The following is a 288,358-nucleotide window of genomic DNA, read 5'->3' as shown; positions in this document are numbered from 1 at the left end:
CGAGCCATTTTTGGGCGCCTATTCCCGAAACCCTTAAAATACATACATTTTCACCAGACGATGCGACCGCCAAATTTGGTGAGTTTTTGAATATGTTAAGCCCTTCAAAAAGCCAATTCATTTGCCGGGAAAAAGAATAATAATTCCTTCAGTTTCAATAGGGCCTTCGCCGCTGTCGGCGCTCGGGCCCTAATAATAATTCCTTCAGTTTCAATAGGGCCTTCGCCGCTGTCGGCGCTCGGGCCCTAATAATATAATATAATATATAATGGTGATTTGACAGAGTGAAGATGGAATGGGAGTAAAGTAGATATATGAAATGATTAATTAACTAGTTAATACTATTAATTAATAATATAAATAGTAACGAACAGTAACAATAATGACAAAGTCACTTACAACATTAATATTCATCTTAACAGTAATAATAGCAATAATAAGGAATAGAAAAATAATTTTGAAAAACAACAGAACAATGGGGGTCGGGGTCAATGGTATATCAATGCATTTGTAGTGATGCATTTCTTTGTATGTCCAAGAGGAAATAAGAAGAAATAAAATTGAAATTAAAAAGAATCATGAATGAAGAAATAAGACCTTATTGGGCGAGAAACTGAGTCGAAGAAAAGAAAAATGCAAAAAATAATAATAATAAATATAATAACTAATCTACAATAATACTACAAGTATCAATAGGTTTGCTAATGTTGTTTAAAATATATATATATATATATAAACACAACAGATAAAGACATATATAATAGTGATACTAATATAAATACTTACCAAGAATAATAAATAAATACCAAGAGCCTGGATCTGTCTGATGTTTCAGCCCAAAATGAAGTTTTTCCTCGCCACTGTTGCACCAAATGCTTGCTATTGGGAGAATTGCTGGGTCTTTGTAAATTATAGTGTGGTCTAGACCTACTCTATCTGCAAAGTGTCTTGAGAAGAGTGAACTCTTGTTACAATTTGCTGAAATTGAAATAGCTTATATAATCATATTTACTGATACAGACAAATAGAACAGAAAATAGAACAGAATGTGTCTTATTTTATCATTAATTATGATCAAACAAAAGGTCAAACAAATGCTATGATAGAGAAACTGTAAAACATAATTAGATAATCTATGTATATATGTAAATATTTACATATCTAACCCTATAACCTATACAACAGAATGGAAATAGCCAAAAACTGAAAACATGTCATGTCACTGAGTTGAGGGGATTAAATCAGATCTATAATGTGTGACTGAACACAACATATTTCAATTTCAGTAAGCATGTGTGTGCACAAGTGTGTTTTATCTTTGAGCACATCTTATGTAAGGTTAGTCTAGGCCACCCAGGGGTCACTCAGATATGATCCTCTAGAAGTTGTAGTAGCTTCTACAGGCACACACGCAAGCTTATTTGTCATTAGGCAAGGTGCTGAGAGGAACGCTTCCCTACATTTATGTTTTTTCTTCCTTTTTCAGAAAAACCCAATCATGTCATTTGAAAAGCCTCTACCTCTTTTCAAGCCTTGTTGGATTAGAACATGGTGGCCTAAGGAGGCCAAGAAGGTGAGGAGCTGAACTGGGGTCAAGGTATCCAGCGATGACAGGCTTTAGAAATCCCTACTCGCCTGGTGCCCCTTCTGTTTCATTAGCCACCCCCTCCTCTTTTTAGCAGCCCCTCTAATTAGATGAGGAGTGGGTAGAGGGTGTGCGGGTGGGGGTAGGTAGGGTTGTGACGGTTTGTGTGTGTGTGTGTGTTCAAGTTTTTTTGCTTGTATCTGGGTTTTCTCCCAGCCATGCAGGATTGCAGTGATGCAACTCCTTCTTTTTTTCCTCTAAAATAGCAGCAGATCTAATGACCCCACTCTTATTGCACAGTGTCAATATTGTTGCATTTGGATTCCCATAGCTCTTATATAATATGCACAAAGAGGGATGGCTCATCAGAAATTAATGCGTTGGAGATTAGCAACTTGGCCTAAACGCTAATATCATGTTGCAGTCACTGTCTGTATTATTCTGCAGTTTGGTTGAAATGTATGTGAGTCAAATTACATTTCTTTCTTGGGGCATCTCTGCTTTTGAAGTTGCTGCTTTGTCAATTGTCTATATTTCTGTTAGTATGCAATGATTTCAACAATAAATCCTGCAATATAGAATGTGATACAGCAGATAAATTGAAAGTCACTTTCTTTTACTCAACAACACCACATCCCTGTGTTTTTTAAACCCAAGAACACAGACAGATACAGTCTGGTCCACCTCAAAAACACCCATCACAAAAAAACGCAATCTAGTCCCTCCAGGATTTTGCAATGTTGCGACCGCAACCATTCACACAAATTCAACCAATCACCGTGAATTTGGTGCGACTCGCAATTTTGACCGCAACTTTTCTGCAAATTTGACCAATAACCGGAGTTTCCCACGACTTCAACCAATCCCAGCAGTCCCAGGTACCAGACTTTGCGTCAGTTTGTGACTCTGAGGCGTACTCCAAGAGCCACAGACCAAGCGGGAGTGAGAACGGGTTGACGTAACACACGTACGTCGGCAAATTAATTTCCTTGTTTCTGATATGAAGACGAGACGTGTGTGACTCGAACATCTCACATTTACCAACAAAACGTACAGCGAAAGACCGTGTAAAAATTTCAGACCGTCCTGCCAACCTGTATACATTTTAACATCAATGTACGTAACGTTTTTTCACTCTAAAGTCGCTGAAAGCTGCTGCTGTTTCAATCCTGTCGGCTCTCTGCAGCAGGCAGGGCTGCTGCTCACTTCTCCCCACGACTGACGCGCGCACACACAAACACAAACACACACACACGGTGGATGCAGGAAAAAGGAGATGAGACGTACACGATGACCTAAATTAAGGACAGCTACGCTCGTTATTGTAAGTGCAATGATAAGTTAAAGTCCAATAAGTACTTTATCAAACCGTATGAATGTGTGTCCCAGGTCAGAATAGGAAATTAACTAACAATGTAAAGATTAACAAGCCACTGACACATATGTTCAAATTTGATTCATTCATCCATCCATCTTCTTCCACTTATCCAGTATTGGGTCGCGGGGGGAGCAGCTCCAGCAGGGGACCCCAAACTTCCCGATTCATTTAATAAATTATTCTTTTTTGTCTTAAATCCAACAGCCATTTTCATATTATACCAACATTTGCAGCATCCTGAGCCTTTTTGGTAAGGTTACTAGGAAAACTCAGCCCACAGCAATAATAGGAAAACAATCCACAGAGAGAGACCAACTTTATTCACATCTCTAGTTAGACCCAATCCGATCAATGAGGGCTGTGACATGCTGACATTCTAACAAAGAGCTGTTACTACTGGTCAAAATTAATCTCCAAAAAGAAACAATAAGTTCTTCACTTATCAAATTAATCCAGATCTTTATTTCAGGACAAGGATTTGCCTTTGGTTGCATTTGCACATAAAGGATTTCGCCTGGCCAACTGTAATGCTTCCGTCAACTTTCCACTAAATTGAAATCTCTATTTGACATCCAATGGTAACATAATTATATCTGTGGTCCCTAGGAATGCACCGAATCCAGGATTTTGACGGGGTTCGGTTTCTGCCGAACCTTAGAATTTTTTTCCACCGACGTACGCTGGGCCAAGGCGTAATGACGCCGCCGTTGATTACGGGAAGGTGTTTATGTAGGTGGACCGTTCAATGCAGTAGGCTCTGAGAAAGTGAAAACGGAACTCATGAGCAGAAAAAGTGTTGTTTGGCAGTACTTTCAGTCAAAAGAAGGCCATTCAAGTCGGGCTACATGTTAAATTTTATGTTAAAACATTTGCGTATGAAACATCCGAAAGAATACGAGTTGTGTATGAAGGAATCTACAGACAAAATGCAGCAACTTCAGGTACGGCAAAGGAAGGACAGTCACAGCTAAAAACTGTTAACCAGACAGTGCCTCTTCGGGGCTGTCAGCCGTTCTCTCGGGAAATGAGTCTCCCTACAGTGGGAGCGGAGCGACCGAACGGCCAGCTGCTGCTCGTTAGCTTTCTAATTTCACCCACCCAACATGCCTTCATCATACACTGGTTAGTGAAAATTTGCCAAACAAAATTGTCACTCATCTGGCGATAGCGATGTGCTTTCCTACGATGTGAAAAGAGCGTGTGAATTCAACATTAAGTTGTTACATTTAACTATTTTAGAGGCTGTGGACGTTGTTTACTTCATTAATGTGTTTACTGTGTTAATAGACTGAGGATGGGAGTAGGATTCGGTATTCGGTTTCGGATTCGCCAGAATCTTAACCAGTGGATTCGAACCCCAAAAATCTGGTTTCGGTGCATCCCTAGTGGTCCCTCTTGATTTGAGGGTCATGAGAAACATTATAATGCTTTTCTGTCTAAAAGCAAGAACATTGAAGGATTATGGTAACTGTAACTGGCTGTGCAGTCTTATCCTGTGGAGGCTGTTGCATGTCTGTAAGAAAGTGAAGGGATATGAGAAGCAGTGCTCGCTGGGATTTATAAGAGATTAAGGCAAACTTTCCCTTTAAGATTAAAAATGTGTAATCTTAAACCAAACAACACTGAAGGATTAGCAAAGCTTCTATGACAAAAAAGATGACATGTGATGGTAAGATTATACTTTGAAAGAATAGTTTAATCCTGTACAGTGCGCTCTGGCTGACAAGTTGTCTTCTACTTCAGTGCAGGCAATGGAAAAAAAGATTTTTCAGAATCCAATATTTAAGAATAACACTGTGGGTTAATATGTCTTTCTATCCTAAAAAAAAATTGGAATGTTAATTCAGCATTTGAATCAGCAGATATTGTGAAATTACTCCATGAAATTGATCAATGGTAGAACTGAACCGTCAGGAAAAAAAAGTTTGCTACAAGGACTGTGTATTTTGATGTCCTTATAAATTGTATTTACTCATCTTTTTTCTTCATATAGTAAAAATAGTATCTTACATATGCTTGAACCTATTTTTTCAATTCCCGTATTTGTTTGAAGACCTCTATTGTTAACTGAAATTATATTTGTTTAAGTTTTCTCTGAAAAGCAGCGTGTCTCATCCCATAATATAGTATTCACACAATGATTATGGGTCAATGTAAAAAATAAAATTAAGGAGGCACTGCCATACAGTGTTGTTGAAAATTATAATCAAATTTATCCCCTTACCACTCCGATGGCCCCCCAGCATGCCTGGCCAACTTTTGGTCTTTCAGAGCTGTAGCAGGCAGAGGTAGAGTGAAGATATCAAGGTATCATATAAAACTAGAAGATCTATACTGAGGGAATCCTGTGTTACCAACCATGTAATGCTAGCTTGTCAGGAAGGGGGCTGAATAATGCTATAAAGTTAGACTAAAGTGTGGCGAGGGAAACACTTGCATTTTTAAAGGTGTCCGGTGACCTCTCACCTCAAGATATCTAAATGAAAATGGGTTCTATGGGTACCCATGATGAGTCTCCCCTTTGGAAGAGACTCATCATAGCGGGTGGAATTACTTTATACAAAGCTGAATGATATTGAAATTAAGTTTAAATTGAGTTTATACATGGATATTCAAAAGTATTCCTTTTTTAAATTATTTTGTATACTTTCAAACTTGGTGAACCCTGATGCTGTAGGGGTTAAACCAGCCATTTATTTAACTTCTGCCTCAGGTCAGCTATGCAAAAGAATTATTTGCAAAATCAAATCATTGAGAACATTACAAAAATAGAAATACAATTTTATGTCATTTCTTGAAGTTATTTTTGGTATAGTTGTAGTATAGTTGTTTTCGACACATTTGTGTCTATATGTCTGTCTTTACAGTTACACCACAGGGCAGATTACAAATATCCCTAGCAACAACAGATGGACAAAGAGAAACCCATATGCAGACATTACCTTAATACTCATTGGCAATAACGTCTGCTATCAACCAATATTTTATTGTAAGAGCCAGCCCCTCTGGTGTTCTTTGTGAAAGCTTAGGGAATCATTACAATGGCCTCTGCGTAACCTCCTTAAATCAGGTTAGTGTCAATAATCTGAGCTTTAAATATTGATAAGGGTAATCACCTCGTTTATGAAAAGACCATTTCTTAGCCGAAGATGTCCCTGCGAGGTGCTTCTCATATATAAGTCATGCCTCGCATTCAGGATATCTCACTCTGAAAATTGCTAATGACAATCAACTTCATTGTGTTTGAGCCATAGGGTTTGAGCCTTATCAACATATTGCTCAACAGAGAGCCCAGACAGATGATTGAGAGAAACTATTAGGCTTAGATCATTCTACAGACCTCGATGCATTTTGGTTTGATTTACCTTTAAGCACAGATGAATCTGACAATTTCATGGTTGATATGATCTAACATGCTTAGGATCTCTCTTCTTAAACAATTAATATATGGGGCTGACCTCCATTGCATGCGATGAAACATACATAATCAGGCTGTGCTGTGTGACACATGTTAATGCGTTAGATCAAAATTCCAGTTTGCAGAGTCCAGTTGAGTGCTCTAAAGAAATCCTTTCTGATGGCAGGTGGAAATGTCATAAAGTTGAATTTATTCATGTGAAAATTAGAGACACATTCCTGTCCGTTGGCCCTGGAGACAAAAGATGAACTCCCCAGAGAAGAGTGACCTGGAGGACAGACTCACGCATACCAGCTGGACTTGACGCCAAAAGCCCCCCCCGCCCAACACACAGAGACACACACACACACACACACGTGCACAAACACACACACACACACACACACACACACACACACTTGCCTTGCGCTGTTTGCTCTAAATTTACTCCTCGTTTACATCACAGAAATGTTTTGTCACAGAGAGTTGGAGTGATATAATGTGAGAATCAACCAAATGTTATTTTATAGATCAAGTAATCACCAAATACAAATACACATGGACCAGCATTGATGCCACCAATGTAATCCTTAGAGGATAATACCAGGCAGGCAGCAGCTTCTGTCCTCCAGCCCTGAAGTGATGAGTGCAATAAATCTGAGGGGCACGTAAAAGGACGTATTGCATCTGTGTGAACGTCATAGCTGCCTGAAGGTCTTTCGTATACAGCATTTTTTGTAGAGAAATGATTTATTTAAAAACCCTTCAATTGTTTTATTTTTTTTTAATTTCACACAAGAGGAGCCAATGAATAGTATTCACAAAAATTCAGAGTTCATTGTTTCATGTCTATTCATCAGTTGTTTCATAGTTGACAATTTAGGGTTAATTAGTGCGCCTTGCCGGAAATAACATTTTTTTTTTTTGCAATCGCCAGCATCCTTTTGTCCAGTCCGTAGTCACATTTTCAAAACTCTAAACACAATTAGCGGATCTGTTCAGGCCATACCATTAGCACAATTCATGTTGTTACCACAAAATATGCAGTCAATTAACCCATTTCTAAAATGTTAATTTCTTCATTACACACAAGCTTGCCCAATACCAAAATTATGGATCTTTCTTGTCTTATTTACAAATGCTTGCACACAACACGTCAGAATTGAAGACATAATGTACAAAACCTTAAATATTGTACAAAGCCTCTACTTCTGCAACAACAGCAGCTCAAACTCAATATTGAAACAGCTGATAAACATTTCTAAATGAACATTGAAACATTGAGAAGACAATTCGGCAGAGAAGAAACGTCATTGGGAAAAGGGCCAACGTTGATGTGCTGGGTCAGAGAGGAGCAAATATTACACTGTGTGCTGCAATCTCAAGTGCTGGTTTGGTCCCACAGAAATGCCAGATTGGTCCCTACAAGACTGAGCGACTTCTTTTGTTTTTAGAAGACCTCCACCAACGACTGGTGCCAGAAGCAGAAAGGTTTACTGCCCATCCAAGAATGCTCCCCCCTCGGTCCGTGTACTTTGTGGCCAACGGATTTTCGTTTTGAAAGGAAAAAAACAAAAACTAAAAACGGCCAGTTTCCCAATTACCATTAGTAAATAGGAAAACAAAAAACGGAAAACAACCCATTATTCGTTTTTTGTTTTGATATTAAAAAACGGAAAACGAAAAACAATCTCGTTATCCGATTGTCTTTGATGTATTTGTAGATGGAACTCGGAAATTAAAATACGTGTGTATAAGTCGTATTCCTTAATTTTGCATTGGTATTTTTTTCGTGACCCGGAAGGTACTCCCGCCACGCCAAGACCCGCCCTTCAATAGCATTTATTGGCCAGTACCGCCTGTAAGATCCGTTCTGTGCATGCGCATAATTACGTAGTAGAAAACTAACAATGTCCCTGTGCGATTTGTAACCATAGACTGTATATAAGTAACGTGTCAACACTTTACGACCAAACATTACAACTTTTTTATTAAATCTTTTTTTATTAAATCTTTATTATACAATAGTCATAGCTACAAACATTCGAAACTTGTCACTGATCCAAAACCGTGTAGCGACATCGTTGTTGTGTTGTTTACGTTAATGTTTTTACCTAATACTTCGTCTTGACTAATAACCATAGACTGTCTATTATTAATGCGATGAAGTGTAAACGTACATAAGTGTCCTTTTGAAGATGGGATGACAGCTCTCCCAGCCACCACTGCTGTATACCACTATAGTAGCTACATGCTAACGGCAATAAACACTATAGTAGCTACATGCTAACGGTCATCTTAGCTGGCAATGTTGTTAAATTCTCCCCAATTCCGGGTCACATTCCTGCTGAAACATGTCCGATTGTGTAGTGTTTGGTCTGCGATTTTTGACGTTAGAAAGTGCTGCTTCGTTCCACTACAATCTAACGTTAGCATACTCATAGCTAACTATTGTAGCTGCATGCTAACGCGACATAGCGGAGCATATATAGCTAGCTATGTACGTATATAGCAGGACTTTGTACCGTAAAAAATCACCAATAAAGGCTTCTAAACCAAATACTAAACAAATACAAATACAGTAAAGTGACCGGAATTAGGGGTGAAATGTCCAGCATTGAGCTACATAATAGTTTGCTAGGAGGATGCTGGTCTCTCACAGAGATCTCATTTGTAGCCCTGTTTTTACCTGATACTTTCATAAAAGTACAAACACATGAAGTGAGAGGTATACACATGCTTAAACTTTATTTAAAACATGGTTAACCTGAAGCAGGACGGAGTCATGACTTATAACACCAAACGTAAAATTTGAAGCCTTTATTTAATTTGCTACATGGTGTTGTACTGGATGGCCAGACGACCCTCCGTATATCATTAACAGATACTTTAGGCAACTCCAGCAAACACCTTGTAAACTTCATCTTTGCCATCATAACGGTCTACTGTCACTGTCTAATGTTTTCTTCCGGTAACCGGGAATGTCCAAACATCCTTACGCCAATGCGTGCATAGAGCTGTGAAGTTTGCCGGTGTTCGCGCAAGCGTAGAACTGATCAGGCAGTGCACAGAACGGATTTTACAGGCGGTACGGATCGGGTACTGACAAAGGAATAAGATTTATACACACATTTTAATTTCCGAGTTCCATCTACAAATACATCAAAGAAAATCGGATAACGAGATTGTTTTTCGTTTTCCGTTTTTTAATATCAAAACAAAAAAACGAATAATGGGTTGTTTTCCGTTTTTCGTTTTTGTTTTTTTCCTTTCAAAACGAAAATCCGTTGGCCACCAAGTACACGGACCCCCCTCCCTCCACTCACCTTTCTTTAACCTCATTAAGGAATTTTGTTCTTCCTAGAGGTGGAAGGTGTATGATCATCTGCCACATGAGCAAATGTCTCTGCAGAGACATCTCAGCTGAAAACTGCCAGGCGTGGATAAGGCATACTTTTCTATCCGAGGTGCATAGCGAGAGACGACATACAGTACAGTAAGATGTGATGTGGGAAGCAACCTCTAGCTCACCCAGTAAGAACGTGCGCCCCATGTAGGCTGAGTCCTTTGCAGCAGCCCGGGTTCGAGTCTGACCTGTGGCCCTTTGCTGCGTGCCATTCCCCATCTCTCTCCCACCTTTCCTGTCTATCCACTGTCACTATCAAATAAAGGGAAAAGCCCCCAAAAAATTATCTTTAAAAAAGATGTGATGTAGATGACTTATTCACTTTTACATAGTTTGTTGCCAAAAATGCATACAAAAATGCATACATTCCTCCTTGATGCTTGAGGCATTCCATACCTCAAGCCAAACATATAGGGTGGTTTAAAGTAAGAGGAAACTGAATTACAAAAAGCGACAGATTTTACATTGTCTATTGTATGCATTTAGAACTTTTCTATAATGTCATCAACTGTTAGTATTTAGAAAGTAGTTGTGCTTTGATTGACTATCTGTTCATCTTGAGGGGGGAAACGTGCTAGAGTTTTGACCAAATCGAAATCGAAACCGAACTTTTTTTTTTTTTTATGTAGAGTTGTTATTTAATTAACAAAATGTGGTTTTGAGCAGAAAATGAACTATTTCACTAATTGTGTAAGGTAGGTGTGTTACTGTGTTAAAAGTTTTTAAAAAGTATAGGTAAACACTTATTAGCAATTGAAAAAAGCGGTAACAATTGATATTGAAAGGAGGTCTGCAAAGGCTGATTTCTTCAGCATCACGAGTTAGACAGTATCATTACCGATACATTGCTGCCACCTAGAGGACATACGGAGAAAGCCATTCCTAATCGAAAACATCCATGCTTCACTCTAGTGTGTGATAACATAGATTCAAAAGATTCAAGATTCAGAATCCTTTATTAATCCCACAATGGGGAAATTCACACTGTTGCAGCAGTAAGGGATAAGAGGAAAAGTGGTAAAGTTAACACACAGTAATACATATAATTAAAGAGAGTAAATATTAAATAGTAAATAGTAAAATGTATTTACAGTAATTGCACAGTCACATGTTTTATTGTATGTTTTATCAGCCCTGGTGTGTGTGTTTTGTCCATGTGGTCTACTGGGAGCAGTGCTGAATAAAATACTGAAATAATCCATTCAGTCAAACCCTTGCCTTCTGATGATATGGAAAATAATGGATATGAATAACCTAAAATCTACTTTTATTTTATTCAGAAGAAAACATTTTAGATTATTTACTTAAGTAAACGACATCATAATGCTTTGAAAAAGAATAAATGAATAATTGTGAAATTCAACTACAATGTTGATCATATGATGAAGATGAAGACAAATGTCTGATCAATTCCATTCAAGCTTGATTGTTCAGCCTGGATGTTCAAGTTTAAATATTGTGATATTCAATATTGGTGTCTTTCAGCATGAAAATGACGAACTAAATCTAAGCAACTTGAAGTTTTTTGAATATTGAACACTTGTATTTCATGTCGGAATTTAGATTATCTTCTGAAAGAGGGGAATAAACATAAATGCAGATAGGTGAAGTGAGTACATTTCACAAATAGTTATTCAGTTGCTTACCAGATTAAAATCATTTTTGTTACTTCCATAAACTAGCATAAAATTGAAATTCTAAAGTAAAGTACAAGTACCTCAAAATCTACTTAAGTATAGTTATTGACTAAATAAACTTAGTTACAATCCACCACTGCATATCCCTGCAAATAGCCTATCACTGGGTCTTTCATCTGCAAATACTAACAGTGAATACCACATGTACTGTATTTCCATACATACAGTGCATTACATCAATCTGTAATTCTGGTCAAGTGAAAAACACATGGCAAAATGCAAGATTACTTTTATTTGATTTGCTGTTTGCTTTGTTACAACGGTAGGAGGCAATAACAGTAAACAGTGAGGCTGGATTACAAGAATACATTGTTTTGCATGTAAAGGCAATTTAAATACAGCGTGGGAATGGCAGACTTGGCCACTAACTATGAGTCTTCCTGTGCTACATATGGGGTTAAAGAACAAAGTTAAAGAACAAAAGAGTGTGAAAAATAAAAATGTGATTTGTTGTGATTTTGACTGTCATGTCTTTTATGTAGATTTAAATTTTGGAACTTATGGCTTTAACAAGGTCTCATTCTCTAATAGATTTGTTGTTAAGATGACTCGAAATGAAACAAAATATAACCACTTTGCCATTAAATGCAAAACTGAACTACTTTAATGACTGCAACAGTATTGTAGACTGTGTTATGGGGAGGAGGACAAAGAAAAAAAACACTGGCTCCACTCGGGCTCGGGCCGAAAATTCTGATAAGCTGTCGGCCAAGGGCCAGGCTAGGGCCTGAGCATCTCGGGCCAGAGCTGGGCCAGGGCCTAGATTTTTGGGCCTGTGCAGGGCTCTAGCATATACGTATGTAGCCATGCCCCTAAAGCATCCCCTGCTGTGCCAACCAAGCATATACTATTACATATCTACAATTTCCAAACAATTCTTGTTTTATTTCACATCTCTTTATGATTCCATTTCAGATTTTCTCTTACTGCATCTGCTCAGCCAGGACTGAGTCCTTTACTCCAGCAGCCAGCACAGCAAAGAAGAAGGAGGGGAAGAGGGAGCGGAGGTAGAGGGCCACCCTAGGGATGGGGTGAGCCAGTACAACCTCCTTCTTCTTCCTGTTCACAGTTTGCATAATCTCATTGGCCAGGACTGACGGACGCACACCGTGGGTCAACTGGCTAGTGATAACTGTGGAAGAATAGATACATTTAGATGTGTCAATATACTACAAAAAATGGATATTTCAAACATTTGAAAATTGTCCTCACACCTCCTACCTATTTCCCATAAACTGGTTATAAATAATTTTTCATATATATTACCACTTCAGTCACGACCATACCGGTTCTTTTACTCACATGTAGCGAGGGTGTTTGGTTTAGGGGCGGGCTCCTCCACAGGTGGCGGGTCAGAGGCGTTGATAAAGGTATGACTGATGGTGCTGACGACTATCCCAAACTCCTCCACTTCAGCCCGCAGGCAGTCGAAGAAGGCCTGCGCCGCATGCTTAGATGCAGCGTCTGACAAGTGCCGACACACACACACACACACACACACTCTGTATGAACTCTTGTTCACACAAATGACTACATCCTCCAAAATGACAATCCAGTTGAACACCTCTCAAAAACAATTTAAACAAAAACGGAACATTATACATTCATGAAGGAAGGATTTATTGCAGGACTGTTGTATCAGACTGCATTAGTTTTATCTAGGTATGCCTAATAAACTAGTTATCTAATCAGGAGATGATGATAATGGTGTGACATTTCATCACAACATAAAACAAAACTAAAAAAAACACAAAGTCATGAAGTGATTCAGTAGATACTATTCCACTCACAGCATTTACTTCTATTTTATGATTAAAAAAATACTTACTACTACTGCTAATACTTAATACTTACTATAGATATAAATACTATAAAGTAATAGTATCTACTTGAGTATCGTTTTTAGCAATAAAAGAAGGGTGTGCAAATATCGTTTTCCAATTAAGGTGAACGAACCCAGGATGACTCCGACCTGCAGCCCTTTGCTGCATGTTATTCACCCTCTCTCTCCCCTTTCATGTCTAAGCTGTCCCTATCAAATAAAGTGCCCAAAAAAAAAAAAATCTTAAAAAAAAAAAAAAAAAAAGGAACAAACAAACCCTTAAAATTGGTTGACAAGCACATAAAGCACATAAAGACTTTTATTGGCAACTCACATGAACTTCTGAATGGGACAGCCAGTCTTCCCTGGATGCTGTTGACCAGCACAATGTGCCCCGATCTTCTTGAGATCATTGTTGGAAGAACACCTGCCACATGATTTTGAAATATTAGCATTTTAATTTAAATAAAAATTCACTAAGAACCATCATCATAGAAATAGTAGTGGTTGCCTATTTGGAGTTTCTCAGGAATGTCCAGCCCACCTTTGGTCAGAGTACTGGGGCCGAAGTAGTTAATGTCCATTATATTTCTGTCCATTTCCAGGGAGACACTTTGCACCTGGGCCTTCAGCTTCATGCTGCTGTTACAGATCAACACATCCACACAGCCGTAACCCTCCACCACCTCAGCCACCACGTTCTCCATGCTGTCCATATCACTGAAGTCCAGGATAACCAGCTTTGGGGCAAATGTCTAGGGAGACACAGTATTGTATTACTTCGCAAACTAATATGTTCTTGTCATCAAGCATCAATCTGACTAGATTGTTTCTGTCATGACAAAACATATTTGCTCAGTTTCTTGTTAGAATGAGAGTACTTTCTCCTTACAACAGAATTGTTTTCAGGTTATATCAATATATGTTGATGTTATGATGGCATTTCTTTCTCATTATTACTAACTACAAAATTGTTCGACTTTAAAGGGATAGTTCTATATTTGTTGTGTAGCTACCCACTATGATTATGATCAGTGTTGAATTAAACTTGTTTGGATTTCCCAGATTAGCCTTGTCTAAATATAAATCTTAATGTATATTACAATTTGAGAATGTACAATAATCTAGGATTTAATCTAGGTCTAGCGGGACTAGACTACCCTAACCCAACTTTCCTTATTTTAACTTTCCACACCTGAAAAAACAGACCTGAACAACTGCTTAATGTTTCAATAACAGCACATGTTTTACTTAATTCATTAGTAACAAAGTGAGGCGGTGGTTTTTAAAAATATGCTTTTGTCCACATCAAAAACTAAATGTAAAACTAAACATGTGGGAAAGGATGTACTCAGAAGTACCCAGTATCTGTAATGTCGGCATATTTTATGTCTTTGTTTGCATTTTGACACAACCTTCAAATTTGTACTTTAATGATATTTTCACCCAAGCATAATATTCATACTAGTCATTATCAATTTGTCTCGCCAATGAAGGACAGTCTTTTTCCCATTACAAAAACATATGGAATTGTCTTGTTATATAACATAGCAAGTTTACATATTTTAATGAGGTAAGTTTCTTGATTCAAGATGCCCTGGTTGCCTAGAGGTTAAGGCGCTGACCATGAACCAAACCATTCCTGGTCAACATCTGTCCGGGAAACTTTTTTGTATGTCATTTCTATTTGCCTCCCCTCATTTCCTCATCTTCCACTGTCTACTTTCTAATAAGGCTTAAAATGCCTCATAATAATATATAGTTTTTAAGTTTCTTGACTTAACTATGCACATAGATATTGTGTAATAACCTGAGGGTTTCTTCATATACGGTAGCAAGATAAAATTATGTGTTGTTTAGATTTCTTGGTAAAACTGAATCACATGGTGGGTAGTTATAACAAGACAAATGTTCCGACATCAAAATTGATGTTGGGGTCCTGCATCACCCTGTCTGGGTTCTAATTCGCAATTGCTCGCTATACATTATCCCATTTTTTTTCAACAAAAATCACATATATATTTTACATACAAAATATCACACCAAAAAAATCATATTTGCATTTTCCAATTTTCATCAATTTTCCACTTTTGTTTTTCTAAGAATGCTTTGACTGGTGCCCATGTTTCATCACATTCCATCTCATTCTCTTGCAGTTTAAAGGAAACCTTTTCTAACTTAGCCATTCCATATGCTTCAGTAACCCATTCATTCTGTGTAGGTATATTATCAGCAATCCAGTTGTTCATAATTACCTTCTTTGTGACCATACATAGTGAAATAAATATATTTACTTAACATTGAAAAGATCTCACATATACTGTTTGTCATAGCAGTACCAGTACACTGGAGTGAAAACATCAAGCACATTTACAATAGATTCTGCAGTGGGAACAACAAAGGCAAGTGAGCATCAGTCAATGTTAATCCACAGGAAAACAATTTCAACAGTAACGAGAAATGGATTTGTTTTGTCTCATCAACAGCTAATAAATAGCCATGAGTTCATATGTTTGCTTATTAGATTATGTTGTTATCCATGTATGTACTTTTTTCATATAGCTAGACTCTGTCCTGTGTATAGAAGATCCATGGAGGACAGTGGGCTGTAAGAGAGGATATCCTGTTATTCTGTTGACAAAAGGAGGAAGTGGTGATGTGGAAGGTCGCAACAGAGCAGAGGATTATGATAAAAACAAGGACAGAACCTGCTATTCTCTTTCTTAAAATTGTAAACCCGCCATGTCATGTCAGTGTCATGTGTTAATTCGCTATTTGAGTGATTTTTGTGGTATGGAAAAGTCTTTGCTCTCCCATAAGAATTGTCACTATGCTGCCAAAGTTTCCAGAGTATATTAATAGACATGAGACGGTAGGCTAGTTTTTATTGGAGCAGTAGTGAAAGATTTGTATCTCAGCTGGGTAGTTTGCCAAAAAGATAAATCATCACCACAAAAAAGAGTAATGGTTTTAGTGTGGAAGGGTTAACTCAGAGTATGGCATGTTTATGATGTTTCAAACTTAAATGAATACCAGAATGCATCATTTTTATTTATTTCATTTCCTTACCTCTCTGGGGTCAGCATCATTAGTCAGATATTCATACAGTGACTCCAGCTGATCCCAGCTAGTCCCACACAGGATCAGTCTGGCACCGCCCTTATGGAAAAGATGGGCACACTCTGAACAGAAACAAAAGAAAAAATAGTTTGACATTTTGTGATATACACTTATTCACTTTCTTGCTAAGAGTTGGATAAGAACATTGATACCACTGTCATGCCTGTAGCCAATGCTAAATATAAAGCTACAGCCAGCTGCTGATTAGCTTAGCTTAACATATTGAAGCGATCCTGCAGGACTAACATGGGAGAGACTCTTGGGGAGTTCATGGGGGGAAGATGTTGCCCCTAGTTCAGCTGATACTAATTGATGAAATTGAAATTGAATTGAATTGATAGGTCAGGTTCAGGAAAGGGGAGGGGAAGAGAAGTGAAAGAAGTGAAGTGAGAGTTGGAGGAAAAAAGGTGGGAATAGAAAGAAAAGGCTAAGGAGAGACACCCCCAGCGTTACCCACCTCCCAGTTATAAGCTAACTAGCTAGTTTCGGCTACAAGCCTTTTTGTTGTTTTGGGCACTGTTTCAACACGGTTATTAGCTTGTATGCTAGGGTAATAAAACCTGGATCTCCAGTTAAACTTCAGCCGCCGTGTCCTCATTCTTCAGCAAGCAAGCCGTGCAGCCAAGCCACAAGCACTACAATATTTATACTGTAGATTGAAAATGGGAAAACAGCTAGCCTGGCTCAGGTCAAAGGAAAGAAATGTGGCCACCACCACCCTTTAAAGCTCACTAATGAACATATCTCAGTATGTAGTTTTATGTTTTAGACTACTTCTTGAGTGGCAGCAGTGACTTTCTGGAGTTCTTTTCATCACAGTGACTGCTTCCAACCAAGGAAAATAGAAAATGATATTCTATTTTCTTTGCTTTTGACCAGAAATTAGTCTGGCACATGACAACAAATTGTTGCTAGGCAACCAGTCAAGATTCCAGAAAATTGCTGCTTCCAACCAAGAAATATTGCCCTGTATAAACTACAAATTGTCGTTTCTACTCTTGAAACCAATCTCATGTCCCTACGTATGAAGCCAGAGCCAAGAGGCTTAGCTTAGCAGACAGATTTAAAGTAGGCAGGAAAGAGCTAGCCTAGCTCTGTCCAAAGCTTTAAAAAAGAGAACAAAACAGCTCACTCATTAACGTGGAGTGGTATTGATCTTCTCTCTCTGCAAGAAAGCGAATAAGTGTATACCCTAAAATGTCAAACTATTGCCATAAACATGCAGTTCAAAGCAACACACTTTGAATTGAGTCAGTCTCCATTACTTTTAGTCATGGCTACAATACAATAATCATCAAATGACACAAATCCAAGATCTATATCACCACAAGTCAATTGTTCCTTAGCCCCCAAGGATTACAAGTCTTCAATTTCATTGAATTTGCCATTGAGACATCCTGCTGACAGACATGGTAAAAAAAACAAAATCTTTATGGCAATAAAGTAAGGTTAAATATTAAAAACACAAGCAGGATTACCAGTTCCCACCCCCGACACAGCATCAGTGATCACCACCACTTTGTTTCGCACTAAGGACTTGGACATAAACTGCATGACCTCATTGTAGATGTAGTAGACCCCAGCCGCCACGACAATTAGCAGGGGCAACACCATCACAGAGGGCAGGGCCATGTTCTATGGAGGAGAGGGCAGAGGATTAATGCAGGCAAAAGCTACAGACCTACTGACCTGTGTTAGAAGAGCCAGCAGTCTGTGCCGACGGGACAGGTGGGATCAGGTTTTAGGTCTCCTAAGGTGTACATCTAACTAATGCAGGGTCCATAACAAAAAGTACATGCAACACATCTCAGTTATCTGAAGGCTAAAAATCAATTCACTAAAATCTTTCCTGGTATAACTCATATTTTGTGTTTGGTATTGTTTCAATGATGGAAACCAATAATTGATGATGGGTTTTTATCATGATTTATTTAATCAGTGCACTTCAGAAAACAGTAATTGTTCCTGATGATCTGTCAGAAGCAATAATGTGTGTGACAGTGGGTCAGACAGTAACCTTCCTAAAACTGTTTCTGCAACAGTAAAGGAGTGAACCTCGTGTATTTGCTTTGACTGTGACAAACTATAGTTTTTGCTAAATGTGTTAAAGGTAGAATATGTAGTGAGTATGGCTTTACTGTCTGTAAACACAGTGTTCAAAGTTGGCCCTTCCTCCTCGGGTCAGAGCGAGAGAGAGAACGCAGCAGTAGTCGAGCGAGCTAGAGCGTGAATGAAGAGAGGGAGTGCTGTACAAAGCAGTGAATCAGAGGAATAAAACGATCTTTTCGGATTTATTAAATTTGTATTCGGAAATTTGTGCTTTATGTTTTAACGCGCAAATAAACACACCCACACCTCAATGGGGAATATGAGTGAATGCAGTGCTTCATCCTGTCCATTCTGTGTGTCTGTCAGTTAGACATGTATGTCGATACGGGACGTGAGGGGCAAAGCGGTGGTTAGAAATGAAAACGGGCTTACAACCTGCACGCTGTTATTGGCTGTGGTTTCCACACCAAAGTGGGGCCCAAAGGCTCTTTGTTGATGCCCACAAACGTCCCACACTCACCAAAAGAAAAAGAAAAAGACAAGAGAAAATACAGGCAGAGGGCAGGGTCTCTGCAGATACAGACATCACTACACACTTCTAATGGTGTTCTAACTGCTGATTGAGAGGGATTCCTCTTTTATTTGTCTGTAATGTTTTTTGTTGTTGTTGAGAAAAGCACTGCATATTATACGTTTAAGCCCCTTAGGGAAAGAATTTGCATTTGGTGGCTTGCTAACACACTTACCATATAAGTGAGTTTGAGAAGAACAGCTAAATATATTCTGGCCATGCTGTCGCCACAGAATGCCTTGACTATGTCACCTCCAGGATATTGTCATAGGATACCCCAAGGGGGGCAACTGAAGAGGCTCACATTTATAAGCAAAGGGTGACCTTACTTGCCCTGCTTGACTTATTGTACAGACAGTAACATAGTCAAATCAAACCTAATCCACATTATATCTAGTATTTATGATAATTCTAGAGATAGGGCTGGGATTCGCCGATTCACAAGGTCTGATTCAATTACATTTCCGATACTGCTTTTTACAATACCGCTTTTGCTGGGATATAAAAGAGATTCTCAGATGATGTGTGCTGTAAATTGTACAAGCAAGAAGCAACTCTTACATTTATTTTATAATGCACCAGGTAAATGTTTACATAAAGAATTGACCCCAAAAAAGTTAGTTTGAAGTACTTTTTACTTAACAGGACTAACATAACAGTCATTGACAACACAATATACAGTAGTACAACTGTAGACTACAGCCAGTGAGTAGAGTGACCATGTTAAACATCATTCTTGGTAAACAATAAACAAAACCCTCTCTCTGAGAAATTGACAGTACTTCTGGACTTTACAGTTAAATTTAGCCAAGTAAAGGTTACTGTGAGCCGGGTACAGGGCACCCTAAGGTTACGGTCATTTCAGCAGCCGTTGCAGAGTTTTGCAGAGAATGGGTGACTGTGAGCTGAGTAAAAGACACTGAGATTTGCAGTTCAGTTTAGCCAACAAAAGGTGACTTTCCTGCGGTGACAACAGTTAAGTTTAGGCACCAAAACAACTAGTTAAGATTGTGGTTTGGGTGAAAACAGCGGTCCCCTTATGTAATACTCCTTGGAATCGAACAACCGGTTTACTGGGTGAAAGTCTTGTGTTTTCCCCTTAACTTCTTCCGGGGCACAAACTCCACTCCCCCTCATGAAAGCCCTGCGTCTGTGTGTCACGTGATGCCCTTATCCTTCCATGGTGAAAAGCCAAATATTAAAAGATCGGTTTCTAGGTTGTCAATAATCTAAATCAGATCACTCAAACAAAGATCAATTTTATGTGGAGAATCAATTTTTTTAACCCAGCCATATCCAGAGACCTGCTTTCTAGCTCAGCCCCATATGGGCTGACACATGATTGGATTCCAGTGGGTTAGTAGTCAGCTTGTGAGTGCACATCTATAGCAACCACACACACACACACACACACACGCACGCACACAATCACGTAATCTGTGTTATTCTTGGTTCACTTACAGCACGAACAGGGAGCTAATCCTTCAGCAGGACTGGCTGTTGTTTTTTCCGGATTTAGTTAGGTAACAGAGGCCTTTCTCCCACTATCTTCCTCGTCCATTAACACAGCTCTGTTCCTCTGTCTGTCTGTCTGTCTGTCCCGCTGCTGTCCACTGGAACTGGCTGCTTATAATAGCTTCTGCTTCAGTCAGCCATTAATACACACATATGTGGTATCTGAGGCATGACCCACTGTTGCCAGCATGAAGAGATGATTGACAAGTGAGAGTCTCAGTTGTGTTAAGGTGCAAGTGTTTGCATCGAACTGCTGTTTTTTTAAATTACTCTCTTATCAATAAAAATTGAATGCAGAAATAATACTTTCCCAGGCCAGAATACAGCTTCAAGACTCCATTATTTAGACGTTCATTTGGCTGACTCAATAGGTAATTCTAGAATAACCAAATACTGTACTTAAGTACAATTTTGAGGTATATTTCAGTATTCCAATTATATACTACTTTATTATAATTCAGCACATGTAAGAGTGAAATATTGCACTTTTTACTCATTTATTTGACAGATGTAGTTACAAGTTACTGTGCATATTAAAATACCTAGTAATATATATAGGCTAATATCATTTTGAGGTACTTTATATAATAGTTAGCACTAACTCCTCTTTGACCAGTTATACAATGACAAACTACACATTACACAATATACATAATATTACAACACTATATGAAATGCATGCAGTTATGCATAATGGTTACTTTTACTTGAAAATACTCCAAGCACACTTAAGCCTGTTGTGTCTGTTTCATGTTAGTTAATTCTGTGTTCCCAGCCCAAAATGACCGCCCCATTATAGCTGATTAAATCCACAATAATACCTATATTATCACCTAATGTTGTGTAACATCTTTTTATGAACTTAAGTTCTTGTTAACATTACAAGTTTTGAACTTCTATTTGCTATCTATGGCCTGTAGGCATCATTGACCTGAGCTCATACAACTCGTTTTTGAGTAACAAAAGCATAATGTATGGATTATTTTCACTATAACAAATACCCATGAAACAGATATTTATCAAAGACTACCTTGTCTCAAAGTTTAACATTTGTTTTAAACCATTTAAAAAATGAATAAATAGTGGCACAAAAACATCTGTTGTGTTCCTGGTTACATTTTTGATTTTATTATTTAAAGGCATACTATGTAACTTTTCCCTGGCTTTCCCCAACTCGTCTAGGAATAGTCTCCTCTTGAAGAATTTCCCCTGCTTCCAGCCTGGATTAACCTCCATCCACACCACTAACACATTGTAGGAGTAGTAGAGTACCTAATGTAGACATAACAAGTAACATAATTTATCCAGGTTGTCAACTGCCCCTTTGTTCCTGTTGTAATCCAGGACAGCTTGTTCCTATTCTTCTCTGCTTCTCTGCATAGTTGTCAGATTCATCTACCTACCCTTATAGAGCTGGCTCAGGTTTGCCTTGGACCAGCTCTTAGTTATGCTGTTATAGTTTTAGACTGCCAGGGGACTTCCTTTGACACACTGAGTTCCTCTCTCCTCTCTCTTTCCATTTGTGTGCATTCATGTCCCAGAAATGCTTGTTGTTTTTAAGGAGAAAGTTTGTAAATTGGACCAATTTGACCGGAACAACATAGGATTATTTTTAATTGTTTCTTATTTGTGTCTTTCATATAGCCTACTTGTATACTGTTCTGTATACCTTTGTATGATGACCCATTCTGACCATAAAGACTCACAGATAAAGACAGACTTTGTGCTGCTTTTGGGTGTTCATGCAAATAAATGCCAAAACAAAGCAACATGGAATAACATTTTACAGATGAACAATATTTGTGTTACCAACCTATTACAGTATGCCTATATGGTAACGTGTTGAATATAATATCACAAAACGTAACGTTAATCCTTCTTTTAAACTAACATAAAGTTAAGTGACTGTCCTGATATTTAATTATCTAGCTTGTGTCAGGTAAAGTATTTTTCATTTATGCAATTAGTAGCCTAATCGAAAATGTTTGTCATGTGTGTTATTGCGGCAGCTCCGAGGCTGAACTGCAGTTCCTCGAGTCAATCCCAAAACCGCAAACTTTTACTATCTACACAAGATTAGGTATTTTGGTATGAAAACTTGCATCTTTAATTTACCCAAGTGTCATGTATCATAAATACATGTCTGACATTTGTAGCAAAGCAAACCGTTTGAAATCTGTTGGAAATTATTATTATTATTATTAATTTCTTTTTTTTAAAGATTAAAGACTTTTTGGGGGGCTTTTCCGCCTTTAATGTACAGGACAGCTAGGTGAGAAAGGGAAGAGAGAGGGGGAAGACATGCAGGAAGAAGTCACAGGTCAGACTCAAACCCTGGACCTCTGCGTCAAGGCATAAATCTCTATGTATATGTGCGCCTGCTCTACCAACTGAGCCAACGCCACTTATTATTATTATTATTATTATTATTATTATTATTATTATTATTATTATTATTATTATTATTATTATTATTATTATTATTATTATCAATAGGCTAAATTGTGAATAGACCGCCTGCCTCGACAGACATCGGCTATACATACATTAGAAGGGGGGGCTGATCCGTCCCAATATGGCGGCCGCGTACACGTATTTGGCCAATGAGGAATCTACGTCTATGGGCGGCGACAGTGAGCAGTCATCGCGAGACTCCGTAGAATTTCAGGAGCTTGTGTGCTCTCTGCTCCCTGCTCCCCTTCGCTCCGTTGGAAAAAGAAGAAAATAGACCTATTGCTGCTAACCAGGCTAGTTATGGAACCAATCCTAAATACCACTTTTGCCCTCTGTGACTGACCTTGCTTTGCAAGAGGTGCAGCGTCTCTACCTGGGAAAAAACACGAATCATTTGGATTTTCGGACTGGCTTTTTTTTAAAGTTAAGTTAAAGACGCGTTTCAGGATTTCATTACCTAGCCTATCTGCGAGTCAGCTAACTGGGCTAACCATAGCAAAAGAGCAGTGGATGAACTTCGTATGGACTGACTGCTGGGACTGGGAGAAAAGACTGCCGCGACTGGGAGAAAAGGCTGCTGTCTGCATGCAAGCTTTCTTTTGGGTTGGGTCATTCACATGGGATTCTGTAACTTGTTACTTAATGGACACTATCTCCTCGGAGCTTGAAGGTGATAGCTGTGTGCAAATGTTGTTTTTGTGGCGTACGCCATTACGTTATTGATTTGGAAACCCGCTACCAAGCTAACAGGATATTAGCCACCTTTCTCAATACTCCGCTTTGTGGTTGCAGGCCATGGATTGAAAAACATTCATCACTGACTGAGTGATGAAAAGGCTGGCTTGATGGCAGGTCATTATTTATTGGGAAGCAGCGATTGTATACAACTAAACAGCCAAAAGAAGCGTTTGATTTGAACCTTGTCAACGAATAACTCAATTTCTGTCTGGTCTTTGTACTTGAAAATGCATCGGAGTGCTGGAGCTTTTTCGAAGTTGGGATAGAAGGGACGCACAAGAAAACAGCGGGATAACGCCACTTTTGATCAAATCCTCCAGAGAAATTACTCTAGATAGTTTAAAAAGAGGTAAAATATAATGTCTGCCGCAAAAGAAAACCCCTGTAGGAAATTCCAGGCTAACTTCTTCAACAAAAGTAAATGTCAGAACTGCTTCAAACCACGAGAGTTGCATCTATTAACGGACCAGGACCTGACCCAGGTAAGCAATGCATGTTACGAACAATACTATTAACATTTATAACTTTTATATTCCCTAGTGTCGTTAATAATTTAAGGTCCCCATATATGTTTGATGGTAAAATCAATCTTAAAGTACTTGATAGGCAACAATGTCATTACAGCTATGATGTAGAGAAAGTTAGGGTGTTTGTTTTGGCTTAAGCACAAGACTTAGCTTCACTGCTTTCTTATGCCTGTCTCCATTTGACTGAACCAGAGGGGTGAAAGTAAATTCCTGTGGATTTCTTTTTGCTACAATGCCTGCCAGTTTGTTCTCTGGGATTCATTGTGTAGCCCTCGGCTGTTGTTTATCTGCAGTTGTTTGTTTTTAGTGTGTACCCCAGGCAGACTAGTGACCACTTTGTCAAAGCTAATGGGGATCTGATTGAAGAACAAAGATGAGTGGAAGCTCCATTCAGCTGTTAAGATCATATTGTAAGCATGTTTTTTGAGTCACGGTTTCTCTCTCAGATCATTAGTTTAGTCTCTGTTGTATTCTGTAATTGTTTCCAGACATAAGGCCCAGATGGGCCCTTAAACGTGACTTAAGAGCCGAACAGCAACGTCAGCATCATTTTTCCTCTGCTAGTGTGTGGGGGCACCCACTTGCTTTATTTTTCAAAAGTGTGTCGCTTGCTGCATTGAGTTCATTGCAGGTTAACCCTTCTTACTCTTGTGTTAGGATAGGCGGTTTATGGTTACATCACTTCCTCTAATCTCCCTGTGACCTGGCCCACACTCTTCAGAATCAGAAAATATTTTTTTGCCACAGTAATTACCCTACGTGGAATTTGCCTTGGGGATTGATGCATATACACAAACAAACATATTAAACATGAATACGAATAAACAATAAATACAGAAACATAAACAAATATATACAAAATAGCTGTTTAGGTAGTTTAAGCACTGTGTGCATTGGCAGTCCAATCCGCAGCCTGTATGATGACACCTGGAACCAGAGAGGCTTACCGTGCGTTCATGGACATCGGAAAAACGTTTTTCCGAGACGTCATCATTCACGTCCCTTCCTGTCGGAATCAGAGGTGGGAAACTCGGGCCAGATTTTGCTAACCGAGTTTCCCAGTTGGTGACGCGTTGTTGACAACTGACGTTTGATGTAGGCGACTTTGGTTCACTGAACATATTTCAATGACAATAAACTGTTTATTGTGGACAAATGCCTCTGCTGAGAAACATACACAGACATAACATGTTTCAAATTATTCATAAATAGGCCTATGTATAAAAAAAACAACAACACATTATCCGTGTCCATTCCTGTTCGTTGTCCTGCAGATAACACAAACACCTGACGATGTGCTGTTTGTATGCTCGCATAAGAAAACAGCAGCAAATTATTGTAGCCTCCATGTTTTCACCAGGTTTTCACACACCTGATGCTCTAGGCTACGCCCCAACATTTGGTGGCAGTCATGCAACAAGTTGTTATGCCAAACGCCAATATAACAGAAGAAGAAGAACACGCATCCCGACCATCCTAACCATGTGAACACTGGTAGTCGGAAAAACAACGTAATCACGGGGGCGGTCCCTGTTATTCCGAGGTGGCATGAACGCGCCATTATGTCGAGATTGATGTCATCGGTCCTTGCTCATCAGTGTTGTCACAGTCGCCCATAGGCTTTTGGTCTCTAGTCTGGGGTGTACTTTAGCTCACTCGGTAAAGTGTGTGCCCCATGTAGGCTTAGTCCATAGCAGTGGCCTGGATTCGAATCCAACCTGCGACCCTTTGCTGCATGCCATCCCAACTGTCCCACCTTTCATATCAATCTATACTATATAATAAAGAAAAAAGCTCCCAAAAATAATCTTAAAAACATTTCTCCATTTCTTCTTGTCACCTATCCAAACAGTTAGTGGAGAGCTCAGTTGCATAAGGAGCTTTGTAAGGATTCTGTCTGGACAGTCCTCGAACCAGTAAGGGCTACACAGCAGGCAATTACTGGCCTAAAACTATTATTATTATGTAACACCACATAAACAGTGTTAAACTTCTGAACCTTGTTGAAAAGGCTCAAGGTAAGGGTTAGACTTTGTAAAATGTCACTATTCAGAAACTCATACACGCTAACTTAGAGGAGATAAACTCAATAACCCAATGAAAAGAAAGCTCCTGTAAAGTGGTGTAATGCTGTTAAAACACCATGAATAGATGATCTGGTTAAGTAAATCTGAGCCCAAAATTAAATGCAAGTTATTCAGAACTTAAAGGGAGCTGGAGCTTGAGAATGCAGCTTTGAAACAGATAGCTCATGTGGAAAAGTTATGGGGAAGGGGAAATGTGAATGTCGGAAGGACTGTATTGTCTATGAACAATCTCTTTGTTCAAAACTGCTAGAATAAAAGGTAGGCTGGGAGTTGTTTGGTGTCATTAGGATTTTAAAAATTCTGATTCAGATTCTCTGCCCACTTCACAGAGTTGACTAATTTGTGTAGTCAGATCTGGGCCCAGGTTCCGGATGTGAAAGCCCCCTTACTGCATTATATTCCATTATGTTTTGAATTGTTACCTGCCACCAGAATTTTGTGTTTTCCTTGACATCCTTGGCACCCCTATGTATTAAATCGAGAATCGATTTTGAAACGAGAATCAATTTTTTTAATTGAATCGTGATTCACACCCTTATTAGTTAGGGTGTTGGTTTCCCCCTACAGAAATCGGTTAGAGTGGAGACTGTCAGACTGACTATATTAAAATAATGTAATTAAAACCTTAGTATATAAGTCTGCAATAGTGCACTGTTCTCTACAGCCTTGTAATTCAGTGTATTTTTGTAAAATATAATTTCCAATTCAGTGCAAATACAGTAAGTGTTGTTATTATTATTATAACAGTTAACGACATTTTTACAACAACACAACCTTAATCAACAATATCAGAATCTATCAGATATCCAAACCTTGAAAATAAATAAAATAAATACAAATTTGTATAATATTTCATGTTACTTACATCCTATTCCCTTTCAGTCGTGAGCTTGTATATTTATTTACTATCCTACTTTTGATGATAAAAAGCATAATGAGTCACTAGTAACATTTGGGCATAGAAAGTGATTATATTGCAACTAATCTGATCATGTTTGCTTGTTCATGCCGGCCCTTGCGGGGAAAAAAAACAGACTGGCCTACCGGGAATTCTCTTGGTGCTCCCAATTAGCCAATCCAGGCCTGAATCGGAGTGTAACAAGTTGACATTTCTTTTAGTTTATGTGCAAACTGAGTTTTTATTTCCCCTCAACTTTCAAGTCTGTTGTTTTCACTTGATCACATGAACTATTTGAGAAAAGTGATCATGGTATCCAGGAGATGTGGTTGAAGGCAAGACAGTGATGAAGGATGCAGACAGTCTAGGTTTACATGGGAGAGACTGTGGAATACAGGCAGGGATATGATGGAACTTGGAGTGGGAGCAGGAGACACAAGGAGAGAAAGGAAGTGTGGGGTTGGGAAATCAGAGTAGAGTTTCCCAGCGGCTGCTGCTCAACATCCCACCATGTGAGGTTATAAGGATACACAGTCAAACTTTACAAAGCCTATAGCTTATACCAAATGTTCCAGTGCAGTTACTGACTGCAATATGTTCTCAGTTGTTTTGCAATAAATAAGCCCTATAATGGAAGAGAAAACACTGACATGTAAACATGTCAAAAGCCTTATTGTTGGTTTACAGATTACTTTCATGATTTATCCACATTAGTTTGGATGTGTGAAAAGAAGAAAGCAGTACACCTGCAGATTCAAAGGGTGGTGGTGCGGTCTTTAGTGCAGGATCATTGGAGAGGAAGTTACTGCAATTGTGTGTTGTAAATGTGTAAGCAAATGCAGGGATGTGTTCTTGCTCCTTGCTTTGGAGAACATATGATTGAAATTGTCGGTCATCTTCTGCCAAATTACCAGACTGATTTTGATTTATGTGGGTCACAACATGCAACTTATTGTTTTTAATGGTTTCTGCTCATCAAAACTGCCTTTATAGGCACATCCATACAGGTTCAAACAAGGCACGTATATCTTTATGTCAGGCATGCAGTGACATGGAGCAGTAACAGGGCCAGTATTAGAATAGTAGACTAATAATCAGATCCTTCCAGCAGGATAGTTTGTGGACGAGGTGGGGGAGTGAGTGTTGCTATGAGAGCTGCATGCTAATGGATAACGCTTAAAGCAGAGTGGCTGTCATCGTTAATGGAGAGGAAACAGCTGCAGTTTTTTTTTTTTAGATCAATTTTTTATTGGTTTTTTTTATTTTTACAACATACTAGGCCTGCACGATATTGGAATAAACTTACATTGCGATATTTTTTTTCCCTGCGATATATATTGCGATATGAAAAAAAGACTAATTTGTACAAGAGGACATAAATAGCCCTATTTACTAATAAATCATTTTCAACTACTGGGGTGATTTTGTAGGGGAGTGGATCTACAAAGAAAATGAAAAAGGAAATTTTCTTATTGTGAACCAGTCTTTGTTGAACTTTAATGCTTTACAAAAAGCAAGTAAGCGCTGTGATTACTCTTCTGAAGTGATTTTGGAGAAGGAAATTAGGAAGAAATACACTGGTTGACTGACATGACACCATTGTATTCATATAATATCAATCCAGGCTAAAGTGAACGATATTAATAATGCATGCATGTTGCTTCCTCTAAATTTCAGGTTGTGGTCAACTAGCGGGACCTGCTTTGGTTGTTTGATAAATTGATTAAAATTGATCATGATTGTTGGTTTGCTGTGCATGCAGAGCCTGCATGTCACACTCTTGCAACAAACTGTGTATCCAAGAGCACTTAAACCAGTGTAAATTACGTTATATCAGAAACAGACTGCTGTTGTAGATTAGTGTTACGTTTCCAGCGTCGCAGCTCCGAACCATAACGTTAGTTGGGACAGACGCCTTGTTTCTTTAGGCTAACTATGTTAGCTTTAGCCTGGCTGGTAGCAGCTTTCTGCGGTGAAAAATGGCCGGGATATGTCGTGATTACGTTGCATTAATCAGGTGATTTAGTTTGTCTTTGCAGCGAACATAAAACACTGACTACTATAGCTTCACTACCCATGGAAAAGCATGTGCATCACTGTGTCAGCGGCAGCTGCCGCTTACGGTACTTTTCTACACACGGGAGAGCCTTTTTCTACTACTATGAGCTAACAGTTAACATAGAAACGATCAGACATACATTTAAATGCCCTCTGTAAATAGACAGTATTACATGGCTATGCTGCTGCCTGCTGGTCAGTAAATTACAACTTGCATCACATCACATCGTCCGTACCCACAGGACGTCAGACTTACTTATTGATGTACAGCAGTGCCCATAAACCTAGTCCAATGAGGGGAGAAAGGAAAGTGTGATAGCGTTCCACGTTAACGCCTTTTCTCTCTCAACTACCGCATGCTCTACTAGTCCAGGTAGAGCGAGCTAATGCTGACAGGGAGAGAGAGAGAGAATGTATCACTAATAGCCAATCCAGTCTGCTCAAAGCGATGGTCTGTTTCACAAATAGGTTGCACGTAAGGGGAACAAAAGTAGCTTCCACTTAAGGGGCCCTATCTTGTACCCTGCGCAGCACAGTGCAAAGCCCGACGCAAGTGTCTTTGCTAGTTTAAGACCAACACAGTTGTCAATTTCCCGTCCAGCGCCCGCGACTAGGATTAGCGTGTGTCTGACAGGGTAGGGGGCGTGGCATCACGATGGTGGCTCTCCATCGGGATGTCAGCCAGCCATCACGATAGACGATATCGTCACAACCCTAGTCTGTGTTGTTTTTCCGACAACATCAGTGACCGATGACCATAGTGATAGTTTGTGTCTAAGCTGCACACCGTTGTACGTACCGGTGTTGGAATCCTCTACAGTGAAATACAATCACACATTACACCGTTTAGCTGTCAGCATTTTAGGCATATTTAATCCAGCTACCAGCTAACGTTACCTGCTGTCAAGTATAACGTTAGTGTTAACTAGCGTGACATGCACCGACCACGGATTAACTATGGTCCATTACACCACTAGCAACTAGTCAGTCAATCAGTATTTGTCATACTGGCCTCATCTGATGTGGGTAAACAGGAAAGTAAGGACCTTAAACATGTCATCATCAAACAAGGCCAAAAAGGCTCACTAACTGGTTGTGTGTGTCAAAATGCACCATGAGAATAGAGTAATATCTGGATCTCAAATGTCTTTCCTCTCTCTCATATTTACATAAGCTCTCTCCCTCCTATCCCCCTCAGTTATAATGATTACCTAAATTGCTCTTTTTCTCTCCCCTTCTCTCTTTTACAGGCTAAACCTATTTATGGTGGATGGCTATGCTTGGCCCCTGAGGGAACTGACTTTGACAATCCTATGCAGAGATCCCGGGTAAGAGCATGCATTATAGGCCTGTGTTTGTTCACTAAATGGGTGTACACACAAATATGCTGGTACCGCCCCTTAATTAACAGAAATGTACTGTAGTAGGAATACTAGTCCATAGCACCATTCACTGTCCCTACACTAATGCTTAATTGTTTTTGGTCTGTTGAGAAAGAGCAATGTGTCTGTCTTCTTGTGGCTTAAAACCACCTACTAAGGTTCAAAATCAGGATTTTCTCATTGCATGTATTTCTCCTGACAGAAATGGCAACGGCGATTCTTTGTGTTGTACGAACATGGCTGTCTGCGTTTTGCACTGGATGAATCGGTAAGTAATGCATCTTGTCAACTGTTCAGACTTCCTCCTCTACTTTCATGCTGCTACTGCTACTACAACTGAATACATACTGCTGAAACCAATGCCTGGGCAATCTATCTTTTTTTGGTTCATAGTTAGAATATAGGCTGCTGGTCAGTACTCTTTATGGTTTGTTAATGATGCTTGTTATGCCCTCACATTCCCAATTTGAGCCGTCTCTCATAGTGTTTCAGCTTTAACCATTTTTTTATGTGTGATCATTTCATAAAAAAACTGTGTCTGAGATGCAGGATGGGAACAATAAGAGTATCACTCAAGGTAGGTGTCTCATCTGTTGTGCAGTGTATAGAGTGTTCTTAGGTCTGCCTAGGAATATGATAAGGATACTGCAAGCTTACCTGGAGGTTAGTTGACGAAATCATAAGGGTAAAAAGTCAACAGTGTTAAAAAAGTGCTACCTCACTGGACACATTCCCAACTAGTTCATAGAGGGGCAGTAGAGATAAGTAGGGTTTTTCTAAAAGAGCGAAACAAGTGCTGCAGAACCATCATTTCACATATAATATGCAAAATATGTTGGTAAAATGCATTGTGAATCTGATATCACCATCATAGCCATATGTTTTAAAGAGATTACTTAATAAGCATTGTGCAGTGAAAAAGGTCTGAGAACCACAGAGGTAAGGGCTAGGAAGTCACCTCTTGGTGCCCACTGTAAGCCTGTGTTTATGGTGGTTGTGACACGGGTGATCAAACCCATACGGCTGATCAGGCTGGAGATTAGACTGCTTGTGTGCGTAAACACTGGGGACCACACACTACCAGCCAGCTTGCCAGAAACACACAGACATTTTCTTTGACGTGTTGTAAAGAAGAAACGCAGAATGTTTAAACTTCTTACGTTAGGTTCTTCTAAATGAGCTACACTCCAGGACAGCAACAGTTTTCGACTAGTGGTGTAACGGACCATAGTTGATCCATGGTCCGTACGGATCAACACTCACGGTTCGGAATGCATGTGAACCGCGGATTAATTGCAAAGTATTTTTATTAACCATATTAATAACCATAATAATAGTATAAAATAAATTTTTACTGTCACTGTTACTTAAAGTAAGCTGACAAATTTCTATGGAGGGTTGCCATGAAAAGATACAGACAATGCAATGTTCTGTTCATGTGAACAGCACATGTTAATAGCAGTTGAATGTTCACACGAATGGAGCATGTTAAAAGCAGTTTATAGAGCGGCTACAGCTCTGTCGCATCAGCGGCAGTTGGTAGTTGAGTTACCCGAGAATAGGGGGCTTAGAGCCGGGGTTGGGTACCGGTATCTGCAGTTAAAGACACAAACTAGCACTATGGTCACTGCTGTTGTCGGAAAAACAACACAGACGGGACTAAATGGTGCGTTTACTTGAAACTGGTAAACCTCTAGCTGCATTCAGTTATTGTAAATTATTTTAAGTTATTGTAAAATATGATGAGCTGACTTTGTAATACCCAGACATGCCTCTGTGTATTAGCCATTTTGAATCACATTTGGTAATTCTCTTTGTGTTGTCAGTGATGGCAATGGAAGAAAACTTAGTTGTGTTTGTGTGTGTTTCCACTGTTTAATGTGTTTTCAGTGACACCCAGGCTGGTGTGCAGTTGTGTTTTCCTCTCATTGTAACAGTGATTCTAAAACCGTCTGCCTGATTGTCCTTTGGTCTTTTCATGTGCTCCACAAGGCAGGAAAACTGGGTCAAATGCTTTGTGCTCTGGACCCTGAGGATAGGAACTCTCCAAAACCTCTGAGCTGATAAGAAAACATTAATGGTCTTGATCTCATCAAGCTCCTCATTGTTTACCTAATGGCTCGAGCCACCAGTGGAGGGAGATATTATTAGTTTGAGGTCAGGTTTGAGGTTTACATTCATATAACCCGTTCCTCTCATGTGGAGTGGAGAGGTTTACAGGAACCACACCCACCCACTCTTTGACTTAAACGTTGTTTGATCACATTATCTCCACGTTATTGCTGTTTATCAACAGACCTCTTATACCAAGGAGGTTCATACCGTGCGGTACGGGCAGAAAAATATTTTTTTATTTTCGGCCCTCTATTGAAGCTGGGGGAGGCACTTTATTTTTGGAGACTTTCAGCATGTTTTAATTCAAGTGGTCTGAGAGAAAACTGGACTCCTAGAAAACTAGCAAGCCTTTTGCTATAATTTTGGTTGCATATGTTGTTAACCCTTTTAGGATTAGAATAAATAAGTCATGTAATACGATTAATATTTCAAGTTTTTTTTTCATTTAAGCATGGCAAAATATTGAAATAAATAAAATAAATATATATATATTTTTTTTTAGAACGTGAATTAGCCTCAATAAAATGTAAAACCTTTTACATTACTCAGTCATGGCAGTTAACATTCCAGAGGGTCAGCGCAAACCCCACCTCCCACATTTGCATTTCTATTCACATGCCGATTAGTTAGTATTGCGGGAGGACCTAAGGGGCCATCCACACGGAGACGCTTTTTGATGCAAACGCACGTTTTGCATCGTTTGGGCCAATCATCCAAACGGATACTGTAAACGCACTGCCTGAAAACGCACTTTTTTGAAACCTGGTTCGTTTGGATGGCAAAACCGCATACGTTCATATCAATGATGTCATTGCCACACCCCTCGACCTCTTTTGCACCCTCTCTTACCCGCGGCCACTGACACACACAACTGCGGTGAAGCTAAGCGAGCATATCCCATCTCCATGGTCCAACCAGTTCACTTCATCTAAATACTTGTCTCTGCTCCCTGACACTTCCCTCTGCCGGTCCTGGATTCTACACATAGGCAGTATATAAGAGTGGACCAACAGGTCCCGTTGCTCTGGACGGAGACCAGTGAAGGCCATTAGAAGCACTTTTCCGGTGAGCGCCGAGCGTTACTGCGCAGCCTCCAACTGAGAGAGACGACGTAAATGTGCCGTGAGCAACCTGTCTGAAAGTTGGAAGTCTTCTGGTAGCTGTGCCAAGAGAAATCTCAATCATTCCCAATCTTGCAGAGATGGAGAACGTAGGTATATGTAAGGAGATAACATAGGCACAGGCTAATTATTGCTAACTAAAATGCTAGTTAACATTAGTAATTAAACTTAAACAGCTAATGTAAGTCTGCGAGCTTCTCCTGTACTATACGGTAAATCCTCTACTATGCGACAGTAAGTCTCGTGGTTATGACACAATCGTTAGCCTATTTTTACAAAAACGTCTGCTACGGAGCCATAACGTGAGGTACAAGGTAATGGAGCCTTTTATACATTATCGTGTTTCTTTAGAAATAAACAACAGAACAATGTCTGACAGAATTGCAAAATAAAAAGCAATCCAACAGTACATTATACAATGTAAACAAAGACACGTTTTCTTGCGGCGGCCTTTATAAAATGAGCAGTGGTGAAAGTTATTATAGTCCACGGATGTATTAAGAGAACGTTATAGTCTAGTCATGTTATGATGGGAAGTGGAAGTGACTATGCTCTTCTTCTCCGTTTTTTGGTGAATTTCTGTAGCAGAAACAGCGCCGCCTATAGGCCTGGAATATGAAGTAGCGTGTTGAGTCATTTACAAATGGATTCGTTTGGATGCAACTATTCTTGAAACGTAACCAGGGAAGATGGGTAAAAAAAAGATCGTTTTGGTACGTGTGGACGTGGCCTAAGTCACACTGGACAAGCTCATGGCAAACCAGATACAATGCCATGCAGGTTCAAGCATAATTCATTTGGAGACAGCTTTGCATTTTGGAAAATGGACGGCATTCTGAGTGCCGATGTCCGCACTGCACACCCTGCAGAGCAGAGAGGTTTAGTGCGTTGTAACCATAGATTGTAAAAATAATGGACGTAGCATCAGTGATGTCACCCATGGGTTTGTGGACTGCCACTTTAAAGTTGGCATTTTGCTCGTCACCATCTTGGTATTTTGGAGCCAGAAGTGATCATTTTTGATAAGAGGGCGGAGCTGGGGATTATGACGTGGTTAAGCGAGTGTTAATTTCACGAATTACATGAATTTTTCATTTACCATAATACAGCATGCAGCAGAGAGCGCTACGGCAGAATCAAACTGTGAGTGAATTGAGAACGGGACCACTATTAACTGCATACCCTTCTTACTTATAGTATATAACACGACAATTAATAACCCACAACTAACTCTTTAACAGGACAAAACACCATAGCACACAACAATTTGTGACATAATCACTTTGTAACACTAATAATTGTACATTTACAAATTTACACCGCCGAACGGCATGCTGGGTAACATTACAGTGGCTAGCTAACCAGGTAGCGTCTGTCAAACTGGGAGAAGCTCCGGTCACTACTGCACATTCAAGAACAGAGAAGAAAGATAGAGGATGAAGAAAGACCGGAGATACAGCAGAACGTGTGCACAAGAGAGGATCCGTCTGCTGTTCTGAAATTTAAAAAAAATCCAACATAATTTAGTCACTGTTGTAGCCGGTCGTGTTACTCGGGCGCGCTAACATTAAGACCTGTTACCTCAAGCATGCAGTGGAGCAAGGGCTGCATGATATTTTGTTTTATCGTCTACATCGTGATGTATGCATGCGCGATAGTCACATCGCAGGACGTTGCGATGTTGACGCTAAAACTTTTTTGCTGCTTGACAGAAAAGTAAACTTTCACCATTCTCCTTTTCAATGATTGTTACCTTCCCCTTTTAAGACAGGTAGCCATGTGGGCAGCGTGTGTATGTGACGTAACGTTAGTCCGACGGAGGTGTTATGGGAAGTGAGGCTCTCCGTGTGTAGAAAAGTACCGTAAGCAACAGCTGCTGCACATACTTTTCCATGGGTAGTGAAGCTACAGTAGTCAGTGTTTTATGTTAGCTGCAAAGACGAAATAAATCCCCTGATTAATGCGAATTAATTACGTCTCCCGGCCATTTTTCACTGCAGAAAGCTGCTACGAGCCAGGCTAAAGCTAATATAGTTAGCCTACAGAAATAAGGTGTCTGTCCCAACTAACGTTACGGTTCGGAGCCGCGGTGCTGGAAACGTAACACTAATCTACAACAGCAGTCTGTTTCTGATATAATGTTATTTACACTGATTTAAGTGTTCTTGGATACACAGTTTGTTGCTAGTGTGTGACATGCAGGTCTGCATGTACAGCAAACCACCAATCACAATCTATGTTGATCAATTTATCTAACAAACAAGCAGGCCCCGCTAGTCGAACACAACCTGAAATTTAGAGGAAGCAACATGCATGCATTATTTATATCATTCACTTTAGCCTGGATTGATAGTATTATATGAATGCAATGGTGTCATGTCAGTCAACCAGTGTATTTAACCATCTAATTTCTCTCTCCAAAATCACTTCAGAAGAGTAGTCGCAGCGCTTACTTGCTTTGGTGTTTGTAAAGCATTAAAGTTCAACAAAGAAAAGTTACTTTTTCATTTTTATTTTCCATGTAGGTGCACTCCCCTACAAAATCACTCCAGTAGTCGAGAATGATTTATTATTTCCAAATAGAGCTATTTATTAGTATTTTTTTCGCAATATATTTCGCATGAAAAAAAATATCACAATGTCAGTTTTTTTCCCAATATCGGGCAGGCCTATTATGAACGCAATAACAATCCACCTACAGACCGTCAAGAAAGATTGGTTCAGAGCAATGATTAAAACACTGGATTTAAGATGTCTTGCCTAACCGGAATACTTCCACCAAACTACTAACTAGGGCTGGGCAATATATTGATATTATATCGATATCGTGATATGAGACTAGATATCGTGTTGATTTTGGATATCGTAATATTGTGATATGACATGTGTTGTCTTTTAATGATTTTAAAGGCTGCATTACAGTAAAGTGATGTAATTTTCTGAACTTACCAGACTAGCTGTTCTATTATTTGCCTTTTCCCCACTTAGATATTATGTCCACATTACTGATGATTATTTATCTAAAATCTAAGTGTGAAGATATTTTGTTAGAGCACCAATTCTCAACCCTAGAATATCGGTGCAATATCGATATCAAGGTATTTGGTCAAGAATATCGTGATATCTGATTTTCTCCATATTGCCCAGCCCTACTACTAACGTTATTCAAACACCAAAGCAAGCTGATAGCGGAGCTACGTCCAGTCGCCCACTTTTCTACAACAGTATGTACTTTTACGGTTTATACAGCAATCTTACAACTATTTTGTTTTGAAAAGGAAGCAATGTTAAAGTTGTTGGTATTAAAGTTGTAGACAGCTATCTGTGGTTACGTCACGTCTGTAACAGCAGGACAGTCGAGTGTGTTATCTAACTTAAACTCAGTTGAACAGGTATTTAGCTGAGCTGGACCAGAGAATATTCGGTTAACACCATTGGATGATGCTGTTTTGCCTTTATTGTTCTCCGTGAAGTTTCCTGAAAAGGATGTAATGTAGCGTTTTATGTGGAGTGAGCACTGCACCGAACTTTGTTTAAAAAAAAAAAAATGTTGCATTGCTGGTAAGGAAATAATGGGGTAGCAGGCTAATTCATGCTGATGGGAGTGGAACAAAAAAAAACAAAATAAACGTAATCGAGGTAATATGTTCAATTAATTTTAGGTCATATGGTCCAGCCCTATGACATTGTCTGCTATTTTTCACCTAGTAGACAGCAGGGTGCTATCTGAAGCAGTGGCGTCTTAAAGCAAAACTATTTTCACCACGGCAAAAGGAAAGATGCTCTCTCATCTAAAGCAGCATTCCTCCTCCAATGCCCTTATTTGGTGAACTGCAGTGAGCTTGCAGCCCCAGGACCACAGAGAGCAAGAGAAAAGGAGCCATAGCCCCTGAAAACCACAGAGGAAACGTCAGATATGCCCTAGACCCAGACATTCCACACACGGCCAGCCACAGCAAGCACCCAGCTCTGCTAATGCTGGTAATGCATCAGATAGTTAAACAGTTAGAGGAATAGTTTTGCAAGTACATCACTGTTGCATATAAGGCTAATGAAATTGAAATGAAGAATGTCAATGGATAGCTAGAGAGATGGGCTGTCATGGAGAAAGTTTTTTTCGAGAAGCATGGACATATAGTGAGACCACCCTGAAAGCTTTAAGGTTAAAAGTTCAATGACCGAACATTCTAAAGGAGATGTCAGCTGGGGACCCCTTTGCTCCAGAGCTGCTTCTGTCACCCACGTTTTAGTCAGAATAATCCACTGTATTCTCTGTTTTGAATCCACTGTTGAAGTATTTCCATCATGGCAGTGTTAGGAGAAGACTGGCAGTTCCTGTCTGTTAAGAGTTTTGATGGAGGGTGCTATGTCGAGGCACATGTACCATATAAAACACCAGTCTCCAGAGCCTGCTATGGCGGACTTGCCTTTGGCTCGGCCTGTAAAAAGCTCCTGGAATTTATCATTTATGTAGTGGGTGTACTCATTTACACACTTCATTTTAAAGCTGGCTCTGTTGTTTGTTCATGCCGCTTTTACAGGTTCTTTGGAAAGTTTACTATTGAGCATGGGCTGCTATAAAAAAAAATACGATTTTAACGTGCGAATTACCTTATAGACACATCCCTTTTTTTTTTTTAGGATAAAGCATTTTACTTCTCTCCTGAAGGTTGTAATGTTTGTTTAATTCAGTGTCTTTTGTGTTTTATGGCCTCTCATGTTATGTCAACCAGAGTGAAAACTCAAGAGCAGTCTGTGAGAAAGTTGTTGATTTTATTGATATCGCATTGCAAAGCTAAAAATAGCCAGCCCCATAGAAGGCAGACACAATTGGAGGATATGGAATTGGCCCAGTTGTGTAGAAGTCAAACCCATGACAATTATTTGTGTTTGAATGGTAGCCTTGGCAGATACATCTCCTTTGTTTTGGTGCAAGTAGTAGTGGGCAGTTTCTAGGCAACAAGTAGCTTTTATACTCCCAGGACCAGCTAGGATTAAAGGATACTAGTGCAGTGCCCGTTGAAAATGTGCCTATTTGGAACTGGCACGTTGCTTGACCTGTGATATTGCTGCTTGTAGAATTCATCAAAACCAAATTGTACCCCAAAATTACTTACAGAAGGATGCCAAACCACTTCATATGCAACTCCCCTGTATACCCTACTACTAACTTACTGATTTACCTGACAGAGAATGTTGCAGATTCAGAATGTAATCACAAAATATCACAATGACAATGTGTAGTAATCAGACATTAGCCTCATGGACTCAGGGCGCAGTGTGCTACCCACCCGGCCCGTTATGAGAGCTAATCAGCACATATCAGCGTTAATCAACCACCAGAACGTGTGTGTGTGTGTGTGTGTGTGTGTGTGTGGAGAGAGAGAGAGTGTTGTGCCGTATGATCGGTAACGAATTCACTTCAGCAGAGGTGTTACTTTCCTTACAGGTTTAGCGGCTTGGCGTTTAACGGTGAAGTAGGGGATTTGATTCGCAGGGTTATTTTGGCGACGGTAATGTTATTAGTTAGCAGTATACTTAATTAACCTGGGGTGAGTCTGCCTGGTTCAGCTCTGAGATTTTCTCGCATTGCACAGCGCTGTGAAGGAATAGTCTCCAAGATTACTTTATATTCTGCCTCTGGTTAGAAGTGGTGAATGTAGGCTACAGCTCACAGCAACTTAATACTATAGTGTCTGGCTTTTGTTTGATATTTAGTGTTGGCAAATGGCTTTTTGTTGAGTTTCCTCTTAGCGAAAAAATAGACACGGAAAAGCGATGCACCTTTATTTCGCCAACCTTATTCCACACAACAGTCGCGGTGTTCCTGTCAGCTATCTGCTCGTGCTCCAGGAAAGTGAAGAAAAGTAAGTTTGGTATATCCAGCAATCATGTAGCTAACGTTGGAAGCAGATAAAGAGTCAAAGGCGGTAACACCCCTCCCCCGCTGTTGTAAAGCGTTCTGCATGTGGCGTGCAGGTTACCTTCCCACCAAACACACCCCCAAATACGGACAACGATGTGACTCAAAAACAGTGTCTGGTAGCCTGCCTATAAGTAGTATCACGCTCTGTCTGCCACAAAAAACTCTGTAGCTGGTTGTGCTTTGCACGTGTGGGATTCTGAAACATCCTTGAATTCGGGAATTGTCGTTTGTTTATTCAAAGTCAAAGACAGTCCAAAGTAGTGCTACTTTGCACACTTTTGTGGGTCTGAGGTGCCGTGCTGTGCAGTGTGAGAGGGGGAGTGGCCAGCGGCTAGAGCAGCAAAAGCCAATGTGTGCTTCTTTTACCGATATATATTTAACGATATCTTTTGCATTTCTCATCCAAACAACATCAAACTTGGCACCGCACTTACTCGTGCCCGTAGCAAGACACGTGTTAAGTTTGAAATCCATCGGACTAACGGTTCTAGAGATATGCGCATAACACACACACAGACACACACACACACACAGACACACACACAGACAGACACACACAGACAGACAGATGTTCCTGCAATTTATAGATAGATGTACTTGATATTCAGCACATTAAATATAGCAGCAAACACATATTTTCTATGTAAAGATATGGTGAATTAATGGCGTCCTGAGCAGATAATGAAGTAGGGCTGTGCAATTAATTAAATTTGTAATCATGATTACGATTTTGGCTCCTAACGATCACAATAAAGAGTAATTGAGAAAAACAATTATTTTGCACATCACGGAGTGTTTCCGCTATATACTTCTGGCGATTGCCGCCGCTCCTTCAGTATTTTAAAAAGTGTCATGAAGTCGTAATTACACGTAATTACCCCAGATGAGACAAGAAGATAACGTTAGCTAACCCTGCAGCCCCTCTGCCTTTGACTCCCTGCTGCAGGAGACGTTGTATTCCCCCAACTGTGTTCACTTACTGTTTAAAACGTTTTCCAGGTCACCGCTCAAAACCAACATGAAAAATAATGTTCCCTCAGCATTTTGTTTTGTTGTTACACAAGTTTAGTAATGGAATGTAATTGTAAGATATAGGATGCTTTTTAGAAACAAATAATCCCCCCCCAAAGGTTAATGAGTAACCGTGTTAAATAATCGTGATTTCAATATTGACCAAAAATAATCATATTATTTTTTCCATAACCGAGCAGCCCTATAATGAAGTTGCCTCTGTGTGTGTTGTAATCTGAGCTTCTCTGTTCGTTTCGATAGCCGGTTTGGCCGTGTGTGCATGTTAGTGCCTTGTGTGGTGGTATCAGACACCGAGAGCTGTGACAAAGCATCGGTATTTGACAAGTTGGGGAACCATGTGGAGGCAATCCCAGCCCACTTTTTTTCAGTATTTCGAGTACAGCCCCATAACAAAAATAGCTTACATTTTTATAGCCCCTTTCAATGGACCCAAGGATGCTTTACATGAAGGCAGAACAAACAAAACAAAAAATAAATAAAGACATGGGATAGTGGTGGCAGTATTTGCTGGGAAATCCAGGCTCAGAATAAATGTTTGACTTCTTTATGACTAATGACATTAGTTTGTTTAGCTGCCTCCAGTACTCGTTGACCTGTAGTATTAAACCACATTTGTTACCACCAGTAAATAGGGTGTCACCAACTCATCCAGGACTTGATACCATATATAGGAAGGAAAAAAAAGTCCTCTTATCAAAAGTGCAGCTGAAATAGAATTTTATCTTAAATAACAAAAAGCCTTGTTTATTGCTAAGGCCATATGGTTACATTTAAATTATTTATTTAATATGTAATAACAATAACTTATAACAACTATTTTCTTTACCAGTCATTTGCTGTTAAACACACACACAAAGAAGAATTACTAGATGGCAGAAGGGTATTTTACATCAACATTAACGCAACACAGGCTTCTGGAGCCGGACCCAAACGCAACACTAAGTCCCGTCTCTGTTTATCCGACAGCCGCAGTGTCTATGGTGTCTCAAAGTGCAGCTAGTCTCCTCTGTGTCATTGCAGACTGCTGTACGTCCTGGTGTTGGAATCCTTTCCAGTGAAATACAGTCACACTTGACACCGTTTAGCTGTCAGCATTTTAACTGTGTTAAGCCAGCTAACATTGTAATTTCCCCTTGTGGGATTAATAAAGTATATATTATTATTATTATTATTATTATTAACGTTACTAGCGGTAGGCTAGCAGTAGGCTTACGTTACCTGCTGTATGTTCTGGCGTCATGCCCTAGGCTGTTTAAAAATGACATTGCTATTTTATTTAATTTGATCTCAACCAGTTGTAATCTTTACAAATTTAAATTGATTTTTAACCGATTCACTATGCATTGTTACATCCCTATATACTATAATAGGGGTGCGCGATTCAGAAAATGTCACGTTTCGATTCAATATCGATTTTTAGGCTCAAGATTCGATTCAAAAACGATTCTTGATATAAAAAAAAAATTATTCACAGTATGTAAATGTAGTTACTTTTCTCATGTGATTGCAGTAGACATACAATAAAAAGAAATAAAAATGAATCGATTTTTTTGAATCGGTAGAGCTTGAATCGTGATTCGAATGTGAATCGATTTTTTTGCACACCCCTATACTATAAGTACCTATTTTATTTAGTTTATTTGTATTTACAGTGAGGAAAATAAGTATTTGAACACCCTGCTTTTTTGCAAGTTCTCCCACTTAGAAATCATGGAGGGGTCTGAAATTGTCATCGTAGGTGCATGTCCACTGTGAGAGACATAATCTAAAAAAAAAAATCCAGAAATCACAATGTTTGATTTTTTAACTATTTATTTGTATGATACAGCTGCAAATAAGTATTTGAGCACCTGAGAAAATCAATGTTAATATTTGGTACAGTAGCCTTTGTTCGCAATTACAGAGGTCAAACGTTTCCTGTAGTTTTTCACCAGGTTTGCACACACTGCAGGAGGGATTTTGGCCCACTCCTCCACACAGATCTTCTCTAGATCAGTCAGGTTTCTGGGCTGTCGCTGAGAAACATGGAGTTTGAGCTCCCTCCAAAGATTCTCTATTGGGTTTAGGTCTGGAGACTGGCTAGGCCACGCCAGAACCTTGATATGCTTCTTACAGAGCCACTCCTTGGTTATCCTGGCTGTGTGCTTCGGGTCATTGTCATGTTGGAAGACCCAGCGTCGACCCATCTTCAATGCTCTAACTGAGGGAAGGAGGTTGTTCCCCAAAATCTCGCAATACATGGCCCCGGTCATCCTCTCCTTAATACAGTGCAGTCGCCCTGTCCCATGTGCAGAAAAACACCCCCAAAGCATGATGCTACCACCCCCATGCTTCACAGTAGGGATGGTGTTCTTGGGATGGTACTCATCATTCTTCTTCCTCCAAACACGGTTAGTGGAATTATGACCAAAAAGTTCTATTTTGGTCTCATCTGACCACATGACTTTCTCCCATGACTCTTCTGGATCATCCAAATGGTCATTGGCAAACTTAAGACGGGCCTTGACATGTGCTGGTTTAAGCAGGGGAACCTTCCGTGCCATGCATGATTTCAAACCATGACGTCTTAGTGTATTACCAACAGTAACCTTGGAAACGGTGGTCCCAGCTCTTTTCAGGTCATTGACCAGCTCCTCCCGTGTAGTTCTGGGCTGATTTCTCACCTTTCTTAGGATCATTGAGACCCCACGAGGTGAGATCTTGCATGGAGCCCCAGTCCGAGGGAGATTGACAGTCATGTTTAGCTTCTTCCATTTTCTAATGATTGCTCCAACAGTGGACCTTTTTTCACCAAGCTGCTTGGCAATTTCCCCGTAGCCCTTTCCAGCCTTGTGGAGGTGTACAATTTTGTCTCTAGTGTCTTCGGACAGCTCTTTGGTCTTGGCCATGTTAGTAGTTGGATTCTTACTGATTGTATGGGGTGGACAGGTGTCTTTATGCAGCTAACGACCTCAAACAGGGGCATCTAATTTAGGATAATAAATGGAGTGGAGGTGGACATTTTAAAAGGCAGACTAACAGGTCTTTGAGGGTCAGAATTCTAGCTGATAGACAGGTGTTCAAATACTTATTTGCAGCTGTATCATACAAATAAATAGTTAAAAAATCATATATTGTGATTTCTGGATTTTTTTTTTTTTAGATTATGTCTCTCACAGTGGACATGCACCTACGATGACAATTTCAGACCCCTCCATGATTTCTAAGTGGGAGAACTTGCAAAATAGCAGGGTGTTCAAATACTTATTTTCCTCACTGTATGTCTTGTTCTTATGTTGTTTTATTTTTTATTTATCACACAATTACTTTTTTTCTTAGATTTTTTTTTTTTTTACTCTTGAGCTGCTGTAACAAGTGAATTTCCTCGGTGTGGGATCAATAAAGTTCTTATCTTATACATATGGTAATGACAAAGAAAAAGTCACACACCCAAAGCATGGTAAATGAACCAGCCGGGGTACATGTTTCAAGACTGAGGAGGTGGGTTGACAACATCGCTGCAGACCCCTTGCACTGAGGACACTGAGGTCTGCCTGAGTTGTGCCCGCAAGTAGGGTGGCTGCAGGCAAAGTCAGGGAAACGAGGAGGTCCTTCCACATGAATCAGGGATTCAGCACATCAGGGAAAATCTTGTGTAATATGCTTTCAACCAATAGGTGCTTTGTAAACCAATAGTTATATTTTGAAATCAATTCTTTGAGAGACAGAAGCTAGTGTAAAGACCTTAGAACTGGAGTGATGTGATCCACTTTCTTGGTCTTAGTAAGGACTCGAGCAGCAGTGTTCTGATATAGCTGCAGCTGTCTAATTGATTTTTTTTAAGGAGGCCTGTGAAGATACCGCTACAGTAGTCGCGTCTACTAAAGATAAAAGCATGGACAAGTTTTTTCCAAATCCTGCTGAGACATAAGTCCTTTAACCTTTGATATATTCTTAACAAACAAAAACAACAAACTTGTTATACGTCGACAACTGACATTACAATGTAGTGAAATTCAATCTCTGCATTTAACTATCCTAAGAGCAGTGGACACATACAGCGCCAGGAGAGCAACTTCAGTGTCTATTACTCCAACTCTGAGCGAACTCCAGGCGAACTCTGTGCTCCTCACCAAGGGGCTTCCCAGGTGCTGCAAGCAAATCACTCCGCCCAAGTAGCAGAAGTAGCAGTGCTTTGCCTTCTGAGAATCGTTCCCAGTATGTATACGGTTAGAAGATGGCTGTGTCTCATGTGACCTTGTTATTTGTACACGCTGTGACTATACAAATCACAACATGTAAATAGGAACATGTTGGCGTTATTTTGTCACTTATTGAGAGCAGTAGGCTAGATGGAGCCGGTTATCTCCAAGATCTGTGCTAAACTAGGATAGCGGTGGGTGCATCAGACAGAGTTACGACACGCACGGAGATGAGAAGGGTATGTATGGACTTATCTAACTCTGGGGGATACAGTGAATAGCCTGGTCCTACCAGACTCTGGTACATTTCATTTGTACAGAGAGTCTGGCCTCTCTCCATTGACAAGTGTTAACTTCCTTGAAGGCGGGTACTCTGTTGAAGTTCAAAACTATTGGATCTGCCCAGAGCCACTCTGGATCTGCCATAACCAATCGCTAACGTTTGGTCGTGACGTATGCCATGCGCATTTGCAACAAGAGGGGTGACCGTCAAGGCTATTAGCATTAGCACCGCTAGCGATAGCTTTAGCCAACTACTTCACCACTAACGGAGCGAGCTGGAAAATCAAACTGTTCCCGAACCCCGTGGAGAGGAGGGCCACAACATCATGGCCACCAACACAACTCAGCAAAGATTTTTCTTGCTCGGGCTTTAACTTCTGGATATTCGGCAGCGTTGCTGCCACAACGACCGAATGGCTTCGCTCGCATCTTTCTAGTGCACGTCCTCAATGTCATCGTTCTCAACCACTCCCTCTGTTCGCTGATTGGACCTACAAATATTTGACCGGAGAAAACCTAACAATATACAGCAAACCCCATTGACATACAGTGAGGAAAATAAGTATTTGAACACCCTGCTATTTTGCAAGTTCTGCCACTTAAAAATCATGGAGGGGTCTGAAATTGTCATCGTAGGTGCATGTCCACTGTGAGAGACATAATCTAAAAAAAAAAATCCAGAAATCACAATATATGATTTTTTAACTATTTATTTGTATGATACAGCTGCAAATAAGTATTTGAACACCTGTCTACCAGCTAGAATTCTGACCCTCAAAGACCTGTTAGTCTGCCTTTTAAAATGTCCACCTCCACTCCATTTATTATCCTAAATTAGATGCCCCTGTTTGAGGTCGTTAGCTGCATAAAGACACCTGTCCACCCCATACAATCAGTAAGAATCCAACTACTAACATGGCCAAGACCAAAGAGCTGTCCAAAGACACTAGAGACAAAATTGTACACCTCCACAAGGCTGTAAAGGGCTACGGGGAAATTGCCAAGCAGCTTGGTGAAAAAAGGTCCACTGTTGGAGCAATCATTAGAAAATGGAAGAAGCTAAACATGACTGTCAATCTCCCTCGGACTGGGGGTCTCACCTCGTGGGGTCTCAATGATCCTAAGAAAGGTGAGAAATCAGCCCAGAACTACACGGGAGGAGCTGGTCAATGACCTGAAAAGAGCTGGGACCACCGTTTCCAAGGTTACTGTTGGTAATACACTAAGACGTCATGGTTTGAAATCATGCATGGCACTGAAGGTTCCCCTGCTTAAACCAGCACATGTCAAGGCCCGTCTTTTTTTTGTTTGCCAATGACCATTTGGATGATCCAGAGGAGTCATGGGAGAAAGTCATGTGGTCAGATGAGACCAAAATAGAACTTTTTGGTCATAATTCCACTAACCGTGTTTGGAGGAAGAAGAATGATGAGTACCATCCCAAGAACACCATCCCTACTGTGAAGCATGGGGGTGGTAGCATCATGCTTTGGGGGTGTTTTTCTGCACATGGGACAGGGCGACTGCACTGTATTAAGGAGAGGATGACCGGGGCCATGTATTGCGAGATTTTGGGGAACAACCTCCTTCCCTCTATTAGAGCATTGAAGATGGGTCGAGGCTGGGTCTTCCAACATGACAATGACCCGAAGCACACAGCCAGGATAACCAAGGAGTGGCTCTGTAAGAAGCATATCAAGGTTCTGGCGTGGCCTAGCCATTCTCCAGACCTAAACCCAATAGAGAATCTTTGGAGGGAGCTCAAACTCCATGTTTCTCAGCGACAGCCCAGAAACCTGACTGATCTAGAGAAGATCTGTGTGGAGGAGTGGGCCAAAATCCCTCCTGCAGTGTGTGCAAACCTGGTGAAAAACTACAGGAAATGTTTGACCTCTGTAATTGCAAACAAAGGCTACTGTACCAAATATTAACATTGATTTTCTCAGGTGTTCAAATACTTATTTGCAGCTGTATCATACAAATAAATAGTTAAAAAATCATATATTGTGATTTCTGGATTTTTTTTTTAGATTATGTCTCTCACAGTGGACATGCACCTACGATGACAATTTCAGACCCCTTCATGATTTCTAAGTGGGAGAACTTGCAAAATAGCAGGGTGTTCAAATACTTATTTTCCTCACTGTATATATAATGGACCAACAGATCCCGTTGCTCTGGACGGAGACCAGTGAAGGATATTAGAAGCACTTTGCCGGTGAGCGCCGAGCGTTACTGCGCAGCCTCCAACTGAGAGAGACGACGTAAATGTGACGTGAGCAACCTGTCTGAAAGTTGTAAGTCTTCTGGTAGCTGTGCCAAGAGAAATCTCAATCATTCCCAATCTTGCAGAGACGGAGAGCGTAGGTATATGTAAGGAGATAACATGGACACAGGCTAATTTTTGCTAACTAAAATGCTAGTTAACATTAGTAATTAAACTTAAACAGCTAATGTAAGTCCAAACTGCCTGCGAGCTTCTCCTGTACTACACAATCGTTAGCCTATTTTTACAAAAACATCTGCTACGGAGCCATAACATGAGGTACAAGGTAATGGAGCCTTTTATACATTGTCGTGTTTCTTTAGAAATAAACAATAGACAAAAAAATCTCGCTTCAGATGTAAAGTTATTAGCATCAAAATGGCGCCATAGGAGGTTCACGGTCCGAGGAGAAGCTTACCCCCTTGGCAAACCCAGACGGAGTACTGAAGGGAAATGAAAATTGAGCGGAAGTAAGTAGGAGGGCGGAGCCAGGCTATACAGTGAATAAGCTAAAGTCCCAATAAGTCGGCGTGTTCCTTTTAAGTAGGATTCAAACCAGTTTAGTACTGTGGCAGAGAGTCCAACCCAGTTTACCAATCGGTCTAGTAATATGTTGTGGCCGACCGTGTCAAATGCAGCACTGAGATCAAGTAATACTAATACTGAAATTTTGCCACTGTCTGTATTTAAGTGTACGTCATTGAAGTGAGCGTAACAAGAGCAGTCTCAGTGCTGTGGTATGGTCGAAAACCTGACTGGAAAGGCATCAAAACAGTTGTTAAGTGACAAGAAAAGTTTTAGCTGTTGAAAAACCATTTTTTCAATGATTTTACTTAAAAATAGGAGGTTTGATATGGGCCTATAATTGCTCATTAGTGACGTGTATAGAATGTTCTTTTTTTTATGAGTGGCTTGATGACTGCAGTTTTCAGGGCCTGTGGTAAGATACCTGAAAGTAGAGACATCTGTAGATCATTTGAAGCCAAACAATTTGTCATGGTATTTGAATTGGTTTTAAGTGGACACAGGGACAACACATAACTGCTGTCTAATTTTCAGATTTGTTTTTTTCTGAAACAAATTTATTGCAAGCCCTGGTGGATACAAATTCAGATGCTACTGACACTGGAGGGTTTGTTAGCCTGTCGACAGTAGCAAACAAGGCACATGCATTATTATTGTTATATAAAATATACCGATAATGTCAGAGAAGGACCACATGCATTTCTCGGTTCCAAATTATGAATGTGAAGTCTCTTTATAGATGCCATAATAACCCTGGAGATTTGTTTTTTGCCATCTGTGTTCAGCTTTTCGACACTTTTTTTTCTGTAATTAACAGCGTGGCATTTCTCCATGGAGATCTTTTCTTACCAGAGACAGCTTTCACCTTAGTGGAAGCAATGGCATCAATAACATTTATAATTTGAGAATTGAAATGATCTACAAGCTGACTGAGGGGCAGGTGTGAAGGAGAAAAGCTGAATGAATGTTTCACTGGTGTTTTCAGTGATATACCGTTTTCTGATTATCTCTGTTTGAACATTTGTGTGCACCGAGATAGTGCTATCAAAGAAAACAGGAATGTTTAGAGAGAGCATCAATGACGATAACCTTGGAAATTTTCAGAACTTTGGAGATAATCAAGTCTAGAGTGTGCCCCTTATTGTGTGGGTTTCCGCCACATGCTGAGTAAGTCCATAGTTATCAAGACCACAACAGTTTTTTATTCTTTGTCCTGTGGGTTGTCAACATGAATGTGTTAAAATTACCATCACAGTCAAATTAAATACAGTTTATAGACAGTAGTTCATTAAATTCATCAAAGAAGGTTGCACAGGAACTCAGCTGAAGAGCCACATATTAAAAAGAAGCTAAGTTTCCATAAGATATCTTCTTGCTTTGGAGAGTCGTTAAACAAAATGGCGACTCCACCTCCTTTCTTATTCACTCTAGTCTCAATCATAAAACTGAAGTTAGGAGAGGTTATTTTGGTTTAGCCAAGTTTCAGTTAAAAACATAAAATCAAGATTGTGCTTAATATTAAAATCATTGATTAAAAAAGATGCTCCCTCCAAAGACCTGACATTTAATAAACCTAGTGTAAGTGTGTTAAAAGCTTTGAAAAAGAGCTATTACTGGTAATAACTCAAGTACATACTATATAGGCTATAGTCTCAGCTTTTTCCCCACACTTAAACTACTGAATGTATGTTACCATTCTCCTCTTATCAGATATCCCTACGTTATTAATGTGACCATGTTTTACCACACTGCATCGTTCCACACAGTTCCACACTACTACTTATGCTCAAACATGATTGTTATTTTCTAGTGGAGGAAATTCTTCCACAGCGTCTAAGTTCTAAAGTGCGACACAGTGTAATTGCCATATTTGGCAGCCCCTGGGGGTTTACAGGCAGATCTTAATAAAGCTGGATCTGTGTTCAGTGGCCTTTTAAAATAGCTGGAAAAAGACCCAGTACCTGATTTACATCTGTAGAAGCAAACCCTGATAACGAAGCTTCAGGATTCAGAGCAGACACAAAGATAGTTGGAAAGGAAGTTTAGGAGATTTCTTTTCTCTGATGTTTAACAAGACAATAAGTTATCACGTTTAAATGTCAATGCGTTTATTATCCTGTCATAAAAAACATACAGGAATCTTAGATCAGCTTATTGTTGAATATATATATATATATATATATATATATATATATATATATATATATATATATATATATATATATATATATATATATATATATATATATATATTAGGGCTGTCAGCGCTAACGCGATTAAGGGCCGACGCGATTCATTTTTTTTTTAATCGCATGTCGGCATTTATTAATTTATTTTACACTTCACTCGGCTTTGCGTCGTGCTTAACAGGCTACTATTTTGACCCTTTGCAGCACCGTTACTTATCTTCAAGCTGCGACTTCCTCCTAAGAGAGAAGACACACCAGCCCGATAATCGGGCGTCGGGCCGTCTGGCGAGGTCCGTGAATCGAGTCTGTTCTGTGTGTCCCGTGCCGTCGGCCATCCGAGGAGCCGTCGGCATTCATTTGGGCCGACCCGACATGTTCAGTCGGGGACAGGGCAGTCGGGACTCACCCGGAAATGGGGAGCGGATGAGCCGCTCAAAATCTGACGAAAATCTTTTAAACTGACCTTTGTCAATCTGAAATGAAGACAGATTCAGCAACTGCATGGCCTATTTCTCGCTTAAAATGTTTTCAGAAACACGTTTCGGTGAACTATTTTAGTACAATATGAGATCGTATTCTGAACAAGCCGCCATGACAGTCTGGCTGTGAATTTCCGGAGAAAAAAGAACCACGTGACGCGTTCGTCCAATCAGCTGCCGGTTTTCATTTTCTGGGAAATAATCAGACTGTTAATGGAAACAATACAGAGCAGCGCCGCCTGATACTATGGAGACGTATTACGTTTCGTGCACGCGCAGAGCGTACGCTCAAGTCGGCGTCGCCTCAGTGTGTTCTGAGGCATTTTTTGGACCTCGGGACCCGACTGATCAGTCCGACTGGCTTTTCTGCCGACGGTCGGCTCGTCTGGTTGGTGTGTCAGGGCCCTAACACATCCTGCTGTTGCAGGCTGCAGGCATGATGGAGAAACACAGCAGCAATAACTCTGAATGGAGCTTTTTATTTTCCAAAACTCCCGGACGGCTCGTAGACAAGTCGAAAGCCATATGCACATTGTGTAAAGCCGAATTAAAATATCACCGAAGCACGTCAAGCTTGAGCTACCACCTACGAGCTAAGCATAGTAGTACAGTTAAAGTGATGCTACCCGCTAGCGGGCTAAACGGGTGGCAACTAACTGCAGACCTGTCAGCATCGTAGAGGACTCGGGTCTTAAAGACGTACTACTGTTGACCTATCTCGTTGCCGTTGAGGGAGACAGTAGTTTCACCATACACATACCACACAGAGAAAGCAGCCACACTGGAACAGCTGCAAAGTGCTGCAAATGCTGTCTCATTCACTGGACGTCAGTGAGTAATCAACATTATTTAGGAGTTACTAAACACTTGACTCTGGTAAGGATAGGGATTTTTAGTTTTTTAGTTAGGTACTTGAAGGAATTGTGCAATAATGACAGATTCACACATTTTTCTTTTGTTTACAGTAAATAAATAATTACAAATCTTAACATCAAGTTCATAAAGTAACTTATTTTGCATTCATTTGATTCCCAATCAAGATACACTGGTAACAATTGCTTTCGATTGTTAATATGTACTTAAAATGCAAAATAATAGAATTTTAATCGTGATAAAATATGCGATTAATCGCAATTAACTATAGACATTCAGCGATTAATCGCGATTACAATTTTTTTAATCATTTGACAGCCCTAATATATATATATATATATATATATATATATATATATATATATACACATATTTCTACCTAGATATTGAGATTTTTCAGTGTTATAAGAGAAGCACTTCTGTGTCCTAGCTGATTTACAAAACATACGCAGCTCTACGTTCTTCACTGATCACACACAAAGCAGCTTTAGTCCAGCAACCTATTGCTGTCATCTCCCCTTTTCACTCAGTGTCTGCTACAAACGAAAGGATTTGCCTTGTTACCATGGTGATCTGGTGATTAAAAATGGAGTGTCCATACAGTACTGTATCAGTGTGCCCAAAAACCTGCAAATGAGGGATTGGGAGAGACTTTTGCCTCATTTCTACTGAATGGTACGGCTTGACTAAACTCACTTTTAGTAACAGGTCTTCTCTTTTTGGTTTTCCATTGCAGATTGTACCCCCTTAGTGTAGGCACGATTTTTAACTGATCACCATACAAACTGTCGTGACATCATCTTCAACACTCACTGAATCCTGTTATCGGCAACCAGAGGAACGTCTGCACTTCAATTGAACGAAGTAGTGTACAGTATAGTGATAGCAGTCCTAAAAACTTCCCAGTCTGTACAGTCCAGACATCCCTGAAGATCCACTACAGCTTCACTGGTCCACTTCTTAGATGTCCTCACAACAGGTTTAAAAAATTTTAATTTCTGCCTGGGAATCAGGTGGACCATGGTCATGGTTTGAGTGTCCTAATGCAGTGCGGGGGACTGTGTGATATGCATTGCTGACGTTTGTGTAACAGTGGTCCAAAATATTCTCCTCTCTGGTTGGATATTTAATAAACTGTCTGTACCTTTGTTTAAGTCACCGAGGACAATAACAAGGGAATCCGGGTTATTCTGCTCCACACACAGAATCTCTGTGAGCGTGTGCTGTGCTTCCTGCACGTTGGCCTGCGGTGGAATATAAACACTAGCCAGAATGAATGAAGCGAATTCACGGGGGGGAGTAAAAGGGTGTCCAGTTGATAAAGAAAGTTTCCAGATCAGGAGAACAGTGCTGTAGGATTTTACATCATAACACCAGCCACTGTTTGTGAAAAAATTGATTCCTCCACCTTTCGATTTGCCAGAGCTCTCTGTGTTACGGTCTGCTGTGAACAGCTGGAAACCAGCCAGCTGTAGCGCAGAGTCTGGTATCAGTTCACCGAGCCACGTCTCTGTAAAGCACAAAACGGCAGATGTAGAAAAGTCACTGTTTTTTCTCAACAGTAGCTGTAGTTAGTCCAGATTGTTGCACAGTGAGAAATATTCCATGTAGTGGATTGCGAAATCTTTGCCTCCATGTGCTATACACAACTTTTGCTAATGGAAAACTAAAAACATTTGAGTTTAGCCGTGCCGAACCATGGAGTCAAGTCTGTGAAACACTGCAGCGTTTAGACATGTTTTCCCTCAGATCTTCTCTGTTTGAGTTTTAAACTATTTGAAATATCAGTGTTTAGTCGGACAGTCACTTAATCCGTAGTGGATGGAAACAAACCAGTGACTCAAGCGTCCTGTTTAAATTTGTTGACTTATTTTTATATTCCACTGCTAGAATTTTGCTTCGTACATTTTTGTACGACCCGACCCCGGATAAGCGGACGAAGATGGATGGATTTTTGTGTTTTAAATCTTTGTTGAATTATGTGTAAACTACTTTTTCAATTGTACTATTATTTCCACTTTTAAATGTGTAGTTATCTGCTTCAGCATTCCAGTTTTCATTTCCATTTAATCCAAAGGTTAAATTGTATAAGCGAATACACAGACTAATGTCATGTTGTGTCTCCTCTAGCCAAGCACACTGCCTCAGGGCACAGTGAACATGAACCACTGTACAGATGTCATAGACGCAGAGCCCAAGACGGGTCAGAAGAACTCCCTGTGCATCATCACCCCGGACCAGGAGTACTTTATCAGAGGAGAGAATAAAGAGATAATCAATGGGTTAGTTATCTTGATGTGTCTGCTGATCGGAGGGTAGAGTAGTATGTGCACACACACAAAACCACTCTCCTTTGTCTCCAGGTGGAGTGAACAGCTAGTGGTATACCCCCGAACCAACAAACAGAACCAGAAGAAGAAACGCAAGGTGGAGCCTACGACCTCCCAGGTAATACTCCTTACACAGTACACAAAGGGTACTTGTCACAGCTTGATATGATATTTCACCTTTCTTGCTCCTTTGATTTTGACTGTTTCATGTGTTTATGTCCAGGAACCAGGTCCAGCCAAGGTAGCAGTGACCGGCTCTGGTATCCCAGAGGCGGAGATGGTTCCAGATTCAAGCTCCATTATCTGGCAGGAAGAGCTGAACCAGAGAGAGGCTGAGGGAGCTGCTGTCTGGACTCCTGCTGACCTGCCTCCAGGATCACCGCTGGGCCCCGCAGGTTAGGGGAGAAATAACACTTTTGTATAGAGGAACTCTGTGTAATGTTAAGTAGTTCATACTAGGGTCTCGCTATATACCGGTATTGATTATAACCATGATATTTAAAAATGGAATATTGATATCATGTTAATAACACGCATATAATATGTAAATAATCCAGCGCCTCTTAAAGCCCATGTTGCAGGGTTTATTTTCTAATGAATTTACGCAATTTGCTTGTTGGTAATAAACATTTAAACTGTTACCCAACAACATCAAATACAATGGATATCACAAAACGGAATAAAATACGAAAAGGTAGTCCTATTTTACAGCGGTTTGCAATGATTCTCTTTTCCCCCACAATGCATTGCATTACGTCACATTGGGGAGACGACAGACGAAAGCCCCGTCTCAGTTCACTGTCTATGGTCTGTGCCACTGGTGTTGCAAAATATGGCTTTTGGTCTCGACCGAGTCCATGTGTCTTCACTATGTGTATAATAATATTGGAGGGAAGGTGAAACACAGCTTGGACAGGTATGCTGTTCGGCTTTTCACAAGTTTAGACAGCTAGCTACGCCGACGTTTGCTAACGTTAGCGCAACAGCGTTAGCCTAGACTGCTAGCTAGCTAGGTAAATATTACGCCTTCTGAGTTTCCTATATCTGCGTCCACATTGTCAACATAAGACCTGTGGCGTTAGTGCTCCTTTTGTACCATAATTTTATTGAATGGAACTTTAAGCTTCGCTCCTACGAGATGGGTGGATTTTTGTTACATACAAAGCCAACTGGCTATAGAGGGTTTTCACCGACGTCATGTTCTGGGCAGTAACCTGGATGCGCGGCCATGTTGGAGGCACTCGGTGTAAACAAGGGGGTAAGCGTCTCCTCACAACCCGAACCTCCTATGGCGCCATTTTGATGCTAATAAGCACTCACCCCCCGTTAGCATTCCATTGACTGCCATTCATTTTGACGCCACTTTGACAGCGAATAACTTTACATCTGAAGCGTTTAAAGACTCTATTTGTCCATTGTTTATTTCTAAAGAAACACGACAATGTATAAAGGGCTCCATTACCTTGTACCTCACGTTATGGCTCCGTAGCAGACGTTTTTGTAAATATTGGCTAACGATTGTGTCATAACCACGGGACGTACTGTCGCATAGTAGAGGATTTACCGTATAGTACAGGAGAAGCTCGCAGACAGTTTCGACTTACATTAGCTGTTTAAGTTTAATTACTAATGTTAACTAGCATTTTAGTTAGCAATAATTGGCCTGTGCCTATGTTATCTCCTTACATATACCTATGCTCTCCGTCTCTGCAAGATTGGGAATGATTGAGATTTCTCTTGGCACAGCTACCAGAAGACTTCCAACTTTCAGACAGGTTGCTCACGTCACATTTACGTCGTCTCTCTCAGTTGGAGGCTGCGCAGTAACGCTCGGTGCTCACCGGAAAAGTGCTTCTAATGGCCTTCACTAGTCTCCGTCAAGGGGGTAAGCCTCTCTCCACAACCCGAACCTCCTATGGCGCCATTTTGATGCTAATAAGCACTCACCCCCCGTTAGCATCCCATTGACTGCCATTCATTTTGACGTCACTTTGACAGCGAATATCTTTACACCTGGAGCGTTTAAAGACTTTATTTGTCCATTGTTTATTTCTAAAGAAACACGACAATGTATAAAAGGCTCCAATACCTTGTACCTCACGTTATGACTCCATAGCAGACGTTTTTGTAAATATTGGCTAACGATTGTGTCATAACCACGGGACGTACTGTCGCATAGTAGAGGATTTACCGTATAGTACAGGAGAAGCTCGCAGACAGTTTCGACTTACATTAGCTGTTTAAATTTAATTACTAATGTTAACTAGCATTTTAGTTAGCAATAATTAGCCTGTGCCTATGTTATCTCCTTACATATACCTACGCTCTCCGTCTCTGCAAGATTGGGAATGATTGAGATTTCTCTTGGCACAGCTACCAGAAGACTTCCAACTTTCAGATAGGTTGCTCACGTCACATTACGTCGTCGTTACTCTCTCAGTTGGAGGCTGCGCAGTAACGCTCAGCGCTCACCGGAAAAGTGCTTCTAATGGCCTTAACTGGTCTCCGTCCAGAGCAACAGGATCTGTTGGTCCACTCTTATACTGTCTATGGGTGTAAACAACTGAATGGAGTATTGTGCACTTTGGATGCTTTAATACTTTATATCTAAACAACAGAAAAGCTCATCAAAACGCATCCAAGATGCAAAGGCATGGAAGGACTTGGACCACAAAAAGGCGCGATATTTTGAGAAATTACAGTTTACTGGCGGTGCAGATCCCTACAAGTTAGCTCCCTCTTCTTGGATCCATGGCGACCCAGTGATTCTTCCTTCAGTTGCATATCCCGATATAGTCAACTACCTGTTTTTTTCGCCGAGCCCATACACAGCGGAAGACCTTAAATCCTACAAAAGTTTGGAGGCTTATAACCAGATGGTGTGTGGATGGGTGAGGGAGACGCAGTACCAAGTCATTAACGACCAATGTGTTGTGAAGCCAAAGTAAGTAATGCAATAACGTCTTTAATCAACCTAACCTTAACTGTATGATATAATTGCGATAGTCAAGGTGTAGCCAAGTGACTCTCAATAGTTTTTTTTTTTTTTCATTTCAAAGACCGAACAAGACAGAGTTTTCCCTCATAGATCCTGGTTAAGCTTTGCCAACCACAAGCGCCTCCTTTCCTCTGATAACTTCTTGCATTCCTCTCCCTGGTTTTTAATAACTTTTGGAAGTCGATAATATTCCAGATGTTTTTCTCGGTCTGACCTATTGGTACAATCTAAAACACGGCAATAATTAACCATTTTCCTTGACACCATTCGGGATCTACTTCAGTGCCTGTGCTTTGTTGTGATGCGGAGTACCTCCAGCATGGCAACTTCGGGTCTGATGACGCGTCGTGAAAACCCTCTATAGTTAGCCTGTATGCTAGCGGAATTAGCTAACATTGCGTAACCAGCCAGCAACTTTGGCAATCGGCAGTAGTTTCGGTGAGCTAACCACGACAGTATTGTCGCCCACAATCAACCTCTGCTGCTAAAAGCAGTCAACCTGCACTGATGATTGAAATAGAGACGCTTGTGGATGTATTAGCTGTCGTGGTTAGCTCGTTGAAACTACTGCCGAAGCTGCTGGCTGGCTACGCAACGTTAGCTAATTCCGCTAGCATACGCACAGGCTAACTATAGCCAGTTAGCTTTGTGTGTAACGTAACAAAAACCCACCCATCTCGTAGGAGCGAAGCTTAACATTTCATTCAATACAATTACGGTACAAAAGGAGCACTAACGCCACAGGTCTTATGTTGACAACGTGGACGCAGATACAGGAAACTCAGAAGGCAGTCGTAATATTTACCTAGCCGTCTAGGCTAACGCTATTGCACTAACGTTAGCAAAACGTTGGCGTAGCGTTAGCTAGCTGTCTAAACTTGTGAAAAGCCAAACAGCATCCCCGTCCAAGTAATAAATAAACACTGGGCAAATATGTTGTTACTGGAGCTAGTATGCTACCATCAAAAAGTGAGATATATAATCGAAAATGTGTTTACAACGTTGGGGGATTTCACAGGTGGGACTGGCAAGTTAGCCCATAGCTAGCATGATGCCTTCTATTTCTAGATCTAGATAAGTTTACCGGTACTTATCTGAACTAACTCACTGTCACTAGATATAAAGAAAACATTGACTTTCACTCAGTGCTATTCACTGACAGTAAAAACACCCCTTCCTCATCCCAGTCACCATAGTTCTAGTACTAGGCTGAGGTACGTCTCCCCAACGTGACGTCATCACCGAATTGCGTTAAAAAACCCACTAAACGACTAAAATGACGAAAACTGTCCTTTAACACTATTTGAAAACATTTATAACAATGATATACATATGTTGAGTGCTTTATGTACCCATTAATCAACAATAGTGGTTAATGCAACATGGGCTTTAAATCATTTCCGTTTCTTTCCTTTCTCGCTTTGTCTCCCTCTCTCAATGCCCCACACAATCCCCGATGTCGTATATGACATCAAAGTACTCTATTACTATTTTAGAATAAAAACGTCCTTAAAAAGTTTTCCAACAAGGGCTATACTGCGTATCCCTTTCACGAGCATTGTAATCCAGCATGAAGCAGCAGTGGGTTTTTTTAAAGGACATCTTTAAAACTAATAAATCCAACAATGAATATCTTTTGTGATTGTTTATCCATTTACTCAGATTGAAAGGTGTTGTTGTTGATGTAGATGAAGCCTACGGAGAGCAAGATTGTAACCCATGATGCATTGATTCGGTTCTGTCGACGAATCAGAGGACTTGTTTCAGACTGGGCTTGTGTGCATAAAAGTGCTGATCTCAGAGGCCATGTGCTATGAAATAACATGACATTCATTCTAGTATCAATAGAGCTGTGCTGTTTGGGCAGCAACCGAAATAATGAGGTGATTATCCTTTGCTAAACAAAAGTTAAAGATTAATTTTATTTTTAGATTTTCTATAGATACAGTAATAATATTTTTATCTTGAATTCTTTTCGTCACGATAATCTTGCAGTGAAAATCTGATATTGTGATACATTTTTTGAATTTTCTAGAGGTATTAGTGGTAAAAAATGTATCGCAGTAAAGATAATAACACAGCAAAGTAAAGTTTATGATTTTTAGTTATGAGGTTCTCCGACGTCTTCTCTTTCTCTTGTCTAGGTGACTGTGCACCACAGGGCTCTGATGCCGGCTCAGTGAATGGCGACGAGGTTGACCGGGGATGCCTGGTGCTACATGTCTCTGCGCCCCAGCCCCCCAGTGACCTGCTCTCCCCGACAGGCTCATGCTCCAGCCTGGGAGGCGTCCCGCGCTGCCTCTCCCCAACCCCCAGTGACCCCTTCCCTTCAGGCAGCTCCCTGCTCTCTAACGGCTCCCACATCAGTGGCTCAGTCAGCTCTCTGGATTCGGACGCCAGTGGCAGCACCGACAGCCACCCGGCCAACCAGAGGGGCAGCCACTCCTACAGCCACCACGACACGCCTCGATCCCGAAGGATGGAGGCTGAGGCCAGAAAGGCTGAGAAGAGGAGCCGGTTTAAGAGCCCTGACAGGCAGGAGAGGGAGGCCGTCCTCAGCCCTGAGAGGAGGTCAGTGTATGCTTCTCCTGTCTCCTGCTGTTGTTCCATAACAGTGTTTATCCAAAACATTGCCCTTAACCCTTGTGTTGTCTTCCTGTCAACCTTGAAAAAAACACTTTTTTTCCCGATGTTTTTGACGGCTTTTTTTCACAGTTTGTTTTTGCTTTTTCCAACGTTAGAAATTGTTAAATTTTTCTTCTACATATTTTCAGCGCTTATTTCTACGTCCCATATTTTCTGATATAAAACAAAAATTCAAAAACGGGTCAATGTGACCCGAAGTCAACACAACGTACAATATGTCATTTTCTGTCACTAGGGGTCACACACTCAGTTTGTTGACATTATAAAATAGCGTGGAATCAGGGGAGTTGTCTTCACCACCATTGCCATCATTGCAGTCAGCTTCTCCTGGTTAGGATTCCTTCAGTGTTCACAATGTTTATACTGTAAGCCAAATTATCTGCAGAGCTCTCCTCCTCTCCAAGACAAACAGACCAGGTGATTTAAACTGGTAAAAAAATTAAATTAATGATGAAATCCACTTCGAGAGCAGAGTTACCTGTGAGAGCGTGTATGCCCTCCAGCACTTACCAAGCGGACGCTCTCTTGTGCGCTGTGGCTGCTCTCTGCACTTGCTGCTTAGTTTTATACACACGTGCCATTCTTTGTCTCTCCCTATTTTTGTTTCTCGCTCACAGCTGTCTGTACAACTCTGTTTTTGACTTGGTGCGTGAGGACTTATATCCTGCGAGTGGCAGTTAATATCTGCGCGTGTGAAATAATATAATATGCTAGTGAGCATGTCTTATTGCGCTCGTGACATATGACATATATCTGACACCATAAAAGCCCTCTCGTTTGGGTTTCTGAAAAAAAAAACTGTTACTTAGGGACCGTTCGGTATTTATGGAATGGACCACCGGAGGAAAATAGGGGAGGGTCATGTCTTTTTATTTTATGCTGAGGGGAGGGTCATCTAACATTTTTTAGTCTGAGTGGGGGGGTCACCCAACTTTTTTATTCATGAAAAGAGCAAAATTTCAAAGTGGCTTGTTTGGTGCATATTTATCCATGTAGCTCTCAGTCTCGGCCCCCTAGCAGATGGGTCTGACCGCATACGAGGAGTTTGCTGGGGGGGCAGGAGGAGCACTGCCCCCCTGGTGGCTCAAACGGGTAATTACATTGTTTAAAAAATGAGTGGAATAATTACATCTGGCATGACCAGATATTTTATAAATATCTTATATAACACAAAACAACTAAATGGTGATAGGTAATACATCAGAGTTCATATACTGCTTTAGTAAAAAAAATATTACCTGGCTGACTATGGGAGCAGCAGGACGCAAAAAACGAAAGTTACTGTTGCACTAGTCTGGACATCTTGCCGTGCCAACCTTGCAATAAAGGTTTCCTAAATGCCATGTATATACATGTGATGTCAGATTGCGGGTTTTGTGTAGATTTGGACTTTTATACGTTTATTCCACTTTGTTTAAACGGTGAAGTGGAGAGGCCTCGTTCACCTGTTTGGAGCTGGCTGGTGAATGTGACGCGCGCAGGCCTTGCTGGATACACCGTTTCATTTACCTTTTTGTGGATCTACTTATCTCTGTGGATTACTTTTTTTTCGTGTCATTGGATTACGGCAAAATACGGATCTTTTTTCTCAACGTGTCTTAACGTTTTATGGTGTTAGTGCGCTTCGTTTCTGCGTTTGGAGAGGCATCTCAACAGACTGTAGGTCCAACACTGATTGTTCACTGTTACATTTTAGTTGAATTTAAGCATCTGTCTATTGCGTTCCAAAACAGCCGTGCCGCGATTGGATTTCATAAGGGCGAATTGTTAAATTGTTACAATGTAACTTAAAATCTGCTTTAAAAATAAACATATATGTTTTGGAATATAATGTTCAGCTTCGGCAGCTTTACCTATGTGCTAAAATATACAATGACGAAGCCTAGTGACAAATCCATAGCAACCAGTGTTGAATTGGTGTCCTTTGCTGAATGGTCTCAATGTTTTATTGTTTTATTTCATGTGAATACTAGTTTACTAGAGGAGTAACTTAGTATTTGAAGTAATGCAGTAATGCATGAAGTGTGCATTTAGTTTCCAGTGCTTATTGTGTTTCCACAACTATGTTAGTGAGTAAATCTACTGAAATGGCCACCACACCATAACAGAGGAGTGTGATGTGTAAGATGAGAATGCAGAGGTTAACTCCTGTACGTCATGGCTGTAAAAATCAAATGGTATCTGTACTTCTTTGCTAAGTGCAAACTTGCACGTAAGGGGAGGGTCGTTCCTCTTTTTCAAATAATTTTGGAGGGTCATAGGGAAATTATTACTGACGAGGGGAGGGTCACGTCTTTTTAGGTTAGAGGCCACAAAACTCCTCCGGTGGCCCCTTAATTAAATAACAAACAGTCCCTTAATAATCCCATCCCCCCTCCCCTTTTTTATCATCAGTCTTACTAACTAACTAACTGCCTCTCGGCCACTGGTACTGTTCGTGCAGAGGTCACAGGTCTTAGTCTTAACACACGCCAGAGATGGCAACATTTCAAACACACCAAGTGGGTCAGGTGGGGTTCATCTTTTTCCTCCCACATCCAGCTTCCTGCTCCATTCAGTCTCTCCATCCATGCCAGGTGTGAAAGGAAAAGGAGGAGTAGAGGAAAATAGGAGCGCTTACATACTGTCCCGTCAACACATTAATGGACAGAGCCTCTCCTTCTGTACATACATGCCCATACAACAGCCAGGTAGGCTGTGACTTTAGCTGCACAAACCCCCTGGTGGCCAGCGGCGGCGCTGCGTTTAACCTGTGTTACAGCAGCAACAGAGAGTTTGCTGATCCTGCGGGGAGTCGGGTGGTCTGGGATCAGCAAACTTTCTGTTTGATTATTTTTTGGGGCTTTTCCGCCTTTAACGGACAGGACAGGTGAGAAAGGGGAAACGGAGGGGGAAGACATGCAGGAAATCGTCACAGGTCGGAGTTGAACCCTGGACCTCTGCGTCGAGGCATAAACCTCTAAATATATGTGCGCCTGCTCTACCCACTGAGCCAGCCCGACCACGTCATTAATTAAATTTAATACCCTGTTTGTGGCTCTAGAGGACAAAATTACTGGATTTTCTTTGAAAATAGGCTCTGTTGTAATGAACAATTGTAATAAACAATTGCATTCAATTACTGGTGTAAGAAAAGGACAGTACATCTCATTTGCTTACTCAAAAAAGTGGATTTAATGTTAAGTTGCCATCTCTGAATAAAGCCGAAAGGAAGATTTCCATGCATCTGTGTGCATATGATAAAAAGCCACTGCTTTAACAGATCGTTGATATAAGCAATGTTTCATGTTCCATATCTGAAAAGGCCCTAAAAGCCTTGTCATATTTGCCAAACTCAATTCTTCTTTCATTTCTTCCTAATTCTTAAATCTTAAACCCTGAAATGTACAAAAGCAGGGCTAAGCGATTTAAAGGATGAAAATACATTTGCTAATAGTTTCAATGGGTTAACAACAACAATTAATCATACAACATTCAGCCAATTGTTCTGCCTATTGTTTAGACATACACTAAATCAAACATCATCATCAGAAAATACAAAGAGCAACACAATGTCTGTATTGTTAATCCCTCATGTGAGAACATTTCTTCTCAAATGTTTCCATCATTTTTAAATCCATTATCAGTCATATTTGACTAATCATAACGGCTCTGCAGGCATTTCAGTGCAATTACCATGTAAGGATATTTTGCTTGGGGAAAAAAATTAAGAAGACTGATAATGTATAGGAAAAAAATAAAATAATGGATTGTTATTCGTGTGTGTCTGTGGGTTGATTTGCAGTCGCTCCGGTGTTATTGAGAAGTTGGAGGCCTTGGATCTGGAGAATCCAGAGAAAATGGAGGTGGAGGACTTGGGGATAAGTGGAGCCAGACAGGGCCGTAGTGAGCACAGGCGCTTTCACAAAGAGGTAAGTGTGTGTGTGTGTGTGTGTGTGTGTGTGTGTGTGTGTGTGTGTGTGTGTGAATATGTGATCCAATAGTGCCACATTGTGCAGCAGTTTTTTTTAAAAGATATGGTGTAAAGATGTGTAAACAGTGTTTTTAAACATCACATTGCAGAAAAGATGTGGCTGGGCATTGAAACGACTACTGAGGGTTTTGGTTCTTTTTTTTCTATCACAGCATCTCCCCTTTTCCCTTCACCCTCACCCTTCTTCTCTCCCTCTCTCTGTCCTGTCTTTGTTTTTGTTTTTGGTCAGGGGTCAGCAGCGTTTGCTGTATTCATTTCCATTTTCCATTCTGTGGTGGGATTCCCCTTATGATTATGCTTCCCTTTCCCACCCTGGCCCTCTGCGCTCAGCTAGAACCACTCAAAACCCAACTTTAGGAGCACAGAGACCCAACACACTGAGGCACAGAGACACAGTCAGACACTGTTAAACATTTGGGTTTTGTATTCTGGCCTTAGATCTTTGTAAGTCATGCACAGATAAAAATATCACATATGGATAAAGATGCCAAGACTTCTTGTGTATTGCATTCGCACACACAAGCTATCATTAATTTTTACTGTTGCTTACAGTGCACAAACAGATTTAAAGTTGGCAAGTTTAGCCTTATGCTATCAGTGTTGTTTTCATTCTCTTTGGTTCAGTGTGGTGCAGAGTTGATACTCACAAAACACGTGGATTGACAAAGAAGGAGCAGTTGTTATTTCCACAGCACATTAATTCCCACCCAAATTAGATTCTATATTCCATATGCTGACTTTCACAAAGAACAAAGGGCATTCTTTTGTATTTCAATTTTATTTTGTATATTTTTACTATAACTGACTGTGTAAGTTAACTTTAAACAGGTATAAAAACAATGTAGAAAAACTTGCATGTGTGTTGTTTAGGAGCAGAGGCATGACATGGGTCAGGGTCTGGATTTTCCCTCCACCCTGCCACCTCTGAGGAGAACCAAGTCCCTGGACAGAAGGACCACTGAGTCCGTCATGACGGTGAGTGTATACTCTTCTCTTGCTTTTGTAAAACAGCCTCATCAAGGTGTGTGTGTGTGTGTGTGTGTGTGTGTGTGTGTGTGTGTGTGTGTGTGTGTGTGTGTGTAAGAACTCATCATTTGAGACTAAATTAATCATATTCCTCAGTGAGGTTAAAAGGGTGACAGCTTCAGTTAAGTGTGTGTGTGTGTGTCATGAGGTGTATAAAGAGTGACAGCTTCAGTTAAGTGTGTGTTACACAAAGCAGATTTTGGGACGCAAGGTAATGTTTTGGCATTTTTGCTTGAAAAAAATCAAATTGAAGATACATTTTCTGTCAAACAAATAATCAACTGATCGTTTCAGCTCTACACCCAAGTCAAATCTACACACCAGGCTGCTTGTTGTGTCCCACAATGCTGCTAGAAAACCTGCATATGAGCTACACACAAACTAGTGCACTTTTAGAGGAGATTGTTAGATATAGCAAGATGCAGCTGATACAGCTCATGATAACTTTTGGGTTTAAATTTCTTCTGATTGTTTGGACATTAACCAACAGTTGATTATTAAAATTCCCTCTGAAGGCCAGTGTGTTTCAGTGTGTCTCGGGTCTCGCAGACAAAGCCTTTCCCGCTCTGCTAAGCTGTAGGATCCTGGGTCAGGATCTAGGTCTTCAGCTGGGAGAAAGAGGTCACTGGGTTGTTATTGGGGCAGAGAGGCTAGATTTGGTTAGGTAACAGGCTTAAGGCTCTGACACACCAACCCAATTATCGGCCGTCGGACAGTCTGGCAAGGTCAGTGACTCGAGTCTGTTCGGTGTGTTCGTGCCGTCGTCAGTCGGAGGAGCCGCCGGCATCCATTTTGGCTGATTTGACTTGTTGAATCGGCCAGTGGGCAGTCTGACTCACTGACCAATCTGATTGGTGGAGTGCTAGCCCTTGACTAGCGAATCAGTGCTTCTTCCACAAGAAGAAGCCCGAGAGCTGACAACGCCAGTATCTTCTTATTACTAGCCATCGTATTTTCTTCCATTCAGCAAGTAATGACAACAACGATCCTTCTTGACTACTATCAACACTCTCTCATGAAAACAATGACTGACGACAGCGTGCTCTGTGTTTACTAGGTCTAGAGAGATGTTTCGTCATTTCCGGTTTTCAGTTTTTGGGCGACGATACAGATTAGCGCTGCTTGCTGTCATGGAGACGTATTATGTCTCGCGCACGCCCCGAACGTACGCTCAAGTCGGCATTGCTTCGGTGTGTTCCAAGGCACTTTTTTGAGAGACTTTTTTGAGTCCAACTGCCTTTTCTGCTGATGTCGGCTTGGTGTGTCAGAGCCTTTGAGAGAATTAAAAATTGAGAAAGATCTTTGTGGTCGTTCCCCCCCCAAACAGCATGACAGCTTTGCTCAGAAAACCTTTTTTTCCTAGTTTTACTGGGGAAATTGCTAATGGGGGAAATGGAGCATTTATGAGACAGATATGTACTGCAGCATTGTGAGTTTTTCCTAATGTTTCTTTGACCATGGTGTGGTGGTGCAAGGGTGTGGATGTTGTAGGCCAAACCTCCATGCTGCGAGGGGCAGTGCAGCCCTCTTCTCTCTCTCTACTCTCAAGGTTATACTCCTCATTCTGCTCCCTTTGTGTGCAGATTTTGCCTGCTGCGTGTATTCATTGCACCCATTTTGTGTCGTGTGTATATTTCTGTTGGCCAGAGAAGCAAGTGTATATCACAGCCACTGCTTCCTGAGGTCACCATTCACGTGTGTTTCTTTCACTGTGTGGAATCACAGCCGGCTACAACAGTATTAAGCACTGGGTTCTGCATCCTCAGCTGGAGTAGCAGGCCGACAAATCTGAAAAAAGTTGCCCCTGGCCAGTGGACTGCATTTAGACAATGTCACCTGATATCTTCTAAATTTGTCTTTGATCCATTGGTAGGGTCAACTTCTACCCTCAGCTGACTGAGTGAGCATGTGTTTTTTCTGCTCTTAATTTTTTTAGAAGGACAATATGATTTTGCACTTGAATTGGACATATTGTTTAGGAATATTTAGGAATTGTTTCAGGCTACTTTTCAGGCTAAGTTATAGCTATATTGTGATAAGTGGTGGTAATCTACTAAACACTTTCAAAAAGGAAAATGGTTTGTATTTGTATTTGATTGCTTCTGATGTCATTTTGCATGTTATTTGACACCCACGTTTTTTTTTCTGTACTATGTCCGACTGTAGATGTTTTTTAATGTTTTCAACATTTTTTTTTCCTAGCCGGATTTACTGAACTTCAAGAAAGGTTGGATGGTAAAGCTGGATGAGCAAAGCCAGGTACTTAATGAACTGTTAATCTGCCTTTGTCTGTAAAAAGTAGTAATAACAAAGATAAAATAAAAATGTTATCTTGGTGCCAAATACAGTAAAATAAATCATTATTTTTGTTTAAGTAAAATGTGTTTGAGTAAAAAAAAAAAAAAAAATATTGAAAGAATTGTATGTATCTTACTTCAGATCATCCAGACATATTGACAGTGCAATAAATAAACATTTAGTTTGGGTATTTTTATGAAGTTTCTTTTATGAAAAAAAAAACTCATTATAAAGAAAGTCAAAAGCCAGTTCAAACAGCATCTGAACTGTCCACCTAAAGCACTCTTGAATGTCTCTAGCATTCCTTGGCCTTTACAGGGGTGTGGTCACACTCTGATGTTCATGATCTTCAATTGACTTAAAAGACTAGGGTGGAGCCTGAAGGCTTTAAAATACATCTTAATATGATATACAGAGGCAAAATCTGTGCTATTGTAGAGCAGGTTGTATTGACTGACTGGACATTCAATGTAAGACTACTACTTTTATATATCTTATTATATTAACATGCTGTGTGTGCTGGATGTGAGTGGCTGCTTTACAGAACTCTTATTTTTGTCTTTTTGTTCCTGTACATGTTATAGTGGAAGAAATATTGGTTTGTTTTGACTGATCACAGCCTGAGATACTACAAGGATTCCATTGCAGAGGAGGTAAGCATATTATTTTTTCTTAATACTTTTTATGCTAAACAGTTTTATTTCATGTGTCCCCCCCTGTGTCTCATCTTTGTCTTACCTCAGGCCTCTGACCTGGATGGTGAGATTGACCTGTCTACTTGCTACAATGTAACTGAATACCAGGCTCAACGCAACTATGGTTTCCAAATACATGTAAGAGGCTTTGCCTTCTCATAAAGGACAAATGTTTTTCCTATAAAATGTTCTTGTTATATTCTTCACTCTTTAATTTTACTAGATATAACAATGTTATCCCGGACTACGACGGAATATTAACCTATCATTAGCCCATGCAACAGCATGAAGGGTTTTTCGTGGTTAAGAAGGGTGTGGGCGGGGTTTGGGGGGGGGAATGCATCTTGATACATTTTCAGGCATTAATTTATGGTGAAAACATTGTTATTTATGTCAAGAAAAACACAAAATTCTGGTGGCAGGTAACCGTTCAAAATATTAAATATAATGCAGTAAGGGGGCTTTCACATCCGACTGGACGCACACATATTATAATGCAGTCCAATACAACATAACCACAAATTACAGCCTCAAAATGTACCATGTAGTTATCAACACATAAACAACTCAATAAGTATTCTAAGTAAGGGGTCAACATATCTCATATCTTTATATGTAATTTTGTATCGTGATATAGATGCATTTTATAATGTAGTAAATGTTCTGGAGGTTCTGTGAAGAATCTGTATATGGATAAAATAACCAGTTTTTGGCCAATCCATTGAATAAAAAAATACCTAACAAATAAAGTACTTTACCATATTAATAGAAAAATCAAATAAAGCAGTTCCACAATGGCCCTTATACACCCCAAAATATTAAACGGATAGCTACTACAACAAAATGGCAAAATCTCTGATGGTAGACAAATGTATATAATCTCATGGTATACACTGTCAAAACACCCTCTAAACAAAAACAGAACTTTGAAAATGAAGAATTATTTAATGCTGGTCAGTTGTATCACAATACATATAGGGTAACATCACAACAGGGTGTATATTTCATGGTGCTTTTAAATGTTTAGACCCAGGAGGGAGTGCACACTCTGTCGGCCATGACAGCAGGAATACGTAGGAACTGGATCCAAGCAGTCATGAAGAACGTCAGACCCTCCACGGCCCCTGATGTGGCAAGGTCAGTACAACTATGTCAGCACTATTGCACACATTTTCTTAACTAATAATTCAGCCTCTGATTTAAGCTGGAAATATGATTAACCCATTAGCACTGGCATCATGTTGTGTTACGGCTCCGCATACGGCATTGCAGCTCCGTCACGTCTTCACACAGTCTACTACTACTCTTTCCAACATTTTTTGTGTTTTACAAGCATATTGGGGAAAAAAATGTACAGGTCATTTATGATTGAAATGGTGACAGATACTTTGTCAGTTATTTATATATTGTAATTCCTTCTGTTCTCTCTCTTTTATAGACTTTGGAGAAGTGTCATAAACAAACAAGAAAAACTAGTTTTACTATGTGTACGTAAAGATAAAATCAATAACTAATAAAGGCATTCAATACGAAATTTTTTAATTTGTTAATAGATTATTAATAATAGGTGTTATATACATTCCAGGGCTTGACATTAAGCTTTTTCAGCCGGGTTGAGATGTCCAGTACTTGCTCAAACTTACACGTCGAAATAGACAATGTTGGTCTATTAATCAACAGGGATTTGGACAATTATTATAATTTATTAATGTATGAAACATACAAATACCAGGTAACAATTATATAGCCGAGACCTCCGTGCCTTAACGACCGTTATCTACCGGACCGTGGATTTCGGTGCCTCTTAAATGCCTGCGCTTCTCTCTGATGCTCCGCAAACGGATGTTAGAGGCAACTGAAACATCGCCGCACGGGACGCTAGTTAACACTACACTCGACAGTAGGTAACGTTAGCCTACCGTTAGCTAGCAGCTGGAGTAAACACGGTTACAATGCTGACAGCTAAACGGTGTAAAAGTTTGTCTGTATGTAACTGTGTAGGATTGGTGCTTCTTTTAAAAAAATAAAATAAATATATATATATATAGCACCGTTTTAAAAGTATCGTTTTAGCACCGGGAAAATGTTGTTTTCCCTTTATTTTCTTCTCGGGGGTGGGGGGGGTGTCACCTTTTTCAGCCCTTCTGAGTTTGCAGGTATGTTCTTAGCTGAAGCCGACAACGGGACAATATTTTTATTTTATATTGGCAATGCAAGCTGAAGCGACGTAGCAGATGACGTTGAGAAGTTGCAGTGAGGAATATTTTAGGAGCACCATTTTCGGCAGTGCAGAAAGGTAGTGGCCCACGCTAACTTAGTGTTGAGCCGGGAAACATGGCTAAAAGAGCTCTACAGCGAACAGATGTGCTGGGCGAGCCGTCAGTCGGTGGAAGCTAACAGAAGCTAGCTTGCGTAAGCTGACAGCTGACCAACGCTACCAAGTGATCGGCGGAGACAGGGAGTACATGTATTTGAAAGAGTCCGGTAGTCATGGCAAACGAAGGTCCAGTCGGGAGTTTAAAGTGGACTGAAGTCCACTGTGGTCTGAAGGGCTAATCCTCGCTAGATCACTAGCTAGCTAGCGGTAACTGTTAGTCGGGAGGTTGACAGCTCGCTAGCCAGCTGAAGCTAACAGTCGATTGATGGTGAGTAACGTACGTTACACAGGCTGGCAGCAGCACAGAGTCCAGAGTTGATAAGTGGGGGGGGTATAAAGGTGTTGAGAATGACCAACACCTAATCTTAAACTTAAGGTACTTAATTTACTACGACCCGATCAGAGGTTACTTAAATTGGGACGTTCAGTCAAAATCCAGCACATCACCTTCAAACGGGATCTCCGTTTGCAGGGTTCAAGCTGGACCCTCCCGGTGATCATCCTGTCTGGGGGACCGGCTGCACAGTGAGAAGCCGCTGCTGACAGGGCGCAGAGCTCTGCCGGAACTCCGACTGCTGTCTGTCCGCGCGGCCGTCTGACAGCTTCAGTGTTAAATTGAGTTGATTGATTGAAAACGTCTCATTATCGCGGTAAATAGTAGTCTAATTCGGTACAGTTGGTTTTAACGCCTGGTGCGAAGTGTAGGCCTAAACATGGATTTCTCTGCAACGTCATCACTGCTTGCGCACGCAACCGGGGGGCAGAAAGAAGACGTGTTTCGTGTAGCTAGTAGTAGTAGCAGCATAGTGTAAGTCAAAATGGCAAGGAGTTGTTGCGTGGTAAATTGCACAAACAGAGCCAGTGATGGGTGTCTGATGTTTAACATATCTAGGGGGAAGCATGCTTTTGCCAAAAACCGGCGGAGGTTATGGCTTCAAGCCATAAGAAGGGCAGATTGGGGTCATATGCAAGAGGCTCCCATTGTATCAATCAGAAAAGTTGCAGCTTGTTCAGTTGTTCAGCTAATATCTACCTGTCAGGGCTGTAGTACTCGAGTCCGGACCGTAGATAGTTAAAGGTCCGTACTCGAGACAAGTTTAGACTGCTAGCTAAAGCTACGCCGATGTTTTGCTAACGTTAGCGCAACAGCGTTAGCCTAGCCTGCTAGGTAAATATTACAACTGCCTTTGGAGTTTCTTATATCTGCGTCCACGTTGTCAACATTAGACCTGTGGCGTTAGTGCTCCTTTTGTACCATAATGTTATTGAATAAAATATTAAGCTTCGCTCCTACGAGATAGGTGGGTTTTTATTACGTTACACACAAAGCTAACTGGCTATAGTTAGCCTATATGCTAGCGGACATTAGCTAACGTTGCCGAGGCAGCGGCAGTAGAGTTTCGGCGAGCTAACCACGACAGTGTTGTCGCCCTCTCGCCCACAATCAACCTCTGCTGCTAAAAACAGTCAACCTGCAGTGATGTTTGAAATGGAGACACATATCGTACCTTTCGCCCGGGAATCCTGGCCATTATTTTAAGGCATAAACCAACCATAGGGGTGCACTCAGGGGTAACCCTGCTGCTAACATTGGCTGTTACATTAGCCTAAAACGATAATTATAGCCATACATATATATCACAGTAACACTGGAAAATTAAAGACAGACAAACAGATCCAACTAAAATCACGTTTATTGAGTCAGCAGTTATATACAAACAATAAGGAAAGCTTAAATACTTAAGGTTGTTGCAGTAGCGGACCAGCTCACCAATCTGGCTTTCTGCCCCTGGTATGCGCACGCACCCTGTAATGTTTGTAAACAGGAAACCCGTCTATAGGAGTACACATGAAAACCCTGAACAAGCAGCGTCGCTCTGCTCCGTCTTTCTGCTGTGCCCCATTCACGTAGTAGTTTTACACTATGTAGGTTAAACTCTGCAATTAATCCGCGGTTCACATGTATGTATGAACTGTGGTGGTCCGTTACACTGTAGGCTATATTCAACATCACTGATTAAGTAGCCTAAGTCAATCCTACATTTTTCAACTTGGGAGCAAAACATGCTCCTTGGGGGGAAAAAGTTACCATAAAGCCCTGTTCATGCTAATTAAACAACTGGATCTTGGGGTAAAGTGTTGTTGTATCTGACCCATTATATTTTGTATTTTGAATTGTTACCTGCCACCAGAATTTTGTGATTTCCTTGCAATAAATATTGACATTTTACCATAAATTGGTGCCTAAAAATGTATCAGAATGCAGTCTTTTACTTTTGCAAGTCTTTTACCCTCAAAATTTCCTGGGGGAGGACCCCCAGACCCCCCCCCCCTGCTTTGTGTGTTCCTGCAAAGACAAATTCTGAGCAAGGAAAAACCCTGAAGTATAATCATAGACAGCCATAAAAAACATTTAAATTGCAGAGTTAGAGTTAAAACGGATGAAAAGATGGAGATTCAGACAGACAGTATGTACAGTGTCAACAGAGAGAAACACGGACAATCAAACAGACAGTGACAACATACCTACATACTGTAGAGAATGACAGTAACAGCATACAAAAGGCATAAATAAAAAATTGTTATAAACGTGTGCTCTTTAAAAGTAGAAAGCCTTGTTTGCCAGTTACATTAAATGTTTAAAAATCTGTTACATAAGGTACTGCTTATATTATTTCACCATCTGTACACAAATGTAATTTGTGTGTGTGTGTGTGTGTGTGTGTGTGTGTGTGTGTGTGTGTGTGTGTGTGTGTGTGTGTGTGTGTGTGTGTGTGTGTGTGTGTGTGGTAGTAAGGAGAGAGAATGGGAGAAGAAAGTTTGTGTGAGGTGGACCTGGTCACCACAGACCCAAATCTTCTCAGCTGTTGCTACTGTCATATGCTGTCTCTTCATGTGGCACATTATTTATATTATAACAAGGTAATGCAATGTGTAATCAAGTGATGACTGATTAACAGTAATGTAAATGCTAAATGCCCTAATACCTGTTGATACTACAACAATGCAAAGTATAGGCTCAATTTCTCCATTTCTTTGCATAAAACTCTCCTGCCATTTAATGGTTTATTTTTCAAGCCCCGCCCCCACATAACAAATCCCAATTTAACCCCTGCATACAACGTTCTATGCAAGTAATATGCATTTAAGCAGCAATTTCCAACTGATTCAAACAGGGCAAAAGACATCACTGCGACAATTGGTACATTTATAGCCGTGGATATGAGACCCTGCTCTGTTGTGGAAAACGCAGGTTTTACGAACATGGTTAAAGTAATTGAGCCCTGTTAGACTATTCCTTCACAAGCCCATTTCAGCCAGACCGTAATTCCTGCTTTGTACAAAAAAACAAAAGCCCAATTGTCTGAAGCACCAGCTGTTGCTCTGACAGCAGACGTCTGGATGTCAAAGGCTACACAAGCTACAAGCTATCTGACTGTAATGTGTATATTTTTTTTATAAGGAGCTGTTTTTGTTTTATATGCTGCTAAGAAGACACCCCAGAAGATGGGCCAAGTATAGCTCTGTCATTGTTCAAAGTAAAAAAGATCATATTTTATGATATTAGTTTTAATAAATAAAAAATGTGTAAAAATCAAGTAAATTGCTCTGGCATTTCTTTCTTTTTGCTGTATCGAAAACGTACCGAACTGTGACACCACTGTCTCGTATTGAACCGAACCTTGAATTTTGTGAACCGTTCCACCCCTACTATCTAGAATAACACTGAAAACGACAACACTGCATGTTCTTATTATGTTATGTGGCAAATAAGGGCCTGTCTTTGCATTTTTCAGTCAATGTCAGTGGGGATCTGGGGCCTTGTTAAAGAGGCTGACTGCAGAGGGGAAGAAACTGTTTTTATGTCGTGAGGTATTGGTCCTAATGGACCGCAACCTTCCGCAACCAGCTATAAACTCACTAAATGTCAAAAAAGGAAATATTCTTAGACCCATTTTCCTTATTAAACAGAAAAATGCAACCGGACACCTTCTGAATTCAAGTTTCTCTCTTTCACTGGACTAAGACTAGCTTAATTCCCTTGTTAACTCATCAAAACACTCTTCGTTCAAATGACCGAAACAAAATAAACCAAAAAAGTCTTGGGTTAGTCTTTCAACTGTTCCAACAATTACCAACTCTGGTTTGGTCGATACAAACCCTTAATTTACAGAGTTAACGTTAGATGTGAAAAGAAACAGCCATTATATGCTAACCTCAAAGCCACCAGACTTCAGTAAAAGTAATTTTACCTCACTGATCGGAATCAAATTGAACCCCAGCCAGACTTAGCCTTAGTACACACAACTAAGTGAGCTGCTGGGGGCCAGCAACGGCAGAGAGGCAGCGGGGAAACATCATATAGTGCCAGAACATTTTCACATATAACTCGGTTATATATATATATATATATATATATATATATATATATATATATATATATATATATATATATATATAACACAAGTTTCTCCAGCAAAAATAGACAGGGCAAACAAAGTTGAGTGGAAAAGAGTTACTGATGGACTTTAGCCCAATACCAGAATGGCAGCAGATTGTCTCTGACAGGTGCAACACACCGCATCCACTGGACATTGGGGTTAAGGAGTCTGATAGCAAGACTATCTTTTGGGACATGGACAGTGAGCATTTTGAAGCTAAAACTTAATTGCCTGCATTTGTTACTGCCTTTCAGCTCAACTGAGGATCATGGCTCCTCTCCTTTAGATGGTCTGGTTAGGCCAGACATCACCCAGGACTTTCTCTGTTCTGAGGCCTCATCTGTGGAGAGAGAATCCACTCCAGGTATCATAAAGAGCCGGGCACGTGACCGCAGAAGAGAAGGCCGCTCTAAGACCTTCGACTGGGCAGAGTTTAGACCCATTGCTCAGGCTCTGGCTCAGCAGCGGGCTCAAGAGGCCGAGAGTCTCCAGCTAGACCTGGGAGAGCTGGAGCGCAGTCGGAGAAGAGAGGAGAGGCGGAAGAGGTATGAGTCTGTGACTAGCTCACCAGTGGAGCAAACTTCCGTTAAAGAAGTAGGGAGGACAGACTGTGAGAGTGGAGAGGGAGTCGTCGAACAAACCGATTCATTAGCTCCCACGTCTTTGGAGAGGCAGCAGAGGGTGGAGGAGGTGATTGAACAACACTGGCAACAGGTTGAGAAGACACCCATACGGGAGGAGAGGAGGGTGCCTCTGCCCGCCACAGTGCAACCCAGAGAGGCTGTTGAGCTGGACCAGCTACTGGAGAATTACAAACAAGGGGTATGTTTAGTCTATTTATTTAATATCAACTTTAGTAAGTGCACACAGCAAATTGCAAACCAGGGTAACAATAAGCAGTACATGAAATAAAATGAAATTGAGTCTCTCATAACGTGACTACATTTTCTTTTATCACGGCGGCACATTAGGGTTGGTTCCAGTTTTCTAAAATTGGGTAACTGGTCATGTAACTTCCTACTATCCGTCAACTACCAAGCTACCTGTTAGCTTCTTCTCTAAAATTAACACAAGGTCATCACCTAGATTGTTAATGTAGAAAAAGACTTGCTCCTGCTGTTTCATGAACATAAAAACACACAGCCCATTCCTTATAATTTCAAATAACAAAACTGATAGTAGTGTTTCTACTTCCACAAAAACATATTTGGCAGAAAACACAAACACCAGCATACAGAGGGCATATTAACCAGGAAACAGGACACGTATAGTGCGGTCGGCACAATATTGGTTGGCACAAGGTTGAGTACTTGCTCTGGATGAGGGGAAGGCTAAAGCACGTAGGTAGAGAGGACAGATATATACGGTCCAGCAGTATTAATTAGGGCCCGAGTGCCGACAGCGGCGAAGGCCCTATTGGAACTGAAGGAATTATTATTATTACGGCAAATGAATTGGCTTTTTGAGGGGCTTAACATATTCAAAAACTCACCAAATTTGGCGGTCGCATCAAGTCTGGTGAAAATTTACGTATTTTAAGGGTTTCGGGAATAGGTGGGCAAAAATGGCTCGATAGCACCCCCTAGTGGCAACAGGAAGTAGGCCTAAACGTCAAGGTGCTATACTTTAACGAACTCCTCCTAGAGATTTCATCCGATGGACTTCAAACTTGGTGTGTATCTTCTCAACACCTTAAAGATGAAAAGTCATTAAAAGAGAAACTTTTCGTCAGACGGTGTGGGCGTGGCGGCCATTTTGAGTGTTTAGCGATGAACAAAAATTGTTGTAACTTGAGTGTACGTGGTCATATCTGCCCGAAAATTCTCACGATTGACAAGGGTCCAGGACTGAGGACACCTACAGGCCAAATTTGACTTTTGGTCATAAGGCAGATTTCCTGTTGCCAGCGGGGGGCTGGCAACAGGAAATCTGCCTTATATGACAAACATCATCCGATTTAAATGAAACTTATAATGTGTGGTCTACATGTGATACTGAGCCGGCCCCTATAATATAACCACACCCACTTGCTCAGGCCACGTCCCCTTTCATAACATTTGAACCGTTTAAGGTAGACCCTTGTGTGAGGTATCAATGAACTCAGCAGAGAGTTCCTTCTTCATTGGTGATGGTTTGGCCCGCCCCTATGCTTTAGCCATGCCCCCTTTCATAAATGCTGACCCATATAAGGTAGAGTCTTGTGTGAGGTATCATTGAACTCAGCAGAGAGTTCCTTTTTAATTGGTGATGGTTTGGCCCGCCCCTCTGTGCTTAGCCACGCCCCTTTCATAAATGGTGACCCGTTTAAGGTAGAGTCTTATGTGAGGTATCATGAACTCAGCAGAGTTCATCTCTCCATTAGTTCATGTATATATATCAGTCCCTCCAGGATTTTGCATCCTTTTGTTTTTTTTTTTAGATTGTTGCGGCCCAAAATGCCTGATTTTGCAGAGCTTTTGTAAAAAATTACGATAAAAGTTGTCAGATAAAAAGATAAATGTCTTTTGTATGTTTGTTGCAATGAAGTTGCGGGAGACAATGAAAGTTGACAGAACTTCACGAGATTAATAATACAAAATATTCCCCCTGCTGCTCCTGCAGATAGAGGACCTGAAGGCACAGTTGGAGAGCTGTCACCAGCAGCTCCTTGACTCAAACAAGCACAAGCAGGATCTGGAGCTCCAGCTGAGAATGGCTCTTGAAAGAGAGCAGGGCATCCGGACAGGTTACATTTCTCCGGTGAGTTATAATCTCTGTGTATTCAGTGTGCAGCTGCATTGCTCTGTATGTTACTCTGCTATGATGGGACATCCTGTTGTAGATTCCATGCTATTTCTCAATTGAGCAGTGTTTTCTCCTCCATTTTGTAACATTCTTTGCATGTTGTATTTTAATGTAAGAAAACATCAAACAAACTGACATCAAAGCAACACAATAGCTACAGATATGTGCCTTTGCATGAGTTCATTGCATGTAAAACAACAAAAACAAAAAAGAATATTTATTACTACAGCTTACCACTTAGCTTCTACTAGTTAATCTCCTATCTTTGTGTCATATCTGAACTCATGCTAGCAGTTACTTCAGTATTGCGTTAATTTTGGACCAAGGAACTCAAGTTTTGTGGTTGATGATGTGACTTTCTGAGGATTATTTCACTCTAAATGAAAAAGAGAATTAAAAAAAAAAAAAATTTAAAGGTTCTACATATGAGATTTTAAGCATTCATTTTGCAGCAAACAACTATTTGCTATGTAAAGATGTAGTGGCCGTGCATGCATGTTAGTGTGCAAGTGAGTCCCTTCCTTTGAAACTGTTGCCCGCCCCCCGTTTTTTACAAAGAGACTAAAGGCGCTTTTACACCTTTAGATCGTTGGACTTGGTGTGCTTAAGGGCATGGCAGGCTTACAACATTGTTTAATTTTTCAATTGGTTCATTAGTCTTCACACTGCACTGTCAAGTGTAAACAAATGTCAGGCTGTGGAAACGAACGAAAGTAAAGGAGAGGGCGAGCCGCAATGAAAGGGATAGATTATGATGTGTTACACAGACGAGGAGCATATAGTCATTATTGGGTGGCGGTAGCTCAGTCTGTAGGGGGTTGGGAACTGGAGGGTCGCTGGTATAAAGCCGGTGACACACCAACCGGACGACCGACCTTCGGCAGAAAAGGCAGTCGGACTGACTGCCTCCCCGAGTTGGCCAAAAAAAGTGCCTCGGAACACACCGAAGCGATGCCGACTGCCGACGGCAGCTGATTGGATGAACGCGTCACGTGGGTCTGGTTTCTCTGGAAATTCAAAGCCAGACTGTCATGGCGGCTTGTTCAGAATACGATCTCATATTTTACTAAAATAGTTCACCGAAACGTGTTTCTGAAAACATTTTAAGCGAGAAATAGGCCATGTAGTTGCTGAATCTGTCTTAATTTCAGATCGACAAAGGTCAGTTTAAAAGATTTTCGTCAGATTTTGAGAGGCGTTAGTCACGCTAATCTCGCTCGTCATTTCCAGGTTAGCTTAAATGCAGGCTAGTAAATGCAAATTTAAATTTCCTATATTTAGGACAGATCACGTTCTCACCTAACGAAATAATAGCGAAGATGTGCATTCTCTTGCTTGCCTAGTATACTTACCTCGTCACTTAAAATTGTTCACTAAAGGTTAACTTTATTCCGTTGTTTATCTCGTTTTGTCCAGGGGCCGCTTTCTCTGTGTGTCAAACACCTTGCTGAGAAAACTGCAAGGAACAATGTTTCCATTGCACTTTGTAACATTTTGTTTTCAATGATGCACCAACTTTTCCACCTCAGCCAAGCAAAAACTTGTTGCAGTATTTTGACTTTTTATTTTATTTCTGGTGTTTCTACCTTTTTTTTCATAAAATTCAAAATATACATAAAAAAGGTGGATAGAAATACAGTTGTTGTCATCTCCTAAGTCATATGACAACCATGCCTCCTTTAAGCGTCGGATATACTCGCATGCAACACCGTGCGTGGGCCTCTGTAGATGGCGCGCGCTACGAGCATGCACGGAGACGTTTATGCTTAACGTATTGTTCGTTGCAGTATTCCCCCGAAACACCAGGGGGCAGACAAACAAAATAATCTGTGAATAAGGCAAGAAGTAGTAGAGAAGAAGAGACCAGAAGTAAAGGAAACAGTAGTAAACACATCCATGATAAACACAGACGAACTGCAAAACATTACAATTATCTACTCTTATTAACATGACTGTCGTTTATCTCCAAATAGAAACTACTGTCTGCCAGTAACACTGTTAAGAACACTCTTTCTATGAAGCCATTATTTTTTAGTTTTGACAATGTGATCTCTCATGCTTTTCCACACTCTGCAGCAAAATGTTTATTCTTTTCCAAGTGTGGTGTCTATAGCTTTGACCACATATTAAAGTCTGTTTGACTCTCTGTTGTCTGTACATGAAGAATCACGCACGTTTGTAGAGGCGAACCTGCTCTTCACCAGCCGACCATGTTGAACTGAAAGCACAGTGGGTGCGTAGTTACAAAAATTCAGAGGGGCATGACCACGTGCTGCGACAGCTTGCCGAGCCTTCGCGCTGGAAACGACAGCTGTTGTGACGTCATTTTATGGCGCGTGTGCCTTGCACCGGGAACACCGATGCTACTATGAACCTAGCTTTACAGTTTACACTTATACAATGGAAAAGTGCAAGTGGGGTATGGAGTGGAAAATAGTATTTTGAGTTATCATTTAAAAGTATATAGTTATTTAATTATTATGTATTTTCAATTTGTTTCTATTTTAGGTTCTTACATTTATAAATGTGTAAAGGTGCCCTGCCACATGTATTTCATTACTTTCTAGCGTAGTATAGAAAGCCTGCAGGAAGACTCAGCTCGATTTGTGCCAGTTCTCATTAATATTCAACGAGCTAAGCTGCTTGACTCTGATTGGCTAACAGCTAGCCAATGAGAGCCTGGCTATCAGCATCCTGTACCCAGCGCAACTGGGCGAGCTCATGAATAGTAATGAGCTCAGGCAACACAACGTCAGACTAACCAGTTTTTGTAATTGGCCTGATTTCGCCGCTTATTTCTTTTCAGTGACTAGCGCTGACAGAGGAGGTAGCAGTTCATTTTCACATTCACTACATAACACAAACACATATGGACCTAACATATTTCAAAAAATACAAGTAAAAACGGTTTTGTGTGGCAGGGCACCTTTTAAATTACTGTTTGATCATATACATTTCATATACTTGGTAATATTTAATTATAGCCTTATTCTTTGTAAGGCTGTAACTAAAATATTTTCATTGTCGATTAATCCGTCATAAATCGGTTAGTTGTTTGATCTATAAAAGGTCAGAAAATGGTGCAAAAATGCCCAAGATGACGTCCTCAAGTATCTTGTTTTGTCCTCAACTCAAAGATACTCAGTTTACTGTCATAGAGGAGTGAAGAAACTAGAAATCCGAGCTGGAAGCTGGAATCCGAGAGTTTTTGAATGACTCAAACCGATTAATCGATTATCAAAATAGTTGGTGATTCATTTAATGGTTGACAACTAATCAATACATTTTTGCAGCTTTAATTCTTGGTAGTACTTGGCTAAAATTAGTTGATCACTGTATTTTTTAAATTTAGATGAATTTGGAGTGATTGTATCATCCATGGTCTGGCACATTAGCTTTACTTGCTAAAATGTTTGGCTCAACATGTATGAATGATAACTTCTTTGCTTGTTTTCTAATTATTTGCATGGACGCCAGATTCTCATCTATTAACTGCTACAGACCACCCATTTGTTGTTCTTTTAACAAATATTGTTTAATATGTTTGATGGAATGTCTGTGCTTGTGTGTAGATGTATGAATGGTTTTGAGGCTGAATGATTACTTTTATAGATGATTCAGTTGGTTACGGTTGAGTTAAGTTTTGCTGCGATTTTTAGATTGTATGCAATTGTTGTCTTGGTTTTGGTTTGAGAAATAGAATAGTTAAGTGACTTACAATGAATTATCAAAAAAGTTTGAAAATATAAATGGACATTAGATTTTAGTCTGATAATACTCACTATCGCCACTCAGAAAACAATTGTTTTGGTGCAAGACATGAGCTTGGACCAGAGAATGAAGAAAATGTGTTTTAAGGACCTGGTATGCCTTCCATCCCTAAGTAAACCATCAAGCTGAAACTAATATCGCATTACTTACCACGTGAAATAACTTTAACCATTTAATGTGCATGCTCTGTTGTGGTTAACTAACCCTGGCCATTTAATCTCTTTCATTTGCTTTGAATTGAAACTTAAGGTAATTTGAATTTGTTTTGAATCACTGTTAATTTACATAATTTCTGATTATATGGGAAATCATTTTGTAATGTCACTTTTTGAATGAGGAAAATTATTGGTAGTTAACATTGAAAATTATTAGCAAGCTTTGTGTCTCCCCTGCTGTGTGTTAACCAACTGTCTGGTCCCCTTTTCCAAGCTGGAGCACCCTTTGGGTCTGGAGGCTGATGTGACGCCCCAGACGAAGAGGCCCGAACTGGTTAGTTCTCAAGCACAGAGTTTAACAAAGAAGTACCAGGAGACCAAAGAGCTCCTAAAGCTGCAAGAGCTGAAAAAGCGCAATATGCAGGCACAGCTTGGCCTTTCGCTTTCTCACCTCCCCGTCAAGGAACCTTACTTTTCTGAACCCCCAAATCTATCCATTCCGGAAAACCCTCCCACTGAACTTGTCCAAAAAACTGTTAGCTTCCTGCTCCAGGACAGTACAGAGTCAATTCAAGAACTTGAAGACTTGATAGCTGGTCAACCTCTGTCCCTAAAGGAGCTTGCAAAATTATTGAAATTCCATAGTTATAATGAAGAGAGAGCAGAGAAACATCAACTTCAGAAGCTCTTGGAGACCTGGAATTACCAGCAAGAGATAGAAAATGAAACATTAAAAAAGAGTTTAGCCAGGGCAGGAGAAAGCATCCATGAGTACAAAGCCCGTCTTCTAACCATGGAGGATTTGGTGGGGAAGGTTCAGAAGCAAAGTTGTGAAAGCCTAAAAAGCCCCTACGGCACGCTTTCAGAAATTGAAAACCATTCAGAGACGAATGAGGTGACAACTGCAATGCTCTCTCACAGGGTTAAACTTTTAACTAGTGAAAATGGGGCATTGAAGCAACGTTGTCAGGAGATAGTGAATCAACTGACTGAGGCTGACAGAGAAATTGACAGACTAAAAGTTGAGCTGATCAGCCAGCAGGGCGGAAAACAGCATCACCTGGTCATGGAAGAGATGAAAATAATGAAGGCTGAGCTGGCTGAAAACGAGGCAAACGCTATAGACAGGGAGTATTACGAGAGGGAGCTGAATGAGAAATCCTTGAGGCTTCATGAAGCTCTGATTACATTAGAGGAGCTTGGTAACAGCCTAAAAGATACTGAGAAGAAGCTGCAGTTGAAAGAGGCCACACTGAAAGGTCTAGGCTTTCACACAGATTATGAGGACAAGGAGTTACACCCAGATAAAGAGCAACTAAAAGAGCTACTTGAAGCCTCACAAGCAAAATTATTTGAGATGGAGGCAAACCTACGGTCTACAGAGCAGCGCTGTTTGGAACTAGAACTCAAGAACAGTGAACGTATCACACTTAACCAGGAATCTGAGAAAGTCGGTAGAGAGAAGCTAAGAGAAGCAGAAAACAAAATAAGAAAGCTACAAGAGAAGTTAGAAATAAAGACAGCCAGTGTTGAAAAGACACTTAGTGAGTGTGTTGAGGCAGGAGAGAAGCATGTTAATGATAAAGGACTTATAAAGCAAGTAGTAGAAGAGATTGAGATGAGGTCTGAGGCAATTAATCAGGTTTTAGAGATGTTGGCAAAGGTAGATGTTAATGTAGAGAAAACGCTCAGTGATTTAAAAAGCACTTTATTTGGTTATTCGAAAGAAGAGCCACTCTGTGTGAGTCAGTCAGACATGAGGTTGGTAATCGAGGGAGAGTTCTGGAGCCAGCTGTTGGGTTCATCTGAAATCAGAACCGAGGAAAACAGACACAGCTGTGAAAGACGTGTGGCACAACAGATGATGGCACAGAAGCACTTGATGCTCTTGATTAAGAGAACTTGTTCACAAGCAAAAGTTGAGAGAGAGGTTGTGACAGAGCAAGATTTTGCAGCCATGTACAGATGGCTTGATAACGAAACAAATGATCTCATTCTTAAAGAGTTAACTGAGACCTTGGAAGCAAGATCAAATGGTTTGAAGCAGATTGCATCCAGTGTGAACTTGGCCAAAGATGACCAACTTGTGTCTTTGGCTCTAACGAGCTTTGATTTTGGTCAAGAACTGAAACAGTCCTCTGAACATCTGTTTGATGCCCTTAAAGAAGCCTACATGTCTTATGTGATCACTAGGCTGAAAGTCCAACATGAGAAAGAATTAAAGCAAAAACAGATAGAAGTTCAGATTGGTAGCTTGGATTGTTCAAATTGTCCTAAATTGAGAGAAGCCACCAGAGATCTTGAGTCCAAACTGTCAGATCTTCAGAATCAACTATCTGAGACTTCTTTGAAAACTGCCACAGGGCCAAAAACTTTGATCCAGTTCGATGGGGAGCCCATAGACTCATTGGATAAATGCACTGAGAATGACATGATAGCCAGGCATAGGAAGGAGCTACGAGAGGTCAAAGACAGCTACGAGCAGGAAGCTGAAAAGTTGAGGCAGGAAATCGCTAAGGCCAGTGAAACACTGCGTGTCTGTTCAGAAGAAAATGTGAAAGAGATCGACTTGCTGACGAACTGCGTGGAGAATCTGAAGAAGAAGCACGAGATGGAGAGGACAAACCTCATGGAGAGGTTTGACCGGGAAATGGAAGAGCTGAGAAGCATGATGAGTCCGGCAAACCCTGACGAGGACAGACCAGTGCATCATGCCTTGGCCCAAACATCCACCCTGAAGGAGCGCATTCAAGAGCTGGTCATCCAAGTCTCAGTCATGACCCAAGAGATGAGACGGCGCGAAGAGCAGGGAGATATTACGACTCTACGGCTGAAATACGAGAAAGACCTGGAAAACCTGAAGGTGGAAGCGCTCCTTGTCCTTGCCGTCCTCCATCTGTGATGCCTTGTGTTCCTTTGTGACATTCCCAGATCCCCCCCCTCCTTCCCCAAACCCCACTCTCCTTCCTAAACTCGCTTCCCCTACTCTTGCTCTTTATTCTGTGAACCACTTTTCTTCTGTGTTGCATGAAAACTAACCTCCTATAGGTTTATGTGATAATTGACTCTGTAGTAGTCGTGTACTGAGGAACCCATTTTGTTGGAGGTTTCATCAGTTTTAGAACTTTGAGTAACTGGAACGTTAAATTAGCCAAAACAAAAAATCAACAGAAGTCATCAGATTCTTTTACACCACCTCATCATATATGCCTATTCTCCTCTGAAATGAGTTCCTCTGGTTTTAGTTCAATGTGTTTATAATCTAACCATTTAAAATAAAAATTTAAATTGTTTACCCTTTTTAACACTTTTGAACTTTTGAATAACAATTATCATTTTGATTATTTTAGCTATGAGCTTAATTTGGGTCTGATGCCTTTTCTTTGGTCTGTTTCTACTAACAGTTTCATTTTAATCCCTACTTTTTCTGAAAAACAGTTGATGACATATTTCAATTATTTGACTAAGTAATTTTAACTCAGGGTCTACTTCTTGCTTTTTTCAAGCTCTCAAGTGCATCTCACGCTCATCAGCAGAAAATTAAGTTGTTGGCTCAGTTGTGATGACGTAACTCAAGTATGGAACTTATGGGACAACTCCACGAATAAAGTTGTTAAACTTCATTTACAGGTGGAGGCAGTAAAATGTTGTTGAAAGCTCTGGAAAAAGCTAGTAAGCGGACCTTGACTTTATTTTGTAAAACTACTAGTCACAAGGTCAGGAATAAACCTTCAGGTGTGGTCTTTCGTACTTGTCATGATAAAGGGTCAGTTCACCCAACTAACTAAAATACATATTTCCTCACTTACCCCTAATGGCATTTGGCCAAGCAGATGGAGGTGAAAGGAACGCTTTTTTTTAACTGCCGGATATTTGAACGGGGTTCAGGGGGTTATAGGTGAAAAATGAGTAATTAAGCCCAGTGTGAACCAAGATGGCCAACATACTTTTATCAACTCCCATATTGACATGGCAGTGTACAACATTACAGCTTCACTCTTCCATTTACCCATCACAATAAAACTTAAATTCACTCAGAGCATTTTGCTAAGAGGCAATCCAGTAAAATAACTTACACAATTCTTTACACTAGATATCAAACAAAGGCCAGTAATCTGCTGTGAGCTGTAAATTCACCATTTAAAGCAGAAGGCGGAAGATGCATTATATATATTATACCTGACCAGGCAATGCCTCTCTTTCTCTGGCAGCTGCCTCCGTCTCACTCAAACTCACTCTGGGTCTGGTTCTGCAGCTGCCCGTCGCTGCCCTCTTTACCGAGCGGACGGGATGAATTAGTGTGGTGGAATGATTTTACCCCAAAGAGCAGCGTAAAAGCAAAGAGCGTTCACTCTGACTGAAAAAAAATATATGAATATTCACCTTTCAGGGGGCAGCCCTATAATGTTGTTTATGGTGCTCAAGGCAACCAAAAAGATTACATTTAATTAAAACTCAACAGAGTGTTACTCATGGCTGTAGACACTTTACAGCACCCTTTACCCTTGGTAAACAGTTTCTTATAAATAATTTTCATAGCAACATGGTCCCTGGAATATGTCCCTTGTTGCTGTTGAGGTTTTTTTTTTTTTAAATGTAATATTTTAATGCTTTACCTCAGATGAGATTTATCTCTATTTTTTTATTGGAGTAGTTGGAAAAATTCCAGCAGTGTATATCTCAAAATCTCAGCAAATCAAACAAAGCTGCATCTGCATGGCTAGAAACCACAAGGGATATATAGGGAAATGTGTTTTTGAGATTTGTGTGAACCAACTCCTTAAGGCATGGTCAAATTCAACTTTAGTTTAAAATGGTTTATTATTAGCATTTTTGCATTTAAAAGATAAGGCTGGTGTTATTCCAAATTTCTCTTACTGTCAACAAATCCGATGAAAAGACCAAAAGCAACAATGTGTTAAGTCCTCCAGTGTGTTAGTCTCCCTACTTTCTCACTTCCTCACCCTGGCTCTCTGCCCTAAGACCATTGGTCCTACCAAAGACAAACTGGTAACAAATGTATTCTTTTCTGTCTTTCTTTTTTGCTTCGACTTAAATAAAAGGCGTATTTCTAATTTGTTAGGTGAAGTCCTTTTAATTTAAAGTTAATATCAAAGGTACTTATAAAATGGTAATGGAATCCAATCCAAGAAATAAAAATGTTTTAAAAGAATTACAAGAAATCAGAGTTTAGACACGATAATCTTTGACTCGGAGCAATGGAGGCCAAATGACGTTAGAATATTCCTTCTAAAAAAACACAGGTTTGAATATATTTGAATAACTATTTTTGGGCATTGTGTCCATAAGAGGGCTAACCAATACAATCGGAGACATAACTACAACATTTATTTTAAAAGATCTACACACCTACACATTACAAAATAAATAATAAATTAATGTTCTATATAATGTTTCGGGACCAGTGGCCCAGGCCCACCCTAGAACATGCAAGGCAGACACCGGCGTTAGTGCTGTTTAGTCAAATTTATATTCAAATTTAGAATATTCGTTGACAGCCCTAGTTTGGTGTAGAGACAGAGTGGTAACTTTGTGACACAAAGATCAGTACTTTTTAAGGTTTGACTTAGTGAGTTTTATTTGGGGTGCAGTGTTAAACAGTTTTGGATGCTCAGACAGTCAATCTTATGTCTTGGCTAACTAAATACTCTGCAGTGTCTGAATAGTGAGTCCATGACCCCGCTATGACCCAGGATATCTTAACACACAAGATACATAGCCTCACATGCTTCTAAATAAAGCTTGTGCGTGGTCTGATGTCAGAGGAGGAAGTTTACATTTGCTCTGTGCGGGAGATGTTTCAGCCTCACACACTAGGTTCCTGGGTCTGAGCTCTCGGGGTTTATCCCTGTAAAAACACACTGGACCTCCATTTCCCCTGTTTGGCTGGAGCAAGACAGGGACGCATGCCAGGGCAGAGCCGTCGGCTGAGTCCTCAGATTAGTTGCAGTGAATAGAGGCCGGAAGCAGGACAAGGTTTTTAGCTAGTCTAGTGGAAAGGCCATTGAAATCTCTTCTTGTGGAAACTTGCACTGTAGTTATAATAGCAGTGTAGTGGCTTTTTTAAAAAGTGTGTTGACTAGTATTCTTTTTTTCTTCTCTCTTTCTCCATACCACCCAATGGTGCTAGTTTGGCAAGCTGACTGCTCAAATGCCCTATGCTGAAGAAACATTAAACTGCAGTGTCTCAGACAGCTATTCATGATTTTATTAGACTATCATCTTAACCCTACATTCCGTCAAATATTTGGTCTATAGACAGATTAAGATTTGAGCATTAGCTGTAGACTACAGCCACTATTTACCAACATAAGCTCAGTTTGGAAAAAGCATTTTATAAGCATCAGTGGACGTTTAGCTGTGGATAGGAAATGACAGCCTATGTTTTGTTACCCTCCTTTTTCATTGTCTATGCATTCCTTCATTGTATTGTGTATCCTGTCATACATCTTCTCTTTTTGTAGTCACACAGGCTCAATTTGCTCATGGCTAACAGGCTGTAGCTTGCAAGTTATTTGCTGAAATGAATGACGATGGTGATGTGTGGCTTATATTGTAGGGCCCAGGGTTTTATTCCTGCTCAGCTTATGTGGTCATGAGAACCTTTTGGTCCATGTCCAAAAGGCCCATGAACTCACCATTGCACCATGTTTTCCTGTCTCATAGGCCACCTGTGAGAGGGGCTTTGCTGCCATGGAGGAGTCCCATCAGAAGGTGATAGATGAGCTGCAGAGGAAACACCAGAGAGAGCTGGAGAACCTGCAGGATGAGAAAGAGCGACTGCTGGCGGAGGAAACAGCAGCCACCATTGCTGGTGAATAACATCCTAAATATAACCTTTGACCTAACAGATGAAACCAGAGAAAGCACAGTGCTGCTATTGTGCTCATTTATTACTAATGTGATTTAAATTTTTTTTAATTTTTTTATTATTTGCTTACCCTACCTTAGTAATAATACAGTTTTAAAACAAAGTATGAAACTTGTACTCATTAAAGCTTTTTTTCTGTTACTTTAGCAATTGAAGCGATGAAAAATGCCCACCGAACAGAGTTGGAGAAAGAGCTGGACAAGGCTCGCAAGGCCAACAACAACACAGAAAATGCAGATATAGAGGAGATTCACAGACAGCATGAGTAAGTTATCCATAGTATATGTATATGCAGTATGGTATTTAGAACCAGGCCAGATTCTGTTTTTGAAACACAAAGCTATTGTCTTAAGCGTGATTTATACTTCTGTGTAAAATCTACACCATGGCTATGTACATAGGTACGCAGAGACACAGGCCTACGTTCCTTGGATTTATGAAAAGAAGCAATATTTCTATTGACATGGCTCAAATGCCTGAATCTACGTTTCCAAAGTTATACAACGCCATGTTTACGACAAGACAAAAAAAAAAATTTAACCAATAAAGCATTTGAAACCCCTGCTTTTCATTTTATGACCTTAAGCCTTAACATGTTCGCCAATATTCACACACACCGTCTTCCAACCTCATTTATCTAGTAGTCATGTAAGCACACGGACCTTGTTCTGAATTAGTCTGAAACAACTTGCAACGGTGCACTCATAAGATGAGTGTTGAAAACAACGTTCACCTTTCATCTTACACCAATTTCAAAACTGATTTTCGGGTGCATGTATAGGTGATATAATAACAATTCAAAGGTTGGACGCAAACTATTTTCAAATTTCTTTAACAGAACTTTGTATTGTAGGGGTTTCAAATACTTATATTCCGTCATTGAGCCATGTCAATACAAATATTGCTTCTTTTCATAAATCCAAGAAACTTGTTATTGTAGCTGTTTGAGAGCCTCGAGATCACTCGTTTCCAGGCCAGGGTAACAAGTTGTTTTAGACCCATTGTTTCAGAATCCGTGTGCTGCCTGGTATGATTTATGACAAATCCTTGTACACGGATAGTGCAGAGGTGTAGCAGAAGGTTAGAGTGCACGATATAGTTAACGTTTTTAAGCCTAAATCAAGGTAACCTGTTGTTTTGTAGTACTCAGATAGTGATAGTGATTCATGGCCTACTGAGAGAAAATAAGTCATGTCCTTTAAAATTAATGTGATTAACGTGATAGTGTAGTGTACAGCGAAGCGGACCACCATGTTGTTATTTTTGCTGAAGAGGGTTCGAATCCAGTGCGACACGGATCATCCTAATTACTTTTAAAACACATTTTTCCCGCTGTACAATGTTATAGTAGTGTCGTGCTTAGATACAGTGCCTTGCGAAAGTATTCGGCCCCCTTGAACTTTTCAACCTTTTGCCACATTTCAGGCTTCAAACATAAAGATATAAAAATGTAATTTTTTGTGAAGAATCAACAACAAGTGGGACACAATCATGAAGTGGAATGAAATTTATTGGATATTTCAAACTTTTTTAACAAATAAAAAACTGAAAAATTGGGCGTGCAAAATTATTCAGCCCCCTTAAGTTAATACTTTGTAGCGCCACCTTTTGCTGCGATTACAGCTGTAAGTCGCTTGGGGTATGTCTCTATCAGTTTTGCACATCGAGAGACTGAAATTTTTGCCCATTCCTCCTTGCAAAACAGATCGAGCTCAGTGAGGTTGGATGGAGAGCGTTTGAACAGCAGTTTTCAGTTCTTTCCACAGATTCTCGATTGGATTCAGGTCTGGACTTTGACTTGGCCATTCTAACACCTGGATATGTTTATTTGTGAACCATTCCATTGTAGATTTTGCTTTATGTTTTGGATCATTGTCTTGTTGGAAGACAAATCTCCGTCCCAGTCTCAGGTCTTTTGCAGACTCCATCAGGTTTTCTTCCAGAATGGTCCTGTATTTGGCTCCATCCATCTTCCCATCAATTTTAACCATCTTCCCTGTCCCTGCTGAAGAAAAGCAGGCCCAAACCATGATGCTGCCACCACCATGTTTGACAGTGGGGATGGTGTGTTCAGGGTGATGAGCTGTGTTGCTTTTACGCCAAACATAACGTTTTGCCTTGTTGCCAAAAAGTTCGATTTTGGTTTCATCTGACCAGAGCACCTTCTTCCACATGTTTGGTGTGTCTCCCAGGTGGCTTGTGGCAAACTTTAAACGACACTTTTTATGGATATCTTTAAGAAATGGCTTTCTTCTTGCCACTCTTCCATAAAGGCCAGATTTGTGCAGTATACGACTGATTGTTTCCCAGTCTCCCACCTCAGCTGTAGATCTCTGCAGTTCATCCAGAGTGATCATGGGCCTTGGCTGCATCTCTGATCAGTCTTCTCCTTGTATGAGCTGAAAGTTTAGAGGGACGGCCGGGTCTTCGTAGATTTGCAGTGGTCTGATACTCCTTCCATTTCAATATTATCGCTTGCACAGTGCTCCTTGGGATGTTTAAAGCTTGGGAAATCTTTTTGTATCCAAATCCGGCTTTAAACTTCTCCACAACAGTATCTCGGACCTGCCTGGTGTGTTCCTTGTTCTTCATGATGCTCTCTGCGCTTTAAACGGACCTCTGAGACTATCACAGAGCAGGTGCATTTATACGGAGACTTGATTACACACAGGTGGATTCTATTTATCATCATTAGTCATTTAGGTCAACATTGGATCATTCAGAGATCCTCACTGAACTTCTGGAGAGTGTTTGCTGCACTGAAAGTAAAGGGGCTGAATAATTTTGCACGCCCAATTTTTCAGTTTTTTATTTGTTAAAAAAGTTTGAAATATCCAATAAATTTCGTTCCACTTCATGATTGTGTCCCACTTGTTGTTGATTCTTCACAAAAAATTACATTTTTATATTTTATGTTTGAAGCCTGAAATGTGGCAAAAGGTCGAAAAGTTCAAGGGGGCCGAATACTTTCGCAAGGCACTGTATTCAGTTGAGTTCAGTACAGTTTATATTGAGGTGCAACATGCAAAGGCCAGTAAAATGTTTATGAATGTGTAGCGAATCTGTCGACGTGGGCTCCGTTGATAGGTATACAAGGCATCTGGACTTACTTGGAAACCAGTAGGTGGAAAAACCAGAAGGCACATAACACCGGATCATTCCGGCCCACTTTAACCCCTGGTTGTGCGCAAAATTGTCAACTTTTCGCCACAGGCTGCTGTGGAATATATTTAGGACCCAAGCACCAGCAAAGTCTGTCAGCGGAGGCCCTGAGGCAGGAAGTTATTGTAACTCGATCGTACATTGTCCAATCTGCCCCAACATTTTCATGCATTAGCGTCCAGGCCTGAGAACATCTACATACCAATATTGACTCATAGTCATAGCACCACCTACTGACAACAGCAAGTCAGCCTCATGTGACAACGTGATCCGATTTACATGATTTTTTTTTTTACATTGTGTGGTCTACACTTGATATAGTAGAGCAATATCATACTTACGTTTAGTGCATGTTTAACGGCGTGGCAGCCATTTTGTGCTTTTTACTGTGAAACTGGAAGTTGTTGTTACTCGAATGTACATTGTCTAATCTGCCTCAAACTTAATATGCCTGGTAAGCGTCCTTGCCTGAGGACATATACATGCCAATATTGAGTCATAATCATAGAGCCACCTACTGGCAACAGATCATCCGATTTACATGAAATTTACATTGTGTTGTCTAAACATGATATACAGCTACATGACATATACTTATTGGTACCAGCTCTACTCGGCTCGACCCGACTCGACTCAGCCTCGGTGCCCCGTCCTCCGTTTTCCATTGCAGATTTAGTACCCCCTCAGCGTGGCTGGTTGTCATAGCGACGCCACAGGAAACTGCCGTGACTTAACACAACGCACTTACATAACAATGGAGGACGTCGAAGTTGTGTTGTTTTTTTATTCCTGGCATGTGGCTGTTTGCCACAGCCAGAAGACAAAGTTTCAAAAGAAGCTGGAGGCAGCAAAAAAAAAACACAGCTGGCTAAACTATTTAAAAATGGCGGGTTTGTTCATGACACCCCATCTGCCGCTAGCAATATTGACGCAGTGAATAGTGACGATTCTAGTCTGCAGGTTTTCACGTCACCTTTTGGTATTGCCTCAGCTCGCTTGGAACCTCAACAGAGGTGATACTAAAAAAAGTACCTGTTTACTTTTTTTTCATAATGGAAAACCAAAAAAGGCGAGGTTAGAGGCGAGTCGAACTGGTACCATGTAGTGGAAAAACACCATTAGTGTGTGTTCTTTAGCACCACATAGTGGACAGAGAAAGTAACACAAAATACATAATTTCCAGTGCCATGCACTCCACATAGGAATACATGTCTAATTTGTCCGCGTAGTGTCAGATGGTCACAGAAATTAACCTGTATTCCGCCAGTACGCCCAACGTGCGGAGATATGCAAGGGCTCCTTCATCGCTGCTTGCAGCTTTAATGATCTTCACCTAAAGATCCCTTGTCCCTTAAAAAAATTTAAAAAAATGAAAACTCCTGCCTGCTTGTCAACCTTATCCACAGCGAATGATGCCTGAAGTAGCTATGTGAGACACTGCTAAACATGGAATTACAGACACAGCTCCAGTGTTTTCATGATTCTCATTCCACCCTAATAAACTTTGTTCTGGCCACAGATCTGTCAGGACAGTAAAGATTGACTGGTTAACTAAACCAAACCTGTTCATCTAGCTGTATTTGCACCCTTTTACTCCTGAACCCAAACTGGTGCTATAAGATTTTCTCTTGTGTTATGTTTCAGGGAGGAGCTATGTTCATTCCAGCGAGAGATTGAGGTGTTGTCGGAGCAGTATTCCCAGAAATGCCTAGAAAACGCCCACCTGGCCCAGGCGCTAGAAGCCGAGAGACAGGCTCTCAGGCAGTGTCAGAGAGAGAACCAAGAGCTCAATGCACACAACCAGGTGCAGAAACACACTGTAATACACAATCACTGGTACACACAACACACCTGTGTACAAATATTTCCTCAGGAACACTGTCTCACACTGTGTCATTTCTATTTATGATTTGACACTATTAATACAATTAAATTAAAATGTATGAAAGCATACCTGCCTTTCTGCTTAACTGTTCTAAGATTCTTCTTTGTGGCATTATTAGGAGCTGAACAACCGTCTCGCAGCAGAGATCACCAAGATGCGCTCCATGACATCAGAGGATGGTGTAGGAGACACAAACACCACAATACAAGGAAAAGAGCTCTATGAGTTAGAAGTAAGGCTCAAGCAAAAAATGACTTCAAACAAATCAAGAAAATATAAAGATGTGCATGGCTCCAGACTAACTTTTTACATTGGTTGCACTAGTGCACCTACATTTTCATAATTCTTTTCATTTATAGTTTAGGTGCATCCAAAATAAATTCACGGCGCTGCAATAGTACATTTTAGGTATTATTGAATTTTAATGTCTTACATGTTATTAGCATATTTGTGCTTGTTAGATATGTACATAATGCTAACCAGGTTAGATAATTGTTTTATAATCATCCTTTTCAGAACCAGATCTCAACTTCAGCTAAAAGTGTGTGCACACTGTGTGGCAATAATAAATAAAGCGTTTAGAACTTCAGTGGTATCCTCTTGCGTTTCTAACCGGACATGTTGCAGTGGGAAAGCATGTCTAACCACTTTTAAGAGATAAAAGTGTTAGTTTTAATGTAAACATCTACAGGAAAATATGGCTCATATCGTATTAATTATATCTGAATAATAACCATTTAAATGTATTGCATATCTTATTCTGCTTAAACTAGAGCTATTATATTCCACCAGGTGATCACAGCCACACAAAACAATGCTTGTGATTCCACTGCATTTCAGAAGCAGCTCTGCTCTGCAAAAAATATGTACCTAGTCTACTTTTGACAGAGCCCCAGCGCGTCGCACAGAGCAGATCGAGCTGGATAATAGACAGGGGATGTGGCACTGCGAAACGCCACACAGCACCGCAAAGCGCATTTCTCTGCACCAGTCAACAAGCGATTCTGCTCCCCTGCTCTTTTCTAGTCACACATACTCTAGAGCTATCTGTCAGGCAGCGCTTCAGGGTGTTTAGCAGCGCTTCCACCTCCTCTCTGAAGCCAACGCTACACACATACACTCACAGGGACTTTCTCAATCTGCATTCTTGTCTGTACTTATGTTCTTGTCTCCTTGTGAAACGTCATCTTTTGTGGCCAAAGCACTGTCCCAATACACAAGTTCGCATTTCGCCAAGAACTGTAAAAATTCCTGGAAACCGAGGATGCATCGGTTGGTTATGAACTAGACTGCACCATTAGTATCACAGCAGTCATTTCACTATTCCATCAAGGATCGGGTTTCGGGTACAGGGACTTCTTTACAATTTTCATATGCCATTTAATCACTAAATTTTTTAGGCAATAAATCAACTGTGGAGATTTTGAGTATAGGCAGTTTTACGAAAATCAATGGTCATTACCGAGACAAGAAAAAAAAAGAATCCTCTTCAAGACCACTCACTTACCTGTTCATAATGTATGTGATGTGAGCGACAGTATATCTTCTACTTTAAGATGATAATTTTGCTTTATTATTTGTAATAATCAAAAAGCAAGTGCAGAGTAACACACTATAGGATCAAATTAGGCCATATTATTTACTTAAATAATATTATTTAAAATGGAAATGTTCCCATTATCTCAGAATTCATATACACAGTGCTCACTGACATTGTGTCTGCGGCCAAAATGAAAATGATTGATACCTTATGATTGAGGTATATGGCGCAGCAATCTCAATGCCTGTTCTAGATGGATTTTGAATTTAACTAATACCTGTTTTCTGAACGAAAGTGCTTCATCAATGGGTTTGTTTTGAAGGAGGATATTACTTTAGAACAAAAGCAATGAGAAATGCCCAACCAATGAAAATTTTTGGTCACGTGCGAGCAAAATGGTTGTACTCTGGAGCACTAATGTCCCTTCCTTTCCTCCACCTTTTCTTAGGTGATGCTGAGGGTAAAGGAGTCAGAGGTCCAGTACCTGAAGCAGGAAATCAACTCCCTGAAAGATGAACTCCAAGCTGCCCAAAGAGTACAGTATTTTTTTTTCTTCTTTTAAGATAGCACTAGAAAGCCCTTTTAACTGGGGACATCCATAAATTCCTAGCCGAGAGACAACATGAATAGCCTTTATTTGAAATGCCAACCAATGTGTTTTCAGGACAAGAAATATGCAGCAGATAAGTACAAGGACATCTACACAGAGCTGAGCATCGTAAAGGCCAAAGCAGAGCGAGATCTGAGCCGGCTCAAGGACCAGCTGCAGCTGGCTCATGAGGCACTTGGGGAGCCGTCGCTGGAGGAGGTGGAGCGAGGAGGATATGGTATGAACAAATGGAATATAGTGGGTCTTGTGCAAACAATTTTGGACTTTTACAATCCAACTGGCCGCCTCCAGTCATTTCAATGAGGGGAAGGCAGCAGAGGGGAAGCAGTTTTGATCACGACAGTATGGGTATGAAGCGGTTGCCGCCCACGTGAACGCACACAGATTCTGCTCTGCCGCCCAGCGGTTACCGTAAGAAGTTTAAAAAGTTTTTGTTTTTTGTTTTTTTTTTACATTTTGCTTTTTGGGGAAACTCTCTTGCAGGTAGGCAGCTGTCGGGCGGTGGCTGTGCGGCACTGTGAAACCAGCTTTAGAGTGAGATAACTTTCATAGCAACCACTGAACTGTAAAAGTCCCCATGCCAAAATACTCATGCCAATGAAATCTTAAAAAAAAACAAAAAAACATTTTGATGATGAACAGATTATTATTATTGCATTGTGTTTTTTTGTTTGTTTTTGGGTGCATTTTATGCCTTTATTAGAGACTGTAGCGATAATGGAGAGATCACAGGAAATGAGTGAGAAAGCATGCCACAAAGGTCCTTGGCTGGACGTTGCAGTTCATGGTCGGCGCCATAAGGCATTATAATATTTAAGTCACACAAGTGTTTTTTTTCCCCCTGTGGTAAAAGGCAGACTTTCTGTACACACCTGGTATGACGGCTATGTAATAATAATATATGTTGTTTGTGTCTAAGAGCTAATTGGTGAATTTGACAAGCTTTCTAAAATCACTCATAGGTGCCAATTAAGAATGTATCTGGTGGTTCTTGCATGAGGCCCATTGTGTGTCACCTAAATTAGCATTCAGTACACCTGAGGACTACACCCTTTCTTCAACTTTGACACCTTTTCCCTCCTAGATATCATGAAGTCAAAAAGCAACCCTGACATCCTCAAGATGGCAGCTGCTGCAGCCAAACGCTCAGAGCGCACCATGAGGTCAAAGGTGGGTTTCCTGTTAAGTAGCTAATGAAGAGTAAAATCATGCCTTGATCCCACTGTGGTGTTAATGCTGGATTTTTCATGGATCTGTATCACCCATTGTCATATTGCTTAAGCAACAAGATTCAGAACTGACGGAGCCAATTGCCGAATATTTTGACATTAGAGATTTCCCACCAAACAAAGGCTAAGAAGCAGTTTCAAATTACTTACTGCCATCTACGGGTCACCTGCAAAGTTGCACGCAGCATTGCATGCCCACTGTTGCATCATTGTTGGCAATGTTCTTGCTGAGTTGCAAAAATGTATTTTGTGACTCCATCAAGACTGCGGTCTTTGTATCTGCGGGATTGTGATACAATATTACACCACAGTAGTCTAACACACACTTGCTGGTGTGTTTTCCCCCTTCTGTCCTCAGTCTGTGATTCGAGACATGCCCTGGGACAGTTAGGGCTGCTGAAGACGTGTAGGCCTCCTTCCCCTTCTCCTTTAGGTAAACCAAACCAGATGCACAAACGGATGATTTAAGCACATCCACTTGTCTTCCACCTCTTAAGCACTCAATAGATCTGAGTCACTACTTCACATTAATATGCACAAATATCCCATTCCACAGACAACGTGATAGTGAAGAAAAACAAATTACGATACTGTCTGAGATATCACTTGGTTTTTAATAATTACAAATGTGTGTGTCCTTTCACATTAGTGGCCATACATTTTGTGAATGAGTTGCTTGCTATGGATCCCCAAAATCAACAAAAATCAGCAAGAAAACACAGGTATCTAAAACGTAGGGCACCAGCACCCAGCTAAGTTTTGTCATAAAACTACAGTGCAGGTGATGTTAATCATCCATATACTCTGTACTGCTGTAGCATCACTCTTGTAACAATAGCTTAAGCTTTTGAGCCAGCAATCTAACACTAACAAAGCTATCTAGCTAACTTAGTTTTAGTTTAGTTTGACATTACGAGAAAAGAAACATTAAACCACCCACCCCTCAAAATGTCAATGATCACACAATTTAGTCAAAAACTTGCACTTAAAAAGACAATCACTTATTTCTCATTATACAAGGGGTACCAATCAAAGTTCCTTTACTGTGTCACTTGTTGACAGACCCAAATGTTATGAAGATAGAAGTAAAGTGTATGTGAACTTCTATTTAGTGTTAGCTAACTAGCTATGTTAGTATTAGCTTGGTGGATAAAATGATTTAGCTACTGTTACAAGAGCTTTCAGGGCTCCATAGCACACAGGGTGTAGAAGGGTTTGCAATCAACTGTAATGTAATGTGTGGGCTCTTATGATTCCATTTCAGAGATTTATTCACTGGGTGACAACAGATTTACACTGACAAGGGAAACAGTGCCTGATCAGGAACAGCACATATGTCCAGAAGAAGTTGTATGTATCATAGCCATTATTAGGGATGGAAATCACTAGAGGCCCCACAATGCGATATCACCCCAATACTGATTTCACGATATATCATTGCGATATTCTGCGATATATGGCAATTCTTTTTTTTTTTTTCAACTTCAAAATGATGTCCCCAAAAGACAACTTTGTCAACATCAGTGTTATCTAAAAAGATACAACATCAGTGTTATCTGTTTGTTCATCTCACTTCAATTGTATTGCTGCAAAATGATTGTCAAAAAAAGCAATTCATTTTATAATTCTATTACCAAAAAGTTAAATTCTCATGTGCAATTTAGATTAATAAAACCACCCCCACCACCACCACCACTAGACATTATTAACATTTGTTTTTTTCTCTCTTCATCCTTCCAGAGTCTGAAGGAAGGGCTGACAGCTGAGCAGAGACTCCACCTGTTTGAAAATAAAGACACTAAGGAGTTTTGACAGCAACAGCATCATGTCTACTTAACTTGCTGCATGTTTAGAAGCCCACTATATTTTATCTCTGCAAATACCTACGTAGTAACACTACACACTGGTCACAAAACACAGATCATATATTATTAAAAAAACATGGTATGAAGTTTGAATTCCATGTCAAGATATTGCATTCCATGCACTTCAGTTAACTGTGACATTTTTTGTATTTTTTTTGCTGCCATGTCTTACTGTAAATACTGTTTTTAATTGAGCATTTGTCATGCATACACTAAAACTATGACTGTGTAAGCTACTGTTTTAACTCCCTAGACTGTTGCTAGCTCAAAGCATACATGTGATGTTTAAAGGCTACATATTGATGAGTAATACTTGCATAACAAAACCATAGGAATGAGTCTGGTGTTCTGCAAGTTAACGCTCCACCACTCCATCATTTCAGCACAGATGGAAGTGTTGCTCAGTAAACAAGCTATGTAACAAAAGTGCTCGTCTGCATAAGAAAACAAATACCTACCATGTTGCTTCATTGTCGGACTGCTAAATTAACATAATAGATGTTCTCTGCAATTCTTGGATCAATCTGAGATACCCGTGGAACGGCGACAGCTGAATGCATATGGATATGGGATTCATTGACTATAATTTAAAAGTGTGTGTATATATATATATATATATATATATATATATATATATATATATATATATATATATATATATATATATATATATGTGTATGTATATATATATGTGTATATATATATATATATATATATATATATATATATATATATATATATATATATATATATATGTGTGTGTGTGTGTATGTATGTGTGTGTGTGTGTGTATATATATATATATGTATGTGTATATATGTATGTGTATATATGTATGTGTATGTGTATATATGTATGTGTATATATGTATGTGTATATATATATATATATATGTATATATATGTATATATATATATATATGTATATATATATATATATGTATGTGTATATGTATATATATATATATATATGTATATATATATATATATATAATATGTGTGTGTGTGTGTGTGTGTATATATATATATATATATATATATATATATATATATATATATATAATATATATATAATTAAAATTGATTTTTTTTTTTTTTTCTCACTGCAATCATTGGTCCAGCTGTATAGGAGTTGTTGGAGTTGGTTATGTTTGTAGTCTTGTTTAGTGGCAGTCCCTTTGTATTTATTTAAATTTAAATGGTTGGGATTTTCCTTTCACATTCCCGTTCCTCTGTACTCTATTATTGTAAATATAAAGCAAATATACACCAACTGACTACAGGTTTATTAGCAATAAATATTTTTGCACCCGTTTTGTTGTGACTGTTTTAAAAGTCTGTTTTAACACATTAAAAAAATACAATGCAATTAAAAACATGACCAGTAGTTTGTCAGTTCAATTGCTATACAGTACATATATTAGGACTATTTCAAAAATGATGAGTAGGACAGCACTCCCCAATTTAATGATTTATTAATGCACTAATGTTTCTGGCACACTTCCTGCCTCTGCCAACAGTATCGCATTCACCCACAAACTTCAGCTCATGAGGAACATGTCATATGGCTGAAAGCACATCTACAATTTTTGGAGCTTGTCAGAAAAAAGTCAGGATGTTTCACCCTCTGCTGCTTTGACTTTGATCATTATTTTTTCTAAAATGGCTCTCGTAATTGTCCCCCTATTTAATGGAAATACTAAATTGCTGGACTACCCCTTTAATCTCATTTGGCACCTTTATGAATATAAAAAATCCCAAATTCCACTCGTATTTCTATCTTTGCTAATGACGTATTTCAATAATCACCACTTACCAGTATATCAAAGAAAGTCACTGGTTTCAATTTTCTGAAGCTTTGACACTACATGCAACAGCTGGGTCAAGGGGAAATTATTCTGACTGATCTGAACAATAGTGTGCCCTCCTGCTAACATTCATAGGAATTATGCATTTTGTAATGTCCACCCTTTTGATATGTGGTTTAATTGTACTTTTTTGTGTATTATTTCATATAAAAGAAAAAGAATAAACGCATCACATTTATTATGAAAGGGGCATCCGGAAGTTTGAGATAATACATTAAACAACTTGACACTGCTGCTATCATAGTGTGTTCCTGGAAAGTGTAGATTTTTATTAAATTTGGGCTTTCTGTCTTTGTCGTACTAATACGATTCGTTAGAGTGACGTTAGATGGGTTGTTGAAAGAGATGCAGGGTGGGACGAATTCGTAACTGGACGTTTTATAACGATCACTCCCGTCCAGGTAAGTTTGGATCAGCAGCACAGCACAGCACAGCGCATTAACGTGAACGTTACCCTCCGCTCTGTCTTTGTTTCAACCAGCCGGGCCTTGCCCCGATGCGTACCGTTCTCGTAAATGGAGAGGACGTGTTGCCAAACTCGACGAAAAGTGATCCGCAATTTAATAATACATGGTTCATCGTTGAATTTTGTAATGTAGTAGAAAGCAAACCATACTTCTTTTAACCGCAAAGATCTACTCTTCAATTCGGTATGCATGTAACTAGTATACCTACAGAAAATAACACCCTTTGAAACAAGGTTTTACGTTTTAAAATAGGTTTGGCCGTCGTTCTTGCAAGAAAGTTACTAAGAGTCGTAATGTAAGTTAACGTTAGTGGACGACAATGTGGACCACTAAGCTGTAAAAGTTGGAATGTTATCGTAATACTGAGCTTCTTGGGGGAGTAGACCTCGCCGAAATGAAGAGTGATTGCTATCGATCAGTAAACGCTTTCAAGTCACGTTCTTTACCTATGCCTTTCTGTCTATAACGAAAATCACTTTAAGCTGCTAGATATTTAATGTAGTTCGGCGTACAGCAACGTTGCCAGAGCTAAGCCGGGCCTAGCTAACTAGCTAACGTTAGCAGTGGCTAAGCAAAGCTAACTATGTTAGCAACCCTGACTTGTCAACGTTGATGGTAAAAAGTCAGCCAGTTGTCTGGAAAGATATTATCCACTGAACCTAACAACGCGAACATTCAAAAATATTAATGTAAATTGGAAATGGGTCAAAAAGGTGAATTGTCAATTATCCTATGTTCTCCAATGTTATTGAAATTCAAGCACACGCCAGTTTCCTAGCTAATGTCAACGTAATGACTTTAGCTGTAAGGGGAAAGTCGGGGCTAAAATAGCACACCAACAAAGAGATAACTCATGTTAACGTAGCTTTGTGGTCAAAAGTAATTAAACTATGACCTCGAATTCCAGGAAAAGAGCAATTATGCTTACTCTGGTAAGATAAAAAAGAGTTGTTGACCAACGTGTAGTAGAGTAATGATAATTAAATAGAGGTTATGCTTCCTCCTTGACATAACTCATTCTTATAAACTGCAACACTTCCTTTTCTCCTCTTAATCCATTACAGTTGTTATGGAGCAGCCACCTGGGAGCTTAGATGATCTACAGCCTCAGGACCTCTCCACCTCCAGCAACCCCACTGTGATTGACCTGACCAGGAAAGGCGAGGAATGTGTCCTCAACAGCACGTCCCTCGATGCACTGCAGATGGTCAAGAGCCCCGGCTGGTACCCAAACACGGGGACCAGCAACCCTGGATTACCCTTCTCAGAGACCAGCACCTCGGACACCACTCTCCAATCAAGGGATCAACCAGACAATGCCTTCTCCCACACTACAGTCACCCTCTCCTACGTGAGCAGGTCTCACGTCTTCTCCACTCACGACTCCCTGTCTCGGCGTTCGCCTCTATATGGTGTGCCACCTATAAGCAAGTTGTCCGCCCACTCTCCTTGTGACTCAGATAAAGGACTTGGGGATACTGGCTATGCACTGAACCAGCATTACTTGGTTGGTGGGCCCCTGGAACTCGCCACTCAGAGAGAACTTTTTCATTCATTGTCTCAGGCTCAGGTGGGACCAGAGAACGAATGTTTAACGAAGGAGCCTCAAGAGTTAAATGGTGGAGTCATTTCCAGCGACATGGTCATGGATAAGCGTGTAAAAGGCAAAGAGGAAAACAGCTTTTTTTGGGAAAAGAATGGTGGTTTGGAGAATGGACAGGATGATAGCTTTTTGAGTTCAGGAGTATGTGCTGAACCCTCACCAGAGACACTCACCCTTGCCACAGGGGAGGATGTGAAGAGAGACAGCTCTGATGTTCTCTTTCTCATGTCTAAAAAACAGGACCCAATGGTCGTCCCAGACAGAGTAGGTGCTACTAGAGACCTGTGTTCACTAAGCAGGGAGTACATCAGTCCTTTGGAGGACCCTGTCTCTCCCTCCGCTACCTCACTGGACAATGTAGAGGATGTGTTAATCCTGCCTCAGGCCTCCAGCTCACCTAGTGGCGACAACTCTTATCTAGAGACAACTGATGATGAGGTTGCGTGGGTTGGCTTGAGGACAAAGGGGGCCATTAAGCCAGGCTCTGGCATCAGCGATAGTACCACAAGGTTAGATTCAAGTGCTGAAAATAAGCAGCCTGTCCATAGACGGAAGGCAGTGTTGGAGCCTTTGATTGACTTGACAGATGATGTGTGTGTTAAGCACCCTGTCCATAGACGGAAGGCAGTGTTGGAGCCTTTGATTGACTTGACAGATGATGTGTGTGTGTCAGATGTTTCAGGAAACAAACCCAAGACTGTCATTCCTCACATGAACGGGACTGCAAAGACACTACAGAGAACTTTAAAAGAAAAGAAGCTGCCGGTGCGGTCCGGCAGAGGAATGCGATTAGAGGCTATAGTTATGAACATAAATTCAAGCAGGTATAAAGTGTCAGGATGCATACGCACCAATAAGAAAGCAAATGCTTCCCAGTCAACAGCTAGTGATTCTAATTTCGCCAGTCCTAAGAGGAATGACACCCTGTCAGTAGGAAAAAGGAAAAGCAGAGCAAAAGTGCTTTTCTCAGTGAAAACAATGAAACAAAAATCAGTATCTTCAATAAAAAGGGATACAACTAATAACATTAAAACTGACAGTTGCAAAGACTCTACCTCTGATTCTGAAATCAATAATTCTAAAAAATCTAATGGCAGCACACCTCCAAAAAGCCCTCAGTTTGCTGTGCACAAGAAGTCAAAGAAGGAGCTAGAGGATGTTTCACATCCTGCACACTCACCACAGGTTAGCCCTGTGAATTCAAAGAGAAAACTATCATCACAGTCAAGTCCTCAGTATGTGCACAAAATCCCAAAGGAGCCAGAGCATCTTTCTCACTCTGACCCCTTAATGGACATTCATATGGCAAGATTTCCCCCACCACCACCATTATCTAAATCTCCAAAGAAAAGCCAAGGCAAAGCCAAAGGCAAGGCTACAGGTAGCAAAACATCTCCCACTGCCAAGACGAAGGGGGCTGGCACTCTTAAGAGGAGACAAAAGAAACAAAAATGGAGCCAGTCTCCCTCCATGTTCTCCCCCAAGGAGCCGGAGATCAAGTTAAAGTATGTCAACTACAAGGAGGAGAAAAGGGACTTTCGGTTAGACAGTTTCTCACCATTCATCCGTGTAAAGCATCAGCAGTTATCGTCATCACTGTGTACTGTAATAAACTACCCCGAGGAGGTAAGGACACAACGGAAGAAGGGCCAACATCAGCAGGCTCACCCCTGTGGCTTCAATTCTGCAGTTGTACCCAGCAGTTCCTGTCTGCAGCTGGGCCGAGCATCCACGAACAGCCAGCACCAGCGCGCTCTCGTCTGCTGCCTGTGTGGACAGGCGGCCAACGCCATGGACTTGGGGGACCTCCACGGCCCCTATTACCCAGAAGGGTACCAGCCAAGCACCAAAAGACCAGCCAGCATATTGGGCCTCAAAGAGGACGAGGACGACTACAGCAATTCAGACTCTTCCTCGTCCTGCAGTATCAGAGGCAGGGGGAGGAAGTGTGCCAATCCACCCACACCACGGCCCCTCAGGCCAGGAGCTCACCTGAAGCAGAAGGGCCTCCTGGAGAGTCACCGGTGGACTGCTGACAATACTGGCAGCCCTGCAGCTAAGCAGGCTCGGTCAGACGCTGGCTCTGTTGATGTGGAGGACTGGTACAGCCCCCCTGTACTGCCGCTGGATCCCTGTGAATACTGGCTCCATGAAGACTGCGGCATCTGGTCCGCAGGCGTCTTCCTTGTGAAGGGCAAAGTCTACGGACTGGAGGAGGCTGTCAAGGTGGCCCAGGAAACGGTAAACTGCACTTTAAGCCAGTAATTGTTGTTACTCAATTCCACACAGATGTGGTGGATATGATATGATGGAGCTGGAAATTAACAAAACATTAAGGGTGATAATGCACTAATAGTCTGACCGTTTACTTACTTGTTTTCTAGGCCTCTAGGATACTAATTGATTTCAGATGTGTTATCAAATCAAAGCATGAGTAGCATGCATAATTGGTAGTCCAAACCCAAGGAGGCTGAGAACCCGCGTTCCCAGTACCAGCGGAGCTGGGGACCCTATTGTAGTCGCAAAGATTCTTCTTCTTCTTCTTCTTCTTCTTCCATAGCTAAAAGTGTTGCTGCAGCCTAAACCGTAAATGCTAGGGGGGGTGGAACCCTCGGACACAAAAATTCACTTCTGCCACGAGGTGGCGCTATAGCAGCAACAACGCGTTTAGCCCTATTATTCACGCGTTCCCTGAATTCAGCTGAATCTCCTGATATAGGCCACGCCCATTTCTGCCTAGACTTTAATCGCAGTAAAATCTCAATTTATCGTAAACCTACTTTTTGGAACTCCTCCTAGGCCGTGTGACCGATCTGCACGAAACTGGGCACATAGCATCTTCAGACTGACCTGACAAAAAGTTATCAAAAGAATTTTAATTGGTTTAAAAAATGCGCAAATTACATGCTAACAAATTTGGAGAGTACCATCTAGGGACACTTCTGTGGCCATGCCTACATGGTGTATTGATTGATAAAAGTGGGCGTGGCCTATTGGACCCACATTTGGATTCACCTGTTTCACTACAGTGAGCAACTTCAACTTTCCCCTCCAAATCGCGAAATGTTCAAAACCAACTTATTCGAACTCCTCCTAGGCCGTGCAACCGATTTGCAGGAAACCTGACACATAGCTTCTCCAGATCGACCTGACCAAAATTTATCAAAAGAATTTTGCTATATTTTGCATTTTTATTTACATTGCACTTTTTACAGCAGAGCCATCTCTAAGACACATTGCAAACACATTAAAACAGGCAATGTTGTTGAAGTAACAGGCCTATATCATATGAAGAAAATGTATGTACTGTAATTTTGTTTAAAATGCTTTGTATTTTCTTGCCATTAACCCATTATGCAAACTGTCAGATGCCCCAAATCATGTATATAAAAAATAAAATATGATGAGCCTAATGGAACTTCCTGCAGTAATCTATATGTTCATATGTTTTTTCCATAATCCACATCATACATTTTATTCATGGTTTACATTTTTGGTTATCCTGTCATTCAGTAATTTTCCCCTGCTTTGTGTGTGACACAGTGAATGTTCTTTCTTAAGTCATACTTGCTTACTGCCTATAGGTGTGGAGTATATCCATAGAGAAGAAAAGGTAGAGGAAAGATGCCACCCAAATGGAAGCTAGAGTGTAGTGGAAATCAGCCGACTCTGACAGTCAGGAATAGGCGTGGTTTCAAATAATAGCTATTTGCAGACTGTGTGGGCTAAAACGCACAAGAAGCCTAATTCTCCTTTACAGTGATTCACTATACGTTTACAATAGTGTAGGCAAACTCGTTTAAATATACAATAGTTACTATCAGTGTATATGATGGAATAGTGGCATTAGAATGTGCCAGAGGCCACCAGATTTGGGCTTTTACAGCCTAAACAAATGTCCGGGGGAGAGATAGTGCCCCCTTTCTTTATGTTTGTAAGGTATATCAAATTTTTTTATCTTGTATCCAAGCATGTGGTTATGGTTATGGTGGACATATACATAATGTCTTCATCCGACCTTTAATCTGCTGTGTGTTTAGATGTGTTCTGCGTGCAGTGACCCAGGTGCTACATTGGGCTGCTTCTTCAAAGGCTGTCCCAACAAGTACCACTACAGGTGTGCTCTGGAGTCAGGTAAGTGCTGATCTCTGCCCTCCGTCTCCACACATTACATGGGAACAAAGTACAGTTACTTATCCATGTGCATGTTTACAGGTACAAGGGTGCATAGCTATTTTTAACTGGCTTTTTCTATAATCTTAAAGGGTCAGTTCACTCAATTTACTTCAAGTGGTATCTAGCCCTGCAGTTCGTTCTGGTCTTTATTTGTCCAGGTTTAGATTATATGTTAACATTGGAGTAGCAGAAGGAATATTCTTATTTATTGTCTCTTACGTATTGCTTTTATTTCATGCCATACCTTTTTTTTTTTTTCCCCTCCGGCATCTTTTACATGTTTAACTGTTGTTTGGTGAGTGTTTGTTGGACCTGACTGTATGGACTGGGAAGCTGCAAATGAATTGCACGTTGGGAATAGAATAATAGTGTCTGAATCTGAAAAAAACCATATCTGTTAAAGTATTAGGTTGAATACACCCACGACTGGTGCTTTGTGTGAGTGTGGCTGAGTGTATTGGTCTGTAAATAGCTCTTTTGTGATGTGCGGTTGGCTGTTATTACTGTACTTCCGCTAAGCCTAAACCTCCACCTTTTGGAGGAATCAATGTGGCATCTGTAACTCCTGTTCTGTTCTTGTTCTAGCAGACTGTGTACTCATTGAAGAAAATCTTTCCATGAAGTGTAAAAAGCACAAGGTGAGCAGAAATAACTGCACTTAAATATCTCTGACTAGTGAAAATGTACAAGTTGTTCAGATAATCTAGAGAATAGGTGTTTTCTGCTATTATAAACCCAGCTGTCTGCTGTTTAAAATATATCATGTGTGACTGTATTGTTAGCTAAATATTTTGGGGTTCATCATCCATCCCCAGAACAAGACATTCAAAGCCGCTCCAGGGAGCCGATGGGATGACAGGTGACAAGTTAACAGAAACCACATAAGGTTAGTAAATACCTGCTCTGCTTACATATCCTCCTCTGCTTTGGAGGAAAAAGTGTCAAATTTAAGAAAATTACTCATCAGTCTCCAAAGCTGTGTCAAAGTAGACTGAAGTAGGGGTGGGCAAAATATCAAAAATATATGATTTTTATTTCTGGCAGGATCCTGATCCACAATCTTATCACAATTTTTTTTCATGTTGTTGGTTTTTAAGACTATTTTGCAACCTACTGAACAATCAACCAAACTAAGTTCCCCTATTTGAAATATATAGCCCTACGAGGTAAAAAATACAGCACACCAAATTCCGTTCTCAAATGTAACTCTTTAAATCTTGTTTAAAGGTTCTGTACTCGACATTCAGAACATTAATACAGCAGCAAACAAATATTTGCTTTGTAAAGATAACGCTAGTAGAGTAATGGTGTCCTGAGAGAGAATGAAGTCACACCCCGTCTGTGTGTTGTAATTCGAGCTTCTCTATTTTTTGTTTTGGGTATGGCTGTGAGTGCATGTGTGTCCCTCCCTTTGGTGTCAGTATTTGACGACCTGGGAATGAGAACTAGGTGGTTGTTGAAATTGTTGGCCCTTCCCTTCGTGTTCATGTCTCATTGGCTGGCTGATTGACTGACTCGCCGCCGCTCTGCACTGCACACTGCCCGGGCTGGGCTTCTGTGGGAGACCAGTGCTCATACGGTGGTTATGATGAGCACTGCTCTCCTGCGGAAGCTAGGTCGTCCCGGTGAGTGTGAGCTAACCATGGAGCTAACTAATACTCTGTTTGACCTGTAGCCGTTAGCGCTGTTAGCCCAATACAAAGCGTGCATGTTAAGTGTCATAAATGTCAAAGTGAAGTAGCCTGTCATGGACATCTTAACTATACTTTGTAACTAAGCTGTACGGTGCAAATCCAACACTACGTTTGAATTGAACTTAGATAGCTGATGCAACAGGTTGCTGGTGTTTAGGGGTTCATGGATTGAAATGTTATGAGCAAACCAAACATAAGAAGACAGAGGAACATATGTAGCTAAAATAGAGCTGGGCAATATATTGATATTATATCAATATTGTGATATGAGACTATATATATTAATATGGCATAAGTATTGTCTTTTCCTGGTTTTAAAGGTCATTACAGTAAAGTTAAGTCATTTTCTGAACTTACCAGACTGTTAACTGATAACTGTTCTATTATTTGCCTTTACCCACTTAGTCATTTTATCCACATTACTGATGATTGTTTATCAAAAATCTCATTGTGTAAATATTTTGTGAAAGCACCAATAGTCAACGCTACAATATCGTTGCAGTATCGATATTGAGGTATTTGGTCAAAAATATCGTGATATTTGATTTTCTCCATATCACCCAGCCCTAAGCTAAAAGTTAGTTTCTGGCTGCACCCAGAATGAAATTCTACACATCATCTGCCGCAGGCTAAAAACACAAGCTAATTTACTATTATGCGATTCTTGCTGTTCAGAGTTTGTACCTTCATGGTTGAATGCATGTATTGGAAGTCGCTTTAGATAAAAGATCAGCTAAATGAAATGAAAGAAATTGAAAAAAGTAGGCATTTGAGTTGAATTTGTTTTAAGTCTGATGTGACCACATTAGCTTCCCTTGGGGAGTCTCTGCTTTGTTTGTTCTGTTTGCTGATGGTTGCAGTGACTGCAACTGGTCTTAGAGAAATAAGTTATTAGGGCTGCAACTAACGATTATTTTCTTGATTAGTTCTTTCATCTATAACTATATAAAAAAAAATAATAAAAAAATAAGTCAATCAGTGATTCCCAAAGCCCAACATTTGATTTGTTGGGATCTCCATTAGCTGGGGCCACAGCTATTCTTCCTGGAGTCCGCCCAAAACTTGTGCATCTATACATTGCAGTGCATAATTACATTAAACAACAATCACAATAGCAAAACAACATTCAATACCTTACAGAAACAATGATAACAGAAATAATAACAGAGACATAACGACATTCAACACAAGACAAGACCTGGTTTAAATTATTCACAGAAGATGACGTCCTCAAATGTCTTGTTTTGTCCACAACTCAAATATATTCAGTTTACTGTCACAGAGGAGAGAATAAACTGGAAAATATCCACATTTAAGAAGCTTCCAGTTCACACCAATGCGACAAGACGAAACGGTTGTATGATCTCCATAACAACGCCTCTTTGTACTTCAGTTCTAACTTCCGACTGTTAGGCTTTTTTGTAGCTGGATATATCATTTGTTTCTTCTAAATATGAATGTGGATAAGTAAGTGATATTGAGATGCTTGCTACAGTTGCATTTCTAGTGATGAATCGGCGAAAACATGTTATTTCTCTGATTCACTGCTTTGTTGTAACGCTGCTGGGTTCTCTCTCTCTCTTTCTCTCTCTCTCGCTCGCTCTCGCTCTCGCTCTCTCTCTTCAGTTACTTAGGTCTCTTGACCATAAAACGTTACCGTGCTTTTCGGGCGGTCTAAAACTCTTGCCATTTTAACCAGCTGTTTGTAATATAAAAATGAAATGGATTATAGACTTATTTGTTTCTATAGTTTATTGCTGACTTTACCAGCTGACTTCTCTATTAGCTGTTGAAACAGGTGACGTCTTACGTTCTAAAACAAGCCTCTGTGACTTGAACAGCTGAGTCGCAGCAAAACCATCAGCTGGGTTGAGTCGAGCTGACACGGGCCGGTTCAGACCACTGCAACTTTTCCCTGCGTCGTTCTACAACTGTTTCGTCTCGTCGCAAATCTTTGGTCTGAACTGGGCTTAATCAATTATTCAATTAATCTTTGCAGCTCTGCAAATTATGTGACATAGTGTGTTTTACTTTTTTATCAGCACACATTACAGTCGAGGCAGCGCCTTTTCTCCAGAACAAGAAGAAATGTGATTAATTCATCACTTTAAAATAACTTTTTCTGTTTATCCATCCAGACATCTACATGCAACATCCTACAGGGGCTCTCCTTCCCATTCTGCTGGTAACCATGGCAACTGTGGACCAGGGTTCTTCTGACTGACAAGTAGCACCCGTAAACCTTAACTTCACCCTCTGCACTGTTAACCCCTGACACTGGCTGGAGGGGCCCAGTCACTGAAACCTCCCTCAGTCCAGTCTGATGGCACCCTTAAGACAGACAGCCAAAACATCTGCAGACTGGGAAAACCTACTCTCAACTTCACAAGTAATATGCTGAATTTGTCATTCTTGTTATTACTTGTTATTGTAGTTATTTATATGGACTTTTTGTTCCTTGTTCAAATATGAATAACAATCAAAGATATTTAATTTTTTTTTTAGATTTTTTAAGTATTTGATTATATTAGGTTTATTTATTCCTGGAGTTTTCTTATTGGCTTCTTTAGAAGTTGTCAAAGAGGTTTGATTGTGTGTTTTTAAGTTATTGGTAAAGCAATTTAATGAAGTATCAAGCCAGTCAACGAGAGGCTGGTCGGTCGAGATTTGACACTCGCAAAACAAGGTTCCTGAATTGACGCTGTCAGCACGACGGGTTCCATATTAAACAGAACACCTTTTTGTTTCATAGCACACAGCATTATGTTTCATTTCACAAAGAGAGGTGCAAAAGGCAAGTCTCAAATACACTTAAACAACACTTGCACTAAATGTTGGGCCCAGTTAATGTTATCAAGGGAACTAACAGTGTGTTTTTGAATGTATTCTCCCCATATGAGGGTTTTTTGCAGGAAGCACTTTGGAGTGACACTGAACAGATCTGGTCTTCTGCTACGGCTGCAGTATTACCTTTCTGAGCTGACTGCCTTACCCTGTAGTATAATTTGCTTCAGACTCACTCATGCGACTCTTTGAAGTTCACAGGTCATCCGACCATTAGGATGAGACCTTGTGATTTTATTAGGCTTAAAGCACTTTGGCCTCCTACCTTCAGGCTGGGAGAAATGTGCCTGTGTTGTTTGTCTGCATGGCCCTTAAATCAGTTGGTATCTTAATGGAATTTCAATACGATCTGTTGAGAGAACTGCAACCCCGAAATTCCACCAGCTGTGGATCGGCTCCGCTGCGTGTCTGCTCCGTGTTCTGCCATCCTTCAATACCCACCAGGTCCGGATTTGTTGCGGTACGGCTGCGGCCATGACTGACAGCTGTAGTCACGAGGACCCACGAGATCTTGCGAATTCATGTAGAATAGAACCACAAAACCAACAACAGTTAGTTTCCATCCAGAGGAGTAGAGGGGAAAACAACTCTGTGCTGTGTTTTCAAGGTGTAGTGCAGAGAAATATGATCCGCCGTGAGCACGGTGTATTTTATTTTGAAAATTAACCGGATGTTTTATTTTGCTTCTGTGCTCGACGTCCTGTCCTGCACTATCTGCCCTGTCCGGAATTGCTGTGGAGGTCTCCGGCAAAAATAGAAGCTCTGCGTATCTGCTCCGGAGGGCTGCGGACGCAGCCGTTCTGCAGTCAGTGAAATTACACACATTGACTTTAATGGAAACCTATTGACTCCGCCGCCGTTCCAGAGCGGATCCGCAGATGTTCTGCAGCCGGTGGAGATTGGGGGGTAAGGTGATAAGAAGTTAAAGCAGACTTTTTTTTTTCTTTTAACAGGGAAAAGTAAAGATTTATTTCAGTGCAAGTCATCTGCTGTTTACTTGGATTTTTCTGAGAGCTGCAAGAATTTTTTTCTGTTCAGTTATATTTTTGGAATTTTGCAGGACAATCTTAGCATTGCTTTGAGGGTCCTCAACAAAACCCTTTTTTGGAACAAAAGACCAACTCAGCTTCACCTGTGTCCCTTAAGTTCAAGAAGGATGTGTGTTTGCAGATTTCTTTGCTGACATTGAGAATCTTTGGTTTATATCAATCTTATTTCAATATGAAAGGGCCATGCTAGTATAAAGATTCCTGATCGTCTACTGCAATTTAATTTCTTGACTTGGGCCTGAATGGTAAATTTCCACCAGAACCTTTCTGAAAAAGCCTTATCTGACGTTCAAGAGGTATATACAGTTTTTCCTATCTTCACTGGATTCTGGTGCAACGACAAATCAGTGGATGTACATTACCTTTCATTGGACATCTTTAACGACTAAAGGCAGCTTGCATGCACTTTTCTACTGCAGGCTTCATTATTGATACAAGTGGCATTGGGTATGGTAGGCCAATTCTAATGAACCCTTTTACCACGCAGGTACGCACTGAGTCTCTGGGACTTAATAACCTTAACACTTGTTGAATCAGTAATTGAGGTCGGGGCTTTGCCCCCTCAGCCTGCCTGTTTTTGTTTTAGAGAAAAGTCTATATGTGATTAGTGTTGGTATAACGTCTCTATGTACTTTTGCATAGCGCCATTAGCGTTGTGCTGTCTAAGACCAGTGTGTGAGGTACATTAAGTCATGGCTAAAGGATATCCACACAGAGGCAGCGGAAGGCTTTGTCTGCTAAGTGCCTCACCAGCAGCAGCAGGACACAATACACACACACACACACACAGACACACAAACAAACATACACAACAGATAACTGTCCTTTTAATCCATTGTTTGTTTGTTTGACACACACACACACACTCAAATCTCCTTATCCTGGAACACCACATCTATTTCATTTGTGCCATCCTTATGTTTTATGTATTTTATATTTGGTTGCAGTGAAATTTTCACTATTGTTTTCAATTCCAGGCAGGTGTTTGCATTGTAACATATACAAATTTTGGAATATGATTTATTCTTACAAAATGTTTTGTCCGTGTTAATCTCAGGGCTGAATCTCAGATATTTAATGATTTTAATTTTATTTTGTGATTTTTCATTTCTGTTTTATTGGGCTTGTTGTGTAAACCCCACATTGACTGGAGCAATGATACATGTAGCAGGATGTGGCGATCTCCTCAGATGCAAAGCCATCTGTCCTGGTACACGCTACATTCCAATGTCTCCTCCCTGTGTATGTCAGTGCTGTGGTGTTTTTAGGTTTAACATGGGACTAGGGCGGCCAACTCATGTCACTTTTTTCTGTCTTTATTTTATGGCAACTTTTTGTACCATCTTGCTCACATCTTGGAGCATCAGAGGTCATGTAATTGTCAAAAATAAATATTTTGTTTAATGTTGTGGTTTGCTCTAAAATATTTGTTTTTGGTTTTTTTAATCAAATAAAATGACGAGATTAAGGCATAATGGAAATTATGAGTAGTATGGTAATACATATAAATATATGAACCACTTAATTGTAAAATAATTCAATAGTTTATCAAAACTAACTTGTAATATATAATATATATCTATATATAAATATATAGAGGTTTACTCCTCGACGCAGCGGGCCCGGGTTCGACGCTGACCTGCGGCCCTTTGCTGCATGTCATTCCCCCTCTCTTTCCCCCTTCATTTCTTCAGCTGTCCTGTCAATAAAGGCCAAAAGTCCCAAAAAATTATCTTTAAATCTGAATTTGGATGAAATAAATAAATATGGAACCACTCCCTCAGAAGATAAAAATGAAGCTTACCCTATGGGGGGAAATTAATGTGATTAAAATGGTGGTTGCCCCACAATTCATAGTTCCCGTGATGTTGCCTGTTAATAAATCGCCACAGTTGTTTAAGCAATTTGACAGAATTACCAAAGATCAATATAAAGAAAATGTGGGCATTGAGGGATATAGGAGGTATGGGTCTCCCCAATGTAAGGTTATATAACCTAGCGTTTGAAATGTCTAGACTGTAAACACTGGAAGGCAACGGCCCAGAGCTGAGCTGGATCAAAATCAAACAGGAGCTAGCCCTAAGTTTTACCCGCTAGTAAGCCCTTTCAAACTTTTGGATGAGGGGTTAGGATTAACCCATTTTTTAGTGTAAAAACTCAATCAAGCAATCCGTTTGTATGACATTTTTTCAAAAGCTGCCACACTAGCCATCTCACATGCCCATTCTTGGATTGAAGGTACCCCTTCGTTCCTCCATACTCTTAGAAGTATCTGTCTGGCTATCATCAACTTTTTATGTGCTTATCTATCCCACTTAGGGTTGACCCATCTCTTAGCATAAATAATCTTGGGCTGAACGGAATCTGGCTCCCTGCAATCCAACATAAGTTATCATGTATCTCAGTCCAAGATTCCTGGACCTTGTCACAGGACTTAGCACGTGAAGTAATTGGCCGTGCTCTGTCGTATATTTCCAACAATTTGTCTTTCAATCCAAGTCTAAACAATTTGGAGGGTGTCCAGTAGAAGCAATGCATAATCTTAAACTGCATGAGACGCACCTTTACATTGCGTAAAATAGAGTTTTAATATTCCAACCAATTCTGTCCAATCCTCATCATCCAGTGTAATACTCAGATCTCTTTCCCATGTCTTTGAGGACTGACCAGGCTCCTTCCCCCAGGTTCTGAATAAGCATAGAATAATACCAAGAAGCCTCATGACCTTTTCCAAAGTTCATCAACACCTTATCTTAACATTCTGGTGCCTTTGGGGCTGAAGAACTGGATCCGACTGGCTTATTCTAAGGATGTTTGGAGAGAAATCTACAGGATGTGGGGTGTTTTGTACATAAGACTATCATATGCCTCTCTATGGCACAACCCAGCCATATATATTGGGAAGAAGTCGGTTTACTGGAATGAATGGCTTACAAAATAGATGATTAGTGACTTGTACTTGGATGGGGTGTCCTTCTCTGACCTTGTGCAGAAATATAATTTGGAAAGTAAAGGTAATTTTTGGATGTGCTAGCAAATAAGAGACTGCATCACAAAGTGCCAGGGTGGAAACCCAGTGATGGAGCTTTTGGAGTTACCTTGTATAGCACGCAGGGCAGCTACTGTATGTTCTATAAAACGTTTAATAGGTTGCAAGAAGATATCTGCAAAAGCTTGAGGATCGTCTGGCAGAGGGACCTAGGATGTGATTTCACTGATGAGTGGTTAAAATATTTTTAGACACTGGGAAATATCTAAGGGAGGCTAGGGGGACATTTATTCAGTTTAAGTTAATTCATTGGTTCTATTTTGCTTCTAAACTCCACAGGATGGGCTTACTGACAATTATGTTGGAAATGTCAGACTGAACTAGGAACTTTTTTATAAGTAATTTGGGAGTGTAAACTTATTTACCCAAGGTACTGAAGTACAAGTAGGGCAAGTGGCTTGGTTCATCGGTAGCTTTATCAAGTATAAGTCTAATGGGGGACCAAACATAAGTGCCCAATATTTTTTTTAAAGTATGACTTCACAGTGATAAAGGTTGGGTTGCTCACGGCTACCCAAATTATTCTCAGATTATGAAAAAGCACTTCACCCCCAGATATTAAAAAAGTGGATGGAATTTATGTTTCAATTTGATTTTTCTATTTTATTTATAGTGTCAAATCACAACAGGACTTACCTCAGGACACTTTACATATAGAATAGATCCAGACGACACTTTACAAAGCCCCAACAATTCCCCCCAAGAGCAAGCATTTGGTGGCAAGGTAAAACTTCCTTTAAACAGGCAAAAACCTCAGACAGAACAGTTAGAAATAGTATCATATCAACACGTTAGCTAGGACAATACTGATGATGGGAATTTTAAGAGGGCATTGGACAGTTATTTTTGCTAATAGTACCTCTGGGACAAGGTAATGCTTTGGTTGTACTGATATAACTAGTAGATTTCAAAATATGTTCATGCATCATAGGCCTTTGTACATCTTGTAACCAAATGTAAGGATACTGTCTGTTTATGTAATAACTTTAATGACAAAAGGAAAGGTCATCATATCTTACAAAACAGATATAAATGGTTATTGGATTTTGTTAGCTATACGTGTATAGGATTTATCTTTTGCAATCTTCATGGTTGCACTAACAAACCACAGAACAAGGTTTTAATGTCAACTATAAGCACTTTGATGAAGTTCAAACGCTTTATCCTACTGATAATATATTCAGGAGAGACTTTAATATGTGGGTTCATGAGAATATCACAGAGGTCATAAAAGAGGATTTTGAGTTTTGCCCCAGTCATAGGCAACAACACATATTAGGCAACCCTAAGCCCATGGCCCATATTGTAAAACCCTTAGCCTATTGGATTCAGACAAGTATAATGAGTGGCAAACAGATGATAATGACTGGCTTACAGAGCTAGGAAAAAGTAACGGCTTTTGAAAGAATATCCTATAGTATAATAAACGACATTGAATAATGAGAAATGGGGAATGTTCTTAAGATTGTATGGTATTGTATTGTATTGTATGGTAGCTAGAAGGTATGTGTATACACTCTGATCATTGTGGCCTGTTCCTGGGGAGCTATCACGGAATTGAGGGTGGAAGTGGTCTGGGTGCAATACAGGGGTCTGTTTATTGGACTACCTCAACCTCACATTGGACAATGACTGGACATGCAGCAGTGGTTTGGTAGTCTCCTGGAAAGACTGCATGGTCTAATTTTTCTTGTCATGAATTCTATTGTATTTATTTATTTATTTTTTAAGTATAATTCTATCCTTATTTTAGTGCCCTCACTCTATTTCATTATCAACACAATACAGTTGTGTATTTTAATTTTGCTGTAAAAATTAAAACTCAAAGTTTGAGTCTGAAAAAAAAATTAACAATTTTGGCCAGTATGGGGATTGAACCCCTTATCTTGGCATTATTAGCACCACACTCTAACCATCTGAGCTAACTTTTAATCAGTAAATGTTCCAGAATTAAACCGGACACAACGTGGAGATTGGTGGAGATTTTGGAAAACTTTGTTTGCACGTTTGCATGTAAACTGAGAAAAACGGAGGTTTAGGCAGCCAACGTCACAGTATTTAACAGGAGCTCTACCTCCAGGGGCCTCATTTATAAAACTGTGCGTAGATTCTATTCTGAAAGATTTCATGCGCCAAAAAGTCAGAATTTTCGTACACAAAAACAAAATTCTGATTTATAACACCTTGCGGCGCACACCGGTGGCACTCTTCTCGTTATAAATACGGACGAATATGCGGTCGTGCACGAGCCTCACGCTCCTCCCAAGGTCGTCCCATATTTGTCCTAATAAGGTCCATGTTAATCAATCAATGAATATTGCAGCCTTGTAAAGAAGCCCTTGATGACCAATCATGAAACGGAAAAGTGGGGAAAAAACACGATTCAGTGATTGTGAGATCGATGTGCTCCTAACAGAGGTAGAACATCGAAACAAAATCCTGTTTGGAAGCCTTAACCCTTGTGTGGTGTTCATATGTTTGTTACGCAGCCTTAGCTCAATTACCAATGATATATACATCATTTATGGTTCATATTTTCCATTTACCCCTGTGAGATCACATTTACGATCATATGATCATTTTCGTTTTTTGAGAAAACAAGGAAATTCAATTATTAAAAAGGTAAAAAATAGAAACAAGATTTTTGATCATTATTGGTGCTTATTTTTTAGAACTTAATCAGAACAGGTGAAAGTGCTTGAAATGTAACAATTTTGTAACTTTGTGTGGGAATAGCAGGTGCAGAAAGACAACATTCCCACACACAGACACCTACAATCAGACATGCCCACATACAGACACACAGAAACACACAGAGACACACAGAGACGCACAGACACACACACACACACACACACACACACAGAAACACACACACATATACACACACACACACACAGCAGGCCCAGTTAGGAGGACACAGTTGTTTCACAGCACCTACAATCCAGTAGACCCGAACACCTCATATGTAATAGTTGTATGTATGTAATGCAGTCATTGAAAATAAGTTATTTTTTATGTTCTTCACAGAAAATGAGCCAAGGCCAAGTAAGAAGAAATAATAAATAGCATAATATGTCTTTATTATTAAAATTTAGAGTGTGCTCACATCTACAGATTCTCACTCCCATCTCGTAAAATACGGACAGGTGCCGTTGTCGTTCTTATTGACGCTAAAAGTCTCCATTAGCATCCGCTGCACAGTGTGGGAGGAACCCCTGCCTCTCCCCGTTGTACGGGGCGCATTTCACGGGGAGAGGCAGGGGAGAAGCGGAGGAAAAGCGCATTTTCGGAGTTCACTAAAACGCAGTCTACAAAACCTTGGGAGCATTACGCACGATCTCACGTGTGGTCAAAAGGTTGCGGAAAACTGGCGCATTTTTACGCATGGAAATTCTTTATAAATCCCGACTTTTGCGAGGAATGTTGCAACGGCAAATTTCACCCTGCTTCTCGCAACTTTTTCTTGCGTAACAGGTTTTATAAATGAGGCCCCTGGTTAGTCCATACGAATGATGATCCTGGCGCCATCTTTATTCGAAAGAGAAAGTGATTCGTTGCTGTTGCTATTTTCGGGATTCTGATGGCTAATGTGGGCTTGAGCTTCTTGTTGCACTGCCACCTACAGGTTTGGCATGCTTTTGACGGCATATACACGGGTTTGTGTAAACGAACACTTTTCTGAAAACTGACAGGTATGCACAATGTTATTTTTAAAAACGGAAAGGGTGAAATGTCCGTTTATGAAAATAGCTGGCCACGTGTAAACGTAGTCTCAGTGCGAGATTGTCTGTTCCATTTTGTCAGCTTTTGAGCGTTTCCTTGTATTCCTTGTGTTTCTTGTGTTCCTTGTGTTCCTGTTTTTCTGATTCTTCTGATTCCCTGTGTTTTTGTACAAATGCCTGTTTTTGGACTTTGCCTGTCGATTTGGAAACTTTTGCCCATGAGTTTTGTTTGTGCTCCAAATAAAACTTTTTTTACTGCCTCTGTGAGTGATAATGAATTGTGAAATTAAAGGGATACTTCACCGATTAGCATTAAGCTTTGTATCAGTAGAAACCCGGTACTATTTTCGAATGACCGTGCTTCCCTCCCTCATGTCCCCCTGAGACGAGTGATCCCTGTATTGTGTGTATGGAAAAAAAACTCGGATGACGCAAAAATCGTCATTTTGCGTCATCGGAAGCTTTTTCGGCCAGAGGCTAGAGACTACAGCCAGTAGTAGGAGCTTGTTCCGCATGTTTTCAACCCACAATGTTGGGTGGCAGTGCAGGTTGTGGCAGGGCAAGTAAGGAGGTTGGCACCTTGAACTGAAGGTTGCGTCTTCTGTCCATGACCCTCTGGATGAGTATGTCTACAAACTGGGTGGTGTGTGGTGTTTAGTTTAGTTTAGTTTAGTTTATTAGTTTATAATGTCGTGGACAGTCCCCCTTAATTAACTGTACAGTAAAAGGAGCAGCTTTAGCCTCAACGGCTAATCTTCAGCTGTAGTCCCCAGCCAGCTGACAACAGGCATCCTAAAATACAATGGTTAACATATTCAAATGAGTTACATTACATATAATAACAGCAGGCCTAAGCAAAAAGGGTTAAAACATACAAAGAAGTGGCACACAAACAAACAAGCACAGATAATGGCAATGGCATTAAAGCAGTCCAAGCAGTTAATACAATACGAAGGAGACAAGAGAAAGCCACATTGAAACCACATACAAGACATAACAGAGGCGGGCAGCAGAGATGGAGCGACAGCAACAATGACTATGTCACATCGAACACACATCACATCTGACAGATTCATGTGTTCAGTAGTAGTTATCGGACTGCCATGTTTTAAGGTGTGTTGTAAACGTGGAATATGTATGTATATCTTTGATTGTAGTGGGCAATGAATTCCAATTTTGTGATGCCGTAACAGAAAATGATAGTTGGCCAAATGTACTTTTCCTGAATGGAATTAGGTCACCGCGTGTGGTGCTTCTAGTGGTCTGACTGTTGTTTATGGTTATTTAGGATAATGTATATAAGTGATCCTAAAGTGATCCAATACACTCCAAATCATGGTCAAGAGGCCAGCATATCTGATGACAGTTGATGTGGTCTTTGATATAAATCATGACTCCCCCCCCCTTCCCCTCCCCCTTTTCCATTAGATCTGTCCCGTCTAATCTATAGATATTATAGCCTGGTACATGCAATGCAGCAGATGGGGAGTTGTTATGTAACCATGATTCTGTCAAGCCTAAAAAATCTAAGTTAGAATTTATAAGAAGATGATGCACTTGTTCAGACTTTGGGGTGAGGCTACGGATGTTAATATGTCCTCCAAAGAGACCCCTAGGTTTGAGTTGTTTATCCCAGATCAGTCGAGATTGATTGACAGTTTTAAAAAAGTTCATTTTACGATACTTTTTCAGAGCAGTATTGTAATGTGTTGTATGCACTATGGGAGGTACCGTGCAGATTGTTACGCTTACGTTGAGTGCAGTGACTATTGGACGATATGAGCCTGTAGAGTCAGAAGCGTAAGGCAAGGAAATAGATGTTGGCTCCGTAGCCACGGAAGCCCCGTCGTTGTCGATCCACGCGCTCACTGATGGCCAGCCCAGGCTTCCAACGCTCTCCATGCCCCCCGCTGTTGCAGCCGTTCCTTTCCGTGATCTCCGCTCCCCGGCACTGATAGATCCATCTCCCAGTCAAAGTCGACCGACGCCCAACCCTCGATAAACAGGGATAATACTCCTCGTGTACTCGCTGCTGGCAACTCGGGAAGTCGGGCCTGGGCACTGGTGCACATCTCCAGACAACAGGTAGTCTGAAGTTGTCAATGTCTCATAACTTCAGACGCAATAGCCCAATGCCTTCATGGTTATCACTGGGGATTTTAATCATGTTTCACTGGATAAATCCCTCCCTGACTTTCATCAATATGTTAACTGCCCCACAAGAGACAATAAAACTCTGGACATCCTGTATGCTAATGCCAAGGATGCATACAGTGCATTGTCTCTTGTGGGGCAGCCCTTCCCCCCCTTGGCAAATCAGATCACAACCTTGTCTTGCTGTCTCCTGAGTATGTTCCTCTTGTACAGCGGCAGCCTGTCCACACAAGGACTGTGAGGAGGTGGACTCAGTAGGCTGAGGAGGCTCTTCAGGACTGTTTTGAGTCTACAGACTGGGACGTGTTTTGTGAACCACATGGGGAGGACATCAATAATATGACAGACTGCATCACAGAATACATCAAATTCTGTGAGAACATCACCATGCCCTCCCGGACTGTACGCTGCCTTCCCACTCACAAGCCGTGGATCACCAGTGACCTTAAAGTTCTTCTGAATGAGAAGAAGAAAGCTTTCAGGTCATGGGACAGACAGGAGCTGAGGGGAGTACAGCACAAACTACGGGATAAACTGAGGGAATGTAAAAACTCCTACAGGAGGAAGCTGGAAGCCAGTCTACAGGAGAACAATATGAGGGAGGTGTGGACAGCGATGAAAGAGATCACCGGGTGTGGGGGTAGAAGAAGACCAACACCAGGCAGCCATGAGAGAGCAAACAAGCTAAACTGTTACTTTAAAGCAGCCATATTATGCTCATTTTCAGTTTCATAATTGTATTTTAAGGTTGTTCCAGAATAGGTTTACATGGTTTAATTTTCAAAAAACACCATATTTTTGTTGTACTGCACCGCTCTCTCTCACTGCTGCAGATCCTCTTTTCAGCTGGTCTCTGTTTTAGCTACAGAGTGAGACCTCTGTTCTTCTTCTTCTTCTGTACTATCTTTGATTGCACCCGCACATGCCCAGTAGCTCAGATGTAGATCATGTCAGCTAGCTAGCTCCATAGACAGTAAAAGAAAGGCTGTTTCTACAACTTCGGTCAGTTACAAGGCAGGATTAGCTGGGAGACTTCTAAATGAGGGCGCACATGTAAGTAGTTCTTTTGTAGATTATGGTGAACTTGTGTGTGTTGTAGCAGTGCTTTGCTATTGAGAACGAGGTAGCATGCTAGCGTTAGCATGCTAGCATTAGCGTTAGCATGCTAACGCTAACGCTACGAGCTAATGGTTGCGGTTAGCCTGCTCGTTTCGGCTTGTGATGTCACAAGCCGTGCCGATTTTGAACAGCTCACCCAGAGACTGAAGGCAGGACACATTCAGAAACTGTATCTCACTCTAAACAGCATGGATGGATTTTTTTCAAAGTTTGTATGTGTGTGGAAGCACCAGAGACACAACAGAACACCCCAAATCCCAGAAAAAGTGATTTTTTCATAATATGGGCACTTTAACAGGTTTAGCTCACAGCCATCCCCTGCCTCTTCTACCACTCCACCAACCCCCCACACCCCCTCTATGCCACCTCCCCCCTCACGCCCCTGTGGTCTGCCCACTCCCCCCACAACTACAGCACATCTCATCTCCCCCCACAGACACTTCAAGCACCCCCCCCCCCCTGCTTTTCATTCAAACCTGGCCAAGTGAGGAGACAGCTGGAGAGGCTTGACCAGCGCAAGGCTGCCGGCCCGGATGGCATCAGCCCCAGGGTCCTGAAGACCTGTGCCAGTCAGTTGTCTGGTGTTCTCCAGTATGTCTTCAACCTGACCCTGAGCCTGCAGAGGGTGCCGCTGCTGTGGAAGACGTCCTGCCTTGTCCTGGTCCCCAAGAAGTCGACTCCATCTGGCCTCAAGGACTACCGCCCAGTGGCTCTCACATCCCATATGATGAAGGTGATGGAGAGGCTGGTCTTGGCCCACCTGAGGCCGCAGGTGAGATCTACCTGACAGACAGACCACAGTTTGTCCGTCTGGACTGTGTTCTGTCTGATGTGGTGGTGAGTGGTACGGGGGCTCCACAGGGGACTGTGCTGTCTCCTTTTCTGTTCACCTTATACACCACAGACTTCCAGTACAACTTAGAGTCATGTCACTTACAAGTTCTCTGATGACTCTGCAGTTGTTGGGTGGATAAGGGATGGACAGGAGGGAGAGTACAGAGCGCTGGTGGACAACTTTGTGGAGTGGTCTGGTAAGAATCACCTGCTGCTGAATGTGGATAAGACCAGAGAGATGGTGATTGACTTCAGGAGGAAGGGAATGGCTCCGCAGCCCCTTTGCATCCTGGGTGGAGATGTGGACATGGTTGAGGAGGTACCTGGTGTCAACATCGACAACAGGCTGAACTGGAAAATCAACAGCACTGCTGTTTACAAGAAGGGGATGAGCAGACTCTATTTCCTGAGGAAGCTGAGATCCTTCAACATGTGCAGCAGAATGTTGGAGATGTTCTAGTAGTCTGTTGTGGCCAGCGCTCTGTTCTCCTCCGCCATCTGCTGGGGCAGCAGCATCGGAGCCAGCAACACAAACAGACTGAACAAACTGATCAGGAAGGCTGGCTCCATTATTAGCTGCAAACAGGACACTTTTGAAGCTGTGGTGGTCACTGAACAAACTGTTATCTATCATGGATAACCCCGACCACCCTCTCCACCCCACACTGGTCCAACAGAGGAGCACCTTATCTAAGAGGCAGCTTCGATGTCGCACGGACCGCTACAAGAAATCATTCCTACCACAGGCAATTAAACTTGTGAGATACTCTACAATCTTGGACAACAGGAAATGCGCTTTATATGACAAACATCACCCGATTTACATGAAAAAAGAATGTGTGGTCTACATGTGATAATGAGCCGGCCCCTATAATATAACCACGCCCACTTACTCAGGCCACGCCCCCTTTCATAACATTTGTACCGTTTAAGGTAGAGTCTTGTGTGAGGTGTCATTGAACTCAGCAGAGAGTTGCTTCTTCATTGGTGATGGTTTGGCCCGCCCCCTATGCTTAAGCCACGCCCCCTTTCATGAATGCTGATCCATCTAAGGTAGAGTCTTGTGTGAGGTGTCATTGAACTCAGCAGAGAGTTCCTTCTTCATTGGTGATCGTTTGACCCACAACTTATGCTTAAGCCACGCCCCCTTTCACAACTGGTGACCCGTTTATGTGAGGTGTCATTGAACTCAGCAGAGAGTTGCTTCTTCATTGGTGATAATTTGAATGCTTAAACCACGCCCCCTTTCATAACATTTGAACCGTTTAAGGTAGGGTCTTGTGTGAGGTGTTTCCTCTCGTCACTTCTGTTATCTATGGCCCCCCCCCAAGCCAAACCCCACGTTTCGCTCAGATTTTTCGCATTTTCTGACCCAGCTCTGTGCTATATCACCCTCTGTCCTCATCCTTGGAGATTCTAACTTTCACATCGACATCAACTGCAAATCTGTCACTGACTTTCTGGAACTGTTAAACTGCTTCAACTTCTCACAACATGTTAACTTCCCCAACACTCATGGTCATATCCTTGATCTGGTCTGCTCCACTGGTCTCACAGTGAATCATCTCTCCAGCATCAACCTCTATATCTCAGACCATCTTGCAATCATCACGGACATCAACATCCCCATTCCTATCCCAAAAGACAAGCGCAAAATCTAATTTAGGAACCTCAAATCCATAAATCCATCGGCTCTCAGCTTCTCTCGCCAATTCAATATCTGCCTCCCCCCTCAGTGTCTGATGATCCAACCCACCTTGTGGACTACTACAACAACACTCTGTCCTCCTGTCTCGACCTGCTGGCTCCGAGCATTACTAAAACTGTCTCCTTCACACACTCAGCCCCCTGGTACACTCCTGAACTTCACCAAATAAAGTCCCGCAAACGTCAGTTGGAAAGACTGTGTAATAGTGTGTTTTGTGTATATTCCAGCTAACTTTATTTTCTTAAGTGGTACTGTCTCAAAAGGGGAAACAGGATGTTCCATTTGTCGACAATGACGGGGGGGGGGGGGTATGGATTTTACTACCTTCTTATAATGTCATTTAAAATGCAGTGATTGTGTTAGATTAGCCTTGTCACTGTTATTGAATTGTTTTCAGCCCAAAAGAAAGCAGTAATGTTTCATGTACATTTATTTTCGTTTAGATATGTTGATAATTGTGATCAGCGAATCACCTGTGTATTGTGGTACGTCGCATGAGCGTCTCTCTGTTTGTTAGCGAACTCTGTTTTGGAAACTGAGAGAGAGGTATGTTGAGACAGAGTATTCCGCTTATAAATGTAATTCCAATGTTGATGCCATGACTATGTTCTGGAGGAGTGATGAGGGACAGATGTGGTGTGTAGGGCTGGAGTCTGTATTGTAATGTGTTTCAAAGTTATTGCGAAAGTTTGTATTGCACTGTGTTCCTTTTGAAGTGCCGCTGCTTTGCCGCTGCATGCTCAGAGTCGCGCCTCACGCAGCATTATGGGAAATGTAGTTTTCCTGTGGGATTTGTATAGAATGAATGTGATGTTTATTTGTACTGTTCTAGTGTGTGTGCACATATGATGTCTCTGTGTTTACCTGTGATCTATTACACATGAGGCGGGCATGTTTACTTTATTTTGCATTTATTTTACTTTATTATTTTATGTATCCCTCACAGTAGTCTGAGAAGAGGGTGTGTGGAATTGATGCAGTCCCTGTCACATGTGTCATTACAGACTCACTCAGTAAAACAAAGATCCAAAGAGAGCTGTGGTGTCGTGGTGATTTTGTGGTGAGTCCTGACTCCGGTACAACTGTACAATAAAAACGGTTTAACAGTTCACCTCCACGTATACACAGACCACCTTCACCAATACAAAAACGCCTAAACACTGCCCGGTCCTACTAACACTCACAGCTCATACACTCCGGCTCCAACAACCCCAAGACTCTCTTCTCTACAATAAACAAACTTCTAAAAAAAATGAGAGAAAAGCGTTGCATTTATCCACTGTGAAGGTTGTAGAAATGTTGTCCAACATTTCTACAACCTTCACAGTGGATAAATGCAACGCTTTTCTCTCATTTTTTTCGATCCAAAATCAACACCATTTACAACAACTTGACCATCTCCCCTGCTCCTTCAACACCTGCCGCCCCCTCTCAGTCACTCTCTCATTTTTCTCTGCTGTCCCTGTGGAGATTTCACATTTCACCACAGGTAGGAACAGCTCCACCTGCAGCCTTAATCCCATCCCATCAGCTTTCATTAAGACCTGTCTACCATCCATCCATCCTGTCTGCCCCGCTCATCACTACAATCATCAATTCCTCTCTCAGTTCCGGATCAGTCCCCATAACACTCAAGCTTGCATCAGTCACCCCCATCCTCAAGAAACCTGGTCTAAACCCGGACACCATGTCTGACCCATATCCAACCTCCCCTTCCTATCAAAAATCCTGGAACTGTTGTTGCTGCTCAAATTAAAACCCACCTCTCCTCCAATAACCTGTTTGAGCCATTTCAATCTGGATTCCGCTCACAACACAGCACTGAAACAGCCCTCCTCAAAGTCACCAATGACCTCCTCCTCTCCTCTGACTCTAGCCACCTCACCATCCTTATCATGCTCGACCTCACTGCAGCCTTCAACACCATCAACCACTCCATCCTCTGCTCTCGACTGGAAACCTACTGCAACATCACTATCACCGAACTCTCCCTCACTCTCTGGTCTGGAACCTTGTGCTAGGCATCATCTTCAATAGAATTATTAGAATCTGAATAAAGTATACTGTACTTTTCACAGCTAAAAAACTGAATACTGACACTAGTGCTTCCAGTTGTATAGACTGTGGCTGCTCTCAATGATTCTGGTTGAGATAACTAATGTTGTGATTTGTCACCAATATACCAAAATAATATTTTTATATTGCATTACTTCAAATACTAAGCTACTCCTCTAGTAAACTAGTATTCACATGAACTAAAACAAAACATTGAGACCATTCAGCAAAGCACACTGGGTAATTCAACACTGGTTGCTATGGACTTGTCACTAGGCTTCCTCAGTCATTGTATATTTTAGCATAGGTAAGCTTGCCGAAGCTGAACATTATCCAAAACTCCATTTCTCAGATGAGGGTCAATTTGGGAGCTTGCATGTTACCACTCCTTCCTTCTCAAATAGGCATTTTTCAAGGCTGAAAAGGCTGTCATTTGCACATTTTCACAAATAATCACCGGGACCGAAAGGATACCTCCCGTCTCATGCCTTCCCGGCTGCCTGCTGGTGCTGTCTGCGGCCCGAGTTACGGCTTTTCAAAATAAAAGCTTGCATCTGGTCAGCTATGTTTTCGTACGGTGTTTTGGATGTTTTTGCTAATGAATAAAATTATTTTTTCATCAGATGTCTTAGTACCACACACAATTGAGCTAGCAAAGCAGTTTTGTGTTTATATGTTCGAGCGGGATTTATTTAGTTTGGGTAATCCCACGGTCTCTAAGCTACAGGTCTGGCTGACTAAACAGGGAGGGATGCATCTGCTAGCGATAAGGGGCCGAGACTGAGAGAGCTACATGGAGCTGTATGGATAAAAATGCACCAAATAAGACACTTTGAAATTTTGCCCTACTCATGAATACAAAAGTTGGGTGAACATTCCCGGTAGCCTAAGAAGAATTGGATAACCCTCCCCTCAACAAAGAATAAAAAGACATGACCCTCCCCTATTTTCCTCCAGTGGTCCATTCCATAAATGCCAAACGGTCCCTTACCTTTTACCTCTGCACCTGAGTCGTGCATTTGATTTCATATGCTAAGAAACTACAGTAAAGCTTTATAAGTGACATAAACAACGTTAACACCGTAAGAAGCTCTAGGGAGGCTAAAATACATTTTTCCTGCATAAAGAGATGTTTGTAGGAGCTTCTACTAAGAAACTACTGTAAAGCTGTTTAAGTACAGAAACAGGGATAACACATCGTAAGAAGCTCTAGGGAGGCCAAAATACATCTTTCCTGCATAGAGAGATGTTTGTAGACACGTCGGTAGAGAAACTACTGTAAAGCTGAAAAAGTGACATAAATAACGTTAACACATCATAAGAATCTGAGTGGAGGCCAAAATGCATCGTTCCTGCATATATGTATAGGAACATATGCTAAGAAACTACTGTAAAGCTGTTTGAGTGACGGAAACAGGGATAACACATCTTAAGAAGCTAGTTGAAGACCAAAACGCATCTTTCCTGTATAAAGAGATGTTTGTAGGAGCTTCTGCTAAGAAACTACTGTAAAGCTGTTTAAGTGACATAAAAAGGGTTCACACATCATTAAAAGCCCTATGGAGGCCCAAATGCATCTTTCTTGCATAGAGAGATGTTTGCACGAACTTCTGTAGAGAAACTACTGTAAAGCTGTTAAAGTGACAAAAACAACGTTAACACATCATAAAAAGCTGAGTGAAGGCCAAAATGCATCTTTCCTGCATATATGTATAGGAACATATGCTAAGAAACTACTGTAAAGCTGTTAAAGTGACATAAACAACGTTAACACATCATAAGAATCTGAGTGGAGGACAAAATGCATCTTTCCTGCATATATGTATAGGAACATATGCTAAGAAACTACTGTAAAGCTGTTAAAGTGACATAAACAACGTTAACACATCATAAGAATCTGAGTGGAGGACAAAATGCATCTTTCCTGCATATATGAATAGGAACATATGCTAAGAAACTACTGTAAAGCTGTTAAAGTGACATAAACAACGTTAACACATCATAAGAATCTGAGTGGAGGACAAAATGCATCTTTCCTGCATATATGTAGAGGAACATATGCTAACAAAAACAACTGTAAAGCTGTTTGAGTGACAGAAACAGGGATAACACATCATAAGAAGCTGGTTGGAGGCCAAAACGCATCTATCCTGCATAGAGAGAAGTCTGTAGGAACATATGCTAAGAAACTACTGTAAAGCTGTATGTGACAGAAACAGGGATAACACATCGTAAGAAGCTCTAGGGAGGCCAAAATACATCTTTCCTGCATAAAGAGATGTTTGTAGGAGTTTCTGCTAAGAAACTACTGTAAAGCTGTTGAAGTGACAGAAACAGGGATAACACATCGTAAGAAGCTGGTTGGAGGCCAAAAGGATGTTTGCTGCATAAGAGATGTTTGTAGGAGTTTTTGATAAGAAACTACTGTAAAGCTGTTTCAGTACACAAACAGGGTTAACACATCGTAAGAAGCTCTAAGGAGGCCAAAATACATCTTTCCTGCATAGAGAGATGTTTGTAGGAACTTCTGTGGAGAAACTACTGTAAAGCTGTTAAAGTGACAAAAACAACGTTAACACATCATAAAAAGCTGAGTGAAGGCCAAAATGCATCTTTCCTGCATATATGTATAGGAACATATGCTAAGAAACTACTGTAAAGCTGTTAAAGTGACATAAACAACGTTAATACATCATAAGAATCTGAGTGGAGGACAACATGCATCTTTCCTGCATATATAGAGGAAATATGCTACAAAAACAACTGTAAAGCTGTTTGAGTGACAGAAACTGGGATAACACATCGTAAGAAGCTGGTTGGAGGCCCAAACGCATCTATCCTGCATAGAGAGATGTTTGTAGAAACGTCTGTAGAGAAACAACTGTAAAGCTGTTAAAGTGACATAACAACGTTAACACATCATAAGAATCTGAGTGAAGGCCAAAATGCATCTTTCCTGCATATATGTATAGGAACATATGCTAAGAAACTACTGTAAAGCTGTATGTGACAGAAACAGGGATAACACATCATTAGAAGCTGAGTGGAGGCCAAAATGCATCTTTCCTGCATAAAGAGATGTTTGTAGGAGCTTCTGCTAAGAAACTACTGTAAAGCTGTTGAAGTGACAGAAACAAGGTTAACACATCGTAAGAAGCTGGTTGGAGGCCAAACGGATCTTTCCTGCATAAGAGATGTTTGTAGGAGTTTTTGATAAGAAACTACTGTAAAGCTGTTTCAGTACACAAACAGGGTTAACACATCGTGAGAAGCTCTAAGAAGGCCAAAATACATCTTTCCTGCATAAGAGATGTTTGAAGGAGTTTCTACTAAGAAACCACTGTAAAGCTGTTTAAGTGACAGAAACAGGGATAACACATCGTAAGAAGCTGGTTGGAGGCCAAAATGCATCTATCCTGCATAGAGAGATGTTTGTAGAAACGTCTGTAGAGAAACTACTGTAAAGCTGTTAAAGTGACATAAACAACGTTAACACATCAAGAATCTGAGTGGAGGACAAAATGCATCTTTCCTGCATATATGTATATGAACATATGCTAAGAAACTACTGTAAAGCTGTTAAAATGACATAAACAACGTTAACACAGCATAAGATGCTGAGTGGAGGCCAAAATGCATCTTTCCTGCATATATGTATAGGAACATATGCTAAGAAACTACTGTAAAGCTGTATGTGACTGAAACAGGGATAACACATCGTAAGAAGCTGGTTGGAGGCCAAAATGCATCTATCCTGCATAGAGAGATGTTTGTAGAAACGTCTGTAGAGAAACTACTGTAAAGCTGTTAAAGTGACATAAACAACGTTAACACATCAAGAATCTGAGTGGAGGACAAAATGCATCTTTCCTGCATATATGTATAGGAACATATGCTAAGAAACTACTGTAAAGCTGTTAAAATGACATAAACAACGTTAACACAGCATAAGATGCTGAGTGGAGGCCAAAATGCATCTTTCCTGCATATATGTATAGGAACATATGCTAAGAAACTACTGTAAAGCTGTATGTGACTGAAACAGGGATAACACATCGTAAGACGCTGGTTGGAGGCCAAAATGCATCTTTCCTGCATAAGAGATGTTTGTAGGAACATATGCTAAGAAACTACTGTAAAGCTGTTTCAGTACACAAACAGGGTTAACACATCGTAAGAAGCTCTAAGGAGGCCAAAATACATCTTTCCTGCATAGAGAGAATAGGTAGGAACTTCTGTAGAGAAACTACTGTAAAGCTGTTAAAGTGACATAAACAACGTTAACACATCATAAAAAGCTGAGTGAAGGCCAAAATACATCTTTCCTGCATAAAGAGATGTTTGTAGGAGTTTCTACTAAGAAACTACTGTAAAGCTGTTAAAGTGACATAAACAACGTTAACACATCATAAGAAGCTGAGTGGAGGCCAAAATGCATCTTTCTTGCATATAGAGATGTTTGTAGAAACGTCTGTAAGAAACTACTGTAAAGCTGTTAAAGTGACATAAACAACGTTAACACATCAAGAATCTGAGTGGAGGACAAAATGCATCTTTCCTGCATATATGTATAGGAACATATGCTAAGAAACTACTGTAAGGCTGTTTGAGTGACAGAAACAGGGATAACACTTCGTAAGAAGCTCTAAGGGGGCCAAAATACATCTTTCCTGCATAGAGAGAATAGGTAGGAACTTCTGTAGAGAAACTACTGTAAAGCTGTTAAAGTGACATAAACAACGTTAACACATCATAAGAATCTGAGTGAAGGCCAAAATACATCTTTCCTGCATAAAGAGATGTTTGTAGGAGTTTCTACTAAGAAACCACTGTAAAGCTGTTTAAGAGACAGAAACAGGGATAACACTTCGTAAGAAGCTGAGTGGAGGCCAAAATGCATATTTCCTGCATATATGTATAAGAACATATGCTAAGAAACTACTGTAAAGCTGTATGTGACAGAAACAAGGATAACACATCGCAAGAAGCTGGTTGGAGGCCAAAACGCATCTTTCCTAAATAAAGAGATGTTTGTAGGAGCTTCTGTAGAGAAACTACTGTACAGCTGTTAAAGTGACATAAACAACGTTAACACGTTTATAAGAAGCTGAGTGGAGGCCAAAATGCATCTTTCCTACATATATGTATAGGAACATATGCTAAGAAACTACTGTAAAGCTGTTAAAATGACAAACGTTAAGATGCATTTTGGCCTCCACTCAGCATCTTATGCTGATAAGATGCTGAGTGGAGGCCAAAATGCATCTTTCCTGCATATATGTATAGGAACATATGCTAAGTAACTACTGTAAAGCTGTATGTGACTGAAACAGGGATAACATATCGTAAAACGCTGGAGGGAGGCCAAAATGCATCTTTCCTGCATAAGAGATGTTTGTAGGAGTTTCTACTAAGAAACCACTGTAAAGCTGTTAAAGTGACATAAACAACGTTAACACAGCATAAGATGCTGAGTGGAGGCCAAAATGCATCTTTCCTGCATAGAGAGATGTTTGTAGGAGTTTCTACTAAGATACCACTGTAAAGCTGTTAAAGTGACAGAAACAGGGATAACACATCGTAAGACACTGGTTGGAGGCCAAAATGCATCTTTCCTGCATAAGAGATGTTTGTAGGAGTTTCTACTAAGAAACCACTGTAAAGCTGTTTAAGAGACAGAAACAGGGATAACACTTCGTAAGAAGCTGAGTGGAGGCCAAAATGCATCTTTCCTGCATATATGTATAGGAACATATGCTAAGAAACTACTGTAAAGCTGTATAAGTGACATAAACAATGTTAACACAGCATAAGATGCTGAGTGGAGGCCAAGATGCATCTTTCCTGCATAAGAGATGTTTGTAGGAGTTTCTACTAAGATACCACTGTAAAGCTGTTTGTGACAGAAACAGGGATAACACATCGTAAGACTCTAGGAGGCCAAAATACTGCCTTTCTCGCCGGGTTTCTTATACTGAGCTGGATGGTAAATGGAAGTCAGGTGTGCCTCGTAATGACTGTAGAGCCACGCCCCTGCTGATGAGCACACACACACACACACACACACACACACACACACACACACACACACACACACACACACACACACACACAGGGAAAGACAGACAGGGAACCAAACAGGAAACACAGGGGAATCCAGAGGTCACACCGGGCTATGACATCCTGTCATGGATGTCATAGCCCGGTTGTGACAAGACCCTGAAACTGAAACAGCTAAATGGAGTTCCGCCATTATTCATTTTATCATTTACACCTGTGCCTTTCCTTCTGTGACATGTAAAAATGTCTTCCGTTAAAGGTACAATATGAAATTTTCTGCTGCTAGGGATCTCTCAATCAAAACAATGGAAAACATGGACTTTTGATGATGTTGTGAAGTGGCATTATGGGAGTTGTAGTTTTCATTGTTTAACACAATTGTCGATTAAAGTATATCTGTTCACGGATGGGTATATCCATTACAGTTTTATCCACGTTATGTTTAGTAATGTTTATTCATGTCATTTTGATAAAATAGCTGCAGTTTCCCCCACATAATTACGTTTTCTTGATTTGATTTGTATTGGTAGCTAAGCTAAGTGACAGAAACAGAGATGTTTGTAGAAACATCTGTAGAGAGTGACATAAACAACGTTAACACATCATAAGATGCTGATTGGAGGCCAAAATGCATATTTCCTGCATGGCGATACGTGTATAGGATCTTCTGCTACGAAAAGCTCTGTGAGGTCCAAAACACATCTTTCTTGCATAGAGATATGTGTATAGGAACTTCTGCTGAGAAACTATTGTAAAGTTGTTTAAGTGACAACAGGGTTTACACATTTTACTATGCTCTGTGGTGCCAAGAAAAAATAAATCAATTAATTTTAATGTTTGTAGGAGCTTCTGTTGAGAAACTACTGTAACTCTGTTAAAGTGACAGAAACAGTGTTAACACATCGTACGAAGCTCTGTGGAGGCCAAAACGCATCTTTCCTGCATAGCGAGATGTGTATAGGAACTTCTGCTAAGAAAAAGGGGGGAGAGGGGAAAGGGAAAGGGAAAGACAAAGGCAAAGGGAAAGGCATCGACCTCGACCTACTTATTATACACACACATACTGTACACGTGTCTTCATGTCTTGATTTGTTTTTGACAATCTCCCTGTTCTACTTTGTCTTCATTTGGATCTTTGGGCCTCGGTTTGGCAGCCAGGTGCGAAACCAGCATGGCCCATTGGTCGACTCTAAAGTTGGACTTGCATCGGATTATCTTTGGCTCCGCACGCAATGTCCCAGAAGAAGAAGAAGAAGAAGAAGAAGAAGAAGAAGAAGAAGAAGAAGAAGAGGGTGGAGATAAGGAAGAAGAAAAAGAACACTGTCGGTACACGATCCGTTCTGCCTGCACGATCCGTTCTGCACATGCGCAAGATAATACTGTTTTACGTATCCATACGACCTGCACGATCTGTTCCACGCTAGCCTATGGCTAGCCTCCACCGGGAAGCTAACGTTAGTTTAGCTAACAGCTAATTCGGCTAACCGCTAGCTGACAGCTAGATTCAGTCTAAAATAACGTTAACTCAAACGTAATGGGAAAAGCAGGCTACAGCTAAATTAAGACTTCACAGTAATAACAATAAAGACAAGTATTGAGTGATTGTATTTTAAATGAGCACAAGTAAAGTAGAACTGACGTAACAGCTGTTATATATGTTAGGTGTTTGTTATATATGTCAACGTTTATTTTCAAGTTTTATTTTGAGGGTCTTTTAAAGTTATTACATGCTGTCTCAGCTAGCAGTTAGCCGAATTAGCTGTTAGCTAAACTAACGTTAGCTTTGGCTGTCGACCGGAAGCGTGGAACAGATCGTGCAGTGTCGTAAATCCTCGTACAACCGCGCATGCGCGAACATTTTGCGCATGTGCAGAACGGATCGTACAGGCAGAACGGATCGTGTACCGACAAAGACGACCACGATGACCACGACGACCACGACGACCACCGTGACTCCGACAAGGACCACGAAGGTGAATCTGGTGAGTGTGCGTCACAAGAGGATGAAGATAAACACGACGAAGGAGAAAAAGACTGCTGTCACGACGACGAGGAGAAAGTCGAAGAAGAAGAAGAAGAAGAGGAAGAAGAAGAAGAAGAATAATTTGAAGAAGAGGGTGGAGAAGAAGAGCACGAGGAGGATGAGGAACACGAGGAGGACAAGGAGGACAAGGAGGACGAGGAGAAACAAATGCTTGTGTCAAAAAACGGCACAATCGAATGGTACTCGGAAACGTATCATCCCCGTCGACCTCGTCACCGTGGCACAGCACGAGAACAAGAACAAGACCACAGATGCGCTACTCCTCCACAGAGCCCGGGACCCACAGAGTACGCTGCCACGCATGTCCACGACATAGTCTCCGCGTTCGACCTGTTTGTCACGTGGCGAATAGAAGAGATTGTGGTGACCACCACGAACCTCGAGGGCCTAAGGAAATGTGGCAACGACTGGAAAACGATGGACGCCACGGACCTGGGCGGCTACCTCGGGCTGCTGATCCTCGCCAGCGTGTACAGGTCCCGAAACGAGGCTGTGGAGAGCCTGTGGCACGAGGAGAGCGGCAGGGCCATTTTCCGCGCCACGATGCCGCTCAAACGGTTCCACGCGTTCTCGAGACTGCTGTGATTCGACAACCGCGAGACGAGAGCCGCCAGACGAGCCTTGGACAAACTGGTGGCCGTACGTGACCGTGGACGAGCAGCTGGTTCCCTTTCAAGGTGTGTGTGTGTGTGTGTGTGTGTGTTTAAACGTTTTCATCTCTGCTTTTCCTATTGTCATTCTTCTCTGTCGACACGTCCAAGGTTGATGCTCCTTCCGCCAGTACATGCCCAGCAAGCCCGCCAGGTATGGACTCAAGGCATGGGTGGCCTGCGACGCCAGGTCCAGCTATGCGAGCAGCACGCCCGAGAGGAATCAGGGCGCCCGCGTACAGCTGGACCTGACCGAGGGGCTGACGGGCCCCTGCAACGTGACGTGCGACAACTTTTTCACCTCCTACGATCTGGCCCAGCAGCTCCTCGACGAGAGGCGCTTCACCGTGGTGCGCATCGCAAAAACACGACACCAAGGGCTTCTCGTCCCGGTTCGCCTTCATGCCCACTGCCGCCCTGGTGTCCTACGTGCCCAAGAGGCATAAGAACGTGCTGCTGCTGAGCACGCTGCACACGAGGGACGCGTGAGTCGGCGCCGGCAGGCACGCCAAACCCGACATCATCCTGTACTACAACAGCACCAGGGGCGGCGTGGACAACCTCGACAAGCTCGTCGGTACAGCTGCAGCAGGAAGACGGCGCGCTGGCCCCTCGCCATGTTCCACAACATCCTCGACGTGTCCGCCTACAACGCCTTTGTGCTCTGGCGAGAGCTCAGGCCCGAGTGGCTAGTGATGTTATCCGTGAACCTCCTGCTTCGAGGCATGTATCGAAGAAATTAACCAATTTGGAATGAAGCTTTGTATCGGAGCTTGATTCGTTTTGTGATAATCACGTGACCAGTGACGTCCGAAGCTTCGTTTCACACCCCTGCTTCGAAGTTGAATTCAAAGCGATTCACTGGGTGCGTCTTTGTGGGTTGTTGCAGTAGAAGAGTCAACAGAGTCAGGAAAGTTAGTTAATAGAGAGATTATTATAGCGATTATTATAGCCAGTAGAGAGTTTATAGTAGAGTTTATTGCAAGTAAGTTTATAGCGAGTAGAAAGTTTATAAAAGAGTTTAGAGCGAGTAGAAAGTTGCTCTAGTCTAGGCTACGTACTCAATATAATCACAGAAATGTGTGTGCAATGTGTTCTTCATTCATTTCCCTCCCAAATTGATGTATTTGTTTACAAACATCCTAACTTTATGGTTTGTTTTTGTTTTTTTGTGGAGAAGGCAATTACATTTTTACTTATGCAAAGTCCCAAATAGGCTTAGTTATTTATGTCATTATTTATTTATCCATGAATTCATACTAAAAATGTATTCATCTTTGACTCAAAGACATTCATGGATAATATCTGTGAAACAGTTTGTGACACATTGCTATCCTTATCTTCCACCACCACTTTTTTTCGATACAATTGGATTGAAAGCTTCACTGGTTCAGAAAGCTTCAGTTCGCCATCACTGCAAGTGGCTGCGCGGCAAGCTCAACGGGCGCAGGGCGTTCCTCGAGCAGCTGGGCAGGGCGCTCGTGACTCCGCTCATCCGCCGCACTCGTCAATGCCGTGGCGGGCGCTGGCATTGGGCGAGCCCAAGAGGCCCAAGAAGACGACGACGACTACGAGGATGCGAACCGAGTGCGCTGAGAGTGCCCAGCAAGCGAAAGAGGTGTCAGCTCTGTCCACAGAAAAGGGACCGCAAAACACACACCGTGTGCAGTGGCTGCAAGAGATACATCTGCGGGAGCTGCACCCAGGCCTATTGCGCGGACTGCGTGAGACAGTAGCCTCTTGGCTCGTGCGGCGCCGGTTTGAGCTTCGACTTTATGCTGCAAAAAACAGCGACATCAACTTTCAACTGCAACAAGGGTCCCAGGGACCTGTAGGACGAGGCCGCCACGAGGGCATAGCGAGACAAAAATGCAATTGAATAGGCGAGGGTCCCGGAGACCCCAAGGGCCAGGCCGCGGTAGTTGACGTGGGAATGAATTCAAATAGTAGGCGAGGGTCCTGGGGACCCGAAGGACGAGGCCGCCATGAGGCCAGTAGAATGTACATAGAATCAAATAAGGGACGAAGGTCCCCGGGACCCGAGGGACGAGGCCGCCAGGGTAGTAGTGAGACGAAAATGAAAATCTTAATAAGCGAGGGTCCCGCGGACCCGAAGGACGAGGCGAGCGTGTGACATGGAATAAAATAAGCCCAAAGGACGAGGCCGCGAGGCTGGTAGAAAATGCATAGAATCAAAATAAACCAGGGTCCCGGGGACCCGAAGGACGAGGCCATGAGGCTGGTAGAAAATACATAAAATCAAAATAAGCGAGGGTCCCTGGGACCCGAAGGACGAGGCGAGCGTGTGACATGGAATAACATAAGCGAGCGTCCCAGGGACCCGAAGGACGAGGCCGCGAGGCTTGTAGAAAATACATAGAATCAAAACAAGCGAGGGTCCCCAGGACCCGGAGGACGAGGCGAGCACGTGAAATGGAATACAATAAGTCCAAAGGACCCTCGTCAATGGTAGTTGACATGAAATGACATAAGAAAGGGTCCCGGGGACCCGAAGCACACAACGCGAGGCTAATACAAAAAGTGAATAAACTAAACAAGTCCCCGTGACACGAAAGACAACACAAGGGTTAAGTTTACTTACTAATGTTAACTAGCATTTTAGTTAGCAATAATTAGCCTGTGTCCATGTTATCTCCTTACATATACCTATGTTCTCCGTCCCTGCAAGATTGGGAATGATTGAGATTTCTCTTGGCACAGCTACCAGAAGACTTACAACTTTCAGACAGGTTGCTCACGTCACATTTACATCGTCTCTCTCAGTTGGAGGCGGCGCAGTAACGCTCAGCGCTCACCGGAAAAGTTCTTCTAATATCCTTCACTGGTCTCCGTCCAGAGCAACGGGATCTGTTGGTCCATTTTATATACAGTCTATGATAATGCCTGGCGTAGCTCATCTGAATCTGCGGGGTCCATTTCATTGGCCAGATTGTTCTGTTACAATTTGCTCCTAGTTTGGACCCCAAAAGCAGATTCAGACTCAGGCACAATGGATTGGAGTAGTAGTTTTATTTTATCTCAGTACTTGCAAGTAAGAGAGTAAAACAAGGTGGTGAGGTAGCAATCCTGGTGTCTGGTGGTGGGGAATGTGTGGCAGGTGTGGTATCTGACTATTTACCATTGTGATCTAAGTTTTTGGTATAAGGAGGATGTATGAACCTTACACTGCATGTACTGAGAACATCTGGAAAGTGTTAACATGAGTGGGGGTCCCCCCAAGACAGAAGAGACCTTTTTTGGAATTGTGCCAGATAACAGCCTCTGATTGGCTAATTCTGTGTCGAACTATGCACTCACACATTACGCCTTATGCATGGAATATATACCCTGTGTTAACAAAGGAAAGTTAGAGCGACAGAATTTGAAGATTGGGCTGGTCGTCTCTCCAGATATCCATGGGTCTGTTAAATTGATGCTGAATCTTTGCTTGTAATAAACCTTTTTATAATCAAGATCAGTGTCTACGAAGTTCCTTCTCCATACAGCGACAACACAGTGCTGCAACTGAAATATACCACAAATTCTTGGCGTCACGAACTTTGGCCTTGACGGCCCCAGGCGCATCGCTTGCGGGGCTTCGGTGTGCGACTTCTGCTTCAAAGGCCGGCTTACTAGGGTGAGTGTTCCTCACATTTTTTGGGGTGGCAGTCGTTCATGGGAGCCGCGTGTGCGTGTGTGTGTGTGTGATGGGCCGCATTGTAATGTTTGAAACCTGTGTGTGCAGCTGCTGTGCTGTGTGTGTTTTTGTGTGGGCTGGAACTTTGTTGTAAATTTTTTGCGTTGGGGTGTATTAAAAAAAAAGGGGGGAGTGAGATAAGCCTTAGTGTGGGCGTAATGAGAGAAGACAGAGAAATAAAAGGAAGAAGAGGAGAAAATTAAGCAAAGGCTTAAAAAGTTAGAGAAACAGAAATAAGGAAAGGAAAAGGAAATTTAAGTGAAGAAATAGAGAAAAGGGAGAAAAGGTACTGGATTAAGGAATTTTCACATAGACGATGTGAAAAGATTTTAAGGAATAGGCGAATTGGATTAAAGAAAAAAAAACAAACAAAAAAAAACAGTTGATAACCCTGGCCAGGGCAATTTGGCTTAAACAACGTAAAGAAAGAAAAAAAGAAACAAGAGAAAATAAAAACAAGGAGTTTAAGGAGAAGATAAAAGGAAATAAGAGAAAATAAAAGAATACAGAAAAGAACAGAAACAAGAAAAATAAAGAATAACGCCGTTAATCTGACATAAAAAGCCCTTTGAAAAAAGGCGATCACAGGATGGGCCGTAGCCTTGAACTTTTATTAGATGAAAAGTTTGAGCCAGTTCGGAGAACTGAGGCATAGACTAACAGTTCAATGGTAGGTTGGCCAATCGATGCATTGTTGACGAATAATGTTCGGGGTAGGCTTGCTATTGGATGTCTATATCTAAGGTAGCAAAATAACAAAAAAAAAAAAAAAGACAAAAAAAAAATAAAACGGCGGAAAGCAAACTCTTTTTAGGAATTACATGCATGAAAAATGTCGACTTTTGTGTGTATGAGAGAGAGTGCGTGTGAACAGCGGTGTGTGTGTGAACAATGGTGTTTCTGCTGTATGTGATAGGCTGTGTATGCGTGATAAGGATATCCTATATTAGATATATATGAAATATTCTGTTCATTATGGCTAAAATATGAGTCTCTTTTTCAAGAGAACGTTTTCAAAAGTGTTAAAATGTATGAGCCTTTTTTGGGTGGACTTTGTTAAATTAGGTAAAAGACATAAATTGATATGAGCCCCTAGGAGGACTTTTATGTAAATAATTTATGAGTCTTCTTCGAAGGAGAACGTTTTCAAAAAATTGCTAAAAACTTATGAGCCCCCTTCGAAGGACGTGAAAATAGACTAGACTATAGTAAATTTAGGAAGCTTCATAAGTAGGATCTGTATTCTATGTGTTGTGTTGGTTTGTTCATTTTGTCCCGGGATGTTGTTATTTTATAAATGTGGTCTGGTGAAGGAAAAACGGAGACAGCTGGTCTGTTTGCTGAGAGCGTTAAGTTTTCTTTGACTTTTTGTGATTGTTTAACTTGTTTTGTGGTAGTGTATTGTTGTTTGCAATATCTGTCGTTTAGAAACGGGTAAGATTACGAGATTCTATGTCGAAGTGGACTTGAATTAGTCTTTAGTTATTCTCCTTGGTTAGTTGTGTGCTTCAATGCTGTGGAGCTCTGCTCCCGACAGAATCACACTGGTGTATGAACTGCGCATGTCTAGGAATTTTAGGAATTCAAGTCTTCACAGAAAGTTTAAGCCACTCCTCGCCTGCACTTGAGTACAGAGATGGAGTAGCGAAAGGAGAAAGGGGGGTTGAATGCAGCCTGGTAAAATTAAAGTGGCAATTGCTTGATTATGACATTATCTGATTGAGATCTATTAAATTTATAGATAAGAGTTATGCTGATCGTTAAAAAAAGGGAAATATTATTATAACGATTGAAACGGTTTTTGAGTTAAGTAGATTGATTATTCATAAATCTGTTAATTATTCTTTACCATCTTATTAACTGGTGCTATATTAACGCATCCTTCACAGTGATGTAGCTTATTTCATTTTTACTCTTATCTTTATTACTGTTATGCACCTTTGAGTGGTGCTAGGAGATGGTTAGGTCTGTGTTGCTTAGCTGTGTTTTGATGTTTGCATGGTTTCATATACTGAATGTGGATACTATTTGGTGTGTAGCTATGCTAATGTTTTACTGTTTCCTGTAATTTTACATGGCTAACGGGGAAAGAGTTTGTGTTGTAATGATCTGCATGGTGTCTTGCTGATTTCTAGCTGCATAGTCTAACTTGTGTTAATGTTTTGCATCTTTTGCTGTTTTGGTTTAAAAATCTGGAAAAAAGGACTATAGTTGAAAGTAGCTGGTTAACACTGATATATTTACAGAAATGTAGAATAATGTGTATTGTCCTTTATAAATAGGAATATGAATGAGACTAACTATGCTTTTTAATCTAGAATCTTTAAATTAGTATTTCATAACAATTGTGATTACTTAAATAAATTAACACTTGCATTTTATGGTGAATGATCTGGTGAGATAAAAAGATTAAGAATTGTTGTTTGTTTCTTTCCTTTTCCTCCTGTGGTGTGAGAAACGAGAAGAAGGGGAGAGAGACAGAGAGGAGGTGCTGGCCAGTGCGTCACACGACAACGTGGGCAGTCCTGGATCTGATTTGATCAAAGGCCAGTAACTGTTTTATCCACAAACTCTTAACAAATACCTGCATCCTGATATATATGTGTATGCTCATTTACAGTTATTATTGCTGATGCATATTTGGGTTGCTTTTTCTTATGGGATATTGTAGCTATATTACTCTACAGAAGATATTTCATCTGTCTGTATAAGTTTATGCATAAGATATTCCATATTGTGACCATTTGACAAGAGACTTGGCAACAGACTGATCACTTAATGCATTTCAGAATTATACATGGGAATTTTCCATGTGTATGGGTTGCTTTGTTTGGAGCTACGTTGGACATTCAGTGTTGAGACTAGTTGGTAAATTAAGGTGATTGGGGTTTATTGGGTTATTGATTTACTACATAGTAGTGTGGGATCTTTTTAGTTACATAGGATTGAACTTTCTCTTCTTTATCGGACGTCTGTTCTTCTTTTTGATTACCTGAGTAATCAAATACTATTGTGTTGGTGCTGTAGTATTGCTGAGTAATAAGTGTTTTTTGGGTTGCTTTGAAGTTGGCTGGTTCCTTTACCTTTCTACATTGGATGTGGGACACCCGCCGTTTATCACAACAAACAGACAAGTAAAAATAAACTAAAAATAAATAAAAGGAAGGAGGGTAAAGATAAGCTCTATAGTCTAAAGTATTCTTAGTTTAACAATTGGTAGTTTTCATATACAACTAATAAGTTACAATAAAGGAATACAGAAGAGTTGCTACGATGTGGAAAAAAGACAGGAAAAAGGGCATTAACAATCAGAAAATAATCACTCCGGTTGATGTAGTACAAAAGAACAATCCTTTAGTTAATGATATCGCTAAGTTGTCAGGAAAATGGCACAAACGCTGGCCGGATATTGAACAGCCATGGCCAGTAGAGGGGACTCTTAACCCAGATGTTATTAAAATAATCCAAGTGCTTGTGTCTACGTACAAGGCAGATCAAAAGAAGGGGAAAAAAGGGGAAAAACGTAGAATGAAGAGACGAAAATAGTTGGGTACGCTTAAGTTGTTTGAGAACGAGGGACAGAAACTGATAAAGGCTACAAAAGATAAAAGAAACAAAAGTGTAGAGGAAATGGCAAAAAAGGAGAAAATAACAGAAAAATTAATGGCAGAAGTTAATACACCTTTCTCGCATACGGAATCAGTGAAAAGACCTCCACCTTATGAGGAGGAAGCGGAGTTTAAGGACATCTATCCCCAGCTTCCAGTGATCAGTCAGAAGGGTGACTACTGCATCAGAGATGAAGATGACCTAATAATAGAGATAGGACAAGCAGAAACGACTATAAAAATGACTCCAAACTCCAAAAGTAAGAAGAAATCGAAACATCTGGAAACCAAGGGCAGAGTGAGGTTTAGCCAGACAAAGGATGATGACGATGGTGATCAGAGTGAAGAAGAGGAGATCATGGGAGGATATGCCCCTGCAATCAGAAGGGTGCTGGCTAGAGCGGAAAGGAGAGGAGAAGAAAAATGGAAGAAACAACAAGCTATAAGAGATCAGACCTCTGACGAAAGTGAAAATGGAGACGAGAGTGATGGAGAAGAGGAGATCAGAGGAGCTACGGGATCATGTTCTACTACAGCTGAGTTAGAAGAAGTTGAAAGAGACATGGATCGATGTGAACTATACCTGGAGAGATCTACTAAACTAGAAGACATAAAAGAACTGGAAAAGCAATTTGAGAAGCTGAAAACAAGGAGCAGCTATGAAGATAAACACCGATGATTATCTGGATAAAGAATTTGAGATCGAGAAGAGTGTGCCACATGTCACGTTGTTGATTTCTGAAGAATATGAGCAGAAGCATATAGGAGAAATGATGACAGAAGCAGAGAAAGCTGTTTTTAGACCTACAGGAGAGAATCTGGCAATTTGGAGGAGTGAAGATCAGCAATTTCTCAAAATCATGATTTCAGCTCAAGGACAAGGACAGCCACAAGCTGTACGGATGACACATGAATCTATCTGCAGTGCCAAGAAGGATTCAGACACCCTGAAAGAGGAGATGATGCAACAGGTGCCAGAGTGTCTGTGGTCTCAACATAGTACTGATATTGGACGTGTAAAGTCAGCCCAACCAGTTAAGGTTGAACTTCGACCAGGAGCTAGACCTCCGTGGAAAAGTCAGTATCCGTTGAAAGATGAAGCTATCCAAGGGATTGAACCACAAATTGAAGGACTTTTAAAAGCAGGTGTTTTGAAGATAACACAAAATCCTCAGAGTAATACGCCTTTGTTGCCAGTAAAAAAGCCAGATGAGACTTATCGTATGGTTCATGATTTGAGAGCAGTAAATGAAGTAGTAACTGACTTCCCAGCAGAAGTGCCAGATCCGCATACTTTGCTAGCTCAGATTCCTTCTGATGCGACACACTTTACGGTGATAGATTTGTGTGGTGCATTTTTTAGTGTTCCACTTAGTGTAGAAAGTCAAGGTTTATTTGGATTCACTTATAAAGGACAGTTTTATGAGTACAGGCGATTGCCACAAGGGTTTAAACATAGTCCTCATATTTTCAATAAAGTATTGAAGGATGATTTGACAGGGCTAGATCAAATATTGCAAAGTACTGTAATACAATATGTCGATGACATTATTGTCTGTGCACCAAATAAGGATGTATGCCATCAAGATTCGATCAAATTGCTACAGATATTGGCAGAAAATGGCCATAAGATTTCACAGAAAAAGTTGCAATATTGCCAAGAAAAGGTGGTTTATTTGGGTCAGAACATAATGCATGGACATAGAAGCATCGCTGATAGTCAATTGGAGGCAATTCGCAAAGCTCCAAAGCCTAGGACTGTCAGAGAGATGTTGACATTTCTTGGTATTGCTGGTTACTCTTCAGCTTGGGTTGAGAATTATGCTAGCTTGACGGGACCCTTGAGGGCTATGATTAAGGATATTGGAAATAACCAACTTCATGGTAACCTTGCATGGACACAGGAAGGCCTTTTGGCATTTGAAACAATCAAACAAAGGTTACAAGAGGCACCAGCACTTACACTTCCAGACTATTCTAAGAATTTCTTGCTGTATGTGTCTACTTCTATGGGAGGTAAATATGCATGTGCAGTTCTTTGTCAGCCGACAGGTACCGGGATGAACCCTCAACCTATTTCTTACTATTCTACTGCTTATTCAGATGTAGAATTAGGGTTACCACCGTGTTATAGAGCAATGGTAGGAGTCTCTTTAATGTATGATAAAGCATCATCAGTCACGATGGGTTATCCAATAACAATTCTTACCCATCATAGTCTCAGAAATCTTCTGAACTATGGAAAATATACATTGACTATGCCCAGGCTTAGAGACTATTATAGGCTTCTAGAGCAGGAAGATGTCACCCTGGCAAGGTGTGCCACGGTGAATCCAGCTGAGAATTTGCCAACCCCAGAGGATGGTGAACAACATGATTGTGTCCAGGAAGCAGAGAAATATTCGGCTTAGATCAGATTTACAAGCCCTTCCATTACGTGAGGCAGACCTGGAGTATTGGACTGATGGGTCATGTTATCGTGTGGGAGATAAATTGAGTGCTGGCTATGCAGTAGTAAAAGCACAAGGAACTGGATTTGTTGTTGAAAAGGCTGAAGTAATACCACAGCCTGCGTCGGCGCAACTTGCAGAACTTGTAGGGTTAACAGAAGCGTGTTTGTTAGCAGAAGGAAAGCGAGTGACAATATACACTGATTCTGCATATGCCCATAACGTATGTCATTTGTTTGGATCAGTGTGGAAAGGGCGAGGATTTAAGAAAACTGATGGTTCTCCGATACAACATCATACGCAAATAATGAAACTGTTGCATGCCATGATGAAACCTAAAGAAATAGCAATAGCTAAGTGTGCAGCTCATAAAACAGATGTGTCAAAAGTTACAAAAGGGAATAAAGCTGCTGATGAAGCTGCAAAAGCAATTACAGGAGCTGACAAATTGGGTAAGGTTTTTCTGGTCACTCATGGAGTAGACCTAGAAGACAACATTACGCTTAAAGATGTGATTTTGATGCAGGAAGCTGCACCAACAATTGATAAACAGTTATGGCTAGACCGAGGTGCAGTCAAAGATTCTACTGGTCTTTGGAGAAATCATGAAGGGTTGATAGTAGCACCGCTAGACCTGCTGGGTCTGATGATCCAGGAGGCACATGGTTTAGCGCATGTTGCAAGGGGGGAAGTTAGGAGAAAGATCACAAAGGAATATGGTTTTTGGGCACCATATTTGCTAGAACAGATTGATCACATCATAGGCAGATGTACAATTTGTTTGAAAAATAATGTTCGTCGAGGTGTGACTGTTCTTCCAGGTTACATTCCAACCCCAAGAGGTCCTATGCGTGAGCTGGTTATTGACTATGTCGATATGATCAAACCAGTTGAAGGTAAAAGATACATGCTAGTGGTTGTGGATAGATTTTCACGATGGCCGGAGGCCTGCCCAACCAAGCGGAAAGATGCTCAGTCAGTTGCCAAGTTTTTGTGTAGAGAGGTGATAAGCAGGTGGGGACTTCCTGATCGAATATCCTCAGATAATGGGAAAGAGTTTGTGGATAAGACAGTGAAATTGATTTTTCAAAAATTGGGAATTAAACAACGTCTTGGAGCAGTTTATCATCCACAAAGCCAAGGGATTTGTGAAAAAATGAATGGTGTTTTGAAAAATCGTATTGTCAAGATTTGCCAACATACAGGGCTGAACTGGATAGCCGCATTACCTTTAGCTTTGATGGTGTGTCGCTCAAGTGAGTTGCGTGATTTACGTATGACACCCCATGAATTGGTTACAGGAACCATATACTACAGTACTTACTCCAAGAGTGAATAATACACAGAGGACGTTTGTCAATTTGCTCTTGGAAACAATTGAAAGTGTTAATACCTCAACTAAAGCAATGAATTTGGTGGTAACTTCAAAAGAAATGAATGCTACGACAGTAGTAACATCCCTTGTAAATGTGACGCCAACACCTAGTACGATTTTTCAGAAAATAGAGAAGAATATAGTAAATGTAACCCAGCTTGTGTTACAGACGGAGTTAGGTACAAATAGCAGTAAGGATATTTCTGACTTTAGTGAACAGATGGTAGAAGAGAAGGATGTAGATTCATCTGAAATAGTTCAGAATGGCATCCTTGACGCATCAGAAAATGAGTTCTCTAATTTTGGTGAAACACTAGTAGATATGATTGATCAATACCGTTCATTAAGGAAGAGAGAAACTACATGGAAAGCATATGGATTTGATTCTTCTGTTTTGAGAATCACAGATAGATGGGCAAGTAGGAATCTATGGTTCCAGCAGTTAACTCATTCTGTGAGGTCAGTTAAGAAATTGGATGGTCCATGTCTGTTGAAAGTACCTCCACCTGGTACGTGGGACTCAATTTTAGAGACAGTGGCTCAACCTCTGTCTACTAAATGTCAATCTTACGCTCTATCATGGTTGTTGTATCATCAACGATCTGCAGTAGATGTAGTGATGTCTTTGTCAACACAGCTGTTTAGACCTAAATATGATTGTTCTTGGTTGAATGGATTACCCTATGTGAACTTGTTAGATCAGAAGGAGAATAAGCTAACAGCAGTTCCAGAAGCAATGGAAGTGACACCTACGAGGGCAAAAGGATGTTTTTGTTCAAATAAGACGTATGATGGACCAGGAATGTTTATGGGAATATCAGATTGTGATGATTATATGATGACTTTGGATAAGCATGGCCGCAAGGTTAGTGAAGATATGTATAAAGTAACTTTTTCTATACCATCTAGTAAGAAGGGTAGAACAGTGATGGTTAGAGATCAGCTTTTGCCTGGTAATGTGACTATAGGGAATTTTCAAGATATCTGGTGGGTTTGTGATAACAAAGCCTATTTATTCTTACCCTATGGATGGATAGGATGTTGTTATATGGCGACGTTGAAGCTTCCGTATGAGGTTTATACCATTCAAAAAGGGGAAGCGCCTGAGACAGCTCAAACTGATGCTAGTTTTGGAAGTAGAGTGAAGAGAGAGATGGCACAATTTCACAACCTAGAAGCTTATCATTGGAAAATCAGTTTGGGAGAGAAATGGGGATTAGGACTTTTTCCTTGGTATGGAGTAACATTTTTGGCAGATCACATTGATAATATTACCTATACTTTGCAAGGTTTTGCAAATGAGACGATAAGAGGTTTTAACATTTTGTCAAATACTCAAAGAAGTCACAGATTGACGCTGTTGAAACATGACATGGCTCTTGACTATATTTTAGCCAAACAGGGTGGTTTGTGTGTAGCTCTGAACTTGACGGGAGATGATTGTTATACTTTGATTCCTGATAGTACTGATAATATCACGAGTGTTATAGATGCATTGAAAAGTATAAGGGATGCATTTGGCAGATCTGAAGGAGCTGGATGGTCTGCAAACGTTTGGTTGCAAGATCAATTAGGACCAGTAGGAGCAGTAGTGGTTCAGATTTTGGTGGCGGCTCTTTTAGCGCTATGTGTGATGTTTTGCTTTTGTACTTTGCTGTTGACTTTTGCGAAGGCTATGATATTGAGATGGGTTGGAGTGGTAATGCCTGGAGATAGCACTCAGATGCCTTTGTTAGATGTGACTGACAGAGATGGAGCAATGTTAGATGGGGTATTGATGGAAGCGTATCCCTTTTGAATATCTGATTGTGTTATGGTTTCATATTCTCGAGTGTTACTGTGTTGTTTAGTGTCTCCTTTTTACTCATAGGGGGGAAATGGAATGTGATGTGACTTATATTATATTATACTCTATTATACTTTATTATACTACTTTTGATATTTGGATTCATATTAATTTTGATATTATTAATTACTTAAAAAAAAGATACTGGTCAGTGTTTTCTTTTCTTCCAGAGAATATGGGAGAATGTGCAGAGGGGATACAGATACAAACATGGACAATATGAAGGAACTAGGAGAACTCTGAACCAGGATGGTGTGGATCTGTTCAGATTACATCACACCAACACTGCATTGATATTCAACATTGCTGAGAAGCTGCAATGTAGTGGACTACATTCCTGTGTTTGTCTGATATATACATGTTTGCTTATGCAAACATGTATATATCAGACAAAAGCATATTTTGTATCATATTTTTGTATTAATTGCTTGAATAATGAAGTTTTTGTCATGAAGTGAATATATGGAGACCTCAGATGTTTTTCTTTTTTTCCTTGACGCTTAGGGAAATGGGGTCCAGGCAGGGAAAGGTCCTTTTTTTCGGATCCGAAGGGTCGACCTGTCTGAATTTGGACATTGTTTTGATTTTATTTCATTTTCTGAGGTTTTCACATGTATTGGCTTAAACCATAATTCTACATAAATTGCTAAAGATTTATTTTCTAATTGATCTGGAGTACCGAGGTGGTCGCCTAGGCAGAGGGACCGTGAGAGAGTTTTCCTATCTAGATTGATTGATGGTTATTTGAAAGATAGCTGCCAGATGGGTTTTTCGCTCTCACACTCCAACAATTCCATTTTGTTACACTCTATAAGTTTGATTACACCCCAAAGGGTATGTTATAAGGAACCTGATATAATGAGAAGTGTTATTTTGTTGTAATCCTATTCTTTTTTATTTTCCGAGACTTATTAAGTCTCGTAGGGGGGAAATCTGTGGTATCTGACTATTTACCATTGTGATCTAAGTTTTTGGTATAAGGAGGATGTATGAACCTTACACTGCATGTACTGAGAACATCTGGAAAGTGTTAACATGAGTGGGGGTCCCCCCAAGACAGAAGAGACCTTTTTTGGAATTGTGCCAGATAACAGCCTCTGATTGGCTAATTCTGTGTCGAACTATGCACTCACACATTACGCCTTATGCATGGAATATATACCCTGTGTTAACAAAGGAAAGTTAGAGCGACAGAATTTGAAGATTGGGCTGGTCGTCTCTCCAGATATCCATGGGTCTGTTAAATTGATGCTGAATCTTTGCTTGTAATAAACCTTTTTATAATCAAGATCAGTGTCTACGAAGTTCCTTCTCCATACAGCGACAACACAGTGCTGCAACTGAAATATACCACACAGGCAATGGCAGAGGATCAGCAGGAAGGCAGGCTCAGCTTAGCTTAGGTGCTGGAGACGCTAAATGCTAAATGGAGTTCCGCCATTATTCATTTTATCATTTACACCTGCGCGTTTCCTACTGTGACATGTAAAAATGTCTTCCGTTAAAGGTACAATATGTAATTTTCTGCTTCTAGGGATCTCTCAATCAAAATAATGGATGTAAACACGGACTTTTGATGACGTTGTGAAGTGGCATTATGGGAGTTGTAGTTTTCATTGTTTAACACAATTGTCGATTAAAGTATATCTGTTCACGGATGGGTATATCCATTACAGTTTTATCCACGTTATGTTTAGTAATGTTTATTCATGTCATTCTGATAAAATAGCTGCAGTTTCCCCCACATAATTACGTTTTCTTGATTTGATTTGTATTGGTAGCTAGCTAACGTTAGTTGACCAGTGAGCGAGCAAGCAAGTTAACATTAGCCAGCAGCTATAGCCACAATATCACAATATATTTCACGTCAGTGTCACTTTTTGGATGTTTTCAGCACCGGGGGGAAAAGGGTTTGTTGTAACTTTACTCAACACCGCTTAGCGACTTTGTGGCTGGGGCTGGCCTTCGAGTATCTTCGGGGCTGGCAGCTGAGGATACGCCTTCATCAATAGGATGGCTGCCGGGTGTTGCTGCCGGACTAATTCTCCCCTCTTTAGCGTTTAGCACAGCAAAGCCAGCCAGACTCGGACGCCTGGGGTGATATGGTCTGTTTCCCTGACGGAACATAAAACTTTCTGTTACTGCCGTTAGCATTGTTATCACCCGGCGCTAGAGTTTGCGCTGGCTGGGTTCTGTCATTGTGTTATGTTATTAAAACTGATTGATCATATAATCCAGAAAGTCATTATTACTAATTGTTTATATTATTACAATATGATATAGTCATTATACATGATTGTTTACTCAGGGCCTTGGTGTGACTTGTTTTGTTGAACTTAGGCACATGTTAACTTTTATTATTTCTTCACAGTTCAGATTGCTATAAATTAATAATAGTGGCTGGCTCGTTTACATGCTTAGCTAAATAAACGATAGATGTATTTAGCTAGACAACCAAGGAGATTTAATAATTTGGTTGTGCTACTAGCTAGCTAATAACTAGCGCTAGCAGTTAGCCTGCAGTTTCGTGAACAAAGCTCATTCATGGCTTCAGCTCTCATCCACGTTACAAGCTTCACAGCATACAGCCCTCGGATGTATCATAAGAGAGAACCAATCATCACTAATCACTATGTCTATAGTAACGTTATGTAGGCATATAACTAGCTATGTATAGATCTTAATACAGACATGCTAGCTACCCCTGATGTTAGCAACTAGCTAGCTAGCCGCAGTTGTTGCCAACTTAGCGACTTTGTCGCTAGATTTAGCGACTTTTCAGACCCCCTTAGCGACTTTTTTTCAAAAAAGCGACTAGCGACAAATCTGGCGACTTTCTGTAGAAAAGTTGTCAGTATTGTCCAGCGAGCATGCAAGGTATTTCTCTCCTGAGCCGCCAAAACAGTCTTCTGTTCTGTGACTTGAGGAGCAGCGGACCAGCCTCTCCCCTCTCTCCTCATGTGCAGCAGCTCTGCGCACAGTGTGCAGGTAGTTAGAAGGGGAGGGGGACAGGGTGTGCGGGGGCCGGTGTAGGTAGGAGAGACAGCGGGACGCGACGGGAGAAAGACGCTGCTGAGCTGGCCTGGACCTGGGCAAGCCAGCCTTCTTTGAGAATTCTTTATTGATCTTTTTCCCTCCCTTTGTAGAATTTCATTTTTTTTACTTCAAAGATAGGCTACCTAAGTAATAATTATAAGGTAAAATAAATTCCTGCATTGAATTTGTGATTATTTGGCTAAAGAGTTCTATTTCTTTCTATCTACCTTGCTGACACAACCACTAAGCTTTATACAAATGATTGCGTAATGACGTCAAAAATATGCAAATGAGCGTATTACGTCATCTAGCGACTTTTAGCGACTTTTGGAGCTGGTGCTAGTGACTTTCATTGGAAAAGAGTTGGCAACACTGGCTAGCCGATAGCCCGCCAGTTTGGGAAACGTTAATGACGTTACATCCACGTAGCTAACAGGCTTTACAGCATAGCTACATACATCCCTCGGATGTATCATAACTTCATAAGATAATACCATGAACGTATTAATAGAACACATGGTGAATTACAACTGTGGTGTCTTAAATAGTAATGCTGTGATGCTGTATGAAGAAGAATCCGCCGACACTGTTCTTGATTATAAAAAGGTTTATTACAAACAAAGATTCAGCATCAATTTTACAAACTCCTGCAGAGAGCTTGGAGAACGACCAACCCGAATTCTTCCAAAAAGTCGTTCTGCCTTTTCTTTGTGTGAACAACGTATATATCCTATGCATTGTATCAACATAGGACGTGATATGTGTGAGTATACCATTGGATGGATAACTGACCAATCGATGCCTGTTATCTGGCACAACTCCAAAAAAGGTCTCTTCTGTCTTGGGGGGACCTCTGCTCATGTTAACAATTTCCAGATGTTCTCAGTGAATGTAGAGTAAAGTTCATGCATCCTCCTTATACCAACTCTTAAGTCAAAGTGTATAGAATATTATAGGATGTCAATATACCACATTTCCCCCCTTCGAGACTTAATAAAGTCTCGAAAAACAAGAAGAGTAGGAATAACATTTCTCATTATAACATGTTCCTTATAATATAACTTTTGGAGTGTAAACAAATTTATAGAGTGTAACAAAATTTAATTTATGGAGTGCGAGAGCGAAAAACCCATCTGGCAGCTTCCTTTCCAAATAGCCATCAATCAATCAAGATAGGAAAACTCTCTCACGGTCCCTCCGCCCTAGGCGACCACCTTAGTACTCCAGATCAATTAGAAAATAAATCTTTATCAATTTATGTAGAATTATGGTTTAAGCAAATACATGTGAAAACCTCAGAAAATGAAATAAAATCAAACAATGTCCAAATTCAGGCTAGTCATCCCATAGGACCATCCATTGGACCTTTCCCTGCCTAGACCTCATTTCCCTAAGCGTCAAAAAAAGAAAAACATCTGAGGTCTCCATATATGCACTCCATGATAAAAAACATCATTCTTCAAACAATTGATGCAAGAACATGATACAAAGTATATGTTACACATGCAAACATGTATATATATCAGACAAACACAGGAATGTAGTCCACTACATTGCAGCTTCTCAGCAATGTTGAATATCAATGCAGTGTTGGTGTGGTGAAATCTGAACAGATCCACACCATCCTGGTTCAGAGTTCTCCTAGTTCCTTCATATTGTCCATGTTTGTATCTGTATCCCCTCTGCACATTCTCCCATATTCTCTGGAAGAAAAGAAAACACCAACCAGTATCTTTTTGCAAAACAACACATAGAAATTAAACATCAAATAAGAATAAAAATTAATAATATCAAAAATAATATATGATAATATGAATCACATTCCATTTCCCCCCTGTGATTAATAAGACGATACTAAATACCACTACAAAATCCAAAGAAATGTGAAAAAGGCATACAGTAAACCAAACCCTTATTTATCATCATTTCTGAAAAAAAATAACTCTTATCCTGATGCATCAATCACACCTTCAACAAATTAAATCAAACAAATCATAAACATCCCTTTTTAACATGTCTTGGTGTAGCCAATATTAAATTGTCCTGTAAGTATTTCCTTCTAACCCTACATCCTTCAATAACACCACTGCAACGTATGCAGACTAGTGTAATTCGAATCAGATTCTAAACATCTGTATCAATAACAAAAAATGCCAATCCATCATTGGGCTATAATAACTGATTTCCATTCGCGAATCTATACTTAGAGAGAAATCATGAACACATGACTGGTACACTATAAACAACAAATTAACCAATGCAAACAACTTTTCATTTAACTAAAATATATCTGTGATTGGGAGTTGTCTTATCTTTTCTCACATTATCACTGCTAATGTTTTTATGCATTCTCTATGCATCCCTATTTTACTTATAGTTACACAATTGTTCTAAGCTTACTTTTAACCAAATTCTGAGAGCAGCACTCTCAATCTGCTGTTTGTAACAACTTTACATCCAATTCAAATTCATACATGAGATTACTTCCCAATAAATTATCTGGGCAACATTCAAATAATAGAACCATCTTCAAAAGTTGCCTGTCATTAGAGCACAAAAACAAAACAGTGAAATGTTCTTTTAACATTTCCTGACACAGCAACCAAAATAACATATTTGTCACTAGTCTTGTTAGAAGCTGTCACAGGACAAATTTAACAGAATAGATTTCACCAGATACTGACAAAATGGAAGGTTTCCATACCAATTTGCTTAATTTAGATGCATGTCTTAACCCTTCACATAGGTGTGTTCACATTGGAGTAACTCTATTTTAAAAGTAGAAATAATTACTTCTTCGTATTTTCAAATTGTGTGTTTGTTGGTGCATTACCTCCTTTTTATGTGTTGGTGCGTCAATGCGTCGATGCGTCAGAGCAAATCCGGTCTCTCTCACTCCTCCCTCTTTCTCTGGTCAGTCTATCGATGTCAACGCTCATCTGTGCAGATCTGTACCAACTTGTGACTGTCCTGATCCTCAATTGTTGGATCTCTTTCCGGCCCTGATGACACCAGCTGACACCCCCTTTCAGATCTTCTGGGCATCTCTAGAATCCTGGTTCCAGACTCCTATAAGGGTTCACCGATCCTCCTCTGTAATTTCCTCTGGAGTTTCTTCCTGGTCTATTACAATCACGGGCAAAGTGTCCATCCTGTCCACAATTAAAACACGCTTGTGGTGATTGCATAGAGTATGAATCAAATCTTCTTCCTCTTCCTCTGCCTAAGCTTCCTCTTCCTCTTCCTCTCCAGTTCTGTATCTGTCCAAAAACTGGCTGTGGATATAAAACAACTGGAACCACAAATGGTGGTTGGGGCAACTGGCTTGACTGAAGTTGTGGCGGTGATTGTTGATTTGGTGGGCATTGATTCTGCATAACCAAAACCTGCTTCTTGTCCTTCTTATTCTCCACCAGCTGCATTTGATTGAGTTTTCTGAGAGTTTCTCAGTCCTGTTCTTTCACTTTTCGGGACCCTTTTTTCAGCAATTTGTCCCTCTGTATCTTCAGCTTCTCCAAGTATGACACACATCGCTCCATGTCTCTTTCAATCTCTTCTATGCTAATCGCTGCAGGATGAAATCTGTAGCTCCTCTGCTCTCCAAATCTTCATCGCTGTCTCCATCTTCACTTTCATAACACTCTTCTGAATCACTCTGATCATCATCATCATCTTCATCCTTTGTCTCCCTAAACCTCAGTCTGCCCTTAGTTTCCAGATGTTTCATTTTCTTCTTACTTTTGGAGCTTGGATTCATCTTTATGGTTGTTTCAGCTTCTCAATTATTAGTTCATCTGTGAATGTTTCACCAAAGTACTTTGTAGGCATGTGTGACGTTACTTCTTTAATGTCAGTCTCTGGTCATGCCCTGAGAGCCATCTGGGTGTCCAGTTCAGTCACTTAACCATGGACAGTTGTAAATCTGTCGCCCCTCCTTCTCTGCTGCTCCAGCTCCAGATGCAGTTTCTGGTGCAAGTGGGTGGGGGATGGGGCCAAAGTTGACTACCGAATCAGCTTGTAGAGGAGTGAGACAGGTCTGCTCTGACATCCATCGAGGCACACTGAATAAACACAAAACACAACACCTCCGAGAAGCATTACTTGTACTTTTAATCATACTCATTTTAGTTTTCTTGCTTCTAACCTATGACATCATTGATTCAAAATGTTGCTACAAAAATATTACCTAAGTAAGAAAAGTATCATAAAATATGTACTTCAAGTATCAAAAGTAACAATGTAGAAAAATCCTCACATTTCTGAAACTAGAAATGATCACAGTAGTCCTGTCAACTAACTAAGCATTTAAACAGCTAATCATTTCAACTGGACTTGTAGGCCTATATATTTGTTGGACAGTTTAACAACAATAAAACATCATATTTTATAAACATATGTTTGTTCTACACAAATCCTAATTCATTTTTTATGATATGTCAGGTTACAATAATATCCACATATCAAAAATCTTGAAAATGACCACTAGTCATTCCTGAAAATTACATAATTTATCTCTTTTTCCCTAAGTTTTGTGCTTGTGGTATAGCAGTTTTTACTATTTTCATCTAAACGTCTTCCCTCCTGTAGATTGTAACCCCAATGCTACAGTTGTCTCTGTAACAACAATATTAGTATGAACTCCAGTATCCTAATTCAAAAGTACATTTATCTCTTTCTTTGTCTTTCTGTCACTTTCACAACACTCTCTTTCTGTCTTTAACCACCTTAGTACCTTATCGTACCCTTAACTTTCCCTTAAAGTCATGCCTTTTTCCATTATCCCATAAAACTTTCTTTTCCCTTTCTACAGCATACACTTCTCTCAGCTTTCCTGACCATCTTTTGTAACAATAGTTACCCATTTAATATACAAAGTATATGAATTAACTCAGTCTGTTTGATTAGGATTGAATTACTCGCTGTTTCTCACAGGAATTGGATTCATTAATTCTGTTTCCCACCTTCACTAATGCTACTCATTTCCTTGGTGCAATGACATAACCACAGGTAACAGTGGAGCACTTTAGCAAAATCAAAAACCTTATAGAATTATCAAATTTTGAATTGTTTTATTCAAAGTAAAATCATTTTAGATGCCTCGCCACTCAAAACAAGTGGTCCAACATTTTAGAATGGCAGCGGTGACAATCCTGAAGCCCATCAATTAGTCCTCTCATCTCTTACTTTCAATAGAGGTATAGAGGCTGGAATTTTCTTAATCCAGGGTGATCAATCACTGATATGAGTTCCAGCAAATCACCTATGCCAGCTATTAATCTCTCTTTTTCCTTTTTCTTTCAGGCCTGAGCCTTATTTATCCTACTTTTATCCTCAAATCGTCCTCCCAATTTTTCTTTTCATGCTTCAGAAGCAAGCATAGTTAAGGCTTCCTAACATAATCTCATTTATAAATTTGATGGATCCCAATCAAATAGTTACATAGTCAAGCAACAGCCACTTTAATGTTTTACTGAGCTGCACTCAACCCCCCTTCTCTTTTAGCCGCTCCGTCTCTGCCCTTTAGTGCAGGTAAGGAGTGGCCTAAACTTTCTGTGAAAACTTGAATTCCTAGCATTCTTGGGCATGCGCAGATCAGTCAGCAGTGTGATTTCACAGTGAGAGGAACTCCAGAGCACCCAAGCTCACACTCAACCAAGAAGAATAACTAAAGAATCACTCAGCTTACGTCAACATAGAATTTCTTAATCTTAATAGTTTCAAAGCAGCAGATAATAGCAATCTGCTATCACAAAGCAGTTTAAACGATCTCAAAGAAATCAGAGAGAACTTAATGATTCTTACAAATTCTCTCAACAGACAGACCTATTGTCTCTCCATTTTTCCCTTCAACAGACCACATTAAAACAACAATGACACTGGACAAAACAAACCAACACAAAACATAAAACACAAATACTACTTTTGAAGCTTCTTATTTTTACTATAGGTTAGCCTAATATATTTTCACATCCTCCAAAGGGGCTCATAAATTTTTATGTTTTTGAAAACGTTCTCCTTCGAAGAAGACTCATAAGATTGTTAAACAAAAGTCCTCCCAAAGAAGGCTCATACATTTTAATAGATTTGAAAACGTTCTCTTCAAAAAGAGACTCATATTTTAACCATAATGAACAGAATATCTTTCCTTACAGATAACTAAGACTTACAACCAAACCAACCAAAACATATATGTATATATATATATCTATCTATCTAATATAGGATCCTTATGACGCATGCACAGCCTATCACACACAGCAGAAACACCACTGTTCACACACACCCTCTCTCATACACACAAAAGTCAACATCATTCATGCATGTAATTCCTAAAAAGAGCCTGCTTTCCGCCGTATTTTTCTTTTCTTTTTTTTTTTTTTCTTGTTTCTTTTTCCTTATTATTTTGCTACCTAGGTATAGAAGTCCAATGGGAAGTCTGCTTCGGACATTATTCGTCAACAATGAATCGATTGGGAAACCTACCATTGAACTGTTAGTCTACACCTCAGTTCTCAGAACTGGCTCAAACTTTTCATCTAATAAAAGTTCAAGACTACGGCCCATCCTAAGATCGCCTTTTTTCAAAGGGCTTTTTATCAGATTAACGGCGTTATCCTTTATTCTTTGTTCCTGTTATTTTCTCTTTATTCTTTATTTTTCCTGTTATTTTCTGTATTCCTTTTATTTTCTCTTATTTCCTTTTATCTTCTCCTTATTACTTGTTTTTATTTTCTCTTGTTTTCTTTTTCTTTATGTTGTTTAAGTCAAATTGCCCTGGCCAGGGTTAAACTGTTTTCTTTAATCCAATTTGCCTATTCCTTAAAATCTTTTCACATTGTCTATGTGAATATTCCTTAATCCCTTACTTTTTCTCCCTTTTCTCTATTTCTTCACTTAAATTTCCTTTTCCTCTGTTTCTCTAACTTTTTTTTTTTTTTTTCTCATATGTTAACTCACACTTCCCCCTGTCTGCGTTGATTTTAACGCAAATAAATTTAGGAACCCCATCACACAGCAATCACTGCACAAAACACACACAGGTTCGACACGGTGCAATCCCTCAACGCACACACAGAGCCACACGTGAACTGACCAGCGCCCAAATTGTGAGAAAGCTCACCTCATAGTCGACCAATGAAGCGGGAGTCAGTCCCTGGGTGCCCATGATGAAACGATGACCTGGGAGATGCAACCGATCCCATCCTCGTCGCCAAAATTGTGGTGTCTTAAATAGTAATGCTGTGATGCTGTATGAAGAAGAATCCGCCGACACTGTTCTTGATTATAAAAAGGTTTATTACAAACAAAGATTCAGCATCAATTTTACAAACTCCTGCAGAGAGCTTGGAGAACGACCAACCCGAATTCTTCCAAAAAGTCGTTCTGCCTTTTCTTTGTGTGAACAACGTATATATCCTATGCATTGTATCAACATAGGACGTGATATGTGTGAGTATACCATTGGATGGATAACTGACCAATCGATGCCTGTTATCTGGCACAACTCCAAAAAAGGTCTCTTCTGTCTTGGGGGGACCTCTGCTCATGTTAACAATTTCCAGAGGTTCTCAGTGAATGTAGAGTAAAGTTCATGCATCCTCCTTATACCAACTCTTAAGTCAAAGTGTATAGAATATTATAGGATGTCAATATACCACACAACCATTAGCTATATCCATTACAGCTAGCTACATGAGCTCGGGAGAACAGTCATGTGAGCGGGCGGGCGTTCTGCTTGCGTCCACTATGCGCGTTCATCATGACAAATTTAATAATTCTGGATTTGCTTCTAGTGAATGTTAAAAATGTTAAAAACGTGACGTTTTAAACAAGGACCCTTTCAGTGTTCGGGCTGGTAAGTTGATATACCCAGAAACAAATTATCCGCTGAAATATAGACGTTTCTTTCGCCATGCAAAGTCTATGTGGGGCTTTCTGGGCCATGGGGTGCAGTTATCCGCTAAGCCCATGGTGGCTTTTAGACTCGGCGCTTTTCCTGGGGGCTTGAGTCTATATCCTTGACGTTCCACTTCCAGGATTGCTCCGGTGCCACCATAGACAGTATGTAAGACTGGACCAACAGATCCCGTTGCTCTGGATGGAGACCAGTGAAGGCCGTTAGAAGCACTTTTCCGGTGAGCGCTGAGCGTTACTGCGCAGCCTCCAACTGAGAGAGACGACGTAAATGTGACGTGAGCAACGTGTCTGAAAGTTGTAAGTCTTCTGGTAGCTGTGCCAAGACAAATCTCAATCATTCCCAATCTAGCAGAGACGGAGAGCGTAGGTATATGTAAGGAGATAACATAGGCACAGGCTAATTATTGCTAACTAAAATGCTAGTTAACATTAGTAATTGCACTTAAACAGCTAATGTGAGACGAAACTGCCTGCGCGCTTCTCCTGTACTATACGGTAATTGCTCTACTATGCGACAGTAAGTCGCGTGGTTATGACACAATCGTTAGCCTATTTTTATAAAAACGTCTGCTACGGAGCCATAACGTGAAGTACAAGGTAATGGAGTCTTTTATACATTGTCATGTTTCTTTAGAAATAAACAACGGAGAGTATTTAAACGCTTCAGACGTAAAGTTATTCGCTGTCAAAGTGGCGCCAAAATGAATGGCAGTCAATGGAATGCTAACGGGGGGGTGATCGCTTTGTAGCATTAAAATGGCGCCATAGGAGGTTCGCGGTCCGAGGAGAGGCTTACCCCCTTGGGTGCCACAGGAAATGTATTTTTGCTGATTGTTTCCTTCCGCTTTCTTTGTGTTGGAATTTTAAACAGTGATATGAGGACTCTGCAGTCGCTCCTCAGATCTCTGCAGGGTAAATTGAAGCAGCTAGCTAGACTATTTTGAGAGTTTTCTCTCGCACGACTATTTTGCAGCGGTTCCGTACAGAGTTTAGCACCGCCCATGACGATTGTGATTGGTTTAAAGAAATGGCAATAAACCAGAGAATGTTTTTCTCCCATCCCGGAAGCAAAATTATGAATCCCACTATGGCCACGCCAAGACCTGCCCTACGAAGCAGCTCCATTGGTTGGGGTTAGGCATTTGACCTCGAGTGGTTAAGGTTAGGGTTAGGGGATTGGTCAGGGGATAGGACCTGAACATGTAAGCATGGACACCTGGCAAATAGTAGTGTGTGAATGCTATTGAAGGGCGTGTCTTGGCGTGGCCATAGTGGGATTCGTAATATCGCATCCCGGAATGCTATGTGGAGTAGCCCAAGGGGGTAAGCTTCTCCTCGGACCGCGAACCTCCTATGGCGCCATTTTAATGCTACAAAGCGATCACCCCCTGTTAGCATCCCATTGACTGCCATTCATTTTGACGTCACTTTGACAGAGAATAACTTTACATCTGAAGAGTTTAAAGACTCTATTTGGCCATTGTTTATTTCTAAAGAAACACGACAATGTATAAAAGGCTCCATTACCTTGTACCTCACGTTATGGCTCCGTAGCAGACGTTTTTGTAAAAATAGGCTAATGATTGTGTCATAACCATGGGACTTACTGTCGCATAGTAGAGGAATTACCGTATAGTACAGGAGAAGCGCGCAGGCAGTTTTGTCTCACATTAGCTGTTTAAGTGTAATTACTAATGTTAACTATCATTTTAGTGATCAATAATTAGCCTGTGCCTATGTTATCTCCTTACATATACCTACGCTCTCCGTCTCTGCAAGATTGGGAATGATTGAGATTTCTCTTGGCACAGCTACCAGAAGACTTACAACTTTCAGACACGTTGCTCACGTCACATTTACGTCGTCTCTCTCAGTTGGAGGCTGCACAGTAACGCTCAGCGCTCACCGGAAAAGTGCTTCTAACGGCCAGAGTAACGGGATCTGTTGGTCCATTCTTATATACAGTCTATGGAGTAGCCAGCCCCCCTGCTCCGCTCCACAGCGTGTGGATGGTCTGGCAATGCGAGACTAGCAACTAGCTGATAGTGGAGCTTTTAGAAGCTAGCCAATCACATGACACCCTGCCCCCCAACAGGCTCACCAACAGTCAGTTAGCCATCTAACTAAGAGAAAGATTTATCTTTTTTTCTCTTTACAGAGTTTGTATCTTTGTCAAGTCAATTTTATTCATATAGCACCAAATCACAACAAAAGTTATCGCATGACACTTGATATAGAGCAGGTCTAGATCATACTCTTTAATTTACAGAGACCCCAAGTTACAAAATAGATATATAATTAACTATCCAGTTTCTATAAGGCTCTGATGTGAGCACGCCACTACAAATTTATTATATTCTGTATCTCCTGGGATGAGACAAACTTACACACTGTACGGTACATACAAACTATACTATTAATCAACTCCACCTGTATGTCCTAATGCATCACAGAGGACTCCTGGGGAAAAAAACAATAGCAAACATCACTCTACCAAGAATTCTCATTTTATTGACTAAATTTCAGTTTACAGGAAGACAGTTGTATTGCAAAGACAGAACTGGATACGAGTTCTAGTGCTGTGGTCATCTACTCACTAAAATTCCACCAAAATCATGATGCTTTGAAATAAGTACAGAAAGACATTGGAACTCTGTTTACATACAACACATTACATTATGGATAAGATGAGGAGGCAGCAGCGACTGATTCAGGCGTCACTAGGAAGAAAAGGGAAAGTGACTCGCAGCAAAGGTACGGTTCCCTTAGTTTTATTTAATATTTTGGAGTGACTCAATCCTCCCAGGCCAGGTGTCCTCAGTTGCAGCAGATACTGGACCTGATAGTAAAAGAAGTAAAGCCGCCGACACATCATCTTTGCATCTGGCTTTGGTTGCGTGTTGAAAGGTCAGTGGCAACGAGGTCAAGGTTAAAATAATTTGAACTTTGAGTGCAGTACTCGGCGGCAATTTCAGGCAGTGCGCCACACCAAGGGTAGCGTTTCCTCTGAGTTGTCTCCACCGCTTTCCCCATAGGAAAACAATGGCACAGCCAGTGCAGACCGGTTACACTACTATATCAAAATATCAATTCTAACCAAGGTAAATTAAATGGCTAGAAAGGCCACTCCCATTCAAATGAAACTAGCAGAATGATCAGAGCGCCAGCCATTTTTATGTACATGGCAACGGACTAACTTCCGTATAGACTTCTGTATAAACTGACTTGCAAGCAAGTCCAGGAGGCAAATTTGCATTTCCTAGGATGGCAAAGGCAATACCAAGTCAATCGAGACAGATTAGGGCAAGGCATACCTTTGCCATCTTAGAAAAAAAATATTGCATCATGGAGGTGAGGTTTTGCAGTAACGGACAAATAAACAGTGGAAAATACACTGTCACTCTGATCTATTGCCTGCCCTGTTTCCCTATCTGTAAACTACACGTGTTGTTTTTGCTTACGCAAAGTGGAGGAAAATAGGAACTGTGGCCAACAGATAACCATAACACTAAACCAATGTGAGAAGTTATGTGTGGAAACATTTGGGATTTGACACCACAGATGGTAAAATTGTAGATAGTAAAGCTGTTTACTACCTTTTTAAAATACAAATGCCTGCGTTATGGTAACAAGAACAAATCTGAAGTAAAATGTTAGCTTGGTGTTAACTAATGCTGTGGAGGCACAGCAAATGAACAGAATGTCAATGCGGCAGCATATTTTCTTATCTGATTACAATGTGGGCTGCGTTCCATATAATTTGAACAAATTACATTTCATTTGTTTTTTCAAAAAGTGACAGCCCTTGGCTCAACCACTGCCATATTTACTGAATTTCTCACTTGACTTATAATGAGACTAAATAATTTGTTAGGATGGACATTTGATACATAGAGATAAATCTGGGAAGGGCTAAGGAGAAGTAGAAGGCTGGTTTTAGGGGGGAAACTGCAGAGAAAGAATGACATGACAAGGTAATGTACAGGCCTGTGTAATCTTTTCTTGAGTCATGTGAGACGCCTCCCCAGTTTAATGTGATGTGCTAAAGCTTACACAGTAAATGCTGCAGAGCCAGTGCTGCTTGCAGCTGGCTGATGGAGAGCAACCAGCTATAGAAAACAGCGCAGCTACAGTGTCTGTATCAGGACTGTCCTTTGTTCTGAGTCAGGAGGCTGCCAATGAGGTCAGAGATTGTCACAAGATGTAGTAATTTGCATACTCACTTGCTGATCCGGGAACAGCTTTGATGAAAACGGTTTCTGTAAGGGCTGAACCGAGTTTAGCTGATCTTCAGTCAGGCAGATCCAAGCTGAGGCTACTGACTCTCACAAGATAAAGAAACATGTTGTTTGCAGCTATACTACATCTACAGAGTACTACAGCTTGTGACAGGAGAAACACTGAGCAAGTTTTCACAACAGAGCTTTAGCACATACAAGTTCATGCAAAGCACCACACAAAACGTCCATTCCTATGCGTGATCCAATGCTTTTTTTCCCCTCAAATTATTTAGGTAATATTGAGTCAAAGAAATGAATGGATTATTTTTTTCTGTTATTTTAACTTAATAGAAAAAAATGTATCTATGCCACACTACTTCACTAAAGGTGGCAATTTAGAAGCAAAAATTACATAATTTAATTCCCTATCTGTGGTTTAAATTCAAGCTCTCGCTCTATGTCATCATGCTTTGCTTATTTTCTGTTCCTGAAGGTGGTGAGATTAGTTTACTGCATTGATAGTAATACATATACAACACACTGAATAGAAACAAATTATTGTTGCGATTTTTTTAGCCCTAGGATGTCTCAAGAGATCATGACGGCAATATTCACTCAGGGACATATTGCAAGAAACTGTGCTACGGCAGGAATTCCACATCACAACATTTTACGTTTCTTTTTTAACCTTTTTTCCCGTAAAGCCGGTTCAATTTCTTCGTAAAGGTAAGTTTGAGCTACTCTTCATGCAGATTATAAAAGGTGACTCGTCTTCTGTGATTTTTTTTCTTCTTCTGATTGAATTGAAAATGCTAACTGATTAATTCTCCTTTCTTTTTAGACAATACATGTTGCTACATGTTTTGAAGAAAACATAAGCAATACAAACATATTTTTTCAGAGAAAAAAGAAAGAACACAGAAGCTATACAAAAACTATTTTGAGAGTGGCTAGAAAATACTCTTTCATCAGTGAAGTAGATATGTTTGACATGAAGAACAGAGACATCATAAGCCTTCTCTCAGTCTAGTCTGTCGCTCATGAACATACTGGTTTACGGACAATAGCGATAAAATATTCCATTAAAAAAAAGTTGATAAAATATACCAACGGGTTTCGTTGGTCAAACCTCATAGATGATATACAACTATTGGTATGAATACCAATATATACAGCAGCCAACCAAATGGAAGAAGATTTGGCACAGCTATGCCAGAACACCAAAATACAATGTGAAGTTGAACGAAAAGCAAAGAAAGCTGCTTTACAAAAAAACAATAGAAAAAATAGTGTGTTTAGATTAAAATAAATATTAAAATTCTTAAAGCAAAATAAATCCACTTATTTTGGATTTAAACACACGGAACACCGTAATACACACAACACACTCACACTTTCACATTTTTGTCACACATGAAACATTTAAAACCACTGCTTGTCCGTTTTTATCTTACAAGGTATTTCCTTGAACTCTGTTTTAGTCTTCTTAAAAATACAAATCCTTTGTCCCTTGGCTTCATTCAAAAATGACACCCAGTGACGTCCTGAACAGATCACACAGTACTCTGCAACTTTGAAAAGTATTGCTTTAAGAAATACATTTTGGGCTTCTTTTCGGATGGTTTTACTGACAGAATCTTTAATGGTAGCAATTTTTCATTTTTCCTCTGGGTTTCACGAAACTGCAAATTCACACACCATTGAAATCATTTTGTAAATGGGGCTTCTCATGGAATCTTTTGACTCCAATTCAATCCAAAAACCCTACCTCATGCAAAATGTACGCATTCTACAAATACTCTCTGTTAAGTCTTTCATGTGCTCTTCCTTTCCCAAGATGTTTATAACAGGATACATGTAAGTACTCATCAGTTTGTTTCTTTTTCCATGCATGCACATTTGGATAAGAGGTATAAAAAGTGTGTACCAGTGGATCTGTGAAAACATCAACGTTCTGACGCACTCAGACGCAAATTTCAATAGGCGTGGCCACCACCATGCGGCCACCTGGTGAACTGTTTTCTCGCGGCATTCGATCGTAGCTGTTGGTGGATGACACAGAGCTGTTGGTGGAGACGGACACAAAATGGTGGCCACCACCTGGTTCCATCATGCCGCCCTTAGCCCCGCCACCACTCCCCCTCTCCACTGCCACCGGAGAAATGGGAGAGAGAGGTGACAGCGGGGAGAGAGGAGATAAAGTCTGCTGCTTCATCCTCTCCACAAGGAGCTCCTCGTCTTCCTCCCCAGATGAAGATGATGAGATAGTGCCATCCACCTCTTCCCGCACCCCTCCTCCTCCTCCGCCACCCACCCTCTCTCCACCACCTCCGCTGTTGCCGTTGCCATTGCCATTGTTGGTGTTGTTCTCTGCGTCCAGCATCCAGGAGTGGCTGAAGTACCCAAAAACCTCTTTGACGGAGCAGCGGCGGTCCTGTTCCACGGAAAGCAGCCGCCGAAACATGCGGAGGGCCTGCTCAGTGAAGCGCCTCCACTGCGAAGGCACCGTGTTTGTCCTCCTCCTCTGCCAGCGGATGAACTCCTGGTAGAAGGAGTCGGAAGGCAGCGCCTTCTCCCAGGGGAAGTTGCCAGTCAGCATGCAGAAGAGCAGCACACCGAAGGCCCAAACGTCAGTGCTGTAGTCCACGCAGAAACCCTCGTGACGGGACACGTCACAGAGCTCTGGGGCGGTGTAGGGAATGGTGCCACTCACCTGCAGGGGAAACTCAACAGGTCAACACCATGTTCGAAACAAGACAGAATTTCCAAGGTCATAGATTGAAATGGTACTCACTCTTTTCACAGGTGAGCCAGCTCGGCGGGTCATGCCGAAATCAGACAGCTTAACTTTGCGGCACTCTCGGTCAAAAATGAGGATGTTTTCAGGCTTGATGTCCCTGTGGACCAGCTTCTTACAGTGCAGGTAGTCCAGAGCGATGGCTACTTGGTGCACACAGCGCTTTGCCACTGACTCAGGAAGACCAACCTGAAGGAACGGACAGAGGGAGATCAGAGACAATACATATGGTAGGCTATATACACCAATGAAACATGCATCACTGTGCTGGCTGATTTTGGACTAAAAACTCCACTGACTGACGTCCTCACTAATCTAACTTATACCAGTTACAACTGTCGATTCTGAGTCAAGTCTCGAATCTGAGTTGAGTCATCATTATCTGAGTTTGAGTCTGAGTCGAGTCACGAGTCCAGAGAATAGCAACTTGAGTTGGAGTCGAGTCCTAATCCAGGACTTAAGTACTCCATCACTGCCTATTATAAAAGTAGTCAAAAACTTCATCCAACTTCCAAGTCCTATTTCATGAATGCTCGAGTCCGATTTCATAAATCCTCAAGTCCAAGTCCAAGTCGTGAGTCCAAGTCCAGAGAATAGCAACTAGAGATAGACTCGTGTCTGAGGCCAGGACTTGTGTACTCCATCACTGACTCAACTGTGTTTTAACTTCTTAAGAACTTGTCGAGACGGATATTTTTGCTTAAGTCCTTGACTCAAAAGCAATGATGGAAAGAAGCAATAACCAGAATAAAAAATAAGATGGTGCACCTGTGGAGGAATGATATCGAAAAGGTCCCCTGCCAGAGCGTACTCCTGTGCGAACACATAGTAGTCATCTGTCTCGAAAGCGATGCCAAACATGTTGATGATGAAAGGGCAGGGGGACAGGTAGAGTGAGATGCTGTACTCCCGCAGGAACGACTTCAGCTTTGTTGTCTTCTTCTTCAGGAACTTCAGTGCCATTTTTGTACCTTATTGGGCGAAGTGGAGGAAAAATAATCGAATAGACTTTTGTATTTTTGTTGTTGCTTATTTAAAGCAGCAGGATTGTTTGTGTGTATGTGTCCCCTCACCTCTGATCTTGTGAATGACCAGATCCACCTTGCCATAGGTGCCCTTGCCCAGCTCCCTGATCACCTCGTAGTACTTGTTGACCTCCAGCCTCTCCAGGTTCTGGGCTGCGATCAGCTGCAACTCGTCCAGGATGTCCATGTTGGCTCGAGATACCAGTGGAGAAGAACTCATTCTAGGGACCGCTTTAGGGGACGGACCAGTAGAAAAAACTGGGAAACGGACGCTTAGGTGGGACAGCTAACAGCTGGTATCACTGTACAGAAACGAGAGAGGACACATTTTTTAATTGACATAAAAATCACATTATAATTACACAATATTGAACTATAAACCGATGACTCTCTGTGTGTGCATATGTGTGTGTATGACTTTCAAACGATCCTGCATGCACGCTGTTATGAGGCTCTGTACAGTAGTGGGAGCAAGGAGTTGCTTCATCCCTAGATGGCTCAATGATTGTGGTTCACACCAACGGAGAGCCTACGAGCCTCTGTACAGTATGGGAGCGGGCTCAAAAAAGTGATGACTAGCGACAAATCTAGCGACTTTCTAGACGCCAGTATTGTCCGGAGAGAGCGAGGTCTTTTTCTTTTGCGGCCGCAACAGTCTCTGTCACTTCTGACTGAGGTACAGCAGTGGGCACGTCATATAGTGGGCCAGCGCCTTGCATGGCAGCTCTGTCACCATCGATGTATGTGAATGGAGGAATAAGAAGAAAATTGTTAAGCGCGTTGTCCGGTAAGGTAGAAAGACGCTATATAATGGCGCTTACCCACTGCTAGTACCAGCTCTACTTGGCTCGGCTCGACCGCGGTGCACCGTCCTCCTTTTTCCATTGCAGATTTAGTACCACCTCATACGTGAAATGAGCGTGGGTGGTCGTCATAGCGACGCCACAGGAAACTGCCGTGACCTAACACGACACACACAGAACGTCGAAGGTGTGTTGTTTTTGATTCTCGGCATGTGGCTGTTTGCCATAGCCAGAATACAAATTTTGTTTCATATGAAAAAAAAAACACCGCTGGTTCAACTACTTAAAAATGGCGGGTTTGTTCAGTGCATGTTTGGCCTCGTAAGTCACATTCATTGTCACTGTGTCCAGAGTGTGGAGGGCAGGCAGCTCCATTAGTATACCCCTTTTCATTTAATAAAAAAAGTTGTCGAGGATGGAAACATGGAAGAAACACATGTGCTGTTCTGGGATGTAAATAGGACAGTGTGTGTTGGTTTTCAAGGCCAGCAATAGATAACAAGCCTTTGATGTTGCAGCTCACAGTCTGCTGCTCTGATCTGCAGTGTGATAGTCAATGAAAATGCTAATTATCTGCAGTGAAGGCTTAAGTAATTCTAAATGCTGCTTGCCAAGGGGAATGCCAGAGCAGAAGGGGAGGAGAATTCTGTCTGAAATAAGCAACCATTGGCAGGCTATACCAATGGTCCACATGGTGAGTCAGACTACCAACTATGTGACACACACGCACACACGCGCACGCACACGCACGCACACACACGCACACACACACACACACACACACACACACACACACACACACACACACACACACACACACACACACACACACACACACACACACACACACGTCATCCCTGTCACAGGCCTCTGAAAAGGCCTCTTTCGGACTGGCAGAGCAGTTGACACCAGCAGGTGAGGAGAGATGAGTCAGTTTGGGTGATAAATGGCAGCGGAGAGAGGATGTACTGTACCTCTCTCCCTCTCTTAAGTAAAAGCTCTCGAACACGTGATAAACACACACACACACAGAGGAGGGAGGCCAGGCAGTTGAAAACAGAGAAGGCCATTATTTTGTGTCCAGGCTCAGAAGCGCTTACTGTGGCACTTCTGATCCTAACACACATGCAACTTGTGTGTGTGTGTTGGTTCTGCAGAGGAATACAGTTAAAATAATAATGCTGAAAATCTTGTTTAACTTCATGATCATGTTTCTAAATCATTACTATAACTTAAACACAAGCTTATTGTCAAGGGAACTATGAAACTTCGAAGTCAATATTTGCTTAGTTTTCCTTTAAATTTATCTGCATTTTAATTTCATATGCATTTAAATGAATGCTAATGTTGCTAAATTTAGCTAACATGTTTTCCATAACTATTTTGGTGATAATGTCAATGCTGTACTTTCCGCTTGGTTTGGAGTTCCTCTGCCCCCATGAGGCCACCAATTTATATTGTAAATAATGCAGCAGATTAGCCTCTATTTCAAAAGGTAAAGAGCAGTGTAGAGGCTTCCAGTTTTTTTGTGACAGCCTCATTTGTAATCATTTGTGCTGTTAGTAAATAAATCAATCAGTTGATTGAAAGAAAATGAATCAATAACAATTTTGATAATAAAATAATTACTTAAATTATTTTATTATCAAAATTGTCAACAAGCAAAAATGCCAAGCACATGCTGGCTCCAGAATCCTAAATGTGTTACTGCTGTTTGTTTTATTTTAAAATGAATATTTTTGGAGTTTTGGACACCATCTTGGAGATGCTAACTTGTGCTATGGTCAATTGTGATCTACAATTTTCAGTAGTTTTGGATATTTTAAAGACTAAACAATTATAACCGATTAATCCAAAAATCAATCAATAGATGAATTGATGATGAAAATAAGTGTTGCAAACTCTAGTAATTATTTAAAAAATAATCTAAAAATGCATGTGGTAATGATTTGCTTGCAGCTTTAAACTAACCATTTTATAAAAATCCTATTTTCCTCCTCAGGACTGCACCTGTACACTCCCACAGGCTTTCAAATGCAACATACTGAAATGGACACACAATACATGTTCCTGTGAAGCGACCACAAATCCAGCCCTCCCCTCTTCCTGCCTCCTCTCTCAACACTGACACTGTGGAAACAGAGCAGCGACTAAATCCCAGACTGCTTATGCAACCAGCAGGCAGAGCTGATCGGCTGAGCACATTTAGCGAACCAAGGCGAGGAACACGGCCATGTCCACCCCCGCTGATGAAGCAATACTGCCCCGGAACAATTAGAGCCAACGCCATCTTCACCCTTTTTCGGTGACCTTTCAGTTTTCCTGATGCATGAGCCACAAACAAACACATTTCTGTTTAATGTGTAAGGAGCAACCACAACACAGACATTAAGCCATTAAATGTAATGCCCACATCAGAATTGTCTTCGGAATTGTTTACAGCTTTGTCTAAAGGTTAGAAAAATAATTATTCAGAACTCCTCTTTCTGTAACTGACCCCTGACCTCTGACCTTATTGTAGAACTCTTTTACGGTTCTAAAACTACATTCAAACCTTTCTCATTAACAAGTTCACAATCCCACATTCTGGCTTTAAAGTTGCACTCCACCGATTTTATACATGACAACAGCATATCGTCTTCTGTGGCTCTGGAAAATCACACCTTATGATGTCATGATGATGTCATCAGAGTTATCTCATCATGGACTTGGAAACTACAAATTTGTAACGGAAACCTGCGTTACAAACTAAAGGCATGGAGTATGAAAGACCTGGGTGTTTACTCGCCAGGAAGGGTCTAACAAAAGATTATATCAAGTCGCAATATGAGAAATATAGGAAGGTGTCCATTATCAGGAATTAATGGACAACGGAGCGTTGGATGGTTGCCTCCGCAGAGTGAATTAATTACCAGGTTATGGACACCTCGAAGGGCATTAACCTGCTTATAAAAGCTTAAACAGTATTTCTAAAATGCACACATTTTAAGGAATAGTTCTACATTTTGGGAAACAAACTTTTCAGCATTTGTGCCGAGAGTTAGATGAGAAGGTTGATACCACTCTCATGAATGTACGGACAATATAAAGCTAGTGGTAGCAGACAGTTAGCTTAGCAGAAAGACTGGAAGCAGGGGGAAAAGGCTAGCCTGGCTCTGTCCGAAGATATCTTATGCTTCATTTCCACGGCATGGGTCGACTTGACTTGACTCAACTTACTTTTGGTACCAGGTGCTTTTCTCAGTTTCGTTTTACACTGCAGATACTACCCGGACTCTTAACTGACCTTCATAGTGACACTGTGTGAAATGGCAGTGACATCATCTTCAATGTGACACTGGATCGCTGGATCATTTATCAGCAACCAAACAGAGGAACGTCTGCTTTGCGGGCTGCCATTTGAAAAAAAGAATATGGGTAAATAAAGAAAATTGCAGTCGCTATTTCTAAATGGACTGCATGTATTCTAGTCTTAACGACTACTCAAAGCGCTTTTACATTGTACAGGAACCATTCACACACATTCCTACATACACTGTGGCCGAGGCTGCCATACAAGGTGCCACCTGCTCATCAGATAAACATTCACAGTCACATACACTCGGATTACGCAGCATCGGGAGCAATCCAGTGCCAGCACCTTTAAATTTTACTTTTTGAAGTCTTGTCTTTAGCATGAGGCAACCAGCAGCAGAGACCCCAAGACTTCACTTCATATTTCCACCAAGCAGTCCAGCCCAGTTAAGTTCTGTTTAGTTCGTTACACGGTGGAACATTTATTTTCGTGTTTCCTTAGCAAAAGTTGTGGATAGTACCTGGTCTTTTTTTGTACCTTACAGTTGAGGTTCCAAGTGAGCTGAGCCGATACTGAAAGGTGGAGTTAAAACACTGCAGACCACTGATTTGTCAGAGAAATCATTACTAGCGCGACCCAGGACATCCTCTAAAAACCCAAGATTTTTATAGTAGCCAGTACTAGCCACAGACCCAGATTTAAAAAAATCTGCAGTGGAAAACGAAAAGAGAAATGTACTGGAACTAAAAAAGTGAGTCAAGTCAAACAGAGCAGAGCCACGCCAGACAGTGAAAACATTGCATAAATGCGGCCAAGAAATTGTTCTTGCACATATCTCCCTGTAAAGCTGTAGATTAGCGTTTTTACATTTCAGGTTGTGCACGGAGTAAATAAACAAGATCCACTATGTTAATTAGTGAGCTTTAGAGGTGTTAGGTGGTGGATTTTTTTCACTTTTGACACCACCAGGTTAGCTTTCCCCCTTGCTTTTAGTCTTTGTGCTTAGCTAAGCTAATCGCCCCCTGGCTCTCACTTCATATGTAGCGTAAAGATATGAGAGTGACGTTGATCTTCTCATCTACCTCAGGGCAAGAAAGTGAACAAAGGTAACAAAATGTAAAACTCTTAACAGTAGGGCTGGTCGATAATCCAATATTATCTATTATTGAGTATTGTGATAATAACCATATTATGGTAGCATTCAACAGATTTCTGACCCCGAGGTAGCTGTAATTAAAAACTAATGAATTATTGATGGTTTTCTTTTACAGTTAAGAGTTTGGCGTCATGTACCGCATAAAAGTGAAACACATTGCATCTCTGCACCTACATCAAACATCATTGTTTATATATATATTAGCAACATCAGAACATCTCCCATTTTCCTATCAGGTGAAGTTACCACCGCTGTCAGCGAGACGCGCACTGACAAAGATTGTTGAGCACCGACTGGACCATCTCTGTGACCTACATTGTGATCTGTGACTCATCATGCTGGAGTGTATTTTCCATGTGTGTGTGTCTTGGCTTTAACGTGCCATCAAGAAGCTTAAACCCACTTTGATCAGCTGTGTCTTGGGCTCACACACACACACACACACACACACACACACACACACACATACACACACACATATACACACACACACACACACAAACACACACACACATACACACACACATACATACACACACACACACACACACACACATACACACACACATATACACACACACACACACACACACAGCACTGCACACTGAAATCAGCATGTGGACGAAGGCAGTCAGAATGTAAACATTATGGTCTCCTATTATTTTCAGCTTCCAGCATTTTGTCAGGCTATGTCACGTTGGTTCCCCCCTGCAGTGTGTCCTCAGACTACACTGACGGAGGAAAATCACTGTCACTTAGTGTGCGCGCGCGCGCGCACTCACGCGCACACACGCGCACGCACACACACACACACACACACACACACACACACACACACACACACACACACACACACGAGCTGCTGTATATAACATGGTATATAACAGAGGATGTATGGTGGGGGTGGTGGTTGAGGGAGCGGTGAAAGAGATTGTGTTGTGATCAAGGAGCACAGCATTGTTTTCTGTATGCTGCTGCACAGAATAGGCCTAATCGATCATGAATACAAGAAAATACAGTGTAATACAGTTATTGCTATTTTTGTAGGCTAATTGCTGTATAATTTAGTAAATCAGATGCGGGTTAGTCAGGGTGCAGGTGAGGATAGATAAAGCGTAAATCCAGGTTTATTTCGCTACTCACCCTTCAATTGGTTCCCATATGGAGGCTGTGGAGTCCGCACTGTCAGTCCAAGCTGCTGGTGAACACACGGGATGGTCTGAGAGCATACTAAGGCCAGGTGAGTTGGGAGAAACGCCTGATCTCCTGAGAAAAGCCTCCGTGCAGCCTTGTGACGGTGGATGTGGCGCCGAGCATCCTGCAGACTCCTCCGGCTCTGCGTCCTATTGTCTCCGCATCGCTCTGTCCTCTAGGATGGGAGGAGAGGAGAGGGGAAGCAGCAGAGGAGGCGAGGAGAAGGGAGAAAAGCCCTCCCCCTTCTCCGCTCTGGCCAATCGCAGCGCTGCTCCGCCGGTAGCCGCCGCTGCTCGCTGTCTCCGTACAGACTATGCTGCATTCAGGGGCAGCTGGAAATATTCAAGAGATGCAGGGGTTTCAGTTAAATGCTACACTACTATAGACCTTTTTCACGACAGACATGTTGACATGTCATAGTAGGAAAAACACAGGTCTATTCAAAACCATTAATGATGGCAGCATTCCACTTAGGAGAGGCCCTGGTATTGTGCAGGCTGACTCACTGAAATAGCTTACTGGGACACTTGATGGAATTGAGCCATCTTAAGGTTATCAATTTCAGCTGTGCTTTTCCTACTATGACAAGTCAAAATGTCTGCTGTGAAAAAGGTCTATAGGTCTTCATTTCCTGCCATTATCAACCACAACTGTGTAATAGTCAGTCTGTGACTAGATTTCTGGGGACAAAGTTCACCAGATTTGAAATTAATTTCAGTTCACTACTTCCCAACTAGGCTTACATGTAGGCCTAATTAAACTAGTGTATCTACATTTCACAGTAGCTTGCTTGTAGTTCTACTACATTCGTATTTGTATAGTGCTTTAAGTAGTTAAATTGCCATTTTTGTGTAGTTAACAAACAAACAATTTTGGGCCATGAAAGGAAAAGAATGTTTTTTTTATTTGTATCATATCATTGCTTCTCTACTGTAGCCTTATTGAACCCCCGGTTACAATTAGACATTACTTCACTTCCAGTTACACACGTTACACTGAATGTGAAGTACCTGCGTTTGTTCCATAAAGTAAAAAAATAAAATAATCACTGTTTATTATTATTGTTTGGCACTCTTATACTTTGTCATATTACTTTCTGCTTTGCTACCACAATGATTACTACTGTGCCAATAGAGGTTGGCGTCACTATTAACTTTAAGGTGAATCATCTGCTTTATCAACAACATATGGGAGCGCTTTTGGGGAAGGACAGTTTCTTTTGTATAGCTGTAGAAAAGATGTACTTCATAATCTACCGTTCACCTTTAACATTTTGGAATCGAAGCTCACTTAACACAATGTTCTTTTCTAAGGAAGAAGCCAATAGATATTGTGGACATTGTTACAGTTCAGAGAAAGACAATAGAAGTTGTTGCCTCAATAGTATTTGGCTTGATTAATCACTTTAACTGATTTTAAACAACATGTGACAGTCAGTGAAATGAATTTAGACCGGTGAAAGACTTCTCTGGCTGAATTTAATACAATTGCAAACTTCCATGGTAAATGACTCCATTATTAATTGAGCCTGTTCTAAGCATACTTTGTCTTTTTTTTATAATTATTATCTATTTAACTATCATCTGACTTTGCATTGTTTTGTTTGCAGCTTTTTATAATGTTGTCTTGCCTTGTTAGCTCACCTGGTAAAGCAGGTGCCCATAGAGGTTTACTCCTCGATGCAGCGGACGCAGGTTTGACTCCGACCTGTGGCCCTTTGCTGCATGTCATTCCCCCCCTCTCTCCCCTTTCATGTCTTCAGCTGTCCTATACAAATAAAGGCCTAAAATGTCCAACAAATTATCTTAAAAAAAGTTTCCAACCTCAATGCTAGTTGCCTGCTGAAATAAAGGTTAGATAAAAACAGTTTTGTTAATAATCTAATTAAATCTGGTGCATACCTTTACAGAACTTTAAATACGCAAGGTTTCATTTTGGTTTCAATCCAAAATCACTTCTTGACTATTATGACTTCAGAGCTCTGAAGCTGGAGTTTACAAGCAGTACCTGAATGCCTCATAAATCCAGTACATTAGAAGCATCTTTTCAGTGCAAGAGAAGTCCCTTAACTAATACGGTTTGTTTTTTTGGGGTGAAACAACAAATATCTGGTAGTCGTCTCTGTTCTGTCTCATGACTGTGGCTCGGTATCCGTGTCTCTAACAAAACATTGGTACAATATTCAACTCTGTGGTCCACAACACTACAGCAAGTTAACAGTGATACCTTTGTTCATTTTCTCTATTGAGACATTATATTTTACTAGTTCTATGTAGGATACTGCACTGTTTATCATGAGCTTTACACTTAATAACCTTTGCCCTGATCAGAAGTAAGCTGCAATTGGCTTATTTAGTACTATTTTGTCTCTCAGTGGCGCATTACCCTTGACTGATTCTTTGTAGAAAACAGCCCTCTGGTTACCAAGAGGTTGCATCACAGGATGAAAATAGGGAGGTGCTGTCCCCAGAGGCTGTTTCTGATCTCTCCACCAACACTCATCACATGGGTAATAAGTTTCCTGTTTTGCAAGGATTACCGTTCTACAGCAAGTACATAGACTGTGGCTCCAATAGTGTGGTTCACTTACCACCGGAGGCCAGAAAAATAAGAAGCAGGAAATTTCTTTTTTAACACAGTATGATGATGGATTACTTTCTCTGCATTGTTACCACTCCACAGTCTGTATTTTTTCCTAATTTCAGATTTGGTCGGTTTCTGTTGTTCTTGACCTGGATAGGATGTCAGATGGACTTTTCTTGGAAGGGTCATAATTGTATCAATGGAGCCTTGCAAGTGGTTAAAGATGAGTTGCTATAATGTGAGCATTATATAGATGTGTGTCTGCACTATCAAAAGTACAGCTTGTTCACTGTGACAGTGTAATTACTAGGGATGGGAGCTGGTGGGGGACCTGTCCAGTCAGCTCTGCTTCCATATTATTTAACTTAACCCTCAGCTATAATCACTTCATCAGTCAGCGAGATTAAGGTGACAGAATCCCTCATTACTAATAATGCCTAGAATGGTCTGTAAGCTTATTTAATGAATAAAAACAGGCTAGGTGTGTCACTACCATGAGTCAAACTCATTCAGTCATTCAGCTGACAGAAAAAGTATTTTATTCCAAAGGAATGCTAGAGAAAAGGTGAGGTAGGGGGAATAAAAAAATAAAAACATTCAATTTGTCCACTGACCACTAAAAACCATTAAAATTGTACACATACCAAAAAACACACAGCTGTGTGTAGCTATAAAATTATGTTCGACAGGAAAATGGAAAAGGAATGTGCATTTTTTTTTCTCATTAGCAGGCAAAATAACTCAAAAAACATACACTCTAGTATCATAGGCACATTAAAAACAACTAAAATCAGTGTAGATATACTGTACTTAAAAAGGCATGAGATGCTTTTAGAATACACATGTTGGCCTGTCATTGTGGTGTGAGTTACTACAGTGCAAAAATCTCCACAAACTTACAAAGGACTTATACAAACAGATAAAGTGCCAGGTTTTTGGTGTGGAGATGCTGTGCAAGATTCTTAATGCGACACAGGCGGACGTTCTGGGCATCTCCTGCGCTGTACACTCTAAATAGGTGATAGCGCTCCTTCTCTTTCAGTGCAAAGTCCAACTCGTTGGCAGAGAGTTGGATGAATGACTTCTCTTTCTTTATAGTTGACTTCACTTCCACGTACACCACCGTCGGCCCTCCTGCAGGTCCAAAAGTGAGCTTAAAGTCGTAGGGCTGGCCGCTCTCTCCGCTCTGGTTGCACCACAGGATGTCTGTGGGTCGTCCGGGGTAGCCACCGTCTCTCCAGTGGCACAGGAAAGTGTTGACCAGTTGCTCCCCCCACTCACCGATCGCTGACATGTCCATCTGGTCATCTGAGAACACCACCTACGCAAGCATAGTACAATTTAGAAAATCCTGCCAACACTCAACCTCTGACAAACCATCACATGTAACGAATGTACTGACGGTGGTAGGTCTCTGGCAGGAGAGCTCCATGTCCTCCAGAGTGGCTTGTGGAGGCTGGTCTTTGTTCCAGAGAGGGAAGTGCAGGCTCAAGGGAGGACGCTGAGTCTCTGCAGCCCCCTGAAACATACTGGGAAGCACCACAGCCTCAGGGATGACGCTGATAGAGAGACAAAGGATCAGTTTAGAGAGGAAAAGAAGGTAGTGGGATTTGGGGATATGTATTGAGCAACAGTAAAAGTCAACATTAGTGTTCTACATAAATGTTTCAGATTGTTCTGGGTGAGGAGAAGAAGCCTACAGGCAGTTTGGAGCGGGTTGGTCGCTGGCTGTTTCAGCAGGATGTGCATCTGGAGGACTCAGTGTTGGTGTGAAGTCTGTGAGGCTTCCCTCTCCATTCTCACCTCTGTCAGACTTTGTGGTCTCACTCTGTTGATTGCACTCTGTCAGTGACAGACAAGACCATACAGAAGAAGTTAACAAAGGATTTTCTGTATGAATTAAGCCACTACGTGCAGATTTGTTTAGTGTGATTATAGCATCTTTCTTTTTTTCTTCATATATTACTAACCACAAAATTCAACAAGCAATAGCTAGTAGTTCTACATTAACCAGTTCTGTGATATATGCTGGGTGACAAACTTTCTAATATGTGAAAGTTATGGAGCAAATCCACCTTTACATGCAGTAATTTATTTTTTGGCCACTTGATGAGTTTGTGGCCCAGATAAACAATACAATCAGCTAAAAGAGGTTAAAGTGATAGCTGAGAGGAACTGCATAGTTAGTGGTAATTCTCTGTGGGTTTATCACTCAGACATGTGATTGGCAAAGGTCCAGAAAGCAGTACAATATATGGAGCTTCTGCATCCACCTACGCCACGCACCAAAGAAGGCTCCAGCAGTGAGCTGCGCTGCTTGGACCCCCTAATTACAGGATTTTCCAAGTAATTCTAAACTAGTATGAACATGGGCAGTAGAAGACAGAAGTGTGTTGAATGTGTAACCTGGAGGCCGTGGTGAGAGGTTAGGTTGGCCTGGAGAGCTGAGGACTCTCTGAAGGCCAGACTGATCTGTAGGTCTGCTGCTGCTCCTGAGTGGCTGGTTTCCGTCGTAGCAGCTGCTGCTGGGGCTTTGGGGGATGACATGGCTGCTTCCTCTGGCAGCGCCGTCCGTTTCTGGTTCTCTGTCTTTAGGCCCAGCTGGAGGTGGCCACATCTTCATGACTGCTTCTACCACACCACTATCTGCCTGACCTGTTGGTACATAAAAGTTGTGGAAATTGAACAATGTAGTTTCCCATTGTGAAGAAATGACCATGCTGAAACAACCGTTTTCTTCTCAATGTACCTGTGCGACTGGCTCCCGTATTCAGTATAGATGCTCGAGGAGGCCAGCAAACCAGCGTCTGTTCCTCATCCTCTTGAGCGGAGCGAGAAGGCTCCTCTGGGGAGCTGATGGAGGAGTAACTTCTTGATAGCACTGACATACAACATTTTCAATGAGTTAAAACCAAAGCAGAAAAAGAAAAGATTGGATACAAGTTGCAAAGAAGAAATGATTCCTGGTTCAGTGCTGTTATGCCATAACAGATCTGTAATGAAAACGTCTTTTGATCATATTAATCCCTGTATGTGTGTGAGAGAAAGCGAGTGTATGTGTGTGCTCTTTGCTGCAGTGAGGGATCTGCTCCTCACGCTCTTTGAGCCCTGGCAACAGCTGCTCTTTTATGTTGCCACACACAACAGTGAACAAACTTGAATTAGCATATGTGAGAAACACACCAATTATCTATATGCGTTTGTGTGTGTGTGTGTGTGTGTGTGTGCGTGCGAGCATGTGTGTGTTGAAGGGTTTCTGCAAGGCTGAGACTGAGAAAAAACACTTTGAATGTTATAAAATGATAATGGAAATCGGGGCAAGTGTCACAGAGAGAATTGGAGAAACTGCAGATGTAAGATATCACTAACACAGACTGAGAGAAAGCAGCAGTGTTGTTGGAATTCATCTCATGCTCCAGTTATAGCACTGCTACATGCTGATGCTCAGCATCAAACTGTGACTCTATCGCACATTTACAGATGTGCATTTCCCTAACATTGTGTATACTTTAACAATAGTCAAGGACATGTTAATGGAGATGGTGCAAATCCATTAAAACAATAACAGCCTGATGGTTAATTATTAATATTGATGGATATTTCTGCTTCCTACTGAAGAATCTTTAACAACTTACAAATAGTTTAATTTTTTATTTAACACTTTCCTAAGACAGTTGGGCACTGTAGTCTTTTAGATGGTTTGTACAAGTATTGCGCGCACGCGCGCACACACACACACACACACACACACACACATTTAAACTCAATCCCACATATGTACACCTTCCTTCCTTGCGCACCACAGATGCTACAGTGCTACACCTGTTTTAGGAAATTACTGAGAGCGGCTTTTAAAGATTTATGCCTTCAGAAGAAAAACGGACGGGTCGCAAAGCAGAGAGATGGACAAACACGTTATTTTCTTCATAATTAATAAGAGAAAAAATATAGAATATCACCTAGGGTTTGGTATCGTTTGTTTTTTTTCCGATACTGGTGCTAAAAGGATACTTTTAAAACGGTACCGGTGTCTAAAAAGGTGCCTGGACCGATACTTTAAAAAAAAAAAAAAAAAAAGTTTAGAAAAAGAAGAGCCGGAGCCACAGGAATTGCCAAAAATTAAAATAAATTATTAATAATGTAATAACAACAACTTATTTCACCAGTAAATTGCTGTTAAACGACAAAAACAACCACCAAATGGGAAAAGGGTATTTTACAGCAACTTTGAATGCACCACGAGGCTCCCACAGTCTGTGTTGTAACACAGCAGCAGCAGACCGCTACGTCCCGGTGTTGGAATCCTCTACAGTGAAATACAGCCACACTTTACACAGTTTAACATCAGCTGTCAGCATTTTAACTGCGTTTAATCCAGCTGCTAGCTAACGGTAGGCTAACGTTACCTGCTGCCAAGTGTAACGTTAACTAACGTCATGTACAGCGATGCTTCTGTTGCTGTTAACGTCTGTTTCGGAACATCAGAGAGCAGCGCAGTTATTTCAGTGCCACTGAAATGAGGCACCGAATTCTGCGTTGCTATTCCGTCCGGTAGGTACCGGTTGTTTAGGTGCCTTATAAGCACCGGGTTTCGGTACACAATCCTAATAACACCTGATCTTTCCTTTAACTGGTTTTGTGGGCAAAGGCTTTAAGTAAGACTATGTAACTATTGTAGAAAAGTGGCAATTGCAGGATAATCAATGAATTACAGTACAAGCACAATATTCCTTCATTTTCTTTGATTCGCTGGAGTCATTTTAAAAGAAAGACATTTTCATTAGAAAATCATTCCAGTATATTCTATACTGGAATGAGACCACCAGAAGATAACAGGTTTTCTAGTGAGCCACAGTTTCAGCTTCCTCTTTTGTATGTGCCCACCTTACCTCTCTCTAGGTTAATCTCTGGTTTGGGGGGCTCTGGGACCTCCCACAGCTCCTCCTCACTAGGCAGCTCTCTGATGTCCTCCTTGCCTAAGAATCTCTTTAAAGATCCTTGGTCCTGCACACACAAACAGAGTTAATGACTGTGGTGACAATATGTAATATCGAATATTGATGTAGGATTATACATTTGTTTTATATTATATTAAAAGAGATTCTTAATGCCTTCCGAGAATAGTGAATTTTTATTATTGAGTCTATAAAACATCACATTTTGATAATGAATTTAAGTACTACATACAGAAACTGAGGATTGACATGCTAGTCTGATCCAGTCGGGATTTACAAAAAGAACTTCTGAAGACCAGAGATGTGTAGATTTTGAGGTTCTCTTTTCAGATTCTAATGCTAACAGAGTAAGGGCCGATGTTCCCAACCTTGAATCTAGAGAAGCAGATCTGTATTAGCCTCTCCTGTCTGCATTGGACTCCTGTGTTTTAAATGGGTGTGCTTTTCAGTCAAAAAAATCCATTTTATTTACTTTGTCAAATCCAGACATAGAACCTAATCAAACTGTTTCTGATTTAGATTTCAATATTATTTATACAATGCAGCCCAGTTCTGCTGCATGTCTCAAAGAAGCTGCTGAACAAAGAAAACCGCACAAAATATGATATTCAACAGAGAGGGATCAAAGTTGAGGCCTGATGTGAGCCTTGTTAACCTTTTAACTCTGACTTTGCAGAGTCTCTGCTGCTGCAATGCTCTACAGAGATGCGAGCAAGTTGCCATTTTATATAAACGCGATTCCCTACAGGGAAATAGCCTATAGGTTCTAGCTACAGTCAGCTCTGTGGTGGTAGCAGTAAGTGTGTATGTTTGACAGAAAAGAGAATGATTGGAAGAAAAACTGTAACCGAGCAAAGACCTAAGTAGTGATCATTGTTTTAAGGGACCATATTCACACTATATATATATATATATATATATATACAGTGCTGCTCATAAGTATTCATACCCATGCTAAAGTTGACTAAAAAGAGGAATAAAAAAATTATCTTTTGGAAATTGATCTTAATGCCTTAATTAAAGAAATGAGGAAAAATCCGACCTTTTAAGGACACCGATTTTTTTTGTGAATGAATAATGTATTGTAAATAAATAAATGTTCTTCCTTAAAATACAGGGGCCATAATTATACATACCCCTATGTTAAATTCCCATAGAGGAAGGCAGATTTTTATTTTTATTAAGGGCAGTTATTTCATGGATCCAGGATACTATGCATCCTGATAAAGTTCCCTTGGCCTTTGGAATTAAAATAGCCCCACATCATCACATACCCTTCACCATACCTAGAGATTGGCATGGTTTTATTTCAGTTAGCCTAATAGCTAACTGAGCTAAGATCCATATCAATGCAAATCAAACCAGCTATTAGGCTAACTGAAATAAAACCACCAGCGGTGGTTTCATATATATATATATCACTTACATTGAGAGAGGTTATCAGACCGCTCAGGAAATGCATCAGCTCTTTTCTGTGGCTGCTCTCTGTGCAGAACAGTTTCACCAGCTCCCTGAAACACGCATACATACAATCAGGATTACAAGATATAGCAAGATAAGTTGTGTGGACATACAGATTCAAACACACACATAATATATACAGGAGTGAGTATCAAAATTGTCAATCAGGGTTTCCCTTGTTTTGTCCACAACTCAAATATATTTAGTTGACTGTCATAGAGGAGTAAAGAAACCAGAAAATATTCACATTTAAGAAGCTGGAATCAAAACCTATACTTAAATTTAACTTTTCTTTTAATTACTTACACCAATTAATCAATTATCAAAATAGTTGGCAACTTATTTCATAATTAATTTAATATAAAAATTTGTTAACTAATCAATTAATTGATTATTATTTGCAGCTCCAAACCATATAAGTTATAAGAGTATTATAATGCATAATTGAAGAAACTGACAGATTACATTTCACTGAAATAGTTTTTTATATGATTTCACATGACAATAAAAAATGTATTGATTGGTTGGTTGACTGATAAGACTAAGTACCATTAAAAACTTTCTCTCCCGATAACTAATCCTTAATAATAGCTCTGGCTATCTGACGATACAAGTTATTACAAATTTTATGCACAGTAACATAAGACCTGGGACTCTAAGTCAGCAGCTAATGAATAAGTTACAACAACCTGCAAATATACAGAATTTAATTATGAATAAAAAATAAAAGTATTTAATGTGGGTGGGTCACATCTGGCATATATCCCATCCGCTTAATAAGGTCAGTTTCAAATTATCTGTGATATCAGATGAGAATCAGCATCCCTTGCATCCATCCAAATTCTTTTGATACTAGTGCCAACAGGATACCAGAGTTTTGGTACTGATGCTAAAACTTGTTTCACGTCTACTTTATATACAATCATATTCAACTACCTTTGACATTTTTAAGCACTGTTCAACTGCTTTAACCAAGTTCTCAGGTAGGAATGTGTTAAAGCATTGTGGGAAAAGGTGTGTCTTCTCCGTGAACTTTTCTTGATTTAATGGAGGTTAAAAAAAGATGAATGATGTTCTTGTTGTTTGACCAACACATGTAGGTATGTTAACCCGAATATTCAGATATTCGTTTTTAATTATTTATTTATTTCCGAAACTGTAGAATTACATAATTCTTAAAAATAACTGCCTGTTTGTGAAGTGTTTTAATTTCAGCTCAGTTTGAGTCTTTATTTCGTTTTGCTGTCATTTACAGCCGTGGTTCTCTCTTCTCCTTGGAGCTCTGATTCACAGAGATCACACACACAAACAGTTGTGTGGTGCAGAGAGAAAGGTGCAGTCACAACTCTGGAGTCGGCTAACTTGTTGCTCTCACTACCAATATTAGCTGCTCTGTTTCATTAAAAAATGTTAGGTTGAAAAGAGCGTGCATACATTCTAAAGTTCACCTTGGTTAAGCTATGAGCAGAGGAAAAGTCCTGCAAGCCGCTAGGCTAATTTATGCCGTGTAAACATTGGAACGCAGTGCTATGCCATCCAAAAACCATCCATAAAAAGAGAAATGTCTGGCTGAGTCAAGTTATAACCAAGCAGTCCTATGTGTAGAAGTCTGTATGGTTCTACTTTAGCAGTCTGGTGTAGTCATCAGGCAATTTAATGAAGGTAAATGAACAAGTGTGCGTAAAAAAATGGTATTCGGGACCGCTCTAATGAGAATGAGAGTTGGACTATCCATCACACACAAACCTGCAGACGTCCAGCTTGGCCGAGAGGTGATCTTTCTGGATGTAGAGATCTTTCTCGTTGTTTAGCAGACAAATAACATCCTGCACCTCCACTGCCCCATCATCACTGTCAGCAACATCCAGCTGGTAGCGAATGTACAGCTTACCCACCTGTAAACAAGTATGTAGGAAAGAGAAAGTACCTGCTGTTGATAGGAGCTCAATGATAAATATATTTCCTTTATATAGATATAGGTATGATTATTGGAGATTCTCCCATACTCAGTCCAATTATATGTATTTAGTAGACCAACCAAAAAGGAACTACCTCTAGGTTTTAAACTACTCTAAACCAACTAGGTGTGACTTTCTGACCTGTGCGAAGTTCAGTCGCTTGATTTTCTCTCTAATGTTGTTGTCAATCAGTTCTGAATAGACTTCAGCCAGCTCGTCGTGGTGGTACAGGAACCTCTGGATGTAGGGTATCACAGAGTGCACCATGGCCTGCATGGACGGACAGGGTCTGAGGTTCTCAGTCTGAGCTTCAGTCTTGACACACTGGGACAGCTGACGGATCCCGCAGATCTCCAGAAACAAAGATCGGTCCATCTCGTTGAAGGCAAGTACGGTGTTAGGTCGTTCTCTCGGCACTGTCTGAACTGGCAGGCAAATATACAACAAAATTCAGAATCTCCATTTCAAACTGGGTGTAGTTTTGGGCATACTTCCTACTGGGTATGGTGAAAAGTAATCAAGTATAAATCTAACATTGATAAGTATATGTAAAAAATAATGTTGCAGCAGCGTACCAAACTTCCCAGTGGGAGCAGTCTTTTTCTCTGCTGGTGGCAGGTTGAGCAGACAGATCTGCTTGTGTGGTTTAAAGATCTTTTCCAACTCCTTGCTGTCAGCAATCATGGGTTTGTCTGCCAGACTCACCCAGATGTTATCCTTGGTGGGGAAGACCCTCTTATTAGACACCATACCTGGACATAAGGCAAAAGGACAGCCTGGGTCAGTTGAAGGCTTTTAGTATTTTTCCCCCACTATGCCCATCCCCATTTGCTCCTTGATCATTGAAGGTGGCCTGTCTAGTTTTCTTGTAAAGAAACAAAGTTATGTTTATATTCAGTGTTTCTTACCAAAACACAGTGTGTGTATCCTTGTCAAGCATGTATTTATTTCCTAATGTTGGAAATATTTTAAATCCTGCATTGTGTTACGTCCATGTTTACTAGCTAGCAGGCTTCGTCTTTACTGTCTTTGTTGGTAAATTAATTTCTTTCTTTCTTTCATGTTGTAGCCACTAACTGTTGATGAGTGGAATAACTTAAAGCTGGCAGCAGGATGTGTATTGCGCCTTCTGCTTAATGCTAGTAGTGCGGGTGCACTATACAAACAAAATGGGATCTACACTTAACATTGTAGTGCACATGATGCTCCATAACGCTACAAGTAGTCAAAAACTCTACAGGGTGCCATTAAGAGGCAGACCATTAAAGGACAGATTTTCCTATTCTAAAGCTGTTCTTAAAAATTCATTAGACTTATCAGCACCGGAGAATGACGATGTGCAAATCAAATTGATCATTTATCTGCTCTGGGGACTGGCCTTAAAATTGGTCAGGTTGTACAGCAACCTTCAGGTGGTGCAACCCAACATGAAGTCACCCTTATGTGACAAACATCCAATTTACATGAAATTTACATTTTCTGGTCTACAATTGATATAGAGTAACATGATGTATGCTAAGTGTGTGCTCTCTAAGGCGACATAGTGGACACAGCAAGTGATGCAGCTTCCCTGTCTGCTTCTTTTTCTTAAATAGTGTTTATTGGTGGTTGGCAAACTAGCTTAGAGGTGAATTACCGCCAGCAAGTGGACTGGATTCGCTACACTCATTAATGGGCTTTCTTAAACGTCCGTTATACTTGCCATTCCCGACCTGTCACGTGACAGTGTGACGTCATGGGAGCGCCGTAACTATTTATACTCACGCATGGTGGTCGCGACACTAGTTGCAGTCTTCTTCTGAACAGAGGTGTCGCAACTGAGGAAAGGCTACCGACTTCTACGAACTAGAAGAAGTCGCGCACTTTAAATCCTGGCGCGCCAGCGAGATCTACGTCATTTTGACGGGACATTGTCACGTGACAGGTCAGGAACGGCGACTGTAAAGAGGCCTTTAGTCTCATTATGTTCCACTCGGGAGCGGCTGCTGAGTCAAGTGCCATTCCTAATGGTCGTTCTGGTCGTAACATTAGGTATACCGGTCTGGTATGTCTGGTTAATATCAAACCGATTTGAAAATTTTTTAGACTGGCCTAATGTGTATGCATTACTCACCCTTCAAGGTGGAGCAGTAGTCGGGATTGAGATTGAATTGAGGGATGTTTTCCTGGTCACCAGATACTTGAATTTTACACTTTTGAGCTGCAAAAACAAAAATATATTATATTATATCTAAAGTCAGGGAGCACAGGCAGGCTGTAACAAATCAAGCTAGTCAAGAAGGAAACCTAACATTTGTTGAATGGGACATAAAAAGTAAAGAAATTTGTGAGTCACTAGAATGTGAGACACGCTATGGAGCAAAAGACTGGAAATCTAAATGTCCTTACCAAGTATGGCATAGAGCACCGACACATCCTGTAGCACTTCAGCAGTTGGTATGGGAGATGATGAACGGATCAATTCCAACAAGCCAACATACTGCTTCATATTGGGACTGAGATCCACATTCAGCAGCTATACATACGATCAGTAATCACAGATATATGCATAGTGTACATTAGTAATGGTGTAGTTTAGTCTTAAAGGTCCAATGTGTGGGAATTTCTCCCATCTAGCGTTGAGATCATATATTGCAATCAACTCTCTCGCGCCACGCAGTTCAAAGTACGTATTACAGCTACGGTAGCCTTCACGCTTTTTTATGATGACGCCGGTCTCTTGCTCTTTTCAATATCCTTTTTCTTTTTCTGGGCGAAGAAGAAGACTCCTGTTCCTGATATTTGGATTTTGAATACGTGTGGTCCTCCACGTTTCCTTCTTCAAACTTGCCGGGGCCGGGAAGCGACGATAACCATTAGCAGCATTAGCAGAATCAGAATCAGAATCAGAAAAAGCTTTATTGCCAAGTACGTTTACACACACAAGGAATTTGTCCTGGTGTTGTAGGTGCATGTCACATTAAAGCAACACGCACAGACACACCGAGTCGCCATATGCGGCGCCATCACAACTCTCTCTTAACTCTTGCAAGGACAGATACAGCATGACATGAGGAGAGGAGAGGGAAAAAAAAGCAACTCTCAGACTATCCTCATAAAGATAAGAACAGTGTGGGAACAGGAAAAAAACACCTCAGCACGTAAGCACACAAACAGTACATTTGCACTGCTGAACATAACATAACATAAATGTACAGTTGCACATTTAGCGGCGAAGGTGTGGGACTGGGGGTATAGGGTAGGGTGGGGGAGTTTGGCCTGCTGAGAAACGCACAGCCCGGCAGTCCGACTAGTGTCCCAGTCCGCAGAATGTTATAGCGATAACACAGCACGTTGCCGTGGTGACACCCTTGAACAGTTCAGAACCGATACGACAATCAGCAGGCAGTGGGGAAGACGGGGGAGGAACCAAGAGCATCTCGCTTGCAGAGCTCCAACAGGGTGACTGTTTGTTTCAAGAAACGGCCTTGGCAAGGCCGTTCAGGATAAGGGAGCCGAAAGATTAAATTTGTTTGGTCTACACGAATGGCTGCTGTAATTTAAACATTCATTCTATTGTTCAACTGTTCAACTGTTCAACTAGTCAATTTTTCTTTCCAAATCCATGACCTTCCTCATGATGGTATCCAAGCCGCGGGTCATTACCATGTTGTTTTCCATCACGCGATTAATAGTCCCAGTTTGCAAACTGATCGCTTTCTCAACAGCTTCAGCTTGCTTGGGCTTTGGACAGCTACCAAAGTCTTTTCAATTTTACGATAAACCAGAGCGAAGCATCCTCCAATCAGCAGCAGTCCAGTTATCATGGTTCCAAATAGGTAGATATCCTCAACGTCCTCCACGGAAAGAGCAGACAGACACACGACACGCCATTTCTCCCAGCCGTCCATCGTATATCCCGCAGCAAACGTCCCGTCAGGACATGCTGGCTCACCCGAACCAGTGCTCCTCCTCGAGAATACGGTGTCAATTGCGCTGAGAGACCAGTTAATCAATTCCACGATTTTGGGTATTTGTGGAGCCTTGCAGGGAGAGTCTCTAAAAAGTTAACAACAGACAACACGAGACAAGATAGCAAGCAGGGTAGGCCTGGGAGGGAGAGGGAGAGAAAAGCGACCGCCTTCGCTGAGAGCTGGAAAGAGAAGCTAAGCAGCACCTGTGAGTTTATCATGCGACAGCGAAAACGCGAAAGGCGGAGCAGTATGTTCTGTATGTCCCTTACCGGCTAACGTATTTCAAGATGGCGCATGAATATGGAGCGTCTACCCCAGTTCATGCAAACGCAAATTTCAAGCCAATAGGAATACATGGAATTGATGGTGGTGGTAAATATTCATGAAAAAAGGACAAGTTTGTGAACGGGCAACACAGATTTTGCTAATGAACAACTAAAAACGTTACACACTGGACCTTTAAAATTGGCTACAAACAGTAGGATTACAGTTTAATAAAACAACAGAGACAGAAGAAGAACCTGCATAGTAGGGCTGGGTACCGAATTCGATTTTTAGGCACCGACTAAATTGCCTCCTTAGTATCGAGTATCGAAAAATGCCTCGTCATTCAATGCCAAATGTCAATACCTAATAACGCCAGAAACTGGTGATTGGCTGTCTAACGTTACATGTAATAGAGGTATGCAGGAAAAACTATGTTAAAGATAAGTTCACCTTAAGTGAGCCTAATCAGGTTTCAATGGGCATCAGGTGTAGCTCATTTATACTCTTCCTTTATATAGGACAAGGAAACCCTGAGGTTGCAGAGACACTGCTCATCATGTCTGGGGTGAGTTAATTGGAGGTATTTATTCAAGCCAAAAACAGACCTTGTTCAGCAAATTTAACAGTTACTGCCTAGAGATAAAAAGCTGGTTTTGTATACCTCTGAAAAGCTTGACAGAAAGCAACAGTAACTAAGGGGTCTTAAAAAAGGTAAATCAAACAGGATATTGAGTTTAACAAACATTTTATACATGTAGGAAAATTATGTGAGCTTACTTTGGTGAAAAAGAATTTCATGCCATCCAGTGGTTTGTAGAAGGGAGCCAGGACTTTGGGCTGCTGGACAGGGCTGTCTGGTGCGTGAGTCAGCAGTCTGTAGCGCTGGAAAACTACCGTCGGGTCACTCCAGCACACCTCCTTTAGGTGGTAGAAACGCCCTGAACACCACTCATTTCGCCTGGGAGCAAGGTTTAAATTGTTAAGGGACAAAATGTAGACAATAATCTGAAAAAGTATGCTGATACACCCAACAACGTACCTGTTGTACTCTATGAATACAGCAGGGGTACGCTGGAACAAATCCTTCAGGCTGCTCTGGGGACAGTTATTATGCAGATAGGTGTAGACGTTGTGGATGTGCTCAACTGTGGAAGTGAAATTCGCCCCCTCTAACTCATCCTCAGGTAGTCTCTGCTCCTGGTCATCTGCTTCTGGTTTGACACACCACTTCTTCAGGTAGTTTATCAGATCATCCACTGAGATACTTTGTCTCATTCCTGAAAGAGGGAAAAAGACAGTGACTCACAGATTGTCCATTATGTAACAGACTAAACATAGCCTGCAGCAAATATAGGATAACCAATAACTTGAGCTATGAACAACAGATGTACACCATAGAATACATGTTTACCAAGAGCTCTGCTAAACTCGCTGGGGTCTATGTTCACATAACAGACATGAGTCCCCAGCAGGCTGGTGACTTCAGGTGAGGTCAGGTAGACTGAGTTTGGACAGAGGTACTTTCTCTCTTGCTGTTCTCCTTCCATGGGGCGATAGGCTGGTACCCATTCAAGACAACACAAGAAGTGGTAGAAGGAGGATTTGGTGCTTTTGATCGGTTGTCCATCACTGTCAATCACCTGAGCTGTGAGGTACTGAGAGTAGCGATGTCTGCAAAAATAGGAAAGGTGATTATAGATAATGTTTGAAATAGGTTAATACAAACTTTCAAACCCCTCTCAGCAAACAATGATAAAGTTTCTTTGACAAGATATGGTTAATATTTGATCATATAACTTCAGAGATCCAACAACACAATGCTACAATGTATGGATCACAACCTCTTCAGTTGTAGTTTAGGCTACGTTCAGACTGCAGGCCTTAATACTCTATTCCAATTGATTGCCAGATTTGATTTTTATGACTGACTGTTCACATACGTACAAAATGATGAATTATAGCCATTATATCCATTATACAGCTACAGTAACTCGGGAGAACCGTCATATGAGCCTGCAGTGCAGGGCGGCTTAGCCGGGCGCAGTCCCCTGGGTCTGCTTCTACGCGTTCATTATGCATAGTTAAATAGCTCTGGATCGGGCTATTAGTGCATGTTACAACTTTTAAAACATAATGATTTAAATAAGAACTATTTAAGTGTTTGGACTGGTAAGAAAAATGTATTCACTAATATACAGACGCATCTTCCGGGATGTCAGAGTAGCATGAATTTCAATCTGACAGTCTAGACTTAGGTCACATTATTTTTAAATCCAACCTGTAATGGATTTGGACCACATTTGAAAGTGGCCCAAATCATAACTGGAAAAGATCGGATGCCATGTGACTTGGGCTTTTCACACTGTCTGAAAAATCGGATTTGGGTTACTTTGGCCTGCAGTCTGAACGTAGCCTTAGTGATCTTAATGCCCCATGTAACAAGGCATGGCAAGGCAAAGGCAGCTTTATTTATATAGCATACAACAGTAACTCACGAGATTGGTCAGAGCTAAGAGCAACTAAATCCAGATGAATTAATCCCTAGACTGATCTCTCTGTCGACGTTAAAACCAAACAAAGGCTGATGTGACACTGCTTTTCTCTCGGGGAGAGAATAACATTTAACTGTTAAAGAATGTCATCACTTGACCTGAGTAATCACTTACCGGCTACAGTGAAAATGATGGGGATTACTACCTGACCCTGACTAACCCCAAAGCCATTAACCTAGCCATTCTCCGGCCATTAGGGTTTCCTAAATATAACAGACACCTAGTGAATTCACATGCTTCTCAAATGGGACACTCAACAGAACATAACATAGGACTGTGTGTGTGTGTCTTACCCTGTATCCCAGTTTGTCGCCAGAAGCTCCAGCAATGACATTCTCTGCTGCAGGAGGAGGTGGCCAGGCAGCTGGGCTGTGGCCAGGGAATGAAACTCCTCGGAGGGGTAGTCATCAAGCACAAAGCCCTCTCCTTGATTTTGGTGCCACATTGCACTTTCTACTGACCAGGGACTGGAGGCCTGGGGGAAGAGTAGAAGAAGAGTCTATTCCTTTATATTCATTTGCAATTGATATGTAGTATCAGAGTTAATTCCCAAGCAAAAACAGGAATAAAGTAAATACAATTGTTCCTTTATTACATGAAGGCAGCCTAAGTCACACAATGACTGATGGTGTCATGACAAATCCACATTTTATCCCTGCTTGCTGTAGCCCAGGCTAAAACAGGCATCAGGAATGTCTGATGGGTCCCATCAGTCACCTGCTTTTTCTGCTCATCCTCAAAGCAGCTATTGTCTTTCTAGTCCTAGTGTGACTCACAATGGTTAATACCTTAATCCTTTAATCACTATGTTATTCCTCATGATGAGTCACAGTTAGTTTTTAATGCAGCATGCTTCAGGAAGATTGTGTTCTGCCTCTGGTGTCCATGCAACCAGTAAATATTGTGTCCGACATAACATTTTTCCCCCACTGGCCCCTTGTATATTTTAACTGGCCCGGGAAAAAAAGGGGAACAACACTTTTTCAAATTGTTAAATTTATTAATCTAATATACATTGTAATGATTCATCTAAACAAAAACAAAAAAAACTATTCTGCATCTACAAATATGAGTTCAGTCAATTTAGTTGAATAAATTATAGTTATTATACAGTATTGCTTGTTTTAATTTACGTTGAAAGGCCAGAGTGAGTTTCGCTGTGTCAAGGCCATGAAACTGCTGCCTTCACTCACTCTTCGTAAACTTCCAATGTCAATGATTGTCATCATGAATTAATAGTGTATTTTGGTTAAAAAAAGAGCAATCGTTGATAACTCTTGTGATATGATTTTGGTATATATGTTATTGTTCTTAAATTATGCAACATAGCTCATTTGACACAATGAAGAGAAGACATGCTGATTAGGCAAATATCAGATATTTAAAGTAAAATTATTTTATTCAAATAACAGCCATCTGGTAACAAGTGTGTTTCCTCTTCGTGTTCATGTTGTAGTAACCTGAATATTCCCCAGCTATGTTTACTGTGCTACGTTAAGCGTTCATTTTGAAATGATTGTAAAATTTCCGACAACTTTGAACACAGCACTTACTTTGCAGTTTGCTAACGTTAGCTAGTGATTATTAGTGCACCCTGTGGTCCCTCCGCCTTAATCCCAGCTTCTAGGAGACTACTTCACTGGGAGAAGAGCGGACAGCAGCAAACAGCAGCTGCAACTGAGTTCGAGTTGAAGCTGCAGCAACTCATTCATTCATACATTCAACCTTTATTTATACTCGAGAGCTCATTGAGGGGTGGAGGCGAGGGACCACGACGTACACTAAAATTACTAGCTAGCTCCCAGCGAAGGAGGAGAGCAGGCAGCTCTGGACTGGTTGGGTTTGAGTTGCTGTAGCCGCTACTGAAGGTCCAAAGCATGTGTGGACTCTTTGTGGTGGGTGCCGGTGGTAGTTTGTTGACATAAGTGAACTACATTTCTAATCAGCGTTAGATAGTGTTGCACCTCACGTTAGCATCAAATTTCAAAGAACTGACTCGTGACTTTGATTGGCACAAACAATAGCACTGCCAGTGACTGGCCAATCAACTTGCCCGACATACTGTTTTACTGGCCCCAGGCCATTGGGCCATTGGTTATGTCAAACTCTGCCTTACACAACACATCCATAGCCTTTTATCATCTAGGCTCACAGGTGGGGCTGTCACAACCCTGGTCTGGTCTTTTTGTGCTGGTATAATAGCATTTTTGCAGCATGAGTACAGCATGATTCCTAAATAGCTGAGGTAACAGTTCAGGGATGTCCTTCTCACCAGTTCTTTAGCAGTGAGTGTTTGCCTCTCTTTGCGGATGATGAGACCGTCTCTGACTCCCAGGGTGCTGAATAGCTTCCTCCATCCTGCTACATCGTCATCTGTCTGCACATAGCAGGGGTCCAGCAAGACCCAATCACAGCCTGGTGGAGGAAGAAGTAGACAGGATAAGTATTAACAGGAAGAAGAACAATAAAGGCATCTTGTATAAGACATTTAAATCTGGTGAACACTAGAACTGAAACAGGCTAAGGAGGTGAGAAAATCAAAGATTGAAAGGACTGCAGTGCAATGTTTCCATTTTGATATCAGTTAATCATTCAACATTAGGTAAGGCATTTGTGTAATAAGTCAAATCTCACAGGGAATGTGCTGCATTGCTTCATGACCAAAAGGTAACACTGTGGTCCTATAAACCCCTTTGAGATGACATACTGTGATTCTAGGCTCTAGCAACTACAAAAGCAGTTAGCCTTTGGCGACGGTTGGCTAAAGGTTACTTTAACTATTAGCAACATTTTAATATTGACAAATGTTTCGAAATTTTCCGAATTTTGATGTACAATTAATTGTCCTACAAATAGGGGTGTTGGGGTGGCAGTAGCTCAGTCCGTAGGGACTTGGGTTGGGAACCAGAGGGTCGCTGGTTCAAGTCCCAGTACGGACCAAAGTACAGAGTGTGGATTGGTAGCTGGAGAGATGCCAGTTCACCTCCTGGGCACTGCCAGGTGCTCTTGAGCAAGGCACCGTACCCCCCCCAACCGCTCAGGGCGCTGGTCCAGCACTGGCAGCCCACTCACTCTGACATCTCTCCATTTGTGCATGAATAGGTCCTGAGCATGTGTGTATTTCAGGCCTGTGTGTAGTGATTTCTAACAAAGTGTAAATTGTAATTTCCCCACTGGGGATCAATAAACATTATAAATAATTGCGATAACAATATAGTTGTCTCTTTCAGTCAAATTTAAAAATATTTATTTATTTATTACTTTTACAAACAAATAAAAGTTTTGAATGAATTTCAGGAAACATCTTTTGGTTATATCACTGTTGCGTGACCCAGATTATGTAAGAACAAAGGTTTTTCTTTTTTGGGTTGCTCTGCAGTGTAGGCAGTTCTTGACAATGCTAGAATAGCAACGTTTTCTGCAGGACTTTCCACTGACATGCATGCGCATCTGCATTTGAATTACAGCCAATTAGGGTTGGGTATCGTTTCAAATTTATCGGTTCCGATTCTTTGAGATCAGGTGCTTATTTTACAGAAAAAAACTTTTACATAATATTTACAATTCACCTCAGTTTATAATACCTGTAAATTAATTTCATCCAGTTTAATTTGGTTGCTGTTCTTTATAATTAAATAATAGTCTGTTAATCCACACTAAGGTCATTTGGTCAAATTTAAATAATTTATTTAAAATGTAATGAAAAGAACTTATTTCATTAGTCAATTGAAAACAAACTGTCAAGGAATAAAAAGAACAGCCACTAGATGGCAGACGGGTACAACAACAGCTTGAGTGTCTTAGTGTCTTACGAGGTGCACCTGAATGCACCATGAAGTCCCTGGTGGCGCCCACACGCTTTGTCGGTAGTTGTTTACATAACTTGCACAGGTGACTTCAGGGAAGCAGGCAGATTTTTCAGTTTCTCCGTTATCTCACTCTCTGGCAGTGGCCACGGTGTCTCCGAAAGTCCAGCTGCAGGCTACAGGTAAACTACGCAGTATCTTTAGCTGCAGACTGTTGCACGTTGACATTACTACATCTGCTCTTCTCTCTGAGACTTCCCTCTCCCTGCTGAGCCCATGTCTGTCAGCACGCTGCACAGAGATAGACACAGGCAGGCTTGTTTGCTTCATAGATGAAATGGTTGTTTATTTTTTTTATTTGGTAAAAGAGAAAAACACCTTAACAGAAATATGTGTAGCTGACTATTTGTGTAAGCCAGGACTGTCAAGCAGACTGCCTTCCAAAATGGGATTGGGCGTATTATCTGTATTGTTCTTAAACTGTGCAATGCTGAAATATGGAACTGGAACTAGAAAATGTGGCGCTGTACAAATACTTAGGTGTCTGGTTAGACAGTTCCCTCTCCTTCCAGCAACACATAAACCACCTTCAATCTAAAGTTAAGTTTAGGATTGGTTTCCTATTCCGCAACAGGGCCTCCTTCACTCACGCTGCCAAACTCGCTTTGGTGAAAATGACAATTTTCCCAATTCAAGATTTCAGTGATGTCATATACAGAACTGCCTCAAACTCTCTCCTGAAAAAAATGGATGTTGTCTACCACAGTGCCATACGTTTTGTGACCAGAGCCCCTTATAACACCCACCACTGCAACCTCTATGCATTAGTTGGCTGGCCCTCGTTACACATCCGACGCCTAACTCACTGGTATCAACTCATTTACAAATCCTTGCTAGGCAAAGCCTATGCTCACTGGTCACAATAGCTTTACCCACCCGTAGCCTTCACTCAAGCAGTTACATCTCCTTGGTCACTCCAAAAGCCCACACCTCCTTCCAGTTCTCAGCTCCAAGTGATTGGAATGAACTACAAAAAACCCTTAAACTCAAAACCCTTAACCCACTAACTGCCTTCAAAGCACGTCTGTCTGTGCTCCTTTCCGATCACTGTACATGCTAACTGCTCCTCGTCTTTCATCCACTGTTTTTGCACACCCTTACTTCATTATCTCTGTTGTGCCCCATTGCATAGTTGCACAGATGCACATCTTCACCTGCACTGCACTATCATATCTGTTTACGCTAGTTTGCACTATTCACCTGCCCTTGTATGCGCAACCGTTATTTCTTCCCACCTTTGTTGTCACACAATTTTTTAACATCTATTGACCTACTTCCCTATCTAGACCGCAATCTGCACTAACTGTATATTGACTATATTGACTCTTTACTACATTTCAGCATTTATATAGTCTGTCTATTCTTGTATACTGTGTTATCACTGATCTTCATCACCACCTAGACCACACTTTGCACTAATTGTACACACTCTTTGCTACATCTCAGCATTCATACAGACTGTCGATTCTTGCATATTGTATTCTTACTGATATACATCACTACCTAGACCATTTGCACTAATTGTATATTGTCTCTTCTCTACATTCAGCATTTATATAGATTGATTACTGCTTACTGTGTTATTACTGATCAATATCACTTAATAGACCACAACTTGCACTAACTGTAGATTGACTCTTCACTACACCGCAGCATTTATCTAGACTGTCTATTCATATACACTGTTTTATAACTGAGCTACCTCACTAACTAGACCACTAGACTAACTGTTTACTGACTCTTTACACCATCTCAGCAGTGATATAGACTCTCTGTTCATGTACATTGCATATCCATCGACTTACTTGCACCTCACTACCTGCCGGCATTTGTAATTGCCCACTTATTCTGCACTTTATGTAGCATATTGTATTCTGTGTTCTTGTACTGTACTGAATGTGAAACTATTTGTTGTCTTGCAAGTCTTGCTGTTTGTTTAGGATATTTTAGCTCATTTTCCAGGGCCCACTTGGACACAGAACAATAGCTGGAGAAGTATAAGGTTCATGTTCAGTTGCGTCAAACTTTTTACAAACATTTGTGTCTGTATTAAGAATTGTGGGTTTCTCCATACCGGGCAGTTTCTTTGGCAGGTTGATGTTGCCGTACTCTTCCGAGAAGTGCACCCTTTCATTGGCCGGGCACAGCAGACCCCTGCTGGTGAGGACAGGTACTGCAAGGTCTGAGTACCCCTGGCTGGAGGAGGAATGCAGCTTGATGAAAACCAAGTAACTCACCACCACTGATTCTGGCTTTAACTGGTGGTGGAATCAGTAGAACGACGGGAAGAAAAACAGAGGCCGAAAAGAGAAAGAAAGAGATATTTAAGCCAAATATTATGGGCAATACAAAATCATTTCTGTGACAGTTGATCCAGTTTATACAATATGGTACCTTCCATTTGTTGTTCTGTATTGAAGGGTAGATGTGCTGCTCCAGTAGTTCTTGAGGCTCCAGTTCATGAACTCCGAGTCTTCTCAGCAGCTCCCGAACCTGCTGACTTTTCAGAGGCTCCACACAGCTCAGCAGAGAGGGGTGAACTACATTTACATCCTTGTACAATGCAGACAGAGGGCCTATGAAAAGATAATGCATGAGAGTTGGATTAACACCACCACAAATTTTAGCAAAACAACAAATGTTAAATGTTTTGAACTTTCCAAAGGCCATATTTGTTACAGGGTAGTTGTACTAAATATTATTGGATTGTAGGTCATATCACCTAAATTTAACTTCAGGAATTCCATTTATTTGGGTGAACATTTTAGTTTCAATATTGAGTTTAATGCCTTGGGATACTAAATAGGGTTATTTCAGTCAATTTCATAATTTACATCCACTGTATAGATAATTTCACAACAGATGTTAAGAGAATCCAAAGGCTGCCGTTTTATTTTGTGGAAGAATTTTTTTTCTTCATAACCCTTTTATGCCATTTTTTCCAACGTTTGGGTCGCCTACTTTCCTTGTGTGAAACTGCTAGTACTATAACCTCAACCCTGTAATGCACAATCAATTTATAAACATAATTGTTTTTAGAACAACCTGGGCTATCAGGCTGCAAGGATAACACATGTATGTAAAATTGTTATATAACTATAAAGACAAAAGAAAAAAAACTGTAAAGTAATGTATTGAAATCACACAGAGAACAAGAGAACAGTAATGAACTGAACTGAAGTTGAAAAGTTTGAAAATTGATCTCCCAAGACTCGGCAATCAGGGGAAACAGAAATACACACTGCAACTAACACAAATAAAAATATTATTTAGATTTTTCCCCCTAGAAAAGTCCATAGGCTTTTATCCAAAAAGTTAGTTGTGCCATCTCAAAAACACCTCCTACTATACTATCCCAATGTGTGTAATGCTGTATATGCCTTGCATGTCACATTAATTGCATTAAATACACTTTTCAAGCTTTACTTAGTTTTGTCTGTAATTTTACCTTTATTTGGTAGTTGTAAGGTGGACATATTTGTGTTATTTTCATGTTTTTATGCTGTTATTTTTATATTTAATATTTAATAGGTTACAGTATTTAAGGTAATGATACAGCTATAAAGCACCGGAGGGACAAGCCAGACCAGGCTGATATCCTTCAGGTGAGTGTATGACTGTGATAAAAACAGATAAAAACCTGGAATTATTAATGTATTGCCTACCTCAAAGACAGTAACTACATTCAGAGCGTTATCTATGTGTAAATATGAATCTGTATCATTAGTATCTTCGTGTTAATTGTAATGTCATTTGTAACGCTAACAGTCTTCTATCCTTGACCGCTGATCCAATGGTCAGTTAATAGTTATTGAGCTTGGTAACGTATACAATAAAAAAGGTCCATATTGCCTATGACAGTATTGTGTATGATAAATAAATTATTGCACAATACTGACACGTATTTGGGGGTGTGCTTTCAGTTCGCCATCATCGAAACACAATGCAGTGACTAATTACTGCTATCAGCAGTGAAAAAAAGAATTTTACCGGGGGCTGTATAGTTAAAAGAAGTAGATCCCCCATTACATGGACAAATGAGAATCTATGCATTATTTATTACATTTACATTTTATATCGTTATTTTTGGCTTGTTCGTTCCACTTTTAGTATATGTAGCAGCGAACCAACAGTCAGGAAAGTGGCAGCATCTGCAACATTGCTGATAACAGCTGCCGTAAAACACCAAAGAAGAAGAAGATAGGTAGAAAGCCTCTGATTGGTCAACACACTCACCCAACTGCATTCTGGGAGTCAAGGCTAATAGTAAAACAATACTCTTTCATAAGAAAAGAGGAATAAAATATTGTTCTGGAATTATTGTGCAGTCTCCGAAAAGACACTGCAGTTCCAGACTGGATTACTGAACTGCCTCACCGTATTGGCATTATGCACAGCCATAACTAACATGTTACTGTTTTTACCTTCATCAAATCGCCTGAAAACAACACCAGACTGATACAGTATAACCATACAGACCTTTACAAATAGACTGCTCGCTTTATGTTCTTGGCTTATATATATATATATATATATATATATATATATATATATATATATATATATATATATATATATATATATATATATATATATATACACACACACACACACACACACACACACACACACACACACACACACACACACATACACGACATAGCGCTGCATAAATTAGCCAGCGGCTAGCGGACATTTAGCAAGCAGCTTAATCCGACAAAACACCACAATAAATTTCAGCCTGCATGCAAGTTTAAAAAAAAAAAAAAAAAAAAATTCAAATCCCAAAATTGAAAATCGAATACCTATCAATCGAACAAATATTTGAATATTTGGATCCAGCCCTAGACATTAGTGCTGCTCATGTAAAGCACTAAAGCGAGATGATAAAGAGTGTGTAGGTAGAATACAGAAAAAAAAGCAGAATACATTTCAAGTCCATAAGCCCTCTGAGTTACTTATAAAGACACCAAACCACCTAGGCTACATGACTATTAAGGCCAACAAACTGCAGTGGCAGGATGCTTACATCAGAGTGTGAAAATCAATTATTCATGCTTGGCATTCTAAACCTGCTTTGGGTACTGTTTTTGAATGTGATTACGCACAACATGGGGGGTGGTGGGCATGTTTTGATGTGAGGAGCTGTATGTCTGCTTATTCTTAGTGAGAGGTGAAGTTTATCATACACCTACTTCGCTGCCCTAAATGTCTATGAATGTGCTGACTTCTAAGAGAGCAGACACAGCTGTTAAAGCAGGTCATTTCAGAAAGCAAGAAAAAGTCTGTTTCTATAACTTCTCAGACACTGGAAAATTAGGTTTTACAGTCTACAATACCATGTCAGTTTATCTGAGTATGTAAGTCCAATTGTACAAAATAATTAAATGTGCTATTTTTATTAATATCATGAATTCCCACCAAAATTTTCAGTTTCTGCAAGTACAGTATTTCACTGCTGAGATGGAAAAGTGTTACATTTTCACCTCTCACCATCGACAAGGCGATCAATATTATATTGTTTTTCTACATCAGTGTACCATATTATTCAAACTGGAAACTTGTGAAACCTGTGAAACTATACTGGCCTAAATTCTGACTGCTTTTCTTCCTCTTTTTGTTTTCATGGTTGATTTAGCACTTGTAATCAGGAGGCACATGCACATATATAAACTCTTAGCAGGTGCTGGGTAATAATTATCTGACGATAATAAGATAACAAATGCATGCATGCAAATTCAACTCTACATACCCCTGTATACTGTGTATTGGACCTATTTTTAGCAATGTTGCAGTATTCTGAGATCTTAGCAATTCATTTGGTGATAAAACTGATGTCTAGCTTCCTAGGAAAATAAAACATTTTAAATGTACACGTGTACACACACACACACACACACACACACACACACACACACACACACACACACACACACACACACACACACACACACACACACACACACACACACACACACACACACACAGGTGTACCCTTATATCTATGTTGAAATGTTGTAACGTAGAATAAAAGAAGGATTGGGAACAAGACAGTCTATTCAAAAACATACAGCATCTTAATAAAATCCTTGCAAAAACAGGAAACATCTTTGTGAGCGAAAATAGACACTCAAACAAGAACTTATCTGCAATGAAATCACCAAGACATGTCACAGATCGTGATATCATAGAGATGATATTTACTAAATAAATAACTATATATTTATGTATACTCAATGTATACTCTAGTATACACTGAAGTGAAATTACCTGTTTGAGCTTGAGCTTTCTTTTTTTTGGTCTCGTTTTCCTCAATTGGGAAGAACACTCCTTCCCCGCTTAGTGCCACCATGCGTCCATCAGCCAGGGGGATTATGGGTAGATCCCTTAGGGTTTGCAGGATAGAGTCTGCCTCCCCGTAGCCATGCTCCAGAGCTCGGAAGTTGCAAACCAACAGCTTGGCCAGTTGACGCAGGTCGGCATCTGGAAGACAATGGGTTGGTGCCGAAAATGTACTGAGTTTTACGTTACAGAGAAATTCATCGTATTATAAATTACAAAATGAATAGGTGTGTGCCCAACTAATGCACACCCTTAGAAGCATACCAGTTAAGTTTAAACATGTTAAAATTATGACTTTTATGAATGACTTTAATGAATAATTTATCAGTAAAAAACAAGAGGGGGTTGAGCTACGGTACTAAATGTTATACCAATAAGGTCAATAATGAAGCAAATTACAGCAGTGCATTAATTAGCAAATATTTGATGGTGGCCATACTGCATGCTACTGTTCACATATCACAAGGCTGTAATAGCATGGCTTTAATAAGTGATGGCTTGCAGCAAATGCTTCAAGTATCTGGTGCTATCATAGATATATAGGAATGCAAAGTTTCTATCATTAATTGTCTTACAGGAAAATGCCCAAAATATCTATTACACACATTGCATTCTGTCAGCAGTTATAATCCATTGTGTTCTGCCATTATTTGAAGTGACATGGATTGACTTTCCATCAAATTTCTCTCCCTCGCTATCCTTTTCCTTCTTCCTCCCTTCAACACACCTGAATGGATGCCTTCCATCAGCTCCCTGGCCATGGCTGTGGTTACTGTGGTAACATCGGATCCCCGCAGGTATTTAACTCCTAGGTGAGTGAGCAGGGAGGAGGGTGGTGCAGGGCTCAAACCCGGATGGAGATAGGACAGCGACAGATGCTTTTCTAGCTCGTCTCCGCCAATCACGTCACGGATCACGGCGTCGTGACAGACGGCCACTTGGGAAGGCAGCTTGTACACAACCTTACCATCTGGGAGAGAAAGCATAGAGAGAGGAACATTCACAGGGTTAGATACAATGCTTTTCATTGCTAGTATACCAAAACTAAACTCTCAGCATTGGTATACTAGAAATATTTTTGTTTTGTTTATGCTGTTTTTGTGAGATTTTAAAATTTCACAACCTGCATGTGTGAGTAATACCTGAGCTGAGTGTAGGCAGGAATGCCTTGCCCTTGAGCATCTGAATAATCTTCCCAGCAACAGGCTTGAAGAAGTCCAACACCTCGTCAGGCAGGGGGATAAACTGCAGGAACTGGGAGAGGCCCTTCAGCCCCTTAAACTCTGGGTGATCCTGGAATAAGCAGAAAGCAGAACACTGGTTTTAACAAAGACAATAGCCAAGGGCTGAGTGATATTAGTTGTTATTACTGTATTATGTTTTGTCCCCACTGCCAAACACCAGCAACCCTATAGCACATACTCACTGGCTTCAAGACCAGCCTTACCCAAGGACGCTACACCTGAAGGAACAACTAGGTCCTTCAGCAACTGGCACTTGTGCTTGAAGAAAAGGAGAACTATACCCTCTTTCCCCCGACCCCTGGCTTCTCAAACACCATGGCCTCTGTGCCAGGAGGAAAGGTGCCCAACAGGTCACCATTGAGCCTTCTGGAGGTATCGTGGGCCTATCAACAAAACTAATGGCCGCTATTGAAGCAATTACGCTCCTAACCTCACTTAAGAAATGATAGCCGATTACAATACGGGAATATAAAACCAAGTCCTATAAGCTCAACTGACTGATCTGCTGGATAAAACCAGTGACTGCTGTGAAAGTGCAGCTTTCAGGAAGACACAATCAAAGGCCTTGTTAACATAGACAAGACCCTACTTCAAGGGATGTTAGAACTTTGGTGCCTGCAGTTTGGATCGCTCCCCCATCTGATGGGGCCTCTGACGATCTATGAGGTTCCATACACCAAAGTTGAGAAGCTGGACAGAACAGACATCAAGAAATGGCTTGGACTCCCACGCTGCCCTCAGCAATATCGGCTTGTATGGGAACGGGGCTCTCGAACTGCCTATCACTAGCCTTACTGAGTAATACAAATGCTACAAGGTAAGGCTCGAAATGACCCTGACCTGGGACCCAGGTGTCACCATTAAGCCCTCGTGAGGTGTCGCAGCCCTATCAACGAAACAGCAAGAAAGGAGTAGCCATTGGAATTATTATTTGAACAAAAGCAGTAGCACATTATGCTGAACTTACCATAAGACCTATAAGATACTCTTCTTCAATGTCCTCTTGCCTTGTCCTAGTTGAATGCTTTATACAACTGGTTCTTCTCTTTAGTTTGCTGCATTCTACTATATTCTATTTCTATTTTATTTTATTGTAAATGATTGTTTGTGAATGATAAATGATCAGGTTTCCTGTCAGTAACATCTCATCATGATCTCATTTGATCTTTTAGTACACTTTCTTAGTAAATTACTAGATATGTAGTAAATACTGTAGATACAGTATGGTCTTACAGTGAAGACATCCATGGCCTGGAGGAAGAGTTGTGGTATCTCAGATCGAAGCGACTGGTTCCATGAGCTGTCTCTGTCAACATCTTCACGAGAGGAAGGGATGTCAAAGTCACCTGAGAAAGAGTATCAAGTGAGAGTCAAATTTCTTCTTCATCAAACGAACTGTGTCTCCATTAATGGATAGCTTTATAATTAAAAACTCTATTCTCACCTTGGATGATGAAACGGAAGCCAAAACTGCGAAGGGGCAGGTAAGCAAAGACAGGCTGTTTCTGTGGCTGGCATACAATGTCACTTTCTGTAATGTTGCTGTCAAGTTGGAAAGCCAGGGCAAGCTCAGTGGACTCCACATCCTCTTTGATCTGAAGCAAAAACAGATCAATGTCAAAATAGATGCGACAGCTTACAAACAATATTACAGAAATGGATATTTGGGCCTGTTAAATGGTTGTTGGTAAACTAGAGCACAGAATGTCTCAACATATTTTCTCACTCAGCTTCATTTCTTCTTTTACATAACCTGACAGCTGGTAACTGGTAGCTGCTTATGGGAAATGGAAAGGTAACGTTGAAGAAGAGGGGCAGGGATTATAGCGTTTTTTCAGACTGACAGATCAAGCCTGCCAAAAAAGTGAGTTTTCACAACATCTGGCAAGACGCAGAAAGGGAAAGACTTTTACGGAGCAGAACGAGGAACAGTTATATAGTGCCATCACAGGAGCACGTCAGAAAAATGCAAAGCTACATTCATTTTTATTCATTTCCCAGGAAGGATGGAATTTAGGAACAGATGTCGATTTCTTGTTCTGAGATCTAGATATGATACCCGTGCCTGAAAAGAAAGCAACAGAATGAGATTTGAGATGAGATGTGTCTCTGCATTACCTTCTTGGGCTGCACCATAGTTTTGACCACTAGCCAGCGCTCAATGCCCTCTGTGTGCTCCACCTCTAACACATTGTGACTCAGATCTTTCCGAGTCATTGTCACAAGACGCTTCTCACTCTGCAGGGAAACAGACGCGGATGTATAAAAAACAGATGATTCTTTATGGCTTGTTTTAGGATTGAAACAATGATGTAAACTATGTTTGTTTGCAAAAATACATGTGAGCAAAGGTCTTAATGCAAAAGCTACCTGATTGTAGATCGAGATGGAGCGCAGGCGGTGCAGGAAGAGCAGCAGGGATGGGTGCACGTCCTGAAACAGGTTTCTGGTCTGATGGCTCTCGGAGCGTAGAGGAAGGTAGATCTTAGTGGTCCAGCTGATAAGAAAAAATATATACAGCGATGTAGTTAGAAAACTAGTAGTATCGCTTTGCCAGATCCGCCTCCACATGCTGGGGATCTGGCATTATGTCACATAAGTCACTAAGCTCTGCACGGAGCTGCTGCAAAATAGCCTCGGGAAGGAACTTGCTTTGGTGGAACGTGTATGTTTAAAAGTTGTTTTAGTTGTGCGAGAGGAAACTTAGATTGGAAAGATAGTCTAGCTAGCGGTCTCAATTTACCATGCAGAGATATGAGGAGCAGTCAACTGTAGTCCTCATGAATCTACCAGAGACAATATTTCAAACAAATGCCATATACCATCTGCTAAATATTGCAAAATCTGTTTTTTCAGTTGCAAAACCAATTTTGCTTGGATATGAAAGACATTCTACAAATGTACAAGTGGCCATGCCAGTTTTTCTCTCACCAAAATGTGGCCTGACTTTGGAGTGTTTTTTAACCCCCTTCCCGAAAGGTAGCATGGAATAGTTGGCACCAATGGATTCTTTAGTTCATGTAGTTTCATATGATACAGACAGACATTGATTCTATGATCGGATTTTATGAATCGCTATTGGATCATTCAAATGAAAATCTATTTGAATCGGAATTTTTTTTTTTTTTTCTTAAACCCAGCCCTAGGAGATGCAGCGTGTGAAGCTGGCATATTTTCACATCCTACACCTTATCTATCTATAAATTGCAGGAACATCTGTCTGTCCGTCTGTCTGTGTGTGTGTTACGTGCATATCTCTCGAACCGTTAGTCCGATGGATTTCAAACTTGACAGGTGTCTTGCTTCGGGCACGGGTAAGTGCAGTGCCAAGTTTGACGTTGTTTGGATTAGAAATGCAAAATATATTATTAAATATATATCGATAAAAGAAACACACATTGGCTTTTTCCCTAGCCGCTGTCCACTCCCCCTCTCGCACTGCACACTGACTGAGCACAGCGCAGGACCAGAGACAGAGAGGGTCGAAGAAAGCAGTGGAGCTTTGGCAGCTAAAATGTGAAATATACCTCATCACCACTGTTGTGTGGAATAAGGTTGGCGAAAAGAGTAAGAGTGAAAAATGACCGCAAACTTGCGACTAGTTAAAGGTCCAATATGTAATACATTTACTGTAATAAATCCAAAAATGACCCCAATGCATCATCAGATATTACGGAAACATGCTAAGTTGAAATACTACCTTTTCTGACAACAATGCTAATGCCAGTATTTTCTCCTTTTGAAATTTCCGTTCCGTGACGGAATTTCTGTTTGTGTTTTGGCCTGTTTGTTGTTATCAACTGCCCAGTTTGTCAGCCAGGCCGGGTTGCCAGATATACCTGTAAAAACGTAAACCCAGCGCGCCACAGCTGTGAGGTTAGTACAGCCATGAAAACAGCAAACAAACGAACAGGATCAACGGAGATTGATTTTACCCGACAAAAAAAACGGCATATTGCTAATAGTTGCATGACCAGAGACGTAACAAACCCGTCTGGGTAAATACTGGAGATGTATTTGAAAGCTGGAGACAGCTTAGAGCCCAAAAGGACGCAGAGTTGGCTAATTTCCTCCTGAACAGGTAAGCATTAGCTTCAGGCTAATTTATCACAGCTATTAGGGACGGGCATTTTATGTCATTTCAACATTTGTGTAGCTACTCACATTGAATTATATAGCTAGAGTACCCGAGTTGGTTACTCGCAAAAACAATTGAGACACAGCCAGTGAAGTGATCCTGACTGGTCCTGGCTAACGCCGCCATGCTAACCCTGCTAACTGCTAACGTTACCAGGACCAGGCAACGTGTAAGTGGCTGTAGCCGACAACGGTGAGTTATTTGAAGCCAAGAGAGGGGGCTGTAAATCGGCAAGAGAGGACCTTGAGTTTGCAGTGTGTTTAGCGATTGTTGCCGTAATTCTAAGCCAATAAAGTGTGTTCAGTCGGGTGGAAAAGGACGGCAAGATAGTGGTATTTTTAGCAGTTCCTATCGTAATTCTAAGCCGAGGAAGTGTGTCTGTCTGGAGTGTGGAGAGGATGGCGAGGTTGTGGAATTTTTAGCAGTTCCTACGGTAATTCTAAGCCGAAAAAGTGTGTTCAGTCGGGTGGAAAAGGACGGCAAGATAGTGGTATTTTTAGCAGTTCCTATCGTAATTCTAAGCCGAGGAAGTGTGTCTGTCTGGAGTGTGGAGAGGATGGCGAGGTTGTGGAATTTTTAGCAGTTCCTACGGTAATTCTAAGCCGAAAAAGTGTGTCTGTCAGTTGGGTACAGAGCTCCAAGTGAGCACGGGCTTTTATGACTGTCAATATAGCCAGCATCTACCGTTAGCTACTCCGCTGTGCTGTGGAGTAATGTCTGGCTATAGGAGACAAGCGTCTAGCAACATTGTTGTGGATGCTCCGGTATCAGCCTGGCAACCAACGTGAACTTCGAGTCTGGGGAGGAAGGGGCGGGGGAGACGACTCTCTCCAGTATTTTGAATTTGTAATGCAGTAACTATTTTAAACACGTCAGTATTACATATTGCACCTTTAACTTTCTGAAGCAGGCACAATCGCTTGTTTGCTAAGAGATTGTGAATGTGTGATTGTGTAAATGTGTTCACGAGATAGATACCAACCTTTAGTGAACTTGTGAATTGCGCCAGCCGTCTTCTCTCCTTTATGGAGACAGACGCTGTGTGCGCGGTGGGCTCGATGGTGTTTTAAGCCTCCAATGTTGCCTTTACAGGCAGCTAACCCTCACCTTAACACTACCATAACTTCTTTGACATAACCATTGCCGCGCTGCCTGGAAGGCGACGTTGGGGGCTAAAAACACTGCACGGTGGGTGCAGCTGTGTGTGTGTGTGTGTGTGTGTGTGTGTGTGTGTGTGTGTGTGAGCGAGACACAAGTGACAAAGAGACGGAGGAGAGCAGGGAAAGGAAATGCAGAAGAACGTGTTTTAAATAGCGTTTAAAAAAAAATAATTATTAATAACGAAACGCAATGTGCGGCGGCCAGTGTTGATAGTGAGGCGCACCGTCACACATTAGTCTATGTGTGGGAAACACTGGAAAGGGGAGAGAGAGGGGGAAGACATGCAGGAAATCGTCACAGGTTGGATTCGAACCCTGGACCAGTGCGTCAAGGCATAAACCTCTAATTATATGTGCGCCTGCTCTACCAACTGAACCAACCCGGCCACATTACTCCACATTTTCATTGTGATATTTTGTGATTACATTCTGAATCTGCAACATTCTCTGTCAGGTAAATCACTAAGTTAGTAGTAGGGTATACAGTGGAGTTGCATATGAAGTGGTTTGGGGTCTTCTTCTACAAGCAGCAATACCGCAGGCCAATCAATCGGCCTGTTCCAAACAGGCACATTTTAACGGGCACTGCACTAGTACAGGCATAAATATTAAAATTATGGCTGAAATCCATTTAGCTGCTTCAGTTATTGTGCATACTGGCTCACTGTCACAATGCCATGGCTTACTGGGACACTTAAAAAGAACAGACCCATCGAAAAAGTTATGTTTATCAATCATCCAACCTGTGCTGATTCATGTCCTTCAGCTGTGAGTCTAGAAGCTTCTCATCTTCAGTCCAGTGGGGGAGGATGTATCCCATGGGGCCACAGGTCTTGTCGAAGCGCAAGTGGAAGCCATTGGAGTGAATCTCAGGATGGTCTGTGACTTTGAACACTGATTTGAAGCCGATGCCCTTTTGACCTATGAGAAGTAGAACAATCGGGATCATAAACAGACCATGTTTAGACAAGGTCACATTTTCTAACTTCATACATTCAGTATATCCTCTGGTGACAAAGGCTTGGACGCTTCAAACAATGAGCCTTGGCTTTCTGAGCTCCTTCAAGCCATCATGTAAATACTTACCTATGTATCCATATTTGTGTTTGCCCTTGGTGCTGCGACCCACATCACAGATGGCCCTGATGTTCGTCTCCTGGAAGCCGATCTCATTGTTGAGAACGGAGATGCTGTCTCTCTCTACCACAAAGGCCAGCGCTGGAATGACACCAACTTCTGATGGGTAACTGTTGTCATCAGCATTCTGAAAAATGGAAACAAAAAGGTTATAATAAGTCATTTTTAGACATACTGTATTTCAAATTAAACTAAGACATGAAACTCTGGATAGCCATCTTCAGAGTCATTAAAAATCTCAAGTGGCTTTTTACTTTTACAATATATTAATCACACGTGATCAAAAGACTTAACATATGTGATTCTTTAATCAGTAGTAAGTATAATATATTTCTTCAGTTCTTTTTAGCTCTTTTGCTTGCTAGACAATTTTTTAACTTGGGAGTGGCACAATATTCACAAATTTGACTTACAATAAATGAACAAAAATAAACAAGATCAAGCATCATCTTTCAGGGTGTAAATATTAGGAATCCACCTGAATGAGTTCCAGGACAAAGTGTGTGTCTTTGCTGTAGAGTTCGGTGGAGAGGCGGTCTAAACTGCGGCCCAGCCTGTCCTGTTGGACCTGCATCAGCTTCTGGCCTTCAGTGGTCAATTCCACACCAATACCAAACTCATTCTTCCTGTCAGAGAAAAAGAAGATACAGAAGAACAAAGTATAGATCAGCTATACATTTAGGGAGCCCTATTTGGCAAAACAAAATCATGATACTTTGGTGGACATTGAGTAGGAAATTGTAAAGGAGACAATATGAGAACAAACCTAATGTCCTCAATGATGGCTTTTTGGAGGCCTAATGTGGTCGTTGATTGGCAGCTGGCAGCATCCATTTCATCAGAATCAGACATTTCTGACCGTTCCTCGTCCGGGCTCCCTTCAGCTTCACTGCTGACGTCTGATGTCTCTCCATTAGGCATTGAGGCCAACTCATACAGCTCCTCTTCATCCTCTACATCCTCAACCACTACGTCTTTCTCGCCATTGACTAGAAGTAAAAATAAATTGCAATCAAATGATAGAAAGGGAAACTGGTAAGAGTCCTTATACATTATGAAATGAAAATGTACATTGCTGTGGTGGAGTACTACTTTCAATCACCTTGTTGTAGGTTCTGGATGAGATGGGAGGAGGCAAAGCTGTTGTCCATTGTACTATCCTCAAGATAATCATCTTCATTGATATTTAGAGCTGACAGACTGATGGTCTCAGAATCTTTCAAATTAGGCTGAAGACAAGAAAAAAAGAAAAGGAAATTAGAAGCCAAGCCAATGCCAATCATCATCTGTTTGCTTTGTTTTACATTAAACATACAGTGTGCATAAGATTCAGGGGTAAGCTGATTTAACTATTCAATCACTGATGACTAAAGATGAATAACTAAGGACAGGTATGCATAGTACTTTTATAATCAATTAGGGTTGAGTTTGATAGCATTGTATCCAAACTGAATATAGTATAGAATCTGATTTCAGTGTTAAAACTTCAAATCTGAATCCAACTTGAAAATGACATAAAATAGAACTGAAATCATCACGAAAGACATTTTCTCTGTCATTATGAACATTTATTTTACTAAAGTAGCATAAGATATGAAATGTTGATTAAGTATCTGGCACATGGAAATAACAGTAGCATATTGACTTTGGCAAACGTTTTTTTTTTTTTTTTTACTTTTTCACAAGTAACTTTCTCCAAATACTCCAGAGAAAGGTCCCGATTCAGAACTATCAAACTGATATTCTTAGACTATTGGTATGGCATGAACAAAAGTTTGACTGGGAGAATACAACTACTAGATCGTTTTTACTAGAGAAGGCCTATCACTCGGTTTGTATTGCGGGAACCACAAAACGTTCCGCTCGCGGTTGTACAATGATGTAACAAAGTGAATGTTCTTCCCTCACAAATGATATTTGGCTGAGTACAGACACCGGCTGCAGAGATTCATTTTGGCAAGTGGTCAAATTCCACGTGGAATTAACGAAAATTGGTGACAGCTGATAGGATCGGGTCATGGTGACGCTTGACGTTTTAACCAGTGAAAGCAACGGTTAGTGCAGTAGTAGTATTACACTAACCAGAGATCACTTGCCAGTTACACTGGGGCCAATTCTTTCTCTGTTTATTTCATTGATGCTGCTGCTGAGAATGTAAAAAAAGATAACTTCCTGTAGATCACATTATTGTTTTCCCCCAAGAAAGATGTATTGTAATCAACACTGAATAAGTTTAGAGCAATATATGTACAAGGTCCAAGCACAATGAATGTACCGGTGTTGATATTTGTCAGTTTCAAACAGGATTCATCCAATCGAGTACTGTTTTGTATTTTGAATACTGACTTGTATTCTGACCTTGGCCTGTTCCACAGGTGCTGTTTGTGTGTTGCAGCTTTGGATCTGTTGTGGGTTCAGTTTTTTCTGGTAGTCTTTGATCCAGTCTGTGATGCCCAGGAGGATGCCAAGCCGATGCAGACAGTTCATGTGCCTCAGGTCAGACTGAGCTACAGTGATCAGGACCTGTTTAGACTTGGCCTGGCCCAAGACCAGAGAGAAAGGCTCCAAAAACACCTGGAAGTCACATTCACACACAAGAACATACACATAATTTCTTAGAGTTCTTAGAGTTACAACCGGAATGCACTTCCTTCAACCTAGGTTCGGTAATTATGTAAAAAAAACATGATTGTGATGAAGGATTACAATGATAGCTTTAATCCTGTGTCAGATGTAAAGGCAAGCCAAGGCAAGGCAAGTTTATTTATAGCACATTTCAGCAACAATTCAAGGAGGGCAAGGCAATTCAAAGTGCTTTACATAAAACATTAAAAACAATTAATAAAATAAAAGCTGATGTATCTATCTGACCTGACTGGCTTGCTGGAAAATTATATGGCATGACAACTGTAAGACTGATGAACAACCACATCCTTAGCAATTTGGTTGAGCAGATTAAATTCACAGGCTAAAGCCCTCTTTTGGACAAGGACACATTCAAATGTTGTGCAACCTTTCACTAATGTACAGAGGAAATCGTACCCGCTCACCAAAGTTACATAGTGCGAGAACAGTGTTCCGGACGTGGAGAGGGAATGACAGAAGCACCATTCTCCCTATTACAAGTCAGTGTTACATCAAAATGACAGTCAAGCTGTTATTTAAAGGTCCAATATGTAATATATTTACTATAATAAATCCAAAAATGACCCCAATGCGTCATCAGATATTACGGAAACATGCTAAGTTGAAATACTACCTTTTCTGACAACAATGCTAATGCCAGTATTTTCTCCTTTTGAAATTTCCGTTCCGTGACGGAATTTCTGTTTGTGTTTTGGCCTGTTTGTTGTTATCAACTGCCCAGTTTGTCAGCCAGGCCGGGTTGCCAGATATACCTGTAAAAACGTAAACCCAGCGCGCCACAGCTGTGAGGTTAGTACAGCCATGAAAACAGCAAACAAACGAACAGGATCAACGGAGATTGATTTTACCCGACAAAAAAAACGGCATATTGCTAATAGTTGCATGACCAGAGACGTAACAAACCCGTCTGGGTAAATACTGGAGATGTATTTGAAAGCTGGAGACAGCTTAGAGCCCAAAAGGACGCAGAGTTGGCTAATTTCCTCCTGAACAGGTAAGCATTAGCTTCAGGCTAATTTATCACAGCTACAAGGGACGGGCATTTTATGTCATTTCAACATACGTGTACTCACATTGAATTATATAGCTAGAGTACCCGAGTTGGTTACTCGCAAAAACAATTGAGACACAGCCAGTAAAGTGATCCCGACTGGTCCTGGCTAACGCCGCCATGCTAACCCTGCTAATTGCTAATGCTACCGGAGGACCAGGCAAGCGGGCCACGGCAGTTTACAACGTGTAGCCTGTTCAGCGGTCGTAGCTGATAACGGTGAGTTATTTGAAGCCAAGAGAGGGAGGCTGTAAATCAGGAAGAGAGGCCCATGAGTTTGCAGTTGTTTAGCGATTGTTTCCTGTAATCCTAAGCCAATAAAATGTGTTCAGTCGGGTGGAGAGGACGGCAAGGTAGTAGTATCTTTAGCGGTTCCTACCGTAGCTAATTCTAAGCCGAGGAAGTGTGGCTGTCCGTCGGGTGGAGAGGACGGCGAGATTGTTGTGTTTTTAGCGGTTTCTACCGTAATTCTAAGTCAAAAAAGTGTGTCTGTCAAATGGTTACAGAGCTCTGCGTGAGCACGGCTTCTATGACTGTCAATATAGCCAGCATCTAACGTTAGCTACTTCGCTTTGCTTTGGAGTCTGGCTATGTGAGACAAGCGTCTAGCAACATTGTTGTGGATTCTCCTTCAGCGTGCCTTGGAGAAGGGTCTGGCAAAGCGAGACTATGGATGCTGCGGTCTCAGCCTGGCAACCTCCGTGAACTTCGAGTCTGGGGAGGAGGGGGCGGGGGAGACGACTCTCTCCAGTATTTTGAATTTGTACTGCAGTAACTATTTTAAACACTTGCTGTCAGTATTACATATTGCACCTTTAAGGTTAAAAAAAGTTATGCAATGTTGCTTAAAGGAGCCATGGGATAATTCTAACAACATCCATGTGGACTGTTTTCTCCCACTATCTTTACTCTAAAATCCAAAACACACTTCACCATAACCCCTTTCTTCAGAAATAAAATAAGGTATATGATTTGATCCAACAATTTACTGTGACTGACCTGCTGCAAAAGAGCCTGGCAGATTCTAGTGGGGATTCGCGTCAAACATGCCAAGAGGAATTTGGCCACTCTGCTGTAACATGACACATCCTCTTCAGACTGGGACAAATCTAAGGAACACAAACCTTATTTTAGTAATGATGACACAATCATGCCGCATTTTAAATATAATGGCTTATGCTAGCTGTAAATATTTCCTTTCTAAGAAGCAAATTAGAAAGGCATTAAAAGGAATTTAAAAGCAAGGAATTAAAAGTAAACTTAAATCAGCCCTGATGCATCACTACCTTCTTTGCCCACAGCTGCTGCCAGGGAGCTCTGCATGTGATTGGCCAGGAGGGCTGTGGGAGCATTGATGATCCCATCAGCTACTACCATGGACACAAGGTGGCCAACTGTGCTGACGGAGTCGAGGGCCATCGCTGCACTGGAGAAATGCTTGTCTCCTGTGTGTGTGGTGATCCTGAGGAGCAAACCTGGTGTCACCTCCAATGCTGCCAGGCCTGTATTAGCTGTGTTGCAAGTATAAAAAATAGAAAAAATCCTCAAAAAGATTTTTAAATGTTCATTAACTACAATTTTCTTTCTTTAATTTGGCATGTTTGAGGAACATTGAGCCATTAAAATTTCACTGCACAGGAAGAGTAGTTTTTTTTCAATAAATTATCTAGTTATACACAAACACCTACCTGCATTTCTTTCAATGAAATCTTTGAGGGAGCCATACAGGGGTTTGAAGATCAGCTCCCATTGGCTCCACTCACTTAAATCTTCTAGCAGAGGGCAGGAGAGCAAGCTGGCCAGAGCATGGGCCTTGGACATCTCACCTAGGCGTCCCACTGATCCACACCCACCTTCAACACTGTTCATGGGAGGGATATGGGAGACAAAACAGGACAAAACTTTGTTGTTCAGTTACTAGAACTATATCTTGAAAACCAACTGTCACATAATGCTCAAAACCACATCACATTTCAAGTTCATTAATAACTCTTGTTATTAATTTCTTCCCAATTTCAGATCACATTCTTGCTGGACCATACATGGTCTTGCCATGTACTGGGCTGGGTCTCCACCTAGCCTTGTTGATTCAACAGTTGGAGCCATTAAAGGAGCATTCTACCAATTTCTCACATACCAAGTTTATTCATAATAAGTATTGTACAGCCTGTGAAAGCAGTTGCAACATGTCTTCTGTGGCTCTAGAGGGACCTTATCAAAGTTTGAAAAAATAACCCTGATGATGTCCTAGTGATGTCATCAGGGTTATCTTAGCTTGTAACAGAAAGCCTGTCTGTCTGATAATACACTGCTAACCTTGAATTGCTGTGTTTGGCAAACAGGGCTGACTCGTAGTAGACCTGGCTCTGTCCTCCTCCATTCAGCCCTCTCTGGCGTTGGACCAGGCCAGCCAGCATTTGCAGAGTGCCGTAGCCCAGGTCACGACTGTCCCGGATCCGGTAGTGGGATCTCAGTGCTGACTCAATGTGAGAGAGCTGAGAAAAGAAGGGTGAATGTTTATGTTAATCGCACCTTCTAGAACATTTATATTACAGGTAGATTATATACAGCCATTCCCCATCCGAGGAGGTCAAAACTTTGTTTGCCTGTAAACCGGGTTGATGATCTGGGTTTTGTAGGGAAGACTTTGGGCGGTATATACTCCCTTAGATCTCAGCTGCTGTGCTGTGTTGTCTGACTGAAATCCCTCTATTACTTTTTGCAGTTAAAGGGGTGATAGAATGATTATATAGGGTATTTCACACTGTTCCTTAAGGTCTCCTAATAGGGTATGTAACATTGGTTGGGATGAAAATTGCCCGAATGCTATTTTATGGGCCCTTAACTACCCTGTGAATATGGCCCTATTCGTAACAAGAGCTTTTCTTCCAAATATGGTATGCTCAAGAATATTTAGATGAGCTGCGCGCTGATTGGTTTGAGTGAACCACTTACAAACACATTGGAGACAAGACAGCAGGTCTCATATTTCAGACACTGCAAAGCTATACATTGTTTGTCTACTATTTCGTTATTAAATTCACTTCTGAGACTTTTTATGTGAGAAATCAACTATATAAAGCTCAAATATGGGCCGTTTTATGAAAATTGATGGCTAATTGCAAATTTGGTAAGACGTGTCGGACTTTAGGACCTCCACACAGTCTGACGAGAAAGCGGTAACCTCTATACCCAGTGAAAGTCACCCTGTCTCAGTTACTGGACTACTGCCACCTGCCGGCATAACTAGAGTATATTTACAGTTTGAATTTCATTACGCCACTTATATTACAGCTACCCCAAGGTCTTACAAAGCTAACAATTGTGTCCGATTTCAATTTAATGCATTTTTGTGAACATGAGGGGTTTCGTTAGCTGCTAGCTAGTCCCATCATTCCTATGTGTACAGATCGCGGCTAGTTAGCTACACTTTCGGCATAACTAGAGTATATTTACAGTTTGAATTTCGTCACGCCACTTATATAACAGCTACCCCAAGGTCTTATAAAGCTAACAATTGTGTCCGATTTCAATTTAATGCATTTTTGTGAATTTCAGAGGTCTAGGAGGAGGCTAGCTAGCTCTCACTGATAGAGCTCCATCCAGCCGTGGGCTCTATCAATGAGACTCGCGGACAAGAGGCATTTATTTCCCTGATCGTTTGTTTAAATAACTCAACACACATATCCATTATAAAATTAACTGGAACGTGTGGTAAGAGATTGCTGGCGTAACAAGCTCGCTGACTGCGCTCTCACTCACACACACCGGCCATTTAGCAGGAAGAGGGAGCTGCAGGCCATGGAGCTCTGTCAGGGCAGCGGCGTTTGGTAGTCCACTAACCCAGAAACGGTGACTTTGCGCGGGTATCGAGCACCGCAGGCTGCCGGCCGTGATGGAGCTCCAGTTAGCTCACAGCGGGACGAGGTCTGTGAAGGAAGACAGGCCGGGCGACAAGGCAGTAACCCAGGCAGCACCGGCCGCTGAATTCCGACACACAGTCGGACAAAATTTGCAATTAGCCATCAATTTTCGTAAAATGGCCCATATTTGACCTCTACATAGTTGATTTCTCGCATAAAAAAGTCTCAGAAGTGAATTTAGTGGTAAAATAGCAGATGAACAACGTATACAATTTGTGAGCTCTGCTCGACCTATTCAGAAGATTACCTGATAATTGCCTGTGTAAATGTTGGGGCGTGACAAAGATAGAGACTAGATCCAAATGAGGAGGAGCCACCGAGTTGACGTCAACTCGGTGGTTCGTTGAGATTTGCCCGTTTTCAGAGGCAGTTTCAAATTGTGAGATGTGCAGAGGATAGAGGTGTCAATGGGATTTTGAGGTTCTATGTATGTCCTATTTACCCACCAAACTGTCGTTATTCAACTATGACAAGGTAAAATTGGTTTTGCATTCTATCACCCCTTTAATTGTTAATCATCTATTAGTCTACATCTATTCGTCCTTAGATGACAAAGAAATCATAACAAATGCTATGTCAATAGAAAACCATGGATATAAACCGTCTATAATGTAAACACAGACTTATCATGACGTGTGGGATCAAGGGAGTTGTTGTCTTCATTGTTAACCACCATTGCCGATTAAATGTATCTATTCAAGGAAAAGTTAATCTATTAAAAATTTATATTCACTTTAAGTTTAGCACGTTTAATAATGTAATGACATTCTAAAGAAATAGTTGCAGTGTTTTCTATTTAATTACTTAGATTCTATTTGTGGTGATGGCTAACCTGTTAGCAAGCAAGTAAGCTAACATTAACCAGCAACTAAAACCACATTATCAGAATACATTTCAGATGTCAGTGTCCCTTCTCGAATGTTTTCAGCACTTGTGGGAAATTGGTTTGTAGCAACATTACTACCGGTCGCTGGAAGACTTACTTAGCCGGTGGGGCCGGGTAGCATCTCTGGGGCGGACTGCAGACGTCTGGATGGCCACTGTGGCGGCTCTATTTTGGCCAGACCCAGCCGCCTGGATCTGATATGTTCCCCGAACTTTCTGTTATTGCTGTTACTGTCGTTAGCACCCAGCGCTGGGGTTTGTACTGGCTGGGTTCAGGTTGCTATAGTTGGACTGGGAGCTAACTGTGGATGTGTCCACAGGGATTTTGTTCGCTCTTATCCCGACTTAAGTCTCTTAGCGGCAGACAGATCGAAGTGCACTAGCTGGCTAATTTAGCATTAGATTAGACGACTACCCATACAGCTAACGTTACTTGGCAAAATGTAATCGTATAGACCCTTTGCACGTGACGTCACGCTCCACTCACGCGAGTTATGAACGCCATGACAGACGGCGGAAGAGCTATGCTGTAGACGGACGGCAAGCTAAACTTGTATGTTTTCGTTCATGTTTGTGTTCTCACATTCACAATCTGCAGAGTAATCATCACCAACACAAGCATGCAGAGTAATCCTCACCAACACAAGCATGTGTATGTATTGCCTTTCTGTTTAAAATGAGTGATAAATAAAATTATCCTCAACCAGCTAGCTAGCTGCCGTGCTAACCAGCTGTTCCTGCTAACAGGTCCAACCCGATGATGACCCACATAACTAACATCGGTTATTCACTGACCTAGCTACATATCCAAAAATGAAAGCCGTTCCCTTGATCATTTAACTTAACACATATACAAAAAATATCGGTTAAATTAAAGATGACATGGCACGGAAACTAGCTTCAATAAGGCCAAAAAAAACGAGTTAATTGCGGGTCTGCGGAGCTCCTACGCCGGCTTGCTGACGAGCTAGCTGCAGCTAGCTTTGGACTGCTCGCTAGCTGCTGCCCATCGTGTCGTAATATCCACCGGTCAAATCTTAACATAGGCTACAGCGAATATAATCACAGATAAGAAGATGGCTAGATGTTACAATTATGTGTGGTTACTACTGATCATAGACAGATTTATGATCAGACGTTACTGCATGGATTAACGTGTGATAGATAATTAATGACTGCACTTCTCAGAGTTGGGATGTGTTCAGGCATCCATTAGATAGTTGCATTGGCACACCCAGTGAGCAACGGTATATGGGTAGCCACGACCGACCATGTCCTCTAAAAATATGGGCTCCGTGTTATATAAATCTTTACTTAAGTAAAGAATAGATGTTAATACAAAATAAAACCTCCCCCTGCCGTAGCGTTGCATCGCGTACCTGTAACCCAGCCAGCTACAAAGAACTGGTAAGTATCCAGACTTTTAAAAGCTTTGAGATCAGCACCAGTATATGGGAATACCCTGTTTACCACATAGTGGTACAGATCGTGTGGACTGAAGTCGGGCAGACTCGGTGATTTAATGAGGTCCGTGAAAACAGAGGGAGAAAGAATTAAGGGTCGGTATCCAATCCTGCTATCTCCCAACTTCTCCAAATACTGCTCTTTGTGAGCACCTACCAGATGCCCTACATCGACCGATAACGGCACGACAACTTGTTGTTCAATAGAAGAAGCCATAAAGCCATAAATACTATTTAGTGTTATGTATTTCAAACTGATTGAAACTATGAAACTTTCCGCTCGTCTACTACTGCTTAGCCTGTGCTTCTGCCGTCTGTCATGGCGTCGTCACGTGGTCGTGGTCACGTGTTTGCAAAGGGTCTATATTAACCGTGCTCAAAACAATAATACTAAAAATAAAGTTACGAGCGTGTAGAACGTTATTGTAACCTTATAACGTTACGGTAAGATTTAATCACCAAGCATTAACATGAGCCACTTGTCAAGGTAGCACATTGTAGTTGGCTGGATCATATTGAAATACCATTTTAATAAATTAGGCCTCCACAGTATTATCATGTTGCAAAGTGGCATGTAATTAATGAAAAAAGGATGCTGTGTGGCAGGAAAAAAAATGTTGTAATGCTTATATATATATATATATATATATATATATATATAAGTGTATGTTTTTGATAACTTTGTGTGTGTCTTTAAATGACTCACTTCTTCTGGATCAGTGGACGTTATGTCACCACACTGTGTGATGAACTCAAACACGTCTTGTCTGGTGGGTCTGAAACCACTGCCCACAGGTTCCATGCTGCCACTGCTCAGAGGCAAAGTAGACCCCAGTGTGTCCTGCAGGAGCTGTACACAACCAGAGACAAAAAAAACAGGATGAATTTGTATGTTATTACTGTGGCAAAAACAGGAGATGTTTTCAAGGGCTGTTAAATGCCTTAGATCTATATTTCACAGAATCTGAGAGTTAGAGAAACGGTTTTAGAGATGGAAAAACTTGTACCTGAATGTGTTTAACCAGGTACTCCAGAAAGTTGCCTTGCTCTAAAGAGAGGAAATTGTTGACCTGGAAGTGTTTGGTCAACTTCCTCTCCAAAGAGGCCATGTGGGCCAAAGTGATGGCTGTGTGCTGAGAGGACAGGCTGTCTTTAAGGTACTGTTTCACTTTGGCTGTGAAACATAGGGCAGAAATGTCAGTAAATCATAGACTAATGTGGACCAGATACATCAATAGTAGACATTATCAGAATAGATGATATGATATGGCAGAAACACTATATCCTGCATTAATACCTTCACTGGGGAGGGATGTGGTGGGTTTGTCCTCATTTTTAGTTTGTTCGGTGGTGTTGGATGCCTTATCCTTGGGCACCAGGTCCTGTGGGACAGCCAGGGAGCCTCCACAGATAGCCAGCTGAAACAGAGCTGTTGCCAGACGGTTACCTGACACCTGCAGCAGGAAGTTTTGGATGTGCTGAATTGGAAATAAATATATCATAATAAGTTTAATTTAGTGTCATTGACATGACATCAAAAATGACTATTGAGAACTATTGAGTAAAATACAAACAAGTTTCTCTAGAGTACATCATATTTAATTTTTGACTATGTGTAAACATAAAAAAGCATTCCATTACATTCATTCTTCAAACATGCATCACCCCGTCTGTGTCTAAAGAAAAACTTAATGACATCAAAAACTTTACTTCACAGTTCAATCTATTCCATTCAAATTGCAGTCACGAAACTTTACAGGTTGGTGTTTAAGATCAAAATGAAGGCTAAGTTAAAAAATGAGTGGGGTCTGAATGAGGGCACCAGGAGGTAGAAAGTCGGTAACAGGCCCCCGCACTTTATACCCCTGGCCCCATTTGGCATTGGGCTGATGTGATCCTATCGCAATTAGGTCTCTAGTTATTTCTGCAACCCAGGAGGCCTTTGTGTTTAAAGCAGCCATATTATGCTCATTTTCAGGTTCATAATTGTATTTTAAGGTTGTACCAGAATAGGTTTACATGGTTTAATTTTCAAAAAACACCATATTTTTGTTGTACTGCAGTGCTCTCTCTCACTGCTGCAGCTCCTCTTTTCAGCTGGTCTCTGTTTTAGCTACAGAGTGAGACCTCTTTTCTTCTTCTTCTTCTGTACTATCTTTGATTGCACTGCACATGCCCAGTAGGTCAGATGTAGATCATGTCAGCTAGCTAGCTCCATAGACAGTAAAAGAAAGGCTGTTTCTACAACTTTGGTCAGTTACAAGGCAGGATTAGCTGGGAGACTTCTAAATGAGGGCGCACATGTAAGTAGTTCTTTTGTAGATTATGGTGAACTTGTGTGTGTTGTAGCAGTGCTTTGCTATTGAGAACGAGGTAGCATGCTAGCGTTAGCATTAGTGTTAGCATGCTAACGCTAACGCTACGAGCTAATGGTTGCGGTTAGCCTGCTCGTTTCGGCTTGTGACGTCACAAGCCGTGCCGATTTTGAACAGCTCACCCGGAGACTGAAGGCAGGACACATTCAGAAACCGTATCTCACTCTAAACAGCATGGATGGATTTTTTTCAAAGTTTGTATGTGTGTGGAAGCACCAGAGACACAACATAACACCCCAAATCCCAGAAAAAGTGATTTTTTCATAATATGGGCACTTTAAAAAAAATAAAAAATGTTAACTTTAACACTAGAGGTGTGACGAGATTAAAACATGACGAGATTTCTCGTCGAGGTAAAAAGTGTCTCGCGATATCAGTACACAAATGCAGAGCAGCAGCCAGCATGACGGAGAAGTCTGACTTTGAGCCCAAAATTATCATAGTTCTCCAAAGTTGACTCCGACAAACAAAGATAAATGTTCTCCCTTCGTCCTATAATAGTCATAATTCAATACTAGAGTAGCCTACTTCCTTGTTTACTGCTGCAATGAATAAAATGCAGAGGAGGAGAAAAGTACCCTGGAAATTCAGAGTTCTTGCGAGAGTACAATTTGAATTTGCATTTGGGTCTGGATTTCCAGGCTAGGAGAAAAGAGCATTTGTCTTCACAAAAATCATCTGTTGAGTGTTTGATGGCAATTTATTTGTGCTTTAGAACGTAATCACTGTGAAACAATAGTAAAATAAGCTTTTTTCTCTCTGCCTACTGTACAAGACAAATTCAAATACAAAACAACTGGTCTCAACTACAGCCAGAAAAGGCTAGGTTCAGGTTGTAACCTTGGCTCTCTGAGTAAAGAGACTATCTCTCCACCGTACATATAGATAGAAAGTAACGGTGTAACTGTTAGTTATACAGGAGAGAAGCCAGTCATTTGAGTTCGTGGCAAAACCTTTCAGTGCTTGTTTTTTCATTTTGTGACTTTTGATTGAATAAAGGACTATTTTTCCAGTCTTATTCCTTCATTGAAGTTTTCTTTGAAATAGTTTTAAAATCTCATCTCAAGAACCCAATCTCGCATCTCGTTTCGTCTCATGAGCTGGGTGTCTCGTCACATTTTTTGACCCATCACATGTTTGCATGTACTTTTGGTCTGAAGCTGGTTTTTATAGCTTGGACAAGACCCTTTAGTTCTTATTAATATAAGGGAAATATTAATGATACAGCATACAGTGATGCAGAGACAATAGCGTGCTTCCATCTTTCCATTTTAGGATATGATCTAATTGGAAACAGACGGGGTATAAACAAATGGAGATGGCCATGTTGACCTGGATGATTTATAATGATTGGTATTTTAATGATGATTAAAAAAAATGCCTGCTATGTCCCAGACTGCAGATAAGTTGAATAAATTCTCCAGGATAAAGATAATTCCACTGCACTGTAACTCTTTGTTACGCCCCCCCCCCCAATGGCTCATGCTGGGAGGTTTAGAGGAATTAACACCCAGTAGCTTAAGGCAGCAATTTAAGGACACAAAACCAGAGTGTCTAACCATTGAGATCACAAGAAAGTGGACACAAAATGCTGACACTACCACTGAGCAAGCTCTTTTGATGCATCTGAGCAAGCATGGGATTCATTAATCTGTCAGTGTCTAGAACCCACCTTAGCCATCTTGGGACTGAACACCCCCTCTGCGTTTGAGAAGACTGCCAGCGCTACCTCGGCTGCCGTCATAGAAGCGTACTTCTTCCTGAGGTCTAAGCTTCCCGTGGAGAAGGAAGATGCTCCTTGCACTGGCTCCAACACGGTCTTCTTTATCTTTCTCAGCCGCTCGTAGGTCTCATCCTCCAGCTCTTTCTGGATGACCTCCCTGGCTCGGTCCATTATCAAGTGCTCACATCGATTCACCTTCTGTAAGGTCTGAAAGGGACGAAGAAGGATTGTTAATCAAGCTGAGAATTATACACAACCAAATGTATTTTTCATCTCAACTGTATTTTTTTAATATTTTCAGTCTAAATAATTTTAAAGCTCTACGAATAGCAAACTGATCAGTATTTATTTCTTTCCATTAAACTCTAATTGCCAGACAAGGTTAGTCTAAAAAAAGGGTGAAACTATAGATTTAAAATAATGAAACAAAGCTGTGCATAAGTCCGTCACGTAAAATTGTGCAATAATATTTTTATGAATCATAGGTGTGATTGGCAAAGGACAAAAAAGCAGGAAAATATACGCCGCACCCATGACGCTGCGACATGCTATAAAATTGAATGAAACACCCCAAATTCAATGAAAGTAATCATTAATGTATTACTTGCATAGAACGTTGTATGCAGGGGTTAAATTGAGATTTGTTATGTGGGGGGGGCTCTCCCTAGGGGGGTCCGGGGGTATGCCCCCCCGGGACATTTTTTGGAAAAACAAACCATTAAATGGCACTTTCTGGAGAGTTTTGTGCAAAGAAATGGAGAAATTGAGTCTTACATGATATGTGCAAAACTGCAAGGTTAAGAGCCTATACTTTGCATTGTTGTAGTATCAACAGGTATTAGGGCATTTAGCATTTACATTACTGTTAATCAGTCATCACTTGAAAAAAAAACATTTACAAGGTAATTTACAAGGTAATGCAATGTGGAAACATTGCATTACCTTGTAAAATGTTTTTTTGAAAAGGAGCACCTTGTTCAATTGTATTTGTCTTTTCAAAAATATAAAACAATAAAAAGTTGATCTAAAAAAAAAAAAGGAGCACAAAACGACAGTCGGCGTTTTTATTGCTAAGGCCACAGGGTCAAAATTAAATGATTTATAAAAAATGTAATAACAATAACTTATTTCACCAGTAAATTCCTGTTAAACAACTACTGGATGGGAAAAGTTTTTTTTTTACAACAACTTTGAATGCACCACGAGGCTGGCGAGGCGAGGCTGTGTTGTTTTTCAGACAGCGGCAGCAGCAGACTGTTGTTGGAATCCTACACAGTGACATACAAACTTTTACACCGTTTAGCTGTCAGCATCATAACCATGTTTACTCCAGCTGCTAGCTAGCGGTAGGCTAACGTTACCTGCTGTTGAGTGTAGTGTTAACTAGCGTCCCGTGTGGCGATGTTTCATGTATATCTTACTGTGCGATTTTTTTTTTGTACTAAAATGAATAAGATTAGTGCCGTTGCAGGGAAATAGTGAAAATAATTAAAAGAATTTAAAAAAAAAAACAATAGATAACTCATGAGGAAACAACCTTGGAAGGTTGCAATAGGTCATGTCTCTTACCCCTATGGGCAGCCCAAGGCTGTGTATTCTGATACCCAGCTCGTAGGGAGATTCACAGTTGTAGTGGTCGGACAGATACTTCATAAACTCCGCCAGGTCCACTTTTGGCTTGTTCTGCTGCCTCCTAAAAACACGAATTTGCTAAACAATGGAAATAAGAGTAGACACATTCAGGCAAGAATTAAAAAAATAAAGTAAAAATGTTCAGACAAGACAGTACCCACAAACTGAAAAGCTACAGAAATCGTGAATTAGTAGGTAAACAGGCAACAACTGTATGGATGGTTCTAAAAAGAAGTCCTCTTGTATAGAAGTCTGAGAAATATTATAACCCTACTTCTCACTTGATTTATTACCTTAGGAAAGATAATGAGTTCATGTTCTCAATCGCTACTTTCAAGTCTTCTTCAATAAAGCATGGCGTTCAATTTGTAAATTATGGTCCCATTTATTTTAAAATTGACGATAAAGCGTGTGTGGTACTGTGTACATCAAAATAGCCGTGAACTTGTTGTGGGGTGCTGTCCATGTTTTTGCCTTTCACTTTGTGTTTTTACTTCATCAAAGTTGATTGGAACATTTTAGTCACCTAAAAATGTCTTGTTCAGCATTCGGTAGCACCTTGCCAAACAAGCTAAATAGCTGGCACTAGTGTTAGCTGGTCACTTAAGGGAAAGTTTGCAGATTTTCTGTACTGCCGTACATGCAAATGTATGTCCCCAGTAACCTGCTGGTAAATCCCCCCCGGATGACTCGCTTCAGCCCGTTGAAAATCTGCAACTTTGGCCCTTTAGCGTTTAGCTTAGTGCAGCACCACTGATCCCACAAACGACACTGGCTTCTGTGACTTCCACTGACATCCCCAATGGTGCCTTGCACTGAAAGTGCGAAGGAACCTATTGTTTTTCATCAGATTATTTTTCCGAGTCCTTTGTCGCATTTTTTGAGGGGGTTAGAATGCACAAAAACTCACAAAAATTTGCAAACGTGTCACAACTGGTGAAAATTGCAAAGATTCAAAAAAATTACACATATCCACCACTAGGTGGCGCTATAGTAGAAAAAGCGTGTTTAGCCCTATAACTCCCAAACCGTACATCGCACATTCAAAAAACATATCCACACGTTCCCTGGGTCCAGCTGAATCTCCCGATATAGGCCACGCCCATTTCGCCTAGACTTTTATGCGTGAAAAATCGCGATTTATCGAAAACCTACTTTGGCGAACTCCTCCTAGACCGTGTGACCGATCTGCACGAAACTTGGCAGGTAGCATCTCCAGACCGACCTGACAAAAAGTTATCCAAAGAATTATTATAGGATAAAAAAGGAAGCATATTACATACAAACAAATTTGTGTAGCTAAGTATGAAAACACCAACTTTGCCATATCTCGACCAAAATAAATGCTATCAACGCAAAACTTAAGACTCTTGTTTGCCATGTCCTTCTGGAGGTCCCCCACAAATTTTACGAACATTGGCCAATAGAGGGCGCTACAATTACAAGTAATGTATATCTCATGAACGGCTCATCAGATTTTTACAATATTTGGAGGGTACCATCTAGGGCCAATCCGGAGGCCACCCCTACAGTAAGGTACTTATTGGTCAAAGTGGGCGTGGCCTATGGGACCCTAATTGGTTTTAGCCCTTGGGCACATTTTTGACGGCCTCAATATATACAAAAACTCACAAAAATTGGCGCCCACATAAACACCTGGGAGCTTTGCGAGACTGTACAGCGATTTGGCCCATACCTGTAAGTGGGCTCCATAGCGCCCCCTAATGCCTAGAAGGCCTTAACTTGGACATAGTTGCTCTGATCTTCACCAGATTTAATACCCATATTGCTCTAATCATTGCGGACATACATTTACCTTCATTAGCTCCGCCCAACCGGAAGGCGGCCATTTTTGATTATGCATTTTTCATGTGTTTTACATTCTTTCGAACTCTTCCTAGGCCATGATTTCAATCTTCTTGAATCTTTGCAGGTAGTATCTGTTGACCCTCATGACAAAAAGTTATCCAGAGAATTTTGATAGTTGAAAAAATGCGCAAGTTACAGCAACTTCCTGTCTAAACAGGAAGTTGCGTTATCTTGGCAAAAATGATTCCGATTGCCCCGAAGCTTGACAAGGTTGTTTGTCATGGCTGGTTTAGCATCTGTGCCAAACTTGGCGTCAATCGGCCATTGGATGGCGCTGTTTTAAGTTTTTTTAATTAATCAGCAAAATATTGATATATGGGAAACCTACTCTGTCTAACTACTCCTGGGGCATGAGTCCGATTGGCACGAAAACTGGCATATAGACTTGGAGGACCCTCACGACAAAAAGTTATCAAAAGAATTTTAATAGCTAAAATAATGCGCAAGTTACAGAGGACCAACTTCCTGTAGGTGGGTGTGTAAACAGGAACGGTTGTATCTTGCACACGGCTATTCCGATGGACACAAAACTTAAAACAGGTGTTCCTCATGTGCCAATGAGGCTGTGTGCCAAATATGGCGTCAATCGGCCTTTAGATGGCGCTGTTTTCATTTTTTTAATTAAGTAGTAAATTCGCTTTGAGCAAAACCTACTTTTTTTTTTAACTCCTCCTAGAGCGTGAGTCCCATCTGCACAAAAATGTACATGTAGACTCAGTGGACCCTCATGACAAAAAGATATCAAAAGAATTTTGATAGTTAACACAATGCGCAAGTTACAGAGGACCAACTTCCTGTAGGGGTCTATCTTACCAAGATTTATTCCGATTGACACTAAACATGACACAGTTGTTCAGCATAGGGGCTTGAGCATCCATGCCAAATTTAGAGTGAATCAGCCATTAGGTGACGCTGTTAGAATTTTGGTTATTAATTATTCACATCGCGACATATGGGAAACCTACTTTGTCTAACTCCTCCTGGGCTGTGAGTCTTGGATATAGACTCGGTGGACACTCGTGACTAAAAGTTATCAAAAGAATTTTGAAAGCTAAAACAATGCGCAAGTTATAGAGGAACAACTTCCTGTAGGTGGCTGTTAAAACATGAACGGTTGTATCTTGGCAAAAGTTATTCCTATTTACATGAAACTTAGAATGTGTGGTCTACATGTGATGTTGCGTCTGTCAGTACCCCCGACTGCAAGAAGGCGAGGGCCCATTCATCGCTGCTTGCAGCTTTAATTCTTATTGTTTTTTACAGTTTGTGTTTTTAACTGATTTGGTGCATGTGATACATAACATATACATAAAACATACCAGTGAACTGTGGCTCATTATCTTTTACCAGAACCAAATTTTTCAACAGAGAAAATGAAATCAAAATAAACATTTTTGTCCAAAGACAAAAGGTGACTCCAATTATTATATATAAAACTGTAAAGCTCAAATACAAAGCAATCTACAGATATTAAAAATATTATTTAACTTTAGTTTAGTTTGTTGGTGAATGTTTAGTACCAGCGAAATTTCATTTGCCATGTTAGTCCAACCTTTAAGATGTCAATTGTCTCGATCTGGTGGATATCATCATCCTTCGTATTACTGTCAATCTTGAACATGCGGTGGATGAGGGGGAGTTTGCAGAGGGGCCCCAAGTTCAGCTCTTCATAGCGCTTCTTATCCTTCAGCCCAGCTAGTGACTGGCCCAGCTCATACAGGGTACAGATGGATGTCACTGCTTCAGTAGACTGACAGAAAGAGAAAAAGGACTTCAATAGCAACCAAATATACAGGTTGAATCAATTCTTCACAAATGCATGTGTGCTAACCTCTATGAACATGTTGATCTCTCTTATGAGGTATTGAAGGTCTTTTAAAGCTGGAATCTTCCAGGGTTGTAGCCTTCCTGCATCCAAAGAGGGAATCTGCATAAGCCTACACACCCTGGATATCACCTGGATACAGTTGTGGTAGGCATTGAGGGGGCAATGAGGAAATGAGATACAGTACATTAGTTAGTTACACGCATTCACAAATGTAACACATTGAGGACAAAACCTACCCTTGGACGCTCTTAAGGCTAATAGAAATCATATACATTTACTTCTTTTCACTACTACTTTGTACTTGGTTATTTTAACATGCTACTGTTGACTGAAATAACTATATTAATGCCTCCCGGATAGACTTTATGGGGATTGCAGTGTTATTTTTGTTTATGCAACTACAGCACCAGAATTACCTTTTAGTAGCTAAAAGGGTCAATGTTACATCCCCATACCCCCTAATCTTACAATCAACAACAATTAGTCATGTTGAACAGCATATATAATTGTTAAGGTTGATTAAAAATGTACCATGTGAAGTGTTTTTTAATCACTTAACATTTTTGTGAGGGGGGTCCCTGTAGTGTTTGTATCGCACATGAGGAGCATATGGAGCACAATGCTGGCAGTATCACACTATTCCACTGATTGACAGGTATAGGTAATACAGGTAATATGCCAAGAAATGTAGCAATACAACAACAAAGGCAAGAGAGAAGGCAACTCTTGGCCGTGACTTCCTTTTCTTGTCATCACCGTGAAGTTGCCAGGCAACTAGCAAGAGACATCAGAAGCAACTGCACCCTGCAAAGATTTGTTCCAACTCCTGTTAAACCACAACTTACCTTTAGGTTATTGTATAAATTAAACAAAACAGATATAAAGTGTTAATTAGATGCAGTTTAGAGGTGGTAGTGGGCTTATTTTTAAAAAGATCTTTGGACAGAGCAAGGCTAGCTGTTTTAGCTTGCTTCTAGACCTTATGCTAAGCTAAGCTCGCCACCTGCTGGCTCTAGTGAGAGCAATATCAATAATTAAAAATGTGTCCTTTTTTTCCCTCACCTTCTCTTTGGTGACCAGCTCTCCCTCAGCAGCTATGTCTCGTATCACATCTTCCATTAAACTGTTGACAGAATCCTGATCCAGGACTCGGTTCCGCCTTCTCCCTGCGAGCTCTTCCTCATCCTGTACTACAGCCTCTACTGCCCGCATATTAGCTCCATGGACCTCTCTCAGCTGGGCATGATAAGCTTCTCTAAAGACAGTGGCACTGTCCTTTTTCTGGGTTGCATCTCTAATTTTGCTCTTCTTCTCTTTGGTCGAGCTCACATCTGCCCCCAGCACTGGAAAGTCAGAGTCCGAGAGGAAGATAGACGCAATGGCCTGTTGCTGCGGTTTCTCTTCAGGCTCTTGCGTAAGACCCTGTGCTACTGGGGAAAGATATGGCAACACATATTTGTTATACAAGTATGGATAAGTGGCAATTCTCATTTTTAATGCATTAAAGTGAACAATGTCATGATTGGCTACCTGTAGTTGTCTGCAATACAACAGTATTGGGATCTGCTGTCGGTTCAGATTGAGTGTGTAGCTTCTTGGGGCAAGATGCCTCCCAGCTGTCATACAGAGACATGTACTGTGTGATAGGGAGCTGTTCATTAAACCTCTGCAAATAGCAGGTTTGGAGCTCGTCCAATGATGGAGCACTCAACTGGTACTTCTTTATCACCTGGAACATATCAATAAACTTTTACTGCCCAGTTGGTTCACATACAGTACAAATGTAGACAGTGGTAATTACTTTGCATGCTGTAAAATTCAAAGGTCAGTTTTGCGATTAGCTTAATGCTTTTGAAGGTTTGTTTACATCATTAATGACTACATGCTTGTGAATTGTTATTAGTTGATATGTAACTCAAACTCTTCAAATATATTTGTGAATATACTTTAGAATGACATTGTCAAAAGTCAGCCAACGTGGATTACAAATGCAAAGTATCAACACCATGCCCCCAGTTTTACTGTGGTAATCTGTCTGTGTCAGACACAGATAGCAATTTTGAACTGAAATGTTTTGACTTGATATATTTAAAGCTTTTGTTTCAAAAGCAGTGGTCTGGGCACTAACACTCCTCTCTGCATCAGAAAACCGAGGAATGATTGATTTTCATGGGACTTATTTAAAGCCTTAAAATAGGTGACTGAACTAATCAAAAGTGGCACCCATGCTTACATTACTCCATAGATAAATAACCTGCAAGTAGGGGCAGAGAGGGAAAACTAACCGCCATTCCTCCCAGTCTCTCTCTCAGTGCAGTTGCCTGCATTTCTCGATTGGTATCTGACATGCCCACTTTGAATGTACAGCACTGTGATGAAGCATTAGTTATAGGATGAGGCTGGTGTTATTTTGAATTTCCATGAGATTATTTTGATGTAATCCTTCATACTACTGATACTTTCCTGCTGCCATGAATACTTAGAGCACCAAATGTGTATTAATCCACGACAGACAATAGTCGCCAACAAATAAACAACTTTCTGCAGTTTGAGTTACATTTTATAAAAGTAGTGCCTAGCTGTTATGGGATATTACTGAGCATTTTTAACTCATTAAACTAAATATTTGTGACCCGTTTTTTAAAATATTTTTGGTTGTGGGGTTTCCATTTGGATTGTGACCGTGCCTTGCTAACTAACTATTACCAGCCTCAATAACATTGTGGACTCGTAACACCATGTCTAGCCAATGTAAAATGTCTACACTGTCATTGTGCATTGGTTTATGTCGAGTTTTATGTCAGGGTAACTAGCACCATGTTTGGATGAAACATGCACTTTCCAGGTCACTACTAGCTATAAGTTAAATGAGTGTTATTGTAATAGTGTTGCTTTAATGTCAAATATATTCAGATATACATATATACATTAGAAACAAAAGCTAACAGAACTGACCTCTACGACCCTTTGGTACAGCTGTTGTTGGCTCAATTTCTCAGCTGGCTTGGGCGCAGTAAAGAGTGGGTTAATAGGAAGATAGTCGGTGGAAAATAAAGAGGCAGTGCTAATCAAAGGATGACCTAAAAGGTTAACTCCTGCCTGGTTGGAAGTCACATAGTCAGAGCTGACATCCACCTGTGGCACTGTAACACTCTGAGTAGTGCTACTCTTCCCAATAAGTTTTTCAGTTCTCTGTGGTGTTGTAGGCCTGCTGTCATCTATGGCTTTTGCTGGCTTCCCAGCAACAGGCTGATTTTGAGGCTGGTGGATCTTATGGAACACCAAATCCCCACATACAACTAGATCTTCTTTTAAAGATGCTACCAGGCAGGAAATAGTTTTGAAGCCCAAAGAGGCTAAGGCCAGGTTGTGGCGATATTTTTGGCTGTAGACTATAGCCACCATCTTCAGAGGAATCCCATCTGGGTGTTCTGTCATCATGGCCACAATATTTTCTAGAACGTTCTCAATCTTCTTGTTGTCTTCTGTAGCTTTTGCTGATGCTCCAGCTCCAGTTACGATCTGACTATCATGGCGACTGGACTTGTAAAACACCAGTTCCCCCTCCACAACCAGATCCCTGTCCAGGGAGGCTACCAGGCTAGCCATGGAGTCGAAACCCAGGGATGATAAAGTCAGGTTCTTGTGGTAGGTCTGGCCGTAGAATACAGCCAGCTTTTTAAGGGGGATCCCATCTGGGTGCTGCTTCACCATGGCCACTATATTCTCCAGAACCTTCCCCATTTTGAGCAATGCTATCCGGGGAAAAAGAGACCATTAATATCAGATAAACACTGCAAAGTAGTTTACCAGTAGCCTGTGCTCTCACTAATAAGCTACATGCATGTGGTTTAAGTAATTTGTATTAAAACACACACAAACTACACATAAATATCCAACAGAGAATTATCCTTAATGTTAGAGAGAGAACAAAAAGATGCAGAAACCTCTATACTGGAAACCCTACAACAGTAGCCATCAATATGAGGGCTAAGTATTGTTTGAAATGTACTGGTGCCATTTATAGAAATTGTCTGTGCCGATATATTGGCCAATATTATCTTATCAAAGATAAATGATATGCTAACTGATAAATAAAAATAAATTAGTTGTTTTGTAGTAACAGTGGTCTCGCATTGCCAGACCTTTCTCCACAGCACTGTGTCAGCGCTGCAGTTTGGTCATCTGGCGCGTCAGGCTTTATCCCAGCAATGTACTTCCGTTGAGCCAGACTATAGTAACAGTAGTTTATTTTTCAACAGTAACATGTCCCACTCAGTACATATTTTGGTCATCATTTTTGAATAACTAAATGGAAGGGATTTAAATAAAAAAATGGACATTGGCAGATGTATAATTATTGGATTTTTAAAATCACCATCAGCCTGGCTATAATGCCTATATATAAGTTAGTAGTTTAAATCTGCTACAATCAATATTTTCGTATTAACTATGAATCTAATGTCTACGTTTAAGTGAAAGAGGCTGCATGTAATTATTAGTATTAGCTTTATTATTATTAACAAAAATAAATACATTGTTCAAACAGTTGCACAATAACTTTGTCTAAATATATTCTGTCTATAACTAGCAAAGTCTCCTGATTTCTTGATTTAGATGTTGAAATTTTGATGAAAGAATAAGACTAACAATCTATCCAAACATTTGATTTGATTTGACGATTGCGATGACAGCTTGACAGCTTTGTGATATAATGCTATGGACACACTTTGGTCAGTACTGAGAAAGTATGGTGATTTAATACTTAATAGCCCTAGCAAATATTCTTGTCAATGTTGACGAAAACTAAAATTGCAATATTGAATTGGAGGGCTCTCATTACCAAATATTTTGCCTACCAGATCAAACTGTCACTCGTCAAACCAGGTAGCCAATAAAGTATAGTGATAAATTGAGCACAACAAGGCAGATTATTCTCTTTTCTAACAGAGGCACACCAAATGAACCCTTAGTGTTTGTTTATGACTATACATGTATACAAAGCTGGCAGACAGCACAACACAAAGTTGAAAAGGTTTACACTATCAACCCATCTATAATACTACCCCAGCTTGTAAACTGTATTTTCTTATTTGACAAACCATGGCATTTCAATTACAGAAATAATCATACAAAACATGAAACGTTGCCAACATATGTAGATGCACGTGGACAAACTAAATTCAAGAGTAGAAAGTTGCATAAAAAGTAGGAGAGAGATTGGGTCAATCTTACCTATTCTTTCAAATTACAAGATGTGTTGGTGATCTCAATCAGAAGCTGAACTACTGTGTATAAACAGGCATCCTGTTTTAGCTTATAAACTCCCATCCCTCCCTCCCTCCCTCCCTCCTTTCCTATTGTGTTTCATTCTGAGCAAAGTCACAGAGAAATGAAACTGAAAGTAACTGGTAAGCTCATTCAGTCTGGCTGATTGTGACCAACAGTCACACTCTCATATTCCTGGAAATGGTTATGCCACATCTCACGAGCAAAGCAATAAAAACAGACAACAATAACGCTAACAAAAGCAGCTGGAGTTGCAGTAGAGAAGCATACTGCCTGTCTTTCATGACCTACAGTAAATCTATTTGTCTGAGGCACTAATTCATTTAAGTATGTTCTGCAAAGACAAAAACCTAATGATACAGTATTTACCAGATGACATGGTAATAGAAGTAAGGGAAACTGGTGACATCAATGACAAATATAAGAGATCATGTGACTGAGGAACGGAGGGGTAAAACTGGCTTTGAGTTTCACATTCCTGGCTTGCCCCAGCTGATTCACCTCAACTGCTGAAGAAACGAAACAGAGATTAAATTCCTTTTCACACCAGTGAGTCTGGAACGAAACGAGAAAAAAAAATAAAAAATGGAAGGCTGAGCTTTATTGCATTGTTTTTTGTCATTTATGACTGGACTGAACAGAGTCTAAATGTGTTTATCCTATGTATGCATTTATTATATGTGATACATGGCCTTTAATACAAGACTAAATAGTCAGTTTATAATGGGTGCTAGTAATACCTCCGGGGCTCGTAGATTTCTTAAGAAAATCTCACTTAGCTCATATGCTTTCATTGCCGGTTGTAATAATAATAATAATAATAATAATAATAATAATAATAATAATAATAATAATAATAATGATAATAATAATTGATGTAACGCCATTTATTATCCTATATGTTCTGGTTTTATAGTATAACTTTAACAATGACTACATGTCATTTCTGACATGTACAGTATAATGTCCATAGCATAACGCCAGCTAATGTATTTGGAAATGAATAGTTCTCTATACGTTTCCTTGAACAAAGCATGTTTACCCCGTTTTTGTAGGGTATGGCCATCGGACCAACTCTAGTGCTGCAGCTTCAGAAACGCACATACCTTAAAAATAAATAAATAAAATAACAAAAACAACAGAAACCGACCTTATATCGCCTTATAACTGTCAATGCCTGTTTGTCTGCCACAGTTGCAAAAGATTCATTATTTTTTTGCATTTCGTTACTAAGGGCGTTTTCACACATGAAAGTCCGAACCAAGGGCCGGACCAAGGTTCATGTTTTTGTTACACTGTATACATTTGATCCAGTAAGTTTTGGTTTCACACTGCAGTTACACACTGCAGTTATGCAAGCGCACTAAAGATCTGTAAGTGACAAAACTACGTCCTGCCGTCATCACATACGTGAGCTGCGTCTCCAGATACTTATAATTGATTGGTTTGTAGACGGGCTTCCCCGTCCTCTCGTATCCTCTCTCTGTGTCGGAGTTTTTTCAACTGACTGCTGCTCTCCCCTACTGCCGCGGCTCTTTTGGTTTTGTTGTGATGTTGAGAAGCAAAGACACGGGAACTTTCTTCCTGGAGCATTTATTCAGAGACAAACGGAAACCTACACTGTACATTTACTACCACTTAACAAATAAACTGCTGATGTATTCTCTGCTCTGATAGCCGACAGCTGTCTGCTCTGAGCGCTGACACCGTTACTGTCTCTCACGTACACACTAAGCACCGAGCTATTCCTTAAAGGAGCTTCCCCGGTCTTGTAACACAAGGAGAGCCTGCCAGAGCTTCTTGTATTTGGTCCGAAAGTCCAAACCATCCAAAAAATGCTTTCACACTATAAACGAACCGGACCATGGTTCAGTTTGGTCCGGACCGAGACCACCTCTTTTGGTCGGACCAAACTTCGGATGTTTGGTCCGGAGCGTGGTGTGGGGGAGGTTTCACACCTCTAATTTTGGTTCGGATCAAACCGAAAAGTCTGAATGTCCGGACCAAATGAAGTATGTGTGAAATCACCCTAAGTGTTTGATATGTACTTCTCATGTGCATTTGCTATCTAGCCATAGACCCAGGTGGGGCTACTGAAGTTCAGACTCCCTCTCCATTGGCTGACCATACAGGCCTGATGATAAGGCCGTCCACACCACCGAACACCACAATGTGAACATCCACACAGCGATGTGGGCTACCTGGTGGGCTGTCAGATCTGTGCACAGCAACAACACCTTTGACACATAACCGACAGTATGAAAATAATATCCAAAACCAGTGTTTCCCTCAGATTGAGAATATACTTGCGGTGGTGGGTGGCGCAGGATGTGACAGCGCGGCGTGTGATGGCAGGGTTCAGTAATAAACTAGTCAAACAAAGGTTTATAAACTATTTATTGAAAACAATGACTACATAACATTAAAAGATCATTTAGAAATAACTAATTACATATTAAACAAATCAGACTAAAAGATGATACAGATGAAGTGTAGCCTTTGATGTGCTTTGTCAATTAAATCTGGTTGGTTTGTCAAATGTCATGGTTCAGCAGATAAAATACTTTATTACCCGAAGCCCAAATGTTATTAACAACTTAACTTTAAAACTATACTATGATCCATAAAGACAGTTATGTTCTTATACATTTCAACACGGTCTCCTCCTAACTGCTGTTAAATCATATAAGACTAGGGCTATCTAAAGTTAATTCTTGTTCATTTTGTTTGTTATAGATCATTGTTCATTTCTTGAAGTGTTTTAATCCATGTTTTGGGGATCCTAACACGCTGTTTTGTACTATACATGTTCGTGTTGCACCCATTAAGATCTCATCTGAACAGATTTATGTAATTCCAACAACTCTGAGTTGTGGTTTAAAACTTCTACAGCCAACTTAATAAAATGACGGGTTTTATTTGGGCTCGAGTCCATAAATACAGTTAATGAATATGGGCACAGAGAACGGGAACTGAAGGCTCGGTTGGCAATGATTAGCTCCGGTTAGCAGTTAGCTCCGGTCAGCTCCAGTTAACTCCATTATAAAGATATGGAGTGGAGCAGACAGCCGCGGAGAGGGGTAACGACCAGGCTCTGATAAATGACGTTCAGGGAGCTTTCACAGCAGCGTGGCTGCAGCGCTTTTATGGTTCATTAGTACAGTTAAAATTTCTTTAAAATCGAAAGGATCCAACACCAGAACGTACAACAGTCTAGAGCTAAAGACACTGTGTAGACTAGCTGCATGAGTAAGCATCTCTACAATGATTTCTCAACTGTTCATCACTCATAGACAAATGGATTGCATCTTTTCAGCTTCTTTTCTTTTTACTTAAAAAAAATCAACTAGATGGCATTGGTGTTGCTGATTGCATTGCTTAGCTGCATAGTAAATTAAATGTTAAATGCAAATTAGAATTGAAGGACAAGGCACAGTACTTTCTTGTACTAAATGTAACTCTGATCCACAGTCTCTGTATCCAGATTTTATACAATAAGGCCCCATTTATACGAATACGCTCGTGGGTGAAAAATGTGCCTTTCGTTTGGGGCTTAAAAAATGCAAAAAAGTGAAACCACCCTCCAGAGTGGAAATCTTAAAAACGCTCCACCGTTGCGTTCCCGTCTAAAGGGTAAGAACGCACTGTGCGAGAGTGTGTGTGTGTGCTGTGTGCCGCGTGTGTGTGCCGTGTGTGTGTGCGCCGCATGCGTGTGTGTGTGTGTGTGTGTGTGTGTGTGTGTGTGTGTGTGTGTGTGTGTGTGTCGTGTGTGTGCGCCGTGTGTGTGTGTGTGTGTGTGTGTGTGTGTGCCGTGCCGCGTGTATGTCGCGTGTTTATCTGTGTGTATCTTCGCACTACTAGGGAGAGAAGTAGAAGGAAGGTTCTACGCAGGCGCACAGACTTGGTGGGGTTGTGTGGCAGTGCTTCACACTACCACCTAGCCGCCTGATGTGTATACTACATTGAATTTCACACACTTTTGCGTCACCATATGCACGCAGATTTCCCCCCCAAAACGCTTGTCTAAACGCGGAATAAAAAGTGAGAATACAACGCCACTTCTGCGTTTTCTCTTCAGATCGTTTCCGTCTAAACATAGCCTAAGGTAAACTATTCTGCTTCAAGAACAAAAGAGCAATGTTTGCAAGAAGTCAGTGGCAGCAAAGAAAACAGCTGTGTGCATTTATAGGGCCACTGGTAAAAGCAAGCCACCAATAACATACCTTGAATTGGTCAGTTTGTGACTGTGGTCAGTGCATCATGTCTTCTCTCTCCTCACAGCTAGGGCTGTAGCTTACAGCATAGGGAAAGCTCGGCAACTGATGATGAGGACAAGAATATATGAGAGAACGGTGATGATAACAGAAAAGTGACTGACCTCAATGGCTAAGCTAATTTATTTGTGCAACGCAAACTCAAAACTAATCAGTCAAAACATTAGGTCACAAAGTTCAATAACTTGTTGAACCCAAGCCAGTTTTGTGAAGTTGAGACTTGACAAGTACTCACCCCTACCCAGCATAGTTAACACAGAGATGTTTCCCACCTACAGTGAGGGTGATGATTTTGCTTGGCATGAAATATATGCCTGCTGCCTCCCTTGTATCCTGTTGATTGTATCCTGTTTCCCACACTGTATGGGGCTTTTCTCTTTATTTGATAGTGACAGTGGATAGACAGGAAAGGTGGGAGAGAGATGGGGGATGACACGCAGCAAAGGGCTGCAGGTCGGACTTGAACCTGGGCCGCTGCAAAGAATTCCTACCCTACACGTTATGTAACTTAAAAATAATAACATCAAGTTTTGCCTCTCTTTAGGTGACAGAAGTGAAAATGAGTCATCCTCAACATATGTTGTGTTTTGGATTCACAATGATGAAGACAGTTGAGGAACAATTAGATAGCCTACAAAACAGGATGATTCTTTTTCTTGGCAATTATCGTGTTTTACCCTAATGCTGTACAGACTTTTTAGCATTCTAAATTTATTATCAAATGGCTTGAAAAATAGTGCATAGCTGGCATAAATGAAGCATGCCACCAGACTCCCCCCAAAGGATTACAACGTCTGGCTACGCCCCTGGCATTATGTAGGCTATCTAGGGGGAAAATATAATTAAACTTTACTACATTTCTCTTCCATTAATAACACAAATTACATCGTGGAATTCCACACTTACAATGTACTTCTCCTCCTCCTCCTGTCAGACGGTAATCTAAGTTAAGGTTAATTTATCTGGCAAAAAGCGCGTGCAACCAGAGTAACTGCAAACGTTAACTTACGTGTTAGCAGTACTTTAAAACAACAAAACTTGTTAAAATAGCATGACTGACTGACTCTCCAGCTAAGTTACCTGTTATTGTCCCAGACAATTGCCTTTAGTTGCAGTTGTCGACTGTGTATCTTCACTGTCACTCTTTCATTCAACACCCTCCGTCTGTGGGCTGAAGAAAATAACAATGGCAATGTAGAACCAATTTAACGTAACGTTACTTTAGCTAGCGGAGCTGCTATGCTGGCTAACATTTGCAAATAATACTAGAAGTATAATGATATAACTTTAAATTAATCATATAAGTCATTCAATAACGAGCTGTAAAATAGCCAGTGTCACAGTATTGGTATTTCGGATCATAACACCGCTGCAATAAGTGCCATACGGTACAAAATTAAGAAGCGAAACTTATAAGATGCTCATATTGTTTGCCTGTTTCCCACTGTTAGCAGGCTACCTAGCTAACATCATGCTGCATTCAAGTTGTATGAAAAAGATAGTAAATACAACTACTCTACTCTGAAAAAAAATAATTAATGTACAGAAATAGCTCAAAATACCACTCACTTCAGCCACAAATGATTGTTCATCCCAGCTTTCTGCTGGTATGTGTGTCTTAATGATTGGGGTTTTGTCTTGTCCCTTATTTTGTTCGTTAATGTTTATCATTAATAGTAATAAAGTGATATAGAAATAGAAACATGTCATCTAATAAAGACTGCATTTCAGTCCTTATCATCCCGACTATAACTATTTTTATTTTCAGTGTGAAAGAGCAGATTGGTTGCACACAAATAGACGAGTTTACCGGTGTTTCAGAGAGAACTAACTGAGATGATGGACAGACGGTCTTTATTACTGGTGGCGTGAATAGTTCACTTCCTTAGACTGAATCGAAACATAGGAAACAAAGGTGCAAATATTCGTTGAAGTAGCATTAAATACAATTTGATAGCCTACTATCACATTAAATAACTTAAAGCTGCGATATGCAGTTTATTTTTGGCGTCGTTGGGCAAAAATACCATAATAACATATTTAGCATATTGTAATTCAAGTGGTATGAGAGAAAACCTTTGTATGACAGTGTTGTCCAGCAGAGGGCAGCACAGACCTGCCAATCGTAAACGTAAAGCACTGTCATTCATGGAGCAGGGGAGCCTTCTCTTTTACGGTTTTTCTCAATTGATAAAACACAATTTCTGAAACCTTGCTCCATTTTCTGAAAACATTAAACACAAAACCTCATCTTCAAGCACTATTTAAAAAACCTCTGACTCCTCTCCCAAAATGAAACTTTCGCCTCAAAAGGCAGTTTTACCTGTGTTCAAAATCAAACACTGCTCTCAAATCATAAACAAAGTGATCAAAATGATATACACTATCAAGCAGTCAGTAAACAATACACCAAAAAATAGAAAACACATTGTTCAAAACATATAGTTCTCAGGGAGAAGTACATTTTTAATCTCAAAACAAATTTCATATTTTTCCGTCATTGTCTTTTGATGAACGAAAACATGTTCTATCATAGTAGCTCAAAATTGATCAGAAATTACTACTCTGCTTTGCTCTTTGCAATTTGTTTTGTTCTTCCTCCTCCTTGTACCCCTATTTATACAGTACTGTACCCTGCATCTCACAAACTTGTCCTTTGTCTCTATGATACTATAATTCTTGTTCTTTGTTGATATGAACCTGCAACCAGTCAAAATCTATTGAGCAGTCAGTACTGTTACAGTAACAAATGGAAAGCACAATGTTCAGGGCCATACAACTTGTTCATTGTACAGTATACAGCCTACAATGCACTGTACTACAGTATACAATATAGGGACAAAAATCAAAGGAGTAAACATGATCAATGTGCTTCTTCTTGTCTTTGGGCTGGGTTGTCCCTCCTGAGGCAACGGGGGAAGAAGCCTCTTGTGTGTCGTATCCAGCCCTGACATGATTCCTCACCTATATCACCACAGGCTATCCATTCTCAGACTTTCTCCTTCCCACCTTCAACAACCTGTTTGTTCTCTGAACTGGCTTATATTGGTTGTGTCACATCATTTGAAACAAGTGAAATCAATTTTGAGTGGTTGTGTTCAATCAATGACATGTACATATTTGTATTTGATTGTTGCCACTTGTGTTTACCAGTATGGTTGACATGTACATTAGAGTGCAGAATGTGTTTTGAGAATGAGAATGTGTTTAGAGTTTTGCTGAAAAGTCTAAGTGAGATCTGCAAATTGTGTTTTACCATGTGAAATGGTTTAAAAATGGTAACAGACTGCACAACTAGCTTTAGAACTTTGTTCAGCCAATGGGTTTTAGTGTTTTAGCAATTGAGAAAAACTGTAATAAAGGGAGATGCATTGTTCATGCCAAAATGAAAAACAATCAACTATCAGATTACAAACTCCCAAACATGGATTACAGTGTTGGCCTAAAAAATTAGGTAGGCTATTGGTCGGTTTATGGCCAGTGGCAGAACAGCACAATATATATATATATATATATATATATATATATATATATTAATATTATAAGGATTTTTGCCTCTTCCTTTGACTATATATGATAATTGCTTATTTCGTCCTAAATATTTAATGTTGTGAGCAATATTTAAATAAAATAAAGTTGTCGGGTGAAGAGGTACACAGATAATTTACTCAAGTAAAAGTATTACCACAGCTGGATGTACTCTGGTACAAGTTAAAGTCCTATTCAAACCTGTACTCAAGTAAAAGTCCAAAAGTATCAGCATCAAAACTTATTAAAGTACCAAAAGTGAAAATACTCACAATGCAGAATGGCACATTTCAGAATAATGTATGTGATAGTATTGGATTATAATATATATTTCGATTTGTATGATTTCAATGTTGCAACTGGTAAAGGTGGGGCTTATTGCTTTATCTATGATAAGAATATATCATCTCTATTTGTTGATAATATTTTGTATTCATAATTTGAATCTGTAACGAAAACCCATAGCTCAATTTATCAAATAAATGTAGTGGAGTAAAAAGTACAATATTTCCCTCTGAAATAAAGTGGAATAGAAGTATAAGCAAACAGAAAATGAAAATAGGTAAAGTACAAGTACCTCAAAATTGTACTTAAGTACAGTACTTGAGGATATGTACTTAGTTACTTCACACCACTGTTTCCCAGTCTCAATGACGTGAAACATGGTCATTGGCCAAGCAGTTACGCAAGGTCACATGGGCGTTTGCGCTCACGTGGAAACCGGCATGCATCAATCTACCACTTCATAGAAACTTTTTATGGAGAAATCTCACAGTTCTATTACGTTTTACAGTGGACATTTGTAGTTAATTGAGAAGGTAAAACTTTTTGTTTATGCTGCATCTGGCTGAACTTTCAATGCACTTTGTACCGTGCACTAAGCGCTCCATTCTGCACGAATTTCTCACTCTCAAACAGCCTAATTAAGCCTATCCCAATATCTCATGAGAAGAAAGCCAGAATCAAAATTTTAATATATCCTATGAAGGAGATAATAGCCCATATGTAGAAGATAATGGGCCTCATGCAGAAATATTCTCTTAAATTTTCTCAACTTTCAGTCAACTCCAGATGCACCAAAAGTTCTTAACCATTCAAATCTGCTCTTACCCAGATGTGATGAATGATGAATCCCACTTGATCTTAATTGTTTATTAGCATAGGTAATAAGGACAGGTGTTGTGACGTGTGCAAATACTCTGGTACCTGCCCAAGAATTGGCGCGATCAAAAAAAGATTTTCAGATCAGTACTGGTGGTACAGAAAAATCAAAAAACAGCTAAAATATATTATAATCATATACTTTATTTTTGTCCTCAAAACACTCATATCCTTATTTTAAGGCCAATGTTCTGAACTTGAATGTTGGAAGTGCGCTTATGGTGCATTAACAGTCCTGCAGCAGTGAAAAACGACATCAGCAATCAGTCTGTATAGCTTTAGCCATCCAGTCAGATCTGGCCACCAGCAACCTCAGTCTGTCACCTGACGACTGGATCAGCTCCTTTCCCCTAACAGAGACAAAATAGAGACACAGAGGTGGAAGAGGTGTAAATACAAAACAGCAGTTATCCACATTTGCTATTTAAAGATCCCATATCATGCTCATTTTCAAATTAAAACTAGTGTTTTGTGTTTCTACTAGAACATGTTTCTATGCTTTAATTTGAAAAAAGTCATTGTTTTTCTCATACTGTCTGTCTGAATATACCTATCTTCACCCTCTGCTGAAATTCCCCCCCCCCCCGAAGAAGCCCAGTCTGCTCTGATTGGCCAGCGTTTCTGGGTCTTTCACATCTGTGCACTCTGCCTCTCTGAACCGTCATTGCAGCCTGGGAATGACTGTAACGTCACTGTAGCAGCACTCTCTACCTATATATAGTATCGTTGTGACATCACAACCATACGGAAGTACAGACGGCTCGTTTAATGACACTGAATACGGGCTGTGTGCATTTCTCTGTAGATTGAGCATTTTGATACTTTCACAGTATTTATGCATAACCTCGACCTGCTTTATAATTAAAAAAAAAGACATGGAAGTCTCACTTTTTACAATATGGGACCTTTAAATATGAGTTTGCTCAGATTTGAATCATTCGTACCGCTGATAGTCCAGTCCAAGCAGACTGACTCCGTTAACAGCCAGGATTCTGTCTCCTGGTACCAGCTTCTCACACCGGGCTGCAGGAGAGTCTGGAACTACTGCTCGGATGAACATGCCTTTCACCCTCAAGGAAGCGTCCTGAAAGATGAGGTCAAAATGTCATAGACTCACTGACACCCAAGACTTTGTAGTCAGCTGCCACACAGCAACGTTTAAAATCCCACACTAAACAAACAAACATCCAAAACACCCTTTTTCACTTTATCAATGTTTTCTTATTCTTTCTTGCTTAATGTTCTGGGTTACATTTTTAAAAATCAAAACATTTTTCAGAAGCTGTCTCAAATGTCAGTGTTGAAACAATCAAAGTTTTAAAAATGATTTTAAAACTGCATTTCCATATGTCAATAACATACCTGTGATTGCATATATCTAAATATCTGCAAGTTGATCTTCATAGAGTACTGAAATTACACCAATTGCTGCAGGTATGGTAGGAAAACAATAATATCAATAGTATATATATATATATATATATAAAAACGTATTTTTATTTTTTTGAAGGTGTGAGGCCTTAGAAGCGCAAGACCCAGTGCAGTCGCACACTTTGGAACTATGGTTCTTCCCTGGACCATCAGGGGATGAACATCACAGTTTGACAAAAGTCGACGAGTGAGTTGAGGGGTCGTAATTAGCTCAGACATGTCTTTAATAACAGCAGGACAGAGAGAACCCAGGGTTAACTATGTATTATCAGATCTGCATCTCTTTCACTCACCCATGTGTCAGCCAGAGCAAGACCAAGTCCACTTTCACCTCGCTCCAGCTCCATACTAAAAACCTCATCATTATTGTCATCATAATGGTCATCCGCCTCTTCCTCCTCCTCTTCCTCTTTCAGTTCAACAAATGTTTTCATACTGGGGCAATCTGACTTCAAATGGTCTACTTTCAGTGCAGCCAGACATTCAAATACTAATCCACCTAAGGAGAAAATAAACATGCTCAGTTTTCTCTTACTGTAGACAAACAAAGACAACCATCAATGGTGATGTAGTTCTATGCTCTACCTTCATCATGTGTATCTACACCAGAGGACCAGGGAAGTGTCTCACTGTCACCCTTCATCCAAGGATCCTGGTATGCCTTTACCGTATCAATAGAATCTGTGATGTGGGGGGTGTTGGGTGGGGTGAGGAGACAGGAAGGGTCCAGAGCTGACCTCCTCATCTCACTGCTCTCTCTTGTCTGCAGCTCCAGATGTCTTAGCTTCTGAGACAAAAGGAGGGCTCCACAGGAGCTGAACTCATTTGGGTATTGGGTGGAGGACGGAGAGGGAGGTGATGAGGGTGATGGAGGTAAGGCACCAGAGGTAGTAGAAGGGGGGTGGCGGTCATGGACAGTAGCCTGAGATAAGACCATCTTAACTGGCGATCTATCCAAGGTTTCCAGACTGGCTTTTGGAAGAATATCCATCTTAGTCAGTTTAGCCTCCATGGGAATGGAATCACCCTGGATGACAAAAGAGAATTAGAATAAATGAGAAAACCAAATTCGAAAATTGTCATTCTTTAAAAGGAAATGCCACCAATTTTTCACATTAAAGTGTGTTTATAGGTCTTGGGCAGTACTATTACATATGTGAAAAACATTGTATTAAGCCTTTTGTGTCTCCAGAGGAAGATTTTTTTTTTTAAGTTTTCATTGGCCTTAATACTGTGTTCCATTTACCTCGAAAGTTGGAAGCTGGAGCTGGGAATGACGTCACACCGGTGTTGACCGCGTTCCAGTACAACAAGTAGGAATTAACTGTTATTTCACAGTGGGGTTTGCTCTAGCCGGGTTAGCCATTGTTAGCAATACCAGCTGATAACAAAGCATTAGGATGTATTTTGTGCATACAAACACCATAGCAACATGTCCACATGATTAATGAGACACAAATAGGACAGAAGTGCTAATAAACAGTGTATTACTACAGCTTTTACTACTGTTGATGCACGGAGCAGCCATGTTGGATTTTGAGGTCAGGGTTGATTCTCCCGACTTTCCGAGTCGGAAATCCGACTTCAGGGGGAGTTCCAATTCAAATTTCTGACTGGGAACTCCCTGTTCAAATGGAACGCACCATTATAGTGCCCACCAGTCTTGTATAAAGTACTTGAAAGCAATACTTGAGTAAAAGTACAAGTATCTTATCAGAAAATGACTTTGGTTGAAGTTAAAGTCACTTTTTAGAATATTACTTGAATAAAAGTTTTAAAGTATCTGATATTAACTGTACTTAAGTATCAAAAGTATTTTTCTGATATTAGAAGTAAAAGTAAAAGTAGAAAAACCCTTTGATTATGGCCAAAGGTGTGTAACGTTATCTTTATCATCACTGTCGTCGGGGTGTTCATCGTCTGTTACCATGCCTGCAGCAGGTGCTTCCATGACACTATCAGTTATTATGCTTCCTCCTCTTCTTCTTTATTTTGGCCTATGTTTTTTTTTTTTTTTGCTTTGCAACAAACAGGCATTACGTCACCAACTGGAATGGAGCGTGCATTAACTTGCAATCTAGGAGCAATGATTCGACAAACCTTCCTTTTTCCAGTGTAACAAATTTCTTCTGATTTTATTTTGTAGTAACGAGTCACTAAGATACTTAGGGGAAATGTAATGGAGTAAAAGTAAAAGTTTCCAGAGATATAAATAATGAAGTAAAGTACAGATATGTGAAAATTCTACTTAAGTACAGTATCAAAGTATTTGTATTTCATTACATTACAACACTGGTGCCCACTCTTATGTATGCCAAATCTGCTATCTCGGCCAAGTATAAACCTTACATCAACCATATTTCCAAACTTTCGTCATTAGAATTATTTATCTTGTTCAGTATACCTATGTAAAAATCAAAAGGCATGAATGTTGTACCTTTTGCTCCTCAGTAGCTGTCACCTCATCGGACTGTGAGTCAGAAAGGGTGGACATGAACTCTTTCAGTTTGTCCAGCTGTTCCCTCAGGGCTGAATCTATTACCTGCCTACTCAGTTGGATCTGGTAACCCCCATCTGGCAGCACCAGAGGATGGTGGGTGTCAAAGCTCTCCAGGATATCAGCTGAGGGAAGAAGGGCCATATTGCATTACAATAACAATAAATAAAAGAAAAAGTCATGTGAATCTTGTGGATTATGATATTTCTAATTGGTAATGTGAATTAAGACAGAATGGGATAATAGTTGACCAGTATGTTGACCTCTCACCAGTTTCGTGTGCCACAGCCTGGTCCTGAACAGATGGAGTCCATGTGTGTCTGCAGGGAGATGCTGGGCTGTAAAGACTTAGCAGGTGGTTCAGCTGGGCTGGACTCAGGGAAGGGTAGTCAGACCGCAAGGACACCCAAGATGTCTACATACACAAAAATGTTACAGTTATATGGTGTCTCATGGGAAAGATAAATCATCTTATTGCCTTATTTCTGTGCAAGTACCATACTTTACCACCATGGCTAATCCTATAGTCTATATTCTATTTCATGTAACTTTTACAGGGATAAAAGGGAAATTAATGTCATGATAAACCAAATGTAACCAAACCAAACAGGGTGGAAGACAGAATGGCTGACTGCCACCAGCAAATATGTTTGCAGCCAGACTTAATATCTCCCTGACGACCCACTAGGCTCCTGGAGGGGGAGGCCTGCTCAGAGAGGGTCGTCACAGGGATACATTCAGATACACAACAAGGGAAAGTAAATTTTGAATAAGAAATTAATAATGGTATTGGCAATGTGACAATGCCTGTTAGAATTCATAACCTCTTCCCTCACACAGACAACCTAAAGATATTTAAAGGGAGCACACTTGGCAGGTGCCACAAATTGGAGGCCTTCCTCAGTGAGGGCAGCTTTGGTTTTGTGCACACTGACACATTTCTCAATTTGAATACTTCCGTAAGTACACTTACATGTAATACACTGTGTACACTATGGCTGCATCTCATGGCCCTTATTTGATAGTTCCTTGACTTCTCGGTCCTCGGCTGAACCGGAAGTTGTTCCGTCCCTTCTCAGTGAAGGCCGTCTCAAAGCTCTTATTTCTGCCCTGAGGACCGAGCATCAAGGACGGATCATTGAGGAGCTATAGCCGAGGATATACCAGAGCAGCCTTCCCGGAAGCCGTGCTGAAGGAGTTGCTAACTCCGCCCATACAGCTGACAAATTCATGAGACGCTTCAGAGGAAAGGATGTCTCATCCCGCTAAAACACATTTGCTCGTTGCTTTTCTCTTCCCATTATTTCCTCCTGTCTCTCCCATGCCTCCTTGGTGGGAGGGACTAAGATGCGAGGAAGTGAGGCAAATGGAGGACTCGAGGATTTAAGGGTTATGAGATGCAACCTATATACTCACGTGTACTGTGTAAATTTCAACAGGGTAGTGTTGTCTCAAATTGCACACGGCCGTTATGCACTTCCCGAGAATGACTCTTCTCAGTTTAATTGTAAATTGCAGCGGGGCAGAGCATTACCGCTACCTATTGTCGCCTGACATAATATATACCGACTGAGTATAGAGCTACTTATCGAAAAAAAAAACACATGTATAAATTACATTTGTATTTGGTGTTCGCCGCTTTAATCGCTGCCGCTGTAGCTTCCTCGCCCGCCATATTCACAAGTTTGAAAATGTGTTAGTGGTCCCTTAGCTCTTTTCCCGTGTAATTACAGAACTGCATGATTTGAGACACAGCATGAGACTAACAGGACTGTGACCATTAAGGACCACAAAAAACACCCTGAAAGTGTTAACATTGTGAAGCTCTTGCTGTGTCTGGATCCAGACATCTGCAACATTGTGATGTGGAATGGCTTCTTCTTTGACAAGGACTTTTTTGATTTCTGTATAAACTTTGAGTTCCTGGTAGTATGTATGCAATCATTGAAGACAACATTTTCTTCTAAATATCTATCAGCTGGCCACAGCCCTGTCCCACCTGAGGTCGATGTGAATTGTGCATGCTGACCTCTTACCTGACAATGTTAGGGTTGTGAACCTCCAACAGCAGCCACTGAAGGTAACACATATTACCACATTGTACAGATCGCCAAAAGTCATGCTGCATATTCCTTTCAATGAGGCCATTGATATGTGGGCTCTGGGCCTGGTAGCTGCAGAGCTGGCTACTGAGTATCCGCTTTATCCTGGTGAGATGGACTACAACGTGCTGGGATTCATCATAGAGGCTCAGTGTCTGCCAGCTGAGTATGTTTTGAATTGTGGAAGAGGAATGAATTATTACTTTCATAGTGCAACAGTCAGCAGTCAGGAGAGAGACACCCACCGCTATGGCAAAGTTTAGCCTGCCGGCGAACTTCAAATTTGAGCGGCCTGGAGACTGGCCTGCCTGTTGACAAAGATTCACACAGTACAGTAGGGCTGCTAAGTTGGGTAACGAAGACAGCAAGGATTAGGTTAGCAGTAGTGTTTAAACCCGGGAAATGAGATTCCTGGGAATATACATCCAAACTATTTGCTGTTCCCTGAGAAGTATAATAACGGGAAAACAGTATGGAATGTTACATCCTACTCGTCGTTCTAGGTGAATAGGCTAAAACATAAGTCCATTAGAGTGGGCTAACACAGCTCATGTTTGACCTCACATCTGCAGTGCAGATGGTAAAGCAAGCTGAGAACATAGCACAACAGATAAGACAGCAGGAAGCAACAGGCAGCACTCAACGTGCACAAGGTGACAGATCGCAGACCATCAAAGAGAGGTGGGAGACGGCATGTTAAAGAGAGAAGTGACGGACAGGAGCAAGCCCACTCGGGGGACTCCAGGTGCTGCCAATGTGGGAAAGAGAAGCACAAACCCCAGAGAATGTGTCGAAAATATGGTAAAAAGGGTCATATGGAGGGAAATGTTTCTCCAAGCCAGTAAGAAAAGTCACTTATAGCAAAGACACATAATGAAAACCTTATCTTGGAGCAGTTAGTAAAGTAAACCAGGGCATTGAAAGCAAATAAATGTAGGACACACTCCAGTTAGGTTTAGAATTGATATATGAGCCGACACTACCATAATGAACCTGAAGATGTTCAGAGCACTTTGGCCAAAGCGAAAGCTAATCAGATCTAGTGCATTCTTAGAGAGCACGAGAGGGACACTTGATACTGTGAGAGAGTTAACTGCTAGTACACTTCATAAACAAAGGAAAAACATCTTTAACATATACATAACAAAAGGGCCTATGGTCAGCGGCCTGTTGGTAGAGAGATAGCAGTAGAGATGGGCCTGGTAAAAAGAGTAGAGCAGGTTAGTGCAGTAGCAGGACATCAGGGGACACTTAAAACAGACCCAGTCAAGATCCAGCTAAGACAGGGAGCTGTACCATGCACTATATACAGTCAGAAGAGTCCCTCTACCACTTCTTCCTAAAGTGACATCCAAACTGAGTTGCAGCAAATGCAGGAGCAAGGGGCGTGACTTACACGACCTACAGACTGGTGTGCACCTTGTGAAGTCACCAGATGCAGTGAGAATCTGCGTAGGACATGAGAACATCAAAAGAGAAAGATATCAACTGCCAACTACAGAGGAGACACTGGCAAAGCTGTCAGGTTCCACAGTTTTTATGTCTCTAGATGCTGCATCAACCCATTCTCACTCCGAACTCGTAAAAGACGGACGCTTGGGCAGTGGCTCTCAGCGTCAGATATGATGCAAAAAACACCCTTAGAACGCACGTAGAGCAGCTACGCGGCGCTTGAAGATGACGTAGTATTAAGAGCGACAACAGTAGCGAGTAGTATTAAAGCTTATATACAGTCTATGATTAAAGCCCGAAATTTCGCGTAGAGAGGTAGGTTGGGGTGGTGGATGGGTCAAACAACCCAGGACTTTCACCCCGGAAAACGGCGTTTGTGTCCCGTGTGTCACGTTTCTTAAACCCAACTGTCGCTTTTTTCAGCGTGTCACGTTTCCTAAACCCAACTGTCGCTTTTTTCTTTTCCTAAACCCAAGTGTCCCATTGTTGTCCTGTGTGTCACGTAAACATACCTTTTATAAGCCCACCCACGATCTTTTACTTAACCTAACTACATCAAAAGTGACGCCAATAGAGGCACCTGACCGTGTGAACGTGTTGGCAGCATCAGGCTTTGGCATCCTCAGGTTCCTAAATATCCTAGATAAGAATGTGCCCCAGTATTATTATTAACAGTATTATTTGTACTGTTTTAATGCATGGGCCCAAATTTTAGGAACTGACAGGATTATATTTCACTAAATTTGTATTTTATGATTTCACGTGATAAATAAATAAATTGATTGATTAATTGATTGGTTGACTAAATGATTGATGAAAACATCAGCCCCCTAATCACCTTAATAAACCCCTAATCTGCCTTTTGGGATAAATGACACCAACATTGCTGCAGAGCCCTGACACACTGAGGATAGTTCCCCCCAGTTGACAGTCGCGGCGGGACTAGGGGGCCCTGTCTCTTCCCACAGGAAATGTGCCCAGCGAGGGCCAACCAGCGCCGGGGATACACTGAGCAGCCGTCCCTAAGCCGGGTTAAATCACTGTATCACTGCAAGATACTGTGTATAGTTCTTTTAATACATCCATGGTGTATAGGTGTTTGTGCGGTGGAGCCGCGGTATCGAAGTCCTGCCCATACACCTGCCAGACTAAGTGTGAGTCAATCACAGCTGTCAATCATTTTTATAGCATCAAATAACTAACAAAAACCAAACTTATCAGAAAACTTATGAACACATAAACAAACAGCATGATAAGAACTACAAAAAATAACTGAAGTTGTTGTGGAGTTAATATTCTACTACTCATACGTGTGAGATACAAACTAGCTGTATCGGCCAGCACAGTAGTTTATTTGACAACAGCTTCCCTTTAGAGCTCCCATCCTGACACCTGACTACTGATAATGGACATTACTGAGGATGAGCCAGACGTCAGCTGGCAGCCTTCCGCATGTCAGACACCAGGATCAAGAAACATTCTTGACTGTGCAGTGCAGGGTCACAACTAAAAGTTTCTCCTTGTTGAAGACATTCTAGTAAGATAAAATGAAGCTGCCAGATCAGAGGACGTAAAGAGGCAGACATTCAGCCTGACACCAATGAGTTCCTCAAAAGGATTACAGGAGCATTCCACCATTTGTTCTCCCATGATGGAGAAGAACACATAATAATTGGTTTGTAAATGAATGTATTATTTTCAGAAAAAAACTATTGTTTTATTAATACCTGTATTATTTACTTCAATTTCTTTTAAATAACTGAAAACAAATTCTTCATGAATAACTGTATTGTTCTTTGCTAATTTGTTGAAAATACATTTACTTCAGGATCCATAACTGCTGGGTTGTGACCCTAGACTGTATATAAAGATATTAGAGATTTAAACATACAATCTAAAAAACACACAGTCCTAAAACCAATACACTTTTCTGTGCACTTCAGAAATCACATTTCTAAATCCTCCGCCTGTTATGTCTCCGTGGTTATTTATAGTTGAATAAACACAACTCAGCTGAATGTGAAGTGTGTGTTTGTGTGATTTGTACCTGCAGTAAATTCTTTCTAGGTGTAGCCAGCAGGTTGATAGCTGATGAGAGTTTATGTGTATGCTCCAAGGCCAGTTCTCCCAGTCCAGCTGCGTGGGCCCAGTCCAGGAGCAAGTCAAGATTGGCCCGCATGCGTACACCTCTGGACCACTGGTAGAAACCTTGCTCAGCGCCTGTGTACACACCAGGAGAAAGCCATCTTTAAAATCGCTTCTTGGTTCATTTACTTGGGTTTCTCAACTTTTAGGACTATACAACCATACTTATTTTATTTTTTATGTTGTTTCTGAGAGGTGTTTGCATTCCCCATTATTCCCAACAATCTGGATACAGTGAAATCTGACATCTGCCTTGGTAATGTATAGGTATAGGTAAATAGTAAGTTAAGGTAAATTGGTAATGCAGATTTGACAGCTACACAGATCAGATTTCAATCCAAGCAAAAATTAAAGGATTAGTCTGCAATTATTCTATATTATTCGTGTTGTCAATGAATCCCATGAAAACATATTAACAATAATATTAACACTACAAACGTACAAAGTATTGTGTGTATCCAAAGCCAAAGTGTGTGTATGTACATTACCATGAACACAGGCAATATAGTTTATTATGAGTCAGTCCTACATACACTCTATCTAGCGCACCAAATGAAATGTGTATTATTACACGGCTGAAAGTATTCCCTAACATGTGGATTATTTTCTCCTTTTTAAATATTGTTTACTAAAAGCTACAGTTCTTTTAGGAAATTATTTTTTTGAAATGATACGGTTTTAAAGATTTATGTCTTCCGGTAAGAACAAATTGGCCTTGGGGTTGAGTGAGTGAGTGAGCTTAGAAGTTTCTACCCTCCAGCGATTGTTAGCCTACAAACTCTTCTGTGTACCAAGTTATTATACTCTATGTGGACACTCGTGCACTGGTACCTCTCTCCATGAGTGAGTTGAAGAGTGATGCGTTGATGAAATAGAAGAGGTAGCCAATGAGCTGTGAGGAAATCTCTGGGTGTAGCTGACAGTCAGACAGTAGTCTCCAGGTCTTGGCCAGAACATCCACAAGATGCTGGATCTCACCAGGGACCTGCAGTCCACCTTTTCCCAGGACCCAAGCACTCTTGCCAGTCACCTGCAGGTCAGGACTCCCCCTGAACGGGTTGCAATCCAGAAGGCCCGGCAGGACGGGGTAGAGGACCTGATAAGATAGAAGCAGTTGAATAAAGGGGACTGCGCAGCTCAATATGAGAGTGACTCACTCATCTATGTGGAACCAGAGATTGTTGGCAATTCCTGTGGGTCAATTTGAGGTTGGAAAAGTTAACATTTTGTGGTGGATGTTCTGATCACTGGGATAAAATAAAACATGTAACCCTCCAACCCAAATTTCAGACCACCCACATTGCCTCTGCATGTCTGTCTCTCTGTGTTTCTCACACTACAACATGGATGATATAAGATTAGACAGAGAAATCAGCAGAAATAAGAGAGACAGAGTTTGTAACATTTCCTCTATTTCAGCCAAAGGTCCTCACTGTTCTTGAGAGCGAGCCCAGACAACGATAGCTTTGTTTGGGCTTGTACACAGACATCCCCCTCCCCCCAAATCTTAATCTTACACCCACCAAGCTTCCGAGGCTAGTGCCGGCTGTAGATCCACATTCCTAAAAAGCTGAATATGGCTCATGTGGGCTTGGCATGCCACTGCAACAAGACTGCTGAGTGAAGAGTTCTGAAGGAATCCACCATAAGCAGATCATTTTACATTTACTGTAAGGCCCTGCAGCCAGAGCAGGCTGAACATGAACAGTAGAACATAACTGCCATGGCTCCCATCAAACATGAACAACTGGAAAACATTAAGCCAAATAATCTTGCAGTGTTTCTGGTTGGAAAATGTTGCTCAGCAGAGCCAAGCCAGAGGATATTCATTCATTATGGGATGACCACATGCACCCATGGCACGCATTATTCCAGAGTAGAATAAAAAGTGTGTATTCTGTGCTGTCTGCTTATTTGTGCATTCATTATGATGGACAAGTAAACACACAATCTGACCACACGCCTGTTAAAGTGTGTCTGTATTCATCACAACATGTCTTCAGTTAGAATAGCTGCTCACCAATGGCGCCTTTTGTTTTCCATCCCACAGCAATTACCCTCACATTGGATGGGCGAGCATGAAACACCCCAAAATAAACAGAGATTTAAGAAAATGTTACTGCACAGCATAGTAGGGCTAGTGTCACTTTCTGTCTGCTTATGGAAGGTTAAAGAAAAGGTGAGCTAGAAAACAAAAGAAGATTAAGTATAGTCTTTTCTTGTTTTCCTTGTTTACACCCTAGAACATTAAAATCTCCCATGCACAAACTAAACCCTGGGACAGCCACTGAAATGAGCACTGACATAAATCACTATGTCATCTGACTGCACTAGTGAAGGGAAAGGCTACATGAGTAAATCATTAGGCCTTAGCCAGATTACTCCTCAATTTGACACTGGTGACTTCACTGCATTCCTCACACAATCTGGTCTGTCAGTCCAGGAAACATGTGGATAGGAGCTTGCTGTGAAGTGACAGTCATGATGGATGACACAATATGTCTGGATTAACTGGCAAGACCAAGAAAAACTGAGCATGTTGTCCACCTTACACCAGCTAAATCTGAAAATGTGGTTTACCTTTGAAAGCGTTTTGTAGAGCTCTTCATCCATACTTAAATGACACACTGACTTCCTTCTCTTTTGGTCAGCAAGAAACAAAATTAAAAGAATTAAAAACAGACTTGAAGTGTAAATAAATGCTTCGCAAAAACGTGTACGCTTGCGGTCTAGACAAGTGGCAACAGCACTGTAGCAGCACTTTCTAGCGTAAAAAATCCCCAATAAAAGCTTAAACCAAAAACTACACAATCGAACATGTTACAGCAGGAATCTGATCCAAAATCAGGGAGCAATGAACAACATCTGCAACCAAAAAAGATTATAGGTTTTCCTGACGTTGTGCTCTGTAAATACTGCTACTGTAATTGTATGTCTCTGTCAGTGGTGGAAGAAGTATTCATATCCTTTACTTAAGTAAAAGTACTTATACCACACTGTAAAAAATACTCTGTTACAAGTAAAAGTCCTGCATTGAAAATGAAATGTTACTTAAGTAAAAGTATGCAAGTATTATCAGGAAAATGTACTTTAAGTATTAAAAGTAAAAGTACTCAATGCAAAAAAAACCTCACATTTTAGAAACTGGAGACGATCAAAACAGTTCTGTCAATCACCTAAATGTGTAATCATCTAATCATTTTAACTGTACTATCAGGCCTTTATATTGTTGTATAAACAAGATATAACATACGATTCAGGCCCAAACTCTTGTTTTATCACGGCCTGGTATAGAAACGGCACCGAACAGGACCGCATGGCCCTGCAAAGAGTGGTCAATTTGGCTGAACACAATAGGTGGTGACCTAATCTGCCTAAAGGACACCAGGCGTTGTAAGAAAAAGCTAGGGGAATCGTTAATTATGCAAACTAGGCCGTGTAACAGCCTTTTCTCCCTGTTGAGGTTGGGAAGAATGAACCGGATACACCAGGCCACTAGGATCCTGAGTAAAATGATGATACTGCCTAGGAATGTAACAGGATTACATTTCACTGGAATTGTCTTATATAATAAATTGATTGATTGACTGATTGATTGATTGTCCTTAAATGAAAGCGTACCCCACCCGATCCCATGTAAAATTCCTACAAATATGGAAAATAAAGATATTCTTCTATGTGCTAATAAGCACATAAAGTTAATACTGTCCTCCTAATTATTTGATGACCTGGTAATACTCCAAAAATGGCCATTTCTGCACACGGTGTCAACACCATGTTTAAAGCATCAGCAAGGTGTTTGGGAATAGCTGTCCAGTACAACAAGTCCTCCAAACCATTCAACGATATAGGTTGTTTATTCCTACCCTCTAGTCTCGCATTGCCAGACCTTCCTCCACAGCCCTGCAGTGGAGGGTCTGGCTAGTCCACACAGCATTCTGGGATGGGAGAAAAACATGCTCTGGTTTATTGGCATTTTTTTAAACCAATCACAATGATCACTAAGCACCGGACAGAGCCACGGTGCCGCTGCAAAATAGCCTCGGGAAGGAACTTGTTTTGGTGGAACATATTCGTTCAAAAGTTGTTTTAGTCGTGCAACAGAAAACTAAGATTGACAGATAGTCTAGCTAGCTGTCTCGGTTTACCCTTCTGAGAATCAGCTTACCATAATCCTCATAAATCAACCGGAGTTTAAAATTCCAACACAAAGAAAGCGGAAGATTACGGACATTCGGCCAATAAGAGTGAAATCCGGCGGAATTTCTAGCGGCAATAGAACAATCCCGAAAGTGGAATGTCGTGGATATAGACCACCTACCCATCTAACACGACCATTAGGAGCGTTTCATAAATTAGCGCCCCTAGCGGCGGCAGGAAATATGACCCACAGGTGCATTTCTGTCCTCATATTTAAACCAGAGACCCTAACGGTCACAGTTTTAATCACGTCATTAACGTTGTGAAAATCTCATAGTTTGGTTCTGTTTAGACATAAAAACTTCACACGTGATGTGGAATGTGAGGTAGCTCTGTTTGTCTCGTTTGTTCTGTAGAGTAAAAAAAACAACTTACCGTTTACTTCTATTTTCAAACGAGACACGAACCCCGGTCTCCTGCAAGTCTAATTTCAGCCCAATTTCAGACCAATTTTGCGCTCTTATTATTCTTCACCTTATTTTCTGCTTTGCTCCCATCATAATTACTGCGGCCACTAGAAGGCATCGCCATCATATATTTTGAAAAGTTTGGAGTTGGTAAAATAGATGGACAACCTTACATTGTATCAGATTGAGCCTGGAACAAGGGGTACTGTCATTCACTCAAAAAATCTATAACTTTGCTTCTTCTTACCATTCGTCTTACCATTTCGTCTTACCATTCTTCTTTTGATTTTGTCAAGAGAGTCAAGAAAGGCCACTGTCAAATGGTAGATTAAGGTGTAATGAAAGCTTATAATATTACAAGACAAATTACCTTTTACTCAACTCATGTCTCTATGGGAGTCAACCTATTAACTCAAAAGTTGTCAGTACAGGGGAACTCAGACTATAAAGCCAAATGTTATTTGACCATCAAATTTAAATTAGATTCTGCAAGTTAAAACTTTATGAACATACTGTATTATATGTCTGGATTATTTCTGAATTTACTGACAAACCACATCTGGAAGTCATTTGGTTCATCAGGCAGACTTGCTGAGAGAAATACTGTCTGGGGCAGGTAGTTAGACAACCACATTCTCCTGCACTGAGCAACAAATGTGCTGCTTTTTAGAGATACAATGTCATATCACTGACTTTCTTCCCGCATGGGAAACTGATATAGCCTAGAAGATGCATCAAAACTGCTGCAGCAGGCACAAAATATATCTGAATCCCAACTGGCTGGACTTGTGAGACCTTGGCATGGCTGCTGCTAACTGTCAGACCAGCGCTGTGTTATTGCTATTTCTGAAGTGGCTGATACTTGACATGGCTTCCTTTCACTTTGGGCTTTGCTGGTTTGGAGCATTCTGGTTATTGGAGGGTCTGTACAGGAGATAATCTGAGTGGACATGCAGCTCAGCTATCAGCTATGATTCCTAGTTCAGCTCTACTGACTGAGGAGGAGTAAAAAGGCCAATCTCCTTATCAGTATTTTTTTGGATGGTGTTTTTACCTACAATGACACAGCTCAACTGGGAAATTGCCAAAAGCATTCCTGGTACACTTCTATGTAATTGGCTTGGTGCTTCAGTGAAAATGTGCACAAATGAATTGTCACTGACAGGGAAAAATTGGTAACAAAAAGAACAGTTTAGAGGACTTCATTGCAATAGGGTACATCTACAATGTCTCAATTATTGAAATAAAATAAAAGCAGTATTATAATTATTATTTCTGGCCACTTGGGGGCAGTGAAACAACTTGTACATGCAATATTCATGCTAGTTGTTAGCAATCATTTCTGTAATTACACACTGTGCAGACATTAGTAACATTAGCATTCTTTGGGAGTTGTCCAACAAATCAAATTTAACTAATAAGTTCTCCGGTCTCCACCAACTCCTGAGGGAAATATCTGTTTCTTTCGCTGCTAAATGCTCCACTATTTCCACCAGCTAATCACTAACTTTGTGTATCAGCTGCCATGCTGGGCAGGTAGTGTACAATGGGTTTATAAGGGATGTGAGGTATGCTTTGCTAAAAAACGCTGCCTGCTGCTGCGTCTGGGAAAGAGGGTGGTGAGAGCAGTGATACTGAATCAAACCAGTGATGTTGCTTAAGCGCTCTGTAGAGCTGAGGGGAGTTAAGTGACCTCTCACATTATACGCAATCATTTGATTCATTGTTACAAGTAATATGAAAAGATTGATTAGTGCAACTTTAGGATCTTGCCTTGTCTACCTTTCTTCTTGCTGAGAAGCAACTGTTCCTGGTTAATTTGTGTTTCAGTACTTTACATAGGCAACACATTTCTTTGTGTCTCTTCTTTGACTCACTTTAGTTAAGTTAAACATGTCATGTGCTGAAAAATCATAAGCTGAATTGCAATGTAATGCTACCTTGGCAGCGCTTGGAGATCCCTGGCTTGATTCCTTTATCCTCTCCCAACACACACACACACACACACACACACACACACACACACACACACAGTGTCTTGTCTCTCTCCCATGTCATAATGCACCCAGTGTGGTCTGGCAGTGTGGCTGGTTGGTCTAAACCAGCCAGCCTGACAGTAAGCTCTCAGAGTGGCTAACTGAGCTCTTTATTCTCAGCCCGTCTCTGATTATTTTCCTTTTCTTAAACGACACATCATAATCATCTGTGAGAGGAACAGATGCAGCCGCTACACAAGCCTGCTTTCACTATTCTCCTATGGCCAAGAAAAGTTCCTTATTGACGAAGCTAAGGTAGATGTTTTAGTTTCCCATGCAAGACTCTAGAGCACTATTCAAGAACATACAGTACGGTACGTCAATATACATTTTGTAAATGCTATAGCTGTGTGCTTTGTCATCCTCTCACCTTGGTGATGTAGTACACGCACTGCTGGAAGGCAAGCATAATGACCTCCTCCAGGACAGCCATTGTCTCCTCACTGGCTGAACGGACACAGGACAGACGTAGCTCCAACAGGGCTGAAATCACACACACAAACACACATATATCTATAAATGGTACAGGTATAGCTTCAGCGACATATTAAATGCATGTTTTTTTTAGTAAGGCAACTTTAAACCTTATGTCAGTGAGATAGAAAAATAAACTTTGTTTAAACTGTATTTTTTACCCAGAAATATTCTAATGTGTCATCAGTTAGCTATCCTGTTTTAGTGGTTAGGTGGTGGGATATGCAGATTACATTTTTCATATGGTCACATTGTATCAAATTTGAAGCTCAATAGACTGACTGACCCAAGTTCTCCACATCCTTGTTCTCGTCATCTTCCCTTCCTTCTTCTTCATCTTGCTGTCCCTGCTCTTTTCGGGTTCTCCACTCTAGAATCAGAGGCAGCTGGTATTGTATGAACTGCAGCAGCTCCAGACTGTTGGACATCCACACCACCAGGGAGCTCAGTCCTGAGATCACCCCATGCTGGCTGAGAGCCTGGAGGTCCTCTGGGCTTGAGCCCTCACCATTGAGACTGCATTACAGATGAAGAGGTCTGCAGTTTAGTCTGTGAACTGTAATGTAAGTTAAGTGATTACTGAAGAAAAACAGTAAGGTGCGCTTACACTTCAGGTTGAACTGCAGCTAGGCCTTTAGTGTGCTCCTGTATGACAACAAAAAAGATTTTGCAATGAGGGGATGAAAATATAATATTATAGTAACAACCTTCATTTATACAAACATGCAGATGGCAAGAAGGTAAGATCAAAGGTATAAATGCTAATTAAAAATCTAGTAGACCACATGGAGATCACATAGAGTTAAAAGAGGATCATTTATGTACATAGGAACCAGTAGTGAATTTTAAAAGGAGAAATGGCAGCCTAACATCCTCATTGGCTTTAAAGACAATGGAGCACCTCTTCTTATAATTAGAACTTTGTAACAAAGAAAAATAAAGGTTTTAAAACTACATTTTGACACAGGGCCCCTTCACAAGACAAGGCCTAAAAAAGGTAAAAATGTTGGCCTTCTGGTCACACAAAATATGTTGCAAATTATGTGGTTCTAGAAGCTTGGTGGCATCGTGGTTGCGTCCGAAATCGCATACTCTGCATTGCATATTTAATATGTATACTATTGTTCAACATACTTTTGTGAAAATTAACAATAGTGTGTATCTTTTCGGGCGCACTAAGCTGTAATTTTCGACGTCACTTCCTGAGAGCCTTCTTGCCGTTGGAGACATGTAATCATGGTAACCCCTGCCGACCTTAACTTTAGCGGCATCGCCAGATAATGCTTAAATTACTGAAAAAGGTAAATAACTGGAGCAACAGTCGCAAAATCACAGGTTTAAATATGTAGAAATGTAAATTTGAGGATTATTGATGTTACAGAGCTACCTTGGTTGGTGTCCGTTTAGTCTCACATTTCCAGACCTTCCTCCACAGCGCTGCGGAGGAGGGTCTGGCCAGTCCACACAGCATTCCGAGATGGGAAAAAAAAAACGTGCTCTGGTTTATTGACATGTCTTTAAACCAATCACAATCGTCATGGGCGGTGCTACGGAGCCTCGGCGCTGCTGCAAAATAGCCAAGGGAAGGAACTTGTTTTTTTGTGGAACACGTGTACGTTGTTTTAGTCGTGCGAGAGAAAACTCAGATTGGACAGATAGTCTAGCTAGCTGTCTGGATTTACCCTGCAGAGATCTGAGGAGCAGTTAACCATAGTCATCATAAATCGACGAACCAAATAAAAATTCCAACATGAAGAAAGTGGAAGGTAACGCACATCTGGCCGAAAGAAGGACATCCGGCGGAATTCTGGCGGCACCGGAGCAATCCCAGAAGTGGGACGTTGTGGATATAGACTACTGTCCCTTTGTCTGTTATGAGCGTTGTCATTGCTACCGCATTGCATTGTGGGATACTTTTGCCGGTGTGGTGTCCAGTGTTTGCATACTGTAATATTTCACTGTAAATAGTATGCAATTCGCATACTATTGGTTTCATGCTAAGATTTCAGACATACAAAAAAATCTCACATACTGTTTTAACCTACTAAATAGCATGTTAGTGTGGTATTTCGGACGCAACCACAGACTACTCTCAGGGCTAGCTGGTGAAGTACAGTAGTTGGCGAGCTAACCTTGGACAACTCAAGCCCCCAGGAAGAGCGCCGAGTCTAAAAGCCACCATGGGCTTAGCGGATAACGGTGGTACTGCACCCCATGGCCCAGAAAGACTTTTCACATAGACTTTGCATGGCGAAAGAAACGTCTATATTTCAGCGGATAATTTGTTTCTGGGTATATCAACTTACCCGAACACTGAAAGGGTCCTTGTTTAAAACGTTACGTTTTTAACATTTTTAACATTCACTAGAAGCGAATCCAGAATTATTAAATTTGGCATGATGAACGCGCATAGTGGCCGCATAGTGACTGCGCCCGCCCGCTCACATGACTGTTCTCCCTAGCTCATGTAGCTAGCTGTAATAATGGATATAGCTAATGGTTGTAATTCACCATGTGTTCTATTAATACGTCCATGGTATTATCGTATGAAGTCATGATACATCCCAGGGATGTATGTAGCTGCTGTAAAGCCTGTTAGCTACGTGGATGTAACGTCATTAGCGTTTCCCAAACTGGCGGGCTATCGGCTAGCTAGCTAGTTGCTAACATCAGGGGTAGCTAGCATGGCTGTATTAAGATAGCTAGCTATATGTCTACATAACGTTACTACAGACATAGTGATTATATCGCCTTGGTTCTCTCTTATGATACATCCGAGGGCTGTATGCTGTAAAGCTTGTAACGTGGATGAGAGCTGAAGCCATGGATGAGCTTTGTTCACGAAACTGCAGGCTAACAGCTAGCTAGCGCTAGTTAGTAGGTAGCTAGCTAGTAGCAGTGTTGGGAGTAACGCGTTACAAAAGTAACGCAATTACAGTAATGTATTCCTTTTTGCTGTAACGCAGTAATATAACGCATTACTAATTAAATTTCGATAATATTATACTCGTTACAATCTCAGTAACGCGAGTTACAACGCATTTTAACGCAACATTTAGTGGTGCATTGGTTTTTTTAAGAATTCACAGGAAAAAAAAAAGCCGTATTATTTTCCTGTCACTGTATTCGATGGTTGAGATGACTGCAGAGACAAATACATTTGCGAGATGGATATTATTTTCAGGAGTTATTACGCTGCGTTGAAGTGAGCTGTCCTGTTTCTGTTCCCGTGGTCAGAACCAGAGACTGTACGGACAGCATGTATGTCCCAACAGGTGACGGTACGTCAGCGGCTGACAGATATAAACATGTCGGGAATTAATGTTGAGGCTTGCTACACGTAAATATCATTGCATTTTTATCAGCCATGGAGAGTAACTATGCCTGTAGTGGAATGGCTTCGAATGACGACCAAAAACGCTTGTCTTTTACTGTGACCATTTACTGTTCAATATATTGCAGTTTTACAAACAAGAAAGTGAACAACTTGAGCCTGACGGACATTGCATCTCAGTAAGCTAGCAAGAGTAGTGTTGGTACACTAGATTCAGTCTAAAATAACGTTAACTCAAACGTAATGGGAAAAGCAAGCTACAGCTAAATTAAGACTTCACAGTAATAACAATAAAGACAAGTATTGAGTGATTGTATTTTAAATGAGCACAAGTAAAGTAGAACTGACGTAACAGCTGTTATATATGTTAGGTGTTTGTTATATATGTCAACGTTTATTTTCAAGTTTTATTTTGAGGGTCTTTTAAAGTTATTACATGCTATCTCAGCTAGCAGTTAGCCGAATTAGCTGTTAGCTAAACTAACGTTAGCTTGCCTGTGGAGGCTAACGGCAGACCGCTACAATCAGCTAGCGGTTAGCCGAATGAGCCGTTAGCTAAACTAACATTAGCTTGCCTGTGGAGGCTAACGGCAGACCGCTACAATCAGCTAGCGGTTAGCCGAATTAGCTGTTAGCTAAACTAACGTTAGCTTGGCTGTCGACCGGAAGCGTGGAACAGATCGTGCAGTGTCGTAAATCCTCGTACAACCGCGCATGTGCGAACATTTTGCGCATGTGCAGAACGGATTGTGCAGGCAGAACGGATCATGTACCGACAGTCTGCCGTTAGCCTCCACAGGCAAGCTAACGTTAGTTTAGCTAACAGCTAATTTGGCTAACTGCTAGCTGAGACAGCATGTAATAACTTTAAAAGACCCTCAAAATAAAACTTGAAAATAAACATTGACATATATAACAAACACCTAACATATATAACAGCTGTTACGTCAGTTCTACTTTACTTGTGCTCATTTAAAATACAATCACTCAATACTTGTCTTTATTGTTATTACTGTGAAGTCTTAATTTAGCTGTAGCCTGCTTTTCCCATTACGTTTGAGTTAACGTTATTTTAGACTGAATCTAGCTGTCAGCTAGCGGTTAGCCGAATTAGCTGTTAGCTAAACTAACGTTAGCTTCCCGGTGGAGGCTAGCCATAGGCTAGCGTGGAACAGATCGTGCAGGTTGTATCCTCGGTAAAACAGTATTATCTTGCGCATGTGCAGAACGGATCGTGCAGGCAGAACGGATCGTGTACCGACACAGACCGCTACAATCAGCTAGCGGTTAGCCGAATGAGCCGTTAGCTAAACTAACGTTAGCTTGCCTGTGGAGGCTAACGGCAGACCGCTACAATCAGCTAGCGGTTAGCCGAATTAGTTGTTAGCTAAACTAACGTTAGCTTGGCTGTCGACCGGAAGCGTGGAACAGATCGTGCAGTGTCGTAAATCCTCGTACAACCGCGCATGCGCGAACATTTTGCGCATGTGCAGAACGGATCGTGCAGGCAGAACGGATCGTGTACCGACAAGTAGGCTACACCAAAGCCCGTCTACGGAAAGCCGTTCCACTCCCTATTAAGCCCCATTGTACCTACTTTGGTTGCAGTTCCACCAGAGTTCCACTGGGGGTGATCATGGTCCAGTGCAAAATGAATGGGACCCTATGGAGCTAGACGGCTAAATTTGTCTCTTTCGCCTGATTGTCGATGAGAAATCTCAGATTTGATTGTAGTTTTTGCAAGTTCAACATGGATTATAGGTCGAAAGTTGAATGAACGAGTACTTATGCCCTTTCGATTTGTTACAGGTTGAGTCGTTGTTGCCCATAACACGCTAGCATTCTGCTAATGAATGCTGATTGGTCAGTGAAGGACAGATTACGATCGGAGATCCTGCTTGACGGCATCCGAAGCAGAACCAGAATGCCAGAGTAAATATTTCGGCGTGGTCTTTAAAACATTAGCAAACCTCTTTCTAGCACGTGTATTGACAGGGAGAGCCTAACCTGTCAGCTGTGCTCAAAGCTTGCCGTAAAGCAGAATCTCTGGCCGTATATGTGTATGACGTCATTGACATTTTAAAAGGCTTTTTAGAACAAAAAAGCCACTTAATAAAAAATGAAATTTTTTTTTTAAAATTAAAAAATATAACACCCAGCAGTGTGTATTTTCTTAGCCTCCCCTTTCAAATGCAACATTCAAATTACTAGACAAAAAATTATATCCTGAGAAATGTGGATTTTGAGGGGTATAGCTCCATAGAGTCCCATTCATTCTGCACTGGCCTGTGAGCGCCCCCTATTTGGAACTCTGGTGGAACTGCAACCAGTTCAGAAGCCGGAAGTAACGAGAGAGTGGAACTTCTTCCCTTATTAGAAATTCTTTGGCTACACAACAGACAACTTCCGTGTAGCCTATTTCAAAATAAAAGCACTTCCTGTGACGGTTCGCAGTAAAACTAAATTACTGTTAAATAAGGTTGTGTAGGCTACCTTTTCACAAATCAGCTGTAAATCAAGTACTGTAAATAATGTTAATAGTGAGTTTTAATCACACTATAATTGAACATTTCCTTTAGAGTGTTTTAACCTAAACAACATGAATTTCTTATTGAAGTGCTATAAACAAACATTTTACAACAATGCCGTACTTTTAATTGAGTATTTTCATTTTCTCCTACTTGCCTATTATATGTTTTACTTATCTATTTTGTATAGCTTTAGTTACTTTGCATATTTATATTAATTATACAAAATATGAATAATCTATGATGTATTAAAGTGGATAAAGAGGAGACATTATTGATCCGGTGGTGAAATTCACAAGCTAACTGCCAAATCAAACTTCCCCTGTTATTTTGGTGAAAGTAACTCAAAAGTAATGCAAAAGTAGTGTAACGCATTACAATTCAGAGACAGTAATATTGTAATATAACTAATTACTCTCAAATGACAGTAACTAGTAATCTATAATGTATTACATTTTGGAAGTAACTTGCCCAACACTGGCTAGTAGCACAACATAATTATTAAATCTCCTTGGTTGTCTAGCTAAATACATCTATCGTTTATTTAGCTAAGCATGTAAACGATAGGGAACAACGAAAACAGTGTTTAACGTTAGTGAATATTTTAGACAATGAAAACGGCGAGTTCATGAGTTCGCCACTTGTAAGAGACACGACAGAGAAGCTCATGAACGCGCATGTTGCTACCGGTTGCTACGACAACGCAAACAAATTGTTGCTAGTGCGCATGCCCATCGTGAGCCAACCAGCGTTATGGGCCAACAATGCGGAAGAGCCGAGCTCCATGTTTGCTTTATGCGCTTTTAAGCACTCTCATTGGAACGTACGGGGCTTCCCGCCGAACACTGTATCCAGTTCTCTTAATACATCCATGGGACAACTGCTGTTCTTGCTGGCTAACAGTCAGTATGTCAGTTATTGGCAATGGCTAACCCTAACTATCAAGCAATAAAGCCATCACAATAAGCCATTTTAAATGGCGGTGTGACCAGGCCTTTATGATTTTAATTTGTATTGTGCTTTAGTGCTGTATATTCTCAAACCAAACAAATTAGCAAATAATTAAAGCCAGCGTTGGTAATGTTAAAAAGCTAGCAAGATTTGAAAGTAGCATCTCCGCAGGGCTCCGTCTAACCCCTCCCTTCGCCAGAGATGTATAGTAACGAAGTAGAACTACTTTCCTAATGTACTTAAGTACTAAAAGGCTGTATCTGTAATCTACTGGAGCATTATTTTTTTTCTCCTAGGTTTGATGATGCTAGCTCAGCATTGAGCGAATCAAGCGATCAAGCTGTCTTATAAGAAGACCGCGCGTGCTCCCGTTCTACCTTTCGCTCTGCTGCCTGCCTGCATTGAGAACACTTGAGCTTTGTTAGTTTGTTTCGAGATGGAAGAACCAGAAACACCACCTTCAACACCTTTAACTTCGAGTGATCGTAAGGAAGGAGACCACCCCTGGCCCTACCAAAGCCGGTCTACGGAAAGCCTTTCCACTCCCTATTCAGCCCCATTGTACCGAATTTGGTTGCAGTTCCACCAGAGTTCCACTGGGGGTGATCGCGGTCCAGTGCAAAATGAATGGGACTCTGTGGAGCTAGACGGCTAAATTTGTCTCTTTCGCCTGATTGTCATTGAGAAATCTCAGATTTGATTGTAGTTTTTGCAAGTTCAACATGGATTATAGGTCGAAAGTTGAATGAACGAGTACTCATGTCCTTTCGATTTCTTACAGGTTGAGTCGTTGTTGCCCATAACACGCTAGCATTCTGCTAATGAATGCTGATTGGTCAGAGAAGGACTGATTATGATCGGAGATCCCGCTTGATGGCATATGAAGCGGAACCAGAATTTCAGAATGAATATTTCGTCGTGGTCTTTAAAACACTAGCAAACCTCTTTCTAGCATGTGTATTGACAGGGAGAGCCTTACCTGTTAGCTGTGTTGTCGATGCCTCAAGAGAAAAAAGGAAGCGACTCAGAACTTGCCGTAAAGCAGTATCTCTGGCCGTATATGTGTATGATATAATAATCTATCATTGACATTTTAAAAGGCTTTTTAGAACAAAAAAGCCTCCCAGCAGTGTGTATTTTCTTAGCCTCCCCTTTCGAATGCAACATTCAAATTACTAGACAAAAAATTATATCCTGAGAAAAGTGGATTTTGAGGGGTATAGCTCCATAGAGTCCCATTCATTCTGCACTGGCCTGTGAGCGCCCCCCATATATGGAACTCTGGTGGAACTGCAACCAGTTCAGAAGCCGGAAGTAACGAGAGAGTGGAACTTCTTCCCTTATTTGAAATTATTTGGCCCTACTTACAGTCAATGTTTTCATTTGTCAGAGTGAAAGAAAATTCATATAGAATGAAGTGCCTACTCTGCCTCCCGAAATATTGCGAAATAATGGCCTTCAAAAATTCACTGTCGAATTTGAAGAAACATATCAAGGTAAGTTACAAATATAATACACAAATGGCACACCAGCTTGAGCTATCAGTAAGCGCTTGCTAACTAGCTACCCGTGGTTCATGACATGCTGCGGTGTTCACTTACGTTAACGTTAACTAGCTTGCTATCATAAAGGAATGGTGTTTTTGACCCATCACTAATGTCAACTTTCTCTTATTTTATGACATATACAGCCAAAGGAATTGTGAGTGTCCTTTAGGCTAAACATTTAAACATAAACTACATAACACAATACTTGTACTTTTACTTTCAGTACTTGAGTAGTACATTTTAAAATAAACTACTTGCAATACTTAAGTACAACAAATTTTGAATAATTTAGTACTTCCACTTAAGTGTGGTGCTTAAAGAGCACTGCAACTTCTACTCAAGTCACTTTTTGATAGAGCACGTACTTTTACTCAAGTCTGGGTCTCTAGTACTTTATACATGTCTGCCCCTAGCCCACAGTGCTCCCCGCACACACAGACGAGCACTGAGCAGAGTTTCAGTCTTTCTTTTCTTTTCCTTTTTGGCAGGGCGGGCGGTTGCAAGTAACAGCAGCACTGGCAACTTTTGCTGGGTTTTTCCTCCATTCTTTAGTAGACTTGTAGTAACTCTAGCGGTGACGTCGCAAGTTAAGCACAGGCTCATACAAGGAGGACTTCATTGGTTCTTTCTAAGTGGACCGCGAGGCAGAGATTGGTTTTACAGGATTGACTACTTTGCTACAGATGACGGACCTTTTTTGCTTCTTTTTCAGAGCCCATAAGTTTTTTATTGCTGTCAGGGTTTAAAGACCATTTCAAACAATATATAAAAAGTGTATATTGAAAATAGTTACCAACCCTGCCTTTAAATAAAGACTACTGTAACAGATCTCTTTTTTTTTTTCCTCAACTCACCCACATGGCGCTCTGAACTTCACTTGCAATAAGCAACAGCAGCCTGCGCAGGTCTGACGAATGAAGACATGTGGATGAATATTGAACACAAAGACACAGCAAAAATGCAGCAGTCAGTGGTGGTCTTTCTTTGCCGCTGGTCATTCCCATAGCAATTATTTCCTTGATAACGCGATCCTCATCCTCACTGTCATACTCCAGAGTCAGGCTGATGCACTCTGGTGATTTTAAAAAGGGAAGGCCTCTGTTTAAGGACTGTTTGCTGCTTGAGATCTGGAGGTCAGTGGAGTTTGTGATGCAGCTGTTGCAGAGGATAACTTCTCCAGGATGGCTTGTTGTAGTGGCTGAAGTGGTGTGGCCCAGCATCCAGGGGACAGCAGTAATGCTGGGCTCAGGAGCTGCATTGTTTACTTCCTTAATTTCCAAGCAAAAAAAATAATCATGAAGCATTAACTACATTTAAGTTAGTATTTCTCACTTATGCAATTGAGGAAACGTAGATCTTACCAAAAACATACAGTGGCTACTTTGCAAAATATGCACGCATACAATCTGCCCTCACCTTCCTGTCTCTTCTGCATCTCACTCTTACCATGTGTGTCAAAGCAAAGGGATCCTTGAAAAGAAACAGGTAACGCTGTCCCAGCCCAATGACATCACCAGGGTTAAGCTGCACTTCTTTTCTCAGCACTTCGCCATTCCTCGTAACCATGGCGTTCTGATAAGGACAGAGCATGGTGGGGCTGCCAACGCCATGGTGATGGAAATAGCAGTGTCTCGGAAGGATGTCAGTGGCAAAGAGAAGGATGTCAGGCTTTGACCCGTCTTCATGATTACTTTGACAACCAAATACAATGTTTGGCCCAGAAAGTAGGTAGATGACAAAGTCCTGAGTGTAGAGAAAAATTACAAGTTACCACACAATCTGCAACAATTGAGTGGATATTCTCCATTCTGCTAACATTCTGCTGCTATTACTGCTTTTATTACCATAGTTATTGGTTTGTTTTATTTTAACAATACACAGAGCCTTGTGAAATGTCATTGTATCTGAGCAGGACCTGAAATTAACACCTGACCATGCGCCAAATGCGGATGAATTTTGCAATTGATGGGTGAAATTTCAATCTACCTGCCACGTTGGCGGGTAGCCAATTAGAATTGACTGATTCATAGTTGTTTTTTGCCACGGTTTTTCTTTTTCATTTTAACCAAGTCCACCATTTTCTTGGATTCAAGCTAAAAAATTTGGCGCACATTACTGAGGTGAAGAGCAACCTAAAACAAGCAACCGACAAAAATTTGAGGACGATTCAAAGAAAAGTAAAGAAAACGTACCAAGTGAACAGTTGGCGAAAACGGCAAGCAGCACTTAAATGTGTATTCTTAACAAGTTCAAGAACGATGCTCGTGCATTACCTGTATTTCACCTTTATGAGGCAAATAAATTGGCTGGTAAAAAGCCTGTGTGGCTAGTGGATTTTAAAATCCACCTGCCCTAGTGGCTGGTAACTAAGTACTAAAGAAACTACTGTTCTTAAACTTGGATTGAATACATTTTTGTCACTTGTGGGCAGCGCAATAAGCTGTAAACACAGATTGTCTACTATAGTTGATACAGCTACTATTTAGCAAACACAGAGCAACATTAGCATTCATTTGGAGTCATGTTTCTGGCCACCTGACAAATCTAAGTCCAATATTCACTCTCTTTCCAGCTCTGCTCTGTTAGTATTACTTCCACCACAGCAGTCTCTCTCAATGAAAGCAGTCTTATCATGTGGAGGTATTAGAATTATAGTCTTGATCTAAGCCTGATTAGACAAACAATCTTTTATTAATCACGTTGAGTGGCAAGCACAAGGTGAAGGTATTATTATGTTTGACATTCCTCTTGTGATGCCTGTCTTTTCCAACCGGAAGGATTTTAACCAGTTGAATTAATTCACAGATAAACTCCCTAACCTTGTTCACAATAGTACTTCTCGTGATAGATGATTATGTTGTTATGACGGGTCTTTTGGGAAAACAACTGTGACGCACAGTCAAAATCACAGCAGTGTGTTAGAATTAGCCTCTGTGTGTGTGCCTATGTGTGTGTGGCAGTTGTTAAAACCATGTGTAATCAGCCAGGAAGCAGTGCCAGGGTTGTCTTTTTCTGTTTCCTGATCAGTATTTTGACAGTTTTTCTACGTACTTTTCGCTGACCTTTCTCATAATGATTCTCCCTCTGTCTCTCTCTCTTTATCCTAAGAAAACATGCTCTCAAAACTGCAGCTCTGAAGTATTTACACTGAGTAAAGGCCAGAGCACAGTAGTTAATGGCCTGTATGTGAATAATTTGTTTAAGAGGTGGTAAAGAGGTGGAACTGAACATTTGCTAAGCCCCACTCCCTTTAGTTACAGTAGCTACGCCATCTAGTCTGAGTTTTCTCTTGCATGGCTAAAACAACTTTTGAACATACACATGTTCCACCAAAACAAGTTCCTTCCCGAAGCTATTTTGCAGTGGCACCGTGGCTCTGTCTGGCACTTAGCGCTGCCCAAGACGATTGTGATTGGTTTAAAGAAATGCCAATAAACCAGAGTGTGTTTTTCTCCTATCCTGGAATGCTGTGTGGACTAGCCCGACAGCACGGGCTTTTATAACTGTCATAGCAAGCATCTAACTACTCCGCTGCAGTGTGGTGTAATTAGTGGCAATGTGAGACTAGCATCTTGCTAACATTGACGTTGTGGGAAGTTGGGCTTCTCAACCTGGCAAGCCCCTGGAACTTCAAGTCTGGGGAGGAGGAGCTGGAGGAGATGGCTCTATCTAGTATTTTGAATTTGGACTGCAGTAACCATTTTAAACGCTAGCTGTCAGTATTACATATTGCACCTTTAAAACAGCTAAGCTACTCTTATAACATGTATCAAACTGTGTCAACACCCTACAAATAAATGAAATAAATGATACACCACATCTTATCAGTCATAAACAAGAAAATATAAAGGTATACAGAAAAAAACAATAGCACCAAAAATTACGATATTTCACAGCTCCCCTTAGCCGTGGCTTCCCCATATTTCCAATCCTGAAGTTGCGAAGTGCACACGTTGGTTCCGTAAGTGTTTTTCTGCATTCCCTTTTACATTTTTTCCTTCAACAATTTCCTCAATTTTACTGTACATTGAAACACTGGACTCTCACAGAGATGTAATGAACTTGTAGGTTAATATTATGGCCACCAGTTTTGATTGTTTCAACCTTGTTTCTGAGGAATCATATTTTGTCCGTAATTTTGGCATGGCAGACAGGTCTAAACTACAATACCCATGAGCCTCGGCTGCTGTCACCATGGAGAAAAAGATAATGAATCAGATTGGTAGCAAATACTGTAGAAAGGCCATGCACATTGCGGGTCCCCAGGAAGTGCGCCGGGCTTTAAAGCCAATGTGACATAGCAGTGGAATTACAATTTTCATGTCCATCATGTGATGCCATGGAGCCCAGACTTACATGGCTAAAGAGACGTCTGTAAATCAGTGGATAGAATTTTTTTTTGCATTACAACCCCCGCAAAATGACTCATTTCACTATCAGAATTGTATCCATTCGTTCTGATAATATTTGGAAAGTCTAGCAGAGCCGCACGATTAAATCATTTAAATCCCCATTCAAGTTAGCAGAGTGCAAAACCGGAAGTAACTGGCTCGGCCAGCGGAGGTCTCTAGTGCGCCTGCTGTAGGGGCCCCATAGTGCAGAAGCAGCGCCGATCATTCGGGTAATTTTATTCGCAGTTGAACTTTTATGGTTTCATTCGCCACTGAGCAACTGTCATAGAAATAAGCAGCCTCAAATGCTTTAGCCAGGTCTTATTATACATCCATGGAACACCCCCTTTCGGTGGACCATAATGGGACCTTATTTAGGAAAAGATTATGTACGGCAGTGAATGCTGAGAGACAGAAATTTTTTTTAACCCGTCTGAATGTTTTCAATTTTAAAAATAATTTTGCAAGACAAGAAAGTCACAGTTTGTCGTCAAACTGTTTAAGTATAAGACTGTAAAAATATGTTCATTAGAAAGACTTGCTGAAGTTACAATGCCTGTGTGTGTTCATTCTTTCGCTTCTCGGCTGATAAATAAGATGAAACACATCAGGTAAGATAACATTACATTTGTGCGAGGAATATAGCTAAGCTAGCTAGCAAGCAAATTGACGTAGGCTATATTGTGCGAGATGAGAACTAAATGGTACTTCGACAAAACTACAACCCAGAATTTAAGAGTGGATTAATGTAAGCTGCAGTGTACAGTATTTTAGTTTCTCATAGCTGTTATCTAGCACTTAACATGAAGTGACTAGAGTGTCTCTTGCTGAAATGCACCTTGGAAGTCAGTAGTCGTGTTTCCATCAATGTAATTCTCATAGCTGTTATCTAGCACTTAACATGAAGTGACTAGAGTGTCTCTTGCTGAAATGCACCTTGGAAGTCAGTAGTCGTGTTTCCATCAATGTATTTGTATGCGCATTTTGAAGTATTGCATTAGAAAATGTTGATGGAAACAGCAAAATTCGAAAAAAAAAAAACGTCCTCAAATTCGCAAAAACGTTTTTACGCTCGCTTGAGGTGGTTTTTGCCTTTTTCAAAAAAAAGTTAATGAGCAAAATGGGAGATGGAAACAGCTTTGCCTAATAAGTTGTGATGTAGCGAACCTGTAACTCACATGACTATAGTCCTGGTATCCATCGGATGGGGGAAGGATCGGCATATGGGTCCCATTCAGTGTGCCGTACACTTGTTGCACAAGGTGCGTAGTGGAGTTGCGGTGCGCTATAGCCTGGGCCTCAGCCACGTTGGGTATATTGACGAATTGGTTCAACAGCTTGAATCGTATGTCCCTGCACACCGCGTATACACAGTGGTGAACGGTTGTCTCGCTGACATCAAATGTCTCAGCCACAACCCTGTATTCTGCACAGGTGTACAACTTGTACAGTGCATGTATCATCTCCATTTAGCCAAAGAACTTAGCTTCTAAACTCTTTGATTTAGCAAGCAGGTTTGCAGTCTACAACCATGCGTAACGTCAACTTGTGACAAAACTACACTTTGCCTAGTCTAGTTTATTCGCTCCAAACCAGTTGATGGAAATGCTTCTTTTCTTTTTCTTATTTGAGACATTTTAAAAGTTCGCTTAAAATTTGCTTGACAATTAGATGGAAACATGGCTATAGTTATCAGCCTCAGAGTTTTTATGTAAAAACCAGAAAAATTCTAATGTAGTTTTACATCTGGACTAATGGTTTAACCAGGAGTTTCATGGCAATCAGAGTCTGAAGAGCTCAAACTGTAAGTCGTGTAACATGAGAAAAATCTATGAGACTTTTACTTTCAAAAGGAGGGTGACCAAAATAGCTCCTCCAACTTCCCAACTCTATTGCAGAGTGTGTGTCTGAATGAGATACCTGTGCGTGGCTGCAGCCCTGCAGCAACAGCAGGTATGGACAGTCGTGAGGAGGGTGAATGTAGTACTGTTTGGTGTTATCGTCCCTGTTCTCCGTCTCCTCCCTCTCTGACTCCTCTCTTTCCCACTCGCCTCTCGGCCTCGACGGACAGAGGGTCTCTGTTTTGGCTTGTGGCCTGCCATCCCCCTCGGATGAAACTGCTAGGCTGTGAATGTGATTCTGTTCTGGGCTTGTTTTCAGGCTCTCATAACTCGGCACTGAAGGTTGATTCAGACTCTCGCTTCGAACCTTGTGACATTCATCGTGATTTGTGTCCTGTTTGGTCTCTGTATCAGAATCTAAGAGGTCCATCTCACTTTTGCTCCTCAACAGTTTGTTGCCTCGCCTCATGGTCCTCTCTATGAGGGTGGAGGTCACTCTGGAGCGGCTCTTCTGCAGCTTTCGAGCCTGGGCATTGATACCTAAAGGGGAGATGAATAAACAAATAAAAGAGTTGGAAATTAGATTGGACACTGCTGTTAAAATGTGAGCAAATTGAGCTGCTATATAAATAGCCTACATTAAGCACATGAGTAATGGAATGTAGTGATAGGGCAACACCCAATTTTTCCTGAAGTAAGGTGAGGTGTGTGTGAGCCTGTGTGTGTTCAGTGATTTGTACATCGTGCGTTTATGCCAGAGTCAACACAGAAGAGCCCCATACAGGAAACAGACCTCAATGGAAAGAAAGACAGAGCTCATGGAAATAAAAACGTTCACCCACTCAGCAGGCATCCACAAGCTGACACTGATAGAGCGCTATCACAAGCTGCGCCATTCATAAAAGCAAAACACAAAACAGGACGCACACTCTTACACTATGACCACATCTGTGTCAACCACAGCTGGGGCCTCCAGAAATGATAGTAAGTGGTCCACCCTGGACATTTACAGTGCCATAAAGTATTTGTGTCCAGCATCTATGGAAAGTTCTGGGTATGTAATGGGTATATCTGCTGCATAATGCTTTGTAAATATCAGTTGAAAATATAATTTGATGTGTCACATTTTTATTGCATTATGTTAAAACTGTAAAGTGTTAAATGAAGGGTGTGTCACTGGGAGAAGTTTAATAGAATCACACGGTGTCTGCAATGCTCATTAAAATAAAAGTTTCTCTGCCCTCTATAATAAAAGAAATAAAATAGAAGTCCACATTTGTAACAGAAGTTTTAAAAGAAAGAAAAATAGAAATCGTAGACTTATTAAAATATAGTTTGTTCTGTGTGGCTTGGCTGATATTCAATGGAAAAACCCCATGCCAGCAAACCACATTTTACTGTGAGAACTATAAAACTAGATTTTAATACTGAAAATATTTAATTTAATAGTACAAACTGTTATTCCAGGACATGCAGACACCCTGAATAAGGTTGTGGTATGCTGTGAAATGATCAGTCTCTGAAACACTCTGAGGCTGCGGCAGTCAGACACTGTACCAGCAGTGATGGTGTCTTTGTCTTTGGATGTCTTCTCCTCAACTGAGCTTCTCCTCTGGATTTCAAACCGTCTCGCCAGGCCTTCTCTGGGTTTCCATAGTGACTGCAGGAGAAGGGGCTTCTCATTGTCGCTCACGACTCTGAACCCTTCTGTCCTCCACCGATGATCTCCAATGGAGCCAATGGTGTCACACAGAACGTAGAACTCTGCCTCCTCCTTGCCCAGGCCATACCTAGATGACATATGAGGATACGTATTGTCATCATAATGATGAAACTAACTGGAAATTAATTTAGCACTCCAAAAGTTTGCTTTTGGAAACTTCTTGTTTCTTTCTTTATTAATCACAATTGACAACATTGGGTTTACATGTACACTGATATTCCACTATAATTCTGAATATGACTTTATTCCGAGTTTGATCTGGGTCATGTAAACAGCATATTCCGTTTGGATATTCTCCGAATAAAGCCTTTTTACCAAATATAGCATTTTGCGAACAAGGCGTGGGATATGCCGGTATTATTCAGGTTTTTGTAGCATTCTTTGTACATGTAAACAGCGAGTTCATTTGGGATATGCCTCTCAATTAGGGTTTTTATTGCAATTTGCGACAGCCTCTTGCCTGTTCATGGCTTAAGGTCAGCTCTGTGCGTTGCTATGGTTGTTGTACACAAACCAACTAGCCAAAAGTGCATGGCTGCCGTAGAGATGCATGCCAAAAAGAAAAGCCCACGTCTCTGGTCGGAAGGTGAAACACACCGACTTCTAAACATTACAACAAACAAGACTTGTGTAACAGGTTTTTAGATATGACCAAACATCGCAATGCCGACATTTTCAAGAAGGGGGTTGAAGGAATGAAAGAGGGGCGCTGTGTTCGCACGGTCGAAGTCCACCACCAGTGGAAAACTTTGAAAAAATCCTATTTTGTAAATGGGAATATTAGTGGAATATTCACTTTCATTAGCCATATAAACAGCTTACACTGAATAATGTATTTTTCGGAATAAGGGTAAAAAAACGGAATATTGTGTGCATGTAAACGTAGTCAGTGTCTACTTTACTCAAAGAACCTGTATGTAGGATTTAAAGATTTCAGACATTTCAATGCACTTTAAGATCGATGTTGCTGGTTTACTGACATTCATGAGTCATGCTGAGTTGACTTTTATCTACTCGTGCCACTGTTACACTACTGTTACACTTAGCTATTACTATTATCCCGTAATTGTCACTGGTGGCCACAGTGACCGCAGTTCAGTAAAAGTTACACAAATTGGCTTTTTCACATTATACATAGTAATTTGATCCATTATTAATCTTAAAAACACTAGATTAGAGCAGGTTTAATGTAAAACACTTCAATATGAAAATATGCTGACTGATGGAGGGGTCTAGTAGTTTCTTTGAACTAATTATATCCTTATCATGAATATTCCATTAGACCTGCATACAGTACATAAATGAGCTTATCAAGAGTCATAATCTTGCTGTGTGCTTAATGTATTTGCTAACCCATTACTAAACAAGATATCTAGTAATGATTTAGCTAAATGTTACTGCTACAGTGTACACTTTTACTGAGGGAAAAGAAAAATGATTTACTCTTTCCTCTACAAGCTGAATACCACTTGTATTATTCATTCCATTATGTTTTTGGCTGAAACATGAAGCAAAGGCTGACAGACATTCACTCACTCTCCGCCTTAGAGCCCTGGCCGACGGTCGCTGTCTTTCACACAAATCTGTGGTTTTCTCTAGACCTTTTCAGAAGAACTAACTAAACTATTTGGCACACACACACACACACACACACACACACACACACACACACACTCTCTATCTCTGTGTGCACTGTACTGCAATTATAATAAACAGAACAACGTGTAAGGTCGACTTTGTTCATCTGAAATATATTAATCACAACGTGAACATGCCCTCCTTTCATCAACCGCCAAAGTTTTGTGCATCAAGGACTGTTGTGCCTGCCTTTATATACAATGGATGTAGCACAAAGGTATATTACAGCAGAGGAAGCATGTGGATGGACATAACTCACCTTGCGTTGACACACATATAAAGCAGACACATATGGCAGGCACACACACACACACACACACACACACACACACACACACACACACACACACACACACACACACACACACACACACACACACACACACACACACACACACACACAGGCACAAATAACACATGGCCTTACCGTTCAAGGGCCTCTCTGACTAGCTCTTTTGCACTAGAGTGTGTGGTGGCCAGGACACTCTTATAGTGAGCTCCCTCACAGATTTCATTTCCAAAGATCTTCAGGATTCCTGGAGCAGTTATCTGATTGGACAGCTCAGATGGGTCATCCACTCTTAAAGCATCTGCAGCGATCACTTCATGACAACAAATGGAAGAGGTTTTAATGTTAGTTCTCAGCTGCGGTTCGTTAGTATTAATGGAAGATTTGCCATTTACCATAAACCCAGTAGGAAAAACATTCATAACATACCATGTACACTATGTGTATATACAATAGACCAAGGCCACCCAATTTGGGGCACGGGCCAAGTTTGGCCTTTGCTCCCTTTGTTTGGCCCGCCATGGCGTTTGAGATGCTCATGGTCATTCTCCTCTTACTTTGAAAATGCTGTAAAATCCTAGATGTAATGACTACTAAATGTACATTTTTGTAAAAGTTTTAAATTCTAAAAAGTACTTTATCTGAGTTTTATTGCAATGTAAAGCACAGTGCTGGTAAACTTCCGTCTTAAATTAAAAACGTAAGTTTTATCTACGAAGAATTACAAAAATTACGGTATTCTTCAACATCAACATTTATTTATCACCTGTGCCTTCCATCCAGATACATTTTGGCCGTTCATATATAAGAATTTGGGCACCTCTGCAATCGACCAATGGGCTTTACTAGCAGCATAACAGATGGAATATGTGCGCTGATGGGTGACAGTTGAGCTGGTTCCTTCATTTTTCATATGAAGCAATAACATTCAAAATCCTATTAAAAAAACATTTAAGCAGTCTAATTATATTGGCATTTGTGTGTATACTTTCTTTAGTCAATTTTCCTGTGTAAATATGATATACAGTAGTCAAACTATGGTTACAATTAAAGTGTCAAATTATATTTACTCTTGTTACTGACCTTTGCAATGATTTATTAATGATAAAATGCTACGCAAAGCTGTGGCAGCCCTATTTCTAAAATGACAACAAAATCCTGGACAAACATGCAGGGAGAAATGTCAAGTCATTGGGACGTACTGCTTTCCTTCCTGGCTGGGATGGACAGCGAGGACCTGATGCCTGCTGTCAGTGTCATGGAGTTGGAGTTGGAAGTGAAGCCGCGGAGGAAGACACCTGAGAGGCGGTTAGTTTGGTGACGGATTCGGCTCTTGCTGGGCTGTCTGACGGTCACACCCTCTGCTGACTTGCTGGTGCGTGAACTGCCAGTGGATGCAGCTGATCTGATGAATAGAGGAGAAGGATGGGTCCTTAAGGAGATTCCTTGATCGTGACACTGAATCCCTACCAGCTGAACTCTGACATTGACCCCTTGTGGAAGGGCAGTAAGAGAGGTAGGATGAATCCCAACAGAGACCAACAATGTTTCTCACCATCATGTGAACAGAGGGAAAGGGGGAAGGGTAGATCAATTGTTAAAGAAGGAGACAAATGAAGGAGAAATGATGTAGAAGAGGGAAAAAACAGAAGATAGAAGACAGAAAGTACAAACAACAATTGATGCAACAGCAACGGAGAAACTAAAGTGATAAATAGTAAAGTATTTAGAAGGAAAAAAGAGGCACAAGTTGCGTAAAACATTCTACATTCAACACACATTTAAATAACATATGAAGATTACTCCCAGAAACCTAGATCACAAGGTCTATCACCTTGCACAATGTCATCCAGTCTCCTTCACTATGCCTCCCTCAGCTCTCTCTGGACATTAATGCAATAATGAAGTCTTGTTTTACTTCTAACCAAGCCTGTAAGCTTCTTATTACTCTGGTTCAAAGGTTCTCTGGAGTAACGCCACCACTTGGATATGAAAGATTTAAAGCTGTGGTAGGCACTTCATTTTGCCATTGTCAGGCAAAAATTCCATAATAATCTTTCATAGCATATTGTTATTCAAGCGGGCAAGAGAAAATGTCTGCACCTTCTATTGGCTCTGTTTTCAGGCTTTAGAAAATCTAACCGTGACAGTAGATGTTGGCCAATCACAGGTAAATTCAGGGAGAGAGAGAGTGTTCCGCGAGGTAAGAAGGAGAACTGCAGGAAGAGGTCTCACTCTACTTCAATTTCTGGCATTTATTAGCATTCTAGCTACTGCAGCTTTAAGGTTTGATTAATATTACTAGAGCCATGTCCGTTCAAAACGTGCAGTTCCTAATGGGCTGAATTCTTGGCCTCCAGTGTTGCTGCTTACAGCTTTCTCGAGAACCATTCACACTCGTCACTGCTCCTCCTTGGGTCCTGAGCAACAACCTGCCATGACGTAGTTGCGTCCCCTAGCAATGCTACGGTATACTTGCTAACAGCAGCTATTTGGGACCAGGCTATTTCTGGGAACAAAAGCTTTCATTCCGAAAGTTCAACCCAGGTCACGTTATTTAATCTATTGATTTGTGTTCATGGGGATGTTTTTCTCATTTTTTTTGTGGTGGCCAGCACGACAATGTAAAATAATGTATTTCGTGATCACAGCACGAATACGGTAGGGAGTAGTATGAAAAGCCGAAAATCCGCGTTGGGAGGTTGGTCCGGGTGGTGAATGGGTCAAACAATACAGGACTTTCACCAGGGAGACCGGGGATCGCGTCCCGCTTGTGGCGTTTTGTTTAGATGGTTCCCATTTCATGCTGGCCACCACGAAAAAAACGAGATAAACATGTTGTACACGAATCAATAGATTAAAAATAACGTGACAATTACACAAACTGCCGTGAGACCGTTTTACATCGCTGATGCTTGAAATGTTTGAGTTTGCTACAATGTAGGTCTCTCTTTCCTAATCTGTTAATGAACGTACTATAACGAGCGACGGAGAGCGAGCTGTACCCAGCATGCTTTTCAGCGCTGTTAATGTTAATAGGGGTCCTCTTTTAATGCACTGCACAGTAGAGCCCTGCAGGACTGTTTTCTTAATCCCATCCCGTCCACTCCCAATGGATGTCTGACCATTACCGCCCACTGCCGCAGTGTGTGTGTCCTACTCCCGCCCGCATCCACAAACATTGTGACCATATACACACCGAGCCCCGCACAACAGAGTTCATCAGAACTCAGGCTTCTGTCTGGTGGTCTCATAAAAGCTTCATGTTACTTCACATGTAGGCTACTAAACTAGGAACAATACAGAAAAGATTAGTATATAATTCTGAAGCGTTCTCACTTAATAATAATTCATGAATTATTAAAATATGATTTTTTTTTCTGGGTCTGTGACAAGTTGATGACAAGATGAAAGAAAAGCTGCTAAAATCAGCAATACGCCACAGTAACTGTAGAAAGCACTGTGTTGTGTTGAAATGGTGTTTCACCTAGTCTGGATCAACGGAAGTACATTTCCAGGCTTTGCCTCTCCGCTTCTGCTCTCTGTGTTGCTGTTCTCAAAATTCCTTTGCTACGGGAAAGAACAACCTTCAAGCTAGCAAGCTACACGCTGACAATGGCAAGTGTGGCGATACACTGGTAAGAGTAAATAAGGTTTAACCATGTATCCAGCTAATTTAAATAGCTCATGCTACTGTATTGTGTGAACAGTTAACTTTATTTAAAGGTCCCATGGCATGAACATTTCAGTTTATGAGGTTTTTTAACATTAATATGAGTTCCCCCAGCCTGCCTATGGTCCCCCAGTGGCTAGAAATGGTGATAGGCGTAAACCCAGCCCTGGGTATCCTGCTCTGCCTTTGAGAAAATGAGATGAGCCAATCTGGAATCTTCCCCTTATGATGTCATAAGGAGAAAGGTTACCTCCCCTTTCTCTGCTTTGCCCGCCCAGAGAATTTGGCCCACCCATGAGAAAGAGAGAGACATCATGGCTTGCAAACAAGTGAAGCATGGCAGTTGGTCAAGGCCACACCCCCACCCTCCACCTTGCTCCCCCTCTCTCCTCCTCAATAGCATTTAAAGCTACAGACACAGAAATGGCACATCCTAAGGAAAGTTTATTATGGGACTGGCTCTAGTGGTTGTAATTCTGCACCAAGGCTGAATTTCGGGAAAGAGACTTCAGATACAGTATTAGGGGACCACTAAGGCCTATATAAAAGAGACTTCAGATACAGTATTAGGGGACCACTAAGGCCTATATAAAAGAGACTTCAGATACAGTATTAGGGGACCACTAAGGCCTATATAAAAGCATCCAAAAAGCAGCATGTCATTGGACCTTTAATTTTTTATGTGCCATTTTCTTTTGCGGGGTGCCAATGTTCCACCAAAATAAGTTCTTATACAGACACCAGCTCAGAGCCAGACTGTGCAGCCGCCGAGTGGTTAATTAACTGCTTTAATCTTATTTTCAACTTGTTGACTCTATTCTTCTGGTTACATCACAGGACCCGCAATTTATTATTTGACCGCCCGCTTCCATGCAGCAAAGTTAAAGCCACAGAGCCCTGTCCAAATTGCACCAACTTCGACATGCACGTCCTTGGTTCTCCAGCAAAACACCTGCCAAGTGTGAAGTAGATTGGATAAACGATTCTCGAGATATGCGAAGGACACACACACACACACACACACACACACACACACACACACACACACACACTAAGAGACAAATGGGACAAATAAGGTTTTACATCTTGGGCCTTTTAAATATTAGCAGCCAATCACCAAACCAAATGTTATTGCATTGTTGCTACAAATGTCAAGATTAAAAATGTTACTTGTACCAGAACTTGCATGGTAAGCCATGTGGCATGTTGATTTTCTCTTTAGAAAAATAGTAATAGTAATAGTATAAGCCTACTGTAGCTAAAACAGTAAGGGCAGCCTATAACACCAAAAATGATTTTAGGATGTTGCATTTTATTAAAAGTTTGACCTATTATCAAAAATATTTTCACAATGCACTTTAGTTTTTATTAGACATTTTTAGTATTTTTGTCACTTAAAAATATTAAAGATGAGGAAGTGAGTCCATGTCAGCCAAATAGACCAGAATTAGCCATCATTGTTACACACATGCAAGCGTTCATGCACATCACACATTTAGGTTACATTCATGATTTAATGAATTCATGACTGAACTGATAAATGGATTTAACCATTTTTTTTTAAAACTATTAAAAAATAACAATTGTTCTTCAATGAAGCCAAATTATTTAGTGTCCTTTTTAACCACCAGTGACTGTCCCATTTTACATGAACATGTCATCGGAGTGAGGTAGAAGTTTTTGATGTGTTTAAAGGTCCAAAGTCCCTAAAGTATTTTACTTGGGAACATATTGTCTATATATAAATTACATGACTTCGTCCTATTTTGTTGTTCTGTGGTCTTGTTAAAAAAAGTGCATTTAAATGTGCTTTTATGAGTTAAGTGTTTGATTTTTACCTTTTCCTCTTTGTTCTGTCAAATCATTTTCCAGTCTCCCCCTTAACCCACGAAAAAAAATGTCTGATGTAGGCCCCTACCTTCAAAATAGTGGAGAACTTGTAGACTGACAGGTATTTCTAAATGATTTTTAAGAGCATAAGAAGAGAATAACACATTAATGTACACATGTAAATGAAAATTGTATGTGTAGAGACAAATAAGACTTTTCTTGTCAACATAGTCAGCATAGCTCTCTAAGAATTTATTTGTACAAAGTGTAAAAGCTGAGTTTATACTTACTGCTGAGAGCCATCACTTGTCTTCCTTCCCAACTTGACATACCGTCTTTTAGGTGAAGCTGCGGGTAAAATCGGTGGTCTTGGTGGGAGAGAACGCCACTCCTCAGAAGAAAATGTCATCTGATTCATTCCTGTGTGCTGGACTTAAGTATTCCTGTTGCAGATAACTAGATTAAATGAAGACAAATGGTTCCTATCATGTCAAATCAGCCTGTGATGCACACAGATTGCTTCTCTTCATTCCTGGAATGTCTCACCCAGGACAAGCGTCACAAAGCCATTCAGCTGCTGCATTTCACGCACTTTAACAGGAACAGGCGCTGCAGATGTTTCCAGCCCTCATCCAGCTGTTGGAACTGCAGTCGCTGGGCCGTTCAGTTTTACGACGGCGACCCAGGTTCTAACTTTACTTCAATGTTTCTGAGACACTAACACATCAGATGAGTCATTTGACTGAGACCTGTTCAACAAGTGGACACATCTGGACACTTCAAATTGATTCCGTACGTGCTGCTGGAGGAAGCAGTTTGTTTCAAATTCAGATCGAACCCGCTCTCCAGATGTGCGTCGACAGCGCAACTGTTTGGAGATGCCAAGTGCACACACCCGCCCACCCATACTAAAACTTTCAAAATAAAATCCTCACAGGAGAACGCGTTTCAGGTTATTTAGGTTTTTTTCTTAATTCTAAAGATAATTATCTAATAGGCTATTTCGGTAGTGAACTTGTTGAGGAAAGCTCTTGGATTCGTAGAGTTTGTATTTCAACTCAAATGCAAATGAGCAGAGAAACGGTCCTCATGAGCACCAATGAACAAAACATTGCTGCGTTCACAGGACTCCATCTTCTGGCTGTGAACAGATCTAAACTGAGATTAAAGGATTCCAGTAGCCTAAAGTAAGGAGCTTACTGTATTACCTGCAAGTGATAGAATTATGTGATTACATATGTCTGACCTCACAGTCAGTGTTGGGAGTAACGCTACAAAAATAACGCAATTACAGTATGTATTCCTTTTTGCTGTAACGCAGTAATATAACGCATTACTAATTAAATTTCGATAATATTATACTCGTTACAATCTCAGTAACGCGAGTTACAACGCATTTTAACGCAACATTTAGTGGTGCATTGGTTTTTTTTAAGAATTCACCAACACCGCGACACATTTCTTCACAGGAAAAAAAAAAAGCCGTATTATTTTCCTGTCGCTGTATTCGATGGTTGAGATGACTGCAGAGACAAATACATTTGCGAGATGGATATTATTTTCAGGAGTTATTACGCTGCGTTGAAGTGAGCTGTCCTGTTTCTGTTCCCGTGGTCAGAACCAGAGACTGTACGGACAGCATGTATGTCCCAACAGGTGACGGTACGTCAGCTGACAGATATAAACATGTCGGGAATTAATGTTGAGGCTTGCTACACGTAAATATCATTGCATTTTTATCAGCCATGGAGAGTAACTATGCCTGTAGTGGAATGGCTTCGAATGACGACCAAAAACGCTTGTCTTTTACTGTGACCATTTACTGTTCAATATATTGCAGTTTTACAAACAAGAAAGTGAACAACTTGAGCCTGACGGACATGTTGCATCTCAGTAAGCTAGCAAGAGTAGGCTACACAACAGACAACTTCCGTGTAGCCTATTTCAAAATAAAAGCACTTCCTGTGACGGTTCGCAGTAAAACTAAATTACTGTTAAATAAGGTTGTGTAGGCTATGTCGGTACACGCTCCGTTCTGCCTGCACGATCCGTTCTGCACATGCGCAAAATGTTCGCGCATGCGCGGTTGTACGAGGATTTACGACACTGCACGATCTGTTCCACGCTTCCGGTCGACAGCCAAGCTAACGTTAGTTTAGTTAACAGCTAATTCGGCTAACCGCTAGCTGATTGTAGCGGTCTGCCGTTAGCCTCCACAGGCAAGCTAACGTTAGTTTAGGCTATACGGATCGTGTACCGACAGTCTGAACATACAGAGAACTGAACCAACCGGGATGCGAGTATTTTTTTTTTTATCCCAGCGAAGGCATGTTCCGCCTGACCATGGATGTATTAAGGTTCCACCCCACTCTGCCTCTGATTGGCCTACGCTGACCCTAACCCTAATCATGCCCACTCCGCTTGCCCAGCGCCGTTGAGAGAGAGAGAGTTGCGTCAACGGAGAGTAGGAGGCTGTTCCTCTTAATGCGTCCAAGGCATGGATGTTGTCGGTACACGATCCGTTCTGCACATGCGCAAAATAATACTGTTTTACCGAGGATACGACCTGCACGATCTGTTCCACGCTAGCCTATGGCTAGCCTCCACCGGGAAGCTAACGTTAGTTTAGCTAACAGCTAATTCGGCTAACCGCTAGCTGACAGCTAGATTCAGTCTAAAATAACGTTAACTCAAACGTAATGGGAAAAGCAGCTACAGCTAAATTAAGACTTCACAGTAATAACAATAAAGACAAGTATTGAGTGATTGTATTTTAAATGAGCACAAGTAAAGTAGAACTGACGTAACAGCTGTTATATATGTTAGGTGTTTGTTATATATGTCAACGTTTATTTTCAAGTTTTATTTTGAGGGTCTTTTAAAGTTATTACATGCTGTCTCAGCTAGCAGTTAGCCGAATTAGCTGTTAGCTAAACTAACGTTAGTTTGCCTGTGGAGGCTAACGGCAGACCGCTACAATCAGCTAGCGGTTAGCCGAATGAGCCGTTAGCTAAACTAACGTTAGCTTGCCTGTGGAGGCTAACGGCAGACCGCTACAATCAGCTAGCGGTTAGCCGAATTAGCTGTTAGCTAAACTAACGTTAGCTTGGCTGTCGACCGGAAGCGTGGAACAGATCGTGCAGTGTCGTAAATCCTCGTACAACCGCGCATGCGCGAACATTTTGCGCATGTGCAGAACGGATCGTGCAGGCAGAACGGATCGTGTACCGACAGGCTACATTTTCACAAATCAGCTGTAAATCAAGTACTGTAAATAATGTTAATAGTGAGTTTTAATCACACTATAATTGAACATTTCCTTTAGAGTGTTTTAACCTAAACAACATGAATTTCTTATTGAAGTGCTATAAACAAACATTTTACAACAATGCCGTACTTTTAATTGAGTATTTTCATTTTCTCCTACTTGCCTATTATACGTTTTATTTATCTATTTTGTATAGCTTTAGTTACTTTGCATATTTATATTAATTATATAAAATATGAATAATCTATGATGTATTAAAGTGGATAAAGAGGAGACATTATTGATCCGGTGGTGAAATTCACAAGCTAGCTGCCAAATCAAACTTCCCCTGTTATTTTGGTGAAAGTAACTCAAAAGTAATGCAAAAGTAGTGTAACGCATTACAATTCAGAGACAGTAATATTGTAATATAACTAATTACTCTCAAATGACAGTAACTAGTAATCTATAATGTATTACATTTTGGAAGTAACTTGCCCAACACTGCTCACAGTGTGTATATATCAATAGGCTTTGCTCCAGTAACAGCGCTGCAACATTACAACTCTTCTTACTAATACCAATACTATCAATAGAAAAGCTAATGCACCTGCTCCTTCCAAGCCATCCCAGCTACCTATACTAGCCTACTACTAATGTGAATACCAAGTGAGTAACGAAGTACATTTAAGTAAATGTGACTTTTTGTTAAATTTTTCTGGTGGCTGCATTATGTTAACCTACGTTTTCCATGCAAAATATATAGCCTAAATACTAAATAGAAATAACCATGCATTATGTTAAACCAAACAAAAAACTGTAATACTCTGGCAGCTGGGGCTGTATTTATTTGTTATTTTTGTGTTTTTACAAAAATACAGGAAAATTCAGCAAAATGAAACTTAAGGTTATATTCATAACCCTGGTTCTTTGAGTTATATGAGTGAGATGTGTCACTATAGGAGCAAGCCTCACTGCAACCCTCAGAAGCACTTGCTTGTGAACGTGTGTCCGTCCGCACCAGGTGGCACAGCGTCATTTAATAGTCTCACCCGCCCCAGCCGGTGAGACATCTCACTCATATTACTCAAAGAACCAGGGTTATGAATATAACCTTAAGTTCTTTTTCATCATATTCATTTTGATGTCTCACTATGGTATGTGGTAGCTCCCGAATTGCCAGACAAGCTTATCTAGTGTCCACCAACCTGCAGGAGAGTCACTCTGTTCCAACTAGGACTCCAACACTGCGCATGCCACGCACAGGGCTGAGACGTCCAGCATGTAAAAGCAGACAAAAGTGAGAGGCGAGGACCAGCTCGCTGCAGCACTATTGTCCCAAATAGAAACACCCCTGAATAGGGTCCAGGATGCGGCCAAGCCACAGGTTGAGTGTGCACCCAGACCTGCAGGAGGCTGAAACCCCGACCTGTAAGCCAAGGCAGAGTCTCCGCTAACCGACCTTCCAGAGTGTCCGCTGACCGGCCTTCC

The 288,358-nt window shown here is 40.8% G+C and overlaps 6 protein-coding genes and 2 long non-coding RNA genes across 23 annotated transcripts; 4 read left to right on the top strand and 4 right to left on the bottom strand.

Annotated features, from left to right (window-relative positions):
* Nucleotides 1-11,675: 11,675 nt before the first annotated feature.
* dhrs7cb (dehydrogenase/reductase (SDR family) member 7Cb) lies at nucleotides 11,676-20,661 on the bottom strand. Of its 2 annotated transcripts, XM_031277641.2 has the most exons (8): nucleotides 20,487-20,661; nucleotides 18,887-18,889; nucleotides 17,884-18,040; nucleotides 16,355-16,467; nucleotides 13,830-14,040; nucleotides 13,620-13,712; nucleotides 12,766-12,927; nucleotides 11,676-12,595 (listed from the first exon to the last, which is right to left on the bottom strand). In XM_031277641.2, exons 3-8 carry the CDS (start codon nucleotides 18,035-18,037, stop codon nucleotides 12,387-12,389), a joined length of 942 nt encoding a protein of 313 aa, XP_031133501.1. In that variant the 5' UTR covers nucleotides 18,038-18,040; nucleotides 18,887-18,889; nucleotides 20,487-20,661; the 3' UTR covers nucleotides 11,676-12,386. The 2 variants fall into 2 exon arrangements, with proteins under 2 accessions (XP_031133501.1, XP_031133502.1); XM_031277642.2 differs by lacking the exon at nucleotides 18,887-18,889 and having other exon boundaries at nucleotides 12,387-12,595.
* A 2,523-nt stretch (nucleotides 20,662-23,184) lies between these two features.
* Nucleotides 23,185-98,677, top strand: LOC116034873 (myosin phosphatase Rho interacting protein). 4 transcript variants are annotated; one of them, XM_031277631.2, is made up of 25 exons: nucleotides 23,185-24,214; nucleotides 30,553-30,630; nucleotides 30,887-30,952; nucleotides 53,804-53,955; nucleotides 54,037-54,121; nucleotides 54,227-54,398; nucleotides 59,146-59,572; nucleotides 63,432-63,558; nucleotides 64,491-64,595; nucleotides 66,849-66,905; nucleotides 67,529-67,597; nucleotides 67,688-67,777; nucleotides 68,667-68,776; nucleotides 74,713-75,280; nucleotides 77,060-77,197; nucleotides 81,443-84,031; nucleotides 87,856-88,003; nucleotides 88,208-88,325; nucleotides 92,867-93,026; nucleotides 93,226-93,339; nucleotides 95,096-95,182; nucleotides 95,312-95,474; nucleotides 96,342-96,427; nucleotides 96,845-96,919; nucleotides 98,227-98,677. In XM_031277631.2, exons 1-24 carry the CDS (start codon nucleotides 24,092-24,094, stop codon nucleotides 96,875-96,877), a joined length of 5,865 nt encoding a protein of 1,954 aa, XP_031133491.1. In that variant the 5' UTR covers nucleotides 23,185-24,091; the 3' UTR covers nucleotides 96,878-96,919; nucleotides 98,227-98,677. The 4 variants fall into 4 exon arrangements, with proteins under 4 accessions (XP_031133491.1, XP_031133490.1, XP_031133492.1 ...); XM_031277630.2 differs by lacking the exon at nucleotides 96,845-96,919; XM_031277632.2 differs by lacking the exon at nucleotides 96,845-96,919 and having other exon boundaries at nucleotides 23,192-24,214; nucleotides 81,443-81,502.
* Nucleotides 98,678-100,412: 1,735 nt separating this feature from the next.
* si:dkey-94l16.4 (transcription factor 20) lies at nucleotides 100,413-111,488 on the top strand. Of its 6 annotated transcripts, none has more exons than XM_035997310.1 (7): nucleotides 100,413-100,619; nucleotides 101,750-102,821; nucleotides 102,852-104,529; nucleotides 106,329-106,422; nucleotides 107,050-107,102; nucleotides 107,280-107,350; nucleotides 110,297-111,487. In XM_035997310.1, the coding sequence occupies exons 2-6, from the start codon at nucleotides 101,755-101,757 to the stop codon at nucleotides 107,325-107,327; spliced, it is 2,940 nt and encodes a 979-aa protein (XP_035853203.1). In that variant the 5' UTR covers nucleotides 100,413-100,619; nucleotides 101,750-101,754; the 3' UTR covers nucleotides 107,328-107,350; nucleotides 110,297-111,487. The 6 variants fall into 6 exon arrangements, with proteins under 6 accessions (XP_035853203.1, XP_035853204.1, XP_031133499.1 ...); XM_035997311.1 differs by having other exon boundaries at nucleotides 101,750-102,843; nucleotides 102,913-104,529; XM_031277639.2 differs by having other exon boundaries at nucleotides 101,750-104,529; nucleotides 107,053-107,102.
* A 6,907-nt stretch (nucleotides 111,489-118,395) lies between these two features.
* LOC118494230 lies at nucleotides 118,396-119,612 on the top strand. The gene is made up of 3 exons (XR_004896319.1): nucleotides 118,396-118,602; nucleotides 119,450-119,452; nucleotides 119,599-119,612. It is a non-coding gene; the product is annotated as an uncharacterized LOC118494230 (long non-coding RNA).
* Nucleotides 119,613-142,053: 22,441 nt separating this feature from the next.
* LOC118494228 lies at nucleotides 142,054-168,378 on the top strand. The gene is made up of 4 exons (XR_004896317.1): nucleotides 142,054-142,064; nucleotides 145,323-145,327; nucleotides 166,763-166,766; nucleotides 168,258-168,378. It is a non-coding gene; the product is annotated as an uncharacterized LOC118494228 (long non-coding RNA).
* LOC116044122 (serine/threonine-protein kinase SBK1-like) lies at nucleotides 161,871-174,085 on the bottom strand. Its single transcript, XM_031291162.2, has 6 exons — nucleotides 173,818-174,085; nucleotides 167,469-167,722; nucleotides 167,164-167,366; nucleotides 166,393-166,584; nucleotides 163,009-166,311; nucleotides 161,871-162,963 (listed from the first exon to the last, which is right to left on the bottom strand). The coding sequence occupies exons 2-5, from the start codon at nucleotides 167,638-167,640 to the stop codon at nucleotides 165,562-165,564; spliced, it is 1,317 nt and encodes a 438-aa protein (XP_031147022.1). The 5' UTR covers nucleotides 167,641-167,722; nucleotides 173,818-174,085; the 3' UTR covers nucleotides 161,871-162,963; nucleotides 163,009-165,561.
* Nucleotides 174,086-176,956: 2,871 nt separating this feature from the next.
* Nucleotides 176,957-239,909, bottom strand: wu:fj29h11 (protein NO VEIN). 5 transcript variants are annotated; one of them, XM_031291132.2, is made up of 48 exons: nucleotides 239,523-239,909; nucleotides 238,392-238,487; nucleotides 231,835-232,634; nucleotides 230,410-230,608; nucleotides 229,942-230,309; nucleotides 228,883-229,008; nucleotides 228,604-228,801; nucleotides 225,120-225,260; nucleotides 223,500-223,757; nucleotides 220,750-220,930; nucleotides 220,460-220,626; nucleotides 220,159-220,302; nucleotides 215,498-215,676; nucleotides 214,870-215,042; nucleotides 214,468-214,692; nucleotides 214,181-214,290; nucleotides 211,843-212,058; nucleotides 210,587-210,713; nucleotides 210,251-210,473; nucleotides 209,963-210,110; nucleotides 209,434-209,611; nucleotides 209,091-209,268; nucleotides 205,420-205,546; nucleotides 205,168-205,287; nucleotides 204,494-204,644; nucleotides 204,283-204,395; nucleotides 202,948-203,098; nucleotides 202,533-202,775; nucleotides 201,734-201,946; nucleotides 197,858-198,039; nucleotides 197,538-197,721; nucleotides 193,870-194,012; nucleotides 191,891-192,072; nucleotides 190,457-190,716; nucleotides 190,085-190,322; nucleotides 189,823-190,003; nucleotides 187,214-187,340; nucleotides 186,939-187,025; nucleotides 185,401-185,577; nucleotides 184,967-185,250; nucleotides 184,614-184,762; nucleotides 182,833-182,917; nucleotides 181,341-181,455; nucleotides 179,201-179,332; nucleotides 178,858-179,106; nucleotides 178,152-178,293; nucleotides 177,854-178,010; nucleotides 176,957-177,772 (listed from the first exon to the last, which is right to left on the bottom strand). In XM_031291132.2, exons 3-48 carry the CDS (start codon nucleotides 232,621-232,623, stop codon nucleotides 177,359-177,361), a joined length of 8,934 nt encoding a protein of 2,977 aa, XP_031146992.1. In that variant the 5' UTR covers nucleotides 232,624-232,634; nucleotides 238,392-238,487; nucleotides 239,523-239,909; the 3' UTR covers nucleotides 176,957-177,358. The 5 variants fall into 5 exon arrangements, with proteins under 5 accessions (XP_031146992.1, XP_035853198.1, XP_031146996.1 ...); XM_035997305.1 differs by having other exon boundaries at nucleotides 184,614-184,768; nucleotides 184,973-185,250; XM_031291136.2 differs by having other exon boundaries at nucleotides 229,942-230,306.
* Nucleotides 239,910-243,257: 3,348 nt separating this feature from the next.
* LOC116044127 (ras-associating and dilute domain-containing protein-like) lies at nucleotides 243,258-286,515 on the bottom strand. Of its 3 annotated transcripts, none has more exons than XM_035997308.1 (18): nucleotides 286,512-286,515; nucleotides 279,320-279,522; nucleotides 278,256-278,430; nucleotides 276,025-276,257; nucleotides 274,547-275,007; nucleotides 269,682-269,978; nucleotides 269,090-269,503; nucleotides 260,483-260,520; nucleotides 260,162-260,391; nucleotides 259,772-259,884; nucleotides 253,590-253,854; nucleotides 252,661-252,833; nucleotides 247,330-247,474; nucleotides 247,000-247,184; nucleotides 245,148-245,589; nucleotides 244,856-245,061; nucleotides 244,076-244,215; nucleotides 243,258-243,481 (listed from the first exon to the last, which is right to left on the bottom strand). In XM_035997308.1, the coding sequence occupies exons 2-18, from the start codon at nucleotides 279,375-279,377 to the stop codon at nucleotides 243,388-243,390; spliced, it is 3,669 nt and encodes a 1,222-aa protein (XP_035853201.1). In that variant the 5' UTR covers nucleotides 279,378-279,522; nucleotides 286,512-286,515; the 3' UTR covers nucleotides 243,258-243,387. The 3 variants fall into 3 exon arrangements, with proteins under 3 accessions (XP_035853201.1, XP_031147030.2, XP_035853202.1); XM_031291170.2 differs by lacking the exon at nucleotides 286,512-286,515 and adding an exon at nucleotides 283,911-284,463; XM_035997309.1 differs by lacking the exon at nucleotides 286,512-286,515 and adding an exon at nucleotides 283,907-284,462 and having other exon boundaries at nucleotides 279,320-279,485.
* Nucleotides 286,516-288,358: the final 1,843 nt, after the last annotated feature.

This window comes from Sander lucioperca, chromosome 22, assembly GCF_008315115.2.
Source record: "Sander lucioperca isolate FBNREF2018 chromosome 22, SLUC_FBN_1.2, whole genome shotgun sequence".
Classification (NCBI taxonomy): Eukaryota; Metazoa; Chordata; class Actinopteri; order Perciformes; family Percidae; genus Sander; species Sander lucioperca.
Note: the sequence above shows the minus strand (reverse complement) of the source record. Positions and strands in the feature narration are given on the sequence as shown.

Coding starts and splice junctions, on each gene's coding strand:
- wu:fj29h11 (XM_031291132.2), bottom strand. CDS start 232,623: ATGGGGAAGGTTCTGGAGAATATAGTGGCCATGGTGAAGCAGCACCCA. Junction 220,627..220,749: donor CACATCCCTCCCCAGTGAAG/GTATTAATGCAG, acceptor TATGTTTCACAG/CCAAAGTGAAACAGTACCTT. Junction 205,288..205,419: donor CCATCTCGATCTACAATCAG/GTAGCTTTTGCA, acceptor GTTTCCCTGCAG/AGTGAGAAGCGTCTTGTGAC.
- si:dkey-94l16.4 (XM_031277637.2), top strand. CDS start 101,755: ATGGAGCAGCCACCTGGGAGCTTAGATGATCTACAGCCTCAGGACCTC. Junction 104,530..106,328: donor TCAAGGTGGCCCAGGAAACG/GTAAACTGCACT, acceptor CTGTGTGTTTAG/ATGTGTTCTGCGTGCAGTGA. Junction 107,103..107,279: donor TGAAGTGTAAAAAGCACAAG/GTGAGCAGAAAT, acceptor ATCCATCCCCAG/AACAAGACATTCAAAGCCGC.
- LOC116044122 (XM_031291162.2), bottom strand. CDS start 167,640: ATGAGTTCTTCTCCACTGGTATCTCGAGCCAACATGGACATCCTGGAC. Junction 167,367..167,468: donor GGTCATTCACAAGATCAGAG/GTGAGGGGACAC, acceptor TCGCCCAATAAG/GTACAAAAATGGCACTGAAG. Junction 166,585..167,163: donor TCGATATCATTCCTCCACAG/GTGCACCATCTT, acceptor CCGTTCCTTCAG/GTTGGTCTTCCTGAGTCAGT.
- LOC116034873 (XM_031277630.2), top strand. CDS start 24,092: ATGTCTGCCGCAAAAGAAAACCCCTGTAGGAAATTCCAGGCTAACTTC. Junction 59,573..63,431: donor GTCCTCAGCCCTGAGAGGAG/GTCAGTGTATGC, acceptor GTTGATTTGCAG/TCGCTCCGGTGTTATTGAGA. Junction 88,326..92,866: donor GAGATTCACAGACAGCATGA/GTAAGTTATCCA, acceptor GTTATGTTTCAG/GGAGGAGCTATGTTCATTCC.
- LOC116044127 (XM_031291170.2), bottom strand. CDS start 284,038: ATGAATCAGATGACATTTTCTTCTGAGGAGTGGCGTTCTCTCCCACCA. Junction 260,392..260,482: donor GCTGCAGTTCAACCTGAAGT/GTAAGCGCACCT, acceptor TCTGTAATGCAG/TCTCAATGGTGAGGGCTCAA. Junction 245,062..245,147: donor TGTAGATACACATGATGAAG/GTAGAGCATAGA, acceptor TTTTCTCCTTAG/GTGGATTAGTATTTGAATGT.
- dhrs7cb (XM_031277641.2), bottom strand. CDS start 18,037: ATGGCCCTGCCCTCTGTGATGGTGTTGCCCCTGCTAATTGTCGTGGCG. Junction 14,041..16,354: donor ATGATGCTGACCCCAGAGAG/GTAAGGAAATGA, acceptor GTGTCTCCCTAG/ACATTTGCCCCAAAGCTGGT. Junction 12,928..13,619: donor TGTCCCATTCAGAAGTTCAT/GTGAGTTGCCAA, acceptor GGCACTTGTCAG/ACGCTGCATCTAAGCATGCG.